The sequence below is a fragment of the Rhynchophorus ferrugineus genome, unplaced genomic scaffold (assembly GCF_030347505.1).
Source record: "Rhynchophorus ferrugineus isolate W39M unplaced genomic scaffold, kcgeb_rfMv2 rfM1, whole genome shotgun sequence".
NCBI classification, from domain to species: domain Eukaryota; kingdom Metazoa; phylum Arthropoda; class Insecta; order Coleoptera; family Curculionidae; genus Rhynchophorus; species Rhynchophorus ferrugineus.
In genome coordinates, this window is record NW_027472580.1 from 50,880,953 (window position 1) to 51,148,472 (window position 267,520).

Below are 267,520 nucleotides of genomic sequence, written 5' to 3' on the forward strand. Positions count from 1 at the left end.
AGAAGAAGCTTACTCTATAATAAAAGAAGCTAAAGCAGGTGGGACCAATGCGATACTCTACACTTGTGATATACCACAAATGGAGAATATTACGATGGCTACATTTGCTGATGATACTGCGATTATAGCTGTCGGGGACAGTCGGGGACAAAATTAATGAAAGTACTGTACATCTGTGCATGTACAATTCACCTACAATCAGGCCGTTCAAGCACCAATAACTTTAAATAATACTATCAATCCATATAGCAACAACGCTAAATATCTCGTAATGAATCTTGATGGAAAACTTCGCTGGAAGGAACATATAAAGAAGAATAGAAAAAAACTGGAATTGAAATATAGGAAAATGTATTAGCTAATTGGAAGAAAATCACATTTATCAGTACATAATAAATTGCTATATAAGCAAATGCTGAAACCTATATGGACGGACTTCAATTATGTGGATGTTCTGCAAAGTATATTGTGGGCACATTTAAATACTACAGGACTGACTATCTATATCGAGACCTTCAGATACCCACAATCAGTCAAGAAATCAAGAGAATTGCAAGGGGGCACGAGGAAAGACTCCATTCTCATGAGAACATTGAAGTATAGCAACTTTTGGATACCACCAGAGCAGGTTACAGACTCGAAAGTATCAAATCATCTGATCTTGTATAGTGTTGTGTAGTAGTAAGTCGAGAAAAATACCAAGATACGGCAGAAATGTGGATTGAGTGTACAATTTTCGAGTCTTGGTGGTATGAAACCTGCACCATTTAGGAGAGCGGCATATTTATAGTCCATTCAAAATAAGAGTAAACTCACCTCATCAAGATGTTTAATGTATTGCCTATCTCAATTTGTAAATTCGTTTTAAAATCATACAATATTTTTCTTCATATTTTATTCTAGTTAAAAAGAGACACAATGTTGTATGATACGTTAGAATATGTAAGCCTGATTGTCAGACGTCTGCAAAATTCTACAAACCATTAGTAATAATAATTACAGGTTATAAATTCAAGCGCTTTTTGGGCGCTTTGCTTGTTTTGAAAAAATATTGAAACCATTAGATAGTCAGATTCAGAAATAGATTGCGTCTCTAATAAATTATTTCAGACAGGAACTAGATAATATGTGCATTATCTAGTCTTGTATATTTTTGTTTCGTTATTTTATTTACATTAAAATTGTGCTATATGACAAAGCCAAAATCAACTAAAACGCAAAGATGATGATAAGGTACACTGCGTCGTTTTGACGAAAAAAATTTAGATGATGCGAGTTTACAGTTTAGCGAAGGCGCAGGGACACCTTAGGCATTTTCCTTGATTAAAATATTAATAAAAATAAATATATACAGATAGATAAACATAAATAAAAATTATTACCAGAATTAAATATCTATGTTTTTTTATTACTGACAAAGGTTTATTACATTAGAATATATGTTGGGCCTTTGAAATCAACAATATCTTTTAATTTGGAAACAATTTATTAAAAATTGCGTAGAGTTGTCGCGCATGACTCTAAAGAAATTTCGCCGATTCAAAGAGACTCTGTCTTGAGCATTAAATATATCTGAAGAATTTTCGAAAACAAAAGGATCAGGCTAGAGAAAGCAATTTTAATTTTTCAGCATAGTGTTGGGACTTTTAATCCGTGATTTCCGTTCACCAAGTATTTAAGTATATAGAAATTAGCACATGCATCAAACTTTATGGACTTTATTCACTATTTATAGTTGTCACACTTTATGCTAGATGACATATTCTTAACATTTTCACGCTACTTGTTCCTTTTGACACATTTCTTAATACTCTTTCTTAACCTTTTTGGTACATATGTAAAACGTTATATCCAATTATGTCGAGGGCATCTGAACCACTTTCACAGCATAGAAGAAAGAAATATTGCCCATTTATGGTTTAAACATAAATAATAAAAGAGTTTTTTTACATAAAAAGACCCAACAGGTAGCTTTAAAGTAACATTTCTCTGGTATTAGTTATTCAATGAAACCTATTTGTTTATGCAAGTAACAATTCTGTTATAATAATTTCGAATATTCATTTTAAAATCGAAATAATTTTCAGAACGCTGGTTCACGTCAGTAAATAAGTAGTTCGTAAAGATGACAGTAATTCATAAACCTGACATCAATTCGATACTGGGTATTCTTTATCTTTCTTTAAATAAAAGTAAACTGTTTCTTAATTACATATATTATACTTATATTTACAGTTACAATACAATACGATAGTATAAAATACTCGAACTATCTTCAATCATACGAATCGATCTTGCGAATGCTTGCGAAGCTCTTAGTTCGCCCTATTTAAGGTCACACACCCACTCTGAAATTGTACTGTATATAACAATCATCTTTTCTTGGAACCAATAGTTACTTATAAGGGATTTTTCCTTCTCCAAGTATGCTAGAAGCCAGGCGGTGGCAATAAAATGTGGAACACTGACCTACCATAAACTTAAGATACCTCCAGAGAGCTATAAAAGGGTAGATATTATAAAAACAATGCATTAGAAAACAAATATAAGAAATTTATAAACATATTTAACAATTCTAGTAATTTATCTCTTTGACATCCTAAACTAAATTTAAAAAGTGTGATCTCAGAAATATTATTTTGTCGATTTTTCTCCATAAAATAGAATTAAAATATTTATTTTAAATAGATCGTGCATTGTTTAATCCCATTAATACTTTTAAATCCAAAGTATAAGATTTTAATTAAATCCTTAGATTTGCAACAATATTAAATATTTTTAGTAGACTTTAAATAGAAATGAAAATAGTTATTACGTTAATTGGCTTGGACATCTATCTTATTGTAATATTTTATCTAAAACAAAAAAAAGTCCACAATTCTTTTCGCTTGTTTCCAATAAACTAATGATGCAATAAAAAACCAAACCAACCAATATATGTCTAAAACTACTAAAACACGAAGCCACAACCTCCAAAATTTACATTACTGTTTTATTTATTTATAATAATTCCCACAAAACCGCCGTATTTTTTATTATTTTGAATTTGCTTGTTAGATGTTACGTTCAAAATTTCGACATTGCCTCAGATGCCTCTGAAGGAATTTCTTTAATTTTCATTCGACATTTTCATCGACAAGATCTGGGAGAGGCATATAGAATTTGCCGAAGTATCGTATTTGAAGTCTACCTGACACCTGTAAACATTATCCAACAAGTCTCAATAAAGAGGAATTGTAAAAATAGGAGTTGGAAGGAGCCGAATTTTTAGGAGTATTTCTTATTATTATTGTATTTTAAATCGTAGATAATCAATTCAGTAACTGATCTCTTTGTGCGGTTTGTGAAAAGATACCTAAATATTGTACTTACAATGTATATCTGAGTATAAAAGGATATTAATTCGTATTGGACGGATTATACTTTTTAATATATTGATTTGTTTTTTCTTAAATTAATATATTTTTTTGATATTGTGTAGTAAAATAATGAATAATCTGTCATCAATTGCGTTTTTTAATTACCTACTTAAAATTATTAAAATCAATTTTTTTCCTTGTCTCCTTTTGTCAACTAAAGGTTTATCTGGACTGAACCTAGAGTTTAACGTGGGCTCCGAACCACGGTCCTCGTCATTAAGCCTATCGACTGGCGAGTGACCAACTTAGAAATCATCCCAGAAGACATCCGGTCTTACCCAGCCTGGTTACTGGCGTGACTGGGATCATTTCCCTTGTCCGATTTTGCATTATTGCCGAGGACCATCACAAATATTAAACAATCACAAAAATAAATTTACGACCAAGCCCTCGCAGGATTCGAACCCGCGAATATTGCAAGAGTAGGCGGACCGTCCTGTCGCCTTTACCACTGCGCCAACCAAGCCGGCTAAAATCAAAATTATTCTCAAAATTATTGTAATTTCATTCTATATATTAAATGGGTAGATCCGTAACCAAACTCACAATGTGCGTCTTAGTCACTAGAAGGCAAGAGGTAAAAAGTTGACAGTCTTTTCTTTTTTTCGTAATTTTTGTATTTTTATAAGACATCTTGGATTATATTTATTTTTTCTATTATTTTTTTGAATACTTTTAAGGAAACTCGTTGAATGACGTGAATTTTGTAGCACTTAACGTAAATAATGTTTGTTTCATTGCAAAAACATGTGTTGTTTTCTGAGATAGAAATGTAGAATAGAATTAGTTATTTTCGAGAGCATTCTGCTCTAGCGCAGAAACTATTTTTAAAGGTATACAATGATAAACTTTAGTTCTTATAATTTTATTGCATATATATATTTTTTCAAAGTACAAATTTCAAAGAACAATATTTTTTCGAAGGACATAAATTGAGAGCTATGAACACGAAAAGCTATGAAAATTATAACAAATATTTCTCCGCAGATGCTTTTGAAATAGACGAACATATCTTTAACTTCTTGATGATAAGAACCAGAGAGTATAACACCAAAAAGACTAAGAAATAAGTGTATCTGTGGTAATATGTATTTTTATAGCATATATTTAAATTATAAATATAATGATGATGATGCTATTTTCTTATATTATCTAAATATTATTTATTGACTCCAGAACCCTATTTTAATTCGCTTGTGTTCGAAACTATTTCTAGAGCTTTTTTTTATATATGTACAAAGCCAAATTTAATGAAATGTCTCAATCAGATATTGTATCAACATATGGTGATCTTTTTTAAGCCGATTAATTTTGAACAACATGTTGAGCAAGGGCAATGCAATATCAATGATAATAATTAGGTGTTGCTTGTTCTGGCGGATGAAAAAAAAATACGATTGCAAAGGACAAAAATTAAAAATGTTGCATGGCTACATATAATATAGATAATGTCTAATTAAGTCCCTAAGAAAATATATATAAAAAAGGAGGTTTTATAATCAAACTTGTGATATGTAATATAATACTTTGTTAAAACTCTGTTTTTAATTTTCCCCTATAAGATAAGTATTTTTGATCTTGTTTTTCCTCTGTACTATATAAACCCGCTTAGTGTGCCCTCAGATTGTTTAGACGGATAAAACTTGCCTACAACTTTAGACATTGGAGATCGCATTCAATGCCAGTCTATTCTATGTTCAGAATTACCGCAAATTAGCAAAAACTAAGTACTAAGCAAATTAGGTAGCGAGTGTTCTGCCTCTAGAATAATTACCGGTAGAAAACATTATGAAACATAGTATATAGGAGGTGATCTTAAATGGGCGTATGTTATACAAATTTTGACTATTTTGTTTCCTGGCTTTTGCGTTCTTTTGGATTGAGGAAATACTGGATTTTTGAAAAATTTAATAATTCCCTAAAATGTTTAAATACTTTTTGTTTTTCTTTTTCTTAGAATTTTGGTTATTCAGTAGTTCGAACAGATTGCAATTTACCAAGGTAATCTGCTCTACAACACAATAATCTTAAATACTTAAATAAGACCTAATAGGTTTGTAGTTTTCATTTTAAACAGATAGACTATAGAGCCAAATGTGGAAGGCCATCGTTTAAAATAAAAGCAGCCACTACTTGCAATTTAAATAGTAAGTCTTTCATTTTAGAAACTGTGAAAATTTTTATCTACAAATATACTTGCATTATACGTTGAAATTGAAAATATGGATATAAGTTTGGCATCAGTAATATTCGATGCAAGTAAATATGCCTACGTTAGTAAGATGGGAATCTGTAAAAACAACAAGTCAATACAAACATAGTTTCTTGAGGCCTGTTAATATTAATGGAAAATATTTTCAAACTAAATTCAATTAACATTCCCTGTGCTTAATTACATTATTTTTGATGAACACTCAAGGCAGTTCATCATGAGGTATCAGTGACAAATCCACCGGTGTGATAGATGTTACCTAACAAAGTTTGGGATGTATTTTAATTTTTATTGAATGAAGCAATATCTTGACTAGATTTCATACCAAAATTAAGTACACTAATATTTTGTCTTAGAAAATACATTTTTTTAATACAATACATTGTGTAGAGAAAAATAAGATATTGTAATTAGAAAGATAATTAAGTGTTCTTTGTTTTGCAGATATGGAAGGTTTTCCATTTCAGTTATATACGTATAGCAAATGTATATCAAAGAAAATATTAAAATATGAATGGCCTTAATCATAATATATATTTATTTAAAGTGGTTGTTTTTCATATAAGTCGAAAACAAGTTCATAGTTATAGTAAAAATTTCATAGTTTGTGTCTTTTATATTACATCTATTTTATATTTGACGGTATTTAGAAAATATTTAATTGAAATGTTTGTAGTACATAAATATTTTTTGTTAGATATAAGCCCTCGATATAGCAATTGGATGTTCTAGAATTGTTACATTTATTTTCGTATGAAATACTGTAGAAATGTAGTATTTAAGAAGTTCAATGCTGGGAACATATTTACATGCCATTATATTTAATGTTATTAAAAATAAAAGATTCTATAACTCCTCACCATATTACTAATGTACTGAAGAATGTTTCATATATGTGATATTTAAAAATTGTGAAATTAAATAGTAGCTTTTTGATGTATTTTCGAAATATTTACTTAAAATGTTAAACAAAATTGCTACTAAAATAAAATATATTTTATAACTTTTATTGTGTTTTTATTATTATTATTATTATTATATATTTAGATAACAGGCATCCTGAATCCTTGTAGGTGAATATTGACTGAGAACTATTAGAAGTATCAGAAGGAATAAGCTGTGTTGTGAGTCTTTGTAGATTCGATGACTAACTTCTGTTGATTTTGACATTGATAAAATTTTTGGGATAACCGGACTGTCGCCAACAAAACCGTATTGTTTTGTACATATGTTTATATAAACCCAGTTTACAAATAACTATTTAAACAAATTTAGGTATTAAACCTCTTGTTGATAAAATGGCATGTTCTTCGATACCACCTCTTACTATTTAATAAATATATCTCTCTTAATTACGTGTGCATTGTATCACCCTTATTGTCTTAATATTGTTCACATTTGCTATGTTGTAGTTATTTAAATAAGAGTTTTAACATATATTAAACCAGCTTGAGTATATTTTTATCCTTCATTTCTAACAATATATTTTTGAATAAGTTGTTGTTGACCAGAATGAAATCATCAAATAGAATTACACTTTTTTCATTTTTATTAGCTATGATCGACCCGCTGGTCTGTAAGGCCCGGAAGGTACCAGTACAATTTATAATCGTTGTTTTCTAGAATAGTCTCAGGTGCGCCAGGTTCCCTCAAATCAAATCCCTCAATGTAAAAACGATTTTTATAATTGAATATTTATGGTGTATTTTAATTGATCTTTATGATCTTTGATTATTTACTAATTTAACGGGCTGATGGTTTTAAATATTTTTTTATTAGAACAAATGCCATCCCTCCTTACTTTTATTATAAAGTTTATTATACTTAAAAAGCTGTAAAAGTTTAGTGGGGTTCTTAACAACGATTAATGTAGATATTTATGGTACAAAGACTTATTGTTAGAAAGACGATGTTGAATACCATCGTTGTTATTTTTCTCTACATACGGGACGGATGGTTACGTTACAGTGTCGTAAAACTGGAAAAAGGGAACAACTTGAGTGGAAACTCACGTATTTTGGGTCATATAAAAATAATGTTTCCCTTATGAGAGGTTTCAAAGGGTGATGACGAATTCATGTAGAGGCTATTTTGGTTCGTTCTGAGAATCAGATAAATGTATTCTTCGAGTAGGAAAATATCTATTAAATATAAAAGTATTTATTTTCAGGGTAATTAAAAATGATAGAAACTGGTTGGTTGTCACAACAATAATGATCATTGTTCGCACATAGATGTAAGTCAGCACGGTGGAGGTGCATATTTGCCGGCCATGTGGCAAGAGCAGAAGGATGGCACCGTCAAAACTCCTTGAGATGGCCATATAAAGAGATAAAAGTTCTATCTGTTATTTTCTGGGCACCAATAGATTCTGTATGTACGTATTATCACTTGCCAGATGTCACGAACTCGCTAGGATATAACGAGGGGAATTTCTTATAAAGAATGTCTTTAATATAATACCTGATATTTATTTATTTTTGCAATAACTATTGAATTTTAACAGCATATATTCTTCGATGTAATTAAATTTTAGAGCTCTTATTGAACTCTTATTGAACCAATGGCCAAGGCAAAACATTTTTTTCTGTCAAATATGGAGTATCGCTTCTAGATTTGTAGCACGGTGCCGAATCATGTATAAAATGTAGTAGTCATCGTCAGGAAACCAATCATTAATTTGCGGTAGTAACTGGGTTTCTAGTACTCGATTATACTAGTCTTGTTTCATTGTACCTTCTACAATATTTAGGGGTCCCAAGCCTTTGGTTGTGATAACAGACCACACCATGACACAACCGGTTGTTTAACACTCTCTACCAGGGAATCGGTACAATGTTTACACCATCGTAGTTTATTATCGTAGTCAAATGTCCAATGCTCTTTTTACGATTTTCGAGGTAAATGTTTCTTATTTTTCGTTCGATACGAGGTGTGATAATTTTTTTCAGGCAAATTTGACAATCTGATTTGCCTCATTTTTAGAGGTTTTATTATCAATTTTAATTTGATTGAGAACAAACATTAAAACTCCAGAAATAGCTGTTATCCCTCTCTGGGAATGTGTGGAGTGATGTAACTACGTTTGTGTCACTGTACATTTTTTTGGAGACATGTCCAAAGCCTTAGCCATCCTGAAAAGTTGAAAATTTGAGGTAATCGCACCTAACTATTAATAAAATGTAAATTCGTAAACAAAACATTGCAAAAAGAATATTATACAGAGCGTTATTTACCTTTTGGTTGTTTTAGAAAAACGGTCGGTAAAAAGTATTGAAATTATAATATCTAGATAATACATCAACAATGACAATGACCGAATGAGTATAAATTTTACACAATTGAAAAATGAGCGTTTACTGTGTTGCCACTTCGCAAAACACTGATAATGACACCAGTACCTACTTAAGATCAAATAATCATTTATTCAAACAAATATAATAAAGTATAAATTACATAAATACGAATACTGTCCCTAATAATTTGGCCACCTACTGTATATTCAATAATATGTTACAATATAAACAACCCTAAACTAATAGTTAATGCTAATTAAACTAGTCTCTATAATAATAATGTCCTTACTTAAATTATTTCGATAAAAATATTCATTCATCAAATAATATTCTATCTCGAAAATATATCTTATCTGACCGCGAAATGTCCCATACTAAATATATCTTATCTGCTAATATCCTAAAAATATAACCGAACTTGAAATAATAATGAAACAATATCTCAACTTGAAATTATATCAGTCCCTAAATTATATTTTATCTGGAAATACCCCGAACTTGAAACCCTTCTAACAGATGGTGTTTTTAGTCCACATGCTAGAAAGAAAAGGAAAGGCTTACACCTCCACTAAGGTAAGGTTGACATTTCGGGCGACCCTTACCAATCGTCAGAGGGCCATTCCAGGTTGTCTCCGCAGGAACTCAAGTCAAACGTTCCCCAAGGCATCTTTTCGGATCAAATGGTTCGAATTTCAATAAAATTCTAGACATTTTGTAGATTATCAGATACGCCGAAAGACGAGAACGCTACAAGGTCTATATGACAATGAGTTTATATGACAGAACAGAGAAGAAACAGGGAGGAAAATTAAAAAAAGTTCGATACAAAGTGGTACTGTCACCAATAGTTTCGCTGTTACAAAAAATGGACATTGTTGTTGTTTGCCAAATATTAACATATGTGCGAGTTCAAAAATTCCTTTTTTGATTAAAAATGTAAATTATGCTAAAAAACCAATTCTTGTAAATTCAGATTACAGTAAATAGCACATTAAAAGCAAACTTAATTTGCTTGCATTTCTGGTGTATAAAATGTGTTGGAAACAAATACTTTAAATAAATAAAGAATGTTCTAATTTGTATGCTATTAAATATAGTGACTTATTTCTAACATATATTTTTTCATTTTTTTTATGGTTTTAAAAAATTAACAATAATAATTTCAAGAAACCATGATTTCCTACATGGAGCTTCCAAGCAGGAAAGTTTATTCTTTGCATTGAAGAGCTCAACCAAGGTGCTATACTTAATTGTAATTTTAATAGTAAGTATTTCATTAAAATCTATATAACTGAATTGAGATTTCACACATTTCTCTTAAGTGCTCGAAAAGAAAAATATGGCTATAAGTTAAATATTTTAATCGGCAGTTGGTCAGTCCATATTAGAATTAAAAATAAATACAGATATAATATTTTTTCAAAGAATGTAAATTGTGAAGTTATAAGTTAAATATTTTAATCGGCAGTTGGTCAGTCCATATTAGAATTAAAAATAAATACAGATATAATATTTTTTCAAAGAATGTAAATTGTGAAGGTTTGTTGTGAGCCTAATAACTTGTGCCTTCAACATGCTGATATGAATCAGATAGTATAATATTAAAAAGACTAAAACCAAGCAAGTAACAATTGCAATATATATTTTTATTATTCTACAATTTTGTTATACTACGCGATTGCTATTTAAAGGTACTAGGTACATATTTGAATTCGTTTGTGTCCGAACTATTTCTAGATTTTTTATTTACTGCCAAAGAATCTACAAAAACAACTTTACCGAAAGTTCTCATTCAAATATTATGTTAGCAAATGGCGATCTTGTTTAAAACGATCAATAGTGAACAATATTAGATGTTGCTTGTTCTGGTGGATGGAAAAATAAATAGAACTGCAAAGGGCAAAAATGAGAAATTTTGAATGGCTACATATAATCTGGATAGTGTCTACTTAAGTACCTATAAAAATTTATAAAAAACAGAAGGAGGTTTCGTAATCAAAATTGCAACATGTACTATATACTGTAAATTAAAATATTATATTAGGCATATTTTAAACAAATGGTATTACAACATTATAATCTATATTATAAATAAATAAATGGCATATATATACATATATGGTAATATACTTAACGTAATAATATTTAAGGAGATAACAATGTACAATTAGAACATAAATCATCAGCTATCAGATTAAATATTGCTTTTTATGTATATTGACAGCGTTTTATATAAATGTTAACTAGTATTTAAATAAAATATTTTATTAAAATTCTAACTTGTAAATTCTCCCTGTAGTAAATAAACCTGCTTAGCGCTTCCTCAGATGTTTTAGATTAAGAAATTTGTCTACAATTTCATATACCTCCCATATAAATCATATTTTAAAACTATCTATTCTGTGATATAATGTTCGCATTTACCTTAAAAATAACGCCCTTACCTAACAAAGCAGTCAATATTGTGCAATATAATGGGACCAACAACAAAAAATCACCGTTCGTTAATTCATATCTGCTAGAATTTGTTGCGAATCGAATATTAATTATATAAATGACAAAATTAATCATGATCATGTTCTCTTTGGATATTAAACAGGAATAATAATTGAGGACCAAATGTGAACATACTTTTGGTATTCCAAGTGGCCTTAATTTATCATTTCTCTTTGAATACATTTATTGTCGTTCTTGGCGTATTAAATATCATTTTAATACTGGTGTTTTATGCAATTAGTGCCTTATACGGTACCGAACCAAGGTCCCACTTTGCACTTTCATTTTCTCGAAGATAAGGCATGTACATTTTACAAAATTCGAATCGAAATTCTTTATTACTTATAAATAAATATATTTACAGTTGAATTAACTTAACATTATTAAATTATAGTTTGATTTATTTCTGCTTTGCGGTATATGTGTTATATTAAAATGTAGTTCACTTTTTATGAGGTGTACACATAATTTTTTTTAATATAAAAATTTAGTACGTAGTTAGCATGAAAATTTAGAGCCTTAAGTTTTAATAAGAGTATTGTTCACTGCTTTTCTTATTTTCCAGCATATGACTTTGGAAATATGGTTCAGCTCTTCAGATGTTTGTGAATGTTTGTTTGTTGTTTCTTGTCAGGTTCTATATCCTTACCTATGTCTGCGGGCGATTCGAACTAACAATTAAAACTGAGGATAATTATTTTTGTCTCACATTATTGCAATAACTTTAAAAAAGTAAACTCTAATATCGCTTTATTAAGATTGTCTTTTATTATTAATTACTTCTTACATTAGATATCGAAACATTAGAATCAAGAATTCATCGTAGAACATTGTTTTTGGTGCGTTAGATTACTAGTTAGTTTGATGTTTTAGAGCAACCCCATATTTGCACTCCATAATTCCAAATTGGCTCTATGACTGACTGATAAACCAATATCTTTGATTTTTGGTCAAGTTGAGACTATCTTCCGACCAACCAGTACAGTTGCTTGACTTTGAGTCTAATTTTCTCTGCTTTTAGTCTCACATGATTTTAGTTTCCAATTTAACCTACCGTCAAGATATATTCCGAGATATTTAGTTCATTCTGCTTGAGGAATCGCGCATCCGTCAAGTGATATAACTACGTTTTTATCAATTCGCCGCAACGCAAAATTAACATGGGCAGATTTGGAGCCATTAAGTTGTATTTTCCAGTCTCTAATCCATTTGTAGATCTTGTTGATCATGATAACAGTGTCGTCAGCAAATGTTCCAAGTATTGTTTCTTTTGTTGTTGGGAAATCAGCAGTATAGAGATATAGAAATTGTCTCAAGACACTACCTTGTGGAACTCCATGCCCCTCCATGCGAGACTCTACATTTATTTTGAAAATATATGATTCCAGCAATCAACAGTAATTCCGCGGTAGCAATTTGCTCATTTTGAAATTGGTTGAAAGCTTGTGAGATATCCAGATATATTGCAAGGCAGTATTTTTTTTTCTTCGAATGCCTTTTCAACAACCGCTGTTGCTGTGTGTATTTGATCGATTGTCGAGTACTGGTTCCGGAATCTAAACTGGAAATCTGCTATTTCCATGAATAGTTTAATTAACTTTATTAACTTAATTAACATCAATTTCTCAAAAATTTTGATCACTTGTTCTGTCGGTTTGTTAGGTTTTTTAAGCATAATTATTTGAGCAACCTTAAGACATTCCGGAATATAGTTCAATCTAAAACAGGCATTGAATATATATGTCAACATGTTTTTTGCTTTTCGTGGCAGCTTTTTTCTCAGGTGAATCATCAGGTAATTATCAATTCCAGGAACCCCGCTAAATGTTAAAAGATTAATAACAGGTTAACTATGGATCGACCAGTATGAAACCCGCATTCAAGGTGGGGTATAGGTAGGATGTAGGATGTGGGGCAAGATAGGCGGTTTAGAATCATATGTTCAAGCACTTTATATAAGTGGTCGGAGACGGTAGCTTGTTGGGGATATATTAGGATCAGGATAAAGTGAGGCTTGGAGGAGATATAGGAATTAATGAGTGATGATTACAAGTGATGAAAATTCATTATACATAAATATCATGTAAGACGATGAGGACTTACTATTATATATAAATAAGACATAACTACATGAAGAGCCTTTATCTATGGGAAAGGAGTATTCTCATGTTTAGGGGTACATAAATGCTGGCGGCGGAGAGCAGAAGTTCTGCATGGTTCTGCAAAAAATAATGAGAGAGTGATAAGTTGCACAAGCAAATAGTTTGAGGGATTGGATATAAATTTTTATAAAGCTGTGGTTGTCATTTATTGCGAATGGGGGCAAAATGAAACTTTGTTCCAAAATTTAGTTCAGCTCAATTGAAGAAGATCACGACGACAACTTGGCGTGGAGAGTGGTGCTTCTAGCCAGCGAACATGTTTAAGGAAACATCACCAACCAAAAGTAGTTGCTATTATGAAGATAAGTTATGGATAATCATATCAGGGAGCAGAAAAGGCTTTATGAGACTTGGGTGAGGTATAAAATGTCCATTTCGAACCTTGCCGAGAAGGTAATTCTCTACGCTCTCTCTCTGAACTCTTTCAGAACATTTACAGAAGCAGCTCTATCATACGGTCAACTGGTTCAAATTCTGAAGGTTGCAAATCAACCCCCTGAAAACCCAGGCCATCATTTTTCCATAAGAAGCGTTATGGTATGGCAACCATGGCTGGATAACATCACATACCTAGGTCTCCACTTCGACAGACGGTTCGGTTGGCATTACCAAATCCAGAAAGCGATCCAGAAAGGTCCGGGGATAGCAAACTTGCTATCTTTTCTGATCTGCCCTTCTAGCAGACTTCCCATCTCCATCAAATGCTTATTTTACTTTTTACTTTACCCAACCAGGTGAAACGGCTTCCGTTTTTACCGAAAAGTTTTCCAAAATAAGCTACTCAGGGGAATCTTAAATGCTCCATGGTTTCGCCTCATTCGTCGCTGCAGTCATAACTTTTGCTCCCATACGACAGTATCCAGTCGTGTGTCAACTCAAGTTTGCGAATCAATAGAATCGCCGGGTCTTCGTGCCCAATAACGACTTCCCGATTAGCGGATGGACGGATCAGCGCGATCCTCAAATTTAATGCAGTGGCAGTAGCGATCCACATGGTTCAACTCTGAGGCGATTTCGGTTTAGTGTATTGGTAAGCCCGGAGGCAGTCCCACTTAACCTGGTCCAACTTGTCACTCCATGACAAGCGTCCGCAACCAGGTATGCATCTCAGCGACTCGTTTTAGGCCGGTTTAAAAAAGGTATAGACTGTGAGTGTAAGTACAAGATAGTGTTCTAGCAATACGGCAGAGGTGAAAATGATCTCCAGTTAAGGAGGTACTCTATGTATGTTATATATTCTATGAGCTTGGAATGGGAGATAAGCATTAAAGACTCCTTCTAATATGATGGGTGAATATAGTTGGGTAATGAGGAGTTGTTTGTATATAGCAACAGGCTTAAGGTTCGTGTCCAATAAAAGTAACTAAAATTCTAGTGATTCATCCATCACAGATGATCTGCACAACACGTAGGAACGTCTGTATTATAAATCATTATATTGTAATCATTTAAACATTATTATTTCATTTAAAATTCAAGGTTACGATTTGAGCAGAGGTGATTATTCCATATCTGGTCTGAATGATCCTTCTCAGTCCATTCGCTCTAAATGGTTTGGGATCTCCTATCATTTACGCATATATGCAAGAGGCCAATTTACGTTGAGTAATTACACCGCGGTGGTGATTTAGGTTGGAGTGGGGCTGATCACATTTTTCGGATTGGGCATCGCTTCTTTTAGAAACAGAAAAATATCATATCGGTACCTATTAGACCCCGGAAAGGAGGTAAATTATTTTATGTTTGACATATTGTCTGTTATTATATTGTTATTGTCATATTATATTTAAGATATGTCCGCCACCACAGGTACCGAAAAATGGCAGCAAATCCATTACTACAAGAGAGCTGCAAACACTTAGTAGTTAGGTTGATAGAGACATCATGTAACCTATGATGAGAGGTCGAACCCTGGGCGTTATTAAGTGTTTGTGCAATCCTCCAGCCACGACGCTACAGTACAGAAAAGAAACTTGGGCCCAGGTAGGGTAACTCACTGTACCTTGTTAAACCAAGCCCCAAAAAAAAGCTTTCTATTTATGTGATCGATCCGACCATTTACTTTTGCTGAAAAATTGCCTAAACATTTTAGGGGTATTTTTCAGAAGCCTTATATAGTGTATTTTTTCGAAAATGTCCAGAATTGCCTATGTTACCTTTGAAAGCATCGTTCATCAATAGCCATTATTCTTTCAAATAATAGTGGAATTTTATCTGGAAAGCATGATACGAATTGCTTCAGTTCAGTTTCGGGTATGAACATATAAGCTTTATGACTTCTATTCAACCAAACCATTTCATATGTGTTCAATGATATAACAATATGTAGCTAAATGATATATGTTGCTAAATTACTATTTTTATTTTTATGTTCAAGCCAATCCTCAATCCGTGACTAACATTCTTAAAGCGAACTTCATCTCGTATTTTCGAGAATGCCCACAGAACTAGGACGTTTTATGTAATTGTATTAAAGTAATCATTTTTAAACCATCAATATCATTAAATTGCACAAAGAAAAAAAACATCTAGGAATTGAGAAATAATACTGTTATGTACAGTTTGATAAAATAAAAATTTTAAATTTTCTCAGCTTAACACAAAGGATACGTTACATAATATTTTGAGCAAGTTAATTTTATGAAAATTATAATATTAGCATAAATCCGTAATAAACAAAACATTCAAGTATAATGTTTATAGCACTTTGATAAATTATTCATAATAAAGGTAAGAGTTCATACCCATCGTCAGATACTTACGCAATACATTTACTCTAAACATAATATAAATTTTTCTTTTGTGGATAACCAGACGAGATAAATATGGAATTTAAAATAGTGAGGGACAAAAAATCACCAAAAATACCTAAATTTCAATAATATATGGAGCAAAAACAAAAGTAAGTTAATTTTATGCTATTATTTATATAAAATACCTGTATATACTTCAAATTGTTTCAAAACAAAGTTAAAACTAAATGCTGTAATGAAAGAACTGTAAGACGAAAAATCCGCTGTGTTATTCATTATGAATTATTTCTGCCTAGCCAAACTATTAAAAGAGATATTTTTTGAATTCATGCGTTGTTTTCGTGATGTTATTCATGTAGGTATTCAACAAGGTTGTCCTTGTGTCCACGTTATTTGACGTTCATATAACGGACATAATTCGGTCTCAACCTTCGTAGAGTCAAGGCGTGTTTTTCCATTCTTGAAAACAACTCTCAAGAAATATAACAAAAATACATCTGTTTTGTTACAGTTAACTTTTAGTGAACGATCTCAAAAAGTTCTCAGGTACGCGTAATGGCAACACGGTTAACCTAAAGTGAACGGAATACGTGCCACGAAATAAAGAACGTTTCAAGTTTCGTCCTTATAATACTAGCATCATTTATAAATTCTTGCAGCTCTGCGACTGTTTATACACGTCACAAATCCGTCAAAATATGTCCGTCACAAAATATCGAGGTAGTAAGTAGCCAGGCCAATAATCCACTAAATACTTCTCTTCCAGCAACTACACTGTCAAACTTTTTGGGAACTGTCTCACAAAACTCCAACTCAACTACCTATGCATAGACCTTCGGCGAAGCCAAATCCGATCACCCCTCCTAAAAAGGAAAGAATCACAACCATCGTTCTTCGTGACATGAAGAGATATTCAGAAAACCTTCGAAGCTCAAAAGATAACTCCATTGGAATTACTGGAACTTTAAGTCGAAAGGAAGAAAATCGCTTATTTGTACCAACTTCAATCAACTTTGCAAACTAACCAAGCTTCTCGAAGACCGGAAATATGCGTCTCATTCCTTCTGCCCACCTTATGAAAGGGGAATGCGAAACATCCAGTCTGCCTAACACAATTCATCATTCGAAGTTCCATCTTATTCAAACTGTGAGTGAGACAAGAAGTGAGCCAGTTCCTCAAAGCATCATGTCACAGACTCAAACACTGTCTCTAACCTTAACTCGGCGGATAAAAGGGAGGTTAATAGAGTAAAATGGCAAGTGAAGGAAACCATTAAAATCTGGCGATCTGAGAAATGGAACTTATTTATAGCGGACCAAAGGCTGAATGGTCCACCAACTTTATGGCGACTCTCTTAAAGCCTCGTGGGGAAGTCGCAAAACGTCATCCCCCCCTGAAGTCAGCGGAGACAGAATCTTTCGCAGTCATCGGCCATGAAAAGGCCGAGCTCCTCGCTAAAACCTATGAGGCCCGGATAGAACGCCTCCATGCTGCTACAAAACAAACATTCATTCATTGCAGTTATCCCCAAAAAAGTCATCACCTTCTGACTACATACCTATCAGCCTACTAAGTTCCATTTCCAAGCTAGTAGAAAGAGCAATTATTTATGCTCTTAATGATTTTACGAAGACAAACAATATCTTTCCAGATGAGCAATTCGGGCCCTCACACTTAACCGTTCATCAAGCTTATCGGCTGGCCGCAAAAATCAACCGTGAACCGACCTGAAAGACTTGGAGCGGTCTTCTTCGACCTAACCAAAGTCTTTGATAAGGTTTGCCATGAAGGCTTTGTGGCGAAATGCATTCGTTTAGGTCTACCCGATGTTCTAACCACTCCTATCAAATAATTTCTGTCAGGACAATTGTTCCAGATGAAGATTAAAGATATTCTCTCTAGACGGAAAACCATCGACGCAAGAGTTCTACAAGGTTCCCCACTGGCACCCGCTTTATTTAATCTCTTTCAGATATTGCTAGGAGACCACAAGTTAAGGTAGTTTTTTATTCAGACACTGTTTACATTCATGTCAAAAACAACTCGATGAGGCTGTCCAGTGGTTACATTTCTGGAGGTTGCAACCCATAGAAAACTCAGACCATATTCTTCCATAAGAAGCATTTTGTACCGAGCATTTCAGATCTTAAAATCGAGAATGTCGAAATTCCTATGGTCACAAGAAGCCACATATCTTGGTCTTGTCTTCGACCACAAATTTAGGTGCCGTTCCCGCTCATCAACCGGGCCAGCAGACTCCCTCTCAACAAAATATCTCCTGTACAAGATGCTGGTTCGATTAGTCGTTCTAAACGACTCCAGTGTCTATCTCAAATACGTATCACCTAGCCAAGTGGGATGTCTTCAAGTTTTTCAGAACAAACTTCTCAGGAGAATAATTAATGCCTCCTGGTTCGTTAGGAATAATCAAATTCATAGAGAGCAGACGTCCCCCATGTTCACGATTTTATATCCGAGCTCTACTTGAGATATTTCTCTACTCTTCGTCTCTCGGATAATAGATGTATTACCGATGTGGCCGATATTTTATGCTAATAACTCATTCGGCTCTTTGAGGCCTTATTTTATCGAAGCCGACACTGCCCCGTCGTGCTCTAATTCTAAATTGTCCTTGCCTGGCCCTTGTGCCTCTTAACGGTATTACCGGTTACGGGCACCCTCCTTACTAACAGTAAGAAGTATCAGTTAGGGTCATAGGATCAGCTGATAGAATGGGGTTTAGTGGGTAGCCCAGAGGTAGTCTCCACATAAACAGTCCAAATTGGCGTCCTTAAAAAAAGACAGTGGTCTACAATAAAGTTAGTAGGACTTCGATCATCAATAGTCTACACTCTTGCAGAATCAACATCCTGGACTACAGCACGAATTTTCTCAGCAACATATCCTTTAGCGTTTGCTCAGAAGGTTTTTTCTCCTTCACCTCTACATTTTCTACTGGAGACCCTTCGGGTTCAGATCTTTTTTTCTAACTTTGCGGATTTCTAGCGGGCGTCATTAATTGGTCGGTCAAGTACCCAAACATTTGAGAAATTCTCCTCCAAGGAGGATTTAACAGTCTCTAACTCTCCATATCTTTCCTCATTCCTTATCTGTATGTCTTTCAAAGTCCTCTGCAATCAATTTCCGTCGGAGGCATAACTGTGACCAAGTCTATTCCTTCTTTTTTGAATAATAATTCTATCCCAATTATCTACTATATAAGATGTTTAGAAGTCGTGACATCATGTGACGCCGACGACTATAAATCATACTTAAACTATAATACTCTATAATATTTCCTAAGCTAGATTGTGGCTTCCATCTGTTCGCCGCTTCTACTCCAACCTACTTCAACCTTAACCTCCTTCATGCTATTCAGAATACTGCTATTAGAATATCGTTGGGTGCCTTCCGAACATTTTCGGTATTTACCTAATGTAGTATTACGTTCACCACACTCCTTTATAGCAACGACTTGCTGTTACTGAGGCTCACTGTGAGATCGCTTGCTCTGCCATCCTCCATGGATCTGACTCCCTCTTGGAGCCATTCACCTATCTTGGATCATTATATCCCTAACAACTTCACCGGAACCTCCTTATTACGAGTTTTCTTTCCAAAACTGGTATTAAATCGCTACAGCTTTTCCTATCCACTGTCTGATTTTCCTCTTTGAACTTTCACAATCCCTCTCTGTCCCCTTCTTCTTCAACCCAACTTCTCTTCTTCTATCTTAGCTCCAAATCGAACAGTGGGCTTAGCAGTAGGATTGTGACGGATAACCAGGCATCCCTATTTAATTAATTATATTTTTTTATTTTTTTTAGGCATTATTATTTATGAAGATTTCCAAATAATCGCTCATGCTTACTAGTACGAGTGGCCACCTCGGCAGCACTGCCATTCAAATGTTAGCAGAGGCACCTAAATATTTGAGTATGCGCAATGCTCAAAAGTTTTAATTAATCAATGTATGCTGACTGAGATTCGAATGTCTCTAATGACTGTCGGTTCTCATTTGATGTCTTGGAGCCAGCCTGTTAACTACGAGTTTTGTCACCTTGCCATTACGTTGGTCTATCATATATTAGACGACTCACCAAGTTTAGCGATATGTATGGTTACATTGCTTCAGGAACTCCAGGACAGGATTTCAGGAACTAAACTGCCTTTTGCTTGATTTAGTATATGTGCTTATATACACCCAGTTTGTAAACATTTGTCAACAATTTTTTAGGCATTAAACATGTTGTTGATAAAATGGCTAGTATAGTTTGGATATCATTTAATTGTCACTGCTTTTTAAATGCTCTTTAAGATCACGGTATTTAGATTTATATATAGATGTGTGTGTATATTTAGATTATGTGTTTTGTGAATAAGTTGTTGTCGGGGATGGCAACATCAATTAGTATAACACTTTTTACTAACTATTATAATATAAGCTCAATTATAGCTGACCCGCTGAGCTTTAAGCATTGTACGGTCCAGGATAATTTATAACAGTTGTTTTCTAGAACAGGCTCAAGTGTCTTTGATTGGCTCAGTTGCAGCTTATCAGTGAGTTCTTGTACTATCTTGCCCGAATTATGCCGCTCTTTATATTCGGTCGATGCAAACATCTGGTAACTCCCTGTAATGAGCTGTATTGTTTCGCGGCTAATTGTTCATCGTAAATCATAGGATCTTTAACAATATACTTTAAATAGTTATCCATCTATCAACCAATAGTTCAACCTTACAATGCCAAGATTGTCCTGGTAAATATCATCCCGACGTTATAAGTTTTCCGGGAACAGGTGTCGTGATGATTTATCCTTTATCCTTTATTCTAAACATATATATTTATATATATATATATATATATATATATATATATATACATATATATATATATATATATATATATATATATATACATATATATATATATATATATATATACATATATATATATATATATATATATATATATATATATATATATATATATATACATATATATATATATATATATATATATATATATATATATATATATATATATATATATATATATTTTTTCTACAATATAGAAAGTAAATAACCCCTTGTAAAGCCTAGGGGGGCATATGAGTGGTCGACAGATTGGGAAGTCTTAAGTATATTGCCGATTATTAACATATGATGCCTTGCATGAGAAATGTGATAGCTTTTCCTAGGTGATTGACAACATTAATAAGTTTTGCTAACATCTAGTGTAAGCAGTGAAATTCTTTTATCCAAAAATTTTGTACGCCTGCTTGTCCGAGGCTAACCAGTTTTAAAATGCTTTAAATATATTTTTAGGTTATCAATTGTGACCAATACTGTAGCCATTTCTTCATAATCTTACCAGATTTTTCATTCCTACTCCTACTAATTCTTCCAGCCAAGCGTTACTATTCCAAGTGGTTGATTATTTTTGCTTAACCAAGTCTCTTTACTTTCTTTGTTAGTTTCCAGCTATATATTCACATTATTGCTCAACGGTTTAATTTATAAAGCAAACAACTAGATCTATCAGATGAGCTAATTTCCCTGTACCACTTTTACTTGGAAGATAGATCCTTGCAAGTAAGCATCGGCAATGCAATCTTCTCTCGGAAACAAATCTCTATAGGAGTCCCACAAGGTGCTCCAGTAGCCCTAGCTTGTACATGGCTGATTTCCCACTTCCCAAACAATCATACACAGCATTTCATGCAGACGATATAACTTTCTACACCACCGGTTACAGTGTCAACGCCATACGCGATAGACTTCAGGTCCAACACAACCAGGCGATTGCGTGATATAAAATATTGGGGATTGCAGATTAACCCGAGAAAAACTCAGGCTATTCTGATTAATCGCAAGAAGCAGTTTCGGGCATACCGCCTCCAAATTGAAAAAGTCCCCCCTGGCTCCAGAAAGTATCATACCTTGGTCTCCAATTTGACCGCAGGTTCCAATGGTCAGCTCAAATTTAGCATGTTTTTTGCCAATCCAATGGCGATTCCTACTATTTTCACTTCTCTGTAGAATAAGCAAACACCCAAACTCCAGAAAGCGGCTTTGTACAAAATGTACATCTTGTACTATCTCAAGTGTTCCATTCCAAAAAAGTTCGCGTGTTACTCAATGCCGCGTGGTTTATGAACAACGCGAATACCCATCTAGAATAAGGCATTCCGTTCGTGAAAAGCTTCACGAACATGCTCAGGATGAGATTCTACAGAGGCGCCTTACAAAAAAGTTCGTGTGTTACTTAATACGCCCCGTGGTTTATGAGCAATGCGAATAGCCATCTAGAATAATGCATCCCGTTCGTGAAAAGCTTCACGAACACGCTCAGGGTGAGAATATCCTGAGACGCCTTACAAAATAATAACAATCTGAACAAATCCCTACCCATCCATAAACCAGAGCAGTTGAACCAAATACGGCAATCCAAGGTCTCTGTCGCCCGCAAAACCTGACTATCTTGAACTCGAAGTGACTATCAGCAAAAGACCATTTTGTTCTAGCTGGTCATTCTGAAAAAAAAAAGGTTCTACTTTATTCACTAATTTCAATAAACTGACAATTCACGATAATTTGTGAGTCAGGCTAGAGGAGTCTAGATATAAAGACGCAAATTAAAGATGGCCTTGGTTCACTTAATTGAAATTAGTGCAAATAAAGTAAATTTTTAATATAATAAATAATTGAAAAAAAAGTAAATTATTTGAAACTATAAAAGTGTTTCATAAATTCACAAGAAAGAATATTAGCTGAAATCGTCGGCGGTGAGCAATTATGGAACAGAGTGAATCAATAATAACAAACAAATAAAAGGGCTCTAACAGCAGTTTGTTACGAGAGCTATCGAAGAAATTTTCTAACGACGAGGAGAGAACTAGCTTTTTTAGTAACACACAAATTGAAACCTATTTGGCACCAATGTTCGCCGAATTCAGTTCTGCTCATGCGTATTTTCATTTTGCTTTGTAAATTCGCCTCGAATATTCAGGTCTGTACCCACCATTAGACGACAGTGAAAGCCGAATAGCGTGCAGGCTGCTCATGCACATTCATTTGGAACCAGCTTGACAATTTTTCCAGCTACGCGTTGTTGTTGGCCGGGATGTGGTTAGGAGGTATTTTTTAGGTTAATTTTAATATTTACAAAGTTTTGTTGATTTTGTTTGTTTGTAATATAATAATTTATTATTTAATACAGAAAATTAGCAGCAGACAACACGAATATAAGTATAAGTTATAGGCAAATTTGAACTAAAATATCAAAATAAAACATACAATGCAAATGTGAATCAAATTTGTCAAAATAGTTATAAAACACTATATTGTTATTAACACTATATACTTTATGTAACCACAAAACACCTCACTACAACTCTCTTCTGTAAACAACAGTATATGTTAAATTGAAGAAATTGATGGTACTGGTTCATGCGCACAATTGGCTATATCCTTCCCGTCCTTCTCTACCTACAGTGTATAATCGGCCATTTTAAGATTAACTGTTGATCGAGTGAAAGCAAATAATCTAGAATATTTAGATTTTGTGATGCATTAACAAGTTTATAACAATATTAATTAAATTGTTGTGTTATTCTTAGTGTTGTAATATACATTGGTTTTAAAATATGGAGGAACAAAGGTAAGTACGGAATGTAAGGTTAAGTTTTACAAAGTTAAAATATTCAAGCAGCATCAATTTTATTTATAGCGGGAATATTAACCGCCAAATTTGTAACAAAACATTTTAAGGACATCAAATAGAAGTCAACATTCGCCAAAATTTCACCCCGTTATAGAAGCAGATTTCAAAATGAAATTATGAACGAAATAAGAAGCAAAGAAGAAAATTATTATTTTTGTTCAAATAAAAACGTTGCAAAGGTTATGTGAGAAATAATATACAATTGTACTAGAAGAAGTATTAAAAGCAATTAGTAAGTTAGTAATCAGTTCATTAGTTAATTCATTAGTGGGGTTTGTCCATCAAAAATAGTAGCAGAAATTGCAGTACTGACATGACAGTAATGACATTTACTTCAATCATGATATATTTTAGTAACAATTTCATTTTTCTGTTATAGGACTTATAGGTGAAGTTGCTAGTAGTTATTGAGGCAAAGCTGATGAAAGTTATATTAGAATAACAGAAAAAATTAGAATAGTGGAGGACGATACTTTGAAAATATAAAATTTACTAATAAAAGTTGACCTGAATCGAATAAACAAAACATATAAACATTAATCATTAATGACACCCTAACGGTATATTGACTACTACTCTGAAGGTGGAGGAGTGAAACGAATAAGGAAAAAGGAGAATATATTTTTATAAAAGAGCATAAGTAAATAAATTATTGTTTTTTAAAAATCATGATGTAATGACTGGTGAGTTCTTTCACGTGAAAAGTACAATGGTCTATAAGATGAAGATTTTGCTTGGCGATAGATTAATGATATATACAAATATGGTTTCTGGAATTTTAGTAAATAATATTAGATAATATCAAGTCTTTATGTAAATATGGTTTATGGACTTCCTCTAAGAATGTTTCAATATGATGTCTTTATGTAAATTTGGTGCATGGACTTGATGTAAATATATTTCAATATAATCTCTATATAAATATGTAGTTTTTCACTCCGTTATTTTCAAAGATTTTCAACAAAATTTTGTAATAAAATATGACTTTTATCCTCAGATGTTTCTTAATTTTTATTTACTCAGTAAACACAATTACAATACTCAATTACTAAAATGTGCATTTTAATTAGTATTTAATTTAAAATATTTCATAAAAAATTAATGATAATTGTCATATTACGATCTTTTCTAGTCTTTAAATGAGTTTCCAGAACTTAAGGAAGTACCGACTAACGATGTCGAATTAACTCTAGACTGTTTAGTAATTGACTACTTTTTACTATCGACTGATTCTCTGGATTTTTGTCCAAATCTTTTGATTGTCAAAACTTTCTTCCTAAAATCTTGAAAACTAAATTTAGATTCGCAACGTTCCAGAAATTGCATCGATTGGAAACGATTTGAAGAAGTTTTTACAGTAGCAGTTAAATTTCGTGAAAACATATTAACTGTAAAGAGGTGATAACTATATTCAATATTTATAATATCTAAATATTTCTAATAAATACATATTCTGATAGGAAAACTTTTCTTTAATATTCAACAAATTTATTTACTTGGCTATTAAAAATACAAGAAAATAATGATGGTCGCGATAGTTTTTAGTTAAGATTATTTTTTTTTTATAAATATTTTAAAGTCTCCTTTTACCAACTATGGGTTTATCTGGGCTGGGCCTAAAGTTTAACGTGGGTTCCGAACCACGGTCCTCAGCATTAAGCCTACTGGCTGGCGAGTGACCAACTTTAGAAATCATCCCAGTAAGACATCTGGTCTTACGCTGCCTGGTTGCTGGAGTGACTGGGATCATTTTCCTTGCCGGATTTTACACTCTTGCATAGAATAGTCAAAAATTTTAAACAATCACAAACATAAATTTACGACCATGCCCCAGCAGGATTCGAACCCGCGGCTATCGCAACAGTAGGAGGACCGTCCCATCGCCTTTACCACTGCGCCATCAAGCCGGCTAAGATTTATTTTATCAGCAGGTAAGACAGGGAAATCTTTTTTACAATATTTTTTATATTATTTTATAACTTTTTAGTAGAATGATGCATTCAGCAAAACGTTCTATGGGACTTTGAGATTATTTTGAAAGAGAATCCTCGACTTCTGCTATCTGCAAGTTGATATCATCAATAAAAGGCAATCCTTTTAGATCCTCGATTTAAAAAATTAGTATTTGGTATTACAACTATACAATACATATAAAAGGCGATACAAGAAATTATCACAAAAGACATATCTTCCCTTCTAATTTCAAAAAATACAAATACAGTACTACAACTCCAAACTAGTTTTTTGACTATCGACTATTTCGACAATATTCAGTCGATAGTTACCAACGCTAATTATAACATATGTTTCATTATTGCTTTTTAATTTTATGGCGCTAAATATATCGCCGTCGCGGAACGATATACATGGAAAAATATATTAGACTAACAGGTCAATTGAAAAGTCCCCGGCCTGACACATAGATAGTGCTACTAGAATTAAATCCATATATTTTTTTAGTTAGCCCTAACCCTCAAAAGATGCGTAAATCAATTTGACAGCTCTCGGATCATTAGTTTGTTAATTATAGCATTTTGAGTGAAGCAACTTTTGTTATTGTGAAAAAATGGATAAAAAGGAATTTCGTATGTTGATAAAATATTGCTTTTTGAAGGGAAAAAATACAGTTGAAGCAAATAACCGGACACTGCCTCAGGAAAATCAATCATCAAGAATTGCAATGCTAAGTTTAGAGGTGGTGAAATGAGCACCGAAAACGGTGGACGCAGTGGACGCTCAAAAAAGTTTATTACTGAAACTGAATGAAATAGCAGACACTCTAAAGATATATACTCTACTGAACGTATACATCATATCATTCACGAATATATGGGTATGAGGAAGCGCTGTGCAAAGTAGGTGCCGTGCGACCACACTTTTGACCAAAAAGAATGGCGAGTTGATGATTCGGAGCAGCGGTAATAAACCCGAGTTTTTGCGTCCATATGTGACCATGGATGAAACATGGCTCCATCATTTCACTACTAAGTCCAATCGATAGTCATCTGAGAGGACTGCATACGATGAACCCGCTCCAAAGCGTGGGAAAACGCAACAGTCGGCCGGCAAGTTTATGGCGTCTGTATTTTGGGATTCGCATGGAATAATTTTCATTGACTACCTTGAAAAAGGAAGGACCATCAACACCGACTATTACATAGCGTTATTGGGCCATTTGAAGGATGAAGTCATCGAAAAACGTCCGCATTTGAAGAAAAAGAAAATGCTGCTTCACGAAGACAATGCACCGTGTCAAAAATCCATGAATTGGGCATCCTTATCCACCGTATTCTCCAAATCTGGCCTCCCAGCGACTATAGCCTGTTCTCAGATCTCAAAAGAATGCTCGCTGGGAAGAAATTTTCGTCGAATGAAGAAGTGATCGACGAAATTGAGGCCTATTTTCAAGCAAAGGATATCGAAAAGTTGGAGGGTCGCTATAATCAGTGTATTACCTTTGAAGGGAATTATGTTGAATAAAAAAATTACTAATTTTGCCAAAAAAATGTGTTTTACTATGGTAGGCCGGGGACTTTTCAATTGATCTGTTAAAATGTTCAACACCAGTTACAAAACAAAGTATATGCGCTTGCGTAGAGCTTGCCAGGAGACCGTTTGTTCACTCAGACTATTCATTCAAATAAATGAAAATGCGCATGTGCCAAACTGAAATTACCTTCAGTTTACAGTAACAACTCGTAGCTGTTAAATATGTCAGCTGGTTTCGAATGAATCCGCATGAGCAGCGCGCACACCTTTCGGTTTTTACTGTCGTTTGTATACTTCACAACAGTGCTTGCCTAGCGTTTACGTCGTGCATGTGTGCGCTTCTGCGTCCGTTCGAGCTCTGGCGATGTTCGGTTTCATTTAGAGTTATGAAAACAGATTGAACTTATTGATTGATCTGGCTGGTCACTTTATTGAAGACATCAATGAAGTTTTTGTTAATTTTGTATATTATCAGGCCAGTAACAGATCTAAATATGTGCTCATTAACAGTTCTATCGCATTGGCGTATTGTTTGTGTGATTTTAATTGTTTTTGAATGCAGTGGGAGATTTAGAGTGCATGGAGAATCTAAAACAAAAAAAATGTTTTTTGACGAATCATTGGTAAGCTTATTAAAAGAAAAGGAGTTAAATTATGTTTTGTTTATGTTATATCTCATTGTATTGTATAAAAGTTTGTATAATATTAGTTTGAACTTCGAGAATTTATTGTAGTCTATTATATGTGTATATCTATATTTATTATATCTGAATATTTATTATAGTACAATTAGAAATAATTGTTAGTAGAATCTCTGAAACCTTTACACATTAATACATCATGAATCTTATAACCTCGAAACTGGCATAAAAAAATGTCAATACATGATACAATCTTTGAAATGTTATAAATAATCTAGTTATAAGTCGCTTACTTCGTTAATATTGATAATTTAACCTAACAGACAAATAAATGAATGAATTGACGTATATGGGACATAATATTATTTATTATTTATATTACGTTACCTTATATCTATTATTATATTATATTACATCATTTATATAAGTTTTTCCATATAATCCGTGTTCCATTAGAAATATATATACGTGTTTGGTTTTTGGTCACTTGTATATATCAATTAAGGTGTAAACAATTGACTGTTAATGAAACATATAAACGTAGAATTCTAAAACGTAGGAAATATACATTGGAAATAAGGAATATTAGAAAATAATAGAAATTACGACACGAGGAAAAAATATTTTTATCGTAATTTAATTTTTCTTAGTTTTATTTAATTCATAGTGAAGTTTTTAAACATATCACAAATTTGTTACAAATTCTTAATTATTTTTAAAAAATGTAAATTCAAAGCACTGTATTTGTAAATAGGAGGAAATTGTCAAGGCCTTCACACAACAGATTATTAGCATGATTAAAAAAATAACATGTCACTTTTTGACCTAACATAGTTAAACAATATCGCTGATCTATTTCCAGTTGAACTGATCTTGTAATACTAGTAGATCCGCCAGACAATGTCCCGCTCAAATTTTAAATCGGACATTTTCAATTTTTTAACAACATATTGTAACTTTTTGATGAAAACTCCAGTTGAAACAAAAAATATTTTAAAAATTCCTGGAATCTTATCACAGCGGACATACCGATTCAACTGTGAATGTAAACCATTCTCCAAGCAACAAAAACACATACACAAATTGTTATCAAAATGGGTCCAATCGTTTAGGAAGAGTTTAATTACGTACGAAGGAACAGAAATATGTAGTATATATAAAGTATATAAATTTTAATACATTTCACAAATTTTAAATAATATTTGATTTCATTCAAACTTATTGAGTATATTAACTGGAAATATAAAATATAATATAGTTGTAGGAGGTTGTAAGAATATAATGATGACAATTTGTCATTATCTTGTTTTTAAGCGTTGAGATTGATATAAGTTTATTATTTTAAGTCAAAAACCTTCTTTTTGACAACTGCATACATTATAATAAATTCAAACTTATTGAGATCATTAACTTTAAATAAAATATAATTTGGTCGTGGGAGGCTGTAATAAAGTAATGAGGGCAATTTTCCATTGTCTTGTTTTTAAGTTGATTTTGGTCTTATTAGATTAAACAGCCAGCTTTCTTGGGGTGCCTAAATTATTATATTTATTTTGTGTTTTATTTGTATCTTTTAAAATATCCTGTAATTTACTAGTATTGCTTATTATGAAATTGGGAGCAACTAATATTCTGAATTATATAGAAATAGTTAATTTATTTCAAATTTTTTGTACATCGTGATTATATAGCGAAGAATAATATTTTTACCATCTAGGGTTAATCTGAACTGAACCTATTGCTTAACGTAGGCCTCCGAACCTCTGTCCTCGGCATTAAATCGACTAGCGAGTGACTAACTTAAAGATATCCCAGAAGATATCCCGTTTTTACTGGTGTGACTGGCATCATTTATATATATATATATATATCTACGATCATGCCCCAGCAGGATGCGAGCCCGCGATTATCGCAACAGTAGGAGGACCGTCCTGTCGCCTTGACCACTACGCCAACCAAGCCGTAGCATAGTGCATTATTATATACATTATTATAATAGGTTATTATAATTGCTAGTCATCACTTTCTACCATTTGTTTTACAGCCAGAATATATATAGGGGTAGGTTAGATATTTTTATTTTTCGTGTAGGTTTTAAGCGAAATAACGTTGTTGTGTCTTTCTTAAACGTCAATTTCTCGACATCGACATGTTTAATTTTTTATTCATTATAACTTTTTATCTAAATACTACGCTTGAAAGATTGAATTAATTCTCGTTTTTATCCAACTTAGTTACCAATTCGAGTGTGTACTTGTTCTATTTGGAATATATTAAAATTTATCAGCAATGATTTAGGTCAAATCCGCGTCAATAACTTGTCACCATTTTGAAGGTAATTGCATTTTGTTTCTTTCATAAAATAATATTCTCTGTTATCAAAATTCTGGGACATATGGACAGGAACAAGTAGAACAGTTGGTATTAGACGTGGTATAATATGGCCTCAACATAAAAACATCCCAATCAAGCTCTTTCTTCTTTATGTACCGAACGCCTTCCAAATGTTTTTTTTAGTGCAATATTCTTGCCATAAGCTCCTGGATAATAGAACATACTTATATGACAATTAGAGTCGGGCATTTCCATGATTTTATCCATAATTTCGATAATTAGCCTTCCATATCGTCCTGCATCTTTGACGAAAGTTTAAACAAAATTGGATCAACAATGTTTTTATTATTCACTTTAAATTAAAATATTTTTACTCCTATTACGAACTACTGAAAAATATGTTCTGTAATATGTATACGTTCTGTATATATATATATATTTATAAAAATTTTTTGTCATAAACATGTTTGAATAAATATATTTTAAAAACCGTTTATATACCAAGAAAAGTGGAATTAAATACATGTGCTGGCAAGGTTATTATCAAGGTCACTATTTTTAGGTAGATGGAATTGAAAAAATAGTATGCGAGGGGAGATTAATATTATGGCGATATTGAGGACTATTATTTTTGTTAGAATATATTTTTGTATGTATATATCGTAATATATCATTTATATATATTATATATATATTTCCTACGTTATTGTAAGTAGCTTAAAATACACATTCCATGATTGTGTGGGGGATGCAACATAATTTTCTCATTAAGATACGATAATTTTTCCCTTGTTGTGAATGATATATGAAGATAAGATTTGAATAAACCTATTTTACTGCGTATATCGTTCCCATAAAATATACATCCCTTGTAGACAACATTTTTGTTATTGATGGTGAACAGTTTTCTATTCGGTTGAAGTCATTATAGAGGCTTCTATTACATTTTTCACCATCAAAGATAATGAGTTTATAAAATGGGTTCACGGCTTTGTTGTACATTAATTTGTTGTTTCAGCACTCTTTATTAGTTAAAACTAGTTAAATGTAATAAATTTTACCTCAACTAGTGCACTTCCCAGAGGTAATATCTTCTGATTACAACTTGTTCATAATCAATGCAGATTGGCTTGCCTGAGACATGGATTCTAAGTAATGAATACATCGTACTTTCGATACTATATACTGTGTTAAAATATGAAAAAGTTTTAGAGAATGATGAAAAATATTTTTATGAATTGTAATATATATGCTCGAAATCAACCTTCAAGGTTTTATATTTTGTTTCTTATTCAAATATAGAAATTTGTTTAGCCCGTCTGTATAATATATTAAATAATATACGGCATTATTTATACATTACAAATTAAAATAGCGCCTTTCATCATCCCTTTTTAAAATAGAGGAGAAATATTTTCATTTTGATGTATTTTCATACATGCAAAATACCTCAAAATAATGGCGTTTTATCTTGACGTATATGTGTTTCTTTGATTAACCATTTCATGGAATGTTAAAATTACAGTTTTTTGACCAAAAGTGAAGTACACTTCATTCAATTTATCTTTTTCCTCTTATTAAAAATACGTATGCATATTTGGTAAAACCGGTAGTGGTTTTTATGATGAACTTTTATTTAATCAAGATGTACGTCCCAAAAACACAGGAAGCTAAAGATATTAAATAAAAAATTATTAAAAATTGTTATTTTTTTACAATGATTTATATTAAGGATTATATTGTTCAGTAAATATGTGTAAATAAGATTTTAATTTAAATATTTTAATTAGAAGCACAAGGGATTACTTATTTTTTATCATTAATTGGATATTTATTGTTACGTTACGTCGAAGATTCAAGAATGTGGTTGGGGGGCTATCAGCTTGGGTTCTAGAATCTATCACAACAGCTTGAGTTTGCAACGGTACCAGTTGTTGAAAATTACACATATAACTGAAGAATATAATAATATTTATAGAACCTAATATTTTTGTTGAGGCCCAAGTTGAAATGTTTTTATATATTTTTCGTCCCCTATAATATAAAAAATGTAATGTGAAGAACCTTTTATAAACATCTTTCATTTTAAAATAATTTTGAAAAGAAAATAAAACAATATGTAATCATTTATCAATACAAAAACACTACAATAACAAACCAACGTTATAGTTCTTGTAAATTATACATAAAATTGAAGAATGTAATATAAATAGAATAAATTACCTTGAATTAACAAGTTAATCTAATACCATAGAACCTAATAATTTTGTTGAGGCCTAGGTTGAAATGTTTTTATATATTTTTAGTCCACTATAATATAAAATGTAATGTGAAGAACCTTTTATAAACATCTTCTATATCATCTAGTTTAAAATAATTACGAAAAGAAAAAAAGAAAATAAAACAATATATAATCATTTATCAATACATAAACACTACAATAACAAACGAAAGTTGTAGTTCTTGTAAATTATACATAAAATAGAAGAATGTAATATAAATAGAATAAATTACCTTGAATTAACAAGTTAATCTAATACCATAGAACCTAATATTTTTGTTGAGGCCTAAGTTGAAATGTTTTTATATATTTTTAGTCCCCTATAATATAAAATGTAATGTGAAGAACCTTTTATAAACATCTTCTATATTATCTAGTTTAAAATAATTAGGAAAAGAAAAAAAAAAGAAAATAAAACAATATGTAATCATTTATCAATACATAAACACTACAATAACAAACCAAAGTTGTAGTTCTTGTAAATTATACATAAAATTGAAGAATGTAATATAAACAGAATAAATTACCTTGAATTAACAAGTTAATCTAATACCATAGAACCTAATAATTTTGTTGAGGCCTAGGTTGAAATGTTTTTATATATTTTTAGTCCCCTATAATATAAAATGTAATGTGAAGAACCTTTTATAAACATCTTCTATATTATCTAGTTTAAAATAATTAGGAAAAGAAAAAAAAAAGAAAATAAAACAATATGTAATCATTTATCAATACATAAACACTACAATAACAAACCAAAGTTGTAGTTTTTGTAAATTATACATAAAATAGAAGAATGTAATATAAATAGAACAAATTACCTTGAATTAACGAGTTAATATTATACCGTAGAACCTGATAATTTTGTTGAGGCCTGGGTTGAAATGTTTTTATATATTTTTAGTCCCCTATAATATAAAATGTAATGTGAAGAACCTTTTATAAACATCTTCTATATTATCTAGTTTAAAATAATTAGGAAAAGAAAAAACATAAAATAAAACAATATGTAATCATTTATTAATACATAAACACTACAATAACAAACCAATGTTATAGTTCTTGTAAATTATTCGTATAATTGTATATATTGGATTGTATATCGTATTGGAGTATTTCACAAATCAACCTAAAATCTCACTTGAAACTCAAATTCAAATTTTCAAAAATTTACTGCCTATTATTTGAAGTTTATATATTATATACAAGTTATTTAAACTTTTATAAACATATTAAATTTTAAAAGGAAAAAGAGAAAATAAAACAACATATAAGGTAACAAATATAATTTATTTATCAATATATAAAAACACAAGCATCCACTTATATTTAAAATTTCTCAGTAATATATCTTACACATTACTAAAAAATACCTCCATTGTTTCCTCATTGAATCTCTTCGATATACAAAAACAGCATGGTACACCGTAGAATATACACGTATAAATTTATGGCTATATTCTTTTCATATTTCATATTGTCCTTCTTTTATTATGATTAACATAAAATCTTCTTTATTTAAAGTAGGGTAAGTACTCAAAAAGTAAGATTCCGGATTATCTAACACACATCCTATATTTTTGACCTCATTTCTCCAAGTAGCGTAAATTTTTTGTTTTATACCTGTGGAATTCAATTGGTTTGCTTGTTGAATATTATATCAATATTTAAGTCAGTCAATAAATCTAGTCTTTTCAATTCACCTCTACTTAAATTAGCTCATGTTTGATCCATTTGAATTTTAGCAGCCAGTATAGATGCAATAATTTTTTTATAAAAATACATATAATAGTTAATTTCCGGTATAGTTGTATGATATAGGATTGATGGAATGGGACAATATGGAATTATATATACATTTTCACTGTGTTTGCAATATGGTTTAGCATGGCATAAAATTACTTGGATAAATTGTTATCTATTTAAATGATAAACTTAAACTAAGATTGTTTTTGGGTTTTGGTGAATGGAGGTAACACGAAATGAAACAGTGGTGTGTACATTATGTGCCGTTATTTAGTGACGATATAAAATAGAATGTGGAAAAAACAAGTGATAAAAGAATCAGCGTTGGGTTTACCTGTAGACGAGACTTGGGCAGTTGATCGTGGCGCGTCTGAACTAAACGATGGTTGAGCACTGAATTAATCGAAATACCCTTCAATAATCTCCCAGATAAACGTCTCGGGGCTGCCAGCTATTCGTTATCGGGTTATAGTTCCTCCCGTGTTCAACATCTGGGATAATATTTCTGGGTATTTTGTAGACCGTTATTCCACGATGTAAAATTCGACATGCCTCAAGGTCGCTACAATTGTTGCGTTCGATTTTAACTTGAATTTGTGTTTCCTGATCTTTTGCCCCTTTTTCTTAATTTTCACTCACCACTAGTTCTGGTCGATATTAAAAAAAAAAGAAAAATAAGAAAAGAAATAGCGGGATAGCTGCAGCTAACGATAGGCAATAGTGTCAATGCTATACATTGTACCTCTGTATATTGTAACCTTCATAGTTGCATTGTTGCGTCTCATGAAGTCACTTTTAATACTGACACAATTTAGTTAAATCCAACAACAAACGTGATAATATATATCGCGTTATTCACACAGTGGTCTCTCTGTTTTATAAATAATGAATGGTCAAGTTCATCGTCACAAACAAAGAATATTTTAAGGACAGACTTGTGTGCTATATCGTTTTAAAAATCATATATATTTTTAAAAAGTCATAATTGCAAAAACAAACTGCAGGGGAATTCCGACAGTTTTTTAACAGATGAATATTTAAAGTAAATACAGTACTAGTCATAAATGGAAAAGGTTTCAAATAAATAAATCAATTAATTTTGTGCTAAAATTATCTGTAGTAATCAAATTTAATTAAATGTCAGTTTTGGCTAGATTTATATATAATTAATGTGTAAATAACACTTATTATGAATAAAATTTAATAATATTTTTTTAAAGAAAAAGCCAGTAAATATGGAGAAACCAAAACCCTCTCTGTCTTATCTATCTATCTCTTATCTATCTAGTTATATTTGTAACAAACAAAGCAAAATCAATAAATATTGCCATCGTGGTGGCGCAGTGGTAAAGGCATAGGACGGTCCTCCTACTGTTGCGATAGCCGCGGGTTCGAATCCTGTTGGGGCATGGTCGTAACTTTATGTTTGTGATTGTTTAAAATGTGTGAATTTTCTAGGCAAGAGTGTAAAATTCGACAGGGAAATGATCCCAGTCACGCCAGTAACCAGGCTGGGTAAGCCTGGATGTCTTCTGGGATGATTTCTAAAGTTGGTCTCGCGCCAGTCGGTAGGCTTTAATGCTGAGGACCGTGGTTTGGAACACACGTTAAACTTTAGGCCCAGTCCAGATAAACCCATAGTTGGTAAAATGAGACTTTAATATATATATCAATTATTTACAGATAGTACAAATTATGATATTGTTACAAGTCAAATCTGAATATTAAAAAAATCATTTCATTCATCAATATTTGTTTAAATATTATTTACCCAAACAAATAATTGGTTGTAGGTTCTGGGAAAAAGTTGAAAAATATGAATGAATAATTTTACGTACACGGATTTGAATGGATTATTTGTGTGCGTATGTTTATGACAGTATTATAGATACTTTTTCACAATATATTTTTTCAGGATATTTTTATGCACCGAACAATAATTAATCTATCTGCATCGCACATGTAGTTCTAAAAAAAAACAAATATGACAAAAAAGTAAATTATTTTCTAAATATATATCAAATAGTATATAATTAAATGTAAACATATGAATATATAATATAAGCAAGTGTGAGATTTAATGGCTATGGTTTCTTTGAAACCTAAATAATATTTTTATAGTGTTAATTCTAATGTTAAGATGTTTTCACATCGGAAACATATTTTTAAAACAATACTGACTGAATTTTTTTGCACATCTATTTTATTTGTGCTGTAATATTTTAGGTTTAATAATTTAAAAATGTTGCAACAACTATATAAAATTGATGATGATGATGATAGTTTTGCTGTACACAATAGCACCATAGTACAATGGCTGAGTATCACTGTTTCAAGTCTCTTTACGAAACTAGGTAAACTTAAGCTCAGCTTACAGAATACTCACCTATAAGTTGACTGACAAATCATCAACCTGATGATAGCATATATTATTTGGCAAATAATTTCGGATCTGACATCGAGTACAGTGGGATCTATTTATTTTTGAACCAGGCATTCATTCGATCTTGGCGCATACATATATAGAACTTCATTTGCTTACTTCTTTTTTATCCATATTTAAATTAATTTACATATTTAAACAATTACAATTTATATAAAAATGCGTTCTCTTTTCCTTCTTTGTTCCACCACTTCTACCTCAGAGAAATAGCCGTTAGATCATTAGGATGTCATTGATCTTTTTATGTTTTATTTATTTGATTCAGATTAAGAATGAATTAAAGATTATGTTAGAAAATTTAATATTTTCGGAGCATCACTCTCCACTATTCTTGCATCTTGGCAAAATCTTGTCTAATTTCTTCTTCTCTTATTCTGATTTCACTTTCACTTCGATTTTTATTCTTAACAGCTTCTAGCTACACTTCACCTATAAAATATTTTTGACAAAAAAATTGAACCGACTTCAAAAAAATAAATAAGGAACTCACTAAAAAGTAAAAAATAATCAAACTCAAAAGTAAAAAACCCAAGTTTCCGGAGCAAATAAAATTTGGCATGTCTTGAACATATATGCGATGTAATATTTTTGAGTTCTAAATATATTTTTGATGGCGCTGAACCTAAAACAAATGACAGCATTCCGGAAAACATTTATTAATCAGGCTATCATGACATTGCTTTGTCGTTACAAACTACACTGGATATTAAAAATAGTTTTTGTCGAATATGTGCGAGCACCGAGCTAAGCAATTACAGAATAATCCTAGGAGGCCTTGATGAAGTATAATAATGCTATTAGTTTGCGGCTCTTTATTAGATTTTATATAAATTCGGCCTTGGTTTTGCGAAAAACTAGTTAATTGGGATAGTTTTCGTGTATTAACGTAATTCATTTAATACAACGTCTAGAAGATAGGATATCAATTTGGTCAATTTTTATTAACAATTTGTCAATGTATCTTAATATCAGGTGCACCGGAAAGTCATGACGGGTTTTTCTAATAGATATCGTTAGGCCTAAGTATATAATATTAAGATTTGACACATATGTCATTTTATTCTACTGACATCAAGCTTCAAAGCTATATCTTGTTCGTTCGTTCCGGTAGACCGAAAAAGTTTGAAGATGCGAAACTGCAAGAGTTGCTGGATGAAGAACCAATCCAAACTTAAAAACAAAGAAACGATTAGCAACGGATTTCGAGCAATGGGTAAAATCCAAAAGATAGGAATGGGTACCACATCAGTTGAATGACAGCCAAATGGAAAATCGAAAAATCGTCTATGGAATGCTACTTCAAAGGTATGATCGGAAGTCATTTATGAATAGCAACGGGTGTTTAAAAGCGGACTTATTTTTAAAATTCGAAGTGGTCGTTTTGGTCGCAAGACAAAAACGTGTGTGTGTAGTGGCGTGGTGTATTACGAACCGTTGAAACCTGGTGAAACAGTCAATAGTAATCGCTACCGACTACAAATGATCAATTTGAACCATGTGTCCAGAATGATCCTCCGTATTGTCCGGAGCTTACTCCGTCCGACTCTACTTTTCACACCAATAGGACATGCGCTTACAGAGCAACACATCGCCAATGTCTAAGGACTAGAGAATATCTTGATGAACGATTTTGCGCAAAGGACAAACAGTTTTTTGGGATGGCACTCATAAATTGTCTGAAATATGAGCAAGATCATATAAAATCATATAAAATTGACATAGAATCATATGGTCAATACTTTGAATAAATAAAATATTCCATTTTGTTGAAGATTTTGTAGTTTTTTCCAACAGAAAACGGTAATAATTTTCCGGTACACCTGGTATAACTATTAGACTTTCGAAAAGACGGTTTGGAATATTTTATGGAAAATATAAGTAAAATATCTTCGCATCAATAAATAGACCGGGGAATAAATAAACATGTTTTATTTTTATTTTTTCTATAAAAGCAGAATCCGATAATGAGTAATTATTATGAGTATAATTAATTGTCATTTAATCTCATCATTATGTTAATTAATACATCAGATAGTTTTATAATATTATCGCTTATTATGGATAACATGCGAAAATGCATGTTGTAAGCAAGATGCATCTGGTAAGACTGTTGAGAAATGCATGGTCATTTTGAAAGTCATAAAGAAGACGTTGACTGAAGTGATTCGCAAATTTGATTAATGGTGTTCCAATTCAAAGTTTACATACACGATCATCGATTTAATCAAAGTTTTTTTTAATGGATCATGTTATTTTATAGTTAACGATTTCAGAGAAGTTTTATATCGGCATAAAAGCCCATAAACATTAAACCGTTCTATTGATGTGGGTTTTGACCCTCGTTGTTTCGTTATATTATTGTTAGGATAGCCTCTATTGAGACTCAGTGGCTTTATTCACTCTTTGTGTAATGTTATTGACCCTCCTCTCAAGGTTGTCTCAAGATTCAAAGGTTGTTCAATCCATTTTGAAGCCATATGGTGACATATGTTTTTCCATCAATGTAATTATTTAATATGAATAAATGATGAACATTATTTCCCGAAATTTTATATTCCGAAAAGCGTGAATTGCACACAATAAGTTACTTATTAAAATATTAAATTTGGTGGTTTTTCTTAGTATACCATATTTAGATGATATTTAAGATTATTCAGTTTTTCATGAACAATATGATTTACAGCCTTTAGATTTTGTTCTTTACGTATAATTTCCTAGAACCAGTATTATTAAATAATTGTTTTAGGGTATTTTTTAAAATTTAATTGAAATATATATGAAACAAGCATTGCTAATCGTAAATACAAAATTAAATTGCAAAAGTAAAATATAAATTGGTTATTACCTATCTTTTACAGGATAGGTAACTCGTTTTACAACAGTTGTACAAGAAAAAACCATTACATATACATTCAATTTCCATTATATGCGTGGATTGTGTACAGGAATGTCAGTACTTAATTTTAAGAATAGTACTATAACTGTATACATAATGAAAATATTAGACAAGAATTTGGAAACAATTCAAAAGAAAAACAAATAACCTTTAAAATAAATTAATTTTCCTTTCAAACTTCAAGAATTATTTAAATGAAGTTTACTAATTATCGAAAGGTATAATATATAATTAGTTGTTTATATATTGGATACATACAAAGTTTTGAGTAATAACATGCACAACTTTTTCTCAACTTTCAGTTTAACTTTGTGAAATAACGGATAATGGAAATTTTGTTATATTTTAAAACACAATACAATAAATTTGAAGCATGTCAATTTAATATTTCCACAATACAATCTACCTTTTATTTGAATACTGCAACGTATAAAAAAATTATGCATAGATTCGCTAACGTCTGAAATGGGATTATATTCAGTTTTTTAACATATATATTTAGGTTTTTATTTCTTAATAATTTTGTCTTTGTTATCTCTCGTAAGTATCTATATTTTATTTCGTTTTAGAAAATATAAAATTCTATTGGGTTTTGTAATATTCTAAAATTTACAGCATTTAAGTTAAATTTTTTCTTTTTAAAATATTGTGCTGAAAACACTCTGCTCCAATACCAGCATTTGCTGTCTTAAAATATAATTGAAAATTTTAGTTAAATTGGGTGTTGTATATAATTTTGATAATAAATGAATAAACTCTCCCTCAATATACTTCTTTTCTTAAGTATATTTACAACATACTACTTGATCTTTTTGGTGTTGGTGTTATAGTGTTTGTTTTCTATCTGTTTAAAATTCATAAGAATCTCTGGTAAAATACATCATATAGTTTTCTGTTCAATTCGGTAACATCTGAATTTACTTTTTTTTTAAATATATTATTACTTTCTTATTGCTTTTGGAGATTCTAATGCCAATATTGAACTGGTGGCCATATTTTACTTTTATGAAAAAGCTAAATGATTTATAATAATGTATGTTATGTATTTCAATTATTGATATTGAATTATATACACACATGATATCCCATAATTTCATCCAGCATCATAGTCTAATAAAATGAATATTAAGCTATCTTTACATTTAGATAGAATAATAGTACCTAAAAAATAATGCTTTTCTTAACAGGCTTTTATCGATTAATCCATTTACCACAGTATTAAGCTATAACATAATATTGTCTATTGTGTTTTATGAGAAATTGACTCTCAAATTTATTTAATGCACTTTCTAATTAATGTACCCCTGTATTTGTATTTCCCTCGGTGACCCCTTTTCATTATGTATAATATATCACAATATACGCTAATTGTATTGTAACAGAAACAGTTATCATAAGAGCCTAGTGTATGTATTTTAAATGGGTATAAAATACTTTTCTTTCATTACTCAGTATTGTTATTATCGTATCTTATGTACTTATTCTCTTATATTAAAAATTACTAAAAAGAATAGAACATGCCTTGTTAAATGACTATTTAAATAGACAGTAAAATATTTCCAAAAAATTATTTCCAAAGTAAAAGTTTTACTTGACTAAAAAAAAACCATGTTTATTTTAATGTAATAAACCTTTGCCATTACTGGCCTAAATTACTATAACATAAATATTTAATTCTAATAATAATTTTTATTTTTATTGAAATTTTTAGTCATCAAGGAAAATGTGGACCTGCATCTTCAATTAATGATTACTGATTTTTTTATCTTGTCAATTGCCATCGACATCTGCATCAAAATCCACGTGTGATTGTTCACTGAATTTGTTTATACCAGTTTCAATGCTCGGTTGTCTACATATTAGATAATTTGATAGGTAATATACTTAATAAAAACTTTTAAAATATTAAGAATCTCAAATTGTGTAAGACGCAATAAATTCTTGTGTAACAGGAACAACTGACTTTCTACTGGATCTTGATTAAAATCAGGAGGATTTGAAGATGGATTTTGAACGGCACTATCATCAAAAGTCTGACAAAATATTTCCGTAACTGATGATGGTACAAAGTCTTGTTGTCAAGGCTCTATCGAAAATCGAAGTCACTTGTATTGATTAATAGGTTTACAAAGATGCTGTGCTGACACAGCAATCAGGGGTTATAGTTTGGCCACATTTTCCACAAACGGTTTTAATAACATTTTTCCCTTTCAATGATTTAATTTTTGATGTCTTTTTGGTCACTGTCCAGATGTCAGTGTGGTTCATATTATATATTCGGGTTATATTATAAGTACATAGTTACATTTTCTTTCAGACTTTTTCAAGCACTAGTAGCACTTGATTAAAACCAATTGCTCTTGCTATGCCTGTAGATGTAGTTAATATTAAAGCTAAATCAAGATGATTCATAGATCTAGATTTCCAGCCTAGTTTGTTTTATTAACTCTTCTCTCTATAATATTTATTTCTAGAAATTCGTAAGCCAATTCAATTTTTCTAGGGTGTTCAAGGTAAATTTCTTGCTAAAAACAAATATATTAAAAAATACTTTCATATGGTAAATATAAATGCATTTGAATACCTTGGTTACTTACCCCCGTATACATTGCTAACGTTTATTCTTTGTATTAAAATAAATTTTGTGTTAGTAGCAACAATCGATAGAAAAAAATAGCGTAACTGTCGTCAGTCGGGAGGGAATGGTTTATAGACTAAACTATAGCATAATTGTTTTTTGTGTTCATCTTCATGGTATTACTTTATGTTCTCATCAGAATATTTATTGTATGATATATAGCGTAAAGCTTATTGATATTTTATAAAAATTAAAATAATATACAGTGGATAATAATAGCTTCTTGTTTTATTGTTATTGGCGTCATTATTAAAATTTCCTTAAATATAATGTAGTCGTAATATAGTAACTGCATGTTATCCACACGAATGTCATTCAATTTAGTCAAAATAAGACTCTCTGTTGGTATCAAGCAGTCACTATTTGACCAGCAATGATGTCTAGAATCCAAAGCCCACATTAAATAGCGATACATTGTTGATGCATTAGATAATGGAAATAAGAAACCATCAAAATTACAATAAGTTATTATCGCTGTAAATATTATCGCTGTGCATGCTGATTAGACTGCGAATCTAGTGATAAATGAACGTTATGAGCATGCAAACACAATGTTTATCGAATATATGTTGCAAAGACCAATTTATGTCCGGGGTGCCAAATTGATATTATTCGACACTTACCAGTACTCTCACGCTCTATGTCAGCTTACGATCATCAGTTGATACAGCTCTTTTAAAATATTTTTTGACATTTTAATTTGCAAAACGTTGTTGCCGAACCTTCATTTTTATTGAAATATTGTTTAGCAATGAAAAAGCTTTGTTCTCTAATCCTAAACTAAACTAAGCTGAAAAAACATTTTCTTAGCACGGGAGAGAAGTGCCACTGGAAAAGAGCGATAATAAAAGAGGAACAGTTTAGAAGAGCAAGCAAGGATTTTACTGGTTCGCGGATAGATTACATTTTTGCATTTTCAGTAATGGTGGTTCAACCAGCTGTTGGACTGTTTGCAAAGTTGTGTTCAATTTGTTTACAATTCCATATATTATGCAATTTATAATAGACAATAAAATAAGATTAGAGACTTTAAGCTACAGATTTTGACTCTCGGTATGCCCTAATATTGTTGTATTAATCTTTGGCTGTTCATTTATATCTAATAATTTTCGAGGGACGAACGTGGAAATAATTTCAAAATGGAATTAAAATACCTTATTAAAAAGATATGCGTGACTCAACTGTTATTCATTTAAATAGGCCTACTGAACATGTTTAATACGGTCTTTGTTCTCACAATCTATATGGTGTACACAATTGCAAGTTTACATTCTTCTACACAGTAGTGTTTACATTTCTAGGAATACATAGTATGTGCGTGAGTTATTTGCTTAATTACTTATTGTAAATGTATATTTTTAATTTTCATCAGTCATAGCTGGTCACTACTTTCCCTTTGAATATCATTTCGAAAATCCATATGCTTTTGACACAACCTAAATATCCGCAGTTAATTGTCTTTCTTTAACTTGATAATTTTTCTGAATGGTATAATGGACATATGAAACATACGTCACTCACATAAGTTTGAGAAACAAACCGTTAAAACCGTAGATTTTTTTTTAGCCTGGAATCGGGAAGGGGAATCCTGTTACGGATACCTGGTCGGGAAGACCCGCAGGAATAAGCGAGTTGGGCTGGTTATGTGTAGACTGCCTCTGGGCTACCCACTAAACCCCACCCTATCAGCTGATCCAATGACCCTAACTGATACTTCTTAGTGTTAGTAGGGAGTGTGCCCATAACCGGTAACACCGTTAAGAGGCGCAAGTGCCAGGCAAGGACGTGGCGTGGTTACCACACCACGCAGCTTGCGGTACATGAGTTAATCGCTCGCCGGAGAAGGTCTAGACAATTTGGAGTTAGAGTACGAGGGCGAAGTGTCGGCCTTGACAGAATAAGGCCACGAAGAGCTGAGTTATTGGTCTAAAATATCGACCAGCTTGGTAATATATCTATTGTCCGAGAGACGAAGAGTGGAGAAATATCTCGAGTAAACCTCGGATATAAAATCGTGAACTTGGGGCACGTCTGTTTCTCTATGAATTTGATTGAACCATGGGGCATTGATTATTCTCCTGAGAATTTTGTTTCCAAAGACTTGAAGACGTTCCACCTGGCTAGATGAGACGTATTTTAGATAGACACTGTAGCCGTATAGAACGAGTCATCGAACCAGCATCTTGTATAGGAGATATTTTATAGAGAGAGGAACCCTGCTGGCCCGGTTGATAAGCGGGAACAGCAAATTAACAATACCTTGACCTTTATGGAGGGACCTTTGAATGTGGGAATTCCACCTAAACAAGACCGAGACAGGTGGCTTCTTCTGACTATGGGATTTCGGCGTTCTCGATTTTAAGTACATTTCTGAGGCGGTCCCATTGGAACCAAGTAAGTATCTGAAGGGCGGGGGGTGGAATCGAGGGAAACCCTCAAATTTGAAAGGCACTTACAAAGTTTTTACATATTTTTTATCTATAATAATCAGATATTTGGGTATAATGTTATTACAGATCTGATGTAACGGAACACCGAAAGTCGTTCGGTGCAAAAGGCATTCATCAATTTGCTTTTTAAACGCTAACCATATCATATGAGAAGTCCTATAAATATTGCAAGCAACTGCTTCTGTGGAGTAGTGGTGTAGATAAAACGTTCAGTTCACACGCGGAGACCGCAGGTGCGATTCCCTGCGAGGACAATGACTTTTTTTGTTGTTCTAGTTTGGTTGCTAGAGCTTTTGTCAAATCATCTATATTAGGTAGCGGACCCCGGGGCCTGAAGCGATTCTTATTTTCAAAAATTGTTTCTTTATTCCTATTTTCTCTCATACGGGGCTGCATCTTTACTTGACCTACCCATTACCCAACACTGAACAGAGGGGAAGAAAATATTAAAAAAAAATTAACCTACTTAAAAAATAATAAAATAACGAAAAAACCTTTTAAAATAAAATATGTACATAATAGTCGTAGTAACTACATAAAAATAAACAAAAAGCTTATTTAACCTATCTACTACACGTATTTTATATTTTACTATATATACACAACTTAGCAGCCTAAACCTATTTATCTATTTACAATAGTATTTTAACTACTACTAACTAATCAAAATATTTCATTTCAGCACCACAATAAATATAAATTTATAATATTCAAATGTATATTATGTAATATAGTTGATATCGTCTGCTTGCTATAGGGATGTGACAAGTAGAAAAATGTCTATATATCACGGCTTAAAAAATATTGATATTTATTGTTAGGTAAAGATTATTTATTATATATATATATATATATATATATATATATATCGATATTTTTCGACAATTCTATTTTGTTGGACTACTTTGCTTTTAGAATTTAAAATATATAGCTATAGCATTTTATTATTCATAATCCATAAGTTCAGTATTTGTGTCAGTGTGTTAATGAATCTATTATAAGACAGATTTCTGCATCACTGGTAAGGAATTGTGCAAAGTGATGCGTTGTTACTTGTTTGTTGTTTTGTTGATCGATTATTTTGTTGTATATATGTTTCTTATTTTATTTAGCGGCTCCCCAATGAACCTTAAACCTAAGTAAACTTTAACATAATGTTTCATTTGAATATTAATAATGATAATTATGTAAGACTGAACTATAAAATTAAGCCCTTATGTTATTAAAACTTCTCGTTATACAGGGAACACACAAAATAATATAAACACCATGCAATAGAGTACATATCGTTGCATATGCTGCTTGCGGGTATATAACGCATGCATTGTTCAGTTAACATGCCAAGTCTCATTCACATCGCTGGTATATTACTACGAATGATTATCTCGGCATCCCCAGCGATGAAGTTTTTGCTCTAACTAGCATGTTGCTGCCAGAGACTTATAAGATTAGAAAGCATCCATACACTCAGTCAAAAAATTAATCAATATTAATTAAAAAATATTGTCTTTCTGTAAGATTTTCATATTATTTTGCTCATTCCTTATACAATATTCTTCCTTCATTTATATAGTTGAAAAACGAGTGAGCTTGAACATGCTACATAAAATTGACCAGCAGTAATTTTACCAATTCACTCTTTCCACTCTCCTTTATAATAGTCATCGCGATAAAATAAAATGTAGTCTCGTAATAACAGCATTTTTCTCTTTTACTTTTCTGTAAATATGCTAATGTCAATTATATTTCTCTTTTTCACCTTAAATTTAGTGCCATTACATTAATTGAGAAGGTTGCAGTCATGCATTTAGCGAATTCATTTGTTGGAGTCAAAATAGCCGTTTGTTTTAACCATACAATTGATGATTTCTATTATGAGCCCCATAAACTTTTCATGCACTATCCACACAATAATTTTTGTTTCTTAAAATGTATGGATCATGCCACTTTGCTTGGAGATGTTATAAATTGGCCTTTCAGGATAATTAGAATTAATAGTTCAAAAGCTGAGTAAATCGTCTTGCCACTATCAATCAACGTAACTGCAATCTATGCTGTTTTAGACTGCATCATAGCATTTTTGGTATTGATAAAATTTTGAAGCGGTTCTAATTTAATATTTTGATTTTGATGTAATCATATAATTCTAATCAAAAATTAGAAAATGACCTTGGACTACGTTGTATTGGCTATTAATTAAAATGTACTCAAGGTTCATTGCCTGAATGAGATAATTTTCAGTTAATTTAAAAGCCAAGTTATAATTTAAAAAATAAACACGTTTTAAAAGATATCTAATTAATATAATAATCTATAAAATATAATTAATTAATCAATAGTAATTAAAACAATGTAATATAGAAATAGTCACAAGCACAAAGAAAATAATTGACATGATATTAAAAATTACAATCTATCTATAAATTAGTTACTACAATCTATCCAAAGAAGTTTTGTACATATGTTATCTAAATTTGTGACGTCAAAACGTCGCAATGTTGCTGTATACCAAATGCTCATGTATATTCATGGAATTCTGGAATTACACACATATCTGTGCACATAAATCTTTTACACTCTACAAAAACATTTCCTATGGTTATCATATATTATTTATATACTCACCTTTACTTCCTTCCACTATCATCACCCTGTCGTGGAAATTGGCAGCAGTGAATCATTTAATATTCAGAAAGTTTTATTCAAGTGAATAACTAAGCTGTTCGAATCTATCTAGCATTTGTTCACTCAATTCCATTCATTCATTCATTCATTCAATTCCATTATTTCTCAATTTCTCCTTCAATGTGTCTGATCAAGTTCATTTAAACCGAAGGTATTTTTAACCATTCCGGTTTCCAACATGAAGTACAATATATCTGCAATGAGTTATTAATAAGTATTATGACTAATAAAACCTAATCAATTGTTATTCAAACGTTTACCTTTTTCCATCAACTTTTGTTGTCATAACACTATTTTTATTATCATGTTGTCATGAGGGACCATTTGGTATATTGGTCCCATTCTGAAATATCCGTGTATCATGTAAACACATAAATTGAAATAATAAGTCTCCTTTCAATTTATTATATGTTTTTAAAAATTGTATTCTTTTAAAGGCAATAGCCAGAATTTCCATTAGACCTATTCGATACTTTTCAGACTAACTGTTTCCTTTCAAACAATTATATTACATTATGTATTGTATTGAAAAACTATTAACCGTTTTTATACATCTCATATATTTAATCTCTGGTAGACCGTGTCCATATTAATATTTAGTACAGCTGCAGCACTCAACAAAATATTTTCAATATAAATCACAGTAAATTAATATTTAACAGTAAAAATGTTTACCTCTCTAACGGATTTTACTGGCAAGAGGGGGCCGCCATTATAATCTGTCTAAATAACGTTTGCCGGTTTATAACCTCTTATCACTATTGTTTTGAAGAATTTTGCATTCGTTAGACAAACGGACGACTTTGTCAGGTTAGTTCGGTTACATGTTCGAACTTATCAGACAGCATTGTGTCTCCTTTTAATTAGAATAAAATGAGAAGGGAAATATTGTCTGATTATAAAACGAATTTACAAATTACAAACATTAAACATCTAGATGATGTATGTACAAAACTACTTTGGATAGACTATATGTCAACATCGATATAAAAATCTGAAAAATTAGGTTCTGAATGTTCAGTTTTGGAGACCTCATGATTATCAATAAATCAGTGGTATATACATTTAACTTAATTTTTGTTAAACTATAAATGTCTTATATTGATGTCCAAAGTTATGATTTTTAAAAGTATACTTATAAATATGTCAAAATTAATAAAACTAAAAAAACGAACTTATTAATACTATATTTTGAGATGTATAGGTCCTTTCTTTGAATATATAATAAGAAAAAAAAACGCCACGTATTTATTGTCAATCGGCATTCGAATGACGGAAATCCGAAAGGAAGTAATTTATTTAATGAGTCATTTTCTTGTTTTTCTTTTTGATGTTACTCATCATAGACTTAAGCGCCTAAATATATTTTAAATGTTAATTCAGTCTAATAGTAATAAGTTTTCGGTTTTAGCCGATTCATTGTTTGCCAATAAAAAATTTAGAACACTTTCAACGAAAAGCTTTTTGAATTACTATAATTATTATGTATGTGTATTATTTATAGAAGTTATGAAATGTGTAGGGTTTAAAAGCAAAAAATTTTATTTACCTTTAAGATTTTTTCATTTTAGGGCCAGATGTTACGATTTACTGAACTGAGAGAACAGGCATACTGCCAGCTGAACACTATTCTAACTCACTCATTACATATACCAGTCTACCATAAACACACCTTAGTTTATTCTGAACATGCAAGGCCGTATCAGTCGCGCGATATAACACATCCAACTTAAAGAAATAGCCGGCTAAATCCTATTTTAATGTAAATGAAACATTTATTCTTCAAGTCTAACATAAACACATATATTTTCAAACTGGCAAACCCAAAATTATATATAAGTTAATTAATTATGATAAATAAACGTTTATTTATTTAAATAGTAGTATGTTATGGTTAGTTGAATAAAACGTTTTTAAAATCAGGCCTATTTACGGCATATAGTTATTTCAAAGGTCCGTTAATTTATAGATCCCCTGTACCGGTTTTGGCTTTTTCCTTTCTTAGAATTATTTTCCGCAAAATACTTTTTAACAAGTGAAACTAAGCTGAGTATTGAATCAGTTCTAACATATCGTGTTATTATGATGTTTTTTTGTAAATGAGCTTTTTTTCCCTCATATGGCTACCCCAAAAGTGTACAATAACGATAAAAAAATGTTGTTTTACCAATTTTTATTACCAAAAGCTATCCACAAACAAATTCGCTTGACCACCGAATAATTGACGCTAACACATTCTTGGATGTTTTACCAGTCCGAATTCGTTTCGAAGTTGGGTTTAAACTATTTATTAGCCTCTTGTCTAGGTTCCAAAACCAATTTACAGTTGAAAAAGTTCCCATTCCGAGGCTACAAAAAGTTATATATCTCGGACTTAATTTCAAATACCGTCTAAGACGATCAGATCAAATCCAGCAAGACACTATGAATGATTAAGGTGTATATAGAGATGAATGTTCGTTATAAAACACTCTTAATTATAATATATATATAAGTCCTGATGTATCAGAAAATGGTGCGTTCTATTATTCAGTATGGTTTACGGATTTCCTCGAATACGTTGAAAACAGTCTTCCAAATAAAGATGTTCAGGATGATTATCTATGTCCCATAGTATGTTAGAAACAACCAAATGCACCAAGAAATAGGGTGCCATTAGTCTCTGAGTTCCAAACGCAATTACTGAAAAGTTCATCAATAATACCTTAATTCAATCCATTCGCTCTCTGAAACAGTAGCAATCAAGAAACGTTTTCATACGGTTCCCGATTTATATTGTTCATAAATTAATAAAGGTCTTTGACCCATTCTTTAGGTTTTCTACCACAATACCCGGTCCAATCGGTAAATTGCACACTGCAAGATCAAACAAGACTGACTCAAGAAGCTTCAAGGATTATTAATATGAATAGTGATGCTGCTGACATAATCATGTTTTTAAACTAGCAAACCCAAAATTATATATAAGTTAATTAATTTTGATAAATAAATGTTTATTTATTTAAATAGTAGTATGTTATTGTTTGTACAATAACAAGTTTTCAAAATTAGGCCTATTAATAGCATATTTTTGTTAGATTTATGTTATATATGTGAAGGTATTCCCATATAAAAATATTCTAAACATGATATTTTTAAATAAAATGATATTAAAAAATTTAAATAAAGTTAGATATATTCTAGATATCTTAAATCTAATTTATACATAGGCCTCTAGTATGTATTATAGACGTACTTCTTAATATTCATCAAAACTCGTTTAATTATAAGAAAATATTACTCATCACATGGAATTTTACATTATACCGGCTCTCATTACGGTAAGTTTGTAATTTCGACGAAATGTATTTCTTCACCACAGCTCAATACAAAAGGGGATCTACGTTAATATTGGAAATGTGAATGAATCAAACATATTAAGACGTTATGTCAGGAAACTGTCAGGTGCTTAAACGTGATGATAGTGTCCTTCCGCTAAACCGGGCAAACCTTTGTCACTTTTACGTATTACCGGTTGTTGTACGTGGACATTCAAAAGACCGCCCGCATAATTGACAATTTCCTTTACAAAGCTCAGTCCAGGAATTCTTTATGACAATGATATGACTTATTGTTTATACTCTAATATTCTTAGAAATGGTTATATGAATAATGGCGCAAAAGCACCCATTCAAATGAGCTAATAAAAGGTTAAAAGAATTACTTAGGGATCAATAATATTTATTTCAATAATATAATTAAGTGTATTCATGTTACTCATTAATAATAAATCTACATAAGATATAATCTACACATTTTCTATTCTTTTGTATCTTTATACAAAATACATTATATAAGTTGTAAATATTATACAAAAATAAGTATAATACAGGTATAATGTGATATTTTGGTAGGGCTTTAAATATATATTAAATTAATTTAGTAACAATAAATTAAGATTTATAATTTTAGGGTACTGTGTTTAAACTGTGGTGTTTACATTTTGTGACCGTTATTTATTGACGATATAAAATAAAATGTGGAAAATACTAGCGACAAAAAGAATCGACGCTGGGTTTACCTGTTGGCGAGGCTTGGGCAGTCGATGGTGGCACGTTTAAACTTGACGCTGGTCAGATACTGAATCATCGAAAATACCCTTCTATAACATCCTAGATAAACGTCTCGGGGTTGCCATATAATCCTTATCGTTTCATAGTTGGCGCTGCTAGTGTGCAACATCTGGGATTATATTTCTGGGTATTTTGTAGATGGTTATTCTACGATGTAAAATTCGACATGCCTCAAGGTCGCTACATAATAAGTAAACCAGTAATACCGAGTAGCAGATACAAAAGTGTATACAAATACAAAAGTTATATGTTGCAAGATCTGTGAAGCATATACATTTCTGAAGATCGTATGCGAGGTTCTGCCGCACCAGACATAGCAACTTCTTGTTACTACTTGTTGAGGTCAATGCAGCATGGCTTGGTTGTTAATGTTTTGCAATAAATACCTTTTAAAGTTGAAAGTATGATCAGAATACTTTTACAAGAATGTAACAACTTTAACAAGAATAACAAATAACAAGAAAATTTCACAGTCAATATTCATAAAAACCAAAATACCTCTATTAACTATGAATACATTATTTGCTGTTAAATTTAAACACCTGTTCAACAGTATCATATATAGCAACATTATCAAAATTATTTATAATTTTATTCATTAATTAATTTGGCTTCTTTCTCAATTCGTCAGATTATTACTCTAGTCAACATATTTAGTATTCAATAAATATTGCCTATTACCGTTCCAAAAATATGTATCCGGTCCTTGACGTGTGCAGTGGAGGTAACTCGTCACTGATGTCTGGTTGATATGAAAAGTACGCTGACACTTGCTAGAGTCACAATATTCTGATCATGGAAATGTTAATTGCAGATATATGATATTGTATGCGCTACTGTAGTATTGTGAAGTATGTAATTAAGCAGAAATGTTTTTATTATTACACTGTTTTTGCGTTGATAACAGGTCAACTGAAAAGTCACCGGCCTACCATAGTAAAACAATTTTTTTGGCAAAATAGTTTTTTTATTCAACATAATTCCCTTCAAGGGTGATACACTGATTATAGCGACCCTCCAACTTTTCGATAACATTTTTGTAGTACGATTTGTCCTTTGCTTCAAAATAGGCCTCAGTTTCGGTGATCACCTCTTCATTCGACGAAAATTTCTTCCCAGCGAGCATTCTTTTGAGATCTGAGAACAGGAAACAGTCGCTGGGCGCTAAATCTGGAGAATACGGTGGATGAGGAAACAATTCGAAGCCCAATTCATGGATTTTTGCCATCGTTTTTACTGACTTGTGACACGGTGCATTGTCTGGGTGAAGCAGCACTTTCTTTTTCTTCAAATGCGGCCGTTTTTTTCGGAAAGTTCGTCCTTCAAACGGCCCAATAACGCTATGCATTAGTCGCTGTTGATGGTCCTTCCGTTTTCAAGGTAGTCAATGAAAATTATTCTATGCTCATCCTAAAATACAGACGCCCTAACCTTACCAGCCGACTGTTGCGTTTTCCCACGCTTTGGAGCGGGTTCATCGTGTGCAATCCACTCGGGTGTCTGTTGATTGGACTTAGGAGTGAAATGACTGAGCCATGTTTCATCTATTGTTACATATCGACGCAAAAACTCGGGTTTTTTACGCTTGATCATCTTCAAACACTGCTCTGAATCATTAACTCATCGTTGTTTTTGATCAAAAATGAGCTCGCGCGGCACACACTTTGCACAGAGCTTTCTAATACCCAAATATTCGTGAATGATATGATGTACACGTCCAGTTGATATCTTTAGAGTATCTGCTATTTTATTTTATTTAAATTTACGGCCATTCTAAATCATTTTGTGGATTTTTAAAATGTTTTCGTCGGTAACAACCTCTTTTGGGCGTCCACTGCGTTCACGGCGACCGATCCTGATTTCACCACGTCCAAACTTAGTATACCAATCCTTGATGGTTGATTTTGCTGGGCAATGTCCGGAAACTTGGCATCAAGCCATGTTTTTGCTTCAACTGAATTTTTTCCCTTCAAAATTTAGCAATATTTTATCAACACGTGAATTTCCTTTTTATCCATTTTTTCACAATAACAAAAGTTGCTTCACTCAACATGATATAATTTACAAACTAATGATCCGACGTACCAAATTGATCTGTCAAATTTATACACGCATCTCTTGAGGGTTAGGACTAACTAAAAAACATATGGATTTAATTCTAGTAGCCCCATCTATGTGCTAAGGAGGGTCTTTTGAATTGATCTGTTACTCGCCTGCTGTAATTTTCGTTTCGTTGCTTCATCGATATTATCTTCAACAGCATGTATCGCAGTATCATCAACAAATAGCCATGATCATGTTTGCCATTTGTAAAGTAGGTAAAGAATTGCCCTTAATATACTTCCTTGTAATACACTTATGTAGTTTCTTTTAGAATAGTTATATAGTATATAAATTTACGTGGTATATAAAGTGGCCTTCCTCTAAATATTCTGGCTGAGTGCTTAAAAGCTTTAGTAACCTTTTCTAAATTTCCGAAAAAATCAATTTCCAAAAAAAATTTCCGATAAGTCCCGAAAAAAAGTTTTAATTAAAGAATAAATAATAAAGAATTATATCTAAGAATATAGCTGAGTAGACCATTTTTAATTTTCATAGTTCTTTTCTATGATGTCTGTGATGTTATGAAGTGGTGGGCAAGTATTATTTCTTTCTATAGAATATTTTCTTCCTATGATTATTCAACAGGAGTTTTTTAAATACCTTGGCTACTCCCCATAACTATTCCCATTAACAGTATTAGCTATTCCCATTAACAGTATTACAGGTCTCTAAGATTTTACTTCATTTGGCGATTTTCCTGGTTTTGAAATAATAATAATTTCATCATCTTCCAAAGATGTGTTGAGTCTATAATTTTTATAATTCCCTTTCTTGGTAGATTTTGCAGCATTTTATACCCCTGCTGGCTTCTTTTGGATAAACTGGATAACTCGTCGATTAATTAAAAATCCAGTCGATTTCACACTATGGGATAATTAATTACTTTAATTGTGATCTTAATGTCTGTTGTATTATTCCAAGCAGCTCTGTTGGATATCTACAAGTTTTTCTGCTTCTAAATTTAATTATTCAGTAATTTTAAGGAAAAGCAGAATAAAAAGCTTCTCCTCTTAGCATCGAACTGCTAGTTTCTTCTAGCTATGTACTAATAATAGTAATGTATATTTAAGTATATTCACTATGTCAATTTATATTACGAAACGAGATCTTATTTCATGATCTAGTTCAAGCTGCAATCGAGAAACCATTGAATATTTCTTTATTGAATCGAATGTCAGTTACGGGTACGGAAAGAACTTTATTACTTAGCTGTCTCATTACAGGGCACTGTTTGGGGCCCCGATATTGATCAATGACTAAAATAGAAACAAAAATGTGACACAATTATATTACTTGACTTTTTAAAAAAATTTGCTTCAAAAAATTGATTTGTATGGAGCCTATTGTGTCAATATAGGATTTTACGAAATTAAACTGTGGTAAATAGTTTTCTCGCATTATTTTACTCAATATTTATATCCAAAGATGTTGACGTATTTGATAGTCTATATTACGAAAGATTATTCGTCATGTTTTTAATTTAAGCTATCCGAATATTTGTTCCGTAAATTGAGGCCAGCGAACAAAATTCTTTTTTATTTTTAAAACTACATTATTAGATATGGTACTTACTCATCCAGGTTTTCTAATATTAGGCGTGTAAAAAAGGTGTGCATTTTTTAACGTTTATATAAAACGTCATAAGGTTTTCAAAATAACTTTAATTCTCTTGAACGGAACTTTCAACCAGCGATGTATATATTATCGAAACGTTTTAATAATTCTGTATAGAAAGATACACCGTTATTAAATTAAGGGTAACGCTTAGCCAAGGAATTAGTTTCTTAATTGAACGATTGATGGAGTTCAGCCAGAATAAATTGATTTGAAGAAAGTATGAGGATTTCGTTAAAATTTATTTTGTAGCTAGTTTAGTTTCTAGATTATATTTATTTATCGTTTTAAACTTATTTTTGTTATTGAGGTATGAGGATAACCGATCTGAAGAAAAACCGGCGACGATCTTATTACGGCCGTACCACATCTTAGAAGATTACTAGGGTATTCAACAAACAATATTGTTTAGTCATAATATTAACTATTTTCTAGTATATTTTTTTTAATTTCAATATACTTATTTCCAACAACAAAAGAAACACTTCTTGGAACCTTTGCTGATGACACAGTTATTATGGCAAAAGATATATCTCTGCCTAGGGCAATAGAAAAAGTGCAAGTGGCAGTCAACAAAATCTACAAATGGACAAAAGATTGGAAAATTCAACTTAATAGCTCCAAATCTGTCCACGTTAATTTTGCATTAAGGCGAAATAATAAAAACTTAATTATATCACTCAATGGATGCCCGATTCCTCAAGCAGAATCTTGACGGTAGATTAAATTGGAAGCATCACGTTAGACAAAAAGCAAAACACATTAGAACCAAAATAAAACAACTATACTGGTTAGTCGGAAGATACTCCCAACTTGATCTAAAATCAAAGAGGTTGATCTATAATACAATTATAAAGCCAATTTGGACCTATGGGGTGCAAATATGGGGTTGCACTAAATATTCAAATCAGTTAGTCATACAGCGCTGTCAAAACAAGATTCTTCGATTGATTACCAATGCCTATCGCTATGTAACCAATGAAGAACTGCACGATGACCTGGAAATCAAATGGATTTGCGAAGTTGTGCAGGATTTCGCCTTGAAACACGAAAGAAGATTACTAAATCATTCTAACGTGGAAGCAATACAACTGCTGGACAGCGCACAGGATGTCAGGAGACTGAAACGAACAAAACCATACGAACTTGTGTGAACATTTAGTGTGTATTATTAGTGTAAACTATAGCTATAAGTTAATAATTAATAAATAATTATAATTTTATAATTGAGGAATACATACTGATGTATTTTCTCGTACTCGTCTTGCTTGTTAATTAATCCAAGCACATAGGAAAATTAGTAATAAATTAATTGTAATAATAATAATTAAGATTGTACTAAGCGTATCTAATAAAGATGTTATAAAAAAATATACTTATGTTAACAGTCCATCAATTTATAGATCCTCTGTACCGATTTTCCGGTCTTAGTTTTTTGCTTTGTTAGATTTTTTTCCGCAAAATACTTTTTAATGAGTGCGGGTAAGCTGAATATTGAATCAGTTTTAATAACATATCGTATTGTTATGAGGTCTTTTTTCCCCATCTAAATATCCCAAAACGCTAAAATAACGATAAAAAAGAAAATTTTGTGGTTTTTTTATAAATGGCTACAAAAAGTTATATATCTCGGATTTCATTTCAAACGCCGTCTAAGATGGCCAGATCAAATCCAACAAGACACTATGAATGACTAAGGCGTATAGAGAGATGAATGTTCGTTTAAAACACTCTCAATTATGAAGTCTTGATGTATCAGACAATGTCTGTTATTCTATATGGTTTACGGGTTTCCTCGAATACGTTAAAACAACTTCCAAGGTAAGATGTTTAGGATAATTCCCTATGTCTCATAGCATGTAAGAAACAACCAGATACACCAAGCAATAGGGTGCCATTAGTTTCTGATTTTACAAACACAATTTCAATAATACACGATCAATAATAGCTTAATTCGCTCCATTCGCTCTCTGCAACAGTAGCAACCCAGAGACGTTTTCATATGGTTTCCCAGTTATATTCTTCATAAACTAATACACGTATGATTCTTTAGGTTTTCTACCACAATACCGAGTCCAATCGGTAAATTGCACACTGCAAGTTCAGACTGACTCAAGAATTTTCAAAGGTCATTAATATGAATGGTGATGCTGATGATGAAGATGCCCAGAAAATAGACATATTATTTCACTTAAAAAACATTAATATGCAAAGAAGATTAATTATCTAATAATACAATTAGTCTTAATATAGTATCTGAAATAAACTATTCTTGATAATATAATGTTGGTTTATTTAGTGTTTAGTATCACAAACAGTTTAACTGATTATATACTTAATATATACCACAATAACTTTAACTAATATTCGATGTCTTCATATATTTCTCTAAGATAATCCTGACGAAACATCTCTAAATGTTATCAGTGGCTCTTCTTTATAAAATATTAAACTGAAGTGGTATTAAACATCTTACAAAATTTACCACTGATATACATAAGCGAACAACTCTGAAGTTCTTGCGACTTGTTTTTCAATGTTTTCTTCGCAATAAAATATTGTTAGAAACAAAAAAATAGAAGCTATCTTTAAATAAAAATAAATGTACTTTCCTCTTAATCTATATATCTATCTAAAAATCTATATAAAATATCAACTTTTAGCTAACTGAAAAATAAACAATAAATTAACCTATAATATTTAATTAAAACTTACAGCATTCTCGCATTATTCAATTTAATCAGTCAAATTACAGTCAAAAAAAGAGCTTTAAAATCATCAACTAGTTTTCAACAACTTTCGGAACCCATTATTAAAAATTGGAAACAAATATTTATTAAATGCGCATACTTGATTTGCGTGGTATGAAGGGCTGTCTAGTCCTAACTTTTAATAAAATGTATAATAATATATGCAAACTTATTTTACATATAGTTATAAATTAAACATAAGAATCTAGTATATTCTTTAATATATGTTTTTGTTATGCAACTCTATATACCTTAAAATAAACAATTATCTCGAAAACCAAAACAAATTCCAACAAATCACACAATCTATTTCGATCGTGTTGTCTCCGGCAACGTGAACGTTGGATTCCAGCTCGACTGACTACCACATAGACGCGAAGTTTAAATCGTGTAAAATTTGAGAATCAGACCTGACCTACAATACAGTTGGCGTGCCCAGTGCATTAGCACAGCCAACATTATATCGCAAAGTTTCTCGGCGTTTACGAAATATGTTGATGGTAATGGTAAAATATATAGATATATAATATATATAATTTGATTAATATATCATATTCGTATCCTCTTTGTTTTTTGACCGTTGGATTAATATCTTACCGAACTAAATATAATCGATATAAAGTCAATTTAGGTTCGATTATTTAAAGCTATTTGTTGAATTATATCGATTAGGCTCTGCACAAAACTAATTTTTATCAGTTTTACTCATAATCGACTCATTATTCTGTTATATTAAAATACATACAATACGCAATATATATTACAATTTATTTATTTAATTACATTGTATCGGTTTCGGTTTTCTTGTAATTTTGATTAATATTACAATAATATATATATATATATATATATATATAATATACATACAATGCTAAATGCAACCGATACGTCTATGTATTAGAAGTTTGGTTTACAATACATCGTTTTCACGTGCCGTTCGACAAGTTACGTTTTTCTTCCATAAATTAAAATAATAAGTAAATAACAGTTTTTATGTTTCAAACCTCTTCATATTTCATATTCGGCGCAATCAGTGGGATTCTAGGAAGATCGTAAGGCTGTTCTCTTGTGAATTCATTCAATTGGCCCGATTACCAAATTATCAAGATGATTATCAAGAAGAGAAGACAAGTTGGCGTTGGGTTGGCAATCGTTCCGCAGTTATTCGAAACATTCCTAGGAGTAGTTAAGTAATGTTCGGACACAAGTATCGCAGCTCAAGCTGTAAGGTCACACAAGTCTAATTGAAGGTGCTCAAAGACCACTAGGCATAAACTATTGGAATTAAGAAACATTCGAGCCTTGTGAATATCCGAAACAAGCATTTCAGTTTAGGGTATAAGTTTACAAAAGAAAGACTGAAGCTACGGTGAAGGAATACTGTCTTTTGGAATTTGAACAGAATTCAAGAATTCAAGGTGAATTGCTACTAAAGCGGATTGTAATAGCAGTATATATTTTATAATAACTAAAAGCTGTCTAGATAGCACAAGCTTTTTTGTTGACCTTCTAAATGACCCTGTTTCTATTTATATATCTATGGTTCCTTTAAAATTATTATCTTATTTTATGAAAGAAGAGCCAACTTGTTGAACGGGAATCCTTATCTTGACAATGTCTATTTTTAGTCCTAAATAAATAACAAGTAAAACTAAACCAATTATTAATGGTTTGTTCTAGTGAATGATTATTAATATGGATTAAAATCTCATGCAATCTTTATCCAATAGAAGGTACTGCTCAGGTCGAACCGCGGCACACCGTGTCCTATTGTTGAAAGTTCGCTCTCCTGACTATTGTGTTTTCTAGCAATATCCAAGCCCTATCCAAGACGTCCGATACAAATTATTATTATTAGGTTTGGTTCTGATAAAAGCCGTATTTGAATACGCAGTGTAGTACGTAGCCAAAACTCGCACCATGTAAAGTATATACATATTTTGATGAACACTTCATATATTTAGGTGAAATTTTCTATTAGTCTCTAAACCATGTCAATTAAATACTCTTTGCCTCTTGTCAAAGCGTCAACTTTTGTATCCCAAAAACTACGCAACTCATTTATTTCTAGTGCTTGTTGTTAAAGAGTTTTTTAATGGACTAACATCCATTCTTGTTTACGTTTGTAAATTTATATTTAGGGCATAGAGTTCTCTTATTGGGATATTTTTACCACCGGCGCCGAATCCCGAATCTTAGTTATTTCACGGAAAATAATTTCCAGGATTAATGAGTATCTACTGGGAACATTTCTAAATCCGCTGATGGGGTAATATTTTTGGAAAATATAATATTTTCTCAAGGTAGGGTTTTATACCGGCCATGTTACGATTCAGCTGGAGACATCGTAGGGACCATTCATATACGAAGGCGGATTGAGAAGACCTAGAAAAACAATCGCCTTGATTCACTTCAGTGTAAATAGTTCATTAATAAATTAGTAGCAAGTACGGTGGGTGCTTTATAATTTACATTCAAGTCTAGCTAATATCTTCAGCTGTGCGCATTTAAGGCAAATTAAGGCAAATAAAAGTGAATCGCTAGTGTTAACAAAATAAATAAATAAACGTGCTTCAAAGGCAGTTTACTACGAGACCTATCGAAGATATTATTCAATATCGACGAGAGAACAATTTATTTAACACTTGTTTTGGATAGTTATTTCGGTTTCTTTCGACTGCCGACCGATGAGTACCAATATTTTCTGCAAGCATTTTTTAAAAAACGCATTAACCTAAAATTATTACTAACTCTTTTGTATATGAATAAGTGTGAACATACTAGAATGTATGGAAGTTGGGTCGTACAGATAATAGTATTTTCTAAATAAACATTTAAAAACATTTTTATTGTAATATTTACAGCACATATTTGTTTACCATTTATTTATCCAAACAATATCTTCTTAAACTCTAACTCTCTTTGGATCTAATTAAAAATTGTATATTTTACGAAAGAACTTCTAAACGACATCATCGTCTTAGTTTAATCTAATTCTAATGCCACATATAATACGCGGTTTTTCGTAATATGAGCATCTGCAAATTGTTGCTATAAAAAAATAAATGACGTTATGGTTATAGTTCATTGTGGGAGATTTTTTTTTGGACAAGGTCCATCCGCACCAACACGCTCATTCACGGAACTTATTCAAGATAACCGTCTTAAATCATTTTAAATTCAGTACTTGATGAATGGTATTGCGACTGCACTTGTATTCATGTTTTCATTTTAGACTCCATATCTCATGATCTTTGGTTCTTGGTTCGCTGCCTATTTGAAGATATCTCCGAAAACGAACTTTGTAATCTCTTGATTTAGATTTGCATGTTACCATGATATAACTTGCTCGTAAAAACATGATTTCAGTGAATTACAAAACGATATATGGAGCGGTTGTAATACATGTGGTGTATGATGATGTGAAGAAGAACAAGATCAATGTCTTAAAAGTCATATAGATGTATCACTGAGTAGCTTGTGTGAGACGCATGCCCATTAAACATTAAAATAACATTTTCTTGGGTACGATCGTGATTAAAATGTTACAACTGGCATTAGGACCTATCGACTGAAAGTAGTCTAAACAGTCGATAGTTGCAAAACAGTCGAAACAGTCGATAGTCAAAAAACTAGCGACTGAAAATAGTAATTACAATTTTATTACAAATGCACGCTTCGACTGTTTTTTCCATTCGAGATACCAGGCGAAGATGTACTAAATCCTGAGAGAGGAAAGGACGGAGCTAATAGTTTGGATCAGATCATTTTAAATTAAATTGAAAAGACAATTGGCAGTGTTTATTAATATTATATCTTAGTGTTACTTTGAATTTATGGAAAAGGAATGGAATAATTATCCCAAATATGTTTCATGGTATTTAATTTTAATATTTGGGAAGTAATGAAGACATAATAAATGTAATTGGTAGTTATATTTTATTAGAATGAGCATATTTGTTCCAACCGTACGATAAGTGAGACGGAGATGTACATATTCTTTCTCGTACTAATTTATTATTTTTTTGTATTTTTAATGACCATGGAAATAAATTGTTGAATATTAAAGAGTTTTCCTATCAGAAAATGTATTTATTAGAAATATTTAGTTTATAATATTGAATATGGTTATCACCTCTTTACCGTTAATATTTCTTTTACGAAATTTAACAACTGTTATTGTAAAAACTTCTTCAAATCGTTTGGAATCGATGCAATTTATGGAACTTTTCGAATATAAATTTAGTTCTCAAGATCATAGGAAAGAAGTTTTGATAATCAAAGGACTTGAAAAAAATCTATTATTGCCACTATAACAATAAAAATTTGACTATTTATCATTCACAATTTTAATACTTTTGCCGTATTACATTAATCATTTTGAAAAACAGCTTCCCAAAATGCTATATTAATGTATCATATATTGTTATTTACGAGCAAACTACCAAAAAAACATAAAACCATATATATTACATATAAATCTATGTAAGCATAAATTCACCATTGTTTTTTTACGGTCGCGGCTAGGAGGGACCAGAATGTTAAAAATCAGTCGAAATGAAACTAGTACAACCAAAAATCAGTGGTGGGGCCGAAAATAACGACTAAAACAGTCACTAGTAAAAAGTAATAAAATGAGTCGAACTCAAAATAGAGACTGCACTGTCAGTAAAAAGTCGATAGTCGTTTTCAGTTGATAGTTCCCACCGCTAGTTACAACTATAATTGAAAAGCTTTCTCATTTACCTAATCCTTTTATGTCATAACAATTTTGGTACCGAGAGGCATACCAATGACAAAATCATCTCGTTTGCACACAGCTTTAAACAGAACAAAATATATTTTATATACATACAGTTATATTTATACAGGCTAAGACTTTTCCGCCTCTCTCAACACTTGTCATACTTGCAATATCTTTTGCGCCTTTTTAGGTAATAATGTTGGGTGGCTGATTATTAAATGAAATCTCCTTTTCGTTTACATTGTATACGCATTCAGGTCTTCCTCTCAAAATGGTCTTGTCTACTACCGAGTCCAAAGTAAAAAATTCCGTCAGTTTCTCATAGCTTCAATCCTAGCAATCAAAAGTCCTTATTCCGAACAGTTCACTATTTTTTTTTCATGAAGGAACGAAACGAAATTTGTGTTTAATTTTTTGACGATTTACGAAAATATTTTCAGCATTCTCATCTAAGCCCGGCGGTCTAACACTTCAGTGTAAATAGTTCACTTCAGTGTAAATAGTTCATTAATAAATTAGTAGCAAGTGCAGTGGGTGCTTTATTATTTGCATTCAAGTATAGCTAATATCTTCAGCTGTACGGTCTAACACGTATCTTAATAACACCTCTGAAGAAATAGGTTTTCCATCGTGAACTATTTGGCCAAGACTTTATTTGTGACTTCTATTATTTTTATTGAGACCATTCTCCCACATTTGTCTTTCCTTTGGGCTTGCGAACTACCTACAATGAAATAAAATCAATCCTTAACCTGAAATATAAAATAAATTATTTTAAAAAGCGATCTAATACACCCCTGGGCGGATCTGATTAATTAATTAGCAATCCGATTAAACCTATATTAAACATTTGAAATAAATATTTTGCATTAACAATATTGCGCTTAAAAACTAAAATGTTTTCGAAAAGCATTCATCCTAAATGGCTCTTTTTGAATTTACATACCTTAGATGAGCACCAAAATTGTAACGCACATAAATACCTGACTCGTTGGCATGACGTGCGGGGCGATAGGGGTTTCGTGGGGCCCTAGTCTGACCAAACGGAGTTCATATTACGATAAATAATACTAATCTACTACTACTCTAATCGTTGTATAACTGGTCAATTGAAAAGTCCCCGGCCTATCATAGTAAAACACATTTTTTTGGCAAAATTAGTTTTTTTATTCAACATAATTCCCTTCAAGGGTGATACACTAATTATAGCGACCCTCCAACTGTTCGATGCCATTTTTGTAATACGATTTGTCCTTTGCTTCAAAATAGGCCTCAGTTTCGGTGATCACCTCTTCATTCGACGAAAATGTCTTCCCAGCGAGCATTATTTTAAGATCTGAGAACAGGAAATAGTCGGTGGGGGCCAGATCTGGAGAATACGGTGGATGAGGAAGCAATTCGAAGCCCAATTCATGGATTTTTGCCATCGCTTTCACTGACTTGTGACACGGTGTATTATGTTGAAGCAACACTTTCTTTTTCTTGAAATGCGGCCGTTTTTCGGCGATTTCGTCCTTCAAGCGGTCCAATAAAGCTATGTAATAGTCGCTGTTGATGGTTATTCCTTTTTTAAGTGTCCGCTATTTTATTCAATTTCAATTTATGGTCATTCGAAAATCATTTTGTGGATTTTTTAAATGCTTTCGTCGGTAAAAACCCCTTTTGGGCGTCCACTGCGTTCACCGTCTTTGGTGCTCATTTCACCACGTCTAAACTTAGCATACCAGTCCTTGATGGTTGATTTTCCTGGGGCAGTGTCCTGAAACTTGGCATCAAGCCAAGTGCTTTAACTGTGTTTTTTGCCTTCAAAAAGCAATATTTTATCAACACGCGAAATTGCTTTTTATCCATTTTTCACAACAACAAAAGTTGCTTCACTCAAAATGCTATAATTCACAAACTAATGATCCGACAGCTGTCAAATTTATACACGCATCTTTTGAGGGATAGGGCTAACTAAACATATGGATTTAATTCTAGTAGCCCCATCTATGTGTCAGGCCGGGGACTTTTCAATTGACCTGTTACCTAAATATAAGCACGTACATGAGTTCTGATCGAACTGATTCTATTTTTTGTCACATTACATTACATAATTAGGTGTAGTAAAGCGAAATCCATTATTTGCCATTTTATGGGCAATTCTATATTTCCTCTATAGAAACGTTTGGTCCTATCTTCAAAGAACTGGGATAGTCGATTTTCACAAACCTCTCTTGAAGCGAAATCGTCAACAAAATAGTTCGTTATAAACAGGTACAGATGACTCGATCTATCGATGTGTGTAGCCTGGCCCTGTCTTTATAAAGCACAATCCAGCTTTGTGGTCAAACTTGACATCTTCTTGGCAATTGCTTCTTTTAAATGGCTGAATTTATTATCATACAGCTTACAGTTTGTTCGTAGTGCCCTAGTAGCTCCCAGCTTCTTCTTGAAGCCAGCTTTTTGGAATTGTTGTAAACCTAACATACATAGCCTTTTACATTATTTTATCAATTTTTATATACTTCGCCTTCATGAGTTGGATAAAAATGCAAAATGAATTTTATAATCATTGAGTTTTTTTTTAAATTAAAAAATCGACCCTGTTGATTTTTATGGTCTATTGATTTTACGGTCCCAATAATCAAGGCGCGATAATACATTGATTGGTGATCGCACGTCGATGAAATCTTATTACCTACGAATATAGAGTAGACCTTTCAATATCATCGTCTCTATAAGTCATTCACATTTCCTGTATTCACAAATTAACCTAAAATTACTCTGTAACAAATAAATCGTAATAAAATAATAATCAAAGCAAGCTAGTTTTTACAATTTTTAGTTTGCAGAATAATACACTAAAAGTTTTCATAATTTCGCTAACCCAAATATGCTATATGCAAAACATATGGAAAGTATATAGTAGAGTGTTAATTACACATCTATTATCTTACACATACTATCTTTTATGTTTACGCTATCTAAGTTTTCGTACGCCCACGTAAGTTTGAGTTCAAGTAGATACATATTCCCAATTTGCGGATGTTGTTTTTTTCCTGTTTCCTGGTACATTTTTATTATATTGTGTATTAATGAAATCGATTGACACTGATTTAATATAAATATCACAGAAGAGATATTTTTAATATTTTCATTGGTGTAGGTAACAAATAACTCGTTCATCCTGGAAATATATTACTAAAATTTATAAAGTGACTCATTCTCTTTCTCGCTTTTTTTTTCTCTCGACGCGACATCAACTCCACTTTACTTATATAGATTAATTATTTAATTTATTCATTTCATTAAGTTGAACAGTTTTGAGAAAATGATAACAATCTCTCGTGTGATATATCACCAATCTTCATGGTAGAAAAGAGAGTAATTCCTGTCTCACTTGGTTAATTCGATTAAGAACGATGATACAGTGGATAGACAAAAATATTACGGACACCACTACATGTGCTATCATTTTGTTGCATATTGGCAAGGGCATATCCCGTGCAAATAATGCGACACGTATGTGTTTCTCAAATTACATGTCAGAATGTATCATATAGGGTATATCTCCATCAATTGTGGTCCGATTTTCAAAATTCTATTTTTATTCGAAAGAGTGCAAATCCGAGGTGGTCCAATTACAACCAAATCGTGATCTGATGGTGGAAGAGGGGGAAATCGAGGGAATCGCTCAAATCTCAAAGGCACATATAAAGTTTTCACATATTTTTTATCTAAAATAATCAGATATTTGGGTATAGTGTTACTGCTGAACCGATGTGATAGAAAATCAGAAGTCGTTCGAACCGTAGCATATAAGACCTTGTAAAAATACTGTAGACAACTGTTTCTATGGTGTAATGGTTAAAGTGTTTAACTCCTAAACGGGGGTCGAGGGTTCGATTCCCAGCATCGACAATTACTTTTTGTTGTTGTTTAGTAACAGCATTTGTTAAATTCAGGCCTGAAACGCTCTTTATTTTCTATCACTGTTATTTATTCTTATTTTTCCTCACATGGGCAGCACCTTTATTTGATCTACCCATTGTAATATTAAATAAAATAACTACGTGGTGTATTGAGTAAATATCTAACACTAAAAAGAGAAAAGTGAAATGTTTTTAACAAAAAAATTGAACCGACTTCAAAAATAATTAAAGAACTCACTAAAAATTAAAAAATTATCGAACTTCTTTAACACAAAACAGAAAAAGTTTTAAAATAAAACATGTACATAATAATCGTTGTAATAACTAAATAAAAATAAACAAAACCTTATTTCACCTATCTACTACACCTATTTTATATTCTACTATATACATACAATTTAGCTTAATAACCACCCAAAACCTAACCAAAACCTTTTTTTCTATTTACAATATTATTTTAATTATTACCAAGTGATCACTTTGAAGTCAGTGCCCAAACCCAAACAATATAAAAATAAATAATATAATTTTGTGACATACAAAAAATTAAATTACCAACAAAATAAATCTAAATGAATACAACTGTTGATCTAAATGAATATAACTGGGATGAGCACCGACTTCAAAAGTGTGTTGGTATTAGTTAAAATAATATTGTAAATAGATAAATAGGTTTAGGTAGGTATTAAGCTAAATTGTGTGTATATAGTAGAACATAAAATACGTGTAGTAGATAGGTGAAATAAGTTTTTTTTTTAATTTTTATTTATTTTGATTATTTTTTAATTTTTAGTCGCTTCAATTTTTTTGTTAAAAGTATTTTTAGTGTATTATACGCTTTGTTCTGTGATCGTTAAACAAGAGATCGGTGCAATGTGTGATCTCTCAGACTTTGCTCAGAGGTGCTCGCTTAACGGGAGCGTCTGTGCCGAAGAGAAGTGAAATACTTGTTAGCTCCAAAATAAGTGGTGCACCGATGCCGCACGATAATCGATGATCCCGAGAATAAAACCCGAACACTTGATGATCGGAATAGTATGGTATGGTCCGATGAGTCATCAATTACATTATTTTCTACAAAAGGCCGAGCTCATACATGCAGAATCCTAAAGGAGAAAAAATTTTAGCTATTTTAAAAGCAAATGGTGCAAACTCTCGGTGGTAATCGAATGTTACAAATTATGTATGATCGATCATTGTTTTGTTTCTATTAGTGACTTCGTTAATTCATTATGCTCTATGTATTAATTGAAATTATTGTATTCGAGATAAATGAAACTACAATAATAGTATAGAAATATTTTATTGAATGAAAATAATTTAAAATAGTACTATATTTTATATAAATTAAAATTATATTAAATCATGTCTTTTATATTTTATCATTCATTATCATAGTCTATTTTTTATAAATGCTCTATACGTTTTTATAATTACAACGTACTAAAAATGCAAGTGCTTTTAATCAACATTTGCCAAAATATGACTCCATCAAAGATCAAATCAACAGATCATCATTATATTGCAATTATTTGCAAATATTAATTTACATGTTCGATTTATTATTTTTAATTTATTATTTAATTATTTCTTTTTCAGAAATAGTTTTCCCTTTTAATAAATTTTAATGTATTCTTGTAAAATTGATAAAAGCGTCATACATATAAATAAAATAATATGTTCACTATGTATAATAATAATTATTTAAAGAATAATACATATTTTAAGTTTTAACTCTAAAGGTTTAATTTTTTTTAATTCCGAAGTCGATGCTTCTTGCTCATTTGTTTTTCTTTGTTTCAGGTAAGGGGAACGTCTTGCATTACTTATATATAGCGTACATCTGGTGAGTTATTTTTAATTGTGATTATTCCAATATGTTCGAAATTAAACGGACAGCAAATTATATGATGGCCGGCTTGGTTGGCGCAGGGGCAAAGAAGTAAGGACGGTCCACCTACTGCTGCGATAGTCGCGGGTTCGAATCCTGCTGGGTCATGGTCGTAAATTTATGTTTCTGATTGTTTAATATTTGTGATTATCCTAGGCAAGAGTATAAAATCCGACAAGGAAAATGATCCCAGTCACGCCAGTAACCAGGCTGGGTAAGATCGGATGTCTTCTGGGATGATTTCTAAGTTACTACTAGCAGAAAGTTACTAAGTACATAGAATAAATATTAATATATGCTTTGGATTGTCCAGAATATAATGCGAATTGTTCATTTGATATTTATATTTAAAATAATATTTTATTGTTTAAGATATTAAGTTAAGGAACAAGAACGACAATTTAATGTTATTTTTAACAAACCTGAAGACCACGACTATTTTAGATATATTGATAGTTTGTATTTATTCGTAATGTGCTTAGATTCGGTATCCATATGTATTATATGTACTCGTAATATTATTGAATTAAATCATAGATTTCGGAATCGAATACACCATATCTTACTGTCACACGTGCATCTTGACCTCTTGTAAGTACTGAAATACTGTTTCCTACATTGTCAGGTCTATCGTGGGTACACATATACATATGCATCATTTTTAAAGCAATCATATTATCGAGTTGCATTTATTTTTGTTTGGTATTTAAAATACTATGTTGAACTCTAGAAGAGACTAGTACTGTGGAGTGATACGTGGGAAAGTTACTATTCTTATTTAATTCAAGATTGTGATTATTGACTTTATGTCTCTGCAAAACTGTTGCTTTTAAACATAATCTAACCATTACTATCCATTGTAAGGCAATGTGAGGACCTACCGAGAATAAAAATAGTTTAAAACAATAAAGCTTTTACCTTACTTTATGATCACTTTATTTGACGGAAAGAAATGGCGACTTGTTGAATTGAGACTACAAACTTCTAATAGAACAGCCAATGCTCGATAGGTGCATTAGATGCATAGATGAGGTCGAATATACTGCCAAATGCAGTTTGTAAAAATGTAAAATTCGTTTTAAACTCGGAGCAGATTTTTTCCTTCTCATTTTACCCTACTTAAGAAGAGACAGAATGCTCTCTCTTTTGCGTCAGAACGGGTAACCGAATCAATCTATAAAACTCGGTTTGTGTTGGTAGTGGTCGACCCTATTGTCAAATGTTTAGAAAATTCTTTAAAACGTTAGTGATAATAATTAGAGATTATAAACTGGCAAACGTAAACCAAAAGTCTAATTTGATTCGTACATTTTGGTGATGTGCATTGGTTATTTTATTTGATAGACTATAATATAAATCTATGTGTAGACATTTTACTCAACACATCTTTCAGTTCAACATAAAGATAGTGTAACACAAAGAATCCACAAATGTTGAATTTATTCACAAAAACGTGAATTCGCATTAAATGTACCAACTGGGAATACAAAGTTTTGTGTAACTCTAAAGAACCAAAACACACCTTCAATATAATTATAAAGGTTTTGTTACAAACATGTAATTTCATGTAAAAACATGCAATGTGTAATTTGAAATATCTACTATGTTACTAATTCTTTATTTAATTGTATAATGTAAATTGAGAATTTTATTCTATATACCAAATGAGAACATAAGTTTTGAATAACTAGGAATTAATGAAAAGTTTTATTAAATAAAACAATTAATATTTCTTAGATCGTTAGTACTACAACCACTGTAATATTCATCATAATTAAATTAAATTACTATATCTTCATCATAACTGAAACATTGTTATAAATAATAACTTATATATTAACTTTTAAAAAAGGGTTCGACATGTTGGATGAATTTATTGGGTGGTATAATGATCGAATATAAACATCTGAATACAATAGTATTTTTTACAGGCAATATTTTCTTAAGCGGAAAGCTCTATTTCCTTAATTATTTTTAAGTACAGCCTTTCTTTAATCGTTCTCAATCATTATGGCCAATAATACCGCCGCTTCCTGTGTTTTTCTTTTAGCCGCATATGTAAAGGTTTATTATTTCTTTATAAATATATGCACCATAAGGATTATTTTACAGATACAGATATGTGTGTGGGCCAGCTGATACCTTAAAATAACTATGGATCGACAATTTACCACCGCCAAAAGACAGTTTCGAATATTTAACGAGAAATCGCCGATTTCGTAAGTAGTTGATGCAGAGGTAGTGTACAGCTCTGTTGTTTTAAGAAAACTTTAAAAAATGCCTTTATTCCGGTAGTGTAGTGCGATTGTCAACTTCCTCTTTGTGATTAAACTGTTTTTTATTTTGAAATAATTACTAAACTGGTATTAGTAAAAGCGTACATTGTTATTAAAGTTTGGAATTAATTTTATTAATTTAATTTAATCTTTTTTTCATCTCTATTCCTGTATTACTGTTTAATAGACGATAATATAATATTTAATTATGTGGTTTTTCACTAAGTATAGGTTGATTGTTGTTCTGGCGGCGTCTTATTATTTATTTTCCAGTCATTGATGCCAAATTACACAAGATAACCATCGCTGATGGATAAACATATTTGTTTATATATACTCGGTACTACAGAATTACTGTTTGGGACGACAACGTTAGTCATCAATCATTGGTCGTACTTGTGGCTCAGTGTTTGTTAAGTTTTTTTGGCCTGAAACCGGGTAGGGGAATCCTATACAGATATCTGGCCGCGGAGACCCGCTTGAATAAGCGAGTTACACTAGTTACGTGGAGGCTGCTTCTGGGCTACCAACTAAAGCTACTCTATCAGCTGATTCCATGACTCTACCTCCTCCTCCTCACACTTATTCTCCTGAGAATTTTGTTCTGAAAAAACTTGAAGACGTTCCACCTGACTAGGCGGGACAGGCAGGATAGGCGTATATAACGACTGATCTAACCAACATCTTGTCCAGCAGAGATTTTATTGAGAGAGGAAGACTGGCTTCTTTTGATCATGGAGTTTGGGCGTTTTCGATTTGAAGAAGTAAAATGCTCAGTGTAAAACGCTTTTTGTCGAAGAAAATGGCCTGAATTTTCCGTGGGTTGACTGGCAACCTTCAAAAATGTAGCTGCTGGACCGTTTCAGCGAGTTGTTTCTGGAGTCTGCCTGGGATATGCGGTGCTACTCTTGAAGAAGCAAAGTAAGCAGTGTCCTATGCATACTCAGCTTGTAGTCTCCTAGAGATATCCCTAAAGGAAAATATTAAATGAAGTGGGTGCCAGAGGAATCTTGTGAAACTCCTGCGTCGATGATTTTCCGGCTAGAGAAAATATATTTAATATTTACCTGGAACGATTGTCCAGACTTAAATGATTTTAACAAACCTTCATGCCAAACCATATCAAAGTATTTGGTTAGATCTGCAATGATATTGTTTGCCTTCGTCAAATCGTTAAGGGCATAGGGAATTGCTCTTTCCGCAAGATTGAGGATGGAACTTAATGGGCTGATAGGTTTGTAATCAGAAGTTGATGACTTAACTCCTTTTTGGGAATAACTGCGATGAATGCATGTTTCCATGTGGATGGGAAGTGTTCAGAATGGCGTTGATTGAGTTGGGCTATCGAGATATTATCCAAACCCACAGCCTACTTATTCGGAATCTTGTTGATCATTTACGTGAGTGTTTTAGGTGTAAGTAGGTGGTCTAGAATATATCTTGAGGGCATTTGAATATGAACGAAGTTCGCCTTCCTGATGATTATTGATATCTTGAATATAAAGAGAGACAAAAATAGGCAAAAATGGAGATCTATAATTAATATTAATCATTAGATATTACAATATACAATACATTATTAGATATAATACAAACTAAATTAATTTATCAGAATACAATTAATTTTAAGTGTATATTAATTTCTTATTTTTATCGATTTATTTGATTAAGCCTCACCTATTCTTCTTAACGCATACGTAAATAACATACACACAGACACACACATCACTTCTAGGAGGGAGAAATATGGTTTTACCGTTTTTCTTTTAATTTTTCTTAATAGGAAAAATATCATATCACATGAGTTATCTCTATTATATTGAAAATAAATTGTGGTAAATAGATATTTCTGTGATTTTTAGGAATCTCGGGAATACGAAACGGAAAATTACTGCGTGTTGCTTTTGTAGTATTGCAATTAGCATTAAAATCGATGCCGTTTTATGCGGTACAACACCACCTCAAAACATGAGATATATTGTAAATTTCCAAGAATCACTGAATATTACAAATTTACAAGTTTACAAATTTCAACTTTTAGGCCCGAGCTGACGAGAACGTTTCTTAACATTATTTCATGCCCAGAACTAAGATATTCAATCGGTGTGTCAGCACTGCCCCCGTAGAATGACTGTCAGCTGACGACGTTGCACTAAATACCATTTGGAACTTGATTTTGAACTATGATTGTGATTTGGAGCGCGTAAAAATGTAGATACAGCGTTGCAATGTCGTTTCAAAATGCTTACGTTTGTATATGTAGAAAATCATGACAAATGCGCTCAAAGATCCGTATTTGCTGTAGTAAATACAAGCCATGTTTACCGAAATTGTTTTGTAACGCGTGCGGACCCGATACAGTACACGTGATCACTTGGTGAAAACACATACTTTTCGCTTTCTGTACCAATGTTATGCTACTTTTGTTCAATGAATGTCGTCGGTGTAAATGCAAAAATCAAAGAAATAATATTTGTCAGACCTGATATTCGGAAACTAATGGTCGACGCACATTTGAGAGAATGTTTAATGCCTGATGAAGCGGCAGCATGGGCATCGTTTCAAAGAGTTGTTCACAACTTTCTCGGTAACCGCAAATTGTAAAAAATAGTAAAATAACAAATTTATTGACTATTTCGAAATCTAGAACCAATTTTTAAAAACGGGCTGCTGATTTGTTTTCAGCCCCTCAACGAACACCTTTTAGTTGCTCAGTATATAATATCTTACAAGAGCTTATAATATATACACATATCTACAAAGGCAGAAAGGTGTATTAAATAAACGCCCCAGTTTTCAGATCTTTTGAGGTTTATAAAAAGTATCTACACTTTTCCAGCTTGGTTATTGGTATCTCTACGATGATGATTTAGTCTCATATTTTAAATATGTTGATTTTAAACCATTCTAAACATTCCATAAACCCATGTTGATCCTATAAAAAATCCAAATTTAATGTTCGATAATATTCTCGTTCCGATTCTTTAAAGCTGTTTATCTTTGGTTATTCCAAGAGCAACCCAAATCTTATATAAATAATTCGAAACCAAACAGGATTATATATCTTTCAGGTATTTGTCTGAAATAGGGTGTTGGACTAGATCGGAGTAAATTCCTTTAAATTGTAGCTCAGCCCACATTTAACTATTTGTTTTTTTTCTAGATAAGCACCACGTAAAAGACAACAAAGACCCCCACGATCCTGTGCGTTGTTATCGAAATTTACGTTAGTACGTATGTGATCACAACTTGAGGATATCTATTTATTTATTCATATTTTTTTGTCCTTCGGTGCAACTGACTGATGAGTCAATTCAATTCTATTTTTAAAATAAAGTAGTTTTTATCTTCTTGGCAATTAATTCATAATATTTAATAAATAATTATTAACAAGACTTTTAATTATAAAGATACAATGTATTGAATTGTAATATTTTTCAGTTGACTCTTGATTGGTTCCGGATGTAGCCATTTTGATGTTTGTACTCAGAAACTCACAAGCCTTCTAATAATTTAATTCAACTAAACACTTTTACAATTACAATCACAAATATAGAGTACATCCATGCCCCAGCAGGATTCGAACCCGCGACTGCCGCAACAGTAGGAGGACCGTTCTGTCACAATGACCACCGCGTCGACGAAGCCGGTTATCTCATATTATAAAGATACCAACAATTAGAATAAATTGTGCTTCAAGAAATAAAGCATTTTTTCGACGTAATGGCTACCAGAAAAAAATAGTGGCTGACAATTTATAGAATATTTAATACAACATACGTTTCTGGTTACTTTCACAATAAATTAAAAATTCTTAACAAAAAAAGTTCACTTTTATTCTCCCAATAATTACAAATACTTCTAAAATATAAAATGTCTCATTCGACTGCTTAGGCTTTCACTGGAAATTAACGATCCTTAAATTATTTAATGGAATCACTAGTATCATATTTTAGTTCATAAAATGTTATTGACCAGTGTCTTAATTAAGAAAGAATTTTATATCTTGTCCCTGGCTAGTTTGTCATTAAGTGATTAATATAATTGTTATTTTGGTCAATAGACTTATTTAATACTTCAAGGCGTTAGTCATTAATTAACCCTGAAACCAATTACACATACAAAAATATAAGTAGTTATCATACGTAATAAATCAAACATAAAATCCAAATAGGATTTCTTATCGTCCAACTATAGTTTTCAAAGAAATTGTAAATTACTAAATTTTATCTTTAATTAAAATTAAATGTGTGGAATATATCAATTTCAAAGTCTACTGTCATCTATATGTATAAAGTAATTTTGAATTTTATCAATACATATGAAGAAGAATGGACATAATTTTGGATTACATCGAACCTGATTTAGATTTTCTACTGCCGAATTTATAAATTATAGCAAGATCCACAGTATCATAGGTGTTATTACAATTAAAATTGTGTCATGTGTCATATGACACATTGGGCATGTATTCTGACCATTTTCTCATTTTAATAACGCAATTATTGAAAACATTTGATACAATACATATTAATCAAAATATCTTTCTACAACTTCCCAACTATCAACGAAACCGTGTGTTAGCCAAGCTATGCTGCAATTGATGTAAACAAATGATCAGAAAGCGTTATGCCTGGCGAGTAAACTGGGTGTGGCTTCCTATTTGAGGCTAACCGACAGTGTATCGTTCACAATTCTCGCAACAGAGATTTCTCAAGTGGATAATTTGGCGTCTTTTACTCGCTATTACTAGACTTTTTCTTTGCAATATGTCATTCAGTTTGTTTAAGTTACATCGTTAAAAATCTGCAGTAATAATTTCATTCAGTTTTAGCTCGTAATACCTAATACACTACACCTTGCTGACTTTACAATACTTTATGACCATACATATTCCGCTTCGGCGTAGGTATTGATAGCTCACCTGGATTAACCTTTGACTTTATGAGTTTGGGAATGTCGTATTATATACATTTTTTATCGCCAGTCACAATACATCACAGAAAATTCATTCTTATTTGACTGACAAGCAGTGAAACCACCGTATTCAAACGGTTAAAAATGGTATTTTTAATTGGTTTAGTATTCAAGTGACAAGAGGATTCCTACATTTTGAATGTCAGGAAATAGTTGATTCATCAACTGCTAAGCGATTCGAAAGTTCTTTGATAGTTTGATCTAGGTTCTGGTTCATTGTCTTCGAACTGTTGTTCTTCCCGGCTTCCTTTGCATTATTTTTTCAAGTTTTTGACATTGACATCAAAATCACCGCTTTTTGAATTTCTATCAATACATATTTTTGATTAGATTTATTTGCAATTACTTAACATTATATACAATGGATACAACAGTATAATATAATATATTATATTTAGTTTTGATTTTTTGATCTTGATCTGATTCATAATATAAGATTTTAACCAATAATTTTATAATATTGTGTGTTGCACCACTATTATAAAACCATGATTTAATTTCATATTATAAAGCTATAGTCTTCATTAATGTTGACAATTACATTATCATATCAGATTCTCATCCATTTTCCTTGTAATCGTAAAATTCACCGAAAATGCATCTGCGTCATGCAGCTGTCTGGGTTACTGGCATTTATATATATGCCTGTAAGACAGATGCGCTATATCCTCACCGTCAAAAATGACGTACATAACATTAGAACTTTTCTTTTAAATTTAAGTTTGAAAAACTAATTAATACATATTAATAGTTTTCTAATAATAGTTTAATAATTAGAGAAACATTGATCTGGTTCGCTTTATCTATGATCTCGATCTATGGAGAATTACTATAGATTTCTATCAGAGGGTATCATTTACTATTTGACCGTAATAAAATTAATATTAAACTTAATTAAGCTTCCCGTTCAAAACCCTGCCACTGAAATTGGTACGTTACTATAATTAAACTTATTTCTATCTTAAGTTTTCTCTATCTTACATTTTTTGACAATGATTTTAAGACAATTTAAAAGGCACGAATTATTTGTCTATTCTGTTCCACTGCGATGGTTTCAACACATTTGGATGTTCAACACATGATGGCAATAATAATATATATAAACATACTTTTCAATTAAATTTTTTGCTGTAATTTCAAAAAATGTAAAATGTTTTAACTTTCTGCCGCCTTATACTAATTATAATATTTTTTATCACAATTTACTTTTGTTCTTCCACATTCCCAACAAAACCAAAAAAAAATAGTTAAAGTAACATACAAAAGGTTGATTTGACACCACCGCCTGGTTGTACTAAAATATCGTAAAATAAGTATAAATTGGTCGTCGAATTGACATGTGTGGGTGGTTGCCTGGCTATTGGTTACACCCATTTTAGCACTATACACTTCTTCTAGCATACTGAAATATAGATTGAATATTCATTATTAACTATTTCTTAATGCAACTCATTCGTCTTAGTTGATTGTCTACTACTCAAATATGATGATTAATTGAAGTGACTTCAGATGATATTTCCGTGATCGTGTTTGTTGTCTATCTTTAGAATTAACTTAGGAGGCTTGGAAATTTTGACGGGCGTTTGTGAAGTTTGTTGTCATTAAATAGAAAAAACCTAAGTCAAATTTTGACAGGATACTATGGCGAAGTCGATTTGATTTTTTTTAAATTTAATCAATCGATATAAGGAAAATAGTTTGTGAATCGGTAATGTCTATATGTTGCAACGATTATAAAGATAGATAAATTATAAAAAAGCCAATATTCTTCATCTAATAAAATACATCTTGCATGTTCTAGAAGAACGCGAATAGTGCTAATAACGTATTGTATAATATAGCATATTGTATATTTAAGCATATATTTTGGACGGTTAGTTATGAACTCACTATAGATCATCATAAAGATAGAAATTCCAAATTGGGGCAATAAACAATAAAGCCCTGAGAAGACCTACCGCGCCTTAAGTCTCCGAACCTTCTAGAATCGGACAACCCACTGTTTCCGTTGAGTTGGTAAAAATAGTTGGATGTAGTTTCTGTCCATTGAGAATATGCTGCGAACCGTGGACCTCGATGGGTTTTGGTCCACCTTTTTGAGGAACATGGGAGGAGTATCAAGAATAAAAGAAACATCAACCCGGTCAGGTAGTTTTGTTTCCATCAAGCACGGTCAGTAAGCTATCGGAATCAACAGTAATACACAGAACAAATCAGAAACAAGAAAATGTACCTCATAAAGTTTAGAAGGAGTCCAGTCCTGTACCATTGGAAAGCGTGCAGCTGACCAGTTGTAATACTCGCGTTTGTATCCAAGCAGAGTCTCCGTTCACAATGAATCTAACACTATGTTAGAAGGCAACGGTAGATTATCTAGGGATGCCGAAAAATATTGATATTTCTACCTGATATTTTTTTCACCCATATATCAATATTTTTGTTAGCCGATATTTTTTGATAAATTTGGTACTTAAAAGATTAAAGGTTTAGATACGCTACTTAAATATGAATGTTTTTATTTATATCTAGATATAGATATATCTTTTGTGAAATATCGATATATTTCCTGGTTGTTGCAAGAAAATATCAATATGTTGTCTCCCACTTGTATCATTAGGAGTCGTAAGTTGAACTATTCATACCACACATAAAATCTTCACTCTATGTCATGAACCACTCTATTTATGTTATCTCACTAACATTTAAGTTAGGTTATATCGTAGGGTAATTTAATTTAAGTTTTTTGATAAATTAATAATTTTAAATAATTAATTTCATAATTAACTTAATAAATAAATTCGTTTTTCCAGATTTATTTGGGCAAAGAAAAGAGTATGTATTTTTAATACAAACAGGTGTTTACGATAAAACATGTTAAAACCAGATTTATGTTGGCTTTCTAAAATGCAAAAGGAATATTATAAAATAATAAACTTTGATTATTATTGCAACTTCCATGACAAGTTGGATACACATTTTTGTGAAAGAAGACTAGCTTATAGAAGAAAACTGTATCTATAAATCCGTTTTAACATCTGTTTCTCAATGTTCTAATCAAATTTGAGCGAAATGCTTAAAGTCTTAAAAAGTAGTAAATGTTATCTCACATGAAAGTATATATGTATATAAAATATAGCTTACAGTACTATGCTTAATAAAATGCAGTTAGGCATTAGGTTATTTAAATAGAATAGAATTATTAACCAATAAAAGAAGAATGTTCTTTCATGAACACTGGATTCTTCTTCAAGCCCTGATGGACACAAAGCTGTGTTATCGTATTTTGTCGTTTAGGAAGTTGTACTCCGTTTTTGATATCAGTAGGTCAGTTTGATGTTAGTTTTGATTTGGACATTCTGGACATATTTCATAAGAAAGTACATTTAGCAACTGCTGAATAGTGAATACTGCTATCACGAAAATGTTTGATTAAATTATTCATGTCTGTAGTCGTCAAAAGACTTAATGTGTGACTGGCACATCTGAGTCTTCTAGGCAAATATAACTCTCTCTCCCTAATTTCATCTTCTATTGCATTTACTATCAACAATACCTCTTCATAAGGAATGTTAGATGGCGATTCTACTACAGCTTCTACAATTTGATACACAGTAGGTTGCTATTTTGCTTATAAAACTTATCAAGCGTTATTTTCTGTAGAACCCACCGATAACAGATCACTAAATATAAACTATTTGAAATACTAACTACAATGTCAGGTATTCTAGGATTGGAGTTTTTAGGATATTCTATAAATGTAGGAGCATTTGCAAAAATACGGTAACTAATTATTTTTACTTCAACTATTATGTTAAAATGAGAGAGTTCGATAAAGAAAAACGTTACTACATATACGTAATAACATAACCTAAAATATTTCTGTATCGCTGAATCAGTATTTCTGCATCAACTTCTAGGGTCATTTGTCAAAAATTGTTGTCATACTTCATTAAGTGGAACAATCTTGTAGGTTAAACCCATCAGTTATTGGCAGCATTTTTTTTCTACACTCAAAACATTTCTATAAAATATATTTATTTATATTTAAAATCATTATAATTACTGATTCTATTTTAAACATTATAAAAAATGATGGCATGAATGACTATTTCAGTTTTATTGGTTTAAATTTAAGTGCGGTTAATGTTACGCCTGTACGATAATGAAATCATTGTTTAATATATATGTATAGAATTTTACATAAGGCTTGTGCGTTATTTCTAAACATTATAGCTTTCCTGGCGGCTAGAAAAATTACCGGTTAAATGACAGACCCAGTAAAAAATAGAAAATGATGTAAGAAGCATATGTGTATAAAACAATGTTAAATATAACTATATAACTGTATGGAAATTATATTTTTGTGCTTTTTGTGAAAAATCGGTACAATATATTTTATTCAATGCTCAATTCAATACCTCTACTTTTTCAGGCCATCTACAGATTTCATTTTGAAAGAACGATGTATCTTTTGAGGCTATTTACGAATAGACCCATTTCTTTGGGTTCTTCATAGCAAGTGAGAACTGACTCAGCTGACTAAAATGCATCAGTTGTAGTCGATAGCGATGCTCATTCAAGGTTCAATTGTTGGCTGTCTAGAACGATCTTTGTCTTCGGTGTCAAAATCACCACATTCCACAAAAGTCGAAACTCGTATTCACATGCTGAAATCGATGGAGCATCATTGCCATAAGCTTTACACAGCATTCAATGACCTTCAGTCAAAATTCCTGCAAATGCGATTTACTCGGTACAAATTAAGACATTTTCATCTCACTGAAAATATATTTGTTCACACTTAGATATCGATAGATAGATATCGCTAATGAAAATACATGCAAGTACTTAAAAATTCAATTTTGTTATTCAACAAATTTACGGTAATTAAAGTGAAATTTCTGGAAGTAAAAATGAAATATAGGTAACTATTACACTATATATAGCTCTAACTTTATAAGTAACTATAATTTATTTAAGCCTGATTTACACTACTCCATAGGTTCATGTTTTGATTCAAGAATATGGTGGTAAACTCAAGTCTCATCTGTAATGTTGAAACGCACAAAATTCGTCTGATCCTTTTTAAAGATGTACTTGAATATGTTTCTCCATTACTAGCGAATACACATACGAATGTACACATATCTATGTGTACAAACATATCAAAATGTAATCTAATTATAAAATGTTGATTGTGTTCCTATATAAGATAAACCATTAAAATGTCGTGAAATTTTAAGTTCTGTAACAAAATCAAATTGATTATATTATCATATAAATTTGATCTTACTTGGAGGGAGTCACTCTGTAGCCTTTAGGGAGAAAGCAATTTCGCCTTAATTAGACTTCGGGGTTGCAACTGGTCTAGACGTAATCCAAACAGGTCGCTATTTTCTATCGGAATCGGAATCTATTTTCTTCTAAGGCTATTTCTGCATAAGATCCGTCGCTGTCAGCGGTCTTTGGGTAATGTAAAGATGGAGTCTCGTTAAGTTTAATTAGGTTTTGGTCTAATATTAGAAAATAGATAAATATAAACTTAGAACATTGAAGATATATTTCTGAAAATTTTGAATTTCCTTTGAATGTAACATTACTAACATTAATTATTTTAAAACAGCTTGTCAGTTCTAAAAACAGATCTCTACAAACAAATTCTACAGTCTGTATAGAGGCACGAGCGTAGTTCGCTAAGTACTTAGCCTACAAAAGAAAAACGAAAATTTTGGCCTCTTTCGATTCAAATTTCTGCTGACGAGTGAATTTTTCAAGTCCGGAAGCAAAAAGAAGTCGCATGGAGTCTAATGGTGGAAGAGAACATTTCCCTTGCTAAATGAGACCGTTTTTTGCTGCAATTTGGCGTTGAATCGACTCAATAATTCGGCATAGTACAGCCCCGTGACCGTTTTGCCCTTTATCCAGGTAGTCAAAGCAGTTCACACCTTGTGATTTCTAGAAAGCGGTGGTCATCATATTTCCAACCGCTAGGACAGTCTTCTATTTCTTCGGAGCACGTTCGCCGGGCAAATCTGCTGAATCACCGAGTGATTTTGCTCTTTTTCGAGTCCATTTTCTAAAATCCGTGGACATGCTCGCTTCCACACATGCAAAAACCAGTTCGGTTAGGCTAAAATTAAAATAGTAAATATCCCTTGCGATAGTGGTGCCATTGGACGGTGAGGCTAAATAGGTGTCGGATCACCCTCGTATTCAGCTCTATGGTTGTAAACATTTTGTAGTCACATACCGTAATGTATGATGAAGAGATTTGTCGAGTTTATAGCAGAATAATACTGTATATAATAAAGAGTACTGTACCTAATACTGTTTTAACACAATGTTCGCAAATACAGGTTATTTGAACAGTCCTTAAATATCTTATGCCCTTCCAGAAATTTTCCCTTCTATTCAGATTTTCTCTCTATGTCTTATCCAGAATGGTGCTATTCTGTTTAAGTTCAATTGCTGAAGAAATTCAAGTACGTCTTATTGTGTTTATATTCGTGTTGATAATAAGCAAATTATTAGATCATTAGGTGTGGTCCATTTTGGCATGTTAAACGCTACAGTACAAGATTAGATAACTTTCAACAAGACAATATTAAAATGTTAGCGATTATGTATCAATGTATACACCATTCCGTTCAAAATTATGTAAACGCTTTATTTTTAGTTAACATAAAAGAAATGCTGCAATAAATCTTTAAATATAAATATTGGAATAGGGGTTTATTCATTTTATGACCATGCTTATAACAATAATCAACAAAATTTTAAAAATACATGTTTTTGCCATAAAGGTTAATTTCAATCATTGATTTCTTAGAATTAGTGATTTTAATCGTAGCTTATATATTGAATATGGTGTAATCTTATAAATAAGGGTTTATAATTTCAAAATCTATTAATTTATAGTTCTTTGTGACCTTCATCATAGTTACAACGGCTCATAAGCGCATATTATGGTAAAATATAAACATATTTCTCTTCAACGGCGGAGTGCTACCTGTACTCTGAGTTTGGAGTTTCAGTTACAAAAGAGCCATACATTATGGTGTTACATGAAAACGAGATAAGTGTGTTGAGAAGGTTGTCGAAATGAAATCAACAATCAAATGCGTTCCAAATACAACTACTTTAAATGAAATATAAGAAATATCAGTTTTGACTACAACTGTAAAGAGATTTTTCGAAAAAAACGAAACTAACTAGTTCTCATAAGAGAAATAAATAAGAATGGGCTAAAACACACAAAAACGGGAAAAATATTCAATTACATAAAGCTACAATATTCATTTACGGATGCTTTGATAATAAGCCCGGTCATAAGATTAACCTTGATTAAAAATTGTAGGCTTCAAAAAAATGCGAATCCTGCTCTGCGAGTTCTGCTTTTTTTTTTAAGTTTTAAAGTTTTAAACTAACTTTGACAATGAGACTCTAAACATTTGTTAAAATTATGACAGAGCAACAACGAAACGTAGAAATCACTAGGCCTCTTTCCTATCGAATTAGTATGTGATCAACTTGATAGAAAAGTGAAGAATCTATCTAAGAATCTAAAAGATTAGCAAAGTTGTGGAAATACAATATGAATGGAAAACATTGAACTACGAATATTTAAGTGAGTTAATAAAAAGGCAAATTTAACGTCGAAGACAGAATGGAACATATGCCTCTCTCCCTCTTATTTTTTTGGAGCTAAAGCACATAAGTGCACATAATTCCTCTGAGATCTTATTTCATATTAAGTTACCAAAAATACAGTCGATTCGTGTACAGCCTCAAAATTCTAGTAGAAACATAGGGAAAATATTGACAAGCAATTAAGAATACATTCAATAAAACATAAGGTTTCATTTAATTAATCAAATAAATAAATGCGCATATCTTAATATTACAGTGGGAATTAATTTGTACTTCCAATATTTTGATTTTTCTAAACCATGGCTGGTTTGTATTTAACTATAAGTATACTCTCTATTATTGATGGTGGTTTGGGTAAATGAAAGTCTGACCGAAGGCCCTATCTTATGAGCAGTTCTATATTACAAAATTATAAAAATATAATATGTCATTTTAAATATTATCTACTATTAGCTACCATAGTTTATAATATTTATTGTTTGACAACTATAATAACTTTTGCAGCATACTGTGTGGCCTAGTTTAATTAATTCTAGTATGTTGATGTCCGTATAGTCTATTTTAATCATTGTTTTGTATACTCCTACTTCCTTGATAACCATCAAAAATAGGATGAACTAGTTTACGTTGTTTATGTTGTTAATTTGGATCTCTTCCTTTATGAGAGGTTATAGAGAGTAATGAATAGCGCCGAAACCGTTCACTCACCTCAATATGTTATGAAACGCTTCAGAAGAATCAGAATAGGATCATCGAAATAGCTAATAAAAAGTCTTACAGCTCTTTAAAGCAGCGCCAATAATAAAAGCGAATAAGCGAATGGATATAGATGAATGCCACGTTGCACTTGTAAACACGTTATTATCGAGGTAATCGAACCAACAAGGTTGTTGAAATTTAGTTTGATGCAGCGCTGAAATGAAACTTGAATAAATATTTTGTTTTACGAGGTGGAATCAGTAAATAGTTTTTATATTAAAAGTTTAAAATTTAACAACTTTAGCATTTAATGACATTGCAATTATACATCAGAAACTTATAAAGAAAGAAACCTTATGAAGCTTATGTCTTTTTTATCACCAATTTTAAAATAATTTAGTTTATGACTGCATTATAAAAATTATTACTTTTTATCGACAAATACACATATGTTTTTCCTGAATCAGTGTTCAATGGAGTTTCAGACAATATTTTTGTAGAATGACGATGTTACTGATAACTAAATATTATTCATAACAAGAAACTAATATTAAAAAGTAAACACAATTAAAAATTAATCCAAATTATGTAATTCAACCAAATGTGATAGTGAAAAAAGACAATATTTATAGTTATAGTGCAAGATCACCGCCATAATCATAGTAAACTATTACGACAAAACATGAAATATAAGTGAGGTTCAGCAAGTCCCTAGATAACTCAATTTCCTTTTATCTCTATGTGCCAAGCATTTTTTTAAAAGTGAGATTCTGAAAATGTCTCTGTAATGTGAACTGTTGTTTGCCAAACAATTTATTAAGTTATACATTAATATACAGTTAACACTAGCATTGAGAACTATCGACTGAAAACAGTCGAAACAGTCGATAGCCAAAAAACTAGCGATTGAAAATAGTAATTACTATTTTCAGTTAAATACACGGTTCGACTCTTTTAATCAATTCGTGATGTCAGACGAAGATGTACGAATCATTTCTTGTATAAATTGTGAGAGAGGACAGGACGAATATGATTGTTTGGACCAGTTTATATATGCTTATATTTTCCAACGGTAGTATAAACGAGACGGAGATGTACATATTCCTTCACGTACTAACTTTAAAAAAGTTTTATCGTATTTTAATATGTTAATTGCTATTTTTAAATAATATACTATAATAAATTTAGACAATACAATAGAATTTAAACAAAACCTAAAAACTAAAAATGTTCAATAAGTATTTTACTATTTATTATTCTTAATTTTAATTCTTTTACCCTATTACATTAACAATCTTGAAAAATATAGTTCCACTGCTGCTATGTTAATATACAACATATTGTTATCTACAAGTAAACTACCAAAAAAATTATAAAACTATATTACATATAAACCTATGTAAGCATAAAATGGCTATATATTTGTCAAGGTCGCGACTAGGATGACAGAGCCAGAACGTTAAAAATTAGCCGAATGAAACTAATAGAACCAAAAATAGTAACAAAATCAGTCGGACGGAATAGCAACTGAAAACTCGACTAAAACAGTCGATAGTCAATTTCTGTCGAAAGTTTCCAACGCTAATTAACACTATTTGATTTGAATTAAGGTAATTTGTGTAAGTTCAACTTTAGCTCTATAATTCATTTTCACCCTTATATTGTCTTAATGAAAGAGAATCTTTTTCATTTTTGTACTCATTCGCAGGTTAATTTTATCTTTATCTTTAAAAATTAGTTCGATTTCTAAAAAACACAGTAGAGTAGAGCAGTTTTTATCTGAAGTCATGTCTTAGTGAGTTTTTCATCAAGATTGATTATTAAGGTTTCAGGTTCCACCGATATTCCAATTATTCCAATTTTTTAATAATTCAATTCACGGACATTGATTTATCTTCTCTTCGTCCCTCAAAATGATGTCGTGATTTTGGTAACCGTTTAAAGATTAGAATAGAACATTTGCGATGGCAAGCGTTACTAAAATCAAATTAGTTTTTATGTTATTTACGAAACCCTTCGGATTTTCTAAGAACTTGAATATAAAAACAAAATAAATAATTAAATATCTAATTTATAGAAGTAAGAAAATAGTAACTGATAATAGATATCGAGAAAATGAGACTAAAAATGAGAGACTATCCAACTTTTAGTTGCGAAGTAATATTTCGACATTAGAGATCTGGAACACTTGGTATTTCTGTGATGTATTGTAATGTGATAAAGTAATTTAATAAAGTTATGATTGTATAATATGTTATTCTAGGGGATAATACCAATAAAACCAACGGACCAAGAAAGGGGTCCAATAAAAATCCAAATATCTAATTTTTTGAAAAATAACCGTGACAAACAGAGGAAGAATTATTAAATTGATACGTATGGAAGGTTTAATAAACTAATTAGCCTTTTTTTTCATAAAAGAATATATCAGTTGTTTTTATGATTTCTGTACACTAAAAAAAATCATAATTTTCAATTTTAGGTTGTCTTTATTTTTGCGTGTATGCTATTGCGAGAATTTGTTACATTTTTAATTAAATTAGTTAAGGAATCGTTTAAGAAACACTGTCATAATTACAATTTTCTCTAATTAAATTTACGAAGTTATACATTTGCAGACTTCTTAATAATCAACTATCACGACGACTATAATTTACACTTTCTACGTATTATTTAGTCCTACCAGCATAAATTACATGAAATATTTAGGAAAATACAGAAAGTCACGATAAAAAACCCAGGGTTTGATAAATGAGTGGGGTTAAATTACCATCATATCCACCCCTCAATTAACTAATAGATAAGGGTGGGGATCACATGTATAATTTCACAAGCATATATATGGGGTGGATGGTATATTAAATGAAGCATTAAAAATTTACCGAAGCCCCATTATACATCAAGGTCGATCTATTTTGGGTTAATTATATTTAGGGAAATGATTTTGAAGTATAATGTATGTATGAGTGAATATTATATATATATATATATATAGATGCTATGTTGTTTCTTTCGTTTTCGTAAATGTTTTCAATACATTAATTCAAAGCTTGTATTTACATTATTTTAAGTTATTCAGTGAAGAAAAAATATATATTTGTTACTTTGGGCAATACAATAAGTATATACTAATACAAGTTTAACTTTATTTAAATTGTTCTATTCTCAATTCCGCTTTAGGACTACTTGTTCTAAAATATTGATAATTGTAATCGCATTATGATGTATTGTTTTTTAAGAAGGGAAAATATTGTTAGTTAAATTTACTTTTCAGAGAACTACGGACCAGTGAACAATGAAAACGCCATACATAACAAAACCAAACAAAACTGAAATGTTATTAATTTTATTTAAGTGCACATGCGCTTAACTGGCCAATCATATACTGTGTGAGAAATTTTTCTAATTCAGCTTTTCCCAAGTGAGCTAGGATTCAGAAAGCGTCTATGAGTGAATATATTATATATTATATATTATATATATTCTTCATATATATCGACTTCAAAACAGGAGGAGGTTTTATGTTCGGCTGTATAGATATTTTTTTAATGTACGTTCACCGATTTCTCCAAGAATTATAGACCGATTTTCAAATTCAAAATTAAAAAATCAAAATTCTTTTTTTATTCGAAAGAGTGTACTTCCCAGTTGGTGCCATTGGAACCAAGTCAGGATGTGATGGAGTTCAATTTAAAAGTTCAGTTTGCTCTTTAAGCACTAAACTATATCGTATGAGAACTTGTAGAAATGTTATAGGTAACTGCTTCTGTAGTGTAATGGTGAGAGCGTTCACCTCACACGCATTTGTCAAATCACCTTATTTTTAATCATTGTTTCTTTATTCCTATTTTTCCTCATATGGGCTATCTGCGGTAGCTATTTAACCTACCCATTGCAATACTTAACCAAATAACTGTGTAATTTATTGAGTAAATATCTAATATTAAAAGAGAAAAATAAAATATTTTTAGAAAAAAAATGAACCGACTTTAAAAAATAAATAAGGAACTCACTAGAAATTAAAAAAAGCAAACATTTGAAGTCGGTGCTGAGCCCTCAAACAATACAAAAATAATAATATAATTTTGTTATAAACACTAAATTAAATTAGGAACAAAACAAATATAATTTAATAATAACTCTTTGAGCATGGCACCGGTTTCAATGATTATTACATACATAATTTATTTTAAGACGTTTTTTGTGTTAAGAATTTAGGTTTGATTATTTTTTACATTTTAGTGAGTTGCTAATTTATTTCTCGAAGTCAGTTAAATTTCTTTTTGTAAAAATATTTTATCTTTTAATGATATATTGATGGTTTGTTGCCTACTTAATTTGAACTAAATTTGGCGAGGACTCAAACATCCATTACTAACTTAGTTTGGTCATGATAAATAATGATGGATACACGATGAATAATTCTGAAACCCTTGAGGAGAATATCAAACTTATTTGAAATAATTTGTGGCAATGCTATTCATTTTTATATTAATTTTCATTTAACTGACTTCTCACATTGTTCATGCTGTATTATTTTAACGCCAATTTTATTTAATGTGTTCAGTATATCAATGATTTATATTAAACTACATATAACACGAGGAAGTACTTGAACAATTTACATTATTCTATACTAAGTGATATGAATGTAAAAATACTCATATAAATATATTTTAAACAAGGTGCACAATTTCATGAAAGCTAAAAATGTGTAAATTCAATTTCAAAAGAGAATTTATGTTTTCATTTCGATCGAGGCAAAACCAGATCTTTAACATCCTCAGTTTGCAGAAGTCGGGGTTATTTAGGTTAACTGGTTTTTGTTTTCTTTTACACATAAAGATGTGTAGGTTGTTTTCGTCGACCATCTTTACAACCAAACCAGATTTGCTGATATTGAGGGTTTTAATGTCTCAGTATCAACTATGTTTGCCATTATCGATAGTTTATTTTTAAAGTTATTAGATGTGATATTTAATTTTAAATAACTTTTCGATTAAAAGAACAACAATGTCATCTATCACATTTTTTTTCAATACTGTATTTATGGAATTATAATATTTTATGCTAATAAAAATATTAGTTTCAATGCAAAAATAATTAAGTAGCAGGTAAAATTTTAGACAAATATTATACTCACTCAATGAGGTCTTCACAATATCATCACATTCTTAGAAGCTTTATTATTATTAGTGGTCGAAATGCGATCATGTTTATCTCATAATAGAGTAAAGTAACTAAGTTAAATATAATAGACTACTGTAAAGTTGTTTTTATACTATTTTTAAGATATGATCAGAAATGTATTTGATATATAACATTAATTAAAATATTAGATGTCTGTATATTTAAAGTTACATATTAAAATGCCTCAATAACTAACACTCACTAACTTTTTTAAACTGCATTTAATTAAATCTATATAAATAAATTTCCATTAACTTTCAATAATCAACAAAATATCAGTAAGTGTAAATATGGCATTGAACATTATAACAAGCTATTATAAGTAAGATTATTTTCAGAACTGTAACAACTTCAGAGCATCAAATGTATCAATCTTCTTTGCTTTTATATTATGAACATAAGTATAATAACATAATTAAAATAGATCACGCATATCAAAATAATAACGAACACAATTAGGTAATTTATTTTTTACAATTTAGAAATGTATATTAAAGGATTGTGTCCACAATCATTAAATTCACTATTGATTTTCCAAAACTTAGGTCTATAAAGTAAATAATCAAAATAATTGATACAAGCTTCAAAGAACAAAATGTTATGTAGTCGATATCTTATTTCATTAATCATTAAACACCTTAATATTTATCAATACTTTAAAATGTTTACAAGTGCACCGTTAATAATTCATAATTTCTTCTACTCGTCCTATGTGTTCCACCTATGCACATTATGTAGTTCGTTTCATTTTAAAACCTGCATATTTTCATTACTTCATTTATGGATTCATATAGTTTTATCTTTTGTTCATATTTCTCACCTAATATTTTTTGTATTATAATATATAATATATATTACAAAAATAATAAATACACCAGGCTGATTAGAAGACTAATTTATTTACCTAAATGTTCAAATAAAATTGCATTGTTCTTTACTTATATATTTCACTCTTCGATCTCTCCCTTGCAGATAGCTCATTTTTAGCATGTTTGCTATTCCAAACTTGCCGAAAAAGCGTTATTAAATAGATTATTATAGTTATTAAATAGAAAAACACTAAAGGGAACACCATGTCAAACATTAAAGCCTTCATCAAGTCGCCCGCGTAGCTATAACCATCACCAGACACTAACAAAAAGGTCGCAAAGCTAAGCCATCTTTCTAGATGTTTCTAAAGCTTTCATTCAGGTATGGCACAACGGCCTAGTCTTCAAAGCCAATCAGCTAGGTCTACCGAATGACCTAATCTCCCTGATTCATTCATACTTGGACAGTAGAGTCTTTCAGGTAAAAATCGCCTCTCGAAAACAGATCTTCGCAGGAGTCTCGCAAGGTGCTCTACTAGCACCAGCCCTGTTCAGCCTTTATATGGTACAGATTTTCCACTTCACAAACTTTTCCACACAGCATTTTGTGCAGGTGGTACAGCTTTCTTCACCAACAGTTACAGTCCTGACGCCATGCGATTGCATGGTACAAATTGTGGCGGCTGCTGATTAACCCGAGCAAAACTCAGGCTATACCACCATCTTAAGAAGGAGTTTCGCACTTATCTCTTATCTCCAAATGGAAAAAGTCCCTATCCCCTGGCTCCAAAAGGTATCATAACTCGGTCTCTAGTTCGACCGCAGGTTCCAATGGTCAGCTTAAATACAGCAATTTGCAAAGGCAATGACGTGTACAGCCTACTATTTCCACTCTTCCGCTGACAAAACAAACTCCCAATCCCCCAGAAAGCCACTCTGTATAAGATGTTAGTACGTCCAGGCTGCCTCTACGGGACACAGGTGTGGTACAGCTACGTCTCTGAGAGACAACTTGCACTACTCCAAGTGTTCCATCCCAAAAAAGTCCGCGCGTTACTTTATGCCCATGGTTTATAAGGAACGTGAATACTCACCTCGAATCAAGCATCCCGTTCGTGAAAAGTTTCACGCACATGCTCAGTATAAGGTTCCCCCTAGGCACCTTAGAATACGATAACCACTTGATCAAATCCCTACCTGTCCCAAACGTGAGTAGCTAAACCAACTACGACAATCCCAGTCATATCCCAGGATCCCTGTTGCCCGCAAATCTTCTCTATCCCGAACCCGAAGCGACATCAGCAAAATACCAATTGGTTCTATCTGGACAATCTGAAATAAGAAAAAAAGTGTGTCTACTATGGCTTTCATTTATCTAATGCTTTCTACTTTGTCTTATGTCCTATATGTCCCAATTAAAATTCTATGAAACTATTTTATAACTGTTAATATTCTATGCAATATTCATTTTAACTCTAGATTCACTAATTAACGTATTTATTACCTGCAATATTCAGTTAGTGCCTTATTGAGTAATGCATTTACAAATGAAACCTGAAATTAATTCAATATAATGATATACCATGTTTCCAGAACCATATCAATTAATAACAGTCCCTTAAACAAAAATGCTTTTTCTTGTTTTCTTTTTTTTACCAGACATCAAATTAAATCAATATTGTGATATCCACAATCTGAATATCTTGTAAGTAAAGAAAACAGACGATTTTTTAACTCTCGAATTTTGTTAATCTATTTTGGGATAAAATTTCCACATATTAAAATCTATTAAAAGTTTTTTTGCACATAGGTCATCAAGATGTTTAATGTAATGCCTGCCGCTATTTGTAAATTTGTTTTAGAATCAGACAATATATTCCTTCTCATTTTATTCTAGTTAAAAAGAGACAAAATGCTGTCTGACTACTTCAAACACGTAAACGAATAAGCCTGTCAAAGTCGTCCGGTTTTCAGAAGTATGCAAAATTCTTGAAAGCAATAGTGATAAGAGGTTATAACTCTAACCTATAAACTATTGTGGCTATATAATTAACTGTAGTTTTTAGATGTACTATAATGTTAAAATAATTTATATTTAATGATGATTTTTGTTCAGTTATGTATTTAGATTAGAATTTTGTTGTATGTCAAAGCCAAATTGAACTAAAATGCAAAGTTGATGCGGCAACATCGCGACGCTTTGATATCACAAATTTAAATGACGTAAGTACAAAATAACTTTGAACAGACTATATGTCGGGTTATTCTTGCGCAGATGTATATACCTTCGTACAAAGGGCACATTAACTTGTTTTCTTTGCAAAAATGTAAAATATAACTTTACGTGGCCATACTATTCTTAATCATTTTTTATCCAAACTTGGCATAATTCTTTTAAGGAACATCCTTTATTTTATTTTATACACTTAAAAACCGTTTCCCCGGTGAGATTCGGTCCCAGTCCTAGTTATTGTGGGCTACCCAAACTCTTAGCCCGCATAGTTACCCGCTTAGTTTGTTTATATATTTTGTGTCACCGACCTAACGGCTATACGAAGTTGCTTGATTTGGGCGTTTTTCGTTTTACTGCAATAGTAATATTTGTAGCGCATATTTTGTGTAATATGTAATATGTAATATTACACAATTGTAATATTAGGCCTAAAATTTCTTCCTCGATTCAGACTTTTCCCGTGCCAAATTTCACGCCTCCAGGTACCCCCGTTTTCTTTAAGAATGGAGGCAAAATTTTCGTTAAGTCGATTAATATATAGATTACATGATGATGAATTTTGATGGGAACAACATTATTTCCACCAATAAAATAAGTATTAAGATATTCTCCCTGTGTACCATTATTTTCAGTCTAAAACGAAATATAAACCATCAATTAACTATTAAACCGGACTATCGTCCATCTTTGTGTTAACCATCTAAATCCTATTTCATAATATCCTTTTTCTAATCAAGGTCTAGCTGGACTAGACCACACCAAGCGGTAGGGCTCCGAACCATGGTCTTCGACAAATCTACCGATTGGCGAATAGCCATCTTAGGGACCATATCCTAGAAGACATCCAGTTTTAACGTGCCTTGTTACTGCTCTGAATGAGTCGGTCATTCATCATCAGGTTTTACACAGTTGTATCGATACATTTAAAATTACAATCACGAACATAATGTACATCCATACCGTGTGGGATTCGAACACAAGACTATCGCAACAGTAAGAGTACCTGTCGCCTTAACCATTGCGGTTTACAGCCGTTAACTGTGTTATTCTAAAGACTTCAAAAATTATTTTCAAAGAAACAATAGCCAACGTCTTCATATTGTCTCTTATTATATATTGATTTTATCGGTAACACTGGGTAATAATTTAAATTATGTTCGTGATATAAGCATATTCTACTGTCCAAATTCTTGATTCTTCAAGTTATTAACATATAGGGCGCCCAATGTTTAAGTATGATTTTAATTAAATAAAAGGGAGCTTTGGTTACATTTTAAATGGTGTTTATCACATGTATTCTTTTATTAATTTTTTTTTACCCATTTAACTGAATTGATCTTTGACACATCATTGAATTCCTTCCATCATTACTCTGATTGTTATGGGCCAATTGATATAAATATTTAACTTTGAATAATCCTTTAGAACGGAAGTCAATCGAAGTTAAATCATACAGCAGGCTAATTTTTATCAACGAAATAAGAAAATACACAACAAGGAAATGTCTCCTGTCAGAATTGCCCTTATGGACTGTATACGCGTTGTTCTTTGATATAGTGCTTTTATTAACCTTAATCTGTCAACAATCACGCTTCTTACCACACAAATGGTACCAAATTTAGATCTTGTTATAATTTTGGGACACTCGTTATAAACTATATTTATATTTGCCTAAATTAACTGTCCGTTGTGTACTATGACTCACTATTTTCTGTCTTAATAACAGGATATTTTCTTTGATTCTTCTATAACTACGATTAGAAACCTGCCAGATAGCTGCAACAATAGAATAACGAAGAAAAGACCGTTAGATACTATTATAATCCCCGCGTGAATATCCCCGTTTGACAATTAAAATTTCTAAATTGACCGATGACAAGTTCCGTTTGTTGCCTTGAGTTTGTCAAGGCAATCTAGATATTATTTTTAGATCTAAGTTCGACTATTAAGGATGAGCAAACATTTCTCATGCTGCACATGGTTTTATATTTCCTATTTGTCGGCACAATAATAATAGCTTTGTCTCTATTAACAGGGCGAATGAACAATCGTAGAACAGAAAACAGACGAATTCAGTAATTTGATTACTACAAATACAACTGAATATTTGAGAAAATCATATTAAAATTTGTTTTTATTATATAAAATTTGTTTAATTTTACAGATTTACATTATTTTATAAAAGTTGGTGTTTTTCAACGAAAGTGTGGTTTTCACATGTTACATGCAGCGCATGTTAATCAAAGTATTAATTTAGAATAATACTGGAATTTCGTAAAAATGAGGTAGGTTTAAGATCAGGAACCAAATTTCGATTTTTACAAAAGAAGTTAACCGATTATCTGGCAAATCGCGCGCTATCCGCTGGACCAATAAATAATCACATGTAGTAATGACCAAAGAATAAGGTGTTCCCAAACAATGTTATTTCATTTCATTATTTCAACAAGTCTTTTCTGCTCATAATACATTTTGTTTCATCGAGGCTTCTCTTCAACGATTCTTGATATGTCATCATCATTCTATATATTATTTATCAATTGAACTAATCACCAAAAATATAATATCATTCCGTTGCACTTTTTTTTGCAAACGCACCTCTTTGTCCATAAAACCTCTTTCACAAAAAAATTTACACAAGCAATGCAGTAAACTAGTGTTTCTTATATAATATTCACACAAAAGTTTCCTTTCGAAGATGATCCTTATAGTTATTTCCAATATAAGAGATAAAAACATAGAAAAAAATATCGGAACATAGAGTTTTAGTTTAAATATTATGAATAGTGTGTTGCCAATATAGCATATTTTTAATTAATGTATATGTCCCATTATAAATTAAAATTCGTTATAATTACACCTTTCTGAGTCCTTATTTTTGAGTTTTATTTAACAATAAGTATCAGAAATAAAAAATTTACCGTAAAGAATTAAATATATACATTTGAGCATTAACACAACACAATATATACAAAATTGTTAATGTTAACTATCAAATACTTCTACATCAAAAAGTAGTATGTTGAGTAATAAAAGTTTCCCCATTTTTCGAATTACCAAATATATTAATAGTGCGCTTTATTCCCTCACTCTAGTCACGTCATTTTATCGACCCTTCTAGCCTTTTAAGTTAGTGTAAGTTATTTTGGTGGTTTACAAGACAGTTGGGTATAATGACTTTTTGGCCGCTCATTCAAGACCCCATGTATTTCTCCCCTTCATACGGTAGTTTAGTCGGTGTTATATAAAAATAGTCATCTACAGGGTCTGACATATATTCTATTTATACCGTTTTATTTTTTTAAATGTGGTTGACTAATCCTAACGAAAACATTGTAAATAACAGAGCGCCAGTGTAATTTTTTTTAAAATCAGATATAATTAATTGAACGTTGTATAACATATATATGATATGATGTAATAGTTAAATTGTTATAAAGATATATAATTAGTTATATAGTCTGAGTAACACCTTATTTCTTTGTAAAAAAATGTGGAAAGAAAAACCGCATATATGTATCAACTAATTATTATTATTTCTTTGTTGTTCTTTTCCCGGAATTAATGTTCGCAGTGATGAAATTGACACAGCGTCACTTACAAAGTACTATTACTTATCTATTCTAATGACGGTTCTAACCATGTTTTCGAAACAAAATGTTACTGATATATGTAGCTTATATCTCTGAGAGTTAACACTAAGACTTGGTTTCTCATCGAGTCTCAACAACAACATAAAATATATAAGAACATATAAATTATGTTTATGATTGTAATTAGTCACGAATGTAACATCCGACTTGGATAATGACCCCAATCATTCCAGTAATGGGACTAAGACCGGATATATTTTGAGGATGTATCTATGTTGATCACCCGTCACTCCATGAGTTAGTCCAATCCAGGTAAATCCTAGCTGGTAAAAACTAATATAAATTGTTTGTTAAATCAGTTGCAGATGTCGTGAACAAATATTATAAATCAAAAAAAATAATGAGTAACATTTACCATATTCATAGTAGCCACTAGTCAGACGGTGCATTGAACCAGCAATTCTGATAAATTATTGAAATCGTTAGCCAACACGACCTGTGCACACCTTGAAGGAACCTGGTAATATTTACAGATAGCAGTGTGGGTTTCCCGCGAGTGATAGTGGTTCGAGAGCAAATATATTTATTTACTTACTATATATCCAGTATTACCACATACTTATTTTCTACATACTTTTTTCGGATACCTTTTGGCAAATAAAATACAACATTAACATGTTTTTAAATGTGTTGTCAAAAATTATATATTGTCATTATCTCTCTAGAATACTTTCGTCTTATATTTTACTTTTGACACATTTGACACTCCATTCGAAATCTTGCATTACATTGTAAATATTATTAAATTAAGTTTTAAGTTTTCTGTATATATAAAGAATTCCAGTACGATGTTATGAGATTAATCAATTATACGGGGCCAACCTATAATGTTATGATCTAGTAGTCAATATCAGGAATTAATAATTCTAATATAACGGAGCAGCATTACCATTTCTTTTCTAAAAGTGTTTGATGGACAAATTAAACCACAAAAGTAATACATCTTGAACCTCCAACCAAATGAAAAACTATTATATTAAGTAGAGATATTTGAAGAAAATAATGTAAATAGAAAGAATTATCAATTTCACAAATTAACATAAAATTTCCCATGAAATTCAAGTTAACATTTTTAGGTACAATTTTGATCTTTAATATTATAAATGTAATATGAACAACCTTTTAACGTTAAATACGTTAATAAAATAATTTTGCAACGAGAAAAAGATAAAATAAAACAATATATAAGATAACTAATATAATTTATTTAGCAATATATAAACGTTACAATAAGAAACCAAAGTGTTACTTCTTTAAAAATTGCCATTTTGATGGACACGAGTTTTTTCCACACTATGAATTGCATGAGTAATGAGTATGAGTTTTAGGCGGAATATTCCATCTAAGTGCATTCAATGTGTCCTTGATTGGTTTTGCTTTATGAGATGGAGCGTTACCGTGCTGTTAAATCACTGTCTTCCGGTGTAATTCAGGACGTTTTTCGATCAATTCATGATTTAAATTGATTATTTGTTATTCGTAACTATTTCAACAGGTTTCAACAGTTCCTAGTACACTACGTCACTCTGGTTCCACCTAACATGGAGCATTGTCTTGCGACCAAAACGATTTGGCATTGGAGTCGATCGGTCGGCTCCACCACCATTTTTGCTTTCAAAATAAGTGCACTTTTCATCATCCGACACTATTCAATGCAGAAATGGCTTCCGATCATGCATTTCAATCTGTATTTCACATTCAATTTTTCATATGCTGTCATTCAATTGATGTGGTAGCCATCTTCCCCTCATTTTTCTCATAATCGGTCACTAATCGTTTCTTGGGCCACATTAACGCTTTTGCCAGTTGATTTCGAGTTTGAGTTAGGTCTCCTAATAACTCTCGCAGTTTTACATCTTCAAACTTTTTCTGTCTACCAGAAAGTTTTTTGTCTTGCACATCTAAATCAACACTTTTGACCTTCTGATGAAATAAGAAAAATAATGCATGCAAAGGCAAGATTTCAAACACGAAACGTGACATTTTTGATATGAAGATGTAAAGATGTGTAATTCTACTTTCGCAAAATATAATTTGATGTGTATTAATAATTAAATTAATGATTTAAATCTTAATGTCATTAGAATTAAATGACATATGTGTCAAATCATAACATTGCATATTTAGGAATGTTCGTCTTGTCGGTTGGAATGTGTGACTGTCGAAAAAAAGGTGTACGCAAACTCGACTATTTTTGTGGAAGGAATTCGCATGGGATCAGTACCGTCTGAATAAAAACTTGTTTAATTCATGTGTTATATAATACTACATGTGGTCGACGGGAGGATGGACAAGATATTAGGATAGAAAAGAGAAAGAGACGTCGTCGTGGTGGCTTATAACAGAGAACCGCATGGTACCAATCCACCAGCGTTGCCAACCTTTGAAATTAATGTAGATGTAAAAGTGGTGGCCTAAAAGTTGGTAGCGGTCACTACATATACTTAAGTCTAGCGACATCTGTTAGGGAATCAGGTACACCTGGTAGTTATTACATACAAAATCTATTTTAGTACTAAATCTAATAGTAAACAGGTGGGATTCGAAGACCCACGAAATGTTGCTGTGAACTAACCTAAAGCATTACCCGTTACGTTATCGCGTCAGATATTATAAATAAACTTTATTAATTAATTCGATTCAGATTTCATTGATGAGACTGTGAACGTGATGAGTGTATGATTGAAGAATTAGCGTATGTTCACATAATAAGCTCTAGCCAAACGTGCGTTAAACGCTTGTCAGGTGAGTATACTCTTAAGGCAAGCGTTCATTTGCATGTATCGGATACAATGAACGCATCAAACGAATCTCCAAATGCACATTGTATTTGGACTCTCTCGATTTGCAGCATTATTACGTGATTGCGATTGAAGCTATGCCAGGATGGCACGAAACTTTTCTTCGTCGCTTATTTTTTCGATTCAATTAACAAATAAAATGAGATTTAAATACACTTAAAAGTGAAATTTCATAGGGAATTTTATTTATACCACTTCTATTCGACAATTTAATAATACAAAGTAATCTATTGTTAAATATTGTCACTCACAATAATTTTTTATATACAAACTAATTTTATTATCATACCAATTTTAATACGATCAGACAGTATAAATAAAATAAATAATCTTCCCTTACATTAAAGATAGGACAAATAAAATGTAATTACAACGAAAGTGATACAGACTAATCTTCGTACTTCGTTTAAATTAGTATAATTTACCAGCAAGCGAGAGTAACCATGAAAAAAACCACTACTTTATGTTAATGTAACTTCGGCAATGTTGGATGGTACGCCATCTGAAGAGTGGTAAATTGATGTTTTGCGCCATAAAGACTCAGCAGTTGGGTCTCATTGATTCCAGTTAAGGAAATTGCAATGAAGAAAAACTATATTTATTGTCGTTAATTGTCCTCGGAAGTGGATAGACCAGTGACGTATCAAATATGAGAGAAATGGATTAAATTAAATTAAGCAAAACATTTTAATAATATAATTTTTTCATATCGTAAACAAATATTATACACTATCATTATACAGTATGTTTTCAAATTAATTGTTATTATTCCATTATTTTAAGGTACTTTACATTTTTCTTCAAGTATGAATGCTCACTTGATTTATATATTTACATGTCAAAATCGATGGAACATCGTTCACACAGCTTTGAATGACCCTCAGCCGCATTTTTCTTCAAATTGAAGAAAGAGAAGTAAAACCTGGCGCAAATGCGACTGGTCGGTACTAATTAAAATATTTCCAACGCACTGAACAAAATGTTTGTTCCCACTTACTGAATATTGAAAAGTGAAGCCTGTCAATAAGGCTTTAACAACGAAGTTGGTTACAGTTCTGCCCGATGCGATTTAATACACAAACACCATGTGTTGTAAAACAAATTATAAACGAGATTAAATGTTTTCCTAACTCTTACTTGCACTTATATTGCAATGTCACCGACTCTATATTAATTATGCATAGAGGAAACTGAGGATATGTAAGCAACATAAAGAGTAAATCTATAGTTTAAAGTACTAAAAAATACCACCAAATAATGCCAAGCTGAGCCGATAGATAATGCATGATAATGCAATCTGCATTTATGTGTATGTTGAGCATCTGAGTCATTTAGTCGACCTTATTTAGTAGCCATCACCATAAACTTCAACTAGACTAAGAGATGCTTTGAATTATTCCGAAGAAATTTCTGGATAAGCTGTTATATCCTAGTTAATTAGATGGATTAGAAAAACTTTATTGTCTCCCTAGAATAAGCAAACCGCATGGGTCGGTTTGTTTTATGTAGGAACGAAAACACATTATTTTACACAAGCAATTTTATTTCAATAATATGAAGTGGCAACTTGTTGGATCGGTTGAGGAAGAAACAATAATGCGATCTGTTTTTTGTATTTAAAAGAAATCTTATAACATAATTACTCGTCACCACTTGAAAGCAAACACAGCCAGTGCCAACTAAAACTCAGAGTTGATACGGCAACATTCCGACCTTTTGACGTCACAAATTAAGATGACGTATGTACAAAACTTCTTTGGATAGACTATAAACAGTCTAGACGTCGCAATGTTGCCGTATCAACTCTGAGTATAAGTTTAGTTTGGCTTTGGCATACAACGAAATTCTAATCTAACAAAATAATTAAACAAAAATACTGTTATCAAATATAATTTATTTTAACATTATAGTAGATCTAATGCATATATTAACGAAGGATTTAAAAGTACAATTATTAACACAGTTATTATAGTTTGTACGTTAGGGTTGTGTTGTATTATACTTACATTGAACTATTTTCCATACCACCTATGAGTTCTAGGTGCGTTTTTTATGTAGTTGTATCCTCTGGAGGTCTAATCCACCTAATTAACAATTGTATATCCAAGTAATATATTTTACTTTCATTAAAGATCATATTTACCTTTTACGCTTACTTCTTGCGTCCTTCGGCTCAGCGTTTCATTGTAAAGACATATTGATATAACTGCATTTCTTAGTTTCCTGTTAGCATCTGTATACATGTTTCTTAATAAAACTAGATTTAATCACTGCATTCTTCTTAATGCATTTGCCATATCTGCTAAACAGTTACTTTATCTTTATTATTTATTCTTACTCTTTGTTCTTTGTCTCCTGACACATTTTAACCAAATGCTCATGTATATTCTAAACAATTACAAACATATCTACAATAACATTTCCTACAGTTATCATATATAAATTCTATACTCTTCGTTACTTGTTTCCACTCTCATCACCATGTCTTAGAAATGCCAGCATTGAATCATATCATATCCAAAAAGTTTCATTTAAGTGAATAACTAAGCTGTTAATTTCCAATCTATCTCGCATTTTTTGAAAATTCCATCATTCCATCATATGCTTTTCAAAACTGTATACTTTTATTTATAAGTTCCATTAGACCTCTTCGATACTTCTTATTGTTCAAAGTAAGTGATAATAGACGCAATCTGTTTTGTCTGGCTTCGGAATTTTCAATCAGGTGAATAACAAGCAGCGATTGGAAATTTAATCAAAACAAGCAAAGTATTAAAATAACGTTTGCCGGTTTATAACCTCTTATCACTATTGTTTTGAAGAATTTTGCATATGTTTTACAGCCAGACGACTTTGGCAGAGTGGGTCGGTTACACGTTTCGAACTTACCAGACAGCATTGTGTCTCCTTTTTACTAGAATAAAATGAGAAGGGAAATATTGTCTGATTCTAAAACGAATTTACAAATTGCTTCGGGCAATACATTAAACATCTTGATGACGTATGTTTAAAACTTCTTTAAACAGACTATACATATATGTTATATGTTATATACAGATATAAAATATTTCGAATTAATATATGTTTCGAATTTTTATTACTCAAGGGTATGTTTTACTACAACATCGAATTTGATGCCTTTATAATATATTAATATACTACAATAAAATAACTAAATAGGTTTTATACATACATAGTAAATGTAATATAGTATGGCGGTATTATTATTATAAGCACTCTTTATTGTTGGGTTAAGTCATCATTAAAAATATAGTTATAATTATTCACGTTATTTATCTGATGTATTTTTTACAGTTCTCAATGTTTTTTTTATGTTACGCCATTGACTGTTGTTTTTAATGCACAAAGGCACCGTATGACCATATCAGTGTAGTTCAAGGATAGTTCAGTAACTTTCTTTAGCTGGGCAATTGTTGTCGCAAAATATATTGCCGTTGCGAGTTTTCTGCTAAATAAAGTAGCAGACCAGAAGAAATGTCCTCTCTCGGTCCGCCGAGTCATCGTTCTGCACATTGTTTACGACGGTTGTTGCTTTAGAGTATGAATTATGATTATATTTTAGGTATTCTCAATCACAGGAAGGCATGGGAGGGAATATATTTTCTATATATTAGTGTTACAAGTCTTTAGAAGATAAGAAGAGTGATGAGAGGTTGGGTAATCAGTATGTTACATAGTACAGCTTTTCTAATTCCTCACTACAAGGCATTTTCGAATATTAATGGATGCAGATTTCAATTAAGACAAAAAAATAAAGTAAATCATAAGTGTAGAAAAGAGAAATCTATTAGTTTTGCATTAAATTGGCGGCTTGCATTAAAGTGGTTTACAATCCTTGGAGGAGATTTTTCACAAGCAGTTGGTGCCAAATTTTGACTAATGTGTATACATACATAATACCTCTATTTAGGATTGCTTTTGCGAAGGTTCATTGACGGTCGTATAGGTTTTAGTGATAATCTCGACAAATGAATAACAAAACTGTTTTTGCTTGGCGTTGCCGCAAGCGATCCAATTATTATCGCCAGTCTACCAACTGCTTCAGAAATCAGATCAATTTTGCTGTGATTCAGAGATGAAAATTTCCATGAATTCTTTTTTAATTGAATTCGTATGGATCCAGCTTATCTTTGTATCCAGCTTTTTCTAAAGGTTTTCAAAACGGATTTTTGTGCAATGTCTAGCTAATGTCTAATAGAAGATATGATAATATGATGGTACGGCTTGGCCATTTCTATTATTCTATACATATTTTCAACAATTTGCTTTAAAGAATGTGGTGCATCTTTGATATGAACATTATCGGAGTGAAATGGCGAATTCAAAACTTCTCTTGATGGGCTGTGTTACAGCATCAGAACCATAAATACTATTCGCATTTGCAACCTTTCATTTTAACCTTTATGAAAGAAAAATCGAAGAAAAAGTATTATAGTGTACTTTCTCTTTGATGGTGTCTGACTAACTATTCACTCAACATTAGTCACAAAGGACTTTTACAACTCGAAATACTAATAATGATGTACTAAATTAGGCCTAATATATCTGATCGTATACTAAAAATAAATCAATACTCAATCTACTAAAATTAAATGTTTCTATAGCCTTATCATAATTAACCCACAATTGCTCAATCAATCGAATAATGAATCAATTAATTCAGCTATACATTGTGTATTCATTTAAATAATTAATTAAGGATACATAATAGGACATACAACTATATAATAAAAACAGATATAATTTATTATTGAAATATTTATAGATCATAGTACAACGCTTTAATAAAAAAATATATTTCTGATGGCCTATTAACGTCGATAATATAATGTACCCAAATTTTAATTGCTAAAAAGTAGGTTTTTAATAACAATTTATCATAATTTATGTTGATATAGTTTGACAAAATTGATTATAAATATTAGTTATTTTATTTATGATAAACATTTATTTACTTATTTTATGTTTATTGCTTATTTTTATTTAAAACACATTTGTATATCATTCCGAACATAGAAAAGGTATCAAAAACAAGATTTTTATACAGAGCGGCCTATTTGTTCAGAAAGAATTTGTAAAGAAAGCATGTTAAAGACCAATTAATGGTCTTCTGGGATGATTTTTAAAGTTGGTCACTCACCAGTCGGTAGGCTTAATGCTGAGGACCGTGGTTCGGAGCCCACGTTAAACTTTATGCCCAGTCCAGATAAACCCATAGTTGGTAAAAAGATACTTTAAAATATATATAAAAAAATTCTGCGTCAGACATCTGTATTTTATTTAAATATTTATTCAAATGTCAAAACAAAATCTTCATAATATATGATATATTTAGAGTGTTACACTATTATTAAAAGAAAAGTAAACAACATCACATCACCAGCCAATTGCATCAGTCCAAATATTTTCGGTTTCGTTACAAAAAAGAAAACATGCCGAAGGCCTAATTGGGTATTGTGAACTGGCAGAAAGTAACAGAATCCTTTTAAGGCTAATCTTACCGAAAGATCAGCTAACGGCTATCTGCCAAATAAGACGAGAACGATTTCAATTTTAAAGTTATTTATTATGAAATCGCTTTTGAGACGATGTTATTGATTGTATCGAAAAGATATACATAAGACGGAACTCCACAGACTTTGCACAAATACATATTAAATGCGAGGTAGGAGATAAACTCTGTCTACAGCCTTGGTATATTTTATAACTGACATTTTATGAGTGCATTAACTTGAGAGAGCTATTAAAATTATGGTGCTAAAAATTCAACTTAATTATTAATGCACATTGAACTGTAAATAAGTATATACATTGTGATATTAATAGCAAACGAACTTTGGTTTTGGGGATTTTAAAAATTTGGATATATACTAGTTTCTAAAGAATATCTCTTACTGAGTTGGTTACGCTAAAAATGAAGTGTTGTATTTACAGTTAATTTAGGCTATATATAATTCGATACTGTATGCCACTATCGTGATTTATACAATATGTATACAGTGCCGATCATAAATAAAGTATCTTATTTAGTATAATTTCGTGTTAATATTTTTTACTAGATTATCCTTAAAACTATTATTTGGATGAGTTTTGCAAAAACGGAACAGCAGAAGATCAGGAGGTGCCAAATTAATTCAGAAAAACTATGTTAGACAAAAAACCAACCAAACTACTTCTTTATTCGTCTGCCACTTCTTCGATAGCTCTCATAGCAAACTGCCATTGTAGCCCTTTTTATTTGTTTATTGTTGCTAATTCATTCTGCGCTCTGGTTGCTCCCAGCAGCGAATGAAATCCTTTACTTTATACCACTTAATTTGTTTGCACTAATTAAAATTTAAGTGAGCCAAAGCGATCTTCCATATGGGTCTTTCTATCTAGAATTCCCAATCTTACGAATTCTCGCGAATTGTGAGTTTAACGAATCTAATTGAAAGAATCAAAAAGTAAAAAAGGATTATAGCACCTTGGTTCGACCTAATTAAGGTGGCAGGTATGTCACACCTACTCCCAAAGTATACGGAATTTGCCAATCACTTTGTCTTCTAGCCAATGGTCAATCATAAAGGTTTTTCCATTTCCCAAATAAGCCAGAGGTAGCGGTCACAAGTCATGATCAAATACTGATCGACAGAGACCACCATAAAGCTGTAAAAATGCAGATATTATAAAAGCGGCATTTGGAAGATGACTATTAGAATTTTACAAACATAATTTACATTTTTACTCATTTATCTCTTCGATATATTTCAACAATTCAAGTGCTTTAAATGATCAAGTGAATGCCCATAGCAAGGTTTGAAGCCTTTATTCATTTGGGTTCTCATTTGGACCGTCGTCTAAAATAATCAGATCAAATCCAGCAAACCACTACGAAGAGCATATGGAAACACTGTTATTTCTTCGGTATAGATCACGTAAATTATCAGTCTGAATTAATATCATTGTGTATCAGGTAATGGTTTATTCCCTTGGCTATATAGTTCGCAAGTATAGTTTTTTTGCTCAAGGCGATCAAGTCAGAAAGAAATAAATCCATCGAAAAAACAGGTATTTACAAACTGGAAAGTGTATAGAAAGTTCATACAATGATCTTCCGGCATCAATGATAATATCATTCGATCTATTATCGCCACCCATAATGTCATGGTGTACAATTAGCAGTTCTGCAGCTAAAGATTATTAATATAGAAATAACTACATTTGCAAACAAAAAGTTAATTAGTTTCCATATGTGCACGTGTCATTTTTATTTTTAAAATAAATATGTATTCACTCTAACAGATACTCACTATCAAAATATCAATGGTTTAATATGAATTTAGTATTTATGACAGGTACAAATTGATTTCTCCACTCATGCTGTTATAAAATAACGACCTTTGTTCCACTTTTTAGAATGCATTGATTTGTAGATTTCCGTGTTTTAATTATAATATTATCAAGATCTTAAAGGTTTCTTTCATATAGAAAATGAAAGTAAAATATATTGTCGCGTTGCCTTCTAACTGGACGTAATATAAATAGGATGGATAAAATATTATACAGGCAGAAACTCATTAAATGTTTTATGCTTGGTTGCTTTTTAAACGGAAGTATGAAGACTACTTACTCCGTGCGTCGAATAAAATACAAGCGGTGACTAGATAGTATGAGACGATCCTGGGCAGTACTCGGTTCACTTCGGCTGTTCTCGTGACACTGTACAACGTTGCCGTTTTGTAAGTGATTGAGAAAGAGAACCAAAACAGATTTGTAAGTTGCTCTATTGAATATATGCTATATTAGATGAAGCTCGAACCAATATAGACAGTGGCGATTTGGAAGGATTAGGTTTATAGATTCGTGTAAAGATTTCTAGAATATTCAGTAAGCAAATAAAATGAAATTCATAAGTACAAGAAGTTACATTGATGCTATAGGTGTTGAGGAAAATTGTAAATTACTTAAAAAATAGTGGAATGTGTTTTACAAAAGCTGTGATAAGAAGAGGCGACTTGTAGAACGGTGATATAAAATGATACTGAGGGTTTTTATTAAACTAAGGATTCCGAAAAATACGGATATATCGATATTTTCTGTCGAGTATCGACTTAGGTATAAGTATTAAAGACTTAGAGTTTTCGAAGGAGAGGATCGAACATTTCCTTTAGGCTTTCTCCTCCCATCGGTTATCAAGTAAATTTTGTTTGAAAAAGTAGAACTGGAGTAGAACATATTCGATACATATATCGAACTTTTGTTTTGAGACTTTTCTTTCGTAATACATTTTGCGGGGTTATACATGGATATACATAGTCGTTGTCCCGTCTGAAAAGCTTATAGTTCTAATAACATTGTTTTTGAGTATCGCCTGTTCCTTTCTCCATCAGTTTGCCTTTGTTGGTCTGCCGTATGGCACTATAATGTTTCTACCCAAATTTTCATAATATCCTTGTATGGAATGGTTCCCAAAGTTTGGTAACTCCAAATTTTAATGGTATCTTTGATACTTATGCTGGGAATCCACATACTAGCGCTGTTTTTCAAAGCATTTGAGCACCTTCAATACACCTATTGTGACCTCATAGCTCAGCTGCTTACTTTAATCTGAACTCCAATTAACTACATCAATAAAGGCTTCAAATAACTATGGAACGATTGCCAATCCAACGTCAACTTGCCTTCTTTTGCAGATAATTAATTTGATTCTGGTTAATTGAACGAATTCAAAGGAAAACAGATTCAGGAAGACAGAACATTCAAAAGATGGTCTCTCCGGAATATTTGTTTATTCTTGTAATATTTTTATTTTATTTTCTATAATAAAAAATATTTTGAAAATTAATTTTTTTTTGGATTTAAAGATCTTTTTATTGGTTTTAGTATATTATAGTAGATGATATTTGTATAAACAGACATAAAACTCTTAATTTAAAATAATAGATTATATCCATCCATTATACATTTTCTTCTTATTCGTTCCATATATATATATATGTATATATATATATATATATATATATATATATAATATATATATTGAATAATTATATTCTTGAATTATACATACAATTTTCAACTGTCAACTGACAACGTGGCAAAATAATGTCTGGCCTGGCGGAATTGTTGACAAGAAGACTCTTGTTAAAAAGCATCCTGTATTTAAAGTTGATAGACTCATGGAATGATTATATCCCTTGTCCTGTTGCATATATAAAGCTATATTTCGTTTATTTAATAGTATATATTACAGGTTTGAACATAGTTTGAATGATAATGTCCTAACGATGCGAGGAATATAAATGATTATAATACATTTTTAATTCCAGACTGGTTCAGGCGCCAGTGTCATATTGACCGTCTCTACATCGTCAACAGCGATATCAGATACGCTCTCTACAAAATGACACTACGAATTATGTCAAATTAAGATGGATTTATGTTTTCCATTCGGTCAATATACACAATAATTGCATGACAGCAAAAATTGATGTTTGAATTTGAATGATATCGATAGTGATTATCTAAGAATAATAATTGTAATTAATAATCAATTACAATTAGATTGTATTGGAGTTCAACCCATCAATTTATATACTCTAATAAGCGTTGAAAAAGTTCGCTGAAATAATCGGTGAAATTTTAAAATAACGTCGAATATGTAGTTTATATTAGATGAAACTCTTTGCATTCGTTGAATAACCTTATTAGTAAATCAAGTTAAAAAGAAAATAACTCAGCTGTTATTGGAAGCTGAATATTTTTATTAGACAAGCTTCACATATCTAATTATTTAACTTTATTGCAGGTATGTACATGCTGATTCCTCATGATATATCACATAAACAAGTAAGTATGTTATATTCTAAGTCAGTATATATAAACCAAAAGTGTGATATCCGCATTAAATCGTAAATAACAATAATTTTACAAATTTTATTTAGAATCAATGCATTCACACTATTTTGGATAATAATTTTTTATCTCGATCACATATAATTTTAGAACCTTGAATGCGACGAAGACTTTTGAAATCGAGCATTCGCGTAGTTGAAAAAGTGCAGCGCAGATTTTTATGAACCAACTTATTATACTTCTACATATTCATTATGTTCATCAACTAGTACTTTAGATCATTATCGTCATTGTTTATAATCGTCCACATTTTTTCAAGCTTTAGCTACTTTACACTCATCACTATTATTCTACTATAAACATTCTTAAACTATTAGGTTTTTGCGCCATGGGATTTGATCCAGGCATTTCTCATAAAATAAAAATTTAATAAAATAACAGTTTTCCATTTATTATTGTAGTATATATACTACTAAGTTATTCAGTTTACACAGATACTAATCATGGAGCATGGTTTGATTTGAACGGAAACGTATAGCTAAAGGTAATGCTGCTTCGTCATATCTGTTGGGGCGATTTACCCGCATTTCGGTTCATCAAATAATATACTGTATTTTGAACTGTTTATGGACTTCATTCACTTATTTTAATTTTTACACACTGCACATGTTACCTTAAACGCTAATATTCTCGTTCTTTCTCTTTATGTTTTCTGTTTTTTCCACTTATATATAAATTTAACCTAACTTTTTGCAAATGTCAAACACTACGACTAATCACATCGAGGACATCGGAACTATCTTACCCATCGAAGAAAGAACTATTGCCGATCGACGTGTAAATCATATATAATTAAATGTGTTTTTACATATAAAGACGCAACATACCCCCCACCTTGAAAGGATGTCTTTCAAAATAAAATAATATCCAACTGTATATTTATACGTCGCGAATCATTTCACTGTTTTTGTTACAATTATCTAGCAACTTTAATGCCCACACCGCACACTATTCCGCACTCTATCCCCACACTGTACTGTAAGGGAAGTATATTTTATCCTATATTATTCTCCAATTTTATCATATCGCATTATTCTGTTCTATGTATTTGCCTTTGTTTGTAGAACATTTAAATATTCAGCACTCCACCTTTACCAAAGATGTTGAAATAACATTTGCAAATGGTGGTACATAGAAAGTCCTATTACAAATTTATTACAATTTTCTTTTCACAAAGTTACCATACAATACAAAGTACGCCCAATTAAAACATAATTTGGCGTTAAAAATATCAATTTATTAGTGCTTGACATAGGCCCCAAAGGCCTTAAAATTAAAATTGATTCAATATGACAGTATGGCATTTAATATAATTATATAATTACTCAGCAAATCCTAATGTTTCCTAAATGTGTTACAAAAACTCACAAGTTGAACAACTCCGTATTTTACAACAATAGCAGTATATCAATTATCACCGTACTTTTTTTAAATTTAAACCATAGATCATTTCAATTACATTCAAGCAAATTTTCAATCCAAAATAGCTAGGCTTCATTAATCGACCAATACATTTTCAACGCGCCTCAATATATAAAATGGACAGTAATTTGTGAAGTCATTGTTCCCAAACAAATAAATACACAAATATAACACTTAAGGAACTTGCGTTCCTTATACCACATTCAATTCATAACAAAATGTCCACAAGTAACAAACATATTTTTATAAACTATTGGAATCTCGGACCAACTGTTTATTATTTTCAACTTCTGGAATTTTGACAGAAACAACACCTGCCGTGATGATGTGTGTAATATCACCTTGATTATTCTTTTCTTTTTTCCAACCCTGGGAGCAACTACTGGCCCACACACTTGCAACCTCTGAAATAAATAAAACTCACATGCTCCATCAACAAATATGATGTCAACCCCAGCTACACACGTCGTGCTTGAGTCGTCAGAAGGGGCACTTATTCCGAATCCACCATAGCAGTATTCCAGATGCGACGCGCAATCCACAAATAGCATAATAAATACCACTTGAACCCAATGGTTGACAATTTCAACTTAATTTGAACCAGAATATTATCCCATGATGATCTTACAAACCATGAGAATATAAATGTATGAACGATGCCTGTACGAGTATTAGTTATTTGCAATTCAAAATCTGATCGGGTAAAACTATTAAAAACATCCAAAAAGCTCGAACAAACAAAACCAATATTGAAATGACTAAACATTTTTACAATTAATTTACTTAATCAATACTTTCAACCACCTTTGTGGATTGTTCTGAACGTTTCTGCAATGCCTCAAATGAAAATTATATATTATTTTTAAAACCCGAAAAACTACCGGTACTGTTAGTGATTTTGTAATGGATCAACGGCCATTGTTATTCATCTTTGTAAATTTGTAATTAATGAATAGCGTACCCTTGTTTGAGACATTTTTGCCGCCGCATTACCCCGAATGCTAGTTATTTCACGGAAAAGACTTCCAGGGTTTATGCGTATTTACTGGAAGCATTTGTAAATCCGTTCATGGGTTAAGGTTCTTAGAAAATATAATATTATCTCAGGATGAGGATGTATACACACTACGTTAGGATTCAGCCAGACCGCATCGTATGAAACCTTCACGTTTAAATGGTCGAATTAGAAAGATCTAATCAAAACTATCGCCGTGATTCACTTCGTTCTAAATAGTTAAATTAATAAACTAGTAGCAAGTACAGTGAGTGCTTTTATACATCCAGGTCTAGCTCAAATCGTCAGCTGTAAGCAATCAACGCAAACTAAGATTAGCGTCAATCTGTGAATCGCTGGTGCTAATAATACAAACAAAAGGGCTCCAAAGGCAGTTTCATTAAGAAACCATCGAAAAGATTCTCCAATATCGATACGAGAACATAATTTGTTAATATTCTTGGTCCAGTGAATTGGATCCAGAACTAGAGAAGAAAATGATTTATACAGGTAGCTTTATTCGGTTTGAGGTTTATCGATTACTTTCAACAACACTTTTTTCCTATTAAAATAGTGAAGTGAATGTTATCAAATCTATTCCATTCTGCATAAAATCCGATGCATTCGTTAAAGTTTATATATAACATACTGTTGGAGGAAATAACACCATCTTTCTTACACTTTTACAAAAACAAATGCTTTTATAAAAATAAATTATTGTTAGAATATCTAGAATGAGTCTTCTGTAATTATATACTAAAATAGAATAATGTTTGAGATAAGAAATCTTTTTTTCAGTCTGTTTGTTATCTAAAAAAAATTATCGATATATTCATGAACTCATTGTCAGTTTAATCTTGTTAGAAACAGAAACAATGACCGCATCGAATGCATATAACATTTGCCATTTCTCTAAAGGAATGGTACGAACGGAGAAGTGTCGACAATTAAACTTGACTGACATAACAAAGCGCCTAGCCATTTCTAGGTACGCATAGATCAAAGTACGTTGCAGTTTATTTAACTAAAAGTACCTATTACGGAAACCGAGGTTGCTATTTGCTGAGAATGTTTCTACATCAGTTATGCTATGCCTAAGCTAGAGTTGTGCTTATAAATAATACAATCGGAAGGTGTAACATGTATTGTTTATCAGTAACATCGCTTATATATATAATATTCTAATTTATATTATTCCTGGAGTATATCTGATTTCTTACGTACCTTTTGAATAATTTAACATTTGTTACGCATTCATGAAGTGATTATCTCAAAGATAGTTCTTACATCATTGTCAAATAACAATTAATAATGTCACTGTGCTAAAAGAGACAATAACAGTAATTTTTAGCTGTAAGGAAGAGATTCTATTCTAGAGTAATGGATTTTATAGACTTATTAAATTTAAAAATATTCCTATCCATTTTTTTACTAGTTATGTGAATGTGCTTAATGAACGTAAAAAAAAAGATCTAAAAAAATGGCGCGACCTCGTTGACACGATTTCAATTTGAAAAACAAATTTGTAGTGTTGCTTTCGTACAAAGTAAAAAAGTGAAACAATATTTTTCACCAAATTATGGTTGCTAGAAAATAAAAACAGATTTTTTTAACATTTCTCTTTTTTTAATAGTTTATCTTGTTCTAAGTGTTGTTATAGGTTTATGGATTAAAGTGTTGTTATAAATATTAAATGGATTTTTATAAATTTATTTTAAAAACTATTAAATTTTTAAAATAAAACACGCGTTTATTTTGTAGGTGTGTATATTTTGCTACCAAATTGTAACGCTTTTCATGTTTTAGACCCGTATTATATAAGAAACTGAACTTGGTTAATTTCAATTTTAAATATAATATTTTTCTTCTTCCATATGCACCATAGCAGAAAAATTACCGATTTTGGAGTATACAATTGGAGCACGTACTTGAATACTTCTGACTACCTCTGACTGTTCTGACTTGAATACCTCTAACTCTAATCCTAATTATTATGCCTCATAGTAATGTTGAAATTTTGTGATTAATCTCTTTTCTAGTACAGAAAGCTCATCAAGTTCTATATAAGTTGATGCAGCACTTGATAATGATGAACAAGTATATTATTATATTCAACTGGCGCAACTATGTAGTATAAAGTATAAAACAACTATAAAGTTTTTTTTTAATTTCCACTCGCACGAACTCACCTAACTTTTCTTTTTTTCTTTTTGATACTAAAAGTTTAGAATACATTTCCTTAGTAATACAATCAACACCAGTCTTAACAACGATTTGCTTATATTTATGTTTCCATATTTAGAATGATGAGCGGAAACATTAAACAGCAGTATGTAAACTTCATTACAGCAACAAATATACCAATAATTTGCGAGCCTCCAACATTCGACATTTTTTCCAAACATTCATACACAAATAACATAATATTTTTCTATTCTAAATGATCGAATAATGTCATCGCTTGAGAGATACATCCTTTTAGATGATGGTATCATGGCAGGTTAATTGGTTTATTCCTTTGTACTTTATATTTAACTGAAACAATATCTTCGACATCAACATGAGATGATGAAAGAAAGCTTTGTGCACAATCAAACTACAACCTTAATAATATTTTTATAGGAGGGTCATTTATATTTTGAGAATTGGCAACACTGTTGTCATGTGAGTTCATCTGACGGTTCCATCGTAAAGTTTGACATTTTTGACGATATACGTACACAGAACATTTTGTCGCACGGACGCTATTTGTTTATTTTATGTTTAGTTGAAAGTTTCGTCCAGGCAAAAAATGGAACTGAATCGTGAACATTTTCATGCGATGATTTTTTACGATTTTCGACGTAGATTATCACAACAAGAGCGCATCAATCAACTTAAGTTGACTTTTGGCGATGAAGCTCCATCAAAAACCACCGTGTATCGCTAGTTTAGTGAATTCAATTGTAGTCGTAGTTCGCTGTCCAGAAAACATCCATGCTGTGTGCGAAATGATTATTGTAAGATTGAGGCATCCCTAAGCATTAGTTTCACCAACATATATGCGATTTTACATGAACAGTTAGCTGTGCGAAAGTTATGTTCGGGTTGGATCCCATACAATTTGACAATCGCTCAAATAAGGCTCGTGTCGATTTGTGCAAAGAAATGCTTAAGAAATTCAATCGCGGTGCTTCGAAAGACGTTTATAAAATCGTGACAGGTGACGAATCATTGATATATTCGTATGAGCAGTCGACATTATAGGTGTTCTCAGATGAACCAAATCCAACAATAGTCATTCGCGCACGAAGTACTTCAAAGAAAATGGTGGTCTGTTTCTTTTAGAAAACTGGTCATATTAAAACAGTGCTTCTAGAGGATCGTAGAATAGTAAATTCTGATTGGTAAACAACCATTTGTTTTCCATAAGTCTTCGGTGAAATAAGAAAAATAAACAAGAGACGCCGGATTGTTCTTCATCATGTCAATGCGAGCTCTCAGACAAGAGACTATTTGAGCACTCAAAACATTGAGTCGATGGGTCATCCGCCGTACAGCCCTAATTTGGTACCCATTAACTTCTTTTTGTTCCTATCTGTGAAGAATGAACTGCATAGTCAACATTTTTTTTCGGCGGAAGAACCTATTGAAGCGTTCAAAATTCATGTTTTGAAGATACCTCATTTGGAATTGAATAAATGCTTTGATAACTGGTTTAAACGTATGCAAAAGTACTTTGAAAAACAATAAAAATATATTAGCAGCTTAACTATTTGTTTTTCTTTCTATTCCCGAAATATAAATAGTGACCCTGATACCACATGTAAAATAAATTTAATGATTTAATGCTATGCTATGATCGCGATTCTAATGAAACTAATACTAATTCATGAAAAATAGTTGAAATTATAGTAGATCACTATGAGGACCAATCCAACATGAATAGATCAAGTGCATTATTCAATAAACAAATATTTTCATTGTTATAGTTCCATTTTCCACAATTGCCACTTGGCGCTTATATCCTATTATGCATTTTACTGAAAAATTGTGGATTTGCTCAAAGGTAAACATTAGAAAGTTCCGACAGTCGAGATATTGAAGTACGGCGCTACTATACATAGCTAATGTTACATATTTACTTGCAAATGGTTACTAATTAAATTGCAAATGAGTACGTGAACAAAGTATAAATAAGCGCGGCTGGTACTTAGTAAGTAAATTAGCTTGTTTAGTTTCCCTTTTTCTAAATAGGCATAAATCATGAAACCATAATTATGAATTCTACTGTTGCATTACGCTTGGCAAGCGTAAACTGAGGTCGATACTGATGCTGTCGACTATTGTGTTTAACAGTTACGCAGTAACCGTTAAAACATATACGCGCCATTAACAGTCACCATTTTTATCGATAACTCATGTGTAAAGAATAAATTGTTTTTTTATGTCCTCACATTCCACTGTAAATAATTCTCTTTTTTTAGATAAATTTATTTTTTTGGCCTATATAATTTAAAAATAATTTTAAAATGTGCAAGTAATGTCATGAAAAGAAGTACGTATTTAGGCTACATGTCTTTCTTTTCATTCAATTCACGAATTCTTATCTCAAAAAGCAAATGATACAACGGAGTCTGTATCTAGACTGAATCTAGAAGAACCATGCTACTGGGCATTAAGCCTATCGATTCGCTTAGAAATTGTCTCAAGATATAACCAAAATATCTATCAAATAATATTGAAAATTTGTATCTACTGTATATATCTATTATTTTTATAAGCATATAACATATTACAGTGACTGTGATACTTCAAGTCAAGTATATTTTGGACACTGCATATTATACATTTTATTGTAATACGCGACAGGAAAGCAGATAAACGGGTAATGACACTGTCGTCTCATTAACTATTAAAGGAGGAAATTCCACTTTACTGTTTATTGCCCTTTTTGGCTGCATTATACTTGTTATCTGTCATCACTAATAAATTTCGACATAAAGAGATCAGTAATAAGCATAATAAATTACTGATACATAATACATAATTAATACATTATAATATGTGTATAATGTACATTATTTATTTAACAGGTCAATTGAAAAGTTCCCGGCCGACCATAGTAAAACATATTTTTTTTGGCAAAATTAGTTTTTTTATTCGAAATAATGCCCTTCAAAGGTGATACACTGATTATAGCGACCCTCAAACTTTTCGATTCCATTTTTGTAGAGATTTGTCCTTTGCTTCAAAATAGGCTTCAGTTTCGGCGATCTCCTCTTCATTAGACGAAAATTTCTTCCCAGCGAGTATTCGTTTGAGATCTGAGAACAGTCGCTGGAGGCCAGATATGGAGAATACGGTGGATGAGGAAGCAATTCGAAGGATTTTTGCCTTCGTTTTCACTGACTTGTGACATGGTGCAATGTCTTGGTGAAGCAGCACTTTCTTTTTCTTCAAATGCGGCCGTTTTTCGATGATTTCGCCTTTCAAGCGGTCCAATAACGCTATGTAATAGTCGCTGTTGATGGTCCTTTTTCAAGGTAGTCAATGAAAATTATTCCATGCGCATCCCAAAATACAGACGCTTTAACCTTGCCAGCCGACTGTTGCGTTTTCCCACGCTTTGGAGCCGGTTTATCGTGTGCAGCCACTCGGATAACTATCGATTCGACTTAGGAGTGAAATGATGGAGCCATGTTTCATCCATTGTCACATATTGACGCAAAAACTCGGGTTTATTACGCTTGATCATCAAACACTGCTCCAAATCATCAACTCGTCGTTGTTTTTGGTCAAAAGTGAACTCACGCGGCACGCACTTTGCACAAAGCTTTCTCATACCCAAATATTCGTGAATCATATCATATTAGTACACATTCAGTTGATATCTTTAGACTGTCCGCTATTTCATTCAATTTCAATTTACGGTCATTTAAAATGATGTGGATTTGTGTCTGGTTTTCCCTTCAAAAAGCAATACTTAATTAACACGCGAAATTCCTTGTTATCCATTTTTTTCACAATAACAAAAGTTGCTTGGTAGTTATAATTCACAAATTAATAATCCGAGAGCTGTCAAATTTATACAGGTAGCTTTTGAGGGTTAGAGCTAACTAAAAAAAAATATGGATTTAATTCTATTAGCTCGATCTGTGTGTCAAGCCGGGGATTTTTCAATTGACCTGTTATTTATTTACTTATTTATTTATTTTTTTACTTATTTATTTATTTATTTACTTATTTAATTAAAGTTCTCGCAAAAGCCTAGTATTATTAATGGTTAAGCAGTTTTATTGGATAGAGTTTTACATTATCTTATGTCGCATTATATAGTATACTGACTGGAGAAATTGATCGAGAATATGGACAAGTTCTTCCAAGCCTATGGTTGACATTGATAATGGATTGGATTATTTTAAATATGCGGGAAGAGGCCGATTTCCTTCCACAAATTGAAGACTTCTTGTGAGTTGTCCAGCAGGTTATTTTTCAATTGATTTTAGAGTCCATGACGAGTCCTTATAGAGGTCAGATGACCACAATTGTATATGTTTTAGCTGAGTAAATGAGGCACTGTAGTAAAGGCAGGTAGATAGATTCTTTCGACATCAAAAAAATGTGAAAATGTGTGTACTGGCCTAGATCAAAAGTCTATTTATGCATGTATGGGAATAACGATTTACACGAGGCAACAGCCTAATGTAAAAGTTGGGCTTTAGAGGCCATAACGTGCTTCAAGGGGGACTCAATCCCGAAATATTTGATATTTGATGTCTATTAATGTTTATATATCTCAACTCACTATTGTCATTCCGTAAAAGTGCCCATGGTGAGTTGTGTTTTTGGGTAATATCTCGACCTTTATGACTTGGAACCTACTTGAAGTTTATGACATACATACAATCAAGGGTATGACCAGTGAAAAAGTTTTGGTAAAATTCAAGGAAACCTTTGGCATGGATATGATATAAAATCGAGTGTGTCAGATGATTTTTATACCCTCATACAAGCCTATAAGTTTGTTATCTATAATATCTAAGGTCCTTAATGCAAATCATTATGATTTCTATATCTAGTCATCTTCATAAAGCTCTAGGCTTAGTTTAGCTTTTATAAGCACACAACTATAAAACAGATATATAGAATGATAATTCATTTAAATTGATTCCTAGTAATGTCTTAACTAATCTCTTCTGTACTTTGAGTAAATGACATATTTCCTAAAACAACATAAATACACTATGTTCTATACATCTCACTCATCCAATAGAGTCAGAAATTCCACAAATTTGTACAATAATTATTTATAATGTTATTGGCGTAATATATTTTAACATCACTAGATAAATATCTCTTGTGCTAATTTAAATCTTCTTACAAAAGTAGTACTTAATATTCACTGGTATCTACAGCGCTGTATGTGATATTTTGTCAAAACGCAAGAAGACATGCTCCAGTATAATTTTCCGAATTTATTTCTATAGTGAACTATTTCTCATATCTAACATAATCATATCCTTCTTTACATGACATCTTCCTCCTAAAGGCCAAAAGGATGTACATGGTTTTTATCAATTTGAACAGTTTATAGTTGTAGTGAAATTATTTACGAGTATTACCTTTGTGCTTGCTCTTGTCTCCCAGTTTGCTTAAAGAAGATCTCACTTTTTACTCTGCAATTGCAATGCTATACCCTGTAATGAAAGGGTTCCCCAATTTTGGTCACTCTAAATTTGGTCAACGGCACACACCTGAGCAACTGAGCTACTGTAATTCCTCTTTCGTTCCATACATCCTGATAGCTAGCTTTTATCGAAATTCCCGTAGAATATGTTAATTCGCAACAACTTCAATCCGCTTTTGGTGAATTTACACCTGCAACTGCGATGCTTGTGCCAGGAATCCTCGGAGTAGTTAACAGGGGTTGTTTTTCATCTTCAATTTGACTTTTGTAACTGTACAGTTTCAACTACAATAGTTTTACGGGAATGTCACTATACAGATTGCCGATCCAACATCATCCGGTTTTAATTTTTCATAATCCGTAATTTTGAGTTCAAAGTAAAGTTGACAACACCAGTTGTGAAAAAAATTAACAACTGTTATAATCAGTATAATCAACATTTGTGGTTAACATATTTAACAAATCCGTCCTTTATAGTAACGGATTAATGATACTAAACATCAAAAATTATTATATGACTGTTATTGCGGTTAATTAATTGCCTTAATTCATAACAAACCTGCGAATTTGATTTACTCTACTAAAAAATTAATGGAGAGTGTGTATCCAGTAATTCATTTGCTAAAAAAATTAAAAGTAAGCGGAAATGAAGTAAATATTAATGGATACAGAAATCGTAACGTTATTTACAATGAATGTATCAAATCTGTGATTAAATTAAATTTCTTCTATAATATTTTATCTACTGGCAAATATCTTGACATAACCCTTCTCTAAAACTATTTAATCTAGTTGAGTGAAGTTATATGTAACACTCATGCACATTAAAACAGTGACATAGTTAAGCCAAATGTGTCAAATTAGGATAAAAATAAATAGCTGCTAATGTTAATTTACTAAATAATAATAAAATTTATAAAAATACAATAAATAATAATTACAAAAATTATTTGCGAGTATATATTGTTTCGAAGTGCTATACTTAATTAAGCCATAGTTGTAATCTGCTGTTAACGCTATTAATTCGTACCAGAATTTTTTACTATAAAACGGTTGTTATAAATCGATATTATTATAACATTAGCTCATTTGTATACTGGTATTTCATTCATAAACATTATCTCAATTAGCCAATTTGCAAGTTTAATTACTTCATAGACAAATGTGGTGATGTCAGGATACGATGAGGCATATTAAAAATAGATATTAACCATCTCTTCTGTGTTCGATTTTGTATAGATTTAGCTACTCCAGAAGGTTATGTAACTCGCATACATTTGTCATTTCAGCGCCCTAAAACATTACGTTTGAATCTTTATAATTATACAATTTTAAGCTTGAAACGCTAACAGCACTTAGTATGTTATATGGTTTAGCACCACCAAATAGAAGAATCTAACAAAAATTGTTATTTTTTAACATAACATAATCATAATTATTATGTTGTTGCTTTGAACACAATCAAGATTATTCTGTTGTTACTTTGAATAAACCTAGGAATTACAACCATACAATACAATTTGTATAATTTGTGTTATCCCTCATATTTATCTTTTTATTGTTGCATGTCAGTTGCAACTAGGGACTTTTTAACTAGGTCTACTTATTAATGTACCAAACCAGAACACCCAAGGGTACCTCGGCTCTTACCCAGCATCGCATTTTATACTAATGCATATTTTTCAACACTTCGTTTAATCCTAAGTTGTGGCCAACTGATAATAGAAACTACTGGTTTTTTTAAATATATTTTTAGTTTTTCTAGTTTCTTCTTTTAAATGCACCTCCCTACACTAGACTACATATGATCAAATGGTTTGTTTCTTTTGATGTCTTATTCTGATATTAAAATTGCAAACTTTATTAACAAAGTAATGGAATCTGTTTTCATGTCTCATTGCCACTCGCTTGATTTCATGAGTGACGGTATATGAAGGAGTCAGTGTAAGTAATCAGTCTGATAGTATCTGGGTACACTCACTCTGTTTCTTAGGACTTTATTCTGGAAAACTTACTGCTTACTTTCCGCGGATCATCCCAATAATTAAATCCTGTATGTCTATATTTTAATACTTGCTTATATAATAGTAATTTATTATGTACTGATAAATGTGATTTTCTTCTAATTAACGAATATATTTTCCTATATTTCCACTACAAATTTTTCCTATTCTTTTTAACATATTTTTTGATAACTGAATTTTGCATCAAGTATCATTCCAAAATACTTGGAATGTTATTGCTATCTGGAATTATTTTGTTATTTATTGTTATTGGTGTTTGTACCATCTGAGTAAAGGTGAACTGCACATGTATAGATTTACTTTGGTTAATTTTTATTTTCCATATTTGGGCCTAATTATTTATATTGTAATTATTTCTTCTTCGCTATTGTGTCCGATACAAAGAATCAAAGTATCATCAGTAAACGGTTGCCCCTATGATATACTTCCTTGGGAACCTAAGGTCTAAATATTTTGTCTATGATGTAAGATTTTAATAGTTTAAGTGTGACTGCACTAAGAATATATCTAATAACAAATATATGATCCGTTATTCCATGCACCTGATTAATATTTGTAAGGTTATTTATAAACCCATATTGGTGTATTGGTATTGGGATTTTTCTCTCTATAGTTGATTCTGTTCTTTTCAACACGAGTTTTTTTAAATCTCTTAGCTATACAATATACCGGTAGGAGTAAAATAGGTCTAGTGGCTTTTATTTATTTTAATGAGTAAAAAATTAAAATTAATATTATTTAAATAACTGTTATATGTTATATGATTATCTCGACTATCGCCAGGGTAATTCCTTTTCCAACAACCAGGTCCAACTTTTTAATTTTGCCTTTTATCTCTACTTTTATATGCTTACAATTTGTATTACAGAAAATATGTTTTTTAAGCTTCAAATCATGTAAAACGGCTTAATAATAACAATGTCACATGGTATTTCCTGAAGACTAGGTAGGTAGGCGAGCAGTGAAATAAAGCGCAGACATAACCCGATGTAATATTAGCACATTGTATACCGGAAATGCTTTAGCGATGACCGTCTCAGTAAAAGGCAAGATTTAGCTGCCAGTTTAATATTTTGCATCTTACCCATGACGAAATGAACGTTTTGTTAACACCCGAACACTTCGCCATGAACTTGATCTATTTATTCCGTTTAGTATTCTTTGTTAAAATAACCTTGCTAATTTTAGGTAATATTTTACAATGTCAAGTTTACCAACAGATGTGCTGACAAATTAACTTAACGTAGTTGGGAGGTTGTTAGTTTTAATTCCTTCTAATTAGTCTATTAAGAGCATAATTGATAGTTTCCGATAAAAAAACCTTTCATTTGGTTTTTACTTAATGGAGTCGTAGTAATAATGACGCTTATTACTTGATTGAATATGGAAGTAGAAGAATATAATTATGCTTAATATAAGGCAAATTTAATGATCCAATAAATTATTGTCGATTACGACTAAATGGTGACTCTTTTTGATACTTAAATTTTCGAATGGAATAATTTCTATAATTTTATATACAGGGTATGGACAAAATAATATAAACAGGTGACATACACCAAATATTTACTTATTATAAGATATTAACCCTAGTGACTCTATTAATTAATTAGAGTCACCCTTTCTTTTTAAACCAGCTGAAATTGTTCGTGGAATAATGTCTGAATAGTTTCCAATGGAATGTTATCGCATTCTTAACCAAAACATCCGCAAATTATATATATATATATATATATATATATATATATATATATATATATATATATATATATATATATATATTCCATATACAATTAATATTTACATTGTGCAAGTGTAATTAATTACTAACGCTGAATGCTATATAGTGTCGTTTATTTTTTTGACCTATATAGCCGAATAGACGAATAAACAATCCAAGGTTTTTTCATATACAAACTGTTAGCTACCAAATAGAAAAATGTAGTTGAAATTGTGAAAGTTACAACTTCGTAAGTCGAACTGTTATCGACTTGTTTATTTTAAAATATAAAGTATTAGAATTCTAAAACGCAATGATTCTGATATTTTATTCTAGAAAAATGCATAGTTAATAGTATAACATTTTCCTTAAAGCAAAATACATTATTTATCACAGAAATAAGCATTTTATCTGGATAGAGGTAACATGAAGCAGTTATTAAAGTATTGTAATAGAATAGGGATGTTTGGCTAGAAAATGAATATGTTAAAAAATATAGCAAAGTAAAACAAAAACAAAAATGGCAAACCAGATAAAAACAATGAACGATCCAAATAAAATAAAACAAATAAGAATAAAAGTTAAATACCATTCCGTACGTAAATATAGAAATATATTAGGTCTTATACTTACTACAGGTAGTCGATTTATATATCAAGAAATCTGTCCCTGTTGTCTATAGATAAAAGTCCATTAAATCGGGGATAGTGACTCAACAGTTGGTGTGAGAAACATAAAACTGTAAGTATCGGTTTATTTTATGATTTTACGTAACGTTGTTTTATTATTAGATTGGTTTAGTTTAACTAGATATATATCTAGGAGAACCCATCGGCCCCTACTTAATCTCTATAGTATTAATGTTCATGTGTTAATTAACGCTGCTATTTTCTCTTCACTACACTATAAAGTCAAATGGTTTGATTCTTTTAAATATATGTCCTGCTCATATGTTAACTCACAGTTGCAATCCCTCGTTATTAACAGTGTATCTTCTCATCTTTAAAATTTTATAATTATGATTGATTATGATATGATTTCATTTTATGATGGTATGGTTTGGTTCTGAACAATTTGTATTTTACTTATATTATTTCTCCCGAAAAACACCCATACACCCATGGTTTCGTTTGGTAATTTGCTGGTTGTTTATTCATCGTTGTCCTCAACAGCAAGTATCGCAGTATCATTCACAAATACAAACATGGTTATATTTTCCATTTATGGGTTATCACATGTGTAAAATATTATAGGCGAAGTAAAACTGGTCTCAATAAAATTCCTTGTGATATATTATTTTAACTTCTTTTTTGAATAGTAGACTTCCTGTTGTTTGACTTTAAATATTCTGGTTAAGATTCAGTAGTTTAGTGTATTGCTTTGGAAACATTTTCTGAAATTTGTGGATAACTCCCACATACTTTTATATTCCTATTATTAATATTATTCTAATATAATATTTAAATATAAGAACAATAACGCTTGTAGTAAAACAAATATAGTATTATATTCTACAGTGTATAAAATTGCAATGCTTTTGAATTTTGTTAAGATATTTAAATTAAGGTACAATGAAATAAAAATGAATCAACCGGACATGGTGAAATAAGTATATCCTTATTAATAATATTTTTTTCAACATCAGTATGACATATCGTATAATATATTTGCAACACCATTCTAAAGTAAAATTTTATATTGCCTTATTTCCGAGAACAGTCGGAATCTGATCTTCATATACACATATGACCTTTAAAATGAACACATCACCTATATTAGTTGCATATATTTGAAGTTGCCTTTCGGTGAAATTTCGATTCATACAATTAAGACAATCATTATTTCGATAACGTTTGTGTGTCCGTTCTACCAAGGAAGTTGATAAAAAGTATTATAAAACAAAGTTGTAAAATAAAGGATATTGTTTTTCGAAATAATAAACATTTATATTATTCAGATTCTCTTTAATATTTCAACAGATATTAAAAAACAGATAAAAGTCAAACCTGAATCATCATCATCACATGCTTAGATAGATTTATATGTAATATATATATAGTGTTATGTTTTTTTGTAATTTGCTTGTAAATAACAATATATTGTACATTAATATAGCAGCATTTTAAATGCTATTTTTTCAAGATTATTGATGTAATACGGCAAAAGTATTAAAATTGTGAATGATAAATAGTAAAATAATTTTGACTGATTTTATGGCAACAAAACGTAATATTTTTTAACTGACTTTTGTTATTCGTTTGGATCTAAGCCTCTCGATTTTTGTTCAAGCCTTTTGATTTTTCCCTAAAATCTTGAAAACTTTAGTTATATTCGAAATATTTCAGAAATTGCATCGATTCGAAACGATTTCAAGAAGTTTTTACACTAGCAGTTGTTACATTTCCTAAAACAATATTAACGGTAAAAATATGAAATTTCGATTCATACAATTGAGACAATCATTATTTCGATAACATTTGTGTGTCCGTTCCACCAAGGAAGTTGATAGAATATTATAAAACAAAGTTGTATAATAAAGGATATTGTTTTTTGAAATAATAAACATTTATATTATTCAGATTCTCTTTAATATTTCAACAGATATTAAAAAACAAAAGTCAAACCTGAATCATCATCATCATCACATGCTCAGATAGATTTATATGTAATATATATAGTGTTATGTTTTTTTTTAATTTGCTTGTAAATAACAATATATTGTACATTAATATAACAGCATTTTAGAATGCTATTTTTTCAAGATTATTAATGTAATACGGCAAAAGTATTAATATTGTGAATAATAAATAGTAAAATACTTTTGACTGATTTTATGGCAACAAAACGTAATATTTTTAACTGACTTTTGTTGTTCGTTTGGATCTAAGCCTCTCGATTTTTGTTCAAGCCTTTTTCTTTCCCTAAAATCTTGAAAACTCAAATTATATTCGAAAGATTTCAGAAATTGCATCGATTCGAAACGATTTCAAAAAGTTTTTACACTAGCAGTTGTTAAATTTCCTAAAACAATATCAACGGTAAACAGGTGATAAACCATATTCAATATTTATACTAAATATTTCTAATTAATCAATTTTCTAATAGGAAAACTCTTCGTTAATATTCAACAATTTATTTTTTCAACTATTAAAAAGCACAACAAAATAATGATGGTAGCGATACCTTTTGGTTAAGATTTGTAGTAAGTAAGATAGAGAAATCTTTTTTATAATCTATTTTTATTATTTTATAATTTTTCAATAGAATGATGCATTCAGCGAAACATTGTATGCTTTGAGAATATCTTTAAAGAGAATCCTCAACGACCGCGGTTAGATGTCATCAATAAATGACAATCCAGATCCTCGATTAAAAGAAGCAGGATTTAATATTACAAATAATGTTGAGGCAATACAAAAAAATATCACAAAGCAGATATCCTCCTCCATTCTAATTTCAAAAAATACAATTACAGTTCCGCAACTCGAAGAATGTATTACATCTGAAGATATTTTGATAAAAAACTAGAATGAAAGAAATAATTACACCAGGCACTACAACAACTTTACAAATTAAGCAATATTGGGAAGCGCCACTTGTTGGGCGCTTAGAAAACCCATTGGAAACCTCAAACCTCGTTTTTAACAAGCTCATGAGGTGATATTACCTGAATTATATTAGTTACAAAACCTGGACAAATTATTGACGATCCAAGAAATCGCCTAATGGGAAAAAGCTGAACATGATTATATTTTTGAATAGTACTTTAAAGATATTTCCGTTCAATAATAAATGAAACTTATTGTGCGATCATTTTTAGTTATGTCATGGATTAGCTTTTTCTATAATATACGTTTAGCTTTTGATTGGTATTTATGGTTATTGTATTTATGGTATTTATGGTATTTTTATTATAATATGTTATTTAGAAAACATTTTACAGATCCACAGAAATATAAAAATAATTCTACTTCATTTAAAATGAAATTATTCATTGCAACTTATTAGTATACAGCAATTATTTATTTCCTTTCCATTTTTAAAATTAGTACGAGAAGGAATATCACATCATCATCACTCATCGTACGGTTGGAAAATATAAGCACATTTAAAATAAACTGATCCAAGCAATTATATCCCTCCTTTCCTGTCTTACAATGTATACAGGAAGGAATTTGTGCATCTTCGTCTGATATCTATATCTATTTCTTTAATAGTAATTATTATTTTCAGTCGCTAGTTTTGACTATCGACTGTTTCGACTATTTTCAGTCGATAGTTTCCAACGCTAGTTGTAACATTTTAGTTTACACACCTTTGGCAACTTCAATTTATACAATAGTCAATACATTTGGTGTAATTTAAGTTTACATTGTTTTTGTTTAGCAAGTATGTTGGCTTAGATACATGTCAAGATATTTAGCGTCTCCCTCATCTGGGTGAGATGGCACATTCACTGGTGGGCACGGTCTTCATAGATAAGTAAAAATTACATGATTCTGGCTCAATGACTTTAATACGCAAAGTCTTCAACTAAAGTTGTATTTTGGATTTGGAGCTGTTATTGGATAATCGTGAGAAGCTAAGACTGCCGTGTCTTCAGTCATGGTACTGATTATGATTGTTGGTAAATCAATAATATGCAGGTGATTATAAATATTATTAATTGTATACCCTTTTGTACAATTCTTAGTAGATGTTAATTATTTGATCATATCTACAAGCATTTTTTACGGTTAATTTCAATTTAAAATTTTAATTTAATTTCCTTCCCAATCATTTTTATATAGATCTATTAGTTAACTCGAAGTCTTTTTTTCATCTATAGATGGCTTAGACAAAGAGTTAAACAATTAATGATTAGAGAAAATTTGAATCTCTAGCTCAATAATTGTCATTTGGAATTAGGCAATATTTAATTTTACTTTCTTTAACTATAGATATCTCAGACGGGAAGAAATACATTTTTTAAATGATTATGGAAAATTTCGGACCGGCATAGATCCGTACGAATTGATCGGTACCGAGTCTAAATAATACAAAAATAATAATATAGCTCTGTGATATATATACAAAATTGAATTATGAACAAAATTCATTTGTTGCTCGGCTAACTTCAAAGTGATCAGTTGGTAGTAGTTAACATAAATTGTGTATATAGAGTAGAATTCATTGTTTATTTTTTACTTAGTTATTACAACGATTATTATGTACGGTACGGTTTTTTTGTCAAAAATAAGTCGGTAAATTTTTTTTGTTAAAAATATTTCATATTATGATATATTAATTTGTAGTAGTAGCACAAATATGTTGTAAATTGTTTATAAGTTCAAAAAGATCATTGTAACAGAATAATGTTATAAATTGCTGTGTCCTAAATCGATCCTAGTCGACTAAAATACATCAATTTCTTATCATTTATTATTATTTATTACAAATTCTACGAAGACCACCTAGGTCTCCATTAAATCTCTACAATATGTTTTTCAATTTTACGAGATAAGAACCAGATATGTTCCGAATTGTTTCATTACAATATCTTAACTCATTAATATTTCTAGTCTATTTAAGTATCCAGTAAACCAATAAATATGTCATCGATTTTTTTTTCGGACACATTTAATTGAAATAGTGAATCTTTCGTAATTAACGTCATTTTAGATGACCGAAGAATGCCATAAGCGTACATTTTAATTATTTTAAATGGATGCAACATCTGAAACTAATGAACTTCAGATAAACTACCAACAGACCCCGTTACCGAAAAGAGATGTTACTAGCTTTTCTCTTTATCTTTCTCTCGAGCCAACTTCCAAAGTTCAACGAAACGTTTAACACAAGAGTGGCTCTGTTTCGCGACGCATCTTAAATCGTGTAAATTCACTTTTTGTTTTATTAAAGTGTTCTCACTTAATATCTGTCATGTCTACTGAATACGTTGACTTGGCGAAACAGTAATTGCGATTTTTTAGAATGTGTGCATCATCTTTTTATATGATTAAAAAGAGGTGTTTCAACCAGGGATGGATTTTACACGGTGGACATTTACTTTATGTTCTGATAAATAGTAAGAGCTTCTTCAATTTGGAAAAATCTGCAATTAGGGCACATTGATTGTTTTTAGAAACACATACATGTCCAAGTAGTTTCTTAAGGAGGAGGTTTAAGTATGGAAATTTGAAAGCGAAGTTGATAGTCGGATGGGGCAAAGTCTGGAGAGTACGACAAGCGTGATAATATATCCCATGTATATATCCCATGTATATGAAATGCTATATATATATATATATATATATATATATATATATATATATATGTATATATATATATATATATATATATATATATATATATATATATATATATATATTTCTCGTACAACAAATGTAAAGAGTAGAATAAACCAGGAACACCCAATTAAATTTATCAAGTATTCATATCAAGTATCATATCAAGTTATTTATCTGCCAAAAAGACGGATATATTGATTGATTTCTTACTGCATATTTTAGATGGAAAATAATCCTTTATGAATTATAATTTTAAATACTTAAGAAATATATTTATTAATACCTTCATAATATTCTTGAAGTAGTGAAGGATACAGTGTGTTTTTTTTCGAAAGGGAACGATGCAGCATAACTTGGCTGACACATGGTTTCGAAAGGCTGGAGGAGTGTGAAAATGGATTGACGGATTGAATCGTTGCCAAACCAACATCCGTTCTTTCGATATGGTATCGCCATGTTACCAGAAAGATGAGAAAAAATGCCATATTCGACAAGTCTTTCCGAAAAAATAAAATCGTTTTAAAGTAATTTTTTTTTTCTAACTATCTATATATTTTATATTTTACTCATTATATATATATATATATATATATATATATATATATATATATATATATATATTATTTCTATGGTACTTTGTAACTTATGTATGTAACTTATAAATATATATACTATGTTGAATTAAAAGTTACTACTAAATGTTCTACTAAACTATTAATTTCAATAATATTCATTAAAGGAAAAAGAAAAATTAGATTTTGTCGATTATGTATGTCGTATTACAAAAACAATATCCTATTGACCTTTTATCCTTTTATGAGTCATTGATTTAAGCACTTTCATTTCATAAATTACTATATCGTGTACAGAAACAATACTATATGTCTCTTTATTTGTTAATAAGAACTGAACTTTAATTTTGATTAACAAAACGTAATATTATCATCATGTCCATAACTTATTGAGTAACTCAATCCAATCTAATGTACAACTGATGTCAAATGTAATGTTGAAGATAATTATTATCCATATTAACTTAAAGCCACTCAATAGTTATTCTAAAAAAACAAATCTTCTAACAACCCTTAAACTAGTCTGGAGAGGCGCCGGAGTGTCGATTACGTTGCCATAGCCACTGATGTCCATCGTCAGTTGCAAGATACATAACAAAAACCAATCGATACTAAGTATTCCACGTGGTAAACCGACGTATCTTTTCATGCGTTCTTGAAACTAGATCTATTAGTAGAAGATTACTAGGACATACTTTTAATATATACTTACTGAAGTGAAAGGCAATTCTGTTTTCTAACCATTTTGAAATAAAACAAATACGTTAAATTCATTAAATAAACGAGGAAAACATGTACGCCCGTTGAAAAAAGAAACTGTAAAATATCCATTGAATTCAAAGCACCGTAAAACATGTCAATAGTCTATTTACAATATATTATGCATTATGGAAATATGTTTTTGACATGACCGTGACTGTTACTGGCTTTTATTTAACTTACTTTAATTTAATCCGTAAAAAAATAAATCATTTCAAATTTAGAAAGTATGTATATATATAATGCATATATTGCGGGGGTGATACTCTTCAACCAATTTGAACTTATATTATGTTACGTTCTAATGTCAAAATTGTTAAAAATATGTTCCTTGAGCTGAATTTGATCTAGCGACCTATAGATTTCTACCGACGTTTGATTCGACTATAGTAAACTGCTCTTAAAGCAATTAATATCCGTAAATATTTAGCGAAAATGTAAAAATTTTAAAAATTAACTTGTCAATAAATTATAAATTGTTTATAATATTATATCCAATATTTAGAAATTATATTTTTTCAATGCGTTATATCATAAGGCAAATTATACCTAGGGATGTTACATCCACTGCACTCAGATTATCATATTGTTCAATGAATATTCCACTCTTATCAGCAAGGAATTTTGTTGTTATAAATAATAACTATATTGATAAAAACGAAAGCTTTAGTTTAAGGCATTTCACTCGTCACTTCATTTTTCAGAATATTAACACCTTCAGCTAGTCTGAGCTGTCTTACAGTTACGGTAAACTTAATTGTGAGCATCAACTGTGTAGCTGAACTACTTCAATATACTTTTAATAGAAATACACCCTGAACTACATTCTCTAGACTCTAAATTCAACTACACTAGATTAATTCCAAGCAGTTTCAAGGTACATTTAGTAGCCGTACACCTTGAGCTGTGCCGTTGCCCCAAGAATTCATGGATTCATTCATGGTTTTTAAAATAATGCATGTTTCCTAGTATAAATAATTCATAGCTGGAGAACTTTAAGCGACTTCAATCTAATTTTGTCGCTAGAAGTTACAGCTGAGCTTTTGCCCAAACTTTAGTAATCTATGTTATAACTGCAGAACGATTGACATAAAAATAACCTAACCTGTCTTCTTTTTTTAATAAGTAAACTCATTCAAAACTAAAGAGTTACACGATTATTCGTCTTCGAGTAATTTTATCGTATGATTATTATTATTGTATATTAAAATGAATCAATTTAAAATATGTATCTAAAAAAGTAATCCTTCGAGCCGGATTTGAACCAGCGACCTATGGATATCAATGATTGTTTGTAACCGCTACAGTCCACCGCTCTACCAACTGAGCTATCGAAGGCTTATTTCTTAAGTGAAAGTTTCTCTTTCTGTATTTGTTTTTGGTTTACATCTAGGTTAGGTATAGTAAATATTTATCACTATAATTAGTGACTTATTTGAGCGAGTGATGAATATTTTATTCTGCCTACGTGTTCCTATAAGATTGAGATAATATATCAGTGACATGTAAGTAGACAAGTAGTATCAAAGGTATATAAAGTTGTCTGAGGCGTCAAAAAACATAAAATTTCGTGTTTTGCCTTTTTCCCATAAAAACAAAAAAAGAACAAAATAAAAACAGATCGTATTTTCATGCGTCTTCTAAAATATAATAAAACAGCAATTCTCCATCAATTATCTTTATTGGGTCAATATTATATATTTAGTTATATAAAATAAAACAAAACTAAACATAATCTGATGATTTTGAATAGGTTTAAAATCAAAACACCGCTATGCTCCCGTTAGTACAAACTAAAGATGAGCTATATGCAAGAGCGAGATCGAAGTATAAAAGAAATAATCAAAGAACAATGCAATTTTATGTAAAAATGTAGGTAAAGAAATTATACTTTTAATTAGCCTCGTGTATTTATTGTTTTCGTAATATATATTTTAGGTGAGCAATATGGATTAAAGTTAAGGACTCATGAATAGATAAATAAATTAATGAAAATATACAAGATTTAAAATTAATATTATGATATAATTTAACAACACAGGAAATATAGAGAAAATTATGTTTTATTAACAATACATTTGTAAACATTTTAAAGCATTGATAATTATTAAGATGCTTAATGATTAATGTAACAAGACATATGACTATATGACATTTTATTATGCGAACCTTGTAACAGTTATTTTGATTATTTATTTTATAGACCTAAGTTTTGGAAAATCTATATAGTTAATTTAATGATTGTATATACATACCTTTAATGTACATTTCTAAATTGTAAAAAAAATTATTAAGGCATAATGCATATATTATAATTAATAATTATAAATTATATAATTGTATTACATTATAAAGCTACAAATTATTTGTGTCGCGTGATTTACATACACAATTAAAGTAATTATTTAAAGTCACCGATTAACCTTATCAGAAATTCGATTTAAATTATGACACTACCTACTCCTTTTTCTGCTGGCAAATCTAATTGAACCAATAAAATATAATGTAGTTTTCAACTTACGAATACCGTGAATCATTCAAAAATATTATATAGAAAAATAATATCGCTTTCGTATACATTATATTGATTTTTATGACTCACATATTTTGACCCCTCACTTAACTACATTAACTGATTTTATCACTATAGAGCACGACTTTCTTTGTTTCAATTTACCATACATTTCTTATGTAAATGCTTAGATCCTATTAGCTATGAATCAGCTACCGTTTGTTTTCCCGTTACGTACCTGTCTTTGTTGGTACGTACCTAGGTTGAATGATACATTAATCATTCAATCTAGGTGAGAACACTTTTATTATATTATGAATAACAAATGGAATGGAGGAAACATGGTGAAGGAAGTGGTATCTGAAGAATAATATTGTCCCTGTCATTGTTTTAAATTATAATAAAAATGAATACATGTGTCATATTAGCAACAGCAATCATCAAAGAATCAAATCCGAAACCTCAATAAAGTATAATATGTAGTGATTTTCCAATCACTTTCAAAGTTTAATTTTAAATAATCCTGAAACCACAGATCGATCTAACCCACTAAACATTGTTGGAAATATTCAAAGGAAGTTATTTAAGTTTGAAGATTGAGAAGAGAATGATAAATTGCGTTATATTTTACAATATTATGAGGACAATGAGGAACTTACATATACACAATATTTATTTATTAATAAGATGTTGGGTTTAAAATAGCTGCAATTCTTCGCGGAATGGATTCGTAAAGTGTCTGAATTGTTTCCTACGGAATGGTGTTCCGTTCCTGTACGAAAACATGCGATAAATGATGTTGAAGTTGGAAACCTCCTTCTCTACTCTAAAACTTCAATTATGTTGAGGTCTGGTGATATATATATATATATATATATATATATATATATATATATATATATATATATATATATATATATATATATATATGAATATGTTTGATGGTATTCTGATGATTCTCTTCAGATCAAGGCTGAACCTCTTTAGATATGTGTATAGGTGCATTATCATGGTGAAATTTTACTGAAGTACGATTTAAGTTCTGATGTCACTTTTGGTTTTCCAGAATCATTAATTTTTTTTTAATCTTCATCAGTCTCTGTCAGCTCAAATCTGAGAGATCACACATCGCTTGTTTTAACTTTTTTCATTATGTTATTTAGTTAAGTTAATTAGTATATTGTTGCCAACTAACTTACAATTTGTCTTTACAATAAGTCTTAGTCACTGGTATAACAATGTGTATGTATTATTGCTGTTTTTCTATTAAATACTCCTCACTACACCATACAAGATTAAATGGATTGATTCTTTTGAATCTGAGTCCTGTTTTGTTGTAATCCAAGTATTTAAAGATCTTGGTATAAGTAATCAATCCTGCAGTATTTGGATGCACCTAGAATACTTCTCAGAACTTTGTTCTGGGAAACTTATACTGTGTTTATATTACTTTTCGCAGAATATCCCCATAACTAAATTCCATATGTATATATAGGTTTTAGCCCTTATTTGTATAATAATTATTTATTAATTACTGATATTTTAACTCCAGTTCTTTACTTTTCTTTTTTTATATGATGCTTTCAGCGAAGTTTTGCAGCGAGATTCCTTCCGGTATACTTAGCTATATACGCTAACATTGCTATATGGATTGCTATAATATTATTTATTGTTATTGTTACTTGTGCGGTCTGATTATACGTGAACGGCACATGCACTGATTTACTTTCCTTAATTTATATTTCCCAGGTTTAGGTTCAATTATTGATATTGTCTCTTGCCTGTTATAATTTTCTTGTGATTTCTTCTCTATTGTTCGCTTCTTCTAACACAAGAATCGCAGTGTCATCAACAAATTTAACCATCGTGATGTTTCTATTTATGGTATATTACATGTGTAGAGTAGGTAAAGAATTGAACCCAATACGCTTCCTAGACCTAGTTTAGCATATTTTATTGTAGAGAATAGGCTTCCTCTTGTTTGGCTCACATTCTGGCTCTAATGTTATCCTCTAATGATTTTAAAAGTTCAGTGTGTTGTGGGCACAGACTTGTTTATTTTTGATTCTTTGTTTTATGTTGACATTTACTTTCAAAAGAACCTGTGCAAATGGTTTTTTTAAGTTTTCAACTAGAAAGGGCCAAACCCTAGTGATATAATGACAATCATATATAACATATAAAAAATCGTTAAGTATACAGTTTGAAAGTTAAAAACTCTATTCATTTTGACTTATTATCTTGCTAAAATGTTTTCAAGACATTTTGAGATCAATAGTCATCAGTAGTAAACGTAATGAGGGAGGCAAAAATTTAGTGACAAGAATTATAAACTTTAAATAATTGAGGAAACCAATTTTTTTGTAATAAAGTGTTTGTAATATGTAGAAAATACAAAAGAAGGAATTAATTAAATTATATTATACATATTTTACTGTACGAACATAATTCCTTTTTGTTTTTCTTTCTTTTCCTTCATTTTTATGTCATATTTGTAAATGTTAATAGCTTCCTCACTCCTTTTATGAGTTCTTTGAATATTCTTGATAAGGTTTCTCAGGGCAATCCACAAAGAAACTAGTGATATATACAACTCTCTAAAAGGTTCATACGATATTTATGTAACCATTTTAGATATATAGTATCCGTAGTTGGTCAGAAATTAATCGGTTAAAGATAATAAAACAAAAGATTATTTCAAATTCCTTATTTTCCATGCAAGTTTAAATAAGGATTACTCGTACTTTGTATGTACAATATGTGTATTTTATATCTCGCTATGTATATAGAATTACGATAAGATTTTATATATTCTCTAAGGATCAATGACATGTATCCAATCGTTAAGAGCATTTACTTATTATCAACATTATGACTATTATTGTAAATTGATATGTATCTAATATGTCTACCTAATATTGACAGAACCTCATTTTCCGAACTTTTTATGCTTTTCCGGGACTACCGTCTATTTTGGGCGACTGGAGTAGTACGTCCAAAATCATCGGTATTTATACGATTGCCTTTACCAACAATGTTTATTCAACTTCCGAAATGCATTTATCACTCATTGCTATCAAAATAACAAGAATTGTTCTTCTAAAATCAGTGTCACTTATATACTAACAGATGGAATGCATATGACATTTAAAGCTTCCCACAAGTCACATGAAACAGTATTAGCCCAAGTTACCTCATAAGTCACGTTTAATTTTTTTTTCTATTCATGTGCACTCCTACAGGACAATAAAGAACAAATGATTTTATGAAAAGCCATTCTTAGTTAAAAAATGTGAGAAAATGTGAGTTTTGACATTTGTCAAGAACACTGCAAGTTTTAGTGATAAATAATTTTAACGCTAGCACACTCTAATTAATAATACTATATCATTTTTTAATTTCTGTACTTTAGTACGCAATTGCATAGCTTGTCCTTCTTAATTCTTAATTCAAATAGTCGGCTAAAGAAGCCAGGACGCACATTTGTGCACTTAATATTCTTTTTAGCGAGATTAAGTGGAACCAAAGTACTTCTAACTCATTCTCAAGCTTTGTATATATGTGATATCGAAGATATTTGTAGACATATGTTATAAAATGTTAGTGTTTCACTGTTTTGGTACCTTCAGTTATATAAATCGGAAGTACCAAAACACTGAAGCACACCATCAATTTTCATTTATAATTCATAACAAATGCATAATAAAGAGGAGTATGAAAATGAAATTAAAGAATGCGTATTTATTACTCTATGTGTTTTTACTAAATAATTAAAGCATTTTTAGCTACCATCCGAATGCAGAGCCTGCTAAAAACCATATGCGTATAATAAATAATGTTTTAACTTTCATTCGTTCGCTAAAGTCGTATCGTAATGTAATATAACGTATCTACGGATTGGTCTGTTATCTAACAAACCGTCAGTACCGCTTTGTATCGCCGTTCAACAAGTCGCCTCTTCTTTCTGTTACATAAAATAGTTTTTGAAAGTAAATTAACAGTTTTTAAGGTAAGATTCCGGAGAGATCATAAGGCTGTTCTCTTTTGAATGCATTCAATTAACCGCAACCAAATTAATTATCAAGAAAAGTAGACAGGTTATCATTGGATTGGTAATCGTTCCGCAGTTACTCAAAGCATTTCTTGATGTAGTTAAGTGGAGTTCGGGCAAACGTATCGCAGCTGAAGCTATAAGGTTACAAAAAGTAGATTGAAGATGCTCAACTATATAAATTATTCCAAGTAAGAAATATTGGATCTTTGAAAATCACCCCTAGGCCGTAGATTCCCGACACATACCTCACAGTTTAAGATGTAAGACCACCAATGATGGACTGAAGTTGCGGGGAATTAATATAATTTACTAGAATGTAGACAGAAGCTTGCAGTTCAGAGTGAGCGACAACCAAAGGTGGACTGCAGTAGCCCATATTCTTAGCCATAGATTATGAATTATGAATGATATTACTTGAAATATGCAGTACCGAATTTTGAAAAACCTTCTCGTAGAACGGTACCATGGAAATTTGGGTAAAATCAGTGCCATTTCAAAGATCTTGAAAGGCAACTAGCGGACGAAGGTACAGTCGATACCCAAAAACAATTTTTTATCCATGAGCTGTACAGACGGAATAACGGCCATGTACATCCCTGTGACCATTTCTTTAGATCATTAGGTGTTATATAACACGACTCTGACTATCCGGCCATTTGTATCTAAAACTATCTGAATGGTGAACAAGGAAGATGGGTTGGTCTGTTTAAAAAATATCGCTATGATTAGCCAATATTTTTTGACATTTTAGTTAACCGATATTTTTAGATAATTAAAAAAAAATAAAAACATTTTAAAAACCTTTTAATTATTTTTAATAAACCTTTTACATCGATATCTAATTTTAAAGGTTTAATGTATTTTGGTACTTAATTTTATTCATTAAAATCATGGTTATTTTTTAAGTGTTTAGAAATTTTTTTAACGTGGGCTTCGAACCACGATCTCTAACATTAAGCCTACCAATTAACTAGAAATAAAGTTAAATATCGTCACAGAAAACAGCCTTCTTACCCAGATGTTATCTTACTGACGTCACTAGGATGATTTTCCTTGCCGGATTTTACACTCTCGCCTGTGGGACAATTACAACTGTAAATAATCACAAACATAAATTTACAACCATATTTTGGTGAGATTACAGCCCGCGGCTATCGCAGCAGTAGGAGGCTAGTCCTATCGCCTTGACCACTGCAACTACCAAGACGGAAATTGTAATTGTAATGATAGAGATATACAATCTTAAAACAGGCACAAATACGTTTTATAAATTTAATGAAAAATAAAGCAAAAAATTATAGTGAAATATTGAAATGGTATAAACATGCATAAATGAAAGTCCGAATAGCTATAAATCGATAATTTAGTTTTAATTTATATATTAATTTTAGTAAAATATTTGGCCACGTCTTGGAAGACAAATTTTCAATCGAAACACTATATCGACAGGCTTCATTATTTACATATTGTTTATTTAATCGTAATGCGTCCCTGTTATTACTCAATGTTGCAACAATTAAAATAAGAGCACTTAAGATTAAATCAGACCTACATCGAGCGTTCCAATTATATATAGCTGGTTGTTTCATTAATTCGTTTTATCAAACTACTTGTAAACAGAACTAGTGAACGAGAGCTGGGCACAAGAATGACATGCTTAGTGTTAACTCGAATTCAACAGCTGCAAATTATTTCGTACGAATTAATTCATAAATTATTAGAAATAACCATTTAAAATTAAAAAAGTAATCCTTCGAGTCAGATTTGAACCAGCGACCTATGGATATCAACGAATGTGTACAACCACTACAGTCCACCGCTCTACCAACTGAGCTATCGAAGGGCAATAAATACATTTTAACTTATTTAGATGTGAAAATAATTTTTGCGTTTTTATCTTATCTTGTATTTTTAATTTTATCAACAATATATTATTTATCATAAGGTATATATGTTATATCACGCGTTTGTTGCAATCCTGGCCAAGAACTATCTATTCAATATGCAAGCGCCTATGTTAAAATTCAATAGTGTAACGAGTGAGATATCTAAAAATAGACGTCACTGTATATTCGAAGACCAGGTGGAGCTATTTATGTTAAGTTGAATCACAGTGGTGAGTAAGACGTCTAGACATAGACAGTTTGGTTTATGTTCCAATGGATTTATAGCCCGTTCAATAAAACAGTGAACTCACGTCATCTAAATTGATGATGTCAAGGCATCGCACTGTTGCGGCACCAGCTATGAGTTTTAGTACGTAAAGGACTTAATTAATTATAAAGCCACAGTAGTTTGTAGGTTAATATTATTTTATTATATTTACATTGAATTTTTTCCACGCCATCTACGAGGTAGATTTATATAAAGTAGTTATGATATAGAGCGGTATCCTAATTCACCTAATTAAGAATTATAAAATATTTATAAAAGTAATTTATTTTACTTTCATTCATATTTACCTCTTACGTTTAGTTCATATTTCCTTCAGTGCAGTGTTTCTTTAGAGGACAACACTAACTCTGTACCAGCAATAAAACTATTCCTGTTTTCAGCATGAATAACAATATATCTGCAATGAATTATTAATAGATGTTATGACTAAAAAAAAGCTAATCATTTATTATTCCAAAGTTTACCTTTATTAATCAACTTTTGTTGTTTTTACGCTATTTTACCCAATGTCCCATTCTGAAATATACACAGGTCAAAATAGTAAATTTTCTTTGATTTTATTATACGCTTTTAAGAATTGTATTCTTTTAAAAGCAATGTCCGGAAGTCCCATTACACCTCTTCGGGATTATCTTTTCACTATTTATATCTAATATTATCCAAAATATAACAGTTTCCTCTGAAATAATTGTATTAAATAATGTTTATATTGATAAAACTACTCACTGTTTTTATACATTTCATATATCTGATCTGATAGAGTCAACATCAAGGTGATTTTGATTCATCCCCCGGTTCATTTATTGTTTTGTTTATATTGTTTTCCATTTTTTGAGATATTTTAGTAACTATGCCCATACAATTCAACGCAACTGGAACTCGCTAAGTAATATGTTCAATATAAACCGCAGCAACTTAGTATTTAAAAGTAAAAAAGCTTACATCTCTAACGCATTTTACTGGCAAGAGGGTGCCTCTATTATCTTACACCTGTTTCAAACTCTGACTATTTAATGGCCTCGGCAAGTCAACCAGATTAATAACACACACCGATTTAAAATTCATCAAAACAAGCAAAGTGCTGAAACAACGTTTGCCGGATCATAACCGCTAGTTATTATAATTAATGTTTGGAAGAATTTTGCAGACATTTGACAACCGAACAACTTTTGTAGCTAATTCAGTTACATGTTCGAACTTATCAGATAGCATTGTATCTCTTTCTACCTAGAATAAAGTGAGAAATATTGTCTGATTGAACGAATTTACAAATTGCTGGACTTAAACATTTAATATAAAACATATAATACAATTAATTATAAAAAAAATCAATGTTGAGTATATTAGATATTAATCTGTTGATTTCCTCAGATTTACTGAATATTTTGAGGCGGTCATACCAGCTAGGTTTATAGTGTGACTATATAGATATTGCTATCAGATTTTGCCTTACCTATGGGGGTAATGACAATCACAAACGTAAATCCCTCATGTCAGCTGAACCAGTGCGCCAACCAAGCGGGCATTGTTTAATAACAAAAAATCTAATTTAGAAAAAACTGATTTCCCCACTGAAGAGGATTGTGGTATCGACCTTTTTAGGGTTCCGAACAGATCTCCTTAATGCATTATCTTGAATGGCCAAAACAACAGTGTTGTATAATTTTCTTATCCTTTAAACTTATTAAATAAAAACAGAGTCTGTAGATAAGTTGATAAAAAAGAAAATTTAGGTTATAATTGAAGAGTTTTTTATGATTCCTAGTTTATGATTAACTACATTAAACTATAAACAATTAACTTGCAATATAAACTTTATAACCAAATCCCTATAATGATGTTTTACCTTCAATGACACGTACGATGCCAATTGTTAACATTATAGGTAAAGGTGATGGGACGGTCCTACTGTTGCGATAGCCGCGGGTTCGAATCCTGCTGGGGCATGGTCGTAAATTTATGTTTGTAATTGTTTAAAATTTGTGAATGTTCTAGGCAAGAGTGTAAAATCCGACAAGGAAAATGATCCCAGTCACGCCAGTTACCAGGCTGGGTAAAACCGGATGTTTTCTGGGATGATTTCTAAAGTTGGTTATTATATTATTATTATTATTATAATTATAGTTACAGTTAAGCACTTAATTTAATGTATATCAACTAAAGACAAAAGATGTTCTAAAAATATTATAAATTTAGTTCTTAATAGTGAATTATTTGCATGATTAATGGGCGTTGTTGAGATTAATATCATTCACCAAATATATACAGCGTTTGTATCTCTATATATGTTAAAACTCAATGGTGTAATAAATAATATGGATTTGCTTCGTCTATTTTCTGATAGCTACATACACTTACTGTCGTTTTATGCAGCCATTCAACAACTTGTCCATTTTTTCCATAAAATAATTTTTTAAACTACAAACAAACAAATTTAAGATTAATTTCAACAAGAATACATTACAACTGCAAAAGTCAAATATTTGTATATAACAAACTATTAATTAACTATCATATTATAAAACAACAGGATATAATCTCAGTTTAGGATGATTTTGTTGTCCTAAAAATAGGTGAATTAACATATTTCATTATTCAATATTATTTTAAAATTTGATTTTATTTTATGAATTGCTTGTTATTGACATTATATTAAAACTTTTCTGACTATATCTATAGTTATTTTGTTACTATAATTAATACTATAATCAACTGACAGTTTTAGCTTATTGTCAAAGGGTTAAAAAACTGCTTAGTGTTTTATCAGATATCGTTGAGGTCAGTTACCCTATAGTGTCTCGAAACTTATTAGGAAATGCACAGACAGCATTGCCCATTGTATGTATATGTATTTTTAAGCGCATGCCATCTTGTGTCTGCTTTGAAAGATCGAATTTACGATACAAACTTAAATATAGCCGAACGAATTCATATATTCATATAAAACTTCATTATTAATAAACGCATGTGTACATATGAATCCCTAAAATTATCTTTTAGTCATTCAGATGTAAATTGAAACTTTATAAATACTATTCGTTACTATTAAATGATTCAGACGGTATCCATATTACATTTCTTTGTTACGATTGTATTAAATATTATTGGAGATAAATTATAAATAGCATTTTTAAAGGGGGAAAACATAGTTTGACAACATTTTTGGTGACATGGGTAAGGTGTTAAACCCAAGACATTGTGGATGCGAATTCGGCTATTGAAATGACTGTAATTGTCTCAGTTACTTCAATAATCAAGGTGGGTTGTCTTACTGCCTGAAAATTTGATGATCCGCAGGATGTTATCCTAAATAATAATCTTTACAATATATTTTATTATATTGTCTCATCAGAACCATTTTTCATCAAATTTCTTAAAAGTCAAATTGGATTCCTGGACATGTATATTATGAATCTGATAAAAGTAAAGAGAGGGTAGGTGATTCTTCTTACTTTCTAATTCTGGTAATCCCATGATGATTTCATTTTATACCTTTCGATTAAGCAGCTAGATTAATTTGTTTTAAAAAGACATACTCCTACTAATAACCGTTTTATTTCGTTCATGTCAGAAATCATTAGGTGAAATTAAAGTCAACTAGAATTATCCCTTAGATTAAAGAATTTTTTATAAAGTATAAAGCATTCCTTTTGAAAATGTTAAACTCTTGATCTCTACATGACTTGAACTTGACCAAAGGCCATATAACATAAAATTACATATAAGCTTTAACCATTGCTAATCTTTCCTTGTATCCGCAATATTCATAAAATAGATGATATAATTTATATTCAATATATTTAAATGTATTTTAATTGATATTGTTATAAATTTAGATAATTATTAATCTTAAATTAATAATTATGTATATAATAAATAGATGTCTCATATAATATTTATTATATACATATTTATTTTATTATGACCAATTAATAAATATTTCAGTGTTTATATACATTGTTTAATAGATGAAATCTACTATGTACAGTTGTTTCGCTGAAAAAGCTATGTATATCACTTTAAATTAAAAAGTCGTTGATGCAATATCAGTATCATATGCGCTGTTGAATCTATAATACAAACACTCATGACTTATTTTATCATTACTCATGACTATATTACAATATTTGGTACACATAAGTACTATAACAACAATACATAATGCTGATCAGACACTTTCTCTCGTTTGTTAGTAATCTACCTGGGCATATTTATGGATCATTTATGTGTTTTATATTATATTATAATTGTAAATACTGATAATTAGTGTAAAATCGTACTGTAAACTTTTAAATCTTTATTCATATCACTGTCAGATGGCACAATGCCACCTAAACTTTGACCTTGGCACAATAAGTACAATCAGTTATGAGCATTGTCGAATTAATTTAATTTAAAAAATTTTTAGATAAAAATAAAAATGTTTAAACAGATTCTATCTTAGAAATATCCTTTTTGTTATTTATTCTTAATAAGTAATAACAAAGTAAAAGCTTGAAAGATTGAAAAATGTGTCATCACCAGCGATTTATATCTATCTACTTTAACTGTTACATTGCAACTGTGCAAAATGTTCTCCTGCTGTTTGGCAAGTAGGCGATTTATATTATTAGTGTAGCTATTTATATAATTAATAAGGTAGGTAAATTTCTTTAGCCACGGAATGAGAACTTTTTCAATAAGAGAGCTTTCAAGGAGGAAAATTATCGCTTTTTGGGCCATTTCACACTTACGTTTAGCTGATCTTAGAGTTTGGTGCATATATGATCGAAACCCTAGAAAGAAAGCAGCGTCATTCGCCAACTCAACTTTAGGGATAGAAGCCTTGTAGCTGTTTTAACAGTAGGGAGTGGAGAACCCTATGGAACACCATATTAGATGAATATCCTGGTGGAAATAGAACCACCAACTTTGATTTGTTATGATCGGTTTTCCAAGTATGAATGTGTCAGATTTATAAGATTACTGTGAATACCAATGTTTAATGCTTTGAAAATTAACTTTTGTTGGCCGTACTTATATAAGAACATGGATAAAATAGAATTTGTCACTTTAAACACTTTAATAAACTTGCCATATTACTATATATGTTGCAATAAGGTAAATGACCTCTGATATTTTTTGGGATTAAACCGTAAACATTTTGAGACAAATTTAATATCTCTGTTTTTATTTCATTAGATAGGCTTTTGCGCTAATTTACTTAATCGAATGAAGTGTTTTTGAACTGAATCCAATATTACTTGAGCTTAAACATAATAAACCTTTTTTAAAACATCGGATGTTTTAGTTAAGTTAAGAAGTATAAATATGTTTTTATGCGTCTACCTTCTTGTTAAAATATTTGTGAATATTATAAACACTGCTAATTAAAACATACGATGAATCACAATATTCCTCACAACATATTGATTGGCAGATTCAATCACTCGGTTTAGTCTTTTATAAAATAACAAGAATACCAACATTTTTTCCCATAAATTCTATATTTAAGATGCAACAGACGTGGTGCTTTTTCCAGTCCTTTTCCAGTGTCCTAAGCTCCAGCCTACTCAGCCTGCTGCTAAATCTGCCACTAATTTAAATGAGTTTTAAAAATTGTAAATCATATTACGGGTCTACGGTGAATTTTAATTTATTGATGTTATACAAACCTTTTGTAGATAAGCTATTCATTTTATTTACAATAAGTTCACTCAACTAAAGACTTTACGAGCTAAGACTTTTGTTTACTTAAATTGTTGTAAGATTTAAATTTTCATGAATATTTGGTAAAATGAACAAATTGCTACCGCGGAATACTGTCTACTACTGGAATCACATATTTTCGAAAGAAACGTTAGAGATTCGCATGAAAGGGTATTCTCAACTGGGAATGCAGCAAAAATATGGATATATCGATATATATTACTTAATTTTAAAGGTCTATCATCTATTTTCGTCCATCGATATTTTTTAAAAATATCGAAAACGATATAACTATATTTCTTAAATATCAATATATCAAAATATCGATATTTTTTTCGGTGGCCAACACCCCTATTCTCAACACTTAAATTTATTTTGGCTGGAGTTCCACAGGGTAGTCTTGGGACCACTTCTATATCTGCTCTAAACTGCTGATGCCCCAACAACTTGGAATATTTGACGACGACAGAATTATCATGGCAAATGTCATTTCTGTCTAAGGCTGTAGAAAAAATACAAGTAGCGATCAACAAGATATACAAATGGACTAGAGACTGGAAAATACAGCTTAATGGTTCCAAATCTGTGCATGTTAATTTTGCATTGCGGCGAAATGACAAAAACCTAATTATATTACTTGGATGCCCGATTCCTTAAGCAGAATCAGCCAAATACCTCGGAATATATATCGATGGTAGGTTAAACTGGAACCATCATATTAGACAGCAGAACGTAGTAGACTCAAACTCAAGCAACTGGTTTGTCGAAAGATACTCTCAACTTGACCTAAAATCAAATAGATTGGATTATCAGTCAATTATAAAGCCAATTTGGACCTATGGGCTACAAATATGGGGTTATATTAAGACATCAAACCAACTAGTAATCCAACGCACCAAAAACAAACTTCTACGATTAATTACCAATACTTATCACTACGTAACCAACAAAGAGCTGCATGATGACCTGCAAATCAAATGGATACACAAAGTGAGTATATATTAAAAATCATCGTGGCCCGGAGATTCGCCTACTTTCAGAACTATTCGTATATTCGTCGGCGCAATATACTCGCCCCAAGCCGAAACATTAAAAGTCGATGTTGCGAAGTTTACAGCTGGGCTATTTGCTTTATGGATGTATTTTATTTTAGAAAAATAATATATTTAACAAGACTTTCTGGCATGACATAACTTTTTTATTTTGTTTTGAAACAGAAAATAATACTTAAATAATAAGTTATATTTTGACGTTCCTTTTCACTTAAAAAGAAGACCTTTTACTTTAACATTTTAATAGGATTACAAAAACGTATGTGCATTTCACCATGAGCTTGCTGCACAACTAAAGCCGATGACAAAAAGGATCATCTGCTTTCTCTGTGTCCTCAACTTAATGATTTCAGTATCCATACATACTGAATTTCGGCAGCAGTTTTGTCGGGTGGATAATACAGGTGTTAAACAATCTAATCTTTATGTTGAGAATTTGTAAGGCCTTGAAAGTTGGAAGGCACAGGATGATAAAGAAAAAATATTGCTTAAAAATTTTTTCAGGGAACAAGAACTCAAGAAACTTAATATACAACAGTATAAAGAGTAATTGTCAATGTTGTAATTTTCATCAAAGTCATTGATTATTATCTTACGCTTGAATTTTAGGTGGACTACGATAAGGAAAGATAATAATTTTTTTAAAAATGCTATAAGACTCAATATTGACTAAGTACAAGTAGCCAATATGAATCTAAGAATCTCTCTCATTATTGAATTTTGACAAGGTACTAGAGAATTATATACTTAAATAATATCTAAGTAATATCAATTAATCGTCCAGTTTATAGGCATTGCAAAAATGCAGGAAAAGACCGCGTACCATTAATCCTGAAAATGTAGTTATTTGGGAAAGTATTGTGCTTGCTACAGCTGTATGATTGGTTGATAACGACCAACATAATAAATATATAATATATTAATATAAAAAACGCAAAATATTAAAATTATTGAGTCTTGATTTCATTAAATATGGTAGTGATTTTTTAATGGGTAAGCCCTTTTTCTTTTATTGTATTGTAATTAATTAGTAAATAGTGCGAGAAGTATAAAGGAATGTATGTACAAGGAAGTTGTTATAAAATTTTATTTATATATAATACATTTGATTTATCCAAATATGTGGTCGGTTAGTAAATGTTTATGGCATAGTTAAGGTTCGTTGTTTTATATCCTTTAATTTATAATTAAATGGTGTGGTATATATAGGTTAATATAAAAATTTAATTTAAAAAATAATACAGAAGATATGTTACGTCTTGAAGACTAATACTATGCGGATATCAGAAGTTTTGTTAAAATTAAGACACACCCGCGACGTCCCAAGCAACACTGAGAATATTCAAATATTTCTAACAGTGGGGACGCACGCGCAAGTGCAGTATATTCAATCTACCGGACCACGATGATTTTTAATGTATCCTCAGGAAGTGATCCAAGATTTCGCCTTAAATCATGAAATAAGATTACAAGGAAGCAATACGGCCACTGGATAAAACGCAGGAGATCAGGAGAGTGAAGCGAACCAAATCGTATATTTATAAATTAAGATTATAATAAGCATATCTATTGTTAAATGTAATTAATAACAGATATATATTTGGTTATGAAATGCTAACGATAACCAACTAACTGTACCCTTCTATAGCGTTTTTAATGCCCTAACTTCAAAATAATGACCATAATGTAAGCAAAAGTTTTGTATATTCTTTTACCGACTGTTGTTTGTTGTGTATTCTCAAAGCTGATAAGGGGATTAATTCATATTATTATTGCAATCTTTTAGACCAGTTGGTCGAAAAAATTTCTGAAGACCCGGAATACAAAAAAAATAATAATAAAGTATATTTTGGTCAAGATAACAAACCTGGCACAGATTAAAAATAATGGCTAATCTACCATCGCTCCATCTTCCTCTTATTCCGCTTAAAAATTATTTTCAGTTCCATTATTGAAAACAATTTTAATCAAACGAAGAGATAATATCTACCTATAGATAGATATATTTTTCAAGCTTTCTACTTCAGTGGTACGACCCATAAATTGGAAAATATTTGTAGTACAACATAAAGCCATTTTTATAATTATAAATCAATTTTTTAATTTCATCAAATCAAATTTGAAATTTTTGCAAATTTCAAATTTCTTTCCAATCTTGTTACTTATTCTGGCTTAAATTTCATATATAAATATTGGTTCATTATTGCATATAATCAATCAATGAACAACGATTAATCCCAAACGCGGGCACCAGAAATTAATATAGTAAGAGACTCATTTGTTAAGAAAAAAATTAAAGAGAATGAGATCTTTCTATATAGCGTGAGTCACTAGCTGTTTCAATTGTTCGCACTTAAAGGCCAATTTAAACTTTTAATTTCAACAAATTGTCCAATCTATTTTCGCAAGCAGACTCCAGCTGTGCTTAGATCTCCTTAACGGTTCACTAATCTTACGATATGTACAATTTGTATTTTTCGAACAAAAAACTACGATTTGAAATAAATAGGTGGAAAAAATATATACAAGGTATATGTCGATTATACTTGAGCGGGATGTTATTTTGTTATTTTGATATATCTCAGTTGATGTGAAGCATCATTTCAAAAAATATTTTTACAAAAAAAAATTGAACCGACTTCATAAGGAATGTTTTAAGCACTCGGGACTGCTACCTAGTGTAGGTGATTTGATAAATGTTCCAACCAAACTAGAAAAAAGAAAGTTGCTGCTCTGTTGAGAATCGAACCCGCGACCTCCGAGTGCAAGCTTAACGTTCTATTACACCATAGAAACAGTTGCCTGCCATGTTTCTACAACATCTCATTGGTTTATTATTTTGTCATTATTTTAGATAAAAATATGTGAAAACATTGTACGTGCCTTTAAAATTTGAGGTTTTGCCTCGAAAAATTATATAGGCTGATAAGAATTTTCAGTCAATTTTAGTGATATTGATTTCTGATTAATTTCAGGTTTCATTAGTAAATACATTTCTGAACAAAACACTAACCGAATATTGCAGGTAATAATTACGTTAATTTGTATATCAAGAGGTAAAAGGAATATTACATTTCAGTTATAAAATAGTTTAATAAATTAATTAACTTTATAAAATAGTTTCATAGAATTTTAATTGGGGTATATGTGACATAAGACAAAGTCGAAAGCAATAGATAAATGAAAGCCATAGAAGAGAAAGTAAAGATGGGCATCTGCAAGGGCGAGATCGAAGAGTGAAATAAATAAGCAAAGAACAATGTAATTTTATTTAGAAATTTAGGTAAAGAAATTATTAATCAGCCTGGTGTATTTATTGCTTTTGTAATATATATTTTTGTTGAAAAATATGGATAAAAGATAAGGATTATATATATATTTTAAACTGGCATAAGCATAATGGAAATTAGATTTAGTTAAATGTAGTTTAAAAAATGTTAGTGAGTATTAGTTCTTGAGATAGTTTGCATATATATTAATATGTTTTAATGTACAGACATTTATTATTTTAATTAATCTTATATATCAAATACATTTCTGATCCTATATTGAAAATATCATGAAAACAAGTTTCAGTAACATATTGTTTTTAAATTAGTCTTTTTACTCTATTATAAGAGAAACATGATTAATTTTATATTTTAAATATTGTGGTAGAAATGAGATAAGATTGGTTATAATATAACCAATTTTGTTAAATAACAAATAAATAAGCTTAATAATAACGAAAACTATTATCTCTCTGACCTCTTATATATTAAAACAATTTGAAATCTGAGAATCACTGGTCATTTATGATCAAATAATATATTTAAAGGTATTTATCAGTAGAAGAATAAATATGCTCCCTTGCATTGCGATTAATCTACTACCATTCTGAATCCCGAACCTTTAAACTGCTTAAGGTGTCGTATTATATCACTTTTAATTATGCGAAGCTACTCGGAACGTAAAAATAAGAAGAAAACGGAAAGGAGGCGGCTTGTCATTGAAACATTTTGCTCGTTAATGTATGGGCCGCGATGTCACCTGAAAATACAACCCCGCGTTGATTTATTTCAGTTGAGGTCGTCGCAGAAAAGGAAAAAAACAGGATAGTGGAGTTTGATGTACTCCAGACAAACAAAAAAGGGTAAGAATAAATAAGCTGTAAATCAACAGTTATTGCAACTCGTAATTCAACACCGCCCAGAATAATAACAAGTATTTTTACATAACACATAAGAATAACATCAAGCAATAATGCATATGTATAATTTAGACATTACGATATATTAAATAAGATTATGAGATACTGGCAAATATAAAATACAGTCTTTTTCTCTATTTTTAACAAGAATGAAAAAAATTGGCATTAAACTAAAAGAAGTTGTATTAAATTTTGTTTCAAAAATACATTTTCAACTCAAAAGAACGATAGTCTTTTGAAGGAAGGAAATCGATAATCTTTATTTAATAATTAAATCTATTTTAAAACGAATTTTAGGACCGAATTAGGTTCCTGTCATAAAAAGTATGTGAAAATCTGTCTCAAAATGATTAAAAGGAATTATAGTTTCCAAAATTATGTCGTTTTGAGGAAAAGAAAAACAGTGACATAATTGCATTATGTCCAAAGGAGGTTACCGAGAAACGTAATAAATTTGGAAATATAAGTAACCCATTTGTTTTATTTAATGTCTTACTATTTTTTATAATAGTATATACTATTATCATTTACCAAATAAAAGCTATACATTTTTCTAAACTAATAAATTAAATAAATTGCATGAAACCTGCTAATGCTAGCATGCTAATAGCGCAAAATGATTGCAATAAACGTCGCATGATTATGTCTCATTATTTTAATTAACTTTAACAAGCATTAACATGACAATTAATTGAATCGAAAGTCTGGAGGTCTTTCGAAGTGAAAAAATATGTAAAACGATATATTTAGTTTTATTTTTCAAAAAACTAAAATTATGAAGTTATTTATAATGTACAATATATACTGATTATTGTAAATAAAAAGTTTTGCTGAAATTAATATAAGATGTGAGCTTGAAAATCGACGAATTACTATATATGGCATAGGTATATCTGCTAGGTGGAAAATAATTGGTTTATTTTCCTTTTAGTTATATTGACATAATTAATATGTTACGCTCTGGCTGTCCAAATCAAATTCTTGTGTTGATATTGTTATAGAACTAGGTAACCCCAAAACTGTTTTCAAGCATTTAAACAAATTTGGGTTCAAAAAGAAACTCGTAAGAGTCTCTCCCCATGTTGAAAACAAAAAGTATGATAGATCGAATTATTTCAGCCATTTGTCAAAAATGAATGCCTTACAACAACCGGAATCTATTATTCGTCGTCGTCGTCTGTTATCATATATATATATATATATATATATATATATATATATATATATATATATATATATATATATATATATATATATATATATATATATATATATAGTTCATACATATTATCTTAATTATCATTTGTCCCGATTTCTTTTTTAACTCATTTTTTCAACTGATATCACTAGAATTCCTAGATATAAACAACCAATAATACGGAAATATTTTCAAATAAAATGAAAAATCGTAGCTAAAATACTTTAAATGTATTTCTAACCTTTTATATGAAGAGTATACATCTGAATATATGACTAGTGATACCGATAACACTCCTTAGAAATTAATTATTATGATTTATTTGTCTCGTCTGCGGTATCCTGTTGTACAAAAATGGACTAACCTTTTACTAATTACATTACTTGCCATACTATGCTATTATCGTATTGTTATTATATTATTATTATTAGTTAATGTGGGTTTATTAACGACATTTAAAATGAAATGGTTTAATTATTATTGGTATGTAATATTCTTAAACCTAACTAACTAATAACTCGACCCAAATCAAATATCATCAGTAAACGTAGCGGAAAATCTGAGGTATTAACAATATACAATATTCGAGATAAGTTTAAATCTTGACAACAATCTACCGGTTATGTAATTTGACTATTCGAATATACTTGGAATGTGGATTAGGTTATAATTAGGCTTGGTACATAAGATGTATATATAGATTCTAAAATTATTCAGTACTGTTAAATTTCAAATATCGTTATGTATACAAGCTATAAATATCCACATTTTAATAATAAATCGTCAATGAACGTACTTTATAAATATGAAATTTGGATAATAAAAATACCAAAACAATTTTTAATATTCAGAAAATTGAAAATTAGTAATGTACGCCAATGCTATGATATTTAATAATTAATGCTAAAAAATTTGTTTTATATAGTAGGGTTTAATCAACTTTGCGGGAGCAAATTTCATAGTTATATGTATTTGGTGAAAATTGGAAGTATGAATGTTAATCAATTTATCCTAACTGTTAAATTCGATCGTTTTAAAATTCTCGACATAAAATAACAGTTTAGTATTATTGAGTTATTCAGTATATACACGCGCTAATCATGAGATAATATTAATTACTGTCAATGACAAGGAACCACCTGGAGAGTTTCAAAATCAATGAACTACAAAAATCTGCTCAAACTCTCAAACAACTTTCAGACAACTCAGCAGTTGTTTAATTAATTGTTTTCACACGTTTATGTGCAATAGGCAAGATCGAAAAGGAGGTAAAGTGGGTATCACATGAATAGTTCGAAAATGTTATTCAGAAACTTGTTAACGTCATGGTTTCATTGCTCTCCAGACATAAAAGAAGCTTATTTCTGTAGAGTATTGTGGCTATCGATACAAAGTAGATATTCTACGATAATTCTAAAAAAAAGTTGAGGGTTAAACCAGAACAGCCGTCTAGCTCGACATCAAAGCGGAATATACATGGTTACAAAGTATTGTGCATACGGTGGAATTTGCCAGGTGTATATTATGAGCTACAAAAGCCAACTGTAACTCTTACCGCAGATGTTTTCCGCCATCAAGTGAGCAAATTGAGCAAGATATTGTTGGAAAATAACTATCAATGACGAGTAATAGGCGTAAATCAATATTCTTGCATTACAGCGCTGGGCCGGACGTTACAAACGTTGTGAAAGAAACACTTTTACAACTCAAATGAGAAGCTCTGCGGGGAACTAGACATAACGTCTTCTGATTACCACATATCAGAACGATAAAGCTCGACTTGGCTGGCATACCATATCATAAGTACTAAAATATATAGATTTTCGAAAATATATAGATGCTTTGCTAAATACTAAAAAATATTTTAAGTGAAAAAATGATCAGAATGCACTCTAGCATCTAACGTACCTATATAATTACTGTCCAAAAAATGTAATTAGTCGAAACGCTAAAAAAGAATGTTCTGATTTAGAGCTTCTTGGATGGACTATATGCTACAAAAATCATAAAATTTGCATGAAAATTCTTTTATTATTACATAGTATATTTATAGTATTTAATAGTTTCAATCTACTCAATTTTCATTCAGTTCTACAGCTATTGAAGTGCAGGATTTTTCTGGTAAAATGACGTTAATAACTCGGTGTCATCGATGAATCAATTGACGCATTTCCTTTGTGGGATATACGCTGCATTGATAATCTCGAGAACCTTTGTTATCGCTATATAACTCATTTGAAATTGGCCGATTTGAAGAAAATGTAGGTGTGAGATTTTAAGACGTAACATGAAGAAAAAGAGTATAAAAGTTGTTGATATTATTTACAATCAGTTATGCCTCTTGAAGACATTGTTACATCAATATCGAATAAATACTGTAGCAATTGGAGCTTCCATAGAGAGCTGTGCATGTGTTTCAACAATAAATCAAGAACGAGTGAGTTTTATGATTGTAGCGACCTTGAGCATGTCGAATTTTACATCGTGGAATAACGGTCTACAAAATACCCAGAAATATAATCCCAGATGTTGAACACGGGCGGGGTGCCAATTGGAACCCGACACCGAATAGCTGGCGGCAACCCCGAAACGTTTATCTGGGATATTACTGAAGGGTATTTCGGTCATTCAGTGCTCAACCCTCGTTTGGTTAAGACGTGCCACCATCGACTGCCCAAGCCTTGTCTTCAGGTAACTCCGCTGCCATCCGTTTTATTATTTGTATTTTCACATCTTTTTTATATTGCCAATAAATAACGGTCACATTATGTAAACACCACAGTTTTATTTCGTTTTACCTCCATTCACCGAGCCACATCATTTTTACCCTAAATGATAAAGGCTTAAATATTGTAGATTCTATTCGAGAATTGTCGAATCGAACAGTTGTTCATTCATGACGCCATTGGTACAAATAGGCACTAACACATAAAATTTTTGATCTGCTACAAATTCGGAGGTTAATCAATTAAACTACTGTCTTTGTTGAATGATGGAAGCAGATTTAGGATAAATGATGTGGCTCGGTGAATAGAGGTAAAACGAAATGAAACAGTGGTGTTTACATTATGTGAGCGTTATTTATTGGCTATATAAAAAAAATGTGAAAAATACAATTAGATAAAACGGATGGCAGCGGTGTTACCTGGAGACGAGGCTTGGGCAGTCGATGGTGGCACGTCTAAACCAAATGATGGTTGAGCACTGAATGAATGGAAATACCCTTCAATAGCATCCCAGGTAAACGTCTCGGGGTTGCCAGCTATTCGTTATCGGGTTCTAGTTGGCGCTGCTGGCACCCCGCCTGTGTTCAACATCTGGGATTATATTTCTGGGTATTTTGTAGACCGTTATTCCGCAATGTAAAATTCGACATGCCTCAAGGTCGTTACTTAATACTGTTTCATAATTTAAATCTTCCCAAAATATCTAACAGCACTAGATTTCAGATGAAATCTTTATGACTAAAGTTTCCTTTATGATTGCTATCAACAAAATCAAGCATAGAGTTTTAAAGTTGCTGGCGTAACCTTGCAAATAATTGTTGTTTCCTATTTAAACTGCTATCGAAACTGATTCCGAGATATTTAGCTGATTCTGCTTAGGAGGCATCGGGCATCCGTCAAGTGATATAATTAAGTTTTATAGTGATTATTACATAATTACACATTTTTAAATTTTATTTAATTACATATTTTTTGTTTACATTTAATTTTAATTACATTATTCATATAATTACTGTATCGTCGGCATATAACTAACTATCAAACGTGAGACTATTAAATGTTAAGAGCATAGACAACGAAATCAATCTGAACTCAACGTCTATATAAATACCACAAAGCTTATCGGGATACCTTAACCCCCATCTAAGAAAAGGTCGAAAATTTTAGAAAGGAATGGTGTTTTTATTTCACCATATTTCCGGATACATAAATGAGCCTCAAAAACAAATGTTATAATATGTTCTCCCTAACATCACACATTGTATGTCTTTCTTTTCCCTGGGTAAGCACGTTTGTGTTATAATCTAATAATAAACATAGCGGACTTGTGCATCGTGTCCATAAACTATGCTCTGAATTATAAGAAGTTATTTGTACAAAACAAAACCTAGGACATGATTTTTTCTATAATCGGTATGAAACAATTTTTAAAAAAAATATTGGTTTGTGGCGCCATCTGGTGACAAAATTACCAAGTTAACATCGATTCTATTAATATTGATTAGTTTAGAGGCCGTCGATACTAACGCAGATTTCTATTTCAGCAAAAATATCTCACCAACTTTGGGTACATGCCGCGGGCAACAGATGACACCGTCGGTGCTTTGAGGACGGAAACTTTTATGCGTGAGTCGCTAAAACAGATGCAAGAGTTTGCAGGAATTCCCGCTACGGGGCGATTAGATAGCGCCACCGTGAAATTAATGAAGACTCCTAGGTATGGAAATAATATTATGATTATATCTATAGATTTTATTAATGTATAGAACAAATAAATTATAGTTGTACATAAAATATACTATTTATAAAAACTTATCAAAATATTGTAAATATTAATATCAATTAACAATTATAAATATTTTTATAATTCAACATTAAATGCCTCTTCTATAGGACTTAATAATAAATAAGCTGGTGTTAAATATGTAGTAAAATATTATATTTCATTAATTTCTTAGTTTATTTTTATTAATAATTTTAATTAGAATACTGATATTTCATGGTGATTGTAATTCATAAAAAGGCCCCTAATAAAAAATCCTTAATTCTAAAACAGTAGTAATATAAATTAATAATACAATTAGCCATATAAAATGTCCATATAAAAATTTATGTCACAAGACCTTTTTTCATCAAATCATTACCTTAATTCTTTATTTCATTAGGTGTGGTTTGCCAGATAAAATTTTACAAACTTCAGGGCGGCGGAAACGATTCACTGCAAAATCCGTGAAGTGGCATAGAACGGATTTAACCTGGAGGTAAGTAAATAGAAACGATTCGTTAATTTACCATCGGATTAAAACCTTTGAATAAACAATAGTTTAAAAACAATATATGTTTTTAAATTAAAAAATATATAAAAAAGTTTCGCCCGAGCAGGGACTTGAACCCTGGACCCTTGGATTAAAAGTCCAATGCTCTACCGACTGAGCTACCCGGGCTACATAAAACAGATTATATAAATGGCATATATACCTGACAGTGTTATATAACATGTAATGTGTGTAATTTTCATGATTTTATAATCAGTAACGTAAAAATGTGTGATTTATCATTATAGTATCATTATAGTTTTTTTTCGTTTGAAATTCGTTTTTTAAAACACAGTTTATTTTAACTGATGCTTATTATCCTTTTTGCGAATTTTGTTCAGAAATTGTGATACTTTGATTTTGGAGATACTCAGATGATACAACTGATATTAAAAGTACACTGTGAATATCTGAGAGGGAAAAAATGCGGAAAATAGACATCTAGAAGGCTGTTATATATTCGAAACTTTCCAACACCTTGAAGAAGAAAGTTGAGATTAGTTGCATTTTATTAAAAAAAAAAGTAATTTCAGTAATCAGTAATTTAATGATGATATTTATCACGTCATATTTATAATTAGATTGGATATATTTGTCAGAATATTGCTGAAATGAAAACACTGTGGATCTTAAATTTTTAAGCATTGACGATATCACTATGTAAACTACGATCAAGTGACAGTTTTAAAAAAAGACATGTTAACCAATCAACAATAATAAATCCGTGCAATTTTGCGTTAAACGCAATAAATCTAGTGAAACTAGCAGTGAATAGTAAAGATGCTTCTGGTTCTGAATTAAAATGTAGATTTGGAAATTAACTCAAGCTAGTAAGAAGAATCTATGTGTACTTTTTATTATATATTTTTATTATATATATATATATATATATATATATATATATATATCGTATATCATATATATTATATATTATATTATATATTTATTTTATATATAGTAGGCAGTTATTATTAGACCAATGAAAAATAATAACCACATGATCTAATAATACGTAGATGCTATTTCGGACAATGTATATAAAAGAATATGAACTTCAAATAACTTATTTAAAATTGGAACATGATTAAAAGCAATGGTCACAAAATATATGTAGTAATAGCAATGCAAATGATACATTGTGTATTAAAATTACCAGAAAAACTTGTTCTTTAATGGAGGTGTATTCAAGTTAAAATAACAATAATGCTAATATTTGTATGAAATTAAATTGTATATATTTTTATATTATTAAAACTCATTAAAACATGTATGTTAAATTTAATTAATACAAACACCATGTTATGCTGATGAATACCGTATACAACTAAAATGCCACTAAAATAATTTGATAACAGACATTTCTTTAAATAAATTTAACCCCTTAAAATTGATGGTACTTTAACAAGCATGTTTTTAATATACAATGCGTCTTGACTCTAGTCAAATGTTGATGAACTTTGCGATACAAATATTGTATTATGGTCCTTATCTTTATACTTTGGACAATGTTCCATTTCAATGCATTTTAGCAACCGTATGTATATAATTCAACATACACCGTATGTATATAATTGTATATATACCAAATAACAATTCTGAATTACAGACTACATAGGCTTAAACAGACAATTTGGAATTTTTATAACATAACTTATCAATGTTTTAAATAAGAGTCATACATTGTGTTGGGAACTATCGACTGAAAATAGTAGAAACAGCCGATAGTCGCAAAACACTCGAACTAGTCGATGGTAAAAAAAGTAGCGACTGAAAATACTAATTACTATTTCAGATAAATGCACACTTTCACAGTTCTTCTCTTCAGCGATATCAGACGGAGATGTACGAATTCCTTCCTGTACTAATTTTGAGAAAGGAAAGGACGGAGATAATTGTGTGATTCTGTGCTGTACTAATCAGTTCATTAAAAAATAAATAAATTGGCAAGTGGCAGTGTGAATAAAGGAATAGAATAATGATCCCAAATATATTCAACCGTATTTTGATATTCGGAAAGTAACAATGACATAATATAATAAAAGTAATTGGTTTATTTATGTTTCATTCCGTGTTTCCTTTTTTTTTTAATCGTGCCATATGTGAGACAGAGATGTACATATTTGTTTTCCAATTTTCTTTGAGAAATAAATAAATGCTGTAATGTATTACCTTCAAAATAATAGTTCCATTTTGAATACTATTCGTTGAAACTTGAATTAAGGAAGTTTTAACATTCAAAAGGCTTGGACAAACATCGAGAGACTTAGATAATCGAAAAAGTCAATATGCCAGTCAAAATTAATCGACTATTTATCAATCAAAATTTTCTTTTTACATTACTACTTATTCACAACATATTGGTATTTACAATCATATTACAAACAAAACATAAAACCATATATTTTACATATAAATCTATGCAAACATAAATTCGACTCATTATTTTAAAGATCGCGGCTAGGATGGCAAGGCCACGTTAAAAAATCAATCGTAAGAAACTAGTAGATTCGAAAACAGTATCTGAAAGTACACGACTGAAATAGTCAATAGTAAATAGTAGTCAAATCAGTCGAACCGAAAATAGCGACTGAAAGTAGTTTACTGGAACAGTCGATAGTAAAAAGTAGTAATACCAATCGATAGTTCCCAACGCTACATTATACTTTTGCAGCATATTTCTTTTGCAAGGAAAACGATGTCTCATTATTTTGCTTTCTGTACACCCGGTTACATTTCTTTGAACAAATATGCATTACAACAAGCTAATTTTGACTACAATTTCATCACGAAAGCCTGGAAAACTGCTAAGAGCACTGTTCATTAATTCTGCACTCAGAAAAGGGTACCCAAAAAATAAAAACACACCATAGAAACGATATAATGGAATGAAAAGTAGTGACAACTATATATTGGATATTGAGATATATTTCTTCAAATTGCTTATAAAGTTAAATATCTATTTTCTCTGTGACAATAGATACCTTTAAATATTCAATACTTATAACTTGTATTTTATTACAATTTTGATAACTATATTTTTAGGTAAATGTGTAATTATATGTGTAAATTGCAAATCGTTCTTACACAGTTTGCCGAAAGCGTTGCTTTTATGTTTTCATTTATCATTTTATGTCTTCAGTTGTTTTAATTTCTAGAAACAATAACTTTAAATATGGCGCCAATATTTAATGAATAGTTGTCATGCTAACTGCTTAATTATATGTGGAATTATTGCAAATCGTTCCTACACAGTTTGCCGAAAGAGTTGCTTTTATATTTTCATTTAACATTTTATGTCTACACTTCTTTTAATTTGTAGAAACAATAACTTTAAATATGGCGCCAATATTTAATCAATGGTTGTCATGCTAACTGCTTAATTATATGTGGAATTATTGCAAATCGTTCCTACACAGTTTGCCGAAAGACTTGCTTTTATATTTTCATTTAACATTTTATGTCTACACTTCTTTTAATTTGTAAAAACAATAACTTTAAATATGGCGCCAATATTTAATCAATGGCTGTCACGCTAACTGCTTAATTATATGTGGAATTATTGCAAATCGTTCCTATACAGTTTACCGAAAGCGCTGCTTTTATATTTTCATTTAACATTTTATGTCTACACTTCTTTTAATTTGTAGAAACAATAACTTTAAATATGGCGCCAATATTTAATCAATGGTTGTCACGCTAACTGCTTAATTATATGTGGAATTATTGCAAATCGTTCCTATACAGTTTACCGAAAGCGCTGCTTTTATATTTTCATTTAACATTTTATGTCTACACTTCTTTTAATTTGTAGAAACAATAACTTTAAATATGGCGCCAATATTTAATCAATGGTTGTCACGCTAACTGCTTAATTATATGTGGAATTATTGCAAATCGTTCCTATACAGTTTACCGAAAGCGCTGCTTTTATATTTTCATTTAACATTTTATGTCTACACTTCTTTTAATTTGTAGAAACAATAACTTTAAATATGGCGCCAATATTTAATCAATGGTTGTCACGCTAACTGCTTAATTATATGTGGAATTATTGCAAATCGTTCCTATACAGTTTACCGAAAGCCCTGCTTTTATATTTTCATTTAACATTTTATGTCTACACTTCTTTTAATTTGTAGAAATAATAACTTTAAATATGGCGCCAATATTTAATCAATAGTTGTCACGCTAACTGCTTAATTATATGTGGAATTATTGCAAATCGTTCCTATACAGTTTACCGAAAGCGCTGCTTTTATATTTTCATTTAACATTTTATGTCTACACTTCTTTTAATTTGTAGAAACAATAACTTTAAATATGGCGCCAATATTTAATCAATGGTTGTCATGCTAACTACTTACATGATGTTGTGCTTCTAATAGTAGCATAAATGAAACGTTTAATATTTAGACTTTTATGTATTATTCCAGTTAATTGGTAGGTGGACTTTATAATAACTAAAATGGTTTATTCACGTCATATACTACTAAACGCAATGTATTCTCTCTTAAAATATTAATTCATAAACTAGTATCATGTAAACACAAGTTGATCTAATGATGCAATTTTGTCATTTCGATGGTTTGATACAAATGTGACAAACTAAAAACCAATCTATCCACCCCTTTTTACATCCGAATCCAAGACGTGACCCATAACGTTGCGTGGTACATTGACGAGGTACAATGCACCAGCCAAAACAAAGGGCATCCGAACGAGAGACAGACAATCGAAAGCCCTTCTCATGGCAGGTCGGGCTGAGGGTCCTCATCGACCGACCCTTAAGTTTGTCCGTGACGTCACGCCGAACCGAGAGTCCTCTAGTCGAGTGAGAAGCCGCAGGGGAAGGGGGGTCGACTGGCAGTTGAGTGAGAGGGGGGCTCGGTGACAGTATTTATTCTGCTTTGCTTCCAGTAATTACCGGGTTGTTCGTTGGGTAGCTGGTAATTTTGTGTTTTTATTCAATATCCATCAGATGGATGTCAGTCGCCACGTCGTGCACTCTTCGCCATTCCCTTGAATATTCCTCTAGTATCTCCTGGAATAGGCTGTGCATTAATTCTGTGTTTCAGATATACGTGATTCCGGGGGAGATCTACTTCATATCACAGTCAAACAACTATATTAAGTTTTTGTTAAACGCTAAATATTTCACGTAATTTATATTATTTAACGATACATAAAAATATTTTTAAAATTTAATATAATTTGATTTTAAATAATTCATATTTGATTTTAATTAATTTAATTTCCATATGAATATTTTTAATAATAAGATTTCCGTTGGACTTATCGTTGGACTGTCATGTACACAAGTAGTAAAGCTTTGTGAATTTACAACAGATATCGCAGCTAGTACAAAATCGCATCAATTCATCTTATACAGGTAATAGAAAAAATAAAATGAATACCATTTAATATAGTACATCTTGATACATGTTGGCAACACTGCTTCCATATAAAGCGACGCGTATTTATTGCTCAGTTTACATTGCTTTAAAATAGGTCTATGACGATAATAGCTACATGGTAAAACAACATCCTCGAAAAGGAATAGTGGGCAAAAACCAAAGTTGGCTGACAGAGACACCTGACAAAAGTAGCAGCAGAACTCAACACTGGCTTGAGTAATACTATTTCAGCAAAAGCAGCATGGCGGGAGCTTTGAAAAACTAATATTCATGGAAGCTATGTGATTGCGAAACCCTTCATAACGAAAGACAGTTTTAAAGTTGACCAAGAGTAGTTGCAAAAGCTATCTGGTCATCAAATTGGATAACAAAATGACGTTGGTTAATTGGGCTTGTTATATGCTGCTGTAACCCTAGAGATGGAGCAATAATTTTACGGGTTTTTCATGCATCTGACTAATTACTCTATGTGTTAATGACATTTAACATATAAAAGTAACGACGACTCCACAGTTATGTTTACGACCTTAAAGTTCAGTTCCTATTAGTTCGATGATTTTTAATTGATGCTTTTTTTATGGACGCGATAATCACACATGTTCTGCTGTAAAATAAAATGTAAAATGCCTCAATATCACCATGAAATATTCAACAAATACGGGGGAGGGTAAATGACCCAAACAGAGTTGGGTATCGCATAAAAGACCGGATTGATTCCACGAAAGTGACTGAACTCGTGCCACTAACATTGTCGAAGGAAATTGGGCTATTATGGGATTATTTCGTCGAATAATAAGAGTACTCGTTCAAGAAAAAAGTATTATATGTCGAATTTATCATTAGCATTGTATAAATCAATTTTACTTAAAAAATACACAATTTAAATTCATTAGAATATTTAAATACATTTGTACATATAGTACAAAATAACCACTAAATACTCAAATATTCAAATATTGAATGTATTTATGTTTTTTTGCAGTGCCAATTAATCAGACACATCGTAATCAGGGATTTAATTGAGAAATCTTTTAAAAAAGGAAATTTATTCAGCTATATTTCTAGACGTGGCCCAAGCCTTTGATAAAATAAGGCTCTCGAATACAAATTTGCAAGCAAATTCCCTAGCCAGTAAGAGCCAGAATGTCAAATCCTACCTCTAATAGTCTTTTTAGAATAACATACGTTGAGGAATGTTCAGATTTGAAACTAATCTATGCGGATATATAACGTAGTGTCCTTGGACCAATACTGCATTTACTTTATACTAGTGAAAGAGTAATAATGGTCATATTTGCTGATGTTACTGCACTAGTCGCTACAAGTAACAAAATGGAGACAATTGTAGATAGGGCCAGATAACATTAAAGAGTGGATTAAGAAAAGGTGAATAAAATTGAACGCTATGAAGTCTACACATGTGGGTTTCACATAAAACAAAATAAATTATCTACCACTGATAAATGGTTCCAGAGTAATTCCGTATGCGAGCATAACTATATAAATACTTGGTCATGAACACGAAAAAATGTGGTGGCTTCTCGAAAGACGATCCGAATTAATACTGCACAATAAAATGTTACTGTAAAAACACATTGAAGCCTGTGTGGACCTATAGCATGATCCAAACTCACGAAGTTCTTCGCAGCAAGGACTATATGAACACATACATAAAGTAATGAAAATATACAGGAAGTAAAATAAAACTAACTACATAATTTACATAGATAGAACTCATAGGAGAAATAGAAGAAATTATGAATTATGAACAGTACAGTTGTAATTTAACATTTTAAGGCTTGAACGTGAAAACGTGACTTTCTCACATTTTATTCTTTGAACCTTGTATAGGTCATCTTGATGATTATTTACTTTATAGACCTAAGTTTTGTAAAATCAATAATTAATTTAATGACTGTAAAGACATTCCTTCAATATATATTTCCAAATTGTAAAAAAGAAATTATCCAATTGAGTTCGTTATTCTTTTAATATACATTTAAGTCAAATTCAGAATTGTTTTATACATATATTCTTTGTTTGAATATACAAACATGTATTACTTCGTTCATTATTCCATACTTATGTTTATAACATAAAAGTAAAGGAAGATCATCTATACTTATATTTGATATTTACTCTGAAGTTGTTATAATTGCAAAGATGATCTTAGTTGTGATACTTTGTTATTTATAATGTTCAGTGATGTAGTAATTAATACTTTGCTGATTATTAAAACTTAATGGAAATTAGAGTTATTTAAATGCCATTTCAAAAAGGTTAGTGAGTGTTAGCTCTTAAGATAGTTTGCATGTATTTTAATATACAGATATTTGTTACTGTAATTAATATTATATATGAAATATATTTCTAATCATATATTAAAAATATCGTTAAAGTTTTAGTAATATTAACATACCATTTTTAAGTTAGTTATTCTCCATAGTCTATTATTAGAGGAACATGATTATTCTTATAAATTGTGGTAGAATTTCAACCACAGAGCGATCGGTAGTATATCTAAATTAGCATTTAATTATATTGTAAATTGTTATATTTATATAAGATAATTTTTTGTGTAGTTCGTCAATCACCTTCACCCCCTTCCCATCTCCTTCTGCTTCTTCTTCCTCTTCTAATGCAGTTTATAGAATCGAGTCGTGACAACTCCATTAGTGTTTCACCTGCAGACAACTTCCATTTTCATTAAAATTTAAGATTAAGGCCCCTCACCTTGACGCCCTTTCGACGCCGCGCCCCCCTAACGCAATTAATCGCTCAATCTTGCCATTTTATTCGCCAATTTATCTGTAATTTCGTTTACGAACGCGGTAAAATTGCTAGACGGAAATTATCTATGGATTTTTTATTTTCGGGTTTCCGCCGGTCTCGGGCCAGTTTGTGTAATGTAACGTAATCCGCTGGGTGAAAATGGAATTTTCCATCCCCAAAGAAATTTTTTTTTTTAAATTTTGGTGGAATTTTTGCAAATATTAACATAAATAATCTATAAAATAAAATCTATAAATCTATAAATAAATAATCTATAAAAATAAGAAAAAGGAAATAGCACAAGTAAATATGAAATTATTAAAAATACAAAAAATATAACACTTTGGTGAGGGAGCTGAATACTAATGATACCCTCCTCTTAGCTCGATACACTTGAGCCAACGATGCTCCAACTCCAAGGTCTGCAAAGTGGACCTCCGTGGCGGCGATGATCTTATTCGATCCAAATGTCTTCCCAGCGAGTGACTTTTTCATGTTCGGAAACAAAGTCGAACGGGGTCAAATCTGGAGAATACGATGGATAGGGAAGCAATACGTAGCCCAAATTAAACAATTTTGTAGTGGAGATAGCGGAGATTTTTTCTTCCCTAAATTTTTCTGCAATTCGGCGTCGAATTGGCCCAATAATTCCGCATAGTACATCGATTTCTGACTGTGACCGTTTTGCCCTTCTTCAGATAGTCGATGTAGATGCTCTTGTATCAGTCTTCGCCTTCTTCGAAGCATATTTGTCTGGTGAAGTCTATTGTTTCGACTATTCCTTGATCTCTGGTGTGTACCAGTGGATCCATGTTTCGTCGACGGCCACGAAACGACGCAGGAACTTCTTCGGATTGTGCTTGTTTTCCGGGGTGAGCAAACGCGGCACCCATAGTGCCGACAGCCTTCTGAAATTTTCACAGCAGCTGTCAACGAGAATGTACACGATAGGAAATATCTCTTGCGATTGATGTCTAAAAGGCAAGAGCTAAAATTCTCATGATCCCTAAGTTGGTCACTCGTCAGTCGCTAGGTCCTGGGTAGACAGTACTTCAGAGCCCACATTAAACAGTAGGCTTCATACGTGTAAACAATGATCTATAGCTAATATTGCAATATTCCTTAAGAGCCAGGTATTATAAGTATTAGTTAAGAAACTTAAAGAGTTTATAAACTAATACCTCTAACTTACTTGAAAACTAAATTTTCTCTCAAAAACTCTTTATTTATATATAACACAAATACATCGTATTGTTCCTTTGATCAACCAGGGCCATATCATAAATAACTTATATACAATACAAAACTAAAAAAATTATCCTTCGAGCCGGATTTGAACCAGCGACCTATGGATATCAATAAATATTCGTAACCACTACAGTCCACCGCTCTACCAACTGAGCTATCGAAGGCTGGTTTCTTTAGGTGAAAGTTTGATTTTTATATTTGTTTTCGGTTAAAATCTAGGCCAATTTTAATAATTCTGTATCAGTATAATTGATGATTTAATCGAGCGAGTGAATAATTATCGAGCGAATTTTAATAATTATTTGTTTCAAGTAAATAATTAACGGATATAGGTAAACGTTTCAATAGATCACGTTTCTACAACTTTGTTCATTAGTGATAAAGCCTCTGTATTATCTGCGTTCTGTTGCTGAAACTTCGCCGTGGTGGTTTTCGTACTTTCCAAAAATACATAACTAATATTTTATTCTGGCTACCTATTTCGACAAAACGCGAAAGTGATGTACGTAGCCGTATATAAAAGAAATACTTCACTCATCTTACTAATCACGTCTCACAGTTTCGCACAAAGACGGCATTTTTTTCTACCTAGAGTGATATCAGTCACACGGGTTTAACATATTTGAATGATTTGATAAAAGTGATATTATGCTATGAGAAATTGGTAGTATTTTTTTAATGCTATAACTTAAAATTAATTATTAGTAACTATTACTAATATTCCAAATTACATGAATACATTACTAATTACAGATTACTTCAATTCCTTAAATCATGGCAACTCTATTCATTTCAAACAAAAATTTTCCTTAAGTGAGAATAATTTCAGCTTCAACGTCTAATGCTGCAATAAATTCTCCTTTATTTATTTTTTTCGTCACGTACAATAATCATTATTCGAAACGGTCTTCTCATTTTTCACTTTAAACAGGTATTGACTGAGAAAAGTTCATTTTGTACAACTTTTTCTTGTCTTTCTGGCAATATGATGAAAGTGTGTCCAAAAAACGATGTTAGTTTAGCGATCCAATCATCGATCTGAACAAGTAGTAATCAGGAGCCATCAGGTCTGTCAAGTACGCAGGGTGTGGCACTATCGATTCAAGCAACATTCACAACTCTTACAATACCCGTTCGAGTATTGTCATGCAAGAAGATGACTTTGCGTTTATTAGCCGCTATTGCTGGTCTTTTTGCAACAATACGTAGTTCAACAGCAGTAAAAGTTTCATTCAGTTTATAAAATTCGTAATACACATCTTGTTAATCCCACAATATGCACAGCCAAAGTTTATGCCACGAATATTCGATGTTGATGGTTCTCCCGGACTAATACAGGATTTTTGTGTTCGGCAGCAGATTTCTTCATATCAAACAACAAAAGTAATTAATACCGAAAAAGCAATTTTTAGCTTCCCAGGACTAGTGCATGTATACACTGAATAACTGAATAGTACCAAATGTAAAATTTTTATTTTATGTTGACAAATACCAAAGCCATCAAACTTAATAGCTAGGTTGGATTGTTAAACGTTCTTAATATTGACACTGAATATTTGCACCACGATAAATCGTCGATTATAATACATGCAAGCTCCTAATAATATACTAATAGCACTAGTCCATTCATATAATAAACAAAGCTTTATTTAATTGAAGCAATCACGAGACACATGACTTAATGAAAAAAACTTAACGTAAAATAATTGAATTTAAATGTCAAAGACCAATTTCATACAGTCCCAACTACTAACAAATTTTCTTTGATGTCGAGACACGATCCATATTTTCTACCAACTATTACATTACAGGTCGTGCGGCTTATATATCTATAAGTAAAGCAATAACCCATTTAGCATGTTCGCTATCAAAGCGACAGAACAATCCAGAGTTGTATTTAATTATAGTTTGGGTATACACGAGACGCGTCAAGCCTTGTCGCTATACTCCAGCTCACTCTCCATTGCCAATGGAGCAGCGAACACCAGAAAACCTTCCAACCCAGCCCGAACGAGGATCGATCGTTTGCCAAATTGACTGGTGAAAATTATGAAACGCCGAGATGTGTACGTGTGTGAGTCTTCCTGCTACGGACCCGCGTCTCCCTAATTTAATAAGGCCGTTGATGGAAAGTCACCGGTGGTAATTCTTGCAAAAGTCCGTTTAAGTGCCTGTGGCAGAATGCAGAGTGCCTTCAGACCACGGCGGTTGGTTTCGTTCTCGACGGATTCTTAGCGACGATTTTTCGCTTGATGATTTCAGATCGGGATCGAATATCGAATATGGAATGCATTATTTGATAAAAATATCGATACTCTTATATTTCATTAATTATAATCAACTTTTAGCTTAATAAGTTTATTTGAACGTTTTTCTTATCTTTGAACGTATCTTGCATAGCTTTAGATTTTAAAATAGGAAACAATATTGAGCGTGTAATATGGAAAATACCAGGGATACAGAAGCCCGAGCATGTTAACTCAATAAAGGTTTTAAAAAATGTAACTATGGCTATGTTTTCACCTTGGTTATGAAGTAATCGTTTTACAGATATATTTGTCCTATTCGAATAAGTTTTAAAATCATCTACCCATTCAATTAAGATGTCCAATATCCAAGCACATTACTATTGCAAATATTCCTTAGAGACATACTTCATCAATAATAGACTTCTATTATATCTGTATATTTTAGAAGATGCTTGCATGTATTCTAATAATTTTTTTCACTTTAAAAAAGGCATTTATTAAGAAACATTAATACAATATATACTAATTTTCCCTCATTTTAGCTAGCTAATAACGATGTTGGTCAGTAATCGGTTCTTCGGCATTTTGAAATCGTATGCCGGCCAACCAAGCTGCATCAAAATAAACGAGTATTAATCAGAAGGTACTATGCCTGATTAGTATGCTGGGTACGGCGGAATTACCCATTCGAGCTGCAATATTCTTCATAACTTTTGCAACAATACTAGTTAGTCCAAAATGTTCAATACAATTGACGTCCGTGTTCATCTTCAGTTTATATTCGGGTTTAGTAGCTCATAACACTGCATTTGCTACACCATATGCAGAATAAGAATTTATGCTCATGAAAATGCCGCTTCCATATGGATATGTAAGGCTCTCCAGCACTATCCCATAACTTTTTGCACTTAGGATTGTCATACTAGAACCACTCTTCCAGCCACAAATAACCAGTTACCATAAACTACATATAAACCTTCGTCTTGTATGACAAAAAAAAGTCTGATACTGAAAAGAAACGCTGTCTGAAGACTCTTCGAGACTTTGGGTTGGGTTTTTAGTCCAATAAGCTTTGCAATTAATTGTCTTTGAATGTTTTTGGTCCTCCAGGCCGTTCTTTGTCATTGAGATTAAAATTTTCCATTTTTAATAACCATTTTTAAATCATTGATGTCAAGCTCGAAAATTGGTTTGGTTTGGTGAGCAACAGCAGCTTCGCCAGCATATTTTTTTAAATGAAATAACAAAGGTAATAAATGTTGAAAATACAGTTTGTAGTGCTTTATAATTAGCAACTGTATACACTGAATAACTTCATACTAAATCATATTAAATGAACAATAGTTATATTACACAGAGAAATGTTAAACCCAACGAATTTAAGAATTTTATATATTGATAATTTGCATTTTCGCTAATAGCTACTGCTGATCAAAATACAGGCAAGCACCTAATATAATAATTTCAATAATGAAAATGGTATATTTCTCTGAGCTTTAATACAATCTCGTCTTTTGTTTTTTCAAAAACAGTTGCTTTATCACTGTTCAATATTGAATTTATAATTTAGTTTTTATTATCTACATTCTTTTTTGATTTAAATGGCGACTTTTCACAATTGAGACCTGAGAGCGCTTTGAGATTTTAAGAAGTTTTGCTTTTAGGATTTGAGAATTCCTATGAAATTTTGAAGCTTTTTTTTTAAGATTAACGATTAGTCTCCATTCTAAGGTAGGTACTTATCGTATAACGTTTGTACGTATCTATTGGCATTTGTTTATTTTATGCAAATGTTGCTTAATATAAATTATTTCATTTATGGTTTAATTTCATCGAAATTATCTATATTCCTTAGTATTCTCTTTCATAATCCATAGAAATAGTATTGTTAGCGCTAATACTACTGTAAATTTGACCGTCATTTTCAACTTCCTTTAGCTTTAATGCAGATATGCATATCTCACTTGCAATATATGTTCTTATTGATACATTCTGAATCAAATCGATTTCTGCAATTATCAAGATGGCCTTAATGAGTGCGAATATAGATTACACTAAGATATTAAACCGACTAGTAATCCGACACTGCCAAAATAAAGTTATTCGATTACTAATATTTATCGCTGTGTAACCAACGAAGAACTATATGATGATCTAGAATTGAAATGCATTCTCGAAGTTAACCAAGATTTCAGCAAACCAGCGACACAAGAGAACTTCTCGACAACGCGCAGGTAATTGGAAGGTTGAAGCGAACCAAATATATTGAATAAGGGTTAAGGCTCTTAACTTTAGTTAAGTAACCTAATTTGGCAAATACATAGTGATATATTTATCCCGCAGTCGCCTTACTTGCGAATTGAGGCAAGCACAGTAGAACAGTAGTAACACATTGATTTATAAATTAAGATTATATATACTAATCGTATCATAATTAAGATGTAATTAAGAAAGACCAAGGAAATAAAAGCCTATAGACCTATATCACTGCTGCCAGTAATATCTAAGGTTTTTGAAAAAATCCTGTTGAAAAGAATAAAACCGATCATAGAGAGAAAAAACTAATATCAATACACCAGTTTGGGTTTATTAACAAGCATTCAACAATTGGCCAAGTCCACAGAATAACAGATGTTATTGAAAAAGCCTACGAAAGTAAAAAATTATGCTCAGCTATATTCTTAGATGTAGCACAAGTCTTCGATAAGGTTTGGCATGAAGGCCTTGTTCTTAAACTACAGAAGATGCTACCGAGACAACACACCGAACTATTAAAATCGTACATTATAAGCAGAATGTTTAGAGTCAAACAAGAAAGAAGCTTACTCTATAATAAAAGTAGCTAAAGCAGGTGTATCACAAGGAAGTGTACTGGGACCAATGCTTTATCTACTCTATACTTGTGATATACCACAAATGGAGATGGCGACATTTGCTGAAGATACTGCGATTATAGCTGTCGGAGACAATAGAGGAGAAGCCTCACGAAAATTACAATAGGCAAGTGACAATGTAAATAATTAGACGAGAAGGATTGGAAAGTAAATATGTACATGTGCAGTTCACCTATAAACAGACCGTACAAGTGCCAATAACACTAAATAATACCAATAATATTAAATAATTATTCCATATAGCAACAACGCTAAATATCTTGGAATGAATCTTGATGTAAAACTTTGCTGGAAGGATCATGTAAAGAAGAAAAGAAAAGAACTGGAATTGAAATATAAGAAAATGTACAATTAATTAGCCAGTACATTTTAGGAAGAAAATCACAATTATCAGTACATAATAAATTGCTATTATATAAGCAAATACTGAAACCTATATGGATAAACGGAGTTCAATTATGGGGATGTTCTGCAAAGAGTAACATAAATAAAATAAATTTTTTTCAGAACAAAGTCCTGAGAAGTATTGTGGGCGCACCTAAATACTATAGGACTGATTACCTACAGTCAGTCAAGAAATCAAGAGAATTGCAAGGGGCCATGAGGAAAGACTCCATTCTCATGAAAATATTGAAGTAATGCAAAAGAATCAAACCATCTGATCTTGTGTAGTGTTGTGTAGTGAGGTGCATATATTAAAAAAATCAGCAGTGACATGTATAAACATTATTTCACCAGAGACTAAGATAGGAGCGATGGGTCCTCCTAGATTCCAGGTAATTGGAAGGTTGAAGCGAACCAAATATATTGAATAAGGGTTAAGGCTTTTCTACTCTTTAGTTAAGTAACCTAATTTGGCAAATACATAGTGATATATTTATCCCGCAGTCGCCTTACTTGCGTATTGAGGCAATATATATATATATATATATATATATATATATATATATATATATATATATATATATATATATATATATATATTATAGTCATCATAAAGACAAATTGTAGGTTAGACGGAAACGACTAGTAACAATGTAATAATTAAATAATTAAAAATAAAACTTGGTTTCCACTATAACTATCTTTTAAAAGATTAGGACCTAATAATAATAAAATAAAATAGGAAACCAAATCAGGATTGAAATTTACCTGGGCCATAATATGTTGCAATAAATAAATCCAACTATAAAAAAACCAAAAATTATTACACACACCCGAACAAATCGATCGTTGCCAAATTGACTGACGAAAATTATGAAACGACAAGATACTTACATTACAAACCCACACCACTTTAATCTAATAATCTGGCTGATGGAAAGGCACTGGTGGTAATTCTTGGAAAAGTCCGCCTAAGTGCCTGTGGGTGATGCAGAGTGCCTCGTAGTTCGTGATGGTAAGTCCCGTTCTCTCAGGGATCTCGGCATCGGTTTCAGGGCGAAAGATTTTCCGATTTCCGAAGTGTAAAGATGAACGGAACAGGCACGAGAGTGGCGTTTATATTGGAAAACTTCAAAACAATACACGTTCGATCTATTTTCAGACCTACACTATTTTGTTCACATTTATTTTCTTCTGTTGTTTGAGTTGATATTTGTGGAACAAAGTAACGCGAACTTTGCTATTCAACACAATATATAGATTAAAATGAAATTGATTAAATGAAATTAAACCTATACATGTTTAACATATATTTAAGATATATATATATATATATATATATATATATATATATATATATATATATATATATATATATATATATATATATATATAAATATATATATATATATATATATATATATATATATATATATATATATATATATATTTACTAAAAATTTGCAGTGCAAATTCGACATATTCAGAGTTTCTTGACAAGCTCAAATGTGTCTTATAATTAGCATTGGGAACTATCGACTGAAAATAGTGAAACGTTGCTAAATCTGCAGTATACATTATCCTGGTGGGGGTGCCATTACTCTCTGAATTCACAAATTCAATCACAAACCCAACCACCCAAAAAGGTCTTCATACCATTGCCCAATTAATTTATACCAAAGTAGTTTTGTTCAGAAATTAGAAAATCCCTTGATCCGTCCTTTGGGTTTTTTGTCTTCAGATCCACATCCAGGCTCGAATGAGACCCTAAGAAAAGTATAATTATAAAGTATTATATCTAGTAATATAATGTGTAATGGTAGTAATACAAGTACATAAATTAAGATAATTCGATAATTACGATATTTCGAATAAATAACCAAACGATATAGGGTTTATAATAGAAATATTTGAGTTAATTTAAATCCATTTATTTTTAACAGAAAAAAGTGGCGACTTATTTAGTCGATCTCACAAACGATTAGGGATTGTAAACTCGATTCCGATTCTACTCGAGAATCGAGTTTTTTCTTAAATTAATCGATTTTTGGGAATCGACCTTTAATTCCTGAAGTCGATCAAAAATCGTTTCTTGACATTCAATTTTATGGTTTAGTGACTAGTTTTAAGTTCTACATACGATCACAACAAACCTTGCGATAAAGAGCCATAAAAATATAAATTTATTTATTGTTTGATATTGGTTTATGTTAAATATTATTTCTTGTCAATATATTTATTAAAATTGCGCCTAACGCCGTATGGATTTATTTTAAAAAAGTAAACAATGAGTCTAATGTCCATTGTCACCAAAGTGGAAAGCAATTGAAATATAGTAGTAGTACGACCAGTTAATTTAACTGCTCCTATTCGAAATCGCAATAGAACAATGAGTAAAAAAAGATAGTGACGATGAAATAATAACGGTTTCATAACCTAAACAAGTAAATAAATATATTTACATTTATATATATTTACATATATTCTTTTTACCAACGAGGTTTATATAGACTGGACCTACAGTTTAACGTGAATTCCGGCCTTCGGCATTAAGCCTACTCTACTAGTGACCAACATAGAGACCATCCCAGAAAACATCCGGTCTTACCCAGTCTGGTTACTGGCGTGACTGGGGTGATTGGATTTTCCACTGTTGCCTAAGGTATTTACAATAACAAGCATAAAGTACATCCATGCCCCAGCAGGATTCGAACCCGCGACTATCACAACAGTAGGAGGACCGTCCTATCGTTTCGACCACTGCGCCATTATCAGAAGCTTCTAATCAACTAGTTCCTCTCAATACTTCATCAAATTAATTTTTTTAATTATTTATGAGCTATTGCAATCCGCCTTTGGTAGCCGTACACCCTGAACTGCAAGCATGTTTCCAAATTCAAGTAACTATGGGAGCAATATCCGCCTTTGGCATAGGAATACATAGAGGAGGAGTGTTTTTCAAAGCATGTATGTTTTCTGATTCTTACAGTTCATGGGTAGGGGACTTTGAGCATCCTCAATCCACTTTTAATGATTTTACAGCTTGAACTGCAATAATTTGGTCTAAAATCGACTTAACCATGTCAGGGAATAAATCGAAAAACTGCGGAGCGGTTGCCAATCCAACGTCAACCTGTTTTTCTTGATAAGATAAATTATGAAATGTATAGAGTTTATGACAAAACATTTAATGAATCCATTCTCATCACGCCTTCACATACCACACTGATTTCAAACCGAAAGATGTTATATTTATCTTCATAAATAGAATTGTCATCTTGATTAAATGCGGGTTTCATTCTTTGTGAAAAATCATGTCAATGGCCATTAATCTTCTTCATTAAATCTGTGATTCATCAACGCTTAAGAATCAATGTCAAAAATTAACGTTAATCTGCTATTTTGCAAGATGATAAATATTATTCTAGTTAAAATAGTGAAAGACCATTAATAGTATTATTACTATATATAACGATAACAAAATTAACGCAAATAAAAGTTATAATAATGAAAAATGTATAACTCTTAAAATAGCTCAACAAATAAAAATCTGATATTAATTTCATTATAGCACTACCTTCTAATATACCTTCGTACATGTCTCAGCGAGATTAATTTTCCTTTTTATTGACTTTTAAAAGATAATCGCATTTTACCGTACTTTTTCATTTCTGGAGCAAGGAATGTTCTTTGGAAATATTAAGTTACGTTACTGATATTATATTTTTAATACAATTACGTCGTCTTTGAGCGAGATCTGGCCCTTTTTAATTATTATTGATCCGGCTTTAAATATCCCTGATATATTTGTCTTACTGTTTTGGACACAATAATAATGAAATATGTATAATGTGATTATTTACGAGCATACACATATGCTCAGGTGTCCAATTAACTACAGAAATTACATCTGAATATTTAATGATGGTTCTTGTTGCTGAAATTCTAGGCCACTCAGTTTTCAATTTCTTTTTTCTTCCTTTTTATTCAGAATATTTGAACAAGTTCTTTAGCAACACATAGACACACACATTTTATGTTTTATTTATATTATGCCACTTACGACATAACCAAAATTAGTTGTTTTAATTAACGTATGAATTGTTTCAACATCCAACTTATTTCAAACACTATTTCAATGCCTGTTTAAGACTGAAGCATGTTCCGGAATGTCTTAAGGTTGCTCGAATAAGTATGCTTAAAAATCTTGACTATGCCACTGCCACCTGCAATCAAAATTATTTGAGAAACTGCTGTTAAAACGTATTAAACCATTTATATAAATACCAGATTTCCAGTTTGGATTTCGAAATCACCACTCAACAATCAAGCAAGTGCACAGAGTAACAGCGGTTGTTGAAAAAGCATTCGAAGAAAAAAAATACTGTCCTGCAATATTTTTGAACGTCTCATAAGCTTTTGACTGGATATGGAATTTGGGATTAATATACAAACTGAGCAAATTGTTATTGCGGAATTACTGCCTACTGCTGGAATTATATCTTTCGAAAAAAAAATTAGTCTCGCACGAAGGGGCATTCTCAACACTTAATCCTATTTCGTGGAAAATACAGCTTAATAGTTCCAAATCTGTCCATGTTAATTTTGCGATGCTGATTTCTTAACTTAACAAATCAGTCAAATACCTCGGAATATATCTTGATGGTAGGTTAAAATTGAAACATCATACTAGACAAAAAGCAAAGCAGATTAGACTCAAAGTTAAGCAACAGTACTGGTTAGTCGAAAGATGCTCTCAACTTGACCTAAAATCAAAGATATTCATTTTTCAGTCAATCATAAGCCAATTTGGAACTGTGGGGTGCAAATATGGGGTTGCACTAAAACATCAAATCAACTAGTAATCTAACGCACCCAAAACAACGTAACCTACGAAGAGCTGCACGATGACCCCCGAATCAAATGGATACACGGAGTGAACCAAGATTTCGCCCTTAAAACATGAAATATGGGTTGATGAATCACAGCAACGCGGAAGCAATATCAAACCACTCGAACTTGTTTAGTGTATAAGTGTCTTTCTAACTTTAGCTTAAGTAGTTTAGTTTTATTTTAATTTAGGAAATACATAATGATGTATTAATCCCGTACTCGCCTTGCTTGTGCATTAATGCATATACAACAGTACCGTAGTAATAAAATAATTTGTAAATTAAGATTGTACTAAGCATATCTAATATAAGATGTAACTAATTTAATAAAATATCTACTCAAGTTCGTCATATTACTAACACAAATGCTTAAATTTTACTTATTACCATTTTTATTACAATAATAACAAATATAATAATGTAACTTCTTTAATAGCTACCTGTATAGTTGGAAATATAAGAATAAGTAACCGAATTAAAACAGAATAATTGATCTAATTTTTCACTTGACTTAGTCGTCAACGCTCACGCTTTCCCGAATCCATTTAGTGCTGGATTTTCAGATTTGATTACCGCTGAAAATGCGGGAAAATTTTAATTAAAAGAATGCGATTTGCGACGGCCTTAAGGTCTGCTAGAGTTCAATGGGAATTTTGAAATATTAATTGGTGAAGTGAACTGGGGTGAGCTACCTGATAAGGAGGCTTAAAATTCCATTCGGATTCTTGAAGAATACGTCGTCGTCCGAAAACCGGACGGATTTCGAACAATTTTCGTTTTGCCTCGTTGCAAGGAACAGCGTATTCGAATGTGTTAAATTCATCTTTAACTTATTTTCGTTTTATTTTTATTTATTTTAGCTCAAAATGTTTATTTAATTCAGGTAGTCATTGATTTTGTTTTTATAAACCAAGATTTACGCACAGCTGAACGTTTTCCTAATAATAGAAAATAGAGAAAATATCGGGAGAAGAATATCGATTTTTTGTCAACCCTACGTCAAAGAATAGCTATTGAGATCGAAGTATAAATTATAATTCTTGGGAATGGACATATTTATAGGTATATTAAAGTTAATTGAGCTTAGCTAAGAGTTACTCGTCGTAAAGAGTAAGCCAAAGCGACTTGTAATTTTTAGCTGAAGACTTAACGCTGCTAATTAAAACAGCTCATTACTATTATATTTGATGATTAAATATATGCATAGTCAGTAATATAACTAACAATTTACAATGCAAATTAAACATATGTAAAGTTTCCTGGCAAGTTCCAATTTGTTCTTCTTTTTATAATGAAGTGGAAATTAGATGACAGGGCACTAACGAGTTTCGAATTTTTTTACGGTCAAATATTCGATTAATTTATACGTCTATCTCCATTACTGTACAATCAAGTTTAAGCAGGCTCGTTCAAGTTGATTATTTCAATAAAATGTTATATATGCTATAAAAGTATTGATATATTGGGCCAAAAAAATATCAATATTCTCTGAAGATTTTAAAAAGTAGCGATATTTTAAGTAAACTTTTAAAAATAGGTACCAATTTTAGAGGTTTATTAAAAACAAATAAAAAAAATATATATATTATTATAAATTTTTTGATATATTTATTAATATATAGAGTAAAATATCGGCTAAGGAAAATATCGATATATTTACATTCCTATATTTCACAATTGCCATAGAGGAATTAGTAAATGTCAAAATATAGGTGTAAAAGAAATTGTTAACGCGGACTAAGAACGCGTTAGTAGAAGCGTAGAGTAGGACCAAGATATTTGGTGTTGGACCAACTTTGGTTTCAACATTATAGCGCAACGTGGATTACTTGTCATGTATAACCAACCAGCAACAATTACAGAAATATTGTATGTACGTATGTGGATTTATAAAAAATGATTTGTTGATATATATAACATTAATTTCGAATAATATAATTATAAACATAAATTATATTAAATAAAAAAATAAATATAGATAAATACTTTGATTGTTTTATCTGTGGTTGTACACACTTTGGAATGTATAATTAACAGGTTTTGATGCTTTATCAGCAAACTTAATTATTTAATAACCGTATCTGAAAATCTTTTTTTCCTGCAGAAATAGCATGTTTTTAAGATACAATAAATACATAAGAATTTAATAAAGTTCAACAATTCATTCAAACAACAATCATTACTTTAACGAATCTTCTCTATATTTTTTATATTGTAGAACAGAACTGTAATAAAGTTTGAAAATTATTCGTTATTAAAAAAGTTAGTTTCAAATTATTTAAGACACATTTATTTTGATGAGGCAACCATTTAAGGTGTATGAACAAATAATCAAGTCAGTCACTTCAAGTTGAAATGAGTTATTATTCAAAATTTGAATGAATTGAATGATTACTTGATTTTAGTGAAACATCCATCAAAAACACTGCAATAGATTGATAGTTTTTCATAGATGTCATAGTTTTTAAAACAGGAATTTGTAACTGAAGAGTATTATATACATATAAGTCACTAAAATCAAGTCAACTGAAATAAAATTGAAGCGAAATACTAAATATAATCGATATTTTTTATTTAAATTTGACGTCATAACGAAACCGATATGTTAATTGCGCAATACGCCCCGTTACACTGGTCGCGACAACTAGACTGGACCTGGTGGGAGTCGTATGTGGAACGAGTAGAAACTAGTTCCTTAGGGACATCCTAATGATATTTCCGCTTTAACAATATGGCGTGATAGGGACTGTTCAATTATTTAACGACCGAACTGTATGAATTAATAAAAATCCACACCGTGTTTTCGAAATGGTTTTATTCGATTGCTTCTGGACAGACTGAATTCCAGCAAATTGAATTTTGCGGCTTCCCGGAAACGGCCCGAACGGGTCGGGAAAGAGTTTAAGAAAAATGAGGCTCTTTCATTTGCGGATGCTCAGTTAAATGTTCATATAATTCTCGACTAGAACTTGTAAGTTGCTCGGAAAAGTTGTAATGATATTTGACTTGATAGACAGTTATCTTCTCTATTTGTTTTATTGAAGATATATTCTTAATTAGGTTTTTGTTAGTACTTCACGTTTGATATTATTTTATTATGAGGTGTGGAATTTAATCATAAAGCATATCGATTGGCTTAGATGCCATATGTCGTTACATCTATAACGTTAGTAACATGACAATCACCTTTAACTATCTATCTTGAACATTAAATATTATATTAGATTGGTTTGGATGTATCGGTCTTTTATTCTAGTTACTTAGTTTTGATACTCGCACACTTTACTATACTTTTATATACTCATTTTACCCTGATTTAAATAAATAAAATGTAAGAAGAATAAGTTAGAATTATACTGCAGTAAAAATTATATTCTCAAAAGAATGTTAACACAATAACCAAAGCAAAACTATAGAATTTGTATTAAATTATTCATTAGGTAAGTAAAACTAATTCAAAAAATAAAATAATAAGTAATAATTAATTCAAAAAATTATTCTTATTATTAATATAATAATTAATTATTTACTTTTTGAAGATATTTATATTAGTCATAAAATTAATTTTGCATAGCATATTATTAACATATATAATTAATTTTATATATTTTACCTATTTTTTATTGTTAATATTTTTACATATGCGTTCAATAATTTTATAAAATTAAGTCAGGATTAGAATGTAGATCTAATATATTCTTCGGCCATAACGAAAATCTATATTAATATAAGATTGTAAGTGTAAGCCAAGAAATTGATATACCAACTTGTCTAGAGAAATAATATATATAATATATAAATGATAGCAATAATAACAATAACAAACAAAGGATTTGAAACGAAATCTTACACACTTGAGTTGAAATAAATTCTTTTAACATTAAATAATCGATAACTGTTCAGTCCGTCAGTTTTCTAAAAAAGTCGGATGTTTTTGTTGAGGTAAAAAATAACGCACACAACTCATCTCACCAATCAAAACCAGTCCCAATTTAAAAATGGATTGACTATACTGGTAATTGCTTTGATATTAGTTTTAGATACGGTCAATTCACCATATGACAATTTTTAATTATTGAATCGTTTACAAAGTAATGTCATTTTCATATAGGGATAGTCCTTTAAAAAAATGCTTATAATACTCGTTAGCAATTAATTATAATAATAAATATTTATGTAAAATTTTTTTTATATACTTTAAAGTCTCTTTTTTACCAACGAGTGTTTATGGACTGAATCTACTGTTTAACGTGGCCTCCGAACCACCTTTAGCCTACCGACTAGCTAGTTACCAACTAGCTAGTTATCAGAGATCATCCGGTCTTATCCAGCCTAGGTACGGGCGTGACTGGGATGGTTATTCTTTGTCGGATTTTCCACTGTTGCCTATAAAAACAATTAAAATCACAAACATAAAGTATATCCATGCCCCAGCAGGATCCGAACCCGCGACTATCGCAACAGTAGGAAGACCGCCCTGTCGTCTTAACCACTACGTCACCAAGCCGGCTTTACATTTTTTGCTAGCACTTTTTAAAGGCTCCACCAGAGAACTAAATGTTTGAACGAAAAATTTGTATATGATAAAATTGTAGAATCTTCAAATCAATACACTTAAAGTTACAGATAATTATCCAGGTATTTCACTATAGCGCACAAAAATAGTGTTGTCTCTTTGTTGCCAAGTTTCTATTTTACCAAGAGTTTATCTGGAATAGAGCTATTGCTTAACGTGGACTTAACGAATCACGGCGCTCGGCTCGGCTACCGTCAACGAGTGATTAGCTTAGAGACCCATCTTAGAAGATATGCAATTATACGTATTCCTTGTTGGATTTTCTAAAGACCATCACAGTGGACACCAGTCACAAACAAGCATAGGCATACATGATTTGAATCGCGATTTTCGGAGCAGTATACTATCTTAACCACTGAGGCTACCAAGGCAGCAGGAGTATTGTACATATACATCAAGATATTTCGAACCTATAAGAAAGATAAAAATATTAATTTAAATTTTTAAACATAACATTTTAATCTAAATAAGTTAACTATGATAACAATACTAACAATATAACAAATACTAAGAAAATTAGACAAAAAGTCAACACAAAAACTGAGCATCTTTGGAAAACTTCCCTTTATCCATCGTATTTATTATAATCAGGATTAATATATTTCATATCTTATCTTTATACCGTATCTTTCAGTAATGATGAGCCGGTAAACTTCGTATCACCTACGTCTCTCTTACAAATTTTCTCCAACAATAATAATAACTTCTTCATCGATTATCGGTGAATTAAACCTCCTCGCGGTGAAAACGCGAACAGGCAGGTCTTTTGCTAATCCTGATGACGATATTATAACTATCAGATTGTATCTAATCCAATTCTGTTTTGATACAGAAACGTTGGTAGTTCTTGGACAATAATTCGCTTCATTGTTGGATTATGAGTATAATACCAATCAATTTCTGCAACAGGATTGCCCATAAAATAAATTTGTAAAAACTGCACTTATTGTTGACAAAAATTTATGGTATAGAAAGTGGGCATGAAATTTTCCTGTATAATGTGCGTTGCGTCAAACGACGTCATTTAGAAACAACTATTATATTTTTGAATGTTGGATAAGAAGTGGTTACAATAATTTCACATCCCAGAAACTTATAAGCGTAATGGATCCGGTCATCGGACCAATTGTGACAATCTTACTTTTCCACCGACACAATATAACCCAGTAGAGTCGCCGCTGTGTTTTAATGCCATTTCCCCAATTATAATTGATTTGTTAGCAGCATAATCAGTTTACGCATTGTAGTGAAGTACTGGTCGTTCCTGGATCACAGTAGAACTGCGTCTGGTAAATCGCTCAATTTCATTGTGTCGTGCTCTCTATTGTTATAAGTGATGTGCACGAACTACTTACCATAAACAATCACTACAGTGATTACCAGTATAGAAAATAGTAATCGGCCACTATTAGAATACGATTAAATGATCAGTGCCGACAAGCAAATAGTAACCGGTAGTTTTAATCAGCATTCAACATTTTAGTCACAAAACATTTGATAACAAACCAAAATGTCGATCCTTTGTGACAGTAAAACACTTTACACTTTATATGGGAAAACAAAATTGTTGTTTTATGGAATGAGTTTGCCTTTATGCATTTATCTTATGTCAAATTGAGAGTATCTTTCAACTAACCAGTACAGTTCTTTGATATTGAGTCTAATTTGGACAGCTTTTTATATAGCGTGATGTTATTTTGACACATGAATAGTAAATAAGCAAATAGTAAAATACGTTAACGGATAAATATGAAATGACATAAGTGATTATAAAATAGTATTATCAGTTATAGAAAAATAAAACAGCTAACCCAATAATGTCTTATTTAATATATATAATTATCATTATGTAGAGTATTTTTTATAAAAGTAGTTTAGTTCACCAACATCTTTTGTGATTAAAATACGGTTCACCCCCTTGTTTTAGATCTATTCCGATCATCTTCAATAATGAAACGAACAAAAAGCGCTGAACGATAAAACCGTTCGCCAATATAGAATCTGCCTGTCCATCCTGTTCGGGCGCATCAAAAGAATTATTGCCATCGATAGGAGTGGCCAGACATGGATGTGACACCCGGTCAGAGCCGGCCTAATTGAAGAGCTTACTCGAATCCAGAGCCACAATTACCTGCTAATTAGTAAAATTTTCAATTACCGAAACTGTGACGTAAACGTCAATCGCAGATTTACAAAATTACAATGATTCAATATCGCAGAGATTGCGAGACGTTTTTCGATCTAAATCGGTCAGTTTCCGATTATTCCGTGATGTTGCCTGTTGGTTTTGATTTATAACTTTTTTCGTCGAACCATAATTGTCATTCAATAAAGCTTCAGTATCAGTATTAGTGTATACGCAAGCTGAAAAACTGATATAAAATATATTTTGTAATCAAATATAAATTTGCATTTAATATATAGTCTGTGCAACAATATAAAAATAAAAATAATATAAATAAAACACGTCATGAAAATTTATGGCGTCAACACGCCACAATGTTGCCGCATTAACTTAGATTTTTTGGTTTACAACGTTTGCCGGTTTGCAACATTTAATTATTATCATTAATGTTTTGAGGAATTTTATACACGATCGACCAGTACTTTTTTTATATATATATTTTAAAGTCTCCTTTTACCAACTATGGGTTTATCTGGACTGGGCCTAAAGTTTAAAGTGGGCTTCGAACCACGGTCGTCAGCTTTAAGCCTACCGACTGGCGAGTGACCAACTTTATAAAGCATCCCATAAGGCATCCGGTCTTACCCAGCCTGGTTACTGGCGTGACTGGAATCATTTTCCTTGTCGGATTTTACACTCTTGCCTAGAACATTCATAAATTTTAAATAATCACGTACATAAATTTACGACCATGCCCCAGCAGGATTCGAACCCGCGGCTATCGCAACAATAGGAAGACCCTCCCATCGCCTTTACCACTGCGCCTCCAAACCGGCTGGGGGGTCGACCAGTACTAATGCAAATTGAATTTTATAGATTGATTCATATAATATATTACTCAGCCGTATAAATTGATTCGGTTACATGGTTCGACACATCAGGCAGCATTTTGTTTCTCTTTAGCTAGGATAAAATAAGAAGGAAAAATATCCTCCTAATTTATAGAAGAAAAAATAAAAATAGTGAAATATTAGCCTAAATTTTTTTTTCAAATATCTTAAAGAGTAGGGATGCTTTTGATTAAGTGTCAAACATTTAAAATTAAGTACCAATTTTAAAGGTTTTGAAAAAATATCGAAAAATATCTATATTTTTTTCAGAAAATATCGATATATCGATATGTTTCTGAATCCGTGTATTGTTTGTGTTATTGGCAAGACTATAGACTCTTGTATAGGTGTATGATAAAAATTGTTACATATTTTTCCTCCAGGTTTACAATATATAATATAATTGAAAATTTTTGAAAGAAATATTTGAAGCCTCGGACCACGTCAATCTCCTATTTTTAAGACCCTTTTCGATGATCTTGATCCATGTCTTTGAAACTGTCCGCTGTGGCTTCCACCCAAAAAGTTGATTTCGCCACGGAAATCTGTAAGGAATTCGTTCACCTTTCATTCGGCAGACATGCCCAAACTATTGCAATCTGCGTCTCTAAATATCGTTTCTAGTAGAGCCAGATAAAAGTCTTGATTGTAATACTTCTTCTTAAGCACATGGAAGATTTTATCGTGTTCTAGATGGCGCTGCTGGCACCCCGGATTTTACTTCTGGGTATTGTAGTAGATCCTTCCGTAGATAGATATTTTGGTAGACCATTATTCCACTATCTAAAATCGACATGCCTCAAGGTCGATACATATATATATATATATATATATATATATATATATATATATATATATATATATATATATATATATATATATATATATACATTTTTTTGGCAAAATTAGTTTCTTATTATTCATCATAATTCCCTTCAAGGGATACACTGAATACACTGATTATAATGACCCTCCAACTTTTTGATACCATTTTTGTCCTTTGCTTCAAAATAGGCCTCAGTTTCGTCGATCACCTCTTCATTCGACGAAAATTTCTTCCCAGCGAGAATTCTTTTGAGATCTGAGAACAGAAAATAGTCGCTGAGAGCCAGATCTGGAGAATACGGTGGAAGAGGAAGCAATTCGAAGCCCAATAGATGTATTTTTGACACGGTGCATTATCTTGGTGAAGCAGCACTTTCTTTTTCTTCGAATGTGGCCGTTTTGCGGCGATTTCGTCCTTCAAACGCTTCAATAATGTAACAGTCGCGGTTGATGGTCCTTCCTTTTTTAAGGTAGTCAAGGAAAATTATTCCATGCGCATCCCAAAATACAGACGCCATAACCTTATCAGCCGACTGTTGCATTTCCCAGCGCTTTGGAGCGGGTTCATCGTGTGCAGTCCACTCGAATGACTGTCGATTGAACTTCGGAAGGAAATGATGTTTTATCTATTGTCACATATCGACTCAAAAACTCGGGTTTATTGCGCTTGATCATCTTCAAACACTGTTCCGAATTATCAACTCGTCGTTGTTTTTGGTCAAAAGTGAGCTCGCGCGGCACCCACTTTGCACAGAGCTTTCTCACACCCAAATATTCGTTAATGATATGGTGTACACATTTAGTTGATATCCCTAGAATATCTGTTATTTCATTCAATTTCAATTTACGGTAATTTAAAATCATTTTGTGGGTTTTTTAATGTTTTCGTCGGTAACAACCTCTTTTGGGCGTCCACTGCATTCACCGTCTTCTATGCTCATTTCACCGCATCTAAACTTACCATACCAATTCTTGATGGTTAATTTTCCTGAGGCAGTGTCCGGAAACTCGGCATCAAGCCAAATTTTTGCTTCAACTGTATTTTTTCCCTTCAAAAAGCATTATTTTATCAACACGCGAAATTCCTTTTTATCCATTTTTTTTTCACAATAACAAAAGTTGCTTCACTCAAAATGCTATAATTCTCAAACAATGATCCGACAGCTGTCAAATTTATCCACGCATCTTTTGAGAGTTAGGGCTATCTAAAAAACATGTGGATTTAATTATAGTAGCTCTATGTCAGGCCGAGGACTTTGCAATTGACCTGTTACACTATGTCCTATAATTTCTTATGAAGATACCAAAAAATCGGTCGGTTCATTGATAGAATCAAAAGATACATCGTTCTTTCATCAGTATTACTGTTGTGTCTGAGGGATATAAATAAAAAATCGGTCAAAATGCCCTACCTTACCCGCTGTATTCGCCAGCCATCGTTTCTTCTATCACTTCACCGTCTTTCAGTCTCATATCAATAATAGGATTGATATTACAATATTATTTAAATTTTCGACAAATATCCACAAAGGATTATAGGCAGTAACCTATTTTTTGGCTGACATTTAACTGTGTGCTAACTGTTGCTGTTATTTTTAATTTAAAAATCCTTTATAATTCAGTATCATAACAAACAGGGTATACGATTTTTAAAGTAAACTAGTAAAGCGACTGCTATCTGAATTTAAGCTGATATACTTAAATTCCACCCACCGACAGCGATAGATACATCCTGTCTAGGGCTAACACTGAACATGTGACACTTGTAATCGAATACTTATGAAACTGTTTACGAGCCTATGCGAGTTAGAGCATGAAAATGACTAGAGTAGTAGCGGTGGCGGAGCCACTTATTTGTTTACGTTTCGGCTTTGTTTACATGTCCCCGGTGTTCATTAATTACTTAAACATTATGCCGTTTTTTAGAACTCTATGACAAGCTTGAAAATCTACAGCGTTTTGAAGGATATTCGATATTATATATGTTGGATCCACAAAGAAGTTTTTTTATCTTTATTTTATTTTATAAATCTCCTCCATTCTATATGTGCAACTGTTTAAAAATAAGGTGTATTTTTATTGGCATATTTTAACAAAATGGCGATTTTAAGCCGACAAACACAAGACAAGAGATTTTTTCATTCACATTTCATTTCATTTTCACATATATGATTTCATTTTCACGTATATGAGCTTAAATAGTAGAATAAATAGCATAATATTATGAATATTAATTTATCTATTTTTTTCCAAAATTTAAATAAAATAATTATTTGATACAAAAATGTTCTTAGTTTGTTACAAACCAATATTTTGTTCATATCATTATACTCAAGTGTATTTTTCATGATCAAATGAAACAAAAATCAATGAGATGAATAATAATATAATACATGATCAAATAAAGAAGCTACAGTGACTATAACTGCAACTAAAGAAAAATTAATAGTCGAATGACTGAAAATTATAATAATTCAATGTTGTACGATTTCCTTGTAGTAAATATGAATTAATTTATTATTTTAACACAAAAATGTCATTGCATAAGATAATAGACCATATACTAGTATATTGTATGCAATTACTTTATCTTTTTGACACAAATTAGCTTCTATCAGAAAAGTCGGTTTATAGAGTTAAAATTGTTTACTTTTACGACAGATATTTATTTATACGGATTATTGGTAGCTATATTTTTTTACATTTTATTTGCATTATTTGCATGAAAAACTGAATGATTATGTGACTATATATATATATATATATATATATATATATATATATATATATATATATATATATATATATATATAGCATGAAAAAAACGTTGTCGAAGATTCGATCACCAAAACTACAGTAAACATTTATCTTTTTATAAAAGCTAACTAGTAGTTTTTTACTAGTAAAGCAATTGTGGTCAATTTCTAAAGGGTTCATCATCTACATGAACTAATGACTCCAAGCGTGTTTTAATCTTGTCAGAGTATTAAAGCTAACCTGTACAATAATCTATACAAATATTTCCAGTAAAACCTTAACAGTCTGTACTTTTTAACTCTAAATAAAAATTCTGTGTTTCACTAAAATGTACTATAAGTCTATAAAAAGTTATTTCTATCAATGATGTAAGCAAATTATATTGAAATGATTTAAAACATGATTAGAATAAACATAAACTACGAACCATAGTATTCAATGATTTATATATGTCAGAGCCTAGATTTACCAAGTCGTATGGTTCAATATAATTTTTCAGTTTTAATCATCATCCATATCATCTCATATTCCTCCCCTATATCACATATAATGTTAAATATATTATCGATACAATTACCAAGTGAGGTTCGTTTAAACTCGATCAGTTTAACTGGGATACTTGTGGCATTAACCAGAATTTTAACGACTCGATAGAATCACATACGCCATAAGTCGTACAACGGAACAGTTATTGGACTAATTAAAGCCTATTTAACTAAATTGCATCATATGCCGTCGACATTTAAAAGTTCCATGTAGACGTTTTAAATTAGACACCAAATAGAATAGGAACAACAATTTTAAACACAAATATCAACCAGCATTATTATGAAAAAAATATGAAGTATTTTATTATATAATATAGAAAATAATATTAACATGTTATATTATAGAAAACCACCATTATAGAAAACTAACGCCAACAGAAATATTATTTAAAACGATTCGATTATAATTCCGTGACATAATTTTGTGTTCAGGGATATCTTATACAAAATGTAAAATAATATATTTAGTAGGATTGAATCTTTTGTCAAATATACTATTTTGATTTGGATGTATATAAGGTATTGTATATACAGGAATCACCATTTTTTGAGAAGCATTTATCAAAAAGTTTTGAGCGTTGGTAACACTAACAGCTACTAAATCATCTTATGTTTTTAATCATTTATAAAATCATCTTTAACATATTTTTAGATAAATAATTATTTTAGCAGTCATAGCAATTACGTATGTCTATGGAACGATGACAACCCATACGGATCTCATAATTCAATTCACCCAGCATACACAAATTTTTTTTGCTGATTTTGTTCAGAAAACGTATTTTTTCAAAACGATAATAAAAGTGATGATAACCGATTTTCTTTGGCTAGATAGAACGACATGGCTGTGGGACGAGACATGTAGTTCCCCATGATAAAACTACGTGTCCCATAGCAGATAATTTAAATAAACTAACTCATTAATGCATGAACCGCAGAGGTGACGTGAATTGTGGAATTTTCTGAAGTCCATGTCAATAAGAAGACCAAATCCAACTAAACAATCTTTTGTAATATAATATCCACACGAAATTGGCTTAAAAATTTTTAAAAAATTTATCAGTAATAATACTGAATGAAATAATATATATATATGTACAATGCCTACTAGCGTTAACTAAACTGGGCCTGTTTATATTGGGCTCCGGACCATGGATCTGGACCATCATCCACACTCTATTAACCTATAGAGGTTATCTAATAGGAAGTCAATAAAAGTACCTATTGTTGAGTAGTTAGAATAAAAATTCTTTCAGAAGGTATTCAGCATTAGACAGATTGATTACAAATATTCCTAGGCAGTTGTGAGATCGGTCTGTAAAAAAAATAAACCCCAAGTGGAAGCGGGACCCAAAACATCCCAATATCGAAGAGAAGCCGTCTAAAATAATATCATTAATTAACATACTATGATAAAATTATTTGTAATATATTTTAAGTTTATAATAATAAATAGGCAAGAAATTTGTTTTGGTTGATGGGGGAATATGATATTAAAACATTATCCAGTAAAAACAAAACCATATCTAATTAATTTAAAATTCATACTAAATGGAGTCTACATTGATGCATGAGCAACAATGATCTAACAAATTAGGAGACAGCCAGTCTAGAATTAGTAACTGATATATACTATTAAATATTATCTATTTTTCAGTGTTGAGATATGGCAAATAAGGCATTGATATAACTTAAATTTCATTTTATTTTAATGGTCCTATTAACCGTATTAATAAATAGTTAATTCAAAGTAGTAAATATACCTAATGTATAATACATTATTTCCTTGTGTCTTTAGATAGATACAACAACATACACATTTTATCTTGACATCAGTATAATTTGGTCTAACCATGCGACGTTTATTCATTATGATTTTGACCTTCAAAGTAAAACATCCCTTTAATTTACTTCAAGGTCCACTCATTATAAAATATGAAGGAAAAACACTGTTTAAGATGAATATAACCTAATGATATATGAAAGAAAATTATTATGGCAACAACAAAACACCACCGACCAATTATGTTTTAAAAAAGTAAGAATAAATCAATTATAATACTTAGTAAGCGAAAAATATTAGAAGCATAACCATAAAATGTAAATATTATTAGATAACTTAAAAAATATGTTTCCTTCATAGGAAAAATGGAGACCATAGTTATATACCTATAATAGTATTTATTATTTAAATATTTATAATTTAGTGGTAAGGATATCGCAGCAACGTTATTCAAGCAAGGATAGAAAATATCCTAGAAACTGTTTATCGCACATAATTGTTGGCTGATACTAATTGGCTTGAACTGACGTCGAATAGTAAGTCTAGTTATCAAAATCTATCACCCCGTCATGGTAAAACAAAATGTCTTCTGGGATCTGTCTCTGTCAGTTAGTAAGTTTAGATCGAAGACCATAGTGTGGAGCCCACATTAATCTACTTGGTAAAAAATAACAACTAAACATTTTAAAATAGCTTTTTATTTATATATTATTATGTATAAAAATAAATAAAATATCAAGAGCTGTGTTAATAATTTCAGTACATAATTTAATAAATTACAGTAACTAAAACAAATAGATGAAATAGAAGGAATTGATGAAGAAATAGAAAGTATCTCGACTATTTAATAAACGTCTTTTTGTTATTCCCTAATAGTCAGTCAGGAGGCGGTCTTCGTGCTTCTGTGTGTTCTCTTTGATCTCATACTCTTTAACTCATATGAGCTTTTACTGCATGTAAATCGTTTTTTTATGAACTGGGGTGAAATTTTATTCTGCTGATGTTTATCGTATTTCTTTTGGAATAATTATCACGGATGATACAACAAATCAATACAAATTTTAATTTATATATAGTAGCGATTGTAACTGATACATTTCTAGCGTTCGCCAACATATTTCTAAACCTAAATTTTAATGAATGGTAATCTAACAATCCATTATTATAAGATATAATAAGTAATTTCTGTTCAACACACTTAACAAAATACAATATAGTAAGATGTGTGATTGTTATTAATATAACACCAGTGTAATAAGTTTACAGGAATATATTTAAAATATTGGAACTGTAATTTATATAAATGTTTTATTATACAAAAATTGTATAAATACTGCCAATTTAATTTATTTATTCATTGCTTAAATAAACTAAAATTGTTTTCAATTAAATTATATTATTCATTACTAATTAACAACAACTAAAAACTAGAATTGATATAAAATCAATAGTTTTTAAGTAATAACAAAAAATTAGAATAGTAATAGTAATAAAATATAATGATTACATATATAATATCCAGGTACTACCGATATCCAATGAAATAGGATTAATGGAATTATAAAATTGCATTTATTTTCATACTTAAACCGGGATTGATAATGCATTTGATAAAAATATTATCACAAAATGATAATTGAATATTTGAACTTGTGTTGAGTCACGGATGCTATAAGGATGTGTGAAACAGTAAAGAATATCGATATATCGATTATCGAAAAAGGGTCCTTGATCTGCAAAATATAACGGTCTGTTGCAAAAATATCATTTTTGATACTTGTTTCTAATTAAGAAATCTGTAGAGTACAAACGTCATTTTCTGCTTGAACTTTTTCTGTTTTTTTTTGATCATTTGTACATACACACGACTTTTTTTTCTATTTCTATTTTTTTTTTCGAGACGTTTGACATGGCTGTTTGCTGAACCGATTTGCTCGATATGTGGTAGTAAAACTATAATATTTCAATGTCAATTTCAAAGAAATGGAAACAAATGAACAGTACGAACAGTTCGAAAATTTACGAAAAAAATGTTGCTTGACTTTGTTAGTATACAAGAACACATAAAGAAAAGATTCACACCAAGTTCTAGACCCCTAAACTTTCAGATTTATTACACGCCAGTTTAGAACGCGACTCACCATATTTCCGAAAATTATTTAAATTTTGAAAAATCCACTTAAAGGTTTATTCTTTTTTTTTGAAATTTGTATATTAGGGCATATACTAATCCAAATTTTGCCATCGTTCAAATTATATTTGTCCAAGTAGTGTATTAAAAATAAACATGTTCAAAATAATATTAATATATTTGAAAACTGTCATCATCTAAATTGGAGTTCGTATAAAAAACAACAAAAGTTTAAAGATATGGTGCTATATTTAAAGATCCTGAGGAGAGAGCGCATATAAATATTAATGTGCCAAATCACAGCTAGTGGACTAATTGTTCCACTCCAAGACAACGAAATGTGTCTTCCTTGATAATGTTACAAAAGCAAAAAAAAACCGTCAAAAATGTTCAGAGATTTCTCAACGAATACGGCCACATTGCACTCACGCCTCTCCCCAACGGTTCCCGATAGAAAGGGGGTGGATACAGTTTAATCGCGCGCAAGCCAGAACTTCGGAGCTTATAAAAGCACGTCGATCTGCCACGAACCAACACTGGAAGTCGCGCTAGTTGCGGCCACTCTTATCTCACAGTTGTGACCGTTCTGTTCACATTTCTGATACGCGACATTTTTTTAAGTACAGTTTTAAACACAAGTTGGATTCTGTTGCTGCTCGTCGCAATTATGTACAAAGTTGGGAGTGGGGTCGGTCCATATCCTGTTGGTGGCTGTACGGTCGTCATGAACAACGTAAGTTTTAATTTATATCCGTTCTTTTTATGTAGAATGTTGCCACAAGACTTTTAGAAAATCAAATATAGTTAAGCTTTTAGTTATTTCCAATCAAATAATAAAATTAGTGGAATAAAAAATAAATTACCTAATCTCTTATAACGCAAAATTAATATTGCAAGCGTTTGAGTAATATGTTACAAATAAATATAATTATTACATACGGTATAATAGTTAAAATCATCGTACAAACCACAGTACGATACATCTTTATGTTCGATCACTCTACTTTAAACTGTTTTCTTGAGAAAATATCGATAATCTAGTGTTCCAACCTAACATTTTTCTAAATCACATATCAAGAATTAAGTTCTAATAAACTCGTCTATAAATTCATTATCAACATATTATAAACAAATTTTTCAAAATATGAGAGAATTATCTATTTTTCATTGACAATACATTCACAGTGTTACCTCATTATTAGACTTAATACTATCAATATATTACCAACATTAACATTCAATAAAACTTAATCAACTAGTTAATTAATCAATTAGTTTAATTCTGAATAACTAACTTACTGACAATACCAATATACCTGAAAATGTATTAACTTAATATTAACTTCAATGTTTGAATCACGAACAATTTGTAATTTATTCTCATTATCTTATCTGACTTGTTTTTTATGAACTGAAAATGGAACTAGCTCTACGACAATTTACTTTTACTTCTTGCTTTTTTTTTGTTTAGTCTGATATATCGTAGGTTTAGTCTTAAAAAGCGTCTCTAAAATTATCTAAATTATATATCATTATAAAAAGCTTTATAATCAGCTTGAATGATATTTAAAAATACTGCTATTAGAGTTAGATGTTACGTATTAAATATAATTCTTCGCCAGTCTATATATAAGCCACTACTGTTTACAAATCGATTCGATCAATTAATCAATATCTGATTCATCAAGTCAATATGTCATATTTTCGCTATGATGTAATTAAATTCGTAGTCAATCAATATCCCTGATTTACAAAAACGGTCGTTTTTTTTAGTTAAAAAAGCACATTGCACGAATTATTTTCTAGTAATTTTTCCTTAATATTGTTCTTTTAACAGATAACATATAACAGTTCTAAGTCCAGGTCTAAGATTTCGGACTCAAACTTAATTAGCGTTTGATGGATGCATTTCCACTGGTGCACTTCATAAAAGTTTGAATCGCGGCACAGTTTTCACGTATAGCTTAACTAGGCCGATCTAAAGGATTTTGTCTCTTCAACTTCCAGGTAGGTTCACTGTTGTCGAGAAGTTGTAGTATTTCGACGTTTTTATGTTCACTAAATCTCACTTGGTGTTTTTTCGAAATCCGTTTGATTTAATCGCTTACTGTTGGTACCCTTAGATCTCTGTAGATGTCCTCGATTCTAATATACCGCAAGACTTTATCAATGCAACGGAAACCTTTGTTAACTTTTGATAACTGTGGATCATATCGATATTGGTGCAAACCCATAACCTATTGCATAGCGCTGATTTTTGCTTATATAATAATTTGCTGTGTATAAACTTTTGGTCGTTTGTTGCTTAACATTCTTTTTTCACTTGAACTTGACGTCTAGAGTCTTGTCCAAGTATTTTGCTGCGTTCGCATACGGAATAATTCTAGAATCAATTAGCACTGGCAGATAGTCTAGTCTGTCTATTTTATGCAGACCTCATAGCATTTAATTTCATCTATCATTTCCTAGTTCACTCAGAAATGTTATTAACAGTCACTTGTAATCTATTTATAATTCTCCCAATCTTGTTACTTGTTACGAGTAAAGCAATGTCATCAGAAAATATTAGTTCTTCATATTTAGAGATTCCAAGGTATAAAGCAAGTATAATATTAGTCCAAGGACCCTACCTCGTCTTATATCCGCAAATCTGAATATTCGTCGCCAAATCTTATTCTAAAATGACGATCAGAAATACAGTTACATCCATAATACGATATAGTTTTATTTATAAGTTCAAATTGGTCACATATGATGACTTTTTTTCTTGAGAAATTGGTTTGCGGCATTTTAGAACAAATTCTCCAACCATATCCAAATTATATGACTGCTTATGAATTACCAAAAAATCAATAAATAAATTAAAAATAAATAAAACATTTACTATTTGTACCCTTGGTTTTTAGTATATAATAAATTATATATCCATGAATAATATAAATATTTAAACATTTAATTGTTATTTTACTATTTAAAATATTTTTATACATAAATTACAGAGATATCTTAATAATATAAGAATATACATTTTCAATACGGTGAACTAAAAAAAAATCTGAATATATGAAATAATTAAATATCTAAAATGTTGAACGTTTCTATTTTATCGAGTTGTATGCTGCATTGTCAATGGTACTGATATTAATTTGCAATAAACAAGAGCTGCCGTAAATTTTCGCCGACTAAATCAATTAAATTTCCAATTCATTAAAATTGCAGATTAAAAAACTATTGTATATGAAAATTCATTTTATGCTAAATACATTATAATGTAATATACTACGTTAAATATATTGGCCAGATAATTTTATATTCCAGTTTTTAAAATTTACATAAATTCAATTTAACATTATGAAACGCATCATACAGAATCACGAATAGTAAATAATTTTAATGACTATAGATATGATATATGATATTCCATTATTTTGTTGTACTCGATAAAAGATATTTTACCCCTAATAAACTACTAGGAAATATTCATTATTTAAAACAGGTTATTAGTTTTTTTTGTCAGTACGAAACATTCAACAACAGATATTTAATTGGCTGTTACTGTGCGAGCTCTAACAATATCTCATATGACTTAATACTACGATCTTTATTAACCAAGTTAATAAATTATCATGCTTCTACTGTCTTAAATTTTTTAGCTATTTCATATTGTATCTGTTAAAATAAACTTTCCAACGTTTTCTTTGGATGATATATCAGATTTATGTTGTGCCTAATGGTGGATTATAGTCATCACCATGCTGAAAAAATTAAGACATTAATATAAAATACACAGAGAATGCTGTTGAAGACATATACGGAAGAGTTTTATCTAAAATATGTTAATAAAAATTTATTTGAAAACCAACATGGCTTAAATATAAATGAATTAGTATTAAGATAATAAACTCTTTGCTGAATAAGTATGTCAAATAACACTACTTAGTTATTGCTACCTTCAAAATATTATATTAATTTAAGTATATCTAAAAGCTATTATTACCATTTAAGATAACGTATTATCGTGCCTCCATTGAAAGTAAATTTAATCGACCCGCATTTATTTCGTTTACATCATAAATCGGCCATTAAAATTGTCCCTTCCCCTTCGGTTGGTTTTTCATTCTAGAGCAATTATACCGAATTAACTGTCCGAGCAGGCCTAAGAGTCGCCCACCGCCCACACGAGCGCCTCTATGTCAGAAATGCGTCGAACAAAACATTTTGATTGGCAAATGACCCATATTTGACCACAAATTGAATAGACGGGTATTTTGGAAATGTGCTCATATGCATACGTGGCCCTTAGGTATGTCAGTTTATTGCTCAAGTGGAATTTATATGATTTTGATTACGAGGGGAGCAAGGGGATGCGCCTAAGCGGATGAAAGAGACGACAGGTCGTCGAACCATAACACATATTGCTTGTTATTAACGAACATAGTTCTAGGTGATAGTTTCCTCTATTATATTAAGTCCGCTTTTTCAATGTAACAATGAACTTATATCCCATGACAATAATGCAATGATATTCCCAATTTTACCGTTACCAAGCAATCTTTCTTATGTGTAAAAACATTTGGTTTTTCGATAAAAAAAAGTGTACGTATCTCCATGAATGCATGGAGTTGGATAACTTTAATTTAGCCGGCTTGGAAACCACAGTAGTTAAAGCGAAATGCGCTTCTCCTACTGCTGAGATAGTCGCAGGTTCCAATCCCACAGGGCATGAATATGGGCATACTTTCATGATTATAATTGTAAATGTCTCTAGACAACCAGTCCCAATCACACCAGTAACCACACTGGGCAAGCCTGTAAATCAGATGTCTTCGGGAATAGTCTGTAACCTGGTCACTGTGTCCAATCGACAGGCTTAATGCCGAGGACCGTAGCAATAGGTCAATAAACAATAGGTCCAGTTCAGATAAACCTTAATTTTTAAAAACCGAACTTAAAAACTTAATATTTGATAAATTCTCGATTATAGATTCCCTAAAAAACTTGAGATTTATTTATATGATTTTAGTCTTTCAAATCGCCAACTTGTCACATTATTGTCCTATAGTAGTAATTATGTACGTCCCCAGTATGTAGTTCTTAACACCTTATAACATTTTTCTTAGGTTTATATAGTTTAAATTAGTTTGGTTTAGTTGAAAACATGTTTTTAAAATTCTGTTTCTGTATAAATATTTATATTTTGAGCCAAATCATAAAATATACACTGTATCACATGAGGCTTTATATCTTTCTATCTTGCTTTATATATTTCTACACAGCATCAATATTTTCTAGTGCAACTGACTTTGAATGACTTTCATGACTCGACATTGAATGAACTACAATAAGAATTGAACTCACTATACGAGAAAGGTCATGGCAAAAAATATTACACGAAAACGTCATATAGTGTTCGTCAACACAACTTCTATCTAACGGATAAAGATTAAAACATCTTACAGAATGTTTGAGATCTTATTTATCGAAACACGAATATGGTTAAAACACTTTAAAGTTTTAAGTATTAAACAACAAGCTAATGAGATCACATTTAGATGTCTCGTTTATTTTAACATTAAGGTTATTTAGTCCTTAAATAGTTCATTCTGAGTCAGAGAATGTGATTAACGTATTTCACGTTTATTACTGAAATAATTGTTTATGTTAAGACAAAATCTCAAATCGTAATACTTTAAGAATTAGTCATCACCCTGGTGTTATTTATGTTCAGCCCAGATAATTATTTTACATATATTCATATTTTACATAATTATTTACATCATGATTTTAGTTCATCAACATATACAGTAGTGCAGACTGACGTAGTTTTGCTATATATATATATATATATATATATATATATATATATATATATATATATATATATATATGGACTAGAAACCGGAAAAAAACACAATCAAGTAGCATGAAATATGCCCTTGTCAATCCTGTGTTGCGGCGAAATGACAAAAATTAATTACATCACCTAAGGCAACCAAATCCCTCAAGCAAAATCAGTAAAATACCTTGGCTTGAAACTTTGATACCTTGAAATCTCGATGGTTGTTTAAAGTAGACATCACATTAGATAAAGAGCTTAAGCAAATCTGACTTGAAATCAATTGGTATATCAATCAATTATAGAGCCTATTTGGACTTAGTGGTACCATTATGGGGTTGCACTAAGAAACAAACTAATAATCCAAAACTGTCAAAACAAAGTTCTTTGATTAATTAGCAATGTTTACCGCTACATAATCAGAACAAGAGTATTTATTACATTCGGTGTTCAAATAGGTTTATTCTTCTTTTTAGTTTAAAATTTGCATTACAATGTCTGTATATGATATGTTTCATCTATATACAGATTTTTCCGAATGAAGTAAATAAATTACTCTTATTCGACTCAAAATTCAAACAGAAAAGACAACAATGCTACTACAACTACTTGATGGTTACATTGTTAACAATTTACCAATCTTAAAATACACTAGGGATGTCAGTCGCAGGTAAAAATAAGGATAAATAAATAAATATAAAAATAATATCGATATTTCTTCGCTCTTACCCCAGTTTTTCATTTCCAAAATTATTTTGACGATTCTTTCCCCATAGTCTACAATCTCTAGAAAAAAAGTTCGATACTCTTTTTTGTATATATTATTTAATATTTATTTGAAATTAGATACACTCTCAATTATTATATAACACAACTCCCTGAAGACATATTGTTTTTCGCATGGGTGATTGATATGGTTTGATTTTATTGGTAGATCTAATATAATAACAAAGTTATATATTATTTATGAAATACTTGATAATGGTAATTCATAACTAGTTTATAAGCGTCGACATTGTTCTAAAAAAATAAGAACATAATTTATTTTCATATATTTACGTTAATTTATATTTTTAAATATTTCACTGTCCCCGTTACACCGAAGCCATTTTTGACGCTACAATTGCGACAACTTGTCAGACGACATTACATCCACGAAAATTTCCGACATAATCCAATAAAATGTTCGGCGCCATCCATCCAGTTTGAATTGACGTCATATTGACTTTGGGTCGGTCGGTTTCGAACCCTTCGCTCCTTGTCCGAGTGCATTGTGTCGGAGGCTGTTTTAGCCACCTCAGCGAAATCGCTTCTTTATCGGTGACGTTGCATTTTTCGGTGAACAGTGCACGAGGATTATGTAAAGTAACATTTATACAAAATATGCTGTTTTGACGATCTCCGTTTCTTTCACTGAATTTAAAATGTAGCAGTAGCTGTCTTATATTGTGATCGTTTCTTTTTGTTATAACATTATATGCATGCTATTACTTGGCAGGTTGGTCATGAAACAATATATAATTGAGAATGATTCTTACAACAACATAAATGTATACTACATTAGAATCAAATCTTATTTCTGAAAATGTATTTATGGAGAATTTTACTATTCCGTGAACAAAGGTAAAAATAATCATATTGTAGTAGTTCGTAGATTTTGCACGTTTGCTTCAGCGTTAGCAATAGCAATAGTTTGTATTACATTATTGTTGACAATAGAACGTGAATACCGTGAGATAATTTAGATATAAAAAAAACGTTGATGCCGAGATACGTTACCAAAATAATATGCTATGTTTAGTGGGATTAAAAGGATGTCTAGTATCATGAACAGCTAAAATCAAAAGAAACCATTCATGGGGAACGCTACTGACAATCATTGACCAAATTGAGCAACCAGACATGATATATTAAGTTTCCTTCGTGACAATGAGGATCATCATATTGTTCAAAAGGATCTTTGGAAAATAGAGGATGAATTTTTTCAAAATACATCTAAATATAAACGTACTAAAAGATGCGTAAAACTATATCATTCGATGAACAATACTTGAAATAATGTTGTATATTAAAATAAACTTACTAATCTTAATCATTATTATAAAAATTTAATTATTCGAATTATTAATTATTCTTCATTATTTTTTCATTATAGTAATAAACATTAAATCCCTTTTATAATCAATATATTTTTGAGAAAAAGCGTTTATTACATCGTAATATCATCTGATATAATTTGAGCATCAATTCTTTTTCGCTTTCTTTCTTTTTATATACTTTAACAATCCGGGGAAAACCTTTATTGGTTTAAAAGTATATTTCTGGGAATATTCCATTAAGATCGTCGCAATTCGTTTTTTTTGCCTCAAGGGGTTAGATTTAGTAAGCCAATAAAATATTTTCATCTCTAAATTATAAATTGGCCAATCATTAGCACAATTGTTGGCTATTTTGTTACTTTTTGTAAAGTATAATATTAATAAAGGTGCTGGTTTTAATATTCTTGAATTGACATCTGAGAATTTTAATATAAAATTTGAAAAAGATTTATAATTTAATTTTTATATAATAATTTTTTTTAGCACATTTCTAACAAGCAGTAAAACAGTTTAATACAAAATATGTTATATATTATAACATCCTATTTTAACTAAGACGTTTCTTTATCTATTTAATAAAAGGTATATATGTTATATCGCAACAGCGCTGTGTATTTGAAGGAATGTGACAGTATATTTATATTGAGACTGAATGGTATGGTGAGCGAGACGTCTAGAGATAGGAGTTTGGTTTATATTAAAATAGATTTAAACCCTCATTGTTGTTTTGTGTCGCCGGTCGATAAGTCATCACTTCTCTCTCTGAAATAAAGTAGCTTCTAAAGTATAATATTTTTTTGTTATTTTAAACCTCTCACAAATCTTAAGTAACACAGTCGGGAGAGTGTAAGGCGGAGAATGGGGAGACCATGCTGAATTTTTGAATTCATTCAATTAACCGGAATGAAATTAATGATCAAAAAAGAAGAGAGATTGACGTTAGACTGTACTTGGGGTTCAGGTAAAAATATTCCAGTTGAAGCTCAAAAGATGGATTGAAGGAGCTCAAAGACTCCTAGCCATAAACTATTTTAGGATAGAAAACATTCGCTTATAAAACCCGGCCTAATTTATCAATTTCCGACTTATATGCAACAGTTCAGGGTGTAAGGCCACCGAGGGTGGGCTGAAGTTGCTGTGAACTAATATAGTCTACTAGAATTTGGATAGGAGCTTCTGGTTTAAGGTTCAGGGTTGTACGACTACCAAAGGCGGATTGTAATAGCTCAGTTTCTCAGCCATAGACTATTGGAAATCGGAGTCATCAAAGGGTGAGAAACATTTCCATACAGGTCATAACACATGAAATTTGAGTAGAAAGATGATGATCAGAAGCAAACTAGCGGATGAAGACGCAGCCAATACTCAGAAGTAATTTTATTATAACTACAAGCTGTCCAGACAGGATAACAACCAGGTACATCCCTTTGGTCTTTTCTTTAGAAGGGAGGTATTATACCAGGTTTGAATTATGTTAGAATATATTTAAACCCTCAGTATCGTGTCGTATTGTTTGTTCAATAAGTCGTCACTTTGATATACTCTTTCTGTGATATAAATTGATTTTCAAACTTTATTAAAAAAAAAAACCTTCCTGTGTGAAAAAACTTTCCTTCCTGTAGAAAACCTATTATAGAGAGAAAAAAATTAATACCTACATATCAGGGTAGGTTTGTGTTTGTTACATTCGACGATTGATCAGGTGCATAGAATAACAGATGTATTTGAAAAAGACTATGAAGCTAAAAAGGTATGTTCAGCTTAGATGTGACACAAACCTTTGACAAGATATGACATGACGGCCTTGTTCTTTGGCCAATTCTTTACCTATTCCACACATGTGATATATCACAAATGGAAAATATCGCGATGGCTACATGTGCTAATGACACTGCGGTTCCTGCTGTCGGAGATAATAGCGAGAAAGCCATACGAAAATTGCAACAGGCAAGTGACAATATAAATAGTTGGACCCAGACCTGGAATACAATTATTAATGAAAGTAAATCTGGGTCTGGGCATGTGCAGTTCACTTATAATAAGACAGCTCAACCACCAATAACAATAAATAATATTATTCCATATAGCAACAATATTAAGTATCTCAGACTGAACCTTGATACAAAACTTCGCGAAGAGAAACTACATGTTCCTAAAAAGGGAAAGAACTGGAGTTAAAATATAGGAAAATGTATTGGTTAATCGGAAGAAAATCACACTGAAATCTATGTGGACATACGGAATATAATTATGGGGATGTTCAGCAAAAACCAATATAAATACAATACAAGATTTCCAGAACGAAGTCCTGGGAAGTATTGTAAGTGCACTGAGATACTACAGGCCTGATTATTTACATCGAGATCTTCAGATACCGACTGTTACTCAGGAAATCAAGAGAATTGGAAGGATACATGAGGACAGACTCCATTCGTGTGTACATACAAATATGTGTCTGGATAACACCAGAACATGACTCAGGCTTGAATGAATCAAACCATTTATTTTGTGTAGCGTAGCGAGCTGCATTTAATAGAAAAACAATATTGTTAATACATACATATTATTACACTAGAGACTAAGATAGGGCCGATGGGTCCTAGATATATACCTAAATTTAAGTTAATAATAAAGACAAATTAAAAAAGTAGTAAAAATGTTATAGTAGTTTTTGGCAACGACTGATAACAATGTAATAAATAAATTTTTAAAAAATAATAATACACAATAATTTAACTCATAATACGCCTAGTTATTTACACATTCACATTTGTAATAAATATGTCCCATTTTGGAAACTTGTTTACTCTCAAGTTGAAAGTTAAAGAAAGTAGAAAGTTGTCGTGGCAACCCTCTGATATATTAAAAAACTATTAGAAAAAATTGTGAATCAAAATGAAACAAAATGTAATAAAAAAGATTTCTAGCTGTTCTTATATAGCAAGAATATCAATGAGAAAACAATGAAAGAATTTTGAGTGAACGAAGACGAAAAGCAGTATAGCGCTTTCGAATTTCGGCAATACGATATTCCTACTTCTGAGACAGTCACGGTTTCGAATCTCAACCTGGCATGGATAAAATTAAAGTCTGTGATTGTGATGGCCTTTCATTTGAAAAAATTTCTAAAACCTGACAAGGAACAACCATACCGGTGACCTGATTAGATATGATCGGATGACTTCTGGAATGGCATTGATGCCTAGAACCGTGGTTAATAGAAGATTGAAATAAATCCTACTTGGTAAAAAGGAGACTCTAAAATTTATATTTGTAATATATTTAAAAGTATATTTCAAGCTATAAAATCGTATATCGAATAACAAGACATCTTGAAGATCTTAGTATTTGTACACCATTAAAACAGATAACGACTATTTGAACATTATAACATTAAAAACGTCGAATTGTATGAACGAACGAATAAAAACGAAAAAAAAGGGGGAAGGAAACGTACTTTTTTGCAGCTCCCCATTCCGTTTCCTACCTCATTTCAAGCACTGTTTACCTGAGCCACATTTTCGCGACGCTTTTGGCAATCAGGAAATAGAAAAATGATTTTATTTTCCTCCCAATTCCTGCCGATTCCCGTCTCCCCGTCCCCGCTGCGTCGGCCGTCTTTATTGACTCGGTTTATATATTCGCAAATTCAAGTAAATCTGACGCGATAACGCAACTAACCCTCGGGCCGCTAAATCTCCGCCGGTTCCGAATAAAATCGAAACATTTCCTCTTCCGAATCTATCTCTCGCTTCCTCTCTCTCTCTCCCTAATGGTTTTAATCGTCGACGCCGTAATTGTTTTCGTTCGGGAAATTTGGAATCCATTTGACGGGAAGCAGATTTTATCGTTATTGTTATTGATTTCGAGCTGGCTTCGAGTGGGTGATAAGCATCGGGTTTGATTGACGTCTCACTTTGTTGTCTTGTTCCTAAATTAAACTATTTCGGTCCCTATCTCCGTCTAATTTTCAAATTTACAATGCCAGTTGCAATGCATACAAGCTATGTAGGGTTTAAACAACAATACTTTTATTTTACTTCAGAATTATTTAAATTTACGAAAATATATAGCGACTTATTGAACCGAGGATTCTAATCTCATACAAATGAAACCCTTATGTTTAAACCTTTATGTTTATGTTTTCACCTACACACGCCCTTATTGTAACAACTAGTGACGTATAATGCTCCCCTTTTAAAGAAAAAACTAAATAAAAATCAAAGGTTGTCGTCGTCCCATCTGGACAGCTTACAGTTGTAACAAAATTGTTTGTGAGTATCATTTGTACGTACGTCCGCAATGTTGCCTTTAATGATCTTCTTAATTGCATTGTTTTTATTAAAACTTTCATGGTATACCTTGCATGGAATGGTTTCTCAAGATTTGGTGACTCTAAATGCCAATAATCTATGGTGGATCAACTGAACTACTGCAATCCAACTTTTGGTGGCCGTATATTCTGAACTGCAAGCTTATGTCCAAATTTCAGAAGACTATGGTAGTTCACATCAACTTCAATCCTTCTTTGATGGCATTACACTTTGAACAACAATGCCAATGCCAGGAATCCACGGACTACAGGTTTCACTGCATGGCTCGAATTCTAATAATTTATAGATAAAAGGCCTTAAATTCGCCTTTTGTAACCTTAGAGATTCAACAGCAATACTTTTGCTCGAACTAGATCTAGTAAATATTCAAGTAATTGCGGAACCATTATCTATTATGATCTTTCTTTAATCCGACAAATTGCACTATTAAACATATAGAGTTTAAAAACAAATCGTTTATTTTTTAACCATTTTATTTTACGAAAAGAAGTGGCAACTTATTAGAACAAAGAGAGTCCTCAAAACACGTAATCAAGTTGAAGATTTTTGCCCATAAGTATCTATTGTATTTGTAGATCATCCTTCGTCGAATCACAATCAATATTATCAACAGCGTATTCAAATCAGAGCTATATATTCTCATCAGTCCCCATTCATACAAATTCTCGATCAAGGATCAAACATACCAAACACGGAACGGTAGATTCTGGTCAGAAATCATCGATGCTATCTAATCTATCATAAGCTACCTAATTGTATCTAGGCTTAATCTAATCTAAATTAAGTTTTTATGATTTATTTTTGTCCGCTTCTATTTCATAACAAACAGTTTTAAATTAAATAAGTGTTTGCGGATCAATCTTCATGTAGAAGAAAAAGACACTTATATTGTATAGTTCAATATGTATCGTATCCTACATGATAAAATGAATCAACGTTTAATACCTAGTTACCAGTATTATTGAACTAGTTTTAAAAATAATAAGCAAGAACTCTTTAAAAGGGGTTGTAACTCTGAACTAAACAAAATAGAGAATTGATACACAAAAAAATCTTCCATTATCGGGACTAAGTCCAGTGAATGAACACACCAATTTCTTAATATCACCCTATACAACAGACAGGTACTTATTTGTGATTATATGATATCAAAGAATTTGAATACTCTTTTATTACTTAAAATTTTGTTTAAACTAATGCATAATATAATGACATACATTTTAAATTATTCCATTCTCAAATATTATATATTAAAATGCGGGAAGCTAATTCAAAAAATACCCGAAAAAATGTCATGATCCTGATGGAGAGCTCATATATTACGATAAAATAATAATAGAAATGGAAGGATAGGCAAAATATGCTAATGAGATTAAAATGCTTGACGAATTTAGTTGGAAAAGTAAGGATCAGCAAGTCTGCATTTGAAGAGAGTATTTTGTTATTTAAATTAAATTCAGACAAAAATTTGAATTGTCCATAATCGCTTCGTTATTTTTTCTAAAAATATATGACTTGCACATAAGTTAAATTTTGAACATAGTTGAAATCGACTATATGTTAAACTATAAGGGCCAGTACATATTGATTTCGGGAGATATGGAATATTTTTTTAAAAGCAATTTCCCAATCTATCAAAAGAGAAAAGTATTTGAGCGCGTCCTACCATAACTCATCTATGGTCCGTTGAATTTGGTTTGATGGCTCATGTCACTTTTCCTGAAAATCCTATATAGTAATTTAAAAACCAGTGTGCATCTCAAAGTGATGATAAATGTGAATAATTGTGAGCAAGAAGAATCTAGAGTTGCAAGAGCAGAAAAGCGCTTGTGAAATGATAACAACTGAGCGAAAGATGAATACCAATTTAACTGTTTAGGGTAAATGATGTGGCTCTGTGAATGGTGGTAAAACGGAATGAAATAGTGGTGTTTACATTATGTGACCGTTATTGGCTATATAAAAAATGTGAAAAATACAATTAGATAAAACGGATGGCAGCGGTGTTACCTGGAGACGAGGCTTGGGCAGTCGATGATGGCACGTCTAAACCAAACGATGGTTGAGCACTGAATGAATCGAAATACCCTTCAATAACATCCCAGATAAACGTCTCGGGGTTGCCACCAGCTATTTGTTATCGAGTTCTAGTTGGCGATGCTGGCACCCCGCCGGTGTTCGACGTCTGGGATTATATTTCTGGGTATTTTGTAGACCGTAATTCCACGATGTAAATACAATACTCCCCTGACAGAATTTTACATACAATTGTGCCAAACAAAATGTGCTGCATGAAAAGGGCTTTGAAAAATATGATAATTCGAAACGGTTGTGGTTGGTACGGTTGCGATCTGGTACGGCTGTTGATATCTTCCGGTCCTACAGATACCGTTGCTTCATCGTCGCTTTGGTACTTCAATGTGGTCCATCGACGACGTTGAGAACAAGCTATTTTTCAGACAGGGCTCCCGTAATCGACGCTGTGGGAGGATCGATTGTTCGACGACGTGGTAGCTTATTTTCTTTGACGAAGAGACGTTGGCAATTCTGGTACCTCGGCGAAGAGATGACGAGTCTACGGTGACTGCAATCGGTACCTAGCTTGTGGAGCTGCTTTGTGACTAATCCGTAGTCACATACGTTACGGTAATTCAGAAAAAAACAAATAACGACGGTATCCGACCGAAGCTGCCCAAAGCCTTTCAAATCAAAATGTCTGCCATTATGACGGAGACGGCGAGCGAAGAAAGACATTATGATTTAAACATAGCGCCGAAAGAACTGTTTAGCCGAGACGCTGATGATTAAGCAGTGAAGTAAAAATATCTATGAGTTCAAAAGATTGTGAAAGAAAATTTTGACAAAAAATTTAAAAAAATGAATTGGAAATAATGAAATGAATAGGAATAAAATGAAAAGGAATATTGAAGGTAAAATCGAAAGCGAATCGAATTAATAATATTGAAAATTTTGAAACAAAAAAATATAACAGCCACGTATAATACACCATGTTGCACGTACCCTCCATTCACGAGTCCAAACCCAATTTTGCGAAAGATCACGTCGGAGTCACCACTTTAGGGTAAATGATGTGGCTCGGTGAATGGAGATAAAACGAAATGAAATAATGGTGTTTACATTATGTGACCGTTAAAATGTGAAAAATACAATTAGATAAAACGGATGGCAGCGGTGTTACCTGGAGACGAGGCTTGGGCAGTCGATGGTGGCACGTCTAAACCAAACGATGGTTGAGCACTGAATTAATCGAAATACCCTTCAATAACATCCCAGATAAACGTCTCGGGGTTGCCGCCAGCTATTCATTTTCGGATTCTAGTTGGCGCTGCTGGCACCCCGCCCGTGTTCAACATCTGGGATTATATTTCTGGGTATTTTGTAGACCATAATTCCACGATGTAAAATTCGACATGCCTCAAGATCGCTACAACTGTTTAATAATAAATGTGGTGTTAATAATAATATAGCCAGCTTGGTAGCGCAGGGGTAAAGGCGATGGGACAGTCCTCCTACTGTTGCGATAGCCGCGGGTTCGAATTCTGCTGGGGCATGGTCGTAAATTTACGTTTTGTTTAAATTTATGATTGTTTAACATTTGGGAATGTTCTAGGCAAGAGTGTAAAATCCGACAAGGAAAATGATCCCAGTCACGCCAGTAACAAGGCTGAGTAAGACCGGAAGTCTTCTGGAATGATTTCTAAAGTTGGTCACTCGCCAGTCGGTAGGCTTTAATGCTGAAGACCGTGGTTCGGAGCCCACGTTAAACTTTAGGCCCAGTCCAGATAAACCCATAGTTGGTAAAAGGAGACTTTAAAATATATATTAATAAATAATAATAAAATAATAATAATAATAATAATATATTCCTTGACACTAGAAAATTACAAATGTATAAAATATATAATAATCTAAAATATATAATATTCTGGGTGATATCCCGTATCTATCTTATTTAGACTTTTTTGTAGGCGTATTCTTAAATAACTTACCTTTGATGATCTTGTACTGCCCACTTCTATAGGAAAACGGTAGGAGACACAACTGTGACAAGTTGCGTGGTCGGTAAATGTTAAATTTTGCGAAGGGAAAAAATATGAGTGGGAATAATTTAGGCTCAAAATTAGTTTATTTTAAGGAAAAAGACCCAGCTATGTGGAAAAAGTAAAAGGATATTATTCTCCAACAATCCAGAAAATATTGACGATATTTTTTCATTTTACGATTATTATCAATCAAATTAAATAGAGCAACTGCTTTGTTAAAACAGCCACTTTAGCCTGTCTAAATAATAATAATAATAATAATAATAATATAAACTCCTGAGTTTATTTAATGTTTAGAGGAGTTAACATTAGGGTTGACGTTTGTAAAATTTGAAGTAATTCCAAATAGGTTTCCTTAGTTATCTTAATCATGAGTTAGATACAATGAATTATTGTGACATCTGAAAGTTCTTCAAAAATCTGTGAAAATTATTATATTAAGTATTATGTTATCTTAAAAGTTTGGGAAGGCTTCCGATTGCCTGAATTATTCTTGTGATTCAGATTCACTGAAGATAACTGATTCAGATCAAATGCTATCATGAATATAAGAAAACGTAACGGTTAATATCTTGGAAAATAATAATGTAAATATACAGAAAACATTTAGTTTTAATCAAACTATGCTTATATTGCTATGCTCTACATAAATTGCCCTTTTAACTCCAACAAACCTTTTAGAACGAAACTATATAATTTCAGATGACTATACATCAGATACTAACTGTACAATCGATATTAATTTATTCGAAATATTTCGATATACTATTTAGAAATAAATAAAAGTCAAGATAAAAGATAACTCAAAATAATATCAACATAATTAGTTTACCTATTATAAACTAATACATATTCAGAAAATATTAAACAACTGATTTCGTTCACATTTGTATCACTTGACACACTATAAATTCTTGGAATGTTTGAGTCTCGCATCAACTCGTACAAAAGAATGTTTTTATAAAAACAAAGAACAAATTAAAGATTCTCACATTAATTCCCTTTTGCTTCTTCTGTACTACGATAAATAAATTCCATATATACACTTTATATTCCTTCGGATAATTTCGAAATTGTAATTCCAGTCCAAATTCTTGAATGTTATACATTAATATAGACTTCAAACGTGACGTAACGTAATACTTTTTTCACTGAGTATGTTTATTTTCAAACGGTGCAATGTGCTTCAAAAGTGTACATTATGTATTGTACTTTGTTAAATTAGAAATGAGTATACATATTGAAGTCCTTCAATTAAGGCAGAGAGAGGGAGTGGCAGTAATTTCTTTTTAGAAATCATGAAGATTCAAATCTTGGCGGTTCACTCACTCAACCTGGGTGTGATGTGTTTTTTGATCCATCACAACCTCCTTGAGTGAGCGACTGATGAGATGATACCCAACCAATGGCGTTGTTGTGCATAGTGGAGAATGGAAACAAACACTATCACAAATAAAGGGACATATATTTATATTATATTGACTATGTACTTGTATATCTTTATCTTTATCTATGTACATTTTTATCTAATAATCAAATGTCAATAAAATATACTATTTCTGGCTATTCCGAATTAGTCTATAGAATTTACGAAGGGTTCACTGAATTTTTAAAATCACTCTATCGATTTTTGGTTATTCTAAATTTAGAACTTAACATCTTGTATTGTACTTTTTTCGATTCTACAAGGATTATTTTGTTTGCAGGCTAGTACAGCGAGAATTACTTTCATAGAAAAATGTTTTTTTGTTAATATACTGGATTATATCGGCTATTTAATAACGTGTTGTAAATACATTTAATTTAAAGATATATTTTTATACGATATAAATATTATCAATGTAAGTAAGTTGTAAACGCTATCAACTGTTGTAAACAAAAATTTTTAATTAAATTTTACTACTTTAAATGTTGCTTTTAATGACAAAATTACATTAATTGAATTATATAATCAAGTATAAAATAACATATTTTATTCCTCAATTATTGTAATACTAATTTGAAAATTGATATATGATTTAAAAAATATGATATTGTGTATAGTTGATAATGGCAATGTTTTGACGAAATTGTTTAATGTGATATGGGCCGAAAATTGTGCCTGAAAATTGACAAACTTTCAGACAGATTGCCATTCAAATTATTGGTTGACAGTACATATGTAGTCTGCTCAAAGTCATTTTGTACATACGTCATTTAAATTTGTGACATGACAACGTCGCAATGTTGCCGCATCAACTCTGAGTGTTAGTTCAGTTTGGCTTTGACATACAACAAAATTCTAATCTAAATAAAATAATTCAACAAAAATGTTATCAAATATAATTTATTTTAACATTATAATACATCTAAAAACTACAGTTAATTATAAAGCCACAATAGTTTATAGGTTAGGGATCAGTTGATCACTATGACTTTCAAGAATTTTGCATACGTCTGACAACCAGACGACTTTGACAGGCTCATTCGTTTACGCGTTCGAACTAATCAGACAGCATTATGTTTCTTTTTAACTAGAATAAAATGAGAAGTAAAATATTGTTTGATTCTAAAACGAATTTACAAATTGCGGCAAACAATACATTAAATATCTTGATGACGTATGTAAAAAAACTTTGGATAAACTATAGATTAGTAGCTTATGTACAACGGGTAAAAAAAGTTCATAATGCAATCCTTCTTTCGTTTCCTCTTTCACTGTCTTTACTATTTTAAAATTCTCTTCCTTCCATAATATCATTATATTCCTGTCTCATCATCGACTTTGTGTTTAATTAAGAAATAAACGACAAAAAACCAAACTAGTGTTCTGAATATTTCTCTAAAAAAGCAAAAAAAAAACTATTTGCATTCAACCAACGGCTTACCATAAATTGGTGATTTATCAATGTTAACACCCACTTAATTGGATGTTACCTGGTCGACAATCCAGCGAAGCCAACCAACCAATGAATGAGTGTCAGAAATAGGAAATGCTGAAGTTACTCGGGCAGTTGAAGGCATAGTACATAATACCCGAAAGCCCAAAAACATAATACCTGACTGATCTGAAGGTAGCCTAAGTTTTCAATATAAACCGCCTCACGAAGATTTGTTTCGTAACAACGTCACTCGAAGAACGCTTTGAACTGTAAATCGTTCATAATTAATATCTAACTGGGAACTGCTCACTACATGTATATAACACATTGGCTGAGAAGTCTGGGACGTAACAAAGAAAATGCGGTCTTTTGTTTAAATTTGGTTTTATTCATCAACGTAATCTCCATCAACAGCCACAAAGTAATTGAAAATAATGAATAATGAATGAATGAAATAATGAATGAATGAAAATGATTTCAGCGCCGCTCCTTTCAACATTTCAATGCCACTTTTTGAGAACGATTTATCTTTTGCTTCAAAATAAGCCTGAGGTTTATCAATAACCTCCCCATTCAAACGAAATTTCTTACCGGCGAACATTTTTTTGAGTTCTGCGAACAGCCAGTAATTTCTGGGAGCCAAATCTGGCGAATACGGTGGATGTGGGAGCAATTCGAAGTTCAATTCATGTTATTTTGGCATTATTTTGATTGCCTTATGCCTATTTTTCTTCGCCGTATGCGTCGTTTCTTTGCAATTTCGGCCTTCAAATGCTCCAATAACGTTATATAATATTCACTGTTGATGGTATTTCGCTTTTCAAGATAGTCGATAAATACTAAACCACGCACATCCCAAAATATTAATGCCATAACCTTTCCAGCCGATTGTTGTAACTAGGTTCACCAGTGGCTGTTCACTCAGACGACAATCATTTTGATTCTGGAGTGAAGCGAAGGATCCATGTTTCATCCATTGCAACATATCGACGGATAAATTCCGGTTTGTTACATTCAAACATGGCCAAACGCTGCCTGTGAATCATCAACACGTTCTTTTGATATCTTGATCTTGATATCTAACTAACGCAGCTTCACTTTCTGATCATTCAAAACAATTTTGTGGATTTTTTTATGTTGTGTGGTGATACCACCTCATTTGGACTTCTGCATCATCGATACTACCGTGTTTGAAGTTAGCAAACCAACGTTTTATTGTTATTTCTGATCGGAGATCGGATATTGTTTTGACTCTTATTGTTTACACTCTTAGCACAATAATTCATAAAAATGTGAGTAGAATATAATGAAATTTTAACAGCTTTCTTTTAAAGGTTGGTGTTAACTGAAAAAGCGCTATTAAGCCCGGGGACTTTTCAGCCCATGTGTTAAGTTATGAAAAGTGGCGCCATCTGTTATAAATCCATAAAAATTTAATTAATATTTTGACGAATATATTTATATTTTCCTTAAACATACACACGAGAAGGTGGCATAAGGATCTACACTACGTAATCGACGTCCCCATGAAACTAGCGCAATAGAGAAAAATAACAGCAGTCCAAACAAACGTAACAACACCGCATAGACACTATTGCATCATAAGAGAGAACACGTAAGCTGCCAGTCGTACAGGATCTTGGTAAATCAAATCAGAACACCCCAAGACGAACTGCGTTCTGTTTCTCTGGAGATGACATGTGATCCTGGAAAACTCCTAACTAAGGTTAGATCCTTACATTTCAAACAGTCCCTGGGTCATTGATTATGTGGGCGCAAAAGTCTTCAAGAACTTTCAGCCCATAGTGATACGTTTCGCCGCAGGTCCACTTGGAGGGGAATATTATAGCGAATGCTACAACCCTTTAGGTCACCACAAATACACCTACGCTGGATGGTATGGCTGGTTTTCTTTTTACGTGTAAATTCCTTCTACGAAATAGTAGTGAGTGGTGCAATAAACAAATAAAGTCTATACAACAAACGAACATTCCTACATAACGTATACAAATGGCATCATCTGTTGTAAATCCTTCTAAATTAATTAATATATTGAAAAAATAAATATATATTTGGCTAAAAATATAATATTACATATTATCTGGACTGAGAAGTTTTTAGTAGATGTGTTATATATACACAACTAAAACTGCCATCTACTGACAATTAAAATCAACTCCTTAATGCACTGATCGCGACAAAGACCTTTAACGTCAATTATTACGTCAAGCAATTTAAAAGGTTTAAATCGAAACTATCCAGACAACGATCGTAACTGAAATCCAATCAATCCCGACCAGATTGTTATTTCAATAAACGTTTGTTCTCTAATAATAACGAATTTACCAGGCAGCAAACTATGGCGATGGTGCGCGGTAGCGGGACCGCCGCTCGAATATTAGCCGGGGCCGTACGTCACGAACGGGATCTATTAAGCTCCATATTATTATTTATTTATCATTTAATTGAATTGAAAAGTTCGGCGTCATGCAAACACTTTATTAAACTCTCTCTCTATTGAACCAAATTTCACATCGGAGACCGTTTAACTGGAAGTTAAATTAACTCGAGCCCGATGCCAGTTAATACAATTGATAAGACCCGGGAACGATCCCATCATAAACCTCCCCCCCCCTTCTGCCGCTACATATTTTGTAAATTTGATCGAAATATTTCGCTCGTAAAATGATAATCTGATTCGAGACACACCATGAGTGTTATTGATTGACTTTTAATTCAGGCTTGTTCTTGAAAGTTTAGTTAATACTTAAATAATCATTTTTTAACAAAACTAGTTGTTGTTATTGTCACTGTTATTCCAACTGCCATCCAATTAGTTCCATCCAGTTATTTCGGTTCTGCTGCTGTAATATCACGTTACACAATTTGTAACTGTATACCAATTAGCAATTAAAATAAATCATACCTATCCCGAATTATCATGCCCAGAAATTGACAAATCCATCCTTTGTATTTCCTATTAAAATCCCGAATATAATCGCTATTGCTATCCCGATCAACAAGACTCACAATAAAACTATAAATAATTTGTTCTGAATACGTAGTTCGTTAAATCGGGAGAATTTGGAAATATGGTGATTGATTATTAAAATGCATAATTGCAGCCAAATTACAAATCGAACAAAGAGTATGAGGTAAATACTCCAAAACGTGATCATATAACAGAATAAAAAACCATGCGTACAAGGGGAACAACTTCTTGAATTATTTCGTTTACATTTTTTTCATGTGGTACTTTATAGATGTTGGTTGTATTGAAAACATTATATTTCACATATATCATCATATATTTCATACATAAACATCATATCATAATATGACATAACATGATGATTGAAAGAGGAATGTAAACACACACTTTTATTTTCAACAACAATTGTATTAACACGGCAAGTTTAACTATATAAATCACATATAAAAGTGTAAATATTGTATTAATAGACGATGGTAATAAAATAAACATACATCATTAGTAAAATGCAACTTTTCGATTATTACTGAATTTTGGTACAAGTGCGCCTTAAGACCATCTGTTCATTTTTTGTACTAACACTGTCACCATCAGCTCACCATTAGCCAACAAAACATGTGTTCACTTCTAGTACCATCCAAAATACTGCATGCTGCATCTTAAGACAACAATTTTGACTGATATATGAATGATAAACAATTTCATTCATCCATTGTTAATAGTTGCTACTCCCTGCTGCTGATTATTATTTACGTCTTTAAGATCTTCATTGATCAAAAATTGATTAAAACCGATCGACTACTACGGAATACATTTATACGCCAATTGAAATATTTCAGGAAAAGTTTTACTAAATATAGAACAGAATTTAATGTTGGTTATTTATTATATATCAATTAATGCATCAATACAATATTACTCTAATAAATTCTTCATTAGTCTGTCGGTTTTATTTTGTCGTCGTTCGTGTCGTCTATTTGATTATTTTATCCAAACACTTAAACCAAATTTGGTATATTTTGCTTTTTGTCTATAACATGAGGGTATTAATATATAACACTTGAATGTTATTTGTTGGCAAGTTGACAGATTAAACTATAAAATAGTATATAGAGTATTAACCTAATACATATAATTTTAGAAATGTTTTGCGTAGTTTTAACAGAAAGGCGTTGAGAACACTATGTCGCTGTATTTCGTTGGTAATTTTAAATTGCCATTACAGATATCTGTAAAGATTTAGTTGAGGATTTCATACGCATCATGTGACTAATTCCTGACGTCTCATTCTACTGATGAATTAAACTTGAAATAAAATAAATAAAAATAAAAATAAAAAAATAAATACAAATATTGTAAAATATTAAAATGTTAAAATATAAGTATAACATATATAACATAGCGCATATAATATATCAAATTCATTGCTATGCTTTTGTTATAATAAAATAGAGGAGTTAAAAAGACAGCTTAAAGATCTATTAATATTAATAAAACAATCATGAGATTTTGTTTATAAAATGAATCACATATCATTGGTCTATGAATTGTATTATTTTATTTTGTATTAATGTATTTTTTAGACATACTTGTTAAAGAATTAGTTTTTCTCCACTCCATGCGTAACCCCAAAAAATCTCGGTTAAGTAACGTTAATCCAAAATATTAATTATAAGTATCTTAACCAATACACATTTTTGGAAAGCAAAAGAACCTCTTCAAAATAATTAAGTTTTTAATTGATAGCACTTTACAAACAACTTTTTAAAGGGCAACAAAATTTGGCTTTATATAAATTGAATGGTTTTGCACTAAACCTTTTTAACCTTTTAACCTTTTAAAATGTGGGTAATATATTAAATATGTTAGATTGTTAAGATTATGATCTGAACCTGAAAAACTGAATTACTACATTTTTTTTAATAAAAGAAAATATTATATAGAATTTCAACACAGTAACGAGTATAAATCTACGTTTATCTATTTGGTTTTCTCTTCCTTTTTTCTCATATAATGTAACGGATTTGTTATATCCATCTTGGAAATTAGGATAGGCGTGACACCAATACTAAACTGGCTGCTATTATGCGAGCTGATGAAGTCTGCAGGAACGCTCATTTCTCATTCTGTACGTTTGTTTTGCAATGGAGGGCAGCTTATTTCGGAATGAATAAATACATTTATAAAAGTGGTGCCCTTTAGTTGTTTCGTACTTTTAACAAGATTTCTTCCTTGAATAAAACATACCTAACTAGTACGTTGAAGAAGAAGCATCAGTTTGTAAACTTTATGAAAATCTTCAAAAAAAAACTATATTTCTAATAAGTATTAAGCACCAAGTTAAAAAGTTAAATTAAAATAATTATATGATTTTTTATAATGTTTAAGAAATATATATTGTTTTGAAAAAATATCGAGAAATATTGGCTCACAAAAATATCGATATATCGATATATAAATGTTAATTTAAAGTTCATTTTTGTATTAATGTTTAGCTTATATAAATAAACAAATGTTATATCTTTTATTAATTTTCAGCTTGAGGACACCTCAGGAGGTAATACCCAAGCTAGATGTTTACGAAGTACGCTGGAACATCATGAAAGCTTTGCAAGTCTGGTCAAAGCATTCGAGACTGAATTTTGCCGAAGTTGACAGCGATAAAGCTGATATATTAATATATTTCCACAGGTAAGATGACAGTATGTTTATAATATTATTGATTAATCGAAAAAAAAAGCGGATATACTTGACTATTGCAGCGTATAAAACACCATTGCATGCTTAAAATGAATTATGTTAATTATACAACAAACATCTAACTGTATTTATTATTACTTATCACAACAAATGCTATATAACTAGCCCACTTTACTACTTACCTACCTTCACGTTCATCACAATCTACACGGTTTTGTAACCCGTCTATTTAGTATTGTAGATATAACTGTTTTCTTTCTTTCCTTCTTGTCGATTTTCTATTAATATTTTGCAGGGAAAAGTTAATTACATCCAATTATATTATTTTATATTTGATGAAATTATATTATTTAAAATCAAATATTCATTAATGATATTCTTGGCGATTATATCTTTTTCAATCGGATAATTTTTTTTTCTTCAAATTAATTTCATTTCTTGCTTTTCAGTTGAAGTAATACCGTACTTTTAAAGCTTTCTCATAAAGACAAGTCTGTTGATTTTAAATCATTACTCTTCAGATACCAGCTTCTTTACAAAATTTAATCTTAATCCAAAATATGATTGTTACGTTGGAGAGTAGTCTCGAATAAACTTCGAAGTAAGTATAATACCAAATAGTCTTGCAGCAATATATTTCATAATATATTTCAATCACTCAACTTATAAGCTACTAAGGGTAAAACATCAGTTCATTTTAGCATCAACACAACACTGGATCCCATTACTTAATTTACTGCGTTGAATGGTTACATAAAAGCAAAAGTTCCTAGACGTTTCTCATCTATAAAAAATCTCCATGATTACAAATATTAATTTCTTTCTGCTCCACTTTGTAAACATAAAAAAGTGTCATCCATTGGTTTATTTTTAACCATAATATTGAGACTAGATCTGTAAATACTATTTAATCAAGGGTTCTAATCCCATTTATTTATGGAAACTAATTTCAGCAAAATGGCTGCTGCAAATTAATTTTTTCAACCCAGTTTTGCAATACATCATCAATTAATTTTGACTCAACTTCACAATAAGATCTATAGTATGTTCAAAGTTATTTTATACATACGTCATTTAAATTTGTGACATCAAAACGTCGCAATGTTGCCGCATCAACTCTGAGTATTTATTAGTTCAGTTCAGCTTTGATATACAACAAAATTCTAATCTAAATAAAATAATTGAACAATAATGTTATAGAACTACAGTTAAATATACAGCCACAATAGTTTACAGGTTAGAGTTATAACCTCTCATCATTATTGCTTTCAAGAATTTTGCATACGTCTGACAACTGTACGACTTTGATAGCTTAATTCGTTTACGAACGTATTCGAACGAATCAGACAGCATGGTATCTCTTTTTAACTAGAATAAAATGAGAAAGAAGATATTGTCTAATTCTAAAATGAATTTACAAATTGCAGCAGGCTATACATTAAACATCCTGATGATGTATGTACAAAAAAAATTTGAATAGACTATGTATATATATATATATATATATATATATATATATATATATATATATGTTTGTTAAAATTTCCCTGATACCATCAAATTGAAATAGTATGCCAGCCAATGAAGGTTTCCAAATCGTCTTAACAAATTAGTTTGTCTGTTGCGCTTCCTTTGCAATAAATATTTTCAATACCGCCCTTCTACACCAAAGTTCACAATGAACAATCAGTATATGTGGCTGTTGTTCTGTTTCATAACTGTTAACACGAAAGTTTATTAAATTAATTTTAGTCAAATTAATGTACTATTTTCATTTGTTGCATTTCCTATAACGTAGATTTATGGGAGTGTCGCCAATTTCAATTTCATTTCAAGAGTTGTTTTTGAAAATGTACGAAAATGAAACGGAAATTCGGAAAGGAAGCGGAATGAAAACCATATTCCAAGATATACTTTTTCAAGGTGTAAAATGACCACAAATCAAAGGAAGCTAAATCTAGCGAATAAGATAGCTGATGAAACAATTTAAAGCACAAAAAAGTAGTTTAATGACGATTCTTGAGTTGTGATACCAGGACATTTATCATGATTTTGAATCCCGAAATTGTAGAAAAAAAATTACTTTGTATTTTTCTATAAACTTTTGTATTCAATTGATATAAAATTAATAAAAAATAAACTAATAAACTATTATTCAAAATAAGTTGATTGTTTTGCCAGTTCGGAAGTAGTCCACGAACAAATTTACTTTTTTTTTGGTTCGGTTCTTATGAAAGTATTTCATATTTAATGTAATAAAATGATTATGTGTTTTTAACAGAAAATGGTCGAAGATAACAGAACGTCGGAGCAACAATAAATGATATTCTTCTCCAAAATAACATTAAGAGCCATTCCGGAACGCAATCCGTGGGTGTGCTAGATAATTTCCAGTGGAGATCAAGGGAATATCCGGCTGCTTCGTATCGCGACAAATTCAAGGATACACGTTTCTGCGATTGTCATTTTATATCTCGACGGGCTTTTGTTGGTCGCTTTAGAGGGCTTTCAACCGTATTACCATTATGTGCACTCTAATAGCGGGTGTTTTTCCGATTGCATACAAATTTCTCCCTTCATTTTCACCAGCTAAATGCATTGGGATCCTTGCGCTATGCCGTTTTAAATAAACCGCACGAGACTCGCGACTATATAGGTCATTGTAAACGTTCCTTATCTTCCAAACTTCGATTATACAGTCGCCGATAAAAATATGGTAATTTCTCTGTAATTTTCACATTTGAATAATGGGATTTTCGCATTTATTTGCCACCTCTTCTCAGATTATAATAGTTTATTTGAATAGTAAATTTAGAATTCCAGTGTTATAACCAAATCAGAATAAGTTCAAAAATGTGTTTATAGTCTATATAAAGTTGGTATAAACATACGCCATCTAAATTTATGACTTCAAAACGTCGCAATGTTGCCGTATCAGCTCCGAGTTTTAATTCAGTTTGGATTTGGCATATAACAAAAATCTAGTTTAAATAAAATAATTAAACAAAATTATTATCAAATATATATAGTTTATTTGAAGATTATAGAACATCAAATGCATATATTATCGAATAATTTAAACTACAGTTAACTATCATCATTTTGATATCACTGTATTTTTTATTTCTTGTGCTGCTACCTATGTACACCATTCTTGTTAAAATTGATCACTGAATTATCCCTAATGCATTTGACATATCTGCAAAACAGTTGGTATTTTCCTCTTCTCGCACATTTTAACCTAATGCTCATGTATATTCTGAACAATTAAACCCATATATGTGCACATAAATCTTTTATACTCTACAATAACATTTCCCACAGTTATCATCACGACAGATCAAATTTATTGGAACAATAACATTTTCTGTGTTAGCTCATTAGCCCCATTAGTCATAGTAATTATACATACGTGTATAGTGATCTAAATTCAACCACGATTTATTAAGTTTATCACATTTCTCACATAATACAATAAAAAGAGTAATTTTAAACTGATATTTCATGGTAATAAAACCTGTTTTGACGATATTTTGACAAAAGTTGCTTTTGAAAATCTAAATAGGTTCTAAACAAAGAGTACAGACGATTCTTGTTGTGCTCGAATTATTTAAATCAATGTTAGTTAATTTGTTGTCTCTGACAAAAATGTAAAATATAATATTACATGATCATGCTATTCTTAATCGTTTTTTTATGAACACTTTCCATAACTCCTTAATAGTTCCAACAATACAGGAATAACCAAAAGTAACATAAAATGTTTAAAAACACTGCTTGAAATTAAATAACTTTGATTAATTATATTTGAACATGCTTACTTTCTATTTTAATATCATCTCAAATATAATATCTAGAGATTTGTCTAACGATTAAATATTGTTCTGCTGTTCAGTTTACCGTACAGCGCTGCCAGATTTTGATTTTAAAAATTGCGCGGCCGTGATTGGTGCGTCGGCCAGGTCTAATGAAAATAGACCGTAAAATATTTGTTTATACATTTTGTATCACCGATCTGACGGCTATTCCTGGTTGCTTGATTTGGGCATATTTTGTTTTATTCGAATTTACTTATTTGTAGCGCATATAACACAAAAATTCTTCATCCATGTAAGCTTTTACCATGACAAATTTCACGCCTCCAGGTGCCCCCGTTTTCCTCAAAAAGGGTGGCAAAATTTTCGCTAAGTCGATTAATACATAGATTATATTTACTTTGAGAAAATATTAATAACAATTCAGCACATTGTCAGTAAGCTCCGAATAAAATATTTTTATCTACAATAAATATATCGACACTGTTTATTGTTACTACGTTAAGCTAACGAAAAAGAGCAAAACACTATAGTTGCTACCGTATACATGCAATATTTAAAATTACAAATATTTAAAATAAAAAACAAATAACTCTCATTGGTCAATATAATTACAAAACGACTGCAAATGACACAAAAAGGTTATTTTGGTTTAAATTGCTTATCCACCCAACAAAACTTTCCATATGTACCCTTTACAATAATTCTTTGTGCACAAGCATCAAAAATGATCTAATGATCTAATGATCTCAAAAATGTAGTTTAAACGAAGACAGTAAAACAAATCAAAGCGAAAATAAATTCGTATTATAAATTAAAAATTAAATAAATTATTAAATTATTCCGGTTGCAGCTTTCTTAAATTATTCTGGTTATATTTCTCGTTTATTTTTAAAGAAGTAAGCTTCTATATCTTATTTTAATTAGGCAGTTTTTAGAACGAAACATATATATAAATATATATATATATATATAAGAACTAATATTTATTATATGTCACAAAACAATAAATAATAATACTTATGGTCTATTATAGTTTTTATGTTTCTATATCCCTTTATATTAATATAGATTAATGGAAACAATCCTAACCAAACCAATATACTATAAAAATGGACACCGAGCTAATCGTTATGTCAAATATCCACATAAATTTTGTGTGTGAATTATTTATAACGGCACAAAAAACCCGAACATGATAGGTCCCATGAAAATTTTATTATACCGAATTTAGGGGAGGGATAAATTGGCTAGATAAGTTAAGAATTAAAGCCCCATAAAAACGAATCATAAAACATATTTCTAGCCTACAATTTGACTTAATTAAAAGTTTGTACGTATACCCCATTCCAAATCGTGTATTGATCCGTCAAATTTCATATTTCCGTCTGTCCGCTTAATAGTTAGATAACTAGTATTTATAAAAATATGTATTCTTTAATCATTTATATTATCTCACGAAATTCCTTATAATTTTTTTGGCTACCTCTTTTAAACTCTTCAAGTATAAAGAATCAAAATTAGTAATTTTTTTTACTAAAAAAAGGATTATTAGAAAAAGTTATTTTCTAATTCTCTATTACCCTTGTCAATCTTTCTTCACTCTCTGAGGCATTTCCGGAGTTCTTTAATTTAGCCCATCCAAGTTTTTTTAGTGTCTCTGTATTGCAAAAAGCCTCACTCACTGATTTATATTCATCATTTTTTATATTTTCTGATAACACAAAAAAGTTATACAATGCTAGGTCTGGTAAATGCAGAACATGGGGAATGACATGGTAACTTTCAAAATACTAAATAATAGTAATTCCTTTAACCGTATGTTTGGAGCTACTGTCGAGATAAAGAAGCCAAGCACCTGAGTAAACTCGTACTTTTGCAGAATATTAGAACTTCCAAATAAAAGAGGTACGGGGGACAAATTCCCGATGCTCAATTCCACGAATATAAAAAACATTGATCACACTATCCACCTTTGGCCTCTAACTTGTTTTTTTTTTTTTGATCTGGATTGAGATTCTCTCGCTGGTTTGACCAAGTAATTTCGAGAAATTCTGAAAATTAAATAGTGATGTTAGGCAAAAAGTCGAAAGGGAAACCTACTGGAATGGCAAGGTCGATTTGGAAGTAGCTGCAATACTGCGAAACGCAAGTATCTGACGTTATAACAAACAATTAGGAGATATATCAGATATAGATAGAAACAATCGGACGAGCGGTAAAAGTAAATCTTTTAACTACAACATTAAAGAAGCTGATGAATCGTCCGAAAAGTTCCACAATAAGTATCTCGAACGATGGAGTGTTCTTCATGCAGCTCTACAATTATAACCTTCCACAAGGTCCATTTTTGATGACAAGCCAACGGTGGACTAATTGCGAACGACAATAAAAACATTATAGTACGGTAAGACCACTGGAATCCACCAAGTTACAACAGAAATGATCAATCTCATTGGAGAAATATTGTCTCAACGGCTTCACGTGTTGCTCTCAAAAATTTGGCAATTCGAAAAAGTACCGTCGGTATGGAAGAAAGCAAAGTGTTCCTATAGTGAAAAAAGTTTAATAATAAACACTGTAAAAACTATCATGATACGAGTATCGTATCAACTGTCCGGAAGGCGATCGAAGATCGTATATATAAGACTGCAAAGCGACATTTAAACCCAATCACGGTTGAGTATATAGAATTTTTGCACTCCGTCACTTAATGGAAGGACGTGTTAGATGCAGAAAGCCTATAACTGTCGTTTCACTAATTTTCACTCTGTTTTCGTCTGTATACACTGGTTCATTATGAAATTGCTTCAGGCACATTACGATAGTTCCATTAACTATGAGCGAGTGCGAAACGATTCTTTAAATTCATTTGAGACCCGATGTTCACGAAGAAGATGTCGTCTCTATTGCTTTCCAACATAGTAGTGGATAGAATCATGACATTTTTTTGCCACTGAAACAGACATGCCATTGACGAACTGGAAGTCGTAAACCAAATCGGCCAAGCTGCAGAAGCTTTTGGTTTTCTAAAATGGTGCATTTGAAAGAACGCTTATCTTGCCAATCCTCCTGAAAATTGAACACTGTTACAATCTGCTATATGTAAGCTTGAAACATTTAAGAACAAACAGAAACAAATAATAAAAAGAACAAAAAATTTTTAAACAAATAAGATGCTTAAACTGTTTCCTTTAATTTAATTCTATGGCCAAACATCAAATGAAGAAATATTGATTATTTTGAAAATATCAAATTTTTTCCGCTATAATATTTTCAGCAAGCTGTTGTATTTATATCGTTAATCCATTATATAGATTTAAAAAATATCGAAAGAGGTATATCGATATTTTTTCCGCTTCCATTACTTCTCGCCTGGGCTATTTCTTTCGTGAAAAAATACTCACCTTTCTCTATAGAAACTCAAAAAGAACTCTTTAATATGACTTTAGGTTATATATTATTGGAGATTCTTTGGAAAAAATTGATTGGAAAAAATGCTAACGTAAACCATACATTAATTTTTATAATTTACAAGTTGCAACTAGTGGTTTTGAACAGATGTAAAAAGAAGTTACTTATAACATAAATATTACAATACGATATGAATAATAAAATATTTGAATACATTGCAGAATAATTTCAAAAATAACCGAAAAAATTATGTTTGAAAACTATGACTGAGTAGCTTTTGGTAAACTTGATTTTGGCGTCTTTTTTCCTGAAATCAGTAAATAAATCTGAAGATGTTCCTATTTTATCTTAGCAATTATACTGGAGATGAAGTTGGATGTGATAGACAAAAACAATAAACAACATCAAAAAACAATGAACCAGGTTAACAAAGGTAAGTACGGTAAGTACGATTATTATAAAATAAGTATAAGTTAGTCTTAAGTATAACTACGTAATACTGAATGCTTCGATTTGATACTTATACATTTTATCTATTGCAGGCGTGATCATGGAGATAATTTTCCCTTTGATGGTCCAGGATCTATACTGGCTCACGCCTTTTTCCCAACAGGACAGGAGGGCTCCAGCGTTGACGTTCATTTCGATGCTGATGAGAACTGGTCATTAAAAGAAAAGGATAGCACCGGTAAACAAAATTTTTGATTTTTTTTAAATAAAAACGATCTGCAGTTCTTTTTACTAACGTAATAATGAAGTCACTTTACAAGAACGTTTGTGATGGTCTAATCTCCCATCTGTTTTAAATTCATTTAAACACACTAACAATGTTCCTTAATGGTTTATCTCGAGTTTTGAGTAATGATGATTTTTCCCCAACTTAAACATGTTCTTATTTCAAAATTGGCTTATAGGGCAATATAGTATTATAAGTGCAAATTTTATTGAGGTTTATATTAGGTTTCTATTATATTAACTTATTAATCTGGCACTTATTAATATTCAATATATAATATTAGAAACACTCTACAAGATCCCTTTTGAATCGACAAAAGCTGATGGTAACTATTCGATGCCAAAATATATATATTCAAAAACTGTTAAATAGCATGCAAAACAAGAAAATGGCTGGTTAATGGTGGTGAATATTAAATAAAAAGTGAAGTAAGTCTATTTTAGCCAACTCAAGATCAATATTTAATAAACAGAAAGACACGTTTTATGTGGAACCTTGTATAATGAAATATCACAGTTCCATTAAAATGTTAAATATCATGACCTTTAATATTATATCGAAAAAGAACTTGAAGTTCAAATATGAGAGTTTAGTATATAAAGTTGACCTTCATTCTAAAAATTACATTTTAAGAAGGTATTAAGGTAAAATATATTGCGTAGCGGTTACTAAAGAAAACCTGAATAAAGAATGTTCATATTAATCAATTAATGATTTTCACGTTATTTACCTCAACTATTTGAAGTTTAACTTCAATTTCCAATAATAAGTTTTATTTTCCTCGTTAGTAATGCAAAAAAACAATATATGTGTGCATGTATATTTGTAAGATATAAGAGTATCCTTATGTTTGGGAGGATTAACGAGGCATCATAAAATTGGTCGTCAAACTGTTAAGATGCTGTAAATAAAGATCCAATATCGTAAATTTTATCACAACTTGTGAAACTAATGATTACTCTATATAAACTATTATTTCTTTCAGTTTGTTGAACAACGAACAAACTTCTTCGAAACATTTCAGTAACATAGTTCTAATTTTTGTTCTTGTTAAGTCTACTGTTATAATTATAGTTATTAATAAAAAAAAGCATTCAAGCACATATGGCTTCATAACGTACAATAATTGAGCTAATACGAGGTTGAAGAAAAAGTAATTTCCTTTTTTTTTTATTTTTCAACGCGAATATACTCACATATTATGAATTATATTTTTGAAGGCATTACGTGGGAATGGGGTCGAACGGGCCACATAGAAGAACACCCCTTTTTTACTATTACTTCTACTACGAGTAGTTCACTTGCTTTAGTTGTTAGAGGTATAGGTAGAGGAGAAATAAAGTTTCTGAGTGATGGTTCATCCAAATTCAAGCAGCTTGTGATGGGCAATTCGCTCCAATCCTACCAAAAATTTGGCATCAACTTCCTTGGCGTCAATCCAGATTTTGAAACCGTATCGAACTTCTTTTGTTATCCAGTCTTATGCCAATTGTTCAAAAATCTTCTATAGTTGATGATTAGTTTCATAACATCATGAACTCACAAGATCAAATATGTCGGTCCACCTCGATATTCTTAGGAATTTCATCGAATCTGTCAACGATTGACCATAAAATCAACACAATTTCAATGAGCCTTTTTCTCTGCTAGCTAGTAAAAGAAATAAAACATGACCTTCAGGAATCGCGATTTTCAAAGTGCAATAGCTCTTGACAGTAAAATAATGATGCTATTTTTACTTCTATAGAACATTCTATGTTACCTTTCAAACTACTGATTTGCTATGGTAAAAATTCATTCAATAAATTATGTATTACTATATATAGGCAACTTCAAAGTCGTCTTAGAAATAAATAAATTGATTTTTCCCAACTTAATGTACTATCAGCTAATAGTACATACCACAATAAAGGTACAAAAAGCCTGTTTATCGCTAAATAATTTAATTAATGTAAAGCATAGATATCACTCAATTTATGTTATAACAGCTTTTTTTAATTTAAAGGTAATATTACATCGGATCTGTTTCGCAGCAGAACACGCAAAATGTTGCGTAACTATTGAAGTCAAATTATTTTTATTCGTGTTTTAATCGTAACATCAAAAGGAACAAAAAAAGGAACTAACAAATAAATTGTTATTTCAACTTATATTTCTTTCTGTTATAACTACTTTTTTAACCAAACATATCTGTATTTTTCAATAAACTGAATTTACGGTTTGCGGTCTCATGTTCATTATAAAATTAAAGCAAGACATCTTCGAATTTTACAACATTGGTGTATTTAGTTCTTTGCGATTGTTTTGCCAAACGTCTCAGTCATGCTAATCACCAATAAAAGAACTTTTAAGTTGCACCTTTTGGCCCTGCAGCAAACAATAATTTCCAGTCTAGTTTTTGATTAGACTCATGTATACAATTTGACAATTGAACACAACCATTCCCCGAAAATATTATTTTTTAATGTAATAAGGAAATTACATAATAAAACATATTTGCCATCAAAATCGATATAAAAAAGTCGAAAATACTGCCAGAACATCCTTCAGGCTGCTATTTCCACACATTTCTTATAGCGAACTATATTACATTTAGTTCTTCTCAATTGCCATTCTTGAATAATTTTGCTCTCTTGACTATTCGTTTTTTGATTGATTATTTAACCTATATACCTTTGGTACAATTATTCTTGGGCTTAATTGTAGTAAAGTCAAAAAATATTTGATCGGTGTCACACTGATCGTGGTTTTACATAATTAATGATCATTGGTGAATGACTAAAGCTCAACTGGCACAGCTGAATCGCTGTCACATCATAATACTTTTTAACACGGTATAGCTATGTTGCCAGAAAGATACCAGATACTAGCTGACCCGACAAACGTCTTATTTGAACTATAAATATTCATTTCGAATTCGAACAAATACATAGTGTACATTCTAATGCTTTTTGATGCACAACATTGTCAGTTTTATTTTTTTGCGGATCAAGCGCAATATTTCTTATTTTTATTCTATTTTTATTAAGTTATTCATTTAGATTCAATCAGTTCCACTTTGTACATGACGTTGCTCGTATATATTTTTGACTTGCGATGTTGATTTTGACACGTATTTTATATTCTACTATATACACACAATTTAGCTTAATACCTACCTAAACCTATTTATCTGTTTACAATATTATTTTAACTACTACCAACTGACTACTTTCAAGTCGGTGCCGAACCCAAAGTTATATTAATTTAGTTTCGTTTTGACGATATTGTATTTGACTTGATTTTTTGTATATGTCACAAAATTATATTATTATTTTTGTATTTTTTGGGCTCGGCAATGTTCTAACTAAACCTGCGACCTCCGTTTGGTAACGCTTTAACCATTACACCATAAAAGCAGTTTTCTATAATATTTCTACGAAGTCTTATGTGCTACAGTTAGTGCTTAAAAAGCAAACTGAATGGCTTTTGCACTGAACGACTTTCGATTTTCCATCACATCAGCTCAGAAATAACATTATACACAAATATCTCATTATTTTAAATAAAAATTATGTGAAAACTTTATACGTGCCTTTGAAATTTAAGCGTTTCCCTCGATTTCCCCCCTTCTCCCCAACAGATGTTGATTTGGTTTCAAGGGACCACCTCGGAAGTGCACACTTTCGAATAAAAAAATAATTTTGAAAATCGGCCTACAATTGACGGAGAAATCGGCGAACATACATTAAAAAAATATATACAGCCGAACATAGAACCTGCTCCTTTTTCGAAGTCGGTTAAAAAGAAGATGATGGATTGTACAAAATTACACCGCTCCTAGAAAAGCTTCGAGAGTTTTTTCAATCGAAAATTATACCTGAGGAATACATATGCATAGATGAGTCATTGGTACAATTCAAAGATTAGCTAAAATTTAAACAATATATTAGCAATAAAAACACAAATTTGGTATTAAGTTATTCAAATTGTGTTTAGAATGCGGCTACTTGTTTAATTTAAAAGTATACCGCGGGAAAAAAAGTGGACAGCGTCCACACAAATAATATTCTAACATTTAAATCTGGTCAAATAATCATTGCCTATAAACCAAACAGTATCAGGAAACCAACATATTTTAAGGGTTATCTGTTAGAAAAAAGAAAAAGAAAGTCTGGGAAGAAAAATCGCCAAAAATAAATCTCCTAAAAAAAAACAAATGCTAAAATAGTTTAAATTTTTTTGGTATGGACTATTTTTTCGATACACGTAATGCTTTTCTAAAAGATTACGATATATATATATATATATATATATATATATATATATATATATATATATATATTTATATAAATATATATATATATATATATTTATATATATATATATATATATATATATATATATATATATATATATATATATATATTTATATAAATATATATATATATATATATATTTATATATATATATATATATATATATATATATATATATATATATATATATATATATATTTATATAAATATATATATATATATATATATATTTATATATATATATATATATATATAGATATATATTTATCATTTATTATACAATAAACTTTAACTGATACTTTAAACTTAATACTTTAAAATTAGATGTGTTTATATTTATTTCATATGTACTTTAAGTCGCCATAGTGCCATTACGTATATGTACCATGCAAAGGCCGGTTGCACTAAAAGTTGCCAAAAACTTATAAGAACAACTCTACGTATCGTCTACATTGATCTGGTGCAATACAGTGATCCACAGCGGCTAAAACAGAAATATCGTGCCAAGTGTGAAGTGTGACCCACCACGGCCATTGTGGCTAACAAAAGTCTAAAATCTGGTGGGTACGTTAAACTCATCACGGCACTTTACGTGTTAAATATTTGTCAGTTTAATACGATATCATTAGGCCAATTAATCCGAAAATCGCGTAATAATTTCGTGTAACACAATGTTGGATAATTAATGCCAAAAACCCATCAGGAACGGTCATTCAGAATCTATATATAACAGAGTCTATTTATAAATCGGATCTAGCCGTAGTACGAAAACATCTTATTTACATTCTGAAATCGGGAAGTGGTCGAAGCGCGTACGGATCCCGTAAAAAGGAGAACAATTGTCAAAAAACAAACAGCGGACGGGAAAAATTAGCAAAACAATTTCATGGAACGGCTCCTCGGACAAAGTTTGCGCTTTGACACCGACGTGAAGCGGAAACTAGTTTCGGAATTCGATTGGTCGACAGTGTGATCTAGTTCGAAACTAAAGTAAACGTTAATGTTCGGCGCTCGGCCCTTTTTAATTAAATTCCGCAACGGCTGGAAAAAAGGGCGCTAGTTAGGACGGAACGCTTATTGGAAAGAGATTATTTTTGGAAGCGGACCCGATCAGAGTTCGGCCATGGAGATTTTTCCCGGATTTTGGATTATTTCCGGTTTGGTCTTAATCAGTAAGTATTTTAACGAACAGGTGATATTCCATTATAGTGGAAAAAATTCAGCTGCAAGTAAACTGAAAACCTTCTTCAAAATATTTACTCTTACATATACTATCGTTCAAATGTTTAGATTGAATAAGGTAATTTAAAAATCAACTATAAAAAAATTATTATAAGATAAGATATCAAACCTTAGACTAACATTTAATAAAGTTAGTAAATATAATACAAGTATACACGACTTGGAACCTGACTAACCAACTGAGTTTGTAATGTAGATTTTGGAGCTTAATACAAATCAGCGCCCTTTTTTTTAAATTGATTCTAGTTTTCGAAATATTCAATAAATTATTTATTTTACTATATTTGACCAGTAACGGCCATTTATTAAACTAAAAAGTACAAATCAGAAATGAATATAGGTTGGACCACAGAATAAACAGACTTAAAATGCGATCTCCCAAATATAAAGTTGCAACCAAATTTTGTACGTCCAATCATCCTGAGGACGAGCAAAGCAGAACTATTTACTACAGAAAGAAATTTAAAAATAGGTTTAAATATATTATTTATATTACAGAGGCAAACTAAACAATAACATTTTAAATAAATAATTGTTAATATTTGTATAAAACATTTTCAAAAACGATATATAATCTGACAACTAATAACTTATTTTCTAATTGTAGATTCTTCTTTCCTTAAAAATTATAAAATAAAACACTATAAATTAAAAAATTATCTTTCCAAAATACACTTAAAAATATAATATTTGAATTTATGAACATAGTAATTACATGTTACAATTTTGATTACGAAACCTCCTTTTTTTCTATATTTTTTATACTTCTTTATGCTCTTTTCTGTTACTTGCTACTAATTTTGTATAATTTTCTGTTATTTACCTATTTATTAATTATATTTTCATGACTGTACACAACATCGCAATATTAAATTTGCTCTATAATTATTAGTCCTTATAGCTCGTTTTTATGTATCGGAACGACAAGTGCTATTTACCAATCCTATGGAATTCAGACTTTTTTCCATATTCTATTCATAATAAATGAAAACATTTCCGCTAGTATTTTATCTTTGACTCTAATTACATTGTACAACTCTTGTGCAACTTTTCAAAACTTTGTAAAAAGTTTGTTTGCGTGTTTTGCTTCTTATTCTTCAGTTAACTTTTCATTCAGAGCAGTTTCTCATCTTTCATTTTATTTTCATTTCTATCTCTTTGGATCATACTGTTAAAAATATGTATACAATTGCAAAATATGAACATTGGAAAAACAATTAAACAAATTTTGTTTGGCTTTCTAATCAACCTTACATGCTTCAAGGTTATTCAATTGCTTGTTAAAATTTCATAAGCTCTCACGCAAGTGGCCGATTTCATACAATTTAATATGGTCAAAAATTAGTAAAACTTTTTATTATTTTAAATGAATTTCGCGATCCCCAAACTGTGGAATAAAATGTCTAAAATGATAAAATAATTATTTGTTATACAATAATTTTGAATTTAATTAATTACAACATTGATCAATTGTTATTGTGTAAAATAAAATAATACTCATTATAGAGTTTGTTGTAGAACCATTTTGTCACATCTTTGCTTTATAGTGAGACGAATACTACTCAATTGTAATATATGATAATCTCCATGAGCAATGTCCTTCTAATTCAATCCATTTAACTATGAACAATGTTCGTTTCATTCGAAATGTGAAACAATAGTGGATTACATAGCATCATTTAACGGTAACTAAAAGGTAACTAAGCTTTCCCCAAGATTTTAGCAAGATTTCTTGCATCGTCTTAAAAATTTAAAAAAAAATGTATTTTTACATTCTAGCAAAATGATACAAAATAACAAATATATATAACAATATGTTCATTTCGTACTATCCAAAAGAATGAACCAAGTGAAATAAATACTCAAAAAACCTTTCTGTTTTCTAATTATCCTGATCCAGAACATGATAAAAATGAACACGATTGAAAAATCCTTTAGGATTAAATGTTATATATAAAACATAAATATTTCATCGTTTTATATTAAAGATATATTGTTAATTATAAATACACGAATGAATCATTTATATTTTTATAGAAAATGAAAATGTTTTGTAATTGTGTGCCAAGGATGAGATCGACCAAATAAACGTTTACTTTATAAGTTATTTATTTATTTATAAGTATGATCTAAAATTTCTATTGAGAAATTATGTTGAATTATAACAACTTTTTTCTTGCAGGTACTAATTTGTTTAACGTCGCTGCTCATGAAATAGGACATTCGCTTGGACTGTCCCATTCCAATGTAACTGGCGCACTGATGTTTCCCTGGTATACTGAAATGACCGGTGGGTTTGAGTATGAACTTCCGGAAGATGACAGACTTGGAATTCAGTGGTTATATGGTAAGTTCATATAAAACTGTGATACTCTAGTATTAACTATAGATTTTAAATTTAAATTTTTATGTACGAGGGCCAAACTGAAATTATTGATAATGCAAAAACTGATACCAGTTTTTTACGGCTTTTTTGTTATCTCTTTTAATTGCCGCATCTAACGTTTATTGGCAATAAATAAACACAAAATATTTATAAACTAAAATGTCTCTTTCTGTTTGCATTAAATATTAAATTATTAAGATATTAGACCTAAAAAATGGACAATTATTACAGAAATCATATGTAATACTCTTAAGATTCAGAGTATATTAGAAAAATAAATGTATCTATATCTTTTAAGGGCCAAAACAAACAAATCCTAAAATGGAACGAATTCCATTTTATCCAAAATATACTCGACCAACAACTACCAGTACTACCACTACAACTACAACTACGAGACCAACAACTAGGCCTTATAGGAAACCAGTATTTAGAACAGAATATCCCAGGTAAGATAATAAAATGTAGATAATTTTTAGAAAATTAGAACCTTGAAAAAATGACAAAATAATATGAACACTACTTAAAACTAGTTCTAAAGTAAATTCAGTATTATTTAGAAAAAGAACAGCTCGACCTTAGATGACAATATTTTCGCGGTTATTCAAAACATTCCTCAACATAGTTTGTTGTTCAAAAAGGAATAGGGACATTACTCATAGTTACCGCAATTTCTCTTCGGGCAGGAGTAGCTCAGGATGTCCACAGGCCAACAGGCCACCAAAATCAAACAGAAATTGCACATAGTTAACTTCACTTCTACAACTCAAAACGGAACATGGCTTATTTACATCTGATAAATAGATTCATACTATTAAAACACGCTTTTATTACTATTTATTATTTATTATATATTTTATATACGCTTTTTTTATTATTTTTATTTTATTTCACTCATCAAAATAGTTGAAGTACTACAAATTACTATTAAAACTATTAAAAACTATAAAACATCAATCTCAATGATTTTTATATTTGCCGTAATGAGAAATTGTCTTTAATAAAAACTATTATTTTAAATCAGAATAGAATTTTTGACAGATTTTTAAAATATTCATCTTCATGGTCGGCATAAAGATCAAAACCTAAAACTTCTTTTTCACTTGAGGAAACAGCTTTGTGACAGATAGGTATAAAATATATTGAATTAGAATAAAAAAATGTTCATATTTTTTAATTGTTGGTGTGAATGTGCTGGAATAGTTTCCAACCAATTTCCATCGAAATATTTTGACTATCGTAGGTAGAACTAGCGAAAATTTGTCAAGTGCTTTAATCTGTGCCTTTGTTATAATCAATATACCATTTATTCATATACATTTGTTCAGTCAATAAATCCAATAGTAATGTTAAATGTCTGCACAAACAAGTGCTTATTTAAATCTGTTCATTATGCCCATTAAATTTGGCCTAATAAAATAGGTCTTTAGAAAATAAACAAGTACTCTATTTCAAATATTCCAAATAATTATATGGCCGTACTTTTCGGACTGTAAATGGAAGAAACTGCTTAGTATGTTTCTGAGTCGAATCATAAAATACAGCCACAATTCTGCCGCGGGATATTTTTAATATTTGGCGGTATTTTACTATATTCAAGAAGTGGTTCTTTAATGGTTCTGACATGTCTTTGATATTGCTCCGATCTGTGGAGCAATTGTTAATATCCTCCCACATAATTCGCAGGTACTTTACCCCATCATGGAAATGTTTGAAAATTGACTAGAGATTGGGAAAGCCGGCATGAATAACACTAAAATAGAACATATGGTCACATTGGTCATAGTACCCCTAGCCGTGAATCCGCCATTTAAAAAAATACAGATATTTTCCAAAAATATAACGATATTTTAACAAAAAATAAAAAATTAATATATCGATATTCTCTAAATATTGTATATATAAGTATCGATATTTTTAACTAACATTTAAAACTAAGTACCAAAATGCAGTAAACCATTTAATTAATAAATATCGATATTTTTTCGGCATCCTTAATTAATGTATGTATAACACATGTATAGAGTGTGAATAGGTAAAGAATTGGCCCTAATAAATTTCCTTGTGGAACACCTGATTTAGCTTCTTTTATTGTAGAGTAGTAACTCTTGTCACACATTCTGGCTGTAACGTATGTTGTTTTCGTAACATTTCTCTAGCTTATGAACGTCATGTCATACCTTATCAAAGACTTGTGCTAAGTATATAGCTGAAAATGAAGGTTAAAAGACACCTTCATAGGAAAATTCTAAAATGATGCGGCAACATTGCGACCTGCCGTCATAAATTTTGAACTATATCACGTTCATGTTTTTTGTTTGTATGGTATTATTACCGTGGATACTGTTACTACTGATAATAATAAAAATAGTGCCTGTTTTGCCCTGTTTCGAAGTTTGAGCGATCACAAATTTCATCGATCGCTTGTTTTAACCGTCGCAAAACAAAACATGTAATACACTATATAGCCTACAAGAGGTGTAAACTGAGCAATACATAAAGCATGTCATTGTTTACACGGTAGCAATTTTGCCAACATACGACTACTATGCATGCTATGTTCATATTATTCTGTCTATTACGAAAAGCATATTTGTTCATATAATTATAGAATTATAATTCATATAATTATTATAGAAAAAAAAATCGAAAAGTTCGAATTGTGTTAATATGTTTATAATATTAGACGGACTCAGAAACCAATGAACCCAAGACACAAATACCCGTTTCCGAATAATTCGAATCCCCGATACGACAGAAAATATGTATACGCCGCCCCTCCCAAGCATCATGGAAAAGGTAAGTTATTAAAATATACAATATATAACAACAACAGTAATGTATAAATCTATCAATTGATTTAATGGTGTAAGTTGAATCTACAAAAATTTATACGTTGAAAATATAATATATCTAACGCACCTGTTTCATTTTAAACGTATAAACAAAAAATATAGGCGTATAGTAGTTGTAACTATTTATTTACTTTAAAAAACAACTTAGCCGGATTGGTTGGCGCAGTGGTAAAGGCGATAGGATAGTCCACCTACTATTGCGATAGACGCTGGTTCGAATCCTGCTGAGACATGGTCGTAAACTTATGTTTGTTAGTGTTTAACATTTGTTATTGTCCTTAGGCAAGAGTGCAAAATCTGACAAGGAAAATGATCCCAGTTACACCAGTAACCAGTTAAGTCTGGTTAAGACCGGATGTCTTCTGGAATGATTTCTAAGTTGTCACTTGCCAGTCGGTAGACTTAATTCTGAGAACCGTGGTTCGGAGCCCTCGTTAAACTGTAGGTCCAGTCCAGATAAACCCTCTTTGGTAAAAAGGAGACTTTAAAATATTTAAGAAAAACTACTTTATTTAACGGAAAGAAGTGACGACTAATTGAACGACGACCTGTCTCACGCGTTCACCATTTAAGTAGTTTTAAAACATATGACCGCGATAGAATTAAGGAGGACCGTAACCAGCATTACATAATATAAATACTTTCTGCATATCAATGGCATGTCCGGTGAACTTTGTTAAGTTTGTACTAGCTGAATAATTATAGAAAAATTAAAAGGCAATCTTCTACGAAACCTCAGCAGAAAATTCTATAAGCATCTCACATATCATAAATATAAAAATTACAGGCCAATTATTTGAAACCACTGTCGATTGTTAGCGGTCTCCATTTCAAACATACTTGAACATGCTTAATTGGAAAATATAACCCAACTACCATCTCTACAGAATAACGAAACAAATAAGATGTAGTTAATGATTAGCTAATTGAACACAGCTTGGGCTAGGAAAAAGACGTTGGCAACAGGAAAGCTTTAAATGCTTTTAGTATAGTCTTTTTGAATAGGTCATTTATTAAGTCTGACTGGTATATAGGCTCTGGTGCGAGTGTATACCTAATTGATCATAAAGAATAGTTGAAAGACGTCGAGAGAATTTAAACAAATGGTGACCAACAAAACAAATGTTAGAAATCTAACGTCTGCTGTTGGACAAGACAAGTATGATATAACTTAAAAAATATGTTATGCTACAGTTGTTCCAGATTTAGCTACAAATATGTTGTCATTTAATCAACTGAATAATGGTTACCAGATTCAAGAAGCAAAACAGATTAGTTGAAACAGCATTGTTTACACTTATATCAGTATTCAGTAGTCAGTGCCTGATTATGTATAGGTCTAAGGTCATTAATCAACAATGACAGCAAGAGAATATTGAACAAGTTAAAAGAAAAAGGGAACAAGTTATATTTTAAAACCTAATTGTTGAAAAATGACGAAAAGTTAATCAATTCCACGTTAGTAGCACATGCAGGCGATACTATACAACGCAACGTACCACTTTCGATGCAAAGCTTCGACAAAATTATCGTAGTCTGATCTTACAATATTTTACACCTCGAGTTTTATAACCCAAGATACGTTAATACGTTGATCTGAGAATTCAATTAATCCAGATAATTGAACTGACGTTTAAATTAATTATCTTTATATCATCGTGGATACTACTAGTTACACTCAATATAGTCAATTCATTCAAATCCTTAACCCCACTTATGAGGAAGCAATTCGAAGCCCAATTCATGGATTTCTGCCATCGTTTTCACTGACTTATGACACAGTGCATTGTCTTTCACGCACCGTGCACGAAGCAGCACTTTCTTTTTCTTCAAATGCTGCCGTTTTTCGCCGATTTCATCCTTCAGACGGTCTAATAACGCTACGTAATAGTCGCTATTGATGGTCCTTCCTGTTTCAAGGTAGTCAATGAAAATTATTCCATACGCATCCCAAAATACGGACGCCATACCCTTACCAGCCGACTGTTGCGTTTTCCCACGCTTTGGAGCGGGTTCATCATGTGCAGTCCACTAGGATGACTTTCGGTTGGACTTCGGAGTGAAATGATGGAGCCATATTTCCTCTATTGTTACATAACGATGGAAAAACTCGGGTTTATTACGCTTGATCATCTTCAAACATTGCTCCGAATCATCAACTCGTAGTTGTTTTTGGTCAAAACTGAGCTCGCACGGCATCCACTTTGCACAGAGCTTTCTCATACCCAAATACTCATAAATGGTATGATGTACACGTTCAGTTGATAACTTTAAAGTGTCTGCTATTTCATTCAGTTTCAATTTATGGTCATTCAAAATCATTTTGTGGATTTTTTAATATCTTCATCGGTAACAACCTTTTGGGCGTCCACTGCGTTCACCGTCTTCGGTGCTGATTTCACCACGTCTAAACTTAGCATACCAATCCTTGATGGTTGATTTTCCTGAGACAGTGTCCGGAAACACGGCATCACGCCAAGCTTTTGCTTCAACTGTATGTTTTCCCTTCAAAAAGCAATATTTTATCAACACACGAATTTCCTTTTTATCCATTTTTTCACATTAACAAAAGTTGCTTCACTCAAAATGATATAATTCACAAACTCATTAGTTATCCGACAGTTGTCAAATTTATACACACATCTTTTGAGGGTTAGTGCTAACTAAGAAACATATGGATTTAATTCTAGTAGCGCCATCTATGTGTCAGGTCGGGAACTTTTCAATTGACCTGTTAGTTGTTCTTCTTTTCTACACTGGCTTTTGTATCGATATAAATTATATATTTAACATAAAATATGTTATGAATCTACATTAAAAGTATATTGTATTTTCAGATCAACCGGTAGTCACTAAGAAACCAGTTAAACCGCCCTATAAACCTCATACTTCTGATAGTAAAGAAAGTGCAGAGACATCTCCAGGTCATACACCTAAAGAGTATCCAGGAAAACCGCTTCCAGATACATGCGACACTAGCTACGATGCTGTTGCTGTAATAAGGAGGGAAACATTCATATTCAAAGATAGAGTAAATATGTGTGAATTATTTTAACTAGTTTAATATTAATGTTGCATTTTTTAGTATTTTTGGAGAATAGGTGATAAAGGATTAATTGAAAATAACTACCCGGCTGACCTAACACGACTATGGAGAGGTTTTCCTAGTAATATAACTCATGTAGATGCAGTTTATGAGCGACCAGATGGTAATATTTGCTTCTTCGTGGATGATAAATACTATTTATTCTCCGGAGTAACGCTGATACCTGGTTATCCGAAATCTATAACAGAACTAGGCCTACCTGACACCCTACGTAAAATTGACGGTGCTATGGTTTGGGGCCATAACGGTCAAACCTACTTTTATAGCGGAGACATGTATTGGAGGTAACAATGAACAATAAGAAATATTTGGTATGATTTAAAGAATATGGTTTTCACAGATTTGATGAAAACGTGCAGAAGGTTGAACTGGATTACCCAAGAAACATGGCTATGTGGAAGGGGGTAGGGACAGATATAGACGCAGTATTCCAGTGGCGAGATGGTAAATAAAATTTAAATTATAAAATTGAAACATATTATCGAAAGTAATCATATTTATTTTATAGGAAAAACGTATTTTTTCAAAGGTAAAGGATTTTGGAAATTCAATGATGTAGCAATGACTGTCGAGCATGCAGAACAAAAACTTTCAGCATCATTCTGGATGGGTTGCAAACAAGACTATGGAATCAAAGAAAAATTGAATTGTGTAGATGATATTAATAAATCATCCCACATGTCAGTACCGCTTAGCTCCATAACATTAATTGCTATTATAGAACTTATTTGGATGTTTTAACATAGACTAGTTACTAAATATTTATGTGATATAATAAATAAACCATTTGTAATATTACAAAAATCTATAATACTTACCTTAGTGATATTAAATAATCATTTTAAGACTGACACCCTGGGCTCGAAATATAGTGATACTCAACATACTAAAATATACTAAAAATGAACCAAGTCAGTTTTGACCATTTCATTAGTATTAGTGTTAAACAAATGGTTTTTTATTATTCCATTACTCTTCTATAATTTGAAACAAACTGCCTTTCTTATTAATTTTTAAATATTTTTTCTACATTCAAATAAATTATATTTTTTATTAATTATATAATTTGTGTATCAATTATGCAAGTCACTGTGATATTTTATACTCATTTATAAGCACATATTTAGTTAGTAATATCTGTATCACTAAAGCTTCAAATAATAAGTCATTTGACTGTTATTATTTGACCTGTTTTTGAATTCCGAAATAAACAAAATGTGCAAAACACATAACTTATCCCAGCCACCATAAATTTTCTTAAATTAAATTGAAAGATTATTAAATGCTTTAGAGTCAATTCATACATCTGCTTATTGACCCATTACTTCTTTATTCATTCTTTGTTTTATTTCAATGCTAGTTAAATTTATAATTACCCCTATACCTATATATATACATATATATATATATATATATATATATATATATATATATATATATATATATATATATATATATATATATATTGCATATATATAGCACAAAAATTAGAAAAACGAGGTGTCGAGTCGAGAGCGGTTTGTGCATTTAAAAAGTAATACTTTTTATATGCAAGACAAATGAACAGCTTACAAAAAAAAATTATCAAAAATCCGAAAACATTTATCATTTCAATCAGTTATCTTTTTGCTCATGTCATTTGAAGATAAATAAATTTTAGTATATCATTATCTTCCTTGTTCAAACAGAAAATCGAAATTATGCGACTTTATAACATCGACCTTTAAACACCTATAGCCCAGTCAATTTAGACATTTCAAATTTCCAACATTCTAACAGAGCTGAATTTTATTAGAGACTTGTTGGATACACGATTATAAAGAAAAAAGCCCCATCAATTGCTTCCGTCAACCTGCGGCCAAGAAACGAATCAAATTGGCAAAAATATTACAAATATATCATGAGGAATTATTTGATGCCCAATCATGAAGATCACTTGACGTTCCATCTAGCAATTAATTGACAGTTGTTGTAGTAGAAACATGGTGCTGATTATAAATACGAAAAAATTACTAATAATTTAAAAATCATAAAAATAGATTTGGGCATCAAGGAAATACCTTCGTTTCTCATCGCCGACTATATCTTTTAGTGCCACAATATAGCTTAAAAAAATTTTTTTTTTAAATATTTCCAAGAAAGTCTAAAATGGCCTCAACAAACTCGTCCATTTATAGTTTTGAGAGAATATCTGTCAATTTACCGTATGGAACTCACCATTCCTGAATTATTGATGAGGAAAAACGCAAAATTCAAGGCAAATCATGTTAGGAATCACTTATGATTCGGGACGGGACGGAATTAACTTATGGCTTTGAAACAAAAGAAAAAAAATTATAGCGCTGGTCTTTCATACCATTTTGGGCAGTCTCGATACAAATTACAGCACCCTCTACTAATTGTTCGTCTTCTTTTCTACATACTGGGGATTAGCTCTTGTATCATATATTTAACAAATCAAAGCTCAGCAACTATCCAATCACTAAGACGAACAGATACCATTACATCCTAAGAAAGTAACATTTTAACAACCTACATGAATTCCGCAATACCTCTAGTTCATTATTTTATCAATCAGTGAATAACTTTATCACATAAAGTCTAAAAAAATGCTTATTTGAAACACAATCAGGGCTCAGTCAAAATAATTGTTCAACCTAACATCGTTTCTTCAAAGCCCCTAATCAATAGTTTCATCTCTTCTTCCGAACCTAAATTCAGAGAAGGTCTGAGCAACATCGTTATCATTATGTCAGGTGATAAATGACACTCTGATATTAAAATTACTGAAATGTTCGTCATCCATAGGATAAGTTATTTAGAAAAACCGTTTCGGATTTGACGCGTGCGTATAATACAGTTTCATTTATTTTAGAATATACATAGAAAGGCAATAATCCAAGTCCAAATCCGAAAACCTATTCTAAATAACGTATGCTATCGTCGACATATAATCGCAATATATAACTGCTTGTATCTAGGGTAAATGAATCTGTCAGGTAGAATGATAAACTGGTACTAAAATCAGATAATATGTTCGAAACTCCCTCCAGTTTCATTTTCGCCCCCCCAGATTCTGCTGCTTGTTCTGTCCTGTTCCAATTTCCCTTTTCCCCTTCTACAGCGCAAGGAATCATAGTAAGGCTTATTGTCATGGTGACTTCCACACTGCTTCAATTTGACATCACAAAACTCCAAGTCTTCTAGATGCAATGGCCAAGATTATTCATGATGGGTAGTAAGTAGATATTTTAAATATTTTCCAATGGATAGTATACACTATAAACTTGGCGACTTGTTAGCCTCAATGTTTAAGGCTAAGATCTTCCTACGACTGCAGTAATCGCAGGTTAGAATGTTTGTAATTGTGATTGATCACACACAAGAGATTAAAATACTACAAGGTGAACAATCCCAGTCCCGCATATAACCAGGCTGGGATAGACTGAATGTTGCCTGAGATAATCTCTAAGTTGGTCACTAGCGAAACTGTAGGCTTAAGGCCGGAACCGTGATCCGCCAAAAAATTCAAGAGTTTGAGGTAACTTAAATCCATATATATACGTAATATTAATAAATTAATAACTAATAATGAATAAACCTAATAACTAATAATTAAAAATACATACATTACTTTTAGTTAGATATATTTGTAGCATAAGTGTTATAATCGATTAACATAAGATTGTTTATATTCAATATTTACCAATTTTAGTTAAGTTACCTTTATATTCTATGACCCTATGTCAAAATAACTATTAATGGTTTCATATGAAGCATATATTTTCAATTTTTCTATGCATCGAGTTTCTATGTTAACCATAATTTTTATTTATGCAGCTTATAATTTTAAAAAAGTATGTATATAAAATTTAGGTATCACTTAGTGCTACTAAGAATAGTAACTTTTATACATATTTAAGACAACCAGCGATTCCTAGATTTCATCTTTATTATTAATGATATTAACATTATTATATAATACTTTTATAAATAAATCAAATATAAATAAATAGTCCGTTCAATAAAACAGTAAACCCACGTCATCTAAATTTAGGACGTCAAAATGTCACAATGTTGCCACATCAACTTTGAGTTTACAGTAAGTCCATTTTGGATTTGATATATAGGAAAATTCTAGTCTAAATAATGTAACATATTCTTGTAAATTGAAATTGTTAAATCCATAAGATTCTCATTGTTGTCATCAAATATAATTTATATATTGAGGGGATTTTAAATAAATAAATAAACAAATAAAATACATCTAGCGCGTCTCTTTCTGACTCTGACTAACTAATGGCTTCGACATTTTTAATCAGCGTTAATAAGGAACTATTTGAAACTTATTAAAATAAGCAAAGCACCAAAATAATTATTATCACTAATTTTTTGAAGAATTTGGCAAAGGCCTGACAATCAGGCGAATTTTGTAGGCTGATTTGATTGCATGTTCGAACGCATCAGACAGAATTATATATATTTTTAGCTAGAATAAAATAAGAAGAAAAATATTATCTGATTTTAAAACGAATTTACAAATTGCGATTCGACATCGTGATGACGTCAGGTCACTGTTATTTTGAATTGACTATAGATTAGCTGTCGATCGATTAGATAGATCCATTAGATGATGTATCGCGCTAGTTGTATATTAGATATATGCGGCCGTACCAGGATCTTCTAATGTTGTCTTCCGTAATATATTAAAAATAATGTGCAGGAAATTATTTTATCAAAATCCAACAAAAAATTAGTATTCAGATATGTATTATTATAGGAAAAATAAATAAAATATAATTATATATAAAATATAAATATAATTTATTTATCAATATCAGATCAAGGATCAGTGATTATTGATAACAGAACCCAATAGAAATAAAAAGAATTTCAGCGGCTAATCGGAAAGAATTGAAACAAACGTACAAGCAAGTCAGGAAAAAGAATTTTCAAGTCAACACTAATAATTGTGTAGAAGATAGGAGTAATCAAACACATTCACAACATGTTGAAAAATATTACAAATAATTATAATATTAAAACAGTGAGCCTTGTAATAACTTGTAATACACAAAACCTATGCAAGAATTAGATAGGACAAATCGGTATATAAACAAAAGAAAATACTAAAACAGTAATTAAATATGAACTATATGAATTAAAATGCGCAGGAATATAGGCTGCACTCCCAAATTTGGTGACGAGAAAGTTAAGCGGGTTAATTGCAACAGCGATCATCCGGCGAATTACAAGGATCGCCTAGTCTACAAACAAATACAGCAAAAGGTATATCCCTCGTTCAGGGAAAAACGGTATCACAGCAACAAAGACAGTTGGAACCAACCTAATCTATCGAATAGACCATCTCAACAAGATATATCGTATGCTCAAATAGTCGATAAAAGTCCAAGACAAAATACACAAACCACATCGCAACTTAATAAATCTGCCAGCAACATCACTGAACGAAATAATGAGGAAAAAAAATGGGTAGAATATTTAGTCTGCTCATCACCGTCGTCAGCAAACTTGGATAATGGCCTACATATATGGCTTAATACCAAAAATATGAAATAACCGTCTGGAATACTGTTATCATATGCCACGATACGAAAAATATTTATCTAATTATATCTGAACGAAACATTGACGTAATGATGGTTTCTGAAACGAATTTTACAAATGCCAACGAATTCCCAAATATAATCAATCATACAAAATTACCAGATAATAAAGTACAAAGATTTAGTAAGGAACGTATACAAGCACCTATAGTAAATATCGAGTAACTAAATTCATGGCCCAATAACAATTTCTCCGATTTAATGTCCACCTAAATATAATAATTTAGAAGGAAATTACAATGCTAAACATTAATTTGGGGTTCAAATATCAAGACATTAAAGGGTTGAGAATTGCTTAAAATTATCAGAACTGGTAATTTACGACATACTCTACTGGTGAACCAACATAATGGCCATCATATGGAAACGAAAAACTCGATACTAGATTTTTATGTTACAAAAAATATTAATACGGAAAAGTATCGAGTAGAGTCATGGCATCACCATCAACCATCATAATAATAAAAACACTAGACAGAATGATATCTCTAATTTTATCTTTAAAAGCGATATAGATATGTTATATAATGCGGAACTATCCGGCCATCTGTTTGAAAAACTACCTGAATAGTGAGACAGAAGGAGTCCGCTTTTTAATAGACCTCTTCTTTCCGCTAAATAAAATAGTTTTTTAATGTAAATCAATAGTTTTTGTTTATTAGCCTCTTTACATGTTATATATAGCTGACATAGAAACAAAAGCAATAAACATAAAATATACATGGAAGATGTAGCATAGTATGCGCTTTCTAACAGTGACATCACCAAGAAAAATCTATATATCATCTACAGTTCGCAAATAATTGGAAACTAGTTTCTTGCTGTTTCCAAAAAAAAAAAAAACCATATATATATATATATATATATATATATATATATATATATATATATATATATATATATATATATATATATATTGCCAAGAGCCCCGAAGGCATTTGATTAGTTCATTCCATTTCTATGTTGCATTTGTTTTTATTTTGGACGCAATTTTCTGAGTAAAAATCGGTCCCGACCTTCATAGAGTCAAGACGTGTTTTTTCCTTCCCGAAAACGAGTCTTTGTAAATAACAAATAAAAATACATCTGTATTTTTTTACGGTCAACTTCGGTTTACGGTTTCAAAGAACTCCCAGAGAACGGAGTACGGTAAAACGGTAAATCCAAAGTCTAGTAAACACGTGCTCTCAAATAAAAGACGTAAAAGGGAAAAAAGTGAAAGTTAGTGAACAAAATATTTCATTATAATAATGCAACAAAATTTATTTGAATATATTACTGAAAGAAACCGAAGAATTAAGAACGAATAACGAGCGTCTGAACCATTAACAGTTGTAACTAACTAAGGATATGGCTTCTATCCGTTTGCAACTGCAAGGTCACACGCAAGATGCACCAAAAATGCATACTAATAATGAAGAAGACTACTACACTGATGACGACGAACTAACATTAGAGGTAGGGGAACAGTCTAACTGGACCGAAGTAAGAAGCAAGAAGGATAAAAAGAGGAAGAAGTCAGAGATGACGCATTCGCCAATCGCAAAAAGTGCTATAAATATAAAAAATAGAAGCAAGAAGGCAAAATCTCTCTGCCCCCTCCGATCAAGGTAAGCAATGTTGGCGATTTTAATTTATTTAGATCACAAATAAAGGGAGTAGCAACTGACCGAGTGCAGTTTAAAGCTTTGTCTAACGATGATATTAACGTAAGTAATAAGTAGTTAAATTAGTAATTAAACGTATTACAGGAATGTAAGGAAGCATCTCATTGAGATGAAGAAAAACAATTCATTCAATAAACTCGAATACCACACTTATCAGTTAAAGAGTGATAAGTGGTATAGAGTCGTCATTAGAGGATTACCGTCCACAACAAATCAAGACGATTTAATATAATCGGAATTACAGGCTTGGGGCACGAAGTGGTGACAGTCACGCCTATAGCGAAAAAGCCAATTAATGTTAATAATAAAAATATATATGACATAAATTAGTTAGTAGACTGTAGGATAAAAGTGGAACCTCCGAAGAAAAATAATAATATACCACAAGGCAGAAACTGTTAAAATCTTGGACACGCTAATTTTTTTTGCAGTAGGGAACTAAGATGCGTGAAATGTGCCGGTAAACATCACGCATCTCAGTGCAAAAAACAACGCAATAGTGTAACAACATGTGTGTTGTGTAATGAAAAAGGTCACCTTGCCAATTATAAAGGATGTGCAGTATTCAAAAAAAAAAAAGAATTCCAGCCAAAAAAAATTACAGCAGAACAGCGCTTAAGATAAATTAACAAAGGCAAAAACTCTGAAAAAACATCTACCGTTGAAAATAAAAAAAAAACCCAAGAAACCGCAAGACCATCAATCAAAAATATAAACGCCACCAAAATATCAAATGACAAACAATACGAAACCGCAGGAAGCTGTGGCCAACAAGCCAACTATCGTCGACATGATGATATTGCTCAAAGAATTCCAGACTGAAATAAGACAGAAATTCAGTCATTATTCTTAAAACCAAATAACGTAGATATAGCTCTCATATCGGAAACACATTTTTCTAAAAAAAACTACCTTAAAATATGGGGTTATGATGCTTACTGGACACTACAGCGAACGAGCTCGAGGCAGAACAGCTTTAATAATTAAACAAAATATACAATATTCCGAACAAGAAGAGATTAAAAACGAAGAAATACAAGCTGGGATAATAAGTTCGCTAAAAATGGGGCTTACATAAATATTAGCGCTATATTGTCCACCAAGATTGGAACACCACATAAATTGACACAACAACAATATAAAGATATCTTTTCAAAATTAGGCCCAAGGTTTATTATTGGTGGGGACTTTAATGTTAAAAATACAGCTTTGAGTTCACGAACAATAACACCTGGAAAAGGAATCGAATTACTTAAAAGCGCTAACCATACAAATTGTAATTATCATTCAGGGTGCAAACCCATTTATTGGCCCACAGACAGTAACAAAGTCCCAGACCTGCTGTGCGATCTAACATCTGATCACACTCCAGTATTGTTACACTGGGTGCGACAATCCTAAGAAAAGCAAAAATGCCTAATCTTACCAACAAATGTACTGATTGGGACAAATTCAGATTAATACTGCAGTAACAAATCAGTTTAAAAGTAAAACTTAAAAGTATAGATGATCTTGAGCGACAAACCAAAAATATAACTGAACAAATTGGGTGAGCTGCAAAAGATGCTACCCCAATAGCAAGAGAGAAATCAGAATATGAAGTACTTTACACCCTCGAAATTAAAGAAATGATAAAAGAGAGGCGAAAAGCTAGAAGAATATGGCACAGAACCAGAAATGCTGCAGACAAAACTGCTTTTAATAGAATTAGTAATCAGACGAATCAAAAGGTCAAAGAATATAAATAGAATTGCTTTAAAAAATATGTAAGTGAATTAAGCCCAGAAGCTGACAAAGATTATTCGCTATGAAAAGCAACTCGAAGATTTAAAAGACCAATTATTCGAGTACCGTCAATTAAAAATGATCGAAATGAATGGGTTCGACGAAACGATGAAAAAGCTGAATTGTTCGCACAATACTTAGCTAACATATTTCAACCTAATGATATAGAATTTACCATGGATATATCTCCTGTTTATCTACCCGATGTAGATCTAAATCTAATTTCTCCATTGGAAGTTGCCACTGAAATTGATAACCTCAATCCTAAAAAGGCATCTGGTATAGATGACATTTCACCTGATTATTGAAAGAACTGCCACCTAAAAGCAATAATCGTATTGACATATATATTTAATGCCTGTTTAAGATTGAAGCATGCTCCGGAATGCTCTAAGGTGGCACAAATAATTATGCTCAAAAAACCTGACAAACCTGCAGAACAAGTCGAATCTTACAGTCCTATTTCGCTACTACCTGCAATATCAAAGCTATCTGAGAAACTAATATTTAAACGTGTTATCATATCAATTATTCAACAGTCGATCAAGTACACAGAGTAAATGCGGCTATTGAAAAAGCGTTTGAGGACAACTGTTGAAGGTCAATTAGAGTAGGTCAATAGAGTATCGCATGAAATGGCGTTCTCGACATTTGAATCTATTTCGGCTGGAGTTTTACAAGGTAGCATCTTAGAACCTCTCCTACATCTGCTCTACACTGCTGACATTCCAAGAACAATAGAAACACTACTTGGAACCTTTGCTGACGACACAATTATTATGGCAAACCACATATTTCTGTCTAAGGCAATAGAAAAAGTAGCAGTCAACAAAATCTACAAATGGGAGAAAGATTGAAAATTGAACTTAATAGCTCCAAATCTGTCCACGTTAATTTTGCAGTGTGGCGAAATAATAAAACTTATTTATATTACTCATTGGATGTCCGATTCCTCAAGCAGAATCAGCTAAATACCTTGGAATCCATCTGGATGATAGATAAACTTGGAAACATCACGTCAGACAAAAAGCAAAACACATTAGAACCAAAATAAAACCACTATACTGGTTAGTCGGAAGATACTCTCAACTTGATCTAAAATCAAAGAGGTTGATCTATAAGACAATTATAAAGCCAAATTGGACCTTTTGTGGTGCAAATATGGGGTTGCACTAAAAATTCAAATCAACTAGTCAAAACAAGGTTCTTCGATTACCAATGCCTATCGCTACGTAACCAACGAAGAACTGCACGATGACCTGGAAATCAAATGTATTTGCGAAGTTATCCAAGATTGAAATCCGCCTTGAAACACGAAAGAAGATTCCTAAATAATATTAACGTGGAAGAAATACAATTGCTGGACAGCGCCCAGGATGTCAGGATATTGAGGAGAACCAAACCATAATAACTTATATAAAGTGTATACCTTTAGTGTAAACTATAGCTATAAATTATTATAATTTTATTATTGAGATACAAATACATATTGATGTATTTTCTCGCACCCGTCTTGCTTGTGAATTAACCAAGTACAAATGAAATGTAGTATTAAATTAATGTATAATTAAGATTGTACTAAGCATATCTAATAAAAATGTTATAAAAAAAAATTCTGAGTACAAAGGAACAAAGCGCAGCATATTTGTTCCAAGTGTAACCGGGTGTACAGGAAGTAAAATAACAAGATATAGTTTTCCTTTCAAGAAATGTTTTCAATTCTTATTTTAAAATTATTTGGATTAAGCATATTCGGTATGTGAGTCAGTATTGCTTTTACCTAGTGTATACAATTATATACATATATACCGTTGTTTTTAAAAACTGAACCTATATTACACCTTGTTGCCCATAATTGGGCGATAGTTGTAAAAATATTGGATATAAATCTAAAATCTGTTCAAATGAATGTTCAATGTTAAAAATGTGAAAGTAAATGTGACTACACTACAAGAAGATTTGTATTATAATTAATTTATTTAACGAAATGTGTTTTGGCTAAGTCTCCAAATCAATATGTTGTGATATAAGGCTACTTAACCAAGACAGTTCCTTTTGGATTTATTATATATCATGGAGTCAAAAATACATGCCTCAACAATTATGTTAAAAAACTTTAATGAAATTTTTGTTTATAATATGTTATCACTAACTCTGTAAGTCAAGATGAGAAAAATTTTACAGAGGCAAGACAATATCTTACCACACTTAGCAACTCTGTTAAGATTGTTTTATTATATTGTGTTTAGGTCTTTAAGCTACTCACTTTATTTTATTTCTAGATTCTGCCATGTTAATGACGTCACAGTAATTTTACACATATTTTTTTAAATATAAATTTTAAACCTTTTCGTTGTATAATATGTAATACTTTTCAGGATAAAGTACAACATGTTACAATTATTATGTTCAGAATATGAATGATAAGAGCATGACATATTTTTGGATTTTGGAAGTTATTAAAATTACAACAGAAAAGCATGACGGATTTGTTTTCAATATAATAAAACAAAAAGAAGAAAGATAGATCCTTTAAATTAAACACACTAAAGAAATGTGAAATGCGGCAAAGTATATAATACTTTATATAATATATACTTTTTATATATTTTGTTGAATTTTGTCTAATAAATTTTAATATTTTTATTTCAATTTTATTTATCAATGAAATGTGATGTCAATGGTTAGTCACGCGATGTCAATGAAGTTCGTAAGCTAAAACATTAGTATATGTTTTAGTTTAAAACATATACTAACAATTAATAAGCACATAGAATATTCTTTAGAAATATTCTATGTGCATATTAAATTAAGAAATATTAAATATTAAATTAAGGTTTACATTAAAGTTTGTACCGAAGAAAAAATTAGTAAATAATTGTTATTTTGGCGTCCTGCTAAGTCGTGTAACTTGCCATTACGATTTGGCACTACTTGACATAATAATAAACAAAATATTAAATAAAAAATAACAATAATCATCCCAAAAAATATATATATTTACACCCTTACTTTGGAACAATTATAATTATAAACTATATTATATGCATAGGGTTTGATCCTAACGCGTTAAAAGCATTAATTTCGATGTGAATGACAAAGCCTGAACTGCCTAATTTTTCGCCACCTAATTTACATGATTTAATATAAATATTTTCCAATTTTCATCATTGTAACTACGCTGTGTATATAGTCAATTCAAAATAGCAGTGACATAATTCGTTTTACAGTCAGACAATATTATCCTTGTCATTTTGTTCTATTTAAAAAGAGATAGAATGCTGTTAGAGAAGTTTGAACATGTAACGTAAGAGCCTACAAAAGCTGACCGTTTGCCAAACATCTGAAAATTCTTTAAAATATTATAATTACGGGTAATAAACCGGCAAACGTTGTTTTAACCCTTTGTTTTAATAAATTTGAAATCGCCGCGGTTTTTATTGAAAATATTTTTTTGCGCCTTGCAGCTGCACTTTTTTCTGTAATTGTACATTAGTACGGACGCGGTCACTAAAACATTTCAAAAAATAAAAAACAATATAACCTTAAATTCGCCAAAAAGAATCCGTGTTTATGCGAAACAGGTGACGAATCAACATCAATCAGGGGAGTGCAACTCCAATGGTAAGTAGTGAGGCAAAGTTTTGCTTAGTTCATTCATTAGCGGCGCTGACAACGTGAATTTGATTGGTTAGTTTAAAATAGTTATGTAGAAACCTGTAATGAAAATACTTTGCTGATTGGTCTGCCATTTCACCTCATTATTTTGTGACGTCACATTTATTGGCCAATAGTATTTAAATGAAAATCAAATTTAATTTTTAAAATTAATTTATTAAAATATAATCCTATACAAATATACATAAGTATATTCATAGTACATTCTAGGCAAAATTAAAATATCTATAATTCTTCTATAACGTCTTTCCATATATGTTTAGTGCCATCAATTTGATGGGATCTATTAGAGTTCTAACTTATCTTGATATATTGAAGGTAAACTTTAAATCCTTCCTTGTTGATATTGCATTAACTTCATTAAACCAAAAATACAATCACACCTGATAATAACTTAAAATTTGGTCTTGAAAATCATTATGGATTGGACAGTTGAAACACAAAAAATTTATGTGTTTTTTAAAGATATTTTGATTTTAGAGTATTTAAACTGTGGAACTACTTAATATAGAATGTAGACAAATATTGCATGTTGTCTCTTTTTCAGAAGTTTTGTTAAATAAGCTGAAATAAGACAAAATACAATATTAGACTCTTGTTTTTCTCAGAGCAAAATTCTCTGGAACTGAAAATATAGACTCAACTGGTGATTTAACAACCTCAAGTGGTACTAGATCTCCCGTTAAAAAAGAATATAAGTTATCTAACACGTTCATCTTCTTTACAATTTTCCCTGAGAGAATGATGTGAAAAAATTGAAGTGATGAGCCCTTTTAAAGAATTCTCGAACATACTAGGGGAAGGATGCTGTTTCTACCTCCATGACCTCTAATAGATCCAGCAAAATTCTTTAAGCAATCTTGGTTAAGATTTGTTAAACAAATGTAGTATTATTTGTAAATTTAGACAAAATAGATTTCTTTAAGATAATAAATCCTCTAAAAGTAGCAACTAAATTTTTAATTGATGGCACCGTAACAAATATTTTCTTAACAAGGCAATCAAATTTAAATATATAATTCCTCTACTATAAAATGATTGAACACTGATTGTTCTAAAAAGTTAAAGTATTACAAATATTTTAGGGATATTTTACAATTAAAAGTAGTATTTATTACTACTAATTATCCAGTTATATTAATTATTACCTTCTTGTAAGACTTCTTTATGTAGAGACATCATACTGATAGCATACGAACAACTTGGTAGTTTAATTGAATTTTATTACTACTAACATCTTCATAAGTAGGTTTTGATTTTCTGTAAACAAACAATATATAAACAGACATGTAGTATATAGATAATTTATATGTACCTGATAAAAACAATGTTGAACATTTTTCAGTAAAATGTCCGTAACAGACACCATGACGTTGATATATTCGCATTGTGGTTTATCCAGGTAACTTACTACTATTTACTTGGTCAACCCATTTTTGGAAAGAAGCGAGATCATTCTTTGGAAAACGATGTCTAATTTCCGCAGTAGATTTTTACCCCGGTACACTACATCTTTTACTACACTTGTCATCAATTTTTATATTATTACTCCATAGTAATTAATGTAAAACAGAAAATATGCATAACGTAAAACGAAAATTTCGTGATCTAAACAAAAACCAAAACCTACAACCAACATAAAAATGGACGCCCATAGAAAATACTGACTTCACACAATTTGATCGACCAATCACGTTTCATGTTAGTGGCGGCACCAGGAATTTAAACTAGCCAATCACAATTTGCGATCGCAGCGCTACAGTTGATTGAACTAAACAAAACATTTCCCCAAGGTCGCCTATACCGTGAAATTTCTATTTTTTCTATGACATCAATCTTGGTGTTTCAGAGAAAACAGTAAGTAGTTTTTTTTCAATCGAAACATAATTTTATACAATTATTTCAGAGAAAATTGTTAGTCTGGAAAGTATCTACAAAAATCCATACATTGTTGGATAATATAGAATTTAAGTGGTGTAAAGATAATTCACGAAAGAGTTTAATGGATCTTTCAGAGATTGCTTTTAAAAGAATACAATTTAAAAAACATATAACAAAATCAAGAAAGAATTATATCAATTTATATATTTAAAAGAGACCTGAATATTTCAGAATGTTACATTGGTTGCTCATGGCAAGATGTTAATAAATATAGTGTAAAGACAACAAAGGTTCATGGAAAAAGGTAAATATTGGAATAACTGTTGATTAGGTTTTGTTAGTCATAACATTTATTCATTGCAGACATATAGTTCTTCATGCTGGACACAGGAATGGTTTTATTCCTGGTGCAGAACCAGTGTTTTCCTCTAAATCCAAGGGTGACTACCATGGAGAAATGAGCCGTAACTTGTCTTTGCAGTAGTTTGAAAATCAGCTTTTAAAGAACTTAGAGGCACCATCAGTTATTGTTATGCCCATGCACCATATATATATACACTGGTACCGAAAATCCCAACAAGTTCATCAACAAAGGCTACAATTAAGGAATGGCCTGAAGTACATAAAACAATTTTCGAGGAAATCATGTCAAAGAATGAACTATTTCAAATTATTACTCGTATATAAATAAAATATAAATGAAATATTTAATTGCATTTTATGTAATTTACTTTTTTAGAAATAAGCCTGAGAAAAGATACATACTAGATCAGATTACTGAATGTCATGGCCACAGAGTATTATGTCTTCTCCTGCATTTTTAATCCAATTGAGTAGATATGGGGTATTGCAAAGAATTATTACAATAAATATTCAGGTTGAGGAGGATGTTCAAACCAGAACTGTCTGGATTTATGGAAAGGGACTTTGTCGAAAACACCTTCGGTTTGTATGAGCTCTATCAGACACATTGAAGAAGAAATTGACAAATGGTAGAATCTTGAGCAAGTGTTTAATAGATTGGAAATAAACAGCTTGGTTATTAACTTGACTAGTATTTTTGAAAGTAACAGTATTTGAATAAAACTTTATGAACGTTGGTTTACTCAATGCTGACGATTACCAAGACAAGGTGATGAAAGAGGAAACCACTAAAGGTCAGTATACAATTAATATACTTTAATTGTAGGGAATTCTATTATAGGGTGTGAGAGCATGAATAGCATGATTGTAGTGATTAAATATAGTTTTATCAAGAAAGATGTATACATATAGTAACAGGACAAACTAAAGAGAAATATAATAATAAAACATAAATATGCTCTCTATTGAAAGTGAAATACATTACTCAGACATACAATTGTTAATTAATTATTAACTGGATTATAAATTGGATTAGGCCTTCGGGAACCCTACCAATACTAGTGTAGAAAAAAGCTCAGTGTGTAGATAATAAAACAACTCTAACCTATAAATTATTGTGGCTGTAAAATTAATTGTAGTAGTAATTAAAGTCTCCCGTATCACTGCTATTTTGAATTGACTATATATGGTTGTATAAGTATTATAATTTATTAACATATTTTATTGTAGACTAGCGACCCGCCCCGGCTTCGCACGGGTGCAATGCTGATACTAAATTAAATACACTACAGAAAAAATATGAACGTTGTATATAAAAACATAGCGGCCCGCTCCGACTTTGCACGGGCATAAAATATATATGCCTATGTCACTCAATGAAAACATGATTAAAATCGATCCAGTATTTTTGGTTTATTCATTACTGCCCTTGGCCTGCACGCATTAAATTTGGAGTAAAACAATTCCTCTTCCCCTATACTTACTATGAAGATTTCCTGCTATCTTTGGAATATCTAAATTCATACAATTTTTATTACATTACACATTTTTAAACGCAAATTTTAAATTTGTAATATCTCCGAAAATATTTGTTTAATTTACATGCTGTAAGGAACCATATTGATCTATATTAATTGCACACTGTATTTAAGGTACTTAATTCGATAAGGATTAATGCCGTATTACTTAAAATAGCTTCCTAAATAAGCCATTTTCTCACATAAAAAGTAAACAACAAAAATGGTTAATGTGGGTTATCCCTAAAAGATAAACATATACCATCGCGGACTTTTTTGTAGACCTTTTTATGGTGTACAATACTGTAGTACATTAATTTGATCTAACTCGTAGGGTTAGAAAGCGTTTTTGCTAATTGCTAAATAAGCCTAAAAAAATAGGTTAATTTACGACATCACGTTAGAAACCTCTAAAATTAGCAATGTTGCCTTAGTATATTATGCATGTATTATACATATAAACCTTCCTCTTGAATCACTCTATCTATTGAAAAAAACCGCATCAAAATCCGTTGCGTAGTTTTAAAGATTTAAGCGCACATAGGGATATAGGGACAGAAAAGGCGACTTTGTTTTATACTATGTAGTGATAAGTATTTATTATAAACCACATACGTTTAATAGGTTTTTACAACGTATATTTCCTATATTCGAGTTATGAAACTGAAACTTAAACCCGAATAATCCCGAACACAGTGGCCAAATGTGCCAATCATGCGCAGAACATGAAAATTCGACTTACGTGTATCTCTAGTCTATCCAACAAATTAGTCAACGCACATAATCAAAATTAATGACGTCGGAACGTTACAATTTTACCACATCAAATTGGACTTTTGGATTACAACGTTTACTTGTTTATAACCTCTAATTATTAATACTAACACTGGTTTTTGATGAAAAGTATGACTGTAGTGCAAAAAGTTCGATTATGAATACCGAGGGTTTCTGAAGGAATCTATTGAAATTTTGTTTGGAGGTTTCTCCTCCCGTTGGTCATCAAAAGAATTTTGAGTGTAAAATTGAGGTTGGTGATACAGAATATCGATAGGTTTAAGAAAAGTATATTTTTTGTTCTCGTTATCTATATTATTCTCTACAGCTAACATTCCAGTGTACATACGAAATTGTATTTTAAAATTAAATTAAATTATGTAGCAATGTTCGTATGTTCTATTGACTTTGTTTTTTTGTGTGTGTTCAAACACTCAATACTATTTGGTGGAAGGGAACAGAGAATACTCATTGATCTAAACTCCTTTATTTAAGTTATTAAAGTTTACATATGACCAACAGGAAGATGTTATATGTATATATGTAGTGCTGGTATGGTGGCTTAAAGAGCTACTACTAGCGGTCGCTAAATTTTTTTCTTTTAAATTGTGTTGAAAAAACTCATAGATAGAACGTTCTAATCACTATCATGTGTGCTAGTATTATATTTATTTTATACCTATATACTTACAGTGGGCTATAAGTTTATCTCATGTTTATAATTTTAAGAATTGTAAACTTTTACCAATAATTATGTCTATGTTTGTCTTAGTACTAGTGGTTTTATTTGTATGTTCTTCGTTCATATAGCATAGAAACGAAAAAATGTTCACATATATCCCAATAATTTGAATAATTTACAACTTTGTGTATTTCATGGATTCACCATACTAGTTTTTAAAGTCAATTTCAGCATACGTGCACATAAGATTAACAAATTTACAGATTATTTGAAGGAGCCCGTTCTTTAAATTCCATTGATTAATTATTAGCTTTTCTATTCGATTTTTACATTCTAAATGCCTTTTCTTTTATCAGACAATTTCATAATTGCTTTTTACTAGGAACATTCGCACTCATATGCCGCAACTCCCACCAAAGTTTCATCACAATCGAACTGAACAGAACGGTTTTGGAACGCCTAGAGGGCAAAAAACGTTAATATTTATAATATAGACTATGATTTATGTAATCCATGAATTACTTACGCACACACAAGTTTTACAATTACATACAAAATATTACAACTTAGTATTAGTTTGACTATATCTCATATCACATCCATTAGGATACCGTTATGTTATATTGATTAATGATTTATGCAAATAAAGCATTGATATCTATGTATAAGGTAACAATTTGTTTGGCTAGTATCAACATTTAGAGACATCAAATATTTTTATTTGATATTTGCAAGTTTTTTTATATTGGTTATATTAATTTACCTATAATAAATAAATTCTATTTAACTATTTCTTACTTAATCCTAATAAAAATAGTTTAATTATATTGGTTGCTGATTATTATATAACGAAGACTTCTAGCAGCCTGTGGTCATGACACTAGAGTCGAAATTAGCCATTAGCTGTCGAAATCTTAGACTTCACCTTCACCTATTTCCTCGTCCCCTCATTCAAGGCATATAACCATAAAATAAATCAGTTTACACTGGATCGATAAGTTATAGATTCAGAATGTTCCGCCATTTGCCGCCAGTATTCAAACAATTTTAATGCCTGATTTAGATCAAAATTCGGCAAGTAATATACAATGGATAAACAAATCGTAATAGCGATACTAATACCTAAAATAACTTGTAATAAGCACTAGTCTACTAGTCAGGTATAAATAATATCATGTAATCGCATTTAATGCTAATTGAAGTAAAAAAATAAACATTTATTCGGAAAATTGATAAAAGAAACAGTTTGGAGCGATTATTAAACAAGTAGTGACAAAGTTTAACACGGAAAGACATTAAATTACTGTCATCATTGAAAGTTACTCCCTAACAATTTTTGGAGATCGGAGAATCCACAGTTAACGAGATCTGGCTTCTTCGTCACTAACAAATTTGTCCGTGGACACGTGACTGTGAATGAAACATACTTGTTTATTTCTGCAGATAATCAGAGTATGCTGTCCCAGCCCCACACAAAGAATTAACTTTTTAACTTCTAAAATACCAACAGATGTTTTATCAAGATGGCCAGAAGAATCAAATTGAAGCCCGAATTATCACATTTGCGATATTTGGACTCTAGTATATTTTGTTTATTTCCAAACTTAAAAAGTCGTTTCATACAGAACTCAGCTCTTTTAAATATACACTGAAAAAAGTGTAATACTCAAATATTACGTTTAGTAGACGTAAGTAGTTACATTACGTTCTTGTAGACTTAATTATAGTACGTTAGAATAGTCTCTAGAATAACAACTAGACTATAAGTTTGTACAGCAGATCACTTACTGAAGTGATCTTCTACATGTCAGTATAGTTATATTGTATAACGGAAATCATTAAAAAAAAAACTTATTGCCCACGGGAAGATTGTTGAATTTTCCAAGAGATTTATTTAAAAAAAATGTTTATGCATTTCTTATTGTAAAATCTATTAATAACAGATAACAGATAATTTAGTAAAACCATAGTACATAAATAAAAGTGAGGAAATGATCAACATTCTTTAATAGCATTTTATTGAAGCAAATACCAATTACACTTTTTGAAATCAAGGAATATCTGAATACTACTCAAAAGCTAGAATACACCTTTTAATATATCTCATTTACTAAAAACTTGATCAAAAAAGCATATCATCGATAAACTAGAAGTGTGAATGTTGTAAAATCAAAGCAGGAGCAGAGGATTAGATTAATTAAGTTTTTCGTAGAGGTCAATATTTCTTTGTGTAATAAGCGGTCAAAACTTAAACTTAACTTTTCTTTGCGTTTATATTATTACAGTAAAGATTAATATTGTAACAACCCTTCTTATGTATTTTAGGCGATAGAAAGAGAAAAGGTTGGTCATTTTTAATAAGCCAAATATAAACAAGCATACAAAATTGATAAAAACTTTTATTTATATAATATATTTTCTTTGTTAACAAAAAAAATCATTTAAAAACAATAATTAAAAAATATATTTAACAAGAGTTTTTTACATAAATATACAAAAAAAAATTAATTACATTATTTCAATAGGAATTATATTTAGCAAAGCAAAATCTATTAATAAATTTCGTTTCCCAAATCAATACAATCAGTCCTTTGGAAGAAACTTAAGTATCACGATATTAGTATGAATTTTGGTCTTTTTCGGTATAAAGCACACAGTTTAAAAATTAAAGCTAATATGAAAAATATGATCAAAATACTGTCATTTCAAAATAAAACAGTTTGACAATTTCATTTCAAAAGAGTTGTAAGGGAGATTACTATGTGTTGAACAAAATTTATAAGAGCTTTTTTATTGCAGATACACTGTACATACCTCTTTTGCCTATATTCATATTTATCAATATCTTTACCTAAATTCATAAATTTGTATTGAGTTTTCAGGCACATGAGTCAAATTCAAGGACTGATACCTGCAAAAAAATCATTTTGTGAAATGAAATTGACCCTGATAATATACTTTACCATTCTGAACTTCTATGATAATAATATCCTTCAATTGTAGCTGTGGATTTTTGAAAACAGATATAATAAAATCCAGCAAATGATGCTCCACTAATATCTTTTATGGTGTGATCTGGTACAAGGAAATGCTCTTTCCATCTCATAAACACATAATCTGTATCTGTTAACTGATTATAGTCAAAAGAGTCTGTATTGAATGTTTTTGCATACTGTCCGAACTGAGAGAATTTACTCTATAATTTTATATTGCAAAATTACATTCATATTATATACATTAATTACACCAAACTGATATTAGTTGTTAACATACCCAATGTTTTCGATCCACCTCTTCATCAGCATCCCATTTTCTGGTTAAAAAAGGATATTTTTTGCTAATAATTTCACCATCAAAAAAAGTAGTTAGTTTTGGAAACTCCTCTGTTAGACCGTTTATTTGCAAATATCCACACAGATATGAATTCTCCTCATCCACATGCTAAAAACAAACATTCTTTATGGAAATTTGCTAGTAATCACTACATGTATATCCTAACCTAATAATATTGCCGCCAACACCTATATGTAACTTAATGACTGAGGCACCTACCCTTTAATTCTGCCCAGTTACTAGATATATCTATTTTTAGGTCTTCCTTAATTCTAATTACTGTAGTTAAATGAGCAAACATACGCACTAAATTTTTATATTCGTTTCAAACTGTTTGCATTAAAAATATTACTCAAATATGTCTTAATTACCTGTAAAACTACTTCAACTTCATAGGAATTCCCTTTACTCTTTTGAAAACCTTGGAATTTTGACCCATTATATAGCAAACTCTTTGTTATCCCAGGTTGTTTTGAGTTGGCTGGTGGTGGTAATGTAGGATCCACCTTAACAGGCATTCTTCTACAAGTTCTATCCTCTTTTCAAAGCTTTTTTTAATGGGACCTTCAGAGAAAGTATTTTTTTGTTATAGAGAAAATCTGCTTGCCAAACAAAACTATCTAAAAAATGGCGTTTTTGCAAGTGGTGAAATGTCGAACTTTTGTGCCAAACTAATCTAGTCAGGAGCGTCTCCCTAATAATATATCCAATATCTGATTATCTTTTCAAGTTCTAATTCAATTCAAGTTGCAAGACTTTAATTAATTAGGTTTGCCATTTTTAACTATTTTTTTATAAATACAAGATGTAATAATATATTTTGATAAATACTATATTTATGAAAAATACATTAAATCACGAGCCGTTTATGTCCAACGTTTCTTAACAGTTTAAAGCGCCACTTCATCCTGGCATCTCTTTTCAATCTGTACTAGAAAGGGTATCTATTTCTATTTAAAGAGTTTTTTCATTAGTTAGATAACCTTATATACAATTTGTATTGGGCGTTATCTAATTTTTACGAATTTTGATTGAATTATATTCAAACACCTATGAATGTATATTTTACGTGCAATTATTGGTTACATTTAACTAATTATTTAAAAGCTTGTATATATATAAATGTACGTTATTACATAATTCATTACGTAAAACAATCTAATATAATATTAACAATAAACATTGCTTATTTCCGTTTCCAAGATGAAAACCTATTCAAATTAGTTTACCAAAGATAAACTTTCGCAACATTTGCCGATTTTCATGGACGGAAACATTTACATGTAATTCCTTTCATTGACAATCGCTTTTTAAACCAAAAATTATTTAAATGAACCATAACGTCGAGTGGGAGAACCTAAAACAAGGTTAAGATTGAGCTTTATCTTGTATAAAAACGAAACGCAAACTTTAAAGCTCTTAGTGCCGAACGGGTGCCTTATAAAAATGAATCAATTTGTAAGTACTCTTTTCATCAATATTTTTTGATGAGTATTTGTTTAATTTTTAAATATTTTATAAATTTTTAATTATACGTTCTTAATTACATTTTAAACTTTGATTCCATTATTTTTGAAGCAGATATTTTTTATTAACAGCAAATAAAAACAATAAAAAAAATATAAAGCCTTAATATTAAATAATATAATAATATTTAGTTGTTGTTGTTTCACATATTTGTTTATATTATTAAATATAGTCTTTTTGTTGGAATCTAACCATAATCCGTAATTAAACTTCATTAGATGTAATCTTGTTATCACAATAGCAAAACTAACAAGGCATTTCAATTATTTTAATGCATGCAAACACGTGAAAGTGATTATTTTTTGTTTTCAGATATTTGTTGTCTTTACGACGCTTTGTGCGGTTGCTTATGCAGGTGGATATGGTCTCCTCGGTGGTGGTTTCTCAGGAAGCAGTTATCCTTCTGGAGGAAACTATTACACCAGACCATACTACGGTCATAATGTCGGATATTCCGGGTACTTTAATTGATAAATTAAATTATACGCATTTTATTTCTTTCATTTCAAATTCGTAGAGGATATTATCCAGGAGGTGGATATTATGGAAGCTCTGGAGGATATGGCGGCAGCTATGGTCTAGGATCTGGTAATGGATATGGAGGCGGTTATGGAGGTGGCTATGGAGGCGGTTATGGAGGTGGCTATGGAGGCGGTTATGGGGGTGGTTATGGAGGCGGTTATGGAGGTGGAAATGGAGGTGGTTACGGGGGTGGCTATGGAGGCGGTTATGGTGGAAGTTATCGACCAGGATACAATGGATACAATCCAGGTAAGAAACTGTTATATGAATTATAAAAATAGAGAATAAAGATAATTAAAAAATACATTACTTGAAGAATTTCGTTATTCAGCTATATATTTCATAATAATACCGTATGTTCATATAAAAAGCCACTTAATTACTGTGCAAAATGCATATCTTGCAATTTTAAGTGTTTCGTTAACTGATAATTATTACATTTAATTATAGCTTTCCATATAAATAGATTGAAAAACTAAATTTCATGTGGATTTTTAATAATTTTTATTTAAACAAAACTTTACTATCTACAATTTAAATTACTATATGTATCAGATAATCAGACCAGCTTTTATGACCTTAGGTTATTACTCAGGCTATGGAGGATATAGAACGAACGTCCTAGGAAAACCTTATGGTTATAGAGGATACGGCTATTCCAACTATAAATAAAAAGTAACCCCTTGTGATTTTAGTCTTAAGATACGATTAATTTTGTTATTTAAGCCATTTTATTTATTCGTGTTTTTGTGAATCTTTTTGTCAAATAAATTTAATATTAAACCGAATGAACATGTTTATTGTGTTATAAATTAACTTCACCACCCCAGGTTTGAAAGCTCTTATTTCACACATTCATTATTTTTCAGTCACAACGGTTCAACAGTCCTTTTATAATTTTCCTTCCAATATTTATCCATAATACTTCTGTTGTTATTTTTCTATGAAAATATTTCAAAATTAACATGAGTACAGCTTTTAAAAAATATGATAATCTACTATGCTCAAAAAATAATAAGATTGTAAGATGTAAAAATGTAAATATCAAAGAAGAAAAAAGACAGACACAGAGATCTAACACTGTACAGATGCATTATCATGATGAACAGATTTCTGAGTTCTGGGCCAAGTTAATTATATTTTTCTGACATGGAACCAACGTTGTTATATATTACAACAAAGTTTTTATATATTATGTGTTATCTTAATAGTGAAGCAAATTAACGAACGACTCATTGGGCAACAGCTTTCATATCAGTCATTCGCAAATTACTAATATAATTCCGTGTCATATTTTATATAATTTCTTATAAAAAATCACATATATTTGGAGTATTCTCAGTCAGTTGTTTCTTACTAATAATAAAATAGAGATTTAATTTTCCATATTTATTTAATATTTAACTGTAGGATGATTTTCTTAAAATTCTTAATTATTTTTTCGTAAAAATTTGTTTCACTTACATTATAAATATGTTATTTTCTTGATTTAAATTTCCTTAATGAAACAAGTTTATAAGTTCTTAAATATTTATTTATAACCTAAAAACTCCTATTACAATATTTAAAGTTTTTATTACATTAGATATGTTTAATACAATTTTCATTTGCAATTTAGGTTATTACTATTGCTCTCTTATACTTGTATTAAAATTAAATTGAATTACTATAGTTACACCTATACAATATAAAAGTTCGTGTAGTTTGGTTCTCTTGAGTCTTCTGATTTCCTGAGCGTTACCCTGTAGTTGTATTGCTTCCCCATTACTTTTTTAGTGTTTTACAGCGAAATCTTGGATAACTTAGTAAATTCATTTAATTTCGGCATCATTGTTGAATCGTCAGTGATGGAGTGACAAACATTGGTAACTAATCGAAGATCTTTGTGTTGCCAGCGTTGGATTACCAGACAGTTTGATATTAAAACACTAAAGTACAACCCTATATTTGCACGCCATAAATCTTTATCCTATAGCTTTATCATAAGACCAATCTCTTTGATCTTGGTAAACCTGATAATATTTTCTGACTAACCAGTATAGTTATTTGGTTTTGAGTTTGATCTGCTGCACTTCTTGTCTGATATTCAATATGCCTGAAAAATGTTATTGTCTTATGTCATCCTGTTATATATACATATAATTGCATATAATGATAATAATCAACGAATTAGGAAATTAAAAAAAAATACGTAAATTTTGATAAAAACCTTGTCTGAAAATCCGAATATTTAAGTAACAATCTTTATATTTATAAATAATTCTTGTGTCCGTGTGTATGTAATTGACCTAAATGTTTCTACAGATTTTGATGACATTTTTTAAGTGTGTTTATGCAGAGTCGAGAATGGTTTATATTATAGGTGGTGGCCGATAGGTGGCTGCGATACAATTCTAGAAATTTTTTAAAAATGATTTCAGTTAGAGTGTATCTGTCAGAGTGACATTTTCACGGTAACCGCCCCTCTTATGACAATTGCTATTGCTGACAGAACAATACTTGACGTATCGTATTTATCAATTACGTATGTCAAAGTGTGTTCTTATGTGCGTGTGTAAGTCATTGAATTCCTAAATAGTTGAACCGATTTTGATGATCTTTTTTGTATGTTTGTGTGGACCCAAGAATGGTTGAGATTCACTACCGGGCCCAGTAGGTGGCGCTACGATCTTGTTTCTTTCAAATCACTAGTTGAATTTTATTTTGATCATTTTATAGTAATTTGTATTATTTTCAAAATAACTTATTCCAAACAAAATGTCAGTATTCGGACAGAAGAACGTTTTTGTAATATGTATTTTAAAGTCTCCTTTTTGCCAACGATAGTTTATCTGGACTGGATCTACTGTTTTAACGTGGGCTCCGAACTAAGGTTCTCGACATTAAGCCCACGGAACTTAGAAACCATCCGATCTTACCCTGCCGGGTTACTAGCGTGACTGGAATGGTTATTCCTTGTCGGATTTTCCACTATTGCATATAAAAATATTTATAGTTAGAATCACAAACATAAAGTAGATCCATGCCCCAACAGGATTTGAACCCACCATTATCGCAACAGCAGGAGGACGGTCCCGTCGCCTTGACCACTGTACCAACAAAACCGGCAGAACGTTTGTTGGGTCAGCTGGTGATATATAAGTTTGAATAAACTTTTATTGTGTTAACTAAATTATAGGTTTTCCAAGCTAAACTTTTTCATAATAACAGAATGGTGAAAGAATAATACAAAAATCACAAATGGCTTTAAAATTATTTTGCAATTGATAACAATTTAGGATGGTATTGAATTTGCGAATTTCCGGCACTCCCTTTTTCACCGCTGTATTTTAATGCATTACAATATTGATAAACGATTATTATTTTCCGAATTGTAACTGATTTATCACTATAATCTATTTCTGGATTGTAGCGGTATGCTGCTTGTTTCTAGATGACAAGAGGGAGAACTGCTTCTGCAGAATCGCTCAATTTCATTGTATCGTGCTCGCTGTTGTTTTGTTTGATATACACAATTGACTCGTTGCATTCTAAGCATACCCGCTTAATTTTCAGTAATTTTGAAACTATTTTGAAAATATATTTCCTTTATGATGATAGTAGTAGTAGTAGTATAGCATTGTAGTAGTAACATAGTAGTTTGGCATTGTTAATAATAAAAGCAAAAAAGTTTTCGTGCAAATTTGTGATTAAATAATAACAAATCTGACATACATTTACAAAGTATGCTGAACTATCAACAACCACTAGAGAATTCAACTCTATTCTTGGTAAATCTTTACTTGATATATAAAAATAGAAAATAGAATACTATACTATTCGAAATTCTAAAGGTAATTTGGATAAATAGTTACATCATATTTGACATATATGTCATGATTTAACATTTTTCTCTTCATTTTCACGTTATCGAATCGATGCACCTATCAAGAACCTATATTTGTGTAAAGCATAAATTGTGGTACAGTAGTAAACGGTCCTAACGTAATTTTAACATTTTATTAACGTTTGATAATAGTCACCAATATTTTTAATCAGTTTTTTTTAACATGCACCGTTAAATATATGACAACCAACAACAATATCGATCGTTTGTTAAAGCGAAACCTATTTATGATAGTGACACACAGTGACTGTATGGGAAAACAATATTTTTTCACCATATAAACTTTTCTAGAACTTTAATAATTATTTCAAAACAATAATTAGCAAAATCGCTCCAGCTGCTCTCAAGTTGTAGTGAGACTAATGAACAGTGATTTATTTATACGTCGATAAACAACAATATTGTTGTAAACAATATCAATTATCATCTCTCACTAACTGAAAGATAAAAAATTAACATTTATTTCGAAAGATACCTAAAAAAAAGGAAAAGAAGAAGGTTTCAGTGATGTCAGCCTTACTCTGGAATAAATTAAATTACTATTATACAATCTTAAGTAATTGTAAAATGTACAATGTACTACTTGTAGTAACATGATATATCGTTTTCTTTAATTATCATGGTTATATGAAAAGTTCATTTGTTTTGCAATTAGGTCAGAGCCTGTGTTCGTCAGCAGATATCAAAACAAAATCATAAATGACGAAGTAGTCCAATAAAAAATTGCACAATAAATGCCGTAGAAAGACCGCTCGTAGGTGGACTTCCAAAAATTTATTTAGCCTTATTATAAAACGTAGGCTTTTCCAATTTGCAAAATAAATTCAGTGCTAGCCTAGAAAAAAATATGCGTAAATATTCTCTAAAGGTTTACTCTAGACGATACAATAGCCACCAAATTTGTAAATAATTTTTTCAATTAAACTTTGTATGGCTGTTCCGCACAAGATCATTGTTGAAAGTTACGGCGAACAAACTGTTAAATACACGTTTCAAGCGTAAAAAATAGTTTCGAAGGATCGAAATGTGACTGGTGATAGAAAATGTTTGTTTGGCATTTGCATGTATTGTCTATTGTAAACATTGTCAAATTCAATGGTTATGGACAGTATCAGTTTTCCATTTAAGCCGGCTTGGTTGGTGTTAAGGCGACAGGACGGTCTCCTACTGTTGCGTTAGTCGTCAGTTCGAATCCTGCTGGGGCGTGGATGTACTTTATGTTTGTGAATGTTATTGTAAATGTGTTTATAGGCAACAGTGAAAAATCTGACAATGTCGAAATTTGTTTTTGATTGTTATGTCTTCTAGGAGGGTCTCTAAGTTGGTCACTGGCCAGTCGGTAGTCTTAATGCCGAGGACCTTGGTGAGCCCACGTTAAACCATAGGTCCAGTCCAGATAAACCCTCGTTGATAAAAAGAAGAAATATTTTTAAAAAATGTATAACAATCAAAAACAAATTTCGACATTTCGTAATTTCATTGTTTTTTAAATGTATTTTATGTAAATTCTGAAAATGGAATAATTAATGTTTTGATGTTAAAATTATGTTCTTGAACTTTGACACACTGGTAGTTACAGCACTATCAGTAATCAACCAAGAACAATAGCTCTTCAAAATTTTAACCTATTTTAACCACGCTCTTTTAATAATAATCGATGAAATTTAATTCAATATTGAATACGAAAAATG

At 31.0% G+C, this 267,520-nt stretch overlaps 3 protein-coding genes, 2 long non-coding RNA genes and 4 other non-coding genes across 11 annotated transcripts; 2 read left to right on the forward strand and 7 right to left on the reverse strand.

Annotated features, from left to right (window-relative positions):
* The first annotated feature begins 27,814 nt into the window (after positions 1 to 27,814).
* LOC143198171 (matrix metalloproteinase-2) lies at positions 27,815 to 239,649 on the forward strand. 3 transcript variants are annotated; one of them, XM_076407244.1, is made up of 13 exons: positions 27,857 to 28,177; positions 108,896 to 108,936; positions 155,591 to 155,763; positions 156,212 to 156,307; positions 216,574 to 216,726; positions 224,507 to 224,652; positions 232,423 to 232,587; positions 232,925 to 233,075; positions 235,313 to 235,425; positions 238,319 to 238,512; positions 238,567 to 238,871; positions 238,928 to 239,031; positions 239,096 to 239,649. In XM_076407244.1, the coding sequence occupies exons 2-13, from the start codon at positions 108,898 to 108,900 to the stop codon at positions 239,326 to 239,328; spliced, it is 1,872 nt and encodes a 623-aa protein (XP_076263359.1). In that variant the 5' UTR covers positions 27,857 to 28,177; positions 108,896 to 108,897; the 3' UTR covers positions 239,329 to 239,649. The 3 variants fall into 3 exon arrangements, with proteins under 3 accessions (XP_076263352.1, XP_076263359.1, XP_076263369.1); XM_076407237.1 differs by lacking the exon at positions 108,896 to 108,936 and having other exon boundaries at positions 27,815 to 28,177; XM_076407254.1 differs by lacking the exons at positions 27,857 to 28,177; positions 108,896 to 108,936; positions 155,591 to 155,763; positions 156,212 to 156,307 and adding an exon at positions 192,382 to 192,582.
* Positions 129,124 to 132,069, reverse strand: LOC143193973 (uncharacterized). Its single transcript, XR_013005152.1, has 3 exons — positions 131,138 to 132,069; positions 129,829 to 131,095; positions 129,124 to 129,686 (listed from the first exon to the last, which is right to left on the reverse strand). It is a non-coding gene; the product is annotated as an uncharacterized LOC143193973 (long non-coding RNA).
* On the reverse strand, positions 131,697 to 131,790 carry TRNAY-GUA (transfer RNA tyrosine (anticodon GUA)). Its single transcript has 2 exons — positions 131,754 to 131,790; positions 131,697 to 131,732 (listed from the first exon to the last, which is right to left on the reverse strand). It is a non-coding gene; the product is annotated as a tRNA-Tyr (tRNA).
* TRNAY-GUA (transfer RNA tyrosine (anticodon GUA)) lies at positions 138,768 to 138,861 on the reverse strand. The gene is made up of 2 exons: positions 138,825 to 138,861; positions 138,768 to 138,803 (listed from the first exon to the last, which is right to left on the reverse strand). It is a non-coding gene; the product is annotated as a tRNA-Tyr (tRNA).
* Positions 156,418 to 156,490, reverse strand: TRNAK-UUU (transfer RNA lysine (anticodon UUU)). Its single transcript has one exon. It is a non-coding gene; the product is annotated as a tRNA-Lys (tRNA).
* TRNAY-GUA (transfer RNA tyrosine (anticodon GUA)) lies at positions 165,866 to 165,959 on the reverse strand. Its single transcript has 2 exons — positions 165,923 to 165,959; positions 165,866 to 165,901 (listed from the first exon to the last, which is right to left on the reverse strand). It is a non-coding gene; the product is annotated as a tRNA-Tyr (tRNA).
* On the reverse strand, positions 209,562 to 215,381 carry LOC143198187 (uncharacterized). The gene is made up of 3 exons (XR_013006178.1): positions 211,050 to 215,381; positions 210,697 to 210,929; positions 209,562 to 210,618 (listed from the first exon to the last, which is right to left on the reverse strand). It is a non-coding gene; the product is annotated as an uncharacterized LOC143198187 (long non-coding RNA).
* Positions 239,650 to 258,942: 19,293 nt separating the features above from the next.
* LOC143198189 (glucose-induced degradation protein 4 homolog) lies at positions 258,943 to 260,552 on the reverse strand. The gene is made up of 4 exons (XM_076407276.1): positions 260,266 to 260,552; positions 259,835 to 260,002; positions 259,525 to 259,757; positions 258,943 to 259,472 (listed from the first exon to the last, which is right to left on the reverse strand). Exons 1-4 carry the CDS (start codon positions 260,410 to 260,412, stop codon positions 259,409 to 259,411), a joined length of 612 nt encoding a protein of 203 aa, XP_076263391.1. The 5' UTR covers positions 260,413 to 260,552; the 3' UTR covers positions 258,943 to 259,408.
* Positions 260,553 to 261,197: 645 nt separating this feature from the next.
* LOC143198164 (uncharacterized) lies at positions 261,198 to 262,731 on the forward strand. Its single transcript, XM_076407223.1, has 4 exons — positions 261,198 to 261,352; positions 261,734 to 261,879; positions 261,939 to 262,192; positions 262,527 to 262,731. Exons 1-4 carry the CDS (start codon positions 261,341 to 261,343, stop codon positions 262,613 to 262,615), a joined length of 501 nt encoding a protein of 166 aa, XP_076263338.1. The 5' UTR covers positions 261,198 to 261,340; the 3' UTR covers positions 262,616 to 262,731.
* Positions 262,732 to 267,520: the final 4,789 nt, after the last annotated feature.

Coding starts and splice junctions, on each gene's coding strand:
- LOC143198171 (XM_076407237.1), top strand. CDS start 27,998: ATGAAGTTTTTGTTAATTTTGTATATTATCAGGCCAGTAACAGATCTA. Junction 232,588..232,924: donor TGGAATTCAGTGGTTATATG/GTAAGTTCATAT, acceptor ATATCTTTTAAG/GGCCAAAACAAACAAATCCT. Junction 235,426..238,318: donor TCCCAAGCATCATGGAAAAG/GTAAGTTATTAA, acceptor TTGTATTTTCAG/ATCAACCGGTAGTCACTAAG.
- LOC143198189 (XM_076407276.1), bottom strand. CDS start 260,412: ATGCCTGTTAAGGTGGATCCTACATTACCACCACCAGCCAACTCAAAA. Junction 260,003..260,265: donor AAGTTGAAGTAGTTTTACAG/GTAATTAAGACA, acceptor GTTTGTTTTTAG/CATGTGGATGAGGAGAATTC. Junction 259,758..259,834: donor AGGTGGATCGAAAACATTGG/GTATGTTAACAA, acceptor ATAAAATTATAG/AGTAAATTCTCTCAGTTCGG.
- LOC143198164 (XM_076407223.1), top strand. Junction 261,880..261,938: donor CATAATGTCGGATATTCCGG/GTACTTTAATTG, acceptor TCAAATTCGTAG/AGGATATTATCCAGGAGGTG. Junction 262,193..262,526: donor ATACAATGGATACAATCCAG/GTAAGAAACTGT, acceptor TTATGACCTTAG/GTTATTACTCAGGCTATGGA.